The sequence below is a fragment of the Struthio camelus genome, chromosome W (genome assembly GCF_040807025.1).
Source record: "Struthio camelus isolate bStrCam1 chromosome W, bStrCam1.hap1, whole genome shotgun sequence".
Lineage (NCBI taxonomy): Eukaryota > Metazoa > Chordata > Aves > Struthioniformes > Struthionidae > Struthio > Struthio camelus.
Window position 1 is genome coordinate 2,627,576 of NC_090981.1, and position 263,580 is coordinate 2,891,155.

The following is a 263,580-nucleotide window of genomic DNA, read 5'->3' on the forward strand; positions in this document are numbered from 1 at the left end:
CAGTGTCTTTTGAAACTAATAATTAAGACTGGTATGGCTTCTTAAAGCCTTGTATATGGCAGTAATTCCAAAATGTTGGGAAAGCATCTTCTTATGGAAACCCTATCTTTCTTCTTAATAATCACTGTATATTGGCCATTTGACACCTCACTTTTTAAGTGTCAGATCCATTTTCTGTTAAAAATGGTTACACAGTGATATCCCTCTGAGGAACAGCTTTTGACCACTCAATTCACTTTTATTTTAGAACTATGATGTTTACAAGACTGAGGTCCTAACACTTAAGATCATGCGTTTATTGTTAAACATGGAAGTTCTCTTCTAGACTGCATTGAGGTTTCCCACGTGATTACATTTTAAACATGACTTTGGTTTCAGGATTGGGGTCTTAGATGTTTTTTCACTGATGTTTGCATATGGCATTAAGAACTATTATTATATATTATATGTATTATTATATATAATATAGCTATTATATATATATGAAGTAATTACAAAGTAGTGCAGGGAGAAAAGCAAGCAATGAGAGATCATTCTTTGGGATTGGAGCATAGAGAAATAACTATCTAATTAGTCCTTTCCTATAATATATTTTTAACTGTGTTCATGTCTTGGAGAGTTACTTAGATAACTTATGGAAGTCTGTAGTATGGATGTTTACACCATTAGAAATCTTACTCCAAAATGAGATATATTTTATACACACAAATGGGTTCACTACTTTCTCTTGGAATTTGTGGTTGGGAATATTTTAAAGGAATACCATGTTAAAAATATAGACAGAATTTTAATTTTTACCTTTGAATTGTTTTATATATTGCAGAAATATCTCTGTGTGTGTGTGTATTGGAGACCACTTATTATAGATGTTTCTCCTCCCTAGTTATGTGGGCCTTTCACAAAAGATGATATTTAACAGGAAAAAAAAATCTTTTCCAGATGTAAGTGATCTCAGAAATGGAAGTTTTACTTGACAGAACTTTATTTCAATTCTGCTGTTTAGAGATTGGACATTCTTGATGTAGTAGCTGTAGAACAGCTCAGGTTGAAGTCTGATCCTAAATCCTCTCCTAGCTCTCCCACAGTTCTGATAATCTCATAATAAAATTGACTTAGTGTATTACTGTGAAAGAAAAGGTTTTACATTGCCTGTGACTTGGAAACTCTTCGGTACAGTAAAGAAATAGAACCTTTACCATTTTAAGAAATAGAACCTTTGCCATTTTTTCAATTCATCACAGTCCTGGTACCAAGATCTTGCCATTGGATTAAGGAGTGTTCACTTTCTTTCTTGCCTTTTGTCTGAAAAGGGAGGGAACTTTAGGGGGTGTGTCCAAAAGTTTTGGTCTTTATTAACACAGATCCTGTGCTAAACATTCAGCTTGAGCAATCTCTGTTAGAGATGATGTTGCAGTCAGAAAAGCTTGTTTGCCACTATGGTACTTGGAACGGTTAGGACCAGTTTGCTCTAAGAGTTTAGCTCCTGTGATACCAAAATTAAATGGTTAGGTTTTACAATGTGCTCAGGTCCTCATTCATTGTTAGTCATAATCTCAAACATATATAAAATGTATGTGTGTATTATGATCTGTGATTAATCTTATAGTGTTAAGAAAACGTATGATATATTACAGACCAAATCAGGTGGCGTGTAGATGGGGAGAAGAAATGATTCCTCCCCGAAGAGCAAAGGCTGTTTTGGATCTGTGAAAATCTACTTATTTCATTTAAATATTTGCTACCAGAGAATGAATTGTGTACCTATTTGTAGAATCAGGAAGTTTTCCATTTTGCCAAAAAAGTAAAATATCAAGAAGATCCAGACTGTATTATTAAACCGTCTTCAAATTTTGGGGGTAATTAAACTTACTGTAGTTTACAAGCAATGTCCACAGACACATGCGCGCTCATAGAATCATAGAATAATTTAGGTTGGAAGGGAGCTCCAGAGGTCATCTAGTCCAACCTCCTGCTCAGAGCAGGTCTAATTAGATCAGGTTGCTCAGGGCCTTGTCCAGTCAAGTCTTGAGCACCTCCAAGAATGGAGATCCTACCGCAACCTGTTCCAGTAATTGACCACCTTCATGGTAAAAATGTTTTTTTCCAAATTTTTTTCCTAATTGGAATTTCCCATGTTGCAACTTGTGTCCTTTGCCTCTCTTCCTATCACCTCTGAGAAGAGTCTGACTCCATCTTCTCTGTTTCCTCCAATCAGGTAGTTGTGGACACACACAGTCATGTACACAAATGCAGAGGAGGACACGTGTGCACACCAACACAGAGAGACGCGTAGACAGACAGACAGATGAAGATGTGCATACACAGAGGAGGACACTCACGCACATGTACGCACAGAGGGAGATGCTCACATGCTTACACAGGGAGACACTTGTGCACACAAACACAGGGAGGCATGCGTATGCACACGAGATGTGTGTGCACACAGAGAAACACATGCAAACACAATAACAACCTCAGACAACTCGAGCCTCAGGTTTGTAGGCCCTGGTTATTATGGGGGACTTCAACTACCCTCATATTTGCTGGGAAAGCAACACAGCAGTGAATAAGCAGTCTAGGAGTTTTCCTGAGTGTGTTGAGGACAACTTTCTAATGCAATTGCTGGATGTGCTGACTAGGAATGGTGCTCTTCTGCACCTACTGCTTACAAATAAGGAAGACTTGTTTGGAGATGTGACTGTCAATGGCAGCCTTGGCAGCAGTGACCAGTAAGATCAGCAGTAAGCATAAGATTACGGAGTTTGAGATCCTAAGGGGTGTGAGGAAGACAAAGTAACAGAATAAAGACCTTGGACTTCAGAAGAGCTGGTTTCAACTTGTTCAGGGAGGGATCTCATGGGAGTCTGATTTGGAGGGCAAAAGAGCTCAGGAGTCTGGGGAGATTTTCAGAGACAGCCTTCTTAAAGCACAGTCCATCCTCCTAAGCAGGAAAAGGAGCAGGCATAACAAGAAAGCAGCCTGCTTAAATAATGAGCCACTGGAAAAAAAGCAAATAAGAAGCATATGAGAGATGGAAAAGAGGGCAGCCTTCCAAAGAGGAATATAAAAACATTGCTCAGGCATGCAGAGATGCAGTTAGGAAGGCAAAAGCTCAGCTGGAGCTCAAACTGGAAAGAGATGGCAAGGATAACAAGAAAGGCTTCTATTATAGGTATGTTAGTAGCAAGCGGAAGTATAAGGAAGATGTAGACCCGTTGCTGAATGGGGCTGGCAAGTTAGTTACAAATGATAAAGAAAAGGCTGAGGTACTCGATGCTTTCTTTGCTTTGGACTTCATGGGTAAGGTCAGCCTTCAAGTCTCTATGCAAGAAGCAACAGCAAAGCAAATGGCAAACCACCAATATAGAGGAGGGTTGAGTCAGGGACCATCTGTACAATTTGGACATATACAAATCTATGAGACCTGATGGGATGCATCCGAGGGTGCTAAGAGAGTTGGCAGACATCATTGCAAAGCCACTCTCTATCATCTTTGAAAGCTCATGGAGGTCAGGGGAAGTCCCGGATGACTGGAAAAGGGCAAGTATTGTGCCTGTTTACTAAAAGAGGAAAAAGGAAACTCTGGGAAACTACAGACCAGTCAGCCTCACTTCAGTCCCTGGGGAAAGTTATGGAACAGGTCCTCCTGGAAGCTATTTCCAGGCACGTGAAGGAGAAGGAGGAAATTGAGAAAAGCCAACACAGATTTACCAACAGTAAAACATACTTGACCAACCTGATTGTCTTCTGTGATGCTCAGTGGATGAGGAGAGAGCAGTGGAAGTCATTTACCTTGATTTTTGCAAGGCATTTGACATGGTCTCCCATAACATTTCTGTTGACAAGCTGGTAAGATATGGACTGGACAGATGGGCCACAAGATGGGTGGAAAACTGGCTAAGCTGTGAAGTTAAAAGGGTGTTGGTTAATGGTTCAAAGTCAAACTGGCAGCCAGTCATGAGTGGAGTTCCTTAGGGGTTGACACTGGATCTGATACTATTTGGTATCTTTATAAATGATCTGGATGACAGGATTGAATGCACCCTTATCAAGTTCGCAGTTGGCACCAAACTGTGAGGAGAGGTAGATACATCAGAAGGAAGAGCCACCATACAGAGAGACCTCAATAGTCTGGAAGACTTGGCCAACAAGAATTGCATGAGGTTTAGCAAAGACGAATGTCAAGTCTTGCACCTGTGACAGAATAATCCCAAACAGCAGTACAGGCTGGGATGTAGCTCTGCTGAAAAGGACCCGGGGGTCCCAGTGGGCTGCAAGCTGAACATGAGTCAGCAGTGCGCCCTGGCAGCAGTGAAGGCAAACCGTGTCCTGGGCTGTGTCAGCAAGAGTATAGCCAGCAGCTCAAGGGATGTGACTCTTCTACTCTACTTGGTGCTTGTTAGGCCACACCTGGAATACTGTGTCCAGTTTTGTTCCCCCCAGTTCAATAGAGACATTGAAAAACTGGAGAGGGTTCAGTGGAGGGCCACTAAGATGATCAGAGGTTTGGAGACGTTGACATATGAAGAAAGGTTGAAGGAATTGGGTTTCTTTAGCCTACGGAAGAGAAGGTGGGGGGGGGGGGGGGAAGGAATCTAATCACAGTCTTCCGCTCCCTAAAGGTAGTTATAGAGAAGATGGAGGCACTCTCTTCACCAGGAAGCATGGTGACAGGACAAGAGGCAATGGGCACAAGCTGCTTCGGGGAAATTCTGTCTGGATATAAGAGGAAAGTTCTTCACCATGAGAACAATTAAACACTGCAATAGGCTGCCCAGAGAAGTGGTGGGATCTCCCTTGCTTGAAATAGTCAAGACTTGGCTTGACGGGGCCCTGGATAACCTAATCTAAGGCCCTGCTTTCAACAGAAGGTTGGACCAGATGATCTCCAGAGCTCCCTTCCAACCTAGACTTTTTTTTATGAGAGGGAGACACATATGGACACATGCATACACAGGGAAACGTTTGTGCATGCACGCTCACAAATAGTGCAAAGCACTTGTGCATGCACACAGAGGGAGACATGCATATGCACAGAGGAAGACACTTTGCATGCACACACACAAGATGTGCATGCACATGTGCACACAGAGGGAGATGCATGTATGCATGCACACACACACCAGGAGACATTCATATACACATGTATACTCATGCAAAGGGAGACATTTGTGCATGCATGCACATGCAGGGGATGACTCATGCTCACACAGAAATGTGCACGTACACTGACATACAGGGAGACACTTGTGCATGCACAGAGGGAGATGCTCATGTGTGCACACATAGAGGGAGATGCTTGTGTGCAAACACAGGCACACAGAGGGAGACATGCCCACATGCAGTGAAAAACGTGCACATGCACCCTGAGGAGGATACTCATGCACATACACAGGGAGAAACATGCATGCACACATGCAGAGGAAGGCACTTGTGCATGCACACACACACAGAGGGTAACACTCACAGAGGGAGACACTCATGCAGAGAGATTCGCACAAAGGGAGGCACGTGCACACAGAGGAAGACACGAACATGTACACAGAGAGGGAGAAACTTGTGTGCACACACACGTGGAGGGAGATGTGTGGACACATGCACAGACACAGAGGGAGGTGCTCACACACACTGAGAGGGACAGACATGCACACAGACAGAGATGCTTAGATTCATTACAGACATCGAGGGAGATGCACGCAAAGAAGGAGACACCCCCACACATGCACACACAGAGGACACGGATGTACATGCATGCAGAGGGAGATAGATGCATGTACATGCAGAAGGAAATGCACACAGACACAGGGAGACACGGAGGGAGATGAGTGCACAGAGGGAGACATAGACATACAGGGAGACACTCGTGCATGTATGCACACAGACACAGAGGGAGATGTTAACATGCATGCAAAGGGAGATACTCTTGCACATGTACACAGAGAGGGAGATACTTGTGCATGCACACACATGTACACTGGGAGATACTCGTGCACATTCACACACGGGAGACATGCAAACACACCTCCACAGAGGGAGACACTCACACGCACGTGCACATACACATACTGTCATCTCTTCACCCATCCTGATTTTTCTGTTGGTATCAGTGAACAAGCATTACTGAAGAGGCCCTGGATTTGCCTGTGTGCACTTGAAAGGCAATTCAGGCCTAACATTTTGTAGTTTTTATGGTGAGGATCTGTCTGTCTGGTTTTGAAACTGGTAATCCTGTCTCAGTTAAAATGACTGATAACAGGTATATGATAACTAGGTGTGCAGGACAACCTCAATTCAATGAAATGCAATGGCATGAAGCAAAATGTAGTTGTCCTGTGTCTAAAAGCAGCAATGCAAACATATTTAGCTAAGTGACTTGAATTCAATATTAAAAACTCTTCAGTTGTTCTTTGTAGCTGGATAGTTATATCTTTTCATGTCCTAACACTTCCCTTCTATGTCTGCATGATTTTTCTGTATTTGAAACAACGCTACAACACACATGTTTTCATGTCTATCTTAAAGTAGCACCTCAGGCACTCAAACGTGTTGTTTACGCTGTGAGCTATTTCATTCCGGGGTAAAATTACTTAAAACCTATTGCATGTTTCTTTTCTTGTACTCTTCCCACTTTACACAGGGGTTGTGCTTTGGGACAGCTGGGGAGACTGAAATTTTATGTCAGAAGTTTTATTTATATGGTGTTAAGAAGAATGATTGCTTTGTCACTGAAAGGATAAAGAAAAATGATTTATGAAGGGTATTAATAAGCATGACTGTGAACAACAAAACCTTGGAAAAGCTGTGCTAGATTTAAAAAAAAAAAAAAGATTTTGCTTGCCTTTTCATGCTGCTTATACCACCTTTTCTTCACCCTCAAGTTTATCTTGGCAAAATGAAACCTGCATGTGCATGGAATCTTTTTAACCTCTGTTTTTTGAGAAAAAGGTTTTAAATCTTTTTTTTCTTAAGATTCTTGCACTTAAGATCCATTTATGTGGTCGTCTTGTATGGTATCTGCTTCATATCAGAAGTTCAGATGGAAAGATGTCAACTAAACATAGAGTTGTAAACCTGAATGAGATGGAAGATGTGGGTAGGATAACAAACAAGAATACAAAATGTTGGGGAGTGTCTTAAAAAGTTTGTAGTGACTCTCCCTTCATGTGAACATGCTGATGTTGAGGTGCTGCTTTCCTCCTGCCTTTGTTTTTCTGTTGCTTTTTTCTTTAGATGCCTCTTGACTGAACTCTTACGTTTGTTCTAAAGTAGTATTGTGTGTGTGTGTGTGTGTGTGTGTGTGTGTGTAAAGTGCACTAAATATCTATTTCATTTTTAGAGCTCCCTGACTGCGGAAAACATTTTCTCACTGTCGAGGGCAAAATTATTGGCTGTTGTTCTTGTGCTCTGACAACCTAAGATACAGCTTTCTTTTAGAAGTTACTTGACGTGTAATGTAGAAAGAAGAATGAGTACTTTGTTCTATTCAGGGAAAGTGGGAAGTGGTTTTGAAATTTGATATTTTAAGAAGTGTTTTGAGTATGTAAAGTGTTCTTGTTTTCTCAACTTCTCAAATGCACACACATGCTCCAAATGTTCATTCTTAAAACACTGTCTTCCCCAGACCTTTCTCAGTTGAAGGGATTGATATCACACCTGCTATTACCTAGGCTGCTGTTCCCAGAATCACTGCCATCTTATTTAGGTTGAGTCTCTGCCTCTCAGCTCTCATTCTAGCCCTTGATAATCATGGTTTGTGTGAAAAGGGAACATTTGTCATCAGGTGGTAAAGCATTTCAAGATGTTTCACTAATTTCTCTTGTAATGGTTAATCTTCTGCATCCACATAGATAACTCGTGTTCATTGCAGCATTTCCAGCATCTGGCATGGTTTTGTTGGGAATCTTTCCTGGGTACATAGTGAGATGATATGAATGGGCTTTCATGCTTGTGAGATTTTTCTTAATAATCAGCCTTTAGTAAAGCACTGCAATATTTCAGACCTCAAAAATGAAACAGTTGGGCTTGATCACTAGTTGCATGGAGAATCCCAAAGGGGAAACAATAAACTAAAAGATTTAATGTCACTTAAATTGCATAAAAGACAGGTGTGCACATTGAAGTTTTTCATCAAATTTCTAATTTCTGTTCTTCTTCTGTATAATGCACATAACTACTACAAGGGTATGAACCTAGTACCAAACAAAACAATGTTACTCCTGTTGTTATAGGGTATTATTTGTGAATATGTAAGGGGACTACTCTTTTTTTCTATAATCTTACCTATGTGTGCTAGTGTGCTGTGGTGCGTTGATTTTTCTGGGTGGGAGAGAAGTTGTTAAATATGTCATATAAGATCATTCTCTGCCAATACATATGTAGAAGAACAGAGTTTAAATCTGAATTCTGTAAGTTTTATTAAAATATAACTTCATAATCTGCATACTTTCAAAGTTTCCTCTTAAAGGGGTACCCTAAAATATTCTAAAAATTGGTAAATGCCATAGAGAGTATCTGTTTGTGTGTTATGCATCTGTATGAGAGGCTGGGGAATGATAATGTAACCATTAAGTATGGCTAGTAATATTCACTGAAAAGATGAAACTGTTGAGTCTCTGTTGCAGAAAACAAAGAACACCACATGGATATTGTATGACGTACCTGCATCTTGGGACGAGGGGTGAGGTTGGATGGCACCTACCTCCATGGGCTCATCCTCAGGGAGCAGGGTGTGTGTGTGTCATGGGTGAAATAGAATAAAGAGCAACCTGTAGGGGATCTGGATACTGGGGTTTATTCAAGAATCAATGAGATTAGAGTTTTTATCCTACTTTTATTATCTCACATGCTCACCCATTGAAAGGTTCAGGGAGCTAGGGAGCAGAGGTTGCTCTGGGTACAGAGCATACTAAAGCAGTCTGCAAGGGTCATGATCTCTCTCTGCATACCAACTGCAGTCTTCTGCAGGGTTTGGAGGTCAAATGGGGACTGCAAAAGGGCTGTGGGGGGCAAGCCCCAGCACAGCCTGAGAGCCAGGCTCCACAGTGCTTAGTTCAGAACTTGAGATGGCCTGAGCTAACTGTCAGGGAGCAGCAAAAGGGAAGGCTGGGCTTAGGGCTGTTCCCTGAGCTGGAAGAAGGGTAGCCACAACACCAGCTAGGTAATGACCTCACCAACAGGGTGCAGTCCCATAGCACCAGAGGCAGGTGAGCAGAGCAAGGTGGTGATGCTATCAGATAAAGGGAACAAGCTAAGTCCAAAATCAATCCAGGCAACTCAAGAATAGTACTGAGGCTGACCAACTACAACACAGCTCAAACAAGAACTGAATGCCTAGGCCTAAGCTTAAATGGAGCTCCTAGGCCCGTGGGCAGAGAGTGTGGGGTGGAGGCTTCAGGTGAGGCTGGTCAGGGTAATTAAGGCCTATTAGTGCAGTCAGGGTCCTGACACAGACTGATGAAGAAAAGCACTGTGTAGAGCATGTTGCCAAACATAAAGTTACCCTGAGCAAGTCCTAAGGTGAGGAGGAAGAAATGGTTGATATTATACTTTTCCTAGTGAGGGGTTTGGGGTGCTGATGACTTAGTGTATACTGTTCCCCTAGACTGAAGCTATTGACCTTAGGACCTAGAAGGACAGTGGAAAGGTGAGTGTAATGCCAGAGAAGGGGGTAGATGTTAGAAAGCTTGTGCATATGTTGCTTGTAGTTCAAATTATATATGGTTAAAATGTTAATGTTGTTGTAGTGAGGCTAATAATAATTCTTTGATTAGCCTGTTAAGGCTTTAATGAGACTAACAAATTCTTGGCTTTGCATATAAGGTATGTTCTTCTTGCCCATAACAAGATTTTAAATGTGGGTATGAAAAGTTGGTAACAGAGGTGAATTGTTCCTAGCATGAGAACTATAGAGAAGCTTAATGTACTGATGCTTCTGTTAAGCTTCTTTAATCTTGTCTGGTTAAAGTAATGCAAAAATCAGTGTGGATGTTTGCAATTCATTTTACATTGGGTTTTGCATCAGCTATAAAGGTGTTTTATACAGCTATAAATGTAGTATAGATATAGCATAGACACTTACATATGTAAACTAAATCACTATAACCTATCTTTAGGAGTCCTGAAATGGTCAGACTGTCTCTGACATGTGGTCCACCTACCCCAGGATCCCTTCTCTGAAGGTAACCAACACCAGATGCTTCAGGAGAAGGTGCAAGAGAGTCCCCCATTGGCAGCTGAAGGCTAATCTGTTCCCCGAACAGGATTTTTTCTTTCTTCTTTGAAGACTGGTTTAGAGCTGAAACGTGAGGTTTCCTGTTTCCTCTAAAGCGTGCTTATTTTTTCTAGGCTTTCTAGCTGCCAGCCATCCATGCATAGACTTATGCCTATTTGACTAAGCTGGTTTTCACCTAACTAGTATAATTTTCTTGTGTAGGTGTGTGGAGGCTCTTCTGTCATTGTGTCAGGCTGCAGAAAGGCTCCAGATGGTTTCTCTTAAGGCCCAACCAGAAACATGGCTTTCTTACCAGCATTAATATGCAGGGTTAGAGCTGTGCTCTTCCACTGATAGCTGGTACCACCCTCAGCATGACACGGTTATTGGTAGAACGGTGTCTTTCCTTGGTATAGCTTTAGTACATGACACTTGCAGGAATAAGCTATAGTGGGCTAAGAGTTGAGTATGAAGGCTCTGCATTTCCATTAACAAGAGGGCATAGCTCTAGCTGTACAGATGCAGTGAAAAAGGTACAAAACCTGCATGGAGACAGGCCCTTTCATAGCTTTCCCTTCAAAGTATTCTGTGAAACTAAGGCTGGACTTGCTCCAGTATGTCAATGCCTTTCTTGTACTGGAGAGCCCAAAAGTGGACACAGTACTCCAGACATAGTCTCACAAGTGTCAAATACAGGGGAGTAGTTGTTTCCCTCCACCTGCTGGCTATACTCTTGCTTATACAGCCCAGTATGTGGTTGGCCTTCTTTGCTGCAAGGGCACGCTAATGACTCATGTTCTGTGGTCCAAGTCTCTATTAAAGACCTTAAACAGTGTTTGTTAAGATTGCCTGGCCTCCAGGGCTCCTGAGGCCCTTCCCTACCATCCTCCTTGCTACCCTTGGCTGCCTGCCCAGTCTCCAGGGCTCCCAAGGGGCATCTTCTATGCCATGTCCTTTTCTGGTTCCTTAACAGCAATTAGGTCATTCTAAAGCAAGTCCTTTCTGAACCCAGATCTCTGTAAGGTGGGAGGACGCATCTTGTTGGGAGGGGAAGCAGCTGTCAGGGTTCTGAGTGCACTAATAGGCCTTAATGGCCCTGACCAGCCTCACCTGGAGCCTCCACCCACCACCTCTGCCCATGGGCCCAGGAGCCCCATTTAAGCTCAGGCCTGGGCTTTTGGTCCCTGTCTGAACTATGGTGTACCTGTTTCCAGTTCTGTCACAGCCATACTTGTGTCTGGCTATGGACCCTGTTGATCTGGACTCTCACCTGCAGACTGCCTTCCTAGCTTGGCCTTGGACCTGTCTTGTCACTATGGACCTGCTCAGTGATCACTGGACTATGTCTGATCCTAGTTACTGTCACTGAGTCTGATCCTGACCTGTGGATTGACTTCCTGGCTTGACCTCAGACATACCTCATCACTATGAACTTGCCTGCTGATCTGGGCTCCTGGCTTAACCGGGCTACCATTCCCTGGCTTGCCCTGCTCACCTTGCTTGGGTACTGTGGGACCGGGCCCTGGCTGGTGAGGCCCTTGCCCTGCTAGCTGTGTTAGCATGTTTGCCTTCTGGCTCCCTGTCCCTTAGGGAGCAGCAGGAATTGGTTTCCTGGTTTAACCTTGGACTTGTCACCACAAACTTGCCTGATGATTGGGACTCTTGGTTGTATCTGACTATCGTACCCAGACCGTACGTATCCCCAGAGTGCAGCCAACAGAGGCAGTGAACAGACGCAGCAGTTTGCGCAGAAGGGCGCCAGAAGGCAAAGAAGGCACTTCTCCATTTTGCACATTTTGCACAGTGGTGTGTCCTTCCCCGGGGCATGGTCATGACACGCCGCAGAGCACGTTCCCCAGTGGCTGCGGGAGGTGCTGCATCGGCTGTGTCTGAGGCCTCAACCCAGACAGACCCTCAGACAGCAGATGCAGCCCTGCAGGTGTCAGGCTGCAGGGAGTGCCTGGGGCCTCTCCGTGAGGCCTGGGCTGACAGTCAGCTCTCCTGTGTGAGGTGTGCTGTGGTTGACCAGTTGCGTCACCAGGTAAAGGAGTTACGGGAGGAGGTTAGTAGGCTGCGTAGCATCCGAGAGGATGAGCGGGAGATTGACAGGGCGTTCTCGGAGACTGTTCAGCTCCGGGAGTCCCCTGCCCCCACTGCAGCGGAGTTGTCAGAGGGCTCAGCACCGTGTGTAAAGGTGCATCATAACGCTGTTGAAGAGGGCTGGAAGCTGGTGACCTCTCGTAGAAGGAGAAAGGCTCTTGCTCCTCCTCAAGACTTACCCTTGAAGAACAAGTTTAGCGCCCTCCAAGCCGAGGAGGGGCTGGGCACGGCTCCAAGGGAGGCAACTGGCCTGGCAGACCCTGTGCCGTGCAGGAACCCCCGGAAGAAGCGGCGAGTGATTGTTGTGGGTGACTCCCTGCTGCAGGGGACAGAGGCACCTCTCTGCCGACCTGACCTCTTGTCCAGAGAGGTTTGCTGCCTGCCGGGGGCTCGAATAAGAGATGTCGTGGAAAGACTGCCAAGGCTTGTCCACGCGTCGGACTACTACCCTCTGCTGATCTTCCATGTGGGTGCTAATGACACGAAAGGCAAACTGGAAACCATCAAACAGGACTTCAGAGCTCTGGGGATGGTGGTCAAGGGTCTGGGAGCCCAGGTCGTTTTCTCCTCAATCTTGCCTGTGAGGGGAAAGGACAGGAGGAGGAGTAGACGAGTTTTCCAAGTTAACAGCTGGCTGCGCCGCTGGTGTTGGCAACAGGGCTTTGGTTTCTATGACCATGGGACCCTGTTTGAAGATCAACAGCTGATGGGGAGCGATGGGATCCACCTTACCAAGCAGGGCACGCGTGTCTTTGCCAACAGATTGGCCAGCCTGGTAAGGAGGGCTTTAAACTAGGCAAGATGGGGGAAGGGGAGTGGTATAGTGGCAGGGGAGTCAGTAAAACACCGCTCAAGTCAGGATGCCTCCAGCGGGTGCATACAACCAGGGGAGACAGCATGCAACATGGCTATGGCGGATCCTCTTGCACCTCTCCTGGGAAGCCTGCGTGCTTGACTGGCTCTCTGAAATGCCTGTGCACCAACGCACGCAGCATGGGGAATAAGCAGGAAGAGTTAGAGATCTGTGTGCGGTCGCAGGGCCATGATCTCATTGCAGTCACAGAGACATGGTGGGATAGTTCACATGACTGGGATGCTGTCATGGATGGCTATGTGCCTTTTAGGAAAGACAGGTCAGGAAGGGGAGGTGGTGGAGTTGCTCTTTATGTGAGGGAGCAGCTAGAATGTATGGAGCTCTGCCTCGGGGTGGATGAAGAGCAAGTTGAGAGCCTATGGGTAAGGATTAAAGGGCAGGGTAACATGGGTGACACTGTTGTGGGGGTCTACTACAGGCCACCTGACCAGGAGGAAGTCATCGATGAGGCCTTCTACAGACAGCTGGAAGTAGCCTCACGATCACAGGCCCTGGTTCTCATGGGAGACTTGAACCACCCTGACATCTGCTGGGAAGACAGCACAGCTAGGCACAAACAGTCAAAGAGGTTCCTGCAAAGCATTGATGATAATTTCTTGACTCAGGTGGTGGAGACGCCAACGAGGAGAGGTGCAATGCTAGACCTTGTACTAACGAACAAAGAAGGTCTAGTTGGAGAGGTGAAGGTTGGGGGCAGCCTTGGCTGCAGTGACCATGAGATGGTGGAGTTCAGGATCCTGGGAGGAGGGAGCAGGGCAATGAGTAGGATTGCAACGCTGGACTTCAGGAGAGCTGACTTTGGCCTCTTCAGGGACCTACTTAGGGGAATCTCCTGGGGTAGGGCCCTAGAAGGAAGAGGGGTCCAAGAAAGCTGGTTAATATTCAAGCGTCACTTCTTCCAGGCTCAGGATCAGTGCATCCCTCTGAGGAAGAAGTCCAGCAAAGCGGGCAGGAGACCTGCATGGATGAGCAAGGAGCTCCTGGCAAAACTCCAGCAGAAGAAGGAAGTGTACAGAATGTGGAAAAGGGGACAGGCCCCTTGGGAGGAATACAGGGACGTTGTCAGAGCGTGCAGGGATGCGACAAGGAAGGCTAAGGCCCAGTTGGAATTCAATCTGGCAAGGGATGTCAAGGACAGCAAGAAGGCCTTCTTCAAATACATCAGTAGCAAAAGGAAGACTAGGGAAAACGTGGGCCCGCTGCTGAATGGGGCGGGTGCCCTGGTGACAAAGGATACAGAGAAGGCAGAGTTATTGAATGCCTTCTTTGCATCAGTCTTCACTGCTAAGGCCAGTCCTCAGGAATTCCAGACCTTGGAGACAAGAGAGGAAGGCTGGAGAAAGGAAGACTCTCCCTTGGTTGAGGAGGATCAGGTTAGAGATCTTTGGTCCAAACTTGACATCCATAAATCCATGGGCCCCGATGGGATGCACCCACGAGTGCTGAGGGAGCTGGCGGATGTTATTGCTAGGCCACTCTCCATCATCTTGGAAAGGTCCTGGAGATCAGGAGAGGTGCCTGAGGACTGGAAGAAAGCCAATGTCACGCCAGTCTTCAAAAAGGGCGAGAAGGAGGAGCCAGGAAACTACAGGCCTGTCAGCCTCCCCTCCATCCCTGGAAAGGTGATGGAACAGCTCCTCCTGGAGGTCATCGCTAAGCATGTGGAGGACAAGAAGGTGATCAGGAGTAGTCAGCATGGATTCACCAAAGGGAAATCATGCTTGACCAATCTGATAGCCTTCTATGACGGAATGACTGGCTGGGTAGGTGAGGGGAGAGCAGTGGATGTTGTCTCCCTGGACTTCAGCAAGGCTTTTGACACTGTCTCCCATCACATCCTCCTAGGTAAGCTCAGGAAGTGTGGGCTAGATGAGTGGACGGTGAGGTGGATTGAGAACTGGCTGGATGGCCGAGCTCAGAGGGTTGTGGTGAATGGCGCAGAGTCAAGTTGGAGGCCTGTGGCTAGTGGTGTCCCCCAGGGGTCAGTGCTGGGTCCAGTCTTGTTCAATATATTCATCAATGACCTGGAGGAAGGGACAGAGTGCACCCTCAGCAAGTTTGCTGATGATACTAAACTGGGGGGAGTGGCTGACACACCAGAAGACTGTGCTGCCATTCAGAGGGACCTGGACAGGCTGGAGAGGTGGGCGGAGAGGAACCTCATGAAGTTCAACAAAGGCAAGTGCAGGGTCCTGCACCTAGGCAGGAATAATCCCATGCACCAGTACAGGCTGGGGGTTGACCTGCTGGAAAGTAGCTCTGCAGAGAAGGACCTGGGAGTGCTGGTGGACAACAAGTTAAGCATGAGCCAGCAGTGTGCCCTTGGGGCCAAGAAGGCCAATGGTATCCTGGGCTGCATTAGGCAGAGTGTTGCCAGCAGGTGGAGGGAGGTGATCCTGCCCCTCTACTCAGCCCTGGTGAGGCCTCACCTGGAGTCCTGTGTCCAGTTCTGGGCTCCCCAGTACAAGAGAGACACGGCACTCCTGGAGAGAGTCCAGCGGAGGGCTACCAAGATGATTAGAGGGCTGGAGCACCTCTCCTATGAAGAAAGACTGTGAGAGCTGGGCCTGTTCAGCCTGGAGAAGAGAAGATTGAGAGGGGATCTCATCAACATGTACAAGTATCTGAAGGGGGAGTGTCAAGAGGATGAGGCCAGTCTCTTCTCCATGGTGCCCAAGGACAGGACAAGAGGCAACGGGCAGAAACTGAACCACAGGAAGTTCCATCTGAACCTGAGAAAAAACTTCTTCACTGTGAGGGTGACAGAGCATTGGAACAGGTTGCCCAGAGAGGTAGTGGAGTCTCCTTCGCTGGAGATATTCAAAACCCGTCTGGATGTGATCCTGGGCAATATGCTCTAGAGGTCCCTGCTTGAGCAGGGAGGTTGGACTAGATGATCTCCAGAGGTCCCATCCAACCTAAACGATTCTGTGACCTGCCCTGCTTGCCTTGCTCCAATACTGTCGGGCTGGGCAGTGGCTGGTGAGGCCCCTGCCCTGCCAGCTGTGTTATTGTGCTTGGCTCCTGATTCCCCATCCCTTAGGGAGCAGCTGGCATTTGCTGCTCCCTGACATCATTGACCCCAAGGAATGCCAGTAGTAACCAGGTGACAGTTGAACTTTGTATTGCATATTACAACCCTTTGAGCCTAGTGGTGCAGCCAATTTTCTATCCGTCTCGTAGTCCACTTCGCCAAATAGGTGAGATGTGAACTATAAGGATTCTATGGGAGACCGTGTCAAAGGCCTTGCTAAAGTCAAGGTAAACAGCATCTACTGCTTTCCCCTCATCCACAGAGCTAGTCTCTTCACTGTAGAAGGCAATCGGGTTGGTCAGGCATGATGTGCCCTTGGTAAATCCATGCTGGCTGTTCCCAGTCACCTTTTTGTTGTTTGTGTCTGAACATGGCTTCCAAGTTCTCCAGTCCTGCAGGATATTGAGGCTGTAACAGGTGGGGAGAAGGAGAGAATGTGTCAAATGTATAATAACTGTATCCCACTGTGCTTGACCCTTTGAGGGGAGGCAGGTCCAGCCTCCATGTCCAAGGCAACGCTTGTCAAGTGATTAGAAAAGCCAGAGCATGGTCTATGGGTCCATGGCTGGCTCTGAGATAGAGGGGAGAACAGGAAGAGGGAAATGCCTCAGTGATGGCATGTGGGATTTAGCAGTGCATGTTATTTTCAGGGTTTTATTTGAAGGGTAAGCCATGTCTTGGGAAGGGTTATCAACAGAGCATGGAGGGCTCTAGCTAAATGGTTCTCTTGGCATCTCTGCTATCTGGGCCCTGTCCCCAAATCCTATGCTCCCCTTGTATCTGTGCATGAAGCTATTGGTCGAGGCTGCTTGTGTGTAAGAGAGGCTCTTCCCTTGGCTGTGTCTAGTGTGTAGAGATGGGAACCATTCTTCTTCTACTGTATGGGCTCTGATCCAAAGCCCTTTGAATCCTCCCTCCGGCAGAGTCTTTCCATTGGTTTAAGTAGTGTCTGGGTCACTACAGAGTGGTGCAATAGTTCTCTCTGCTATACTCTGGGTAAGAATCTTATCCCAGGGCAGTGATCCCATAGTCTTAGACCCATTCTAGTTTTTAACCCAGGTCACACTGATCCCTACATTTCCTATTCTTATTGGTAGTCTCTCTCTCGATGATTATAGTTTCTTCAGGAATGCAAGTGCCTTTACAGGGCTAACAGAGAGACACCTATGTTTCTTGCTCCTGTTTGTTTACAAATAAGCAAGTAGTTATACATGCTCTTCAGCTGTGATGTATACTTGGCTTCTTTTTCTTTCTCTCCCCCCTCCCCCCCATCTCCTGGCTGAGCTTTGTTTAGGGTGAGATGTTTGCAACTCGGTGAAATCTACTGCAGAGCTTAGAAATGATTTTTGTTAGTGCTGAGTACAGCTACATCATAGCTTCCAAGTAACTAAACTCAGGGACAGAGTGTGCATCTGTGGAAGGAAATGGGAGGGCCCATCTGAAAGTTCAAAGACTTGTGCTAAGCCATATTAGGGAAACATCATCTTACTGGAGGAATCAAAGACCTATGTTTCCATGTGTTACAAATATTGATATTTCTTTCCTGGGAGAGGTCTCATTTTCTGCCTCTTGCATTTCTCATTTTGCAATGGGGCTAGCAATGCTCCAATGGAGGCCTAGACGACAGATCCACACGACCCCCTGTAGGTCTAATACAGCTGCTTGTTTAGTGTCTTCATTTCTCTTTGACTTGGAGTTGAATTTGATTCTCGGACACAGCACCTGGTGAGACTGGAGTCTAACTGATCAATGACAGCTCAGGTTGCCCCTGCAGAAAGCAAGAGATGTCTGCAGGAACGGAACATGGGGTTAGTTCTACTGTAAATATCTTGTAGGGGAGGTGACAGCTGTATGCCTTGTATTTAACAATATAAATCAGAGCTGTTGTTTTAACTCTTCCTGATTTCACATGTCTTAACTATTTAAATGTGAAATTGATGGTGGCAGGAAGCTGGATGTGCGTAAGGTTCCTTACGTCTCCTCCTCCAGGTTCTTGATAAAGATAAGATATGAAGCAGGAGCAGTTCCAGGATAGACCCCTGAGGAACTCCACTTGTAACCGACCTCCAGGTAGAGCATGAGCCATTAACCACTCTCTTTTGAGCCTGATGATCCAGTTGCTTTCTCACCCATCTAGTAGTCCACTCATATAGACCACAACATCTCAACTTGGATACAAGAATGCTGTGGGAGACTGTGTCAAAAGCCTTCCTAAATCAAGGTAGGTAACATCCACTGCTCTCCCCTTGTCCCCAGAGCCAGTCATCTCTTCATAGAAGGCAATCAGGTTGTTCAAGCATAATTTACTCTTGGTAAATGTGTGCTGGCTCTTCCCAGTCACCTTCTCCCTCGTGTGCCCAAAAATGTGTTCCAAGAAGATTTTTTTCAGGGATCGAAGTGAGGCTGACCAGCCCGTAGTTCTCCAGATCATCCTTCTTGCCTTTTCTGAAGACAGGTGCCACATTTACCTTTCTCCAGTCATTGGGGATCTTCCATGATCTCCATGCCCTTTCAAAGATGATTGAGAGCAGCCTCATAATGACATCAGCCAGCTCTCTCGGTGCCCTTGGATGCATCACATCTGGTCCTATGGACTTGTATGGGTTGGTTGAGATTTCTCAAGAGATCCCTGACTCGATCTTTCTCCACTACTGGCAGTTCCTCTCTTCCTTGAACCCTGTCTCTAGGCACAAAGGCCTGGGAGACCTTGTCTTAGTGGTTATTCTTACTTAAAGCAGTGAGCTTTGAACTCACCTGAAGTGAAAGGAAATCTGCAATACTGAATGCAGCAGTTTTCTGATCACTGTAATGTTTTGAGTTTGTAAACTCTAAAACAAAACAAAGCCTATAACATTGGAAAGATCCTCACTGGATGTAACTTTTTCCTTAGGTCTGTCTGAAGTAAGCTATCGGTGAGTTTAACACTGGACATCAGTCAGCACCATCCTGTTTAGGAGAATGAGGTAGGGTACTAGTTATGTCTGTCAGGGCCTTGAGAGCATCCCCCCTCCTGAAGGTTTGGCTGCTGGGGTTCAGGGCCAACTTATAGGTAGTGCAGCAGAGGGCAGCCTCCCTTTCCTTCTGGTGACCTTGGAGAGAGAGAGCTCCCAGACAGTGCTGCTGGAAGACCTCAGCGAAGGCTGACCCCCCCCCCCCCTTCCCCTGGGAGCTGCTTTTAAACTGAGCCTCTACTGTTTGGCCCCTGCCTGAGCTACAGCTCCCGCTGTGTCGCAGCTATGCCTGTGCCTGGCCACGGGCCTTGTTGATCAGGACCCAGGCCCTGACCCGCGAACTGGCTTCCTGCCCTGACCTTGGGTCTGCCTTGTCACTACGGACTTGTCTGGCAATCACTGGACTGTGTCTCACCCTTGTTACCGTCACTGGACCTGCCCTGCTTGCCTTGCCTGGGGGGACTGTGGGACTGGACCCTTCCTGGTGAGACCACTGCCTCTGCTGGCTTTGTTATCACACTCAGTGCCTGGCTCACCTTCCCTTGCAGAGCAGCCAGCCCTTGCTGCTCCCTGACAGTTTTTATCTTTGAAGAAGGAAAACTATGTCTTTAAATACTCTGTAGACCTCAGCCTCTCCTCATAGGGCATGTCCTCCAGCCTTCTAACCATCTTAGTGGCCTCTGCTGGACTTGCTCAAGTTCATCAACATCTTTCTTGTGCTATGGGGTGTGTGTGTATGTGTGTAAACTGTGGTCTAATGAATGCTGAGTAAAGGGGGATAATTGTTTTCCCCAATCTGCTGGTTACACTCCTGTTAATATAGCCCAGGATGCTGTTGGCCTTCCTTGCTGTCAGAGAACACTGCTGGTTTGTGTTTAGCCTTTTGTCCCCCAGGACCCCCAGGTCCTTTTCAGCAGAGCTGTTCCCCAGCTAGTCAGTTCCCAGCCTGTACCATTGCAAGGGGTTAGTCCATCCCAGGTGCAAGATTTGGCATTTGTTCTTGTTGAATTTCATACGGTTCCTGCCAGCCCATTCCTCCAGCCTGTCTAGGTCCCTCTGAATGGCAGCCCCATTCTCGAGCGTATCAACTACACTCCCCCAGTTTGGTGTTGTCCACAAACTTGATGAGATGGATTCTATCTCCTCCTCTAGGTCATTGGTAAAGATATTAAACAGGGTAGGCCCCAGGATAGACCCCTGAGGAACTCCACTTCTTACTGGCCTTCTAGGCATGTTTGTAATCCTGCTTTCATAAAGAATATGTTTAAGTATTTGCAGGATCAGAATGGTGCCCCCCCCCCCCCCCCGTTTTCATTTTTAGTGGTTTTTAGCTTCCCTTTCACTTCTTCCCCATGTAATCAGATCTTCTGCCCGTTTTTGCTGTTTGCAGGTTTTCCTGTAAATCTGCATGGCATCACTTTTTTTTCTCCTTGATTTTTTTTTTTTTTTTTTTTTAAAGTTAATATGGCAGCAAACAAAGAGGGAGGAAAGCTTTAGCTTATGGATAAATTTTTGGTGAAGGTTTTGTAATTTTTTTATGCCTTTTGGCTTACAAGCCATAGGAGTCTATGGTCTTTGTGGTTTGTATGTTTTTTAGCATGATTAACAAAATATTTACAATATGATCAGAAAACTGGTATTGCAAATGATTTTAGATTGAGTACAGGTTGGGCACTGAGCTGTTTTTAAAAAGTCTGAATGATTTTTTTGAGGCATGGGGGAAGAGGCTCTTGACCACTGGTATGTGAAATGTGTCGAGACTAAGAAAACTGACTGCTTATGAAGAAGTAATGTTGCATGGCATAATATCTTCTAAAGTGACAAACTACAAGTAAATAGGGACAGCAATATATTGGATGTAGCTCTTCAATGTGCCTGTTAGAGTTGGATTGAAAGAGGGGGGCAAGGACCCCTAGAAAAATACTTTCCTCTTCATTGAAATTTATTTTTGAAATGTTGCCCTGGTCTCTTGGGCCCATGTGTCCTTCACTTGCTGACTATGAAATATTTTAAATTGTATTCAGGAGAGCGTCCCTTTTTTGTGTGGCCCTTCACGTTAAGGTGTATCTATACATATTTAAATCCTTATTTGAAAAGCACAGACAGTCCCCAACAGTTCTAGATTTTTTCCATGTATAAATCCTGTAGGCTTAAATACAAAATATTGTAAGCATGCTGGAGTTCTATTGGTATGTGAGATTAGAGCTTTTACCTTACCTGATCTTTTCACACGCTCACTTGCTCACCCTCGCCCCCAAAGTCGCATTCACTTGGTCTTGACTTTCCTTTCCATCAGGGAGATCGCTGCTGCTCCAGGCAGGTCAGGCAGAAAGTCACATCAGTTCCATGCTGTGCAGTTGCTCACAGTTACCAGTTTCGGGTGTTACCAGCCGAGGTCCCTGGGCATCCCCTGGCATTTGTCTCTGTGCATCTCCCCCATCTCCAGGATCTTCCCCCGCTTCCAGTATGTTTCCTCCACCCAGGACATTCACCACCTTCTTTCTGAGTTCCAAGCCCCTGGTTTTCCCATTCTAAACAGCCTATGTGTAGAAGCACAACACCTGATCAGCCTCCTAATAAGGAGACATGAGACAGAACCACCAATTGATTGAAGGATTCGGGACATGTCACTTTTGTGACTAAATTTAAAGGAAAATGGAGCACATGAACTCCAGAAGTAAATAATTCATAATGTACCAGAACCTTCAAGGTATGTATCTCTAAAATGTCACACCCACTTTTTACAGAGTTCCTTGAACTCCCAAATGACCTGCAGTCTGGAGTGCACATTAGATCAATGGCCAAAGTAGCTTCATAATTCAGAACTATCCTCTCTTTGGGGAAGAAAAGATCTTTGCAGCAAAGTTAGAAATCTTATTTTAGTTGAAGGTCTGAAAGCAAGATCATTCCTTGTCCTGCAGAACAGAAATCCCCTAAAATTCAACTGTACAGAGTTGTGGAGGACTTAGGAAAAGATGAGTGTGCCATAACTCAATGTTAATGCAATATTGTCAGTACAGGAAGAGTTTTAAAGAAACTTCCCCACTGAATGAAGAATGAATCACCATAAAGCAATGGTGGTTTTCTATATCCTCCTGTTTCTGTCATTTCTCTATCTCCAAGAGCTTCATGCAGGCTGTGTGGTTACCATATAGTAGTGATATGAACTGGGAAGAATTGTGAGTACCTCACAAATGCAAAACATAGGATGGGAAGGGAAAGTGCTTTTGACCCTTATATTCTACAAAGTGGATAGCTAGAAGTTGTTGTCTGTAGGGTGTTTAGGTTTGTGGAGTTTAGCAAACTAATCTAGAAAAGCCTTGAATAGCCATAGATAATTGCTGGAAGACATGCAATGATTTCCAGCACAAGGCTGGAAGTCCCAGTGGTACCACCTCTCTGGAGGTGGCATGGTGACCTCTTCTCACATTAGGTGAAAACTTAAACCAAACCACATGTAGAGTGAGGGAAAGGAGTGACACGAAGAGGTGATGTTGAAAATTCTATGAAATCTGGAAAGCTTGCTGTAGTGAAGGATTGTCTCTGGGGATGGACATTAACTATTACAGTTGTGAAAGAATAAATAGAAGAAACTTTTTTCCATCAATGAAATTGTATTGGGGATTGTGTGGAGAAAATGGCACTGCTGTGATATTTAGAAGTAAATGAATTTTCCATCTATGCATTTAAGCTCACGTAATTCTCCTTCTTCAACAAGTAATACCATGTATCTCCTAGGTAGTAAATTTCACCGAGTAAAGACTTTTTCTTTGTTTATGTACATGTCAATTTTCACATTATCTACTCTTCCTGAAAACTAAAAAACAGTTTATTTTGACAAATGTAGACATTTATTTCAACACACACATTTTTAATTCCTGTGAGAAAATATCCTAGCTGCATTCTTAGTATCTTTTAATGTAAAAGAATTGAGATGAAAAATGCTCATCTGATATGTTACCAGAGTAATATGCTGTAGTCATTGTGTCCAATTTAAGTTTACTGATGTATCAAACTATATAAAATGCTAAGGTCAGTTTAATTGCTTGCACCAAGAAACAGCAAACCAGAAGTCTAGAAAACTTTACTCCTTCAAATAGTAACAAAAGTATTTTTGGAGCAAATCAAAATAAGTGAGAAGTCTGTCACCCCTGCCACACGTGTCCACTTCTTGTTCTTAACTAAAATTAACTGTTTATCTTTCCAGACACCTCTTCTGATTGATCCTGACAGTAGGGCTAGGCATCCCTACACTAATTAAATAGCTGAGATTATTAAATGATAATTAATCTTCATGCAAGGGGCCAGCATTGGTTGCATGTAACCCTGGGAGACCGTGAAGGTTCCAGTGGACTCCCAAGGATTAGAGCTTTCCCCTTTCTCTGAGGGGAAGTAATTTGTCTGTCAGGCAAGATGGGCATGAACTACTAACTGATTATGTCAATAGCATCTCCACTTCACAGTTGCGGGAGGGGAAATACAGCCCAGGGTAAAGTTTCCAAAGATGCTGGACCAGGGAATTCATGCATGCACCTTGCAGCACAGCCACTGTAGCACCCATTTCCTGTTTCCATGCCATCAATATGACAGTGACTTTTCTGCACGCACCATGGGGGATTTATCACTGAGGAGCGCAGCCCTGTGTGCGCATGAGACATACGAGAATGAGGCTGGCGGAGCTGTGGGAGGGGGGAAAAGCATATGCCTGACAAAAGGCAAGCTCCAGCCTCTCTGTTCCTGCAAGCTGCAGGTGCTTGTGTGTTTGTAAATGATTGATTTTTCCCTTCTTGCCACTGTGCCCTACTCTCTCCAACTGCTCAACTCTTCCCCCCACCCATCAAGCGCTTGTGAGTGATGGATGAAGAGCCAGCCCTGTAACCAAGCACACAGCCCTGTGCAATCGCTTGGCCACCTAATCGATTGCAGCAGTTCCCTCTTCCCTCTTCTCTTCCTCTCCACCCCCCCCCCCCCCAACAAAGCACTGCCCTGAAAGGGAGAGAAATGCATCGCTGCAAAGGCAGCCCCATTACTGGAGAGGCCTTTGCAACTACAGATGTTCCCTGCAGCTCTGCCTTGAAAGCTCCCTGCTAGTTCACTGCACGTGGAGGAAGTGTGGGGAGACCCTTGTAGGTGTTTCTCAATTGGAAAGATGGGAGAAGCTAGGGGTAGCTAAAACACAAGGAGATGCTTGAGTCCTAATCAAGGAAGGAGTGCAAAGGGGACAAGGATGATTGTGAGTTCAGTGCATCTGCTCTGCTCAGGGCTTTCTAATATGATTGATTGCTGCACATTTCTTGCAGGCAGAAGCTCCCTGGCTTTGTGCAGCTCTCCCAGGAACCAGGGTGGCCGGGCCACCCTGGCAAAGCAAAGGCTCACTTAATCGAAAGTGCATGGATGGCAAGGAGCTGAGGCTAGAAAAATCTACCAAACCCTTTCAAGCCTTCCCTGTTGAGTTTATAGCCTTGTGCGCACACACATAGACATATGTGCCAAGCAGTACTGCTAGCCAGTGGCTTTCTGTTCTCTATGTGTACATGCGATGATCCATGTGGGGCTATCCTCCCTCCCTTGCTTGTATGCTTTTTAAAGGAGAGGAGAAAAAAAGTATATACAAATATATGTCACTGCTGCTGCCAGGGAGGGAGCCTGGGGAAAGAAAGAAGGGAGCAAGGTCTGAGAGGGAGCTGTGCCAAGGGTCCTAGCATTATAAGTGGCACGCAACGCGGGGAGAGCTTTCCCCTTCCAGCATTGCCAGGGTGGTTGGGCTGAGACCTCCTGGTGCAGCTGAGCACAAGCAAGGGGGGGGGGGGTGGAAAGAAGAAAAGAAGCAGAGAAAGGAAGGGGAGAGTGAAACAAAGGGAGAAGAGTTTGTGTCCAGTAGGGATGGGGCCCTCCCTGGATCACTGTGTTCCCTCATGTGTGGGAGCCAGCGTTCCGAGAAGGCTCTGCTCTATGCTGCCTTGGGATCTAGGTGGATGGAGTTGGTATGGAAGTGGAAAAATACAGGGCTGGCTGTGAGCTGAGCACTCTTCTTTCTCTCCGTGTATAATTTATATTGAGCTGGTGAGGCCGATGGCAGAGGAGGAAGGAAGCAACTTCTTCCCTGAGAGCAGCCAACCCAATGCGGTGGGATAGAGGACTTGCCCCTGCCCTACAAAGGGAGAGGAAAAGGCATACAAACACGAAGGCGGATCAAATACATGGACAGGCACCCGCGGGGCGTCTCCCTACTTCTGGTCAGGGCCCGGAGAAGTGGACCACCAAGGTCCACTTCTTGTACGAGGAGGGCTGAGCCGGGAGAGGAAGCGCCCGAGAGGGAAGGGGAGGGGCGGCACTTTGCTGCTTCAAATACGCTTTGCTTTCGCTTCCCCGACGTTGTGCTGTTATTGTTTCCAGGGCGGAGGCGGGGGAAAGAGGCATTGTATCCTCCTATGCTGCCTTTGTTTTCTCCCTTGCATTGGGCCCTCGCCCCTTGAGCCGGGAGGCGCAGCTAACCCCCTCCTCTGCCGGGCTAGCAGGCTCAGCCCCCGTCCAGTACCCCTGAGCCCGGACCGGGGGGCAACGAGCGGTGGCAGCCCCCTTGCCCCACTGCTGCTACCTCGCAGGGGAGGGGAGACCGAAAGGAAGTTTGTTGCCGTGCCCACCACCCCTTGTGCGCTGCCCGGACAGCGGGGATCCCGGCCGCCGCCAGCTGCTTGGGGGCGGGCGGGGGGAAGTGATGCCGATCACCGCCAATTCGCAACCCTACGCGGTGCAGCCCGACTCCCGCCTCTTTCCCTCCGCCCGTCTGCGGAACCGCAACCGGGAATCCGCTAAGCCCGGGGAGGACGGCGTTGAAGATCGATCGGATCCCCTTCGCCAGGCCGGAGAAGCGGGTAGGGGAGTTGGGCCGACCAGCAGATTGGCGGCTCCTTCCGCCGTCTCCCCCTCACCCACCTCTGCGCTGCCGCCTCCCGCCTTCTTCTCCCCCTCCTCTTTCGCTGCCGGAGCCGCAGCCGTCACCCCCCCCCTCAGCTCCCTTCCTCCTCTTGGAGTCCCCCCGGATCTACTCCAGCTTCCTTAGCTTCGCCATGAACGGGGGCGCTGCTCATTTCCAGCCGCCGCCTCCCCCCACCCTCTGCCAGCAGCCGCCACCACCCCTACACAGGCCGAGCCTCCCGGAGCAGGACGCTCAGAGCCAGGGCAGAGGCAGCCACAGCGCTGCCCCGGGCACCAGAGCCCCTGTGTCAGGTAAGCAGTGTGTGTGGAGCGGGGGCGGGGGTGCTACTTTCTTCCCACCTCCCCCAGACTACCCCCTTGTTCATCTTCTCCCCCAAAGGTCCCAGAAGTTGACACCCTCCGCAACACTTCAGTGGAGTTATGCCTGCCCCGCCAGGTGTGTGTCCCCACGGGAGACACTACGGGTGTCTGGACGCCAGGCGGTAAAACACACGGGGGGGAGGGAGAGACCAGAGTCATGGTATCACCCTCCATCTCCTTTGGGGTGTCTCTGCCCTCAGAGCTTGTGACCTTCTTGAGTGCTCGCCCCGCTGCCCGGAGGGTGCTGATTCCCTGGGGGTGACATGGGAGCAGCAGCGCATACGGGGGAGACGTCGGGGCTCCAGGACAAGGGACTGAGCAAAAAACTCTGCAAGGGTCATACCAAAACAAATAAACTTATTGGGGCTCTTGTTCAAGTTTTATATCTCCTGACGAGCGGCTGAAACTTTGGAGTGTGTCGGGGAGAGAGAGAGAGAGAGAGAGAGAGAGAGAGAGAGACTGACCAAGACCGGGGGTCTGTGGAGTCTCCAAGGACTGTGTTGAGGAGCCACTTCCTTCTCTGCATATTTTCTCCTTGTATTTCTGGTGTTGGACTGGACAGCTGGAGAAAGTTTCTGAACTCTCTTACTCTGTGTGGCTCAATGGGGTGTAGGGGTCCTGCCACAGAGCCTGAGTTGAGTGTTAGGATGGAAGCATTTAAAATTATTCCATCCTTTGAGAACTTTCAGATATAATTTTTTTTTCTTAGTGTCAGAGGCAGCGTTATAAATTATGCTGTTGGAGAAGAGACACTGTAGTTATATTTGAGATGGCACATCTATCCTTAGTATAATCATTGCTAATATAGTATCTGTGCTGTCTTCATATTTCCTAGCCTGTTGGTATAATATTTTTTATTAATTTGATATTACTATTTTTTTCTTACTGTGACTTTAAATATGTCTGTACTATCATATAAGCTTTTGTTGTATTCTGAATAATTCCAGGGCTGTGTAACTTTGATTGTAGTTACTCTGTTTAGTTGATCCTTCAGAATATTAAGTGAGATTCAGTGATTGTCTATGGTTAGCTCTGATCTCTTTGGTAAAGAAACAGCCCCCTAATACATATAATCTGTTGTTAAATGTAATATATAGCATAAATGTGTGATGTACTCTTACTTAATTTCCTTAATGAGTAACTGTGCTTGCATTCTTACTGTCCTTCGTTTTTATTGGTAGTGGAAAGTGAACCGACTCAGTTTGGAAGCATCAGTGTTTGATTTTTAGAATATTTATTTTGTGAGGGAATTTGTAGTCCTTTAGGAGTGGCGTTCATTTCTAAAATTACATGTGTATGTAAATCCAAAGCAGCTCCTAGCTGGTAGACTATTTTTTTCCTATACTGTCAGTGTCTTTTGAAACTAATAATTAAGACTGGTATGGCTTCTTAAAGCCTTGTATATGGCAGTAATTCCAAAATGTTGGGAAAGCATCTTCTTATGGAAACCCTATCTTTCTTCTTAATAATCACTGTATATTGGCCATTTGACACCTCACTTTTTAAGTGTCAGATCCATTTTCTGTTAAAAATGGTTACACAGTGATATCCCTCTGAGGAACAGCTTTTGACCACTCAATTCACTTTTATTTTAGAACTATGATGTTTACAAGACTGAGGTCCTAACACTTAAGATCATGCGTTTATTGTTAAACATGGAAGTTCTCTTCTAGACTGCATTGAGGTTTCCCACGTGATTACATTTTAAACATGACTTTGGTTTCAGGATTGGGGTCTTAGATGTTTTTTCACTGATGTTTGCATATGGCATTAAGAACTATTATTATATATTATATGTATTATTATATATAATATAGCTATTATATATATATGAAGTAATTACAAAGTAGTGCAGGGAGAAAAGCAAGCAATGAGAGATCATTCTTTGGGATTGGAGCATAGAGAAATAACTATCTAATTAGTCCTTTCCTATAATATATTTTTAACTGTGTTCATGTCTTGGAGAGTTACTTAGATAACTTATGGAAGTCTGTAGTATGGATGTTTACACCATTAGAAATCTTACTCCAAAATGAGATATATTTTATACACACAAATGGGTTCACTACTTTCTCTTGGAATTTGTGGTTGGGAATATTTTAAAGGAATACCATGTTAAAAATATAGACAGAATTTTAATTTTTACCTTTGAATTGTTTTATATATTGCAGAAATATCTCTGTGTGTGTGTGTATTGGAGACCACTTATTATAGATGTTTCTCCTCCCTAGTTATGTGGGCCTTTCACAAAAGATGATATTTAACAGGAAAAAAAAATCTTTTCCAGATGTAAGTGATCTCAGAAATGGAAGTTTTACTTGACAGAACTTTATTTCAATTCTGCTGTTTAGAGATTGGACATTCTTGATGTAGTAGCTGTAGAACAGCTCAGGTTGAAGTCTGATCCTAAATCCTCTCCTAGCTCTCCCACAGTTCTGATAATCTCATAATAAAATTGACTTAGTGTATTACTGTGAAAGAAAAGGTTTTACATTGCCTGTGACTTGGAAACTCTTCGGTACAGTAAAGAAATAGAACCTTTACCATTTTAAGAAATAGAACCTTTGCCATTTTTTCAATTCATCACAGTCCTGGTACCAAGATCTTGCCATTGGATTAAGGAGTGTTCACTTTCTTTCTTGCCTTTTGTCTGAAAAGGGAGGGAACTTTAGGGGGTGTGTCCAAAAGTTTTGGTCTTTATTAACACAGATCCTGTGCTAAACATTCAGCTTGAGCAATCTCTGTTAGAGATGATGTTGCAGTCAGAAAAGCTTGTTTGCCACTATGGTACTTGGAACGGTTAGGACCAGTTTGCTCTAAGAGTTTAGCTCCTGTGATACCAAAATTAAATGGTTAGGTTTTACAATGTGCTCAGGTCCTCATTCATTGTTAGTCATAATCTCAAACATATATAAAATGTATGTGTGTATTATGATCTGTGATTAATCTTATAGTGTTAAGAAAACGTATGATATATTACAGACCAAATCAGGTGGCGTGTAGATGGGGAGAAGAAATGATTCCTCCCCGAAGAGCAAAGGCTGTTTTGGATCTGTGAAAATCTACTTATTTCATTTAAATATTTGCTACCAGAGAATGAATTGTGTACCTATTTGTAGAATCAGGAAGTTTTCCATTTTGCCAAAAAAGTAAAATATCAAGAAGATCCAGACTGTATTATTAAACCGTCTTCAAATTTTGGGGGTAATTAAACTTACTGTAGTTTACAAGCAATGTCCACAGACACATGCGCGCTCATAGAATCATAGAATAATTTAGGTTGGAAGGGAGCTCCAGAGGTCATCTAGTCCAACCTCCTGCTCAGAGCAGGTCTAATTAGATCAGGTTGCTCAGGGCCTTGTCCAGTCAAGTCTTGAGCACCTCCAAGAATGGAGATCCTACCGCAACCTGTTCCAGTAATTGACCACCTTCATGGTAAAAATGTTTTTTTCCAAATTTTTTTCCTAATTGGAATTTCCCATGTTGCAACTTGTGTCCTTTGCCTCTCTTCCTATCACCTCTGAGAAGAGTCTGACTCCATCTTCTCTGTTTCCTCCAATCAGGTAGTTGTGGACACACACAGTCATGTACACAAATGCAGAGGAGGACACGTGTGCACACCAACACAGAGAGACGCGTAGACAGACAGACAGATGAAGATGTGCATACACAGAGGAGGACACTCACGCACATGTACGCACAGAGGGAGATGCTCACATGCTTACACAGGGAGACACTTGTGCACACAAACACAGGGAGGCATGCGTATGCACACGAGATGTGTGTGCACACAGAGAAACACATGCAAACACAATAACAACCTCAGACAACTCGAGCCTCAGGTTTGTAGGCCCTGGTTATTATGGGGGACTTCAACTACCCTCATATTTGCTGGGAAAGCAACACAGCAGTGAATAAGCAGTCTAGGAGTTTTCCTGAGTGTGTTGAGGACAACTTTCTAATGCAATTGCTGGATGTGCTGACTAGGAATGGTGCTCTTCTGCACCTACTGCTTACAAATAAGGAAGACTTGTTTGGAGATGTGACTGTCAATGGCAGCCTTGGCAGCAGTGACCAGTAAGATCAGCAGTAAGCATAAGATTACGGAGTTTGAGATCCTAAGGGGTGTGAGGAAGACAAAGTAACAGAATAAAGACCTTGGACTTCAGAAGAGCTGGTTTCAACTTGTTCAGGGAGGGATCTCATGGGAGTCTGATTTGGAGGGCAAAAGAGCTCAGGAGTCTGGGGAGATTTTCAGAGACAGCCTTCTTAAAGCACAGTCCATCCTCCTAAGCAGGAAAAGGAGCAGGCATAACAAGAAAGCAGCCTGCTTAAATAATGAGCCACTGGAAAAAAAGCAAATAAGAAGCATATGAGAGATGGAAAAGAGGGCAGCCTTCCAAAGAGGAATATAAAAACATTGCTCAGGCATGCAGAGATGCAGTTAGGAAGGCAAAAGCTCAGCTGGAGCTCAAACTGGAAAGAGATGGCAAGGATAACAAGAAAGGCTTCTATTATAGGTATGTTAGTAGCAAGCGGAAGTATAAGGAAGATGTAGACCCGTTGCTGAATGGGGCTGGCAAGTTAGTTACAAATGATAAAGAAAAGGCTGAGGTACTCGATGCTTTCTTTGCTTTGGACTTCATGGGTAAGGTCAGCCTTCAAGTCTCTATGCAAGAAGCAACAGCAAAGCAAATGGCAAACCACCAATATAGAGGAGGGTTGAGTCAGGGACCATCTGTACAATTTGGACATATACAAATCTATGAGACCTGATGGGATGCATCCGAGGGTGCTAAGAGAGTTGGCAGACATCATTGCAAAGCCACTCTCTATCATCTTTGAAAGCTCATGGAGGTCAGGGGAAGTCCCGGATGACTGGAAAAGGGCAAGTATTGTGCCTGTTTACTAAAAGAGGAAAAAGGAAACTCTGGGAAACTACAGACCAGTCAGCCTCACTTCAGTCCCTGGGGAAAGTTATGGAACAGGTCCTCCTGGAAGCTATTTCCAGGCACGTGAAGGAGAAGGAGGAAATTGAGAAAAGCCAACACAGATTTACCAACAGTAAAACATACTTGACCAACCTGATTGTCTTCTGTGATGCTCAGTGGATGAGGAGAGAGCAGTGGAAGTCATTTACCTTGATTTTTGCAAGGCATTTGACATGGTCTCCCATAACATTTCTGTTGACAAGCTGGTAAGATATGGACTGGACAGATGGGCCACAAGATGGGTGGAAAACTGGCTAAGCTGTGAAGTTAAAAGGGTGTTGGTTAATGGTTCAAAGTCAAACTGGCAGCCAGTCATGAGTGGAGTTCCTTAGGGGTTGACACTGGATCTGATACTATTTGGTATCTTTATAAATGATCTGGATGACAGGATTGAATGCACCCTTATCAAGTTCGCAGTTGGCACCAAACTGTGAGGAGAGGTAGATACATCAGAAGGAAGAGCCACCATACAGAGAGACCTCAATAGTCTGGAAGACTTGGCCAACAAGAATTGCATGAGGTTTAGCAAAGACGAATGTCAAGTCTTGCACCTGTGACAGAATAATCCCAAACAGCAGTACAGGCTGGGATGTAGCTCTGCTGAAAAGGACCCGGGGGTCCCAGTGGGCTGCAAGCTGAACATGAGTCAGCAGTGCGCCCTGGCAGCAGTGAAGGCAAACCGTGTCCTGGGCTGTGTCAGCAAGAGTATAGCCAGCAGCTCAAGGGATGTGACTCTTCTACTCTACTTGGTGCTTGTTAGGCCACACCTGGAATACTGTGTCCAGTTTTGTTCCCCCCAGTTCAATAGAGACATTGAAAAACTGGAGAGGGTTCAGTGGAGGGCCACTAAGATGATCAGAGGTTTGGAGACGTTGACATATGAAGAAAGGTTGAAGGAATTGGGTTTCTTTAGCCTACGGAAGAGAAGGTGGGGGGGGGGGGGGGAAGGAATCTAATCACAGTCTTCCGCTCCCTAAAGGTAGTTATAGAGAAGATGGAGGCACTCTCTTCACCAGGAAGCATGGTGACAGGACAAGAGGCAATGGGCACAAGCTGCTTCGGGGAAATTCTGTCTGGATATAAGAGGAAAGTTCTTCACCATGAGAACAATTAAACACTGCAATAGGCTGCCCAGAGAAGTGGTGGGATCTCCCTTGCTTGAAATAGTCAAGACTTGGCTTGACGGGGCCCTGGATAACCTAATCTAAGGCCCTGCTTTCAACAGAAGGTTGGACCAGATGATCTCCAGAGCTCCCTTCCAACCTAGACTTTTTTTTATGAGAGGGAGACACATATGGACACATGCATACACAGGGAAACGTTTGTGCATGCACGCTCACAAATAGTGCAAAGCACTTGTGCATGCACACAGAGGGAGACATGCATATGCACAGAGGAAGACACTTTGCATGCACACACACAAGATGTGCATGCACATGTGCACACAGAGGGAGATGCATGTATGCATGCACACACACACCAGGAGACATTCATATACACATGTATACTCATGCAAAGGGAGACATTTGTGCATGCATGCACATGCAGGGGATGACTCATGCTCACACAGAAATGTGCACGTACACTGACATACAGGGAGACACTTGTGCATGCACAGAGGGAGATGCTCATGTGTGCACACATAGAGGGAGATGCTTGTGTGCAAACACAGGCACACAGAGGGAGACATGCCCACATGCAGTGAAAAACGTGCACATGCACCCTGAGGAGGATACTCATGCACATACACAGGGAGAAACATGCATGCACACATGCAGAGGAAGGCACTTGTGCATGCACACACACACAGAGGGTAACACTCACAGAGGGAGACACTCATGCAGAGAGATTCGCACAAAGGGAGGCACGTGCACACAGAGGAAGACACGAACATGTACACAGAGAGGGAGAAACTTGTGTGCACACACACGTGGAGGGAGATGTGTGGACACATGCACAGACACAGAGGGAGGTGCTCACACACACTGAGAGGGACAGACATGCACACAGACAGAGATGCTTAGATTCATTACAGACATCGAGGGAGATGCACGCAAAGAAGGAGACACCCCCACACATGCACACACAGAGGACACGGATGTACATGCATGCAGAGGGAGATAGATGCATGTACATGCAGAAGGAAATGCACACAGACACAGGGAGACACGGAGGGAGATGAGTGCACAGAGGGAGACATAGACATACAGGGAGACACTCGTGCATGTATGCACACAGACACAGAGGGAGATGTTAACATGCATGCAAAGGGAGATACTCTTGCACATGTACACAGAGAGGGAGATACTTGTGCATGCACACACATGTACACTGGGAGATACTCGTGCACATTCACACACGGGAGACATGCAAACACACCTCCACAGAGGGAGACACTCACACGCACGTGCACATACACATACTGTCATCTCTTCACCCATCCTGATTTTTCTGTTGGTATCAGTGAACAAGCATTACTGAAGAGGCCCTGGATTTGCCTGTGTGCACTTGAAAGGCAATTCAGGCCTAACATTTTGTAGTTTTTATGGTGAGGATCTGTCTGTCTGGTTTTGAAACTGGTAATCCTGTCTCAGTTAAAATGACTGATAACAGGTATATGATAACTAGGTGTGCAGGACAACCTCAATTCAATGAAATGCAATGGCATGAAGCAAAATGTAGTTGTCCTGTGTCTAAAAGCAGCAATGCAAACATATTTAGCTAAGTGACTTGAATTCAATATTAAAAACTCTTCAGTTGTTCTTTGTAGCTGGATAGTTATATCTTTTCATGTCCTAACACTTCCCTTCTATGTCTGCATGATTTTTCTGTATTTGAAACAACGCTACAACACACATGTTTTCATGTCTATCTTAAAGTAGCACCTCAGGCACTCAAACGTGTTGTTTACGCTGTGAGCTATTTCATTCCGGGGTAAAATTACTTAAAACCTATTGCATGTTTCTTTTCTTGTACTCTTCCCACTTTACACAGGGGTTGTGCTTTGGGACAGCTGGGGAGACTGAAATTTTATGTCAGAAGTTTTATTTATATGGTGTTAAGAAGAATGATTGCTTTGTCACTGAAAGGATAAAGAAAAATGATTTATGAAGGGTATTAATAAGCATGACTGTGAACAACAAAACCTTGGAAAAGCTGTGCTAGATTTAAAAAAAAAAAAAAGATTTTGCTTGCCTTTTCATGCTGCTTATACCACCTTTTCTTCACCCTCAAGTTTATCTTGGCAAAATGAAACCTGCATGTGCATGGAATCTTTTTAACCTCTGTTTTTTGAGAAAAAGGTTTTAAATCTTTTTTTTCTTAAGATTCTTGCACTTAAGATCCATTTATGTGGTCGTCTTGTATGGTATCTGCTTCATATCAGAAGTTCAGATGGAAAGATGTCAACTAAACATAGAGTTGTAAACCTGAATGAGATGGAAGATGTGGGTAGGATAACAAACAAGAATACAAAATGTTGGGGAGTGTCTTAAAAAGTTTGTAGTGACTCTCCCTTCATGTGAACATGCTGATGTTGAGGTGCTGCTTTCCTCCTGCCTTTGTTTTTCTGTTGCTTTTTTCTTTAGATGCCTCTTGACTGAACTCTTACGTTTGTTCTAAAGTAGTATTTGTGTGTGTGTGTGTGTGTGTGTGTGTGTGTGTAAAGTGCACTAAATATCTATTTCATTTTTAGAGCTCCCTGACTGCGGAAAACATTTTCTCACTGTCGAGGGCAAAATTATTGGCTGTTGTTCTTGTGCTCTGACAACCTAAGATACAGCTTTCTTTTAGAAGTTACTTGACGTGTAATGTAGAAAGAAGAATGAGTACTTTGTTCTATTCAGGGAAAGTGGGAAGTGGTTTTGAAATTTGATATTTTAAGAAGTGTTTTGAGTATGTAAAGTGTTCTTGTTTTCTCAACTTCTCAAATGCACACACATGCTCCAAATGTTCATTCTTAAAACACTGTCTTCCCCAGACCTTTCTCAGTTGAAGGGATTGATATCACACCTGCTATTACCTAGGCTGCTGTTCCCAGAATCACTGCCATCTTATTTAGGTTGAGTCTCTGCCTCTCAGCTCTCATTCTAGCCCTTGATAATCATGGTTTGTGTGAAAAGGGAACATTTGTCATCAGGTGGTAAAGCATTTCAAGATGTTTCACTAATTTCTCTTGTAATGGTTAATCTTCTGCATCCACATAGATAACTCGTGTTCATTGCAGCATTTCCAGCATCTGGCATGGTTTTGTTGGGAATCTTTCCTGGGTACATAGTGAGATGATATGAATGGGCTTTCATGCTTGTGAGATTTTTCTTAATAATCAGCCTTTAGTAAAGCACTGCAATATTTCAGACCTCAAAAATGAAACAGTTGGGCTTGATCACTAGTTGCATGGAGAATCCCAAAGGGGAAACAATAAACTAAAAGATTTAATGTCACTTAAATTGCATAAAAGACAGGTGTGCACATTGAAGTTTTTCATCAAATTTCTAATTTCTGTTCTTCTTCTGTATAATGCACATAACTACTACAAGGGTATGAACCTAGTACCAAACAAAACAATGTTACTCCTGTTGTTATAGGGTATTATTTGTGAATATGTAAGGGGACTACTCTTTTTTTCTATAATCTTACCTATGTGTGCTAGTGTGCTGTGGTGCGTTGATTTTTCTGGGTGGGAGAGAAGTTGTTAAATATGTCATATAAGATCATTCTCTGCCAATACATATGTAGAAGAACAGAGTTTAAATCTGAATTCTGTAAGTTTTATTAAAATATAACTTCATAATCTGCATACTTTCAAAGTTTCCTCTTAAAGGGGTACCCTAAAATATTCTAAAAATTGGTAAATGCCATAGAGAGTATCTGTTTGTGTGTTATGCATCTGTATGAGAGGCTGGGGAATGATAATGTAACCATTAAGTATGGCTAGTAATATTCACTGAAAAGATGAAACTGTTGAGTCTCTGTTGCAGAAAACAAAGAACACCACATGGATATTGTATGACGTACCTGCATCTTGGGACGAGGGGTGAGGTTGGATGGCACCTACCTCCATGGGCTCATCCTCAGGGAGCAGGGTGTGTGTGTGTCATGGGTGAAATAGAATAAAGAGCAACCTGTAGGGGATCTGGATACTGGGGTTTATTCAAGAATCAATGAGATTAGAGTTTTTATCCTACTTTTATTATCTCACATGCTCACCCATTGAAAGGTTCAGGGAGCTAGGGAGCAGAGGTTGCTCTGGGTACAGAGCATACTAAAGCAGTCTGCAAGGGTCATGATCTCTCTCTGCATACCAACTGCAGTCTTCTGCAGGGTTTGGAGGTCAAATGGGGACTGCAAAAGGGCTGTGGGGGGCAAGCCCCAGCACAGCCTGAGAGCCAGGCTCCACAGTGCTTAGTTCAGAACTTGAGATGGCCTGAGCTAACTGTCAGGGAGCAGCAAAAGGGAAGGCTGGGCTTAGGGCTGTTCCCTGAGCTGGAAGAAGGGTAGCCACAACACCAGCTAGGTAATGACCTCACCAACAGGGTGCAGTCCCATAGCACCAGAGGCAGGTGAGCAGAGCAAGGTGGTGATGCTATCAGATAAAGGGAACAAGCTAAGTCCAAAATCAATCCAGGCAACTCAAGAATAGTACTGAGGCTGACCAACTACAACACAGCTCAAACAAGAACTGAATGCCTAGGCCTAAGCTTAAATGGAGCTCCTAGGCCCGTGGGCAGAGAGTGTGGGGTGGAGGCTTCAGGTGAGGCTGGTCAGGGTAATTAAGGCCTATTAGTGCAGTCAGGGTCCTGACACAGACTGATGAAGAAAAGCACTGTGTAGAGCATGTTGCCAAACATAAAGTTACCCTGAGCAAGTCCTAAGGTGAGGAGGAAGAAATGGTTGATATTATACTTTTCCTAGTGAGGGGTTTGGGGTGCTGATGACTTAGTGTATACTGTTCCCCTAGACTGAAGCTATTGACCTTAGGACCTAGAAGGACAGTGGAAAGGTGAGTGTAATGCCAGAGAAGGGGGTAGATGTTAGAAAGCTTGTGCATATGTTGCTTGTAGTTCAAATTATATATGGTTAAAATGTTAATGTTGTTGTAGTGAGGCTAATAATAATTCTTTGATTAGCCTGTTAAGGCTTTAATGAGACTAACAAATTCTTGGCTTTGCATATAAGGTATGTTCTTCTTGCCCATAACAAGATTTTAAATGTGGGTATGAAAAGTTGGTAACAGAGGTGAATTGTTCCTAGCATGAGAACTATAGAGAAGCTTAATGTACTGATGCTTCTGTTAAGCTTCTTTAATCTTGTCTGGTTAAAGTAATGCAAAAATCAGTGTGGATGTTTGCAATTCATTTTACATTGGGTTTTGCATCAGCTATAAAGGTGTTTTATACAGCTATAAATGTAGTATAGATATAGCATAGACACTTACATATGTAAACTAAATCACTATAACCTATCTTTAGGAGTCCTGAAATGGTCAGACTGTCTCTGACATGTGGTCCACCTACCCCAGGATCCCTTCTCTGAAGGTAACCAACACCAGATGCTTCAGGAGAAGGTGCAAGAGAGTCCCCCATTGGCAGCTGAAGGCTAATCTGTTCCCCGAACAGGATTTTTTCTTTCTTCTTTGAAGACTGGTTTAGAGCTGAAACGTGAGGTTTCCTGTTTCCTCTAAAGCGTGCTTATTTTTTCTAGGCTTTCTAGCTGCCAGCCATCCATGCATAGACTTATGCCTATTTGACTAAGCTGGTTTTCACCTAACTAGTATAATTTTCTTGTGTAGGTGTGTGGAGGCTCTTCTGTCATTGTGTCAGGCTGCAGAAAGGCTCCAGATGGTTTCTCTTAAGGCCCAACCAGAAACATGGCTTTCTTACCAGCATTAATATGCAGGGTTAGAGCTGTGCTCTTCCACTGATAGCTGGTACCACCCTCAGCATGACACGGTTATTGGTAGAACGGTGTCTTTCCTTGGTATAGCTTTAGTACATGACACTTGCAGGAATAAGCTATAGTGGGCTAAGAGTTGAGTATGAAGGCTCTGCATTTCCATTAACAAGAGGGCATAGCTCTAGCTGTACAGATGCAGTGAAAAAGGTACAAAACCTGCATGGAGACAGGCCCTTTCATAGCTTTCCCTTCAAAGTATTCTGTGAAACTAAGGCTGGACTTGCTCCAGTATGTCAATGCCTTTCTTGTACTGGAGAGCCCAAAAGTGGACACAGTACTCCAGACATAGTCTCACAAGTGTCAAATACAGGGGAGTAGTTGTTTCCCTCCACCTGCTGGCTATACTCTTGCTTATACAGCCCAGTATGTGGTTGGCCTTCTTTGCTGCAAGGGCACGCTAATGACTCATGTTCTGTGGTCCAAGTCTCTATTAAAGACCTTAAACAGTGTTTGTTAAGATTGCCTGGCCTCCAGGGCTCCTGAGGCCCTTCCCTACCATCCTCCTTGCTACCCTTGGCTGCCTGCCCAGTCTCCAGGGCTCCCAAGGGGCATCTTCTATGCCATGTCCTTTTCTGGTTCCTTAACAGCAATTAGGTCATTCTAAAGCAAGTCCTTTCTGAACCCAGATCTCTGTAAGGTGGGAGGACGCATCTTGTTGGGAGGGGAAGCAGCTGTCAGGGTTCTGAGTGCACTAATAGGCCTTAATGGCCCTGACCAGCCTCACCTGGAGCCTCCACCCACCACCTCTGCCCATGGGCCCAGGAGCCCCATTTAAGCTCAGGCCTGGGCTTTTGGTCCCTGTCTGAACTATGGTGTACCTGTTTCCAGTTCTGTCACAGCCATACTTGTGTCTGGCTATGGACCCTGTTGATCTGGACTCTCACCTGCAGACTGCCTTCCTAGCTTGGCCTTGGACCTGTCTTGTCACTATGGACCTGCTCAGTGATCACTGGACTATGTCTGATCCTAGTTACTGTCACTGAGTCTGATCCTGACCTGTGGATTGACTTCCTGGCTTGACCTCAGACATACCTCATCACTATGAACTTGCCTGCTGATCTGGGCTCCTGGCTTAACCGGGCTACCATTCCCTGGCTTGCCCTGCTCACCTTGCTTGGGTACTGTGGGACCGGGCCCTGGCTGGTGAGGCCCTTGCCCTGCTAGCTGTGTTAGCATGTTTGCCTTCTGGCTCCCTGTCCCTTAGGGAGCAGCAGGAATTGGTTTCCTGGTTTAACCTTGGACTTGTCACCACAAACTTGCCTGATGATTGGGACTCTTGGTTGTATCTGACTATCGTACCCAGACCGTACGTATCCCCAGAGTGCAGCCAACAGAGGCAGTGAACAGACGCAGCAGTTTGCGCAGAAGGGCGCCAGAAGGCAAAGAAGGCACTTCTCCATTTTGCACATTTTGCACAGTGGTGTGTCCTTCCCCGGGGCATGGTCATGACACGCCGCAGAGCACGTTCCCCAGTGGCTGCGGGAGGTGCTGCATCGGCTGTGTCTGAGGCCTCAACCCAGACAGACCCTCAGACAGCAGATGCAGCCCTGCAGGTGTCAGGCTGCAGGGAGTGCCTGGGGCCTCTCCGTGAGGCCTGGGCTGACAGTCAGCTCTCCTGTGTGAGGTGTGCTGTGGTTGACCAGTTGCGTCACCAGGTAAAGGAGTTACGGGAGGAGGTTAGTAGGCTGCGTAGCATCCGAGAGGATGAGCGGGAGATTGACAGGGCGTTCTCGGAGACTGTTCAGCTCCGGGAGTCCCCTGCCCCCACTGCAGCGGAGTTGTCAGAGGGCTCAGCACCGTGTGTAAAGGTGCATCATAACGCTGTTGAAGAGGGCTGGAAGCTGGTGACCTCTCGTAGAAGGAGAAAGGCTCTTGCTCCTCCTCAAGACTTACCCTTGAAGAACAAGTTTAGCGCCCTCCAAGCCGAGGAGGGGCTGGGCACGGCTCCAAGGGAGGCAACTGGCCTGGCAGACCCTGTGCCGTGCAGGAACCCCCGGAAGAAGCGGCGAGTGATTGTTGTGGGTGACTCCCTGCTGCAGGGGACAGAGGCACCTCTCTGCCGACCTGACCTCTTGTCCAGAGAGGTTTGCTGCCTGCCGGGGGCTCGAATAAGAGATGTCGTGGAAAGACTGCCAAGGCTTGTCCACGCGTCGGACTACTACCCTCTGCTGATCTTCCATGTGGGTGCTAATGACACGAAAGGCAAACTGGAAACCATCAAACAGGACTTCAGAGCTCTGGGGATGGTGGTCAAGGGTCTGGGAGCCCAGGTCGTTTTCTCCTCAATCTTGCCTGTGAGGGGAAAGGACAGGAGGAGGAGTAGACGAGTTTTCCAAGTTAACAGCTGGCTGCGCCGCTGGTGTTGGCAACAGGGCTTTGGTTTCTATGACCATGGGACCCTGTTTGAAGATCAACAGCTGATGGGGAGCGATGGGATCCACCTTACCAAGCAGGGCACGCGTGTCTTTGCCAACAGATTGGCCAGCCTGGTAAGGAGGGCTTTAAACTAGGCAAGATGGGGGAAGGGGAGTGGTATAGTGGCAGGGGAGTCAGTAAAACACCGCTCAAGTCAGGATGCCTCCAGCGGGTGCATACAACCAGGGGAGACAGCATGCAACATGGCTATGGCGGATCCTCTTGCACCTCTCCTGGGAAGCCTGCGTGCTTGACTGGCTCTCTGAAATGCCTGTGCACCAACGCACGCAGCATGGGGAATAAGCAGGAAGAGTTAGAGATCTGTGTGCGGTCGCAGGGCCATGATCTCATTGCAGTCACAGAGACATGGTGGGATAGTTCACATGACTGGGATGCTGTCATGGATGGCTATGTGCCTTTTAGGAAAGACAGGTCAGGAAGGGGAGGTGGTGGAGTTGCTCTTTATGTGAGGGAGCAGCTAGAATGTATGGAGCTCTGCCTCGGGGTGGATGAAGAGCAAGTTGAGAGCCTATGGGTAAGGATTAAAGGGCAGGGTAACATGGGTGACACTGTTGTGGGGGTCTACTACAGGCCACCTGACCAGGAGGAAGTCATCGATGAGGCCTTCTACAGACAGCTGGAAGTAGCCTCACGATCACAGGCCCTGGTTCTCATGGGAGACTTGAACCACCCTGACATCTGCTGGGAAGACAGCACAGCTAGGCACAAACAGTCAAAGAGGTTCCTGCAAAGCATTGATGATAATTTCTTGACTCAGGTGGTGGAGACGCCGACGAGGAGAGGTGCAATGCTAGACCTTGTACTAACGAACAAAGAAGGTCTAGTTGGAGAGGTGAAGGTTGGGGGCAGCCTTGGCTGCAGTGACCATGAGATGGTGGAGTTCAGGATCCTCCGAGGAGGGAGCAGGGCAATGAGTAGGATTGCAACGCTGGACTTCAGGAGAGCTGACTTTGGCCTCTTCAGGGACCTACTTAGGGGAATCTCCTGGGGTAGGGCCCTAGAAGGAAGAGGGGTCCAAGAAAGCTGGTTAATATTCAAGCGTCACTTCCTCCAGGCTCAGGATCAGTGCATCCCTCTGAGGAAGAAGTCCAGCAAAGCGGGCAGGAGACCTGCATGGATGAGCAAGGAACTCCTGGCCAAACTCCAGCAGAAGAAGGAAGTGTACAGAATGTGGAAAAGGGGACAGGCCCCTTGGGAGGAATACAGGGACGTTGTCAGAGCGTGCAGGGATGCGACAAGGAAGGCTAAGGCCCAGTTGGAATTCAATCTGGCAAGGGATGTCAAGGACAGCAAGAAGGCCTTCTTCAAATACATCAGTAGCAAAAGGAAGACTAGGGAAAACGTGGGCCCGCTGCTGAATGGGGCGGGTGCCCTGGTGACAAAGGATACAGAGAAGGCAGAGTTATTGAATGCCTTCTTTGCATCAGTCTTCACTGCTAAGGCCAGTCCTCAGGAATTCCAGACCTTGGAGACAAGAGAGGAAGGCTGGAGAAAGGAAGACTCTCCCTTGGTTGAGGAGGATCAGGTTAGAGATCTTTGGTCCAAACTTGACATCCATAAATCCATGGGCCCCGATGGGATGCACCCACGAGTGCTGAGGGAGCTGGCGGATGTTATTGCTAGGCCACTCTCCATCCTCTTTGAAAGGTCCTGGAGATCAGGAGAGGTGCCTGAGGACTGGAAGAAAGCCAATGTCACGCCAGTCTTCAAAAAGGGCGAGAAGGAGGAGCCAGGAAACTACAGGCCTGTCAGCCTCCCCTCCATCCCTGGAAAGGTGATGGAACAGCTCCTCCTGGAGGTCATCGCTAAGCATGTGGAGGACAAGAAGGTGATCAGGAGTAGTCAGCATGGATTCACCAAAGGGAAATCATGCTTGACCAATCTGATAGCCTTCTATGACGGAATGACTGGCTGGGTAGGTGAGGGGAGAGCAGTGGATGTTGTCTCCCTGGACTTCAGCAAGGCTTTTGACACTGTCTCCCATCACATCCTCCTAGGTAAGCTCAGGAAGTGTGGGCTAGATGAGTGGACGGTGAGGTGGATTGAGAACTGGCTGGATGGCCGAGCTCAGAGGGTTGTGGTGAATGGCGCAGAGTCAAGTTGGAGGCCTGTGGCTAGTGGTGTCCCCCAGGGGTCAGTGCTGGGTCCAGTCTTGTTCAATATATTCATCAATGACCTGGAGGAAGGGACAGAGTGCACCCTCAGCAAGTTTGCTGATGATACTAAACTGGGGGGAGTGGCTGACACACCAGAAGACTGTGCTGCCATTCAGAGGGACCTGGACAGGCTGGAGAGGTGGGCGGAGAGGAACCTCCTGAAGTTCAACAAAGGCAAGTGCAGGGTCCTGCACCTAGGCAGGAATAATCCCATGCACCAGTACAGGCTGGGGGTTGACCTGTTGGAAAGTAGCTCTGCAGAGAAGGACCTGGGAGTGCTGGTGGACAACAAGTTAAGCATGAGCCAGCAGTGTGCCCTTGGGGCCAAGAAGGCCAATGGTATCCTGGGCTGCATTAGGCAGAGTGTTGCCAGCAGGTGGAGGGAGGTGATCCTGCCCCTCTACTCAGCCCTGGTGAGGCCTCACCTGGAGTCCTGTGTCCAGTTCTGGGCTCCCCAGTACAAGAGAGACACGGCACTCCTGGAGAGAGTCCAGCGGAGGGCTACCAAGATGATTAGAGGGCTGGAGCACCTCTCCTATGAAGAAAGACTGTGAGAGCTGGGCCTGTTCAGCCTGGAGAAGAGAAGATTGAGAGGGGATCTCATCAACATGTACAAGTATCTGAAGGGGGAGTGTCAAGAGGATGAGGCCAGTCTCTTCTCCATGGTGCCCAAGGACAGGACAAGAGGCAACGGGCAGAAACTGAACCACAGGAAGTTCCATCTGAACCTGAGAAAAAACTTCTTCACTGTGAGGGTGACAGAGCACTGGAACAGGTTGCCCAGAGAGGTAGTGGAGTCTCCTTCGCTGGAGATATTCAAAACCCGTCTGGATGTGATCCTGGGCAATATGCTCTAGAGGTCCCTGCTTGAGCAGGGAGGTTGGACTAGATGATCTCCAGAGGTCCCATCCAACCTAAACGATTCTGTGACCTGCCCTGCTTGCCTTGCTCCAATACTGTCGGGCTGGGCAGTGGCTGGTGAGGCCCCTGCCCTGCCAGCTGTGTTATTGTGCTTGGCTCCTGATTCCCCATCCCTTAGGGAGCAGCTGGCATTTGCTGCTCCCTGACATCATTGACCCCAAGGAATGCCAGTAGTAACCAGGTGACAGTTGAACTTTGTATTGCATATTACAACCCTTTGAGCCTAGTGGTGCAGCCAATTTTCTATCCGTCTCGTAGTCCACTTCGCCAAATAGGTGAGATGTGAACTATAAGGATTCTATGGGAGACCGTGTCAAAGGCCTTGCTAAAGTCAAGGTAAACAGCATCTACTGCTTTCCCCTCATCCACAGAGCTAGTCTCTTCACTGTAGAAGGCAATCGGGTTGGTCAGGCATGATGTGCCCTTGGTAAATCCATGCTGGCTGTTCCCAGTCACCTTTTTGTTGTTTGTGTCTGAACATGGCTTCCAAGTTCTCCAGTCCTGCAGGATATTGAGGCTGTAACAGGTGGGGAGAAGGAGAGAATGTGTCAAATGTATAATAACTGTATCCCACTGTGCTTGACCCTTTGAGGGGAGGCAGGTCCAGCCTCCATGTCCAAGGCAACGCTTGTCAAGTGATTAGAAAAGCCAGAGCATGGTCTATGGGTCCATGGCTGGCTCTGAGATAGAGGGGAGAACAGGAAGAGGGAAATGCCTCAGTGATGGCATGTGGGATTTAGCAGTGCATGTTATTTTCAGGGTTTTATTTGAAGGGTAAGCCATGTCTTGGGAAGGGTTATCAACAGAGCATGGAGGGCTCTAGCTAAATGGTTCTCTTGGCATCTCTGCTATCTGGGCCCTGTCCCCAAATCCTATGCTCCCCTTGTATCTGTGCATGAAGCTATTGGTCGAGGCTGCTTGTGTGTAAGAGAGGCTCTTCCCTTGGCTGTGTCTAGTGTGTAGAGATGGGAACCATTCTTCTTCTACTGTATGGGCTCTGATCCAAAGCCCTTTGAATCCTCCCTCCGGCAGAGTCTTTCCATTGGTTTAAGTAGTGTCTGGGTCACTACAGAGTGGTGCAATAGTTCTCTCTGCTATACTCTGGGTAAGAATCTTATCCCAGGGCAGTGATCCCATAGTCTTAGACCCATTCTAGTTTTTAACCCAGGTCACACTGATCCCTACATTTCCTATTCTTATTGGTAGTCTCTCTCTCGATGATTATAGTTTCTTCAGGAATGCAAGTGCCTTTACAGGGCTAACAGAGAGACACCTATGTTTCTTGCTCCTGTTTGTTTACAAATAAGCAAGTAGTTATACATGCTCTTCAGCTGTGATGTATACTTGGCTTCTTTTTCTTTCTCTCCCCCCTCCCCCCCATCTCCTGGCTGAGCTTTGTTTAGGGTGAGATGTTTGCAACTCGGTGAAATCTACTGCAGAGCTTAGAAATGATTTTTGTTAGTGCTGAGTACAGCTACATCATAGCTTCCAAGTAACTAAACTCAGGGACAGAGTGTGCATCTGTGGAAGGAAATGGGAGGGCCCATCTGAAAGTTCAAAGACTTGTGCTAAGCCATATTAGGGAAACATCATCTTACTGGAGGAATCAAAGACCTATGTTTCCATGTGTTACAAATATTGATATTTCTTTCCTGGGAGAGGTCTCATTTTCTGCCTCTTGCATTTCTCATTTTGCAATGGGGCTAGCAATGCTCCAATGGAGGCCTAGACGACAGATCCACACGACCCCCTGTAGGTCTAATACAGCTGCTTGTTTAGTGTCTTCATTTCTCTTTGACTTGGAGTTGAATTTGATTCTCGGACCCAGCACCTGGTGAGACTGGAGTCTAACTGATCAATGACAGCTCAGGTTGCCCCTGCAGAAAGCAAGAGATGTCTGCAGGAACGGAACATGGGGTTAGTTCTACTGTAAATATCTTGTAGGGGAGGTGACAGCTGTATGCCTTGTATTTAACAATATAAATCAGAGCTGTTGTTTTAACTCTTCCTGATTTCACATGTCTTAACTATTTAAATGTGAAATTGATGGTGGCAGGAAGCTGGATGTGCGTAAGGTTCCTTACGTCTCCTCCTCCAGGTTCTTGATAAAGATAAGATATGAAGCAGGAGCAGTTCCAGGATAGACCCCTGAGGAACTCCACTTGTAACCGACCTCCAGGTAGAGCATGAGCCATTAACCACTCTCTTTTGAGCCTGATGATCCAGTTGCTTTCTCACCCATCTAGTAGTCCACTCATATAGACCACAACATCTCAACTTGGATACAAGAATGCTGTGGGAGACTGTGTCAAAAGCCTTCCTAAATCAAGGTAGGTAACATCCACTGCTCTCCCCTTGTCCCCAGAGCCAGTCATCTCTTCATAGAAGGCAATCAGGTTGTTCAAGCATAATTTACTCTTGGTAAATGTGTGCTGGCTCTTCCCAGTCACCTTCTCCCTCGTGTGCCCAAAAATGTGTTCCAAGAAGATTTTTTTCAGGGATCGAAGTGAGGCTGACCAGCCCGTAGTTCTCCAGATCATCCTTCTTGCCTTTTCTGAAGACAGGTGCCACATTTACCTTTCTCCAGTCATTGGGGATCTTCCATGATCTCCATGCCCTTTCAAAGATGATTGAGAGCAGCCTCATAATGACATCAGCCAGCTCTCTCGGTGCCCTTGGATGCATCACATCTGGTCCTATGGACTTGTATGGGTTGGTTGAGATTTCTCAAGAGATCCCTGACTCGATCTTTCTCCACTACTGGCAGTTCCTCTCTTCCTTGAACCCTGTCTCTAGGCACAAAGGCCTGGGAGACCTTGTCTTAGTGGTTATTCTTACTTAAAGCAGTGAGCTTTGAACTCACCTGAAGTGAAAGGAAATCTGCAATACTGAATGCAGCAGTTTTCTGATCACTGTAATGTTTTGAGTTTGTAAACTCTAAAACAAAACAAAGCCTATAACATTGGAAAGATCCTCACTGGATGTAACTTTTTCCTTAGGTCTGTCTGAAGTAAGCTATCGGTGAGTTTAACACTGGACATCAGTCAGCACCATCCTGTTTAGGAGAATGAGGTAGGGTACTAGTTATGTCTGTCAGGGCCTTGAGAGCATCCCCCCTCCTGAAGGTTTGGCTGCTGGGGTTCAGGGCCAACTTATAGGTAGTGCAGCAGAGGGCAGCCTCCCTTTCCTTCTGGTGACCTTGGAGAGAGAGAGCTCCCAGACAGTGCTGCTGGAAGACCTCAGCGAAGGCTGACCCCCCCCCCCCTTCCCCTGGGAGCTGCTTTTAAACTGAGCCTCTACTGTTTGGCCCCTGCCTGAGCTACAGCTCCCGCTGTGTCGCAGCTATGCCTGTGCCTGGCCACGGGCCTTGTTGATCAGGACCCAGGCCCTGACCCGCGAACTGGCTTCCTGCCCTGACCTTGGGTCTGCCTTGTCACTACGGACTTGTCTGGCAATCACTGGACTGTGTCTCACCCTTGTTACCGTCACTGGACCTGCCCTGCTTGCCTTGCCTGGGGGGACTGTGGGACTGGACCCTTCCTGGTGAGACCACTGCCTCTGCTGGCTTTGTTATCACACTCAGTGCCTGGCTCACCTTCCCTTGCAGAGCAGCCAGCCCTTGCTGCTCCCTGACAGTTTTTATCTTTGAAGAAGGAAAACTATGTCTTTAAATACTCTGTAGACCTCAGCCTCTCCTCATAGGGCATGTCCTCCAGCCTTCTAACCATCTTAGTGGCCTCTGCTGGACTTGCTCAAGTTCATCAACATCTTTCTTGTGCTATGGGGTGTGTGTGTATGTGTGTAAACTGTGGTCTAATGAATGCTGAGTAAAGGGGGATAATTGTTTTCCCCAATCTGCTGGTTACACTCCTGTTAATATAGCCCAGGATGCTGTTGGCCTTCCTTGCTGTCAGAGAACACTGCTGGTTTGTGTTTAGCCTTTTGTCCCCCAGGACCCCCAGGTCCTTTTCAGCAGAGCTGTTCCCCAGCTAGTCAGTTCCCAGCCTGTACCATTGCAAGGGGTTAGTCCATCCCAGGTGCAAGATTTGGCATTTGTTCTTGTTGAATTTCATACGGTTCCTGCCAGCCCATTCCTCCAGCCTGTCTAGGTCCCTCTGAATGGCAGCCCCATTCTCGAGCGTATCAACTACACTCCCCCAGTTTGGTGTTGTCCACAAACTTGATGAGATGGATTCTATCTCCTCCTCTAGGTCATTGGTAAAGATATTAAACAGGGTAGGCCCCAGGATAGACCCCTGAGGAACTCCACTTCTTACTGGCCTTCTAGGCATGTTTGTAATCCTGCTTTCATAAAGAATATGTTTAAGTATTTGCAGGATCAGAATGGTGCCCCCCCCCCCCCCCCCCGTTTTCATTTTTAGTGGTTTTTAGCTTCCCTTTCACTTCTTCCCCATGTAATCAGATCTTCTGCCCGTTTTTGCTGTTTGCAGGTTTTCCTGTAAATCTGCATGGCATCACTTTTTTTTCTCCTTGATTTTTTTTTTTTTTTTTTTTAAAGTTAATATGGCAGCAAACAAAGAGGGAGGAAAGCTTTAGCTTATGGATAAATTTTTGGTGAAGGTTTTGTAATTTTTTTATGCCTTTTGGCTTACAAGCCATAGGAGTCTATGGTCTTTGTGGTTTGTATGTTTTTTAGCATGATTAACAAAATATTTACAATATGATCAGAAAACTGGTATTGCAAATGATTTTAGATTGAGTACAGGTTGGGCACTGAGCTGTTTTTAAAAAGTCTGAATGATTTTTTTGAGGCATGGGGGAAGAGGCTCTTGACCACTGGTATGTGAAATGTGTCGAGACTAAGAAAACTGACTGCTTATGAAGAAGTAATGTTGCATGGCATAATATCTTCTAAAGTGACAAACTACAAGTAAATAGGGACAGCAATATATTGGATGTAGCTCTTCAATGTGCCTGTTAGAGTTGGATTGAAAGAGGGGGGCAAGGACCCCTAGAAAAATACTTTCCTCTTCATTGAAATTTATTTTTGAAATGTTGCCCTGGTCTCTTGGGCCCATGTGTCCTTCACTTGCTGACTATGAAATATTTTAAATTGTATTCAGGAGAGCGTCCCTTTTTTGTGTGGCCCTTCACGTTAAGGTGTATTTATACATATTTAAATCCTTATTTGAAAAGCACAGACAGTCCCCAACAGTTCTAGATTTTTTCCATGTATAAATCCTGTAGGCTTAAATACAAAATATTGTAAGCATGCTGGAGTTCTATTGGTATGTGAGATTAGAGCTTTTACCTTACCTGATCTTTTCACACGCTCACTTGCTCACCCTCGCCCCCAAAGTCGCATTCACTTGGTCTTGACTTTCCTTTCCATCAGGGAGATCGCTGCTGCTCCAGGCAGGTCAGGCAGAAAGTCACATCAGTTCCATGCTGTGCAGTTGCTCACAGTTACCAGTTTCGGGTGTTACCAGCCGAGGTCCCTGGGCATCCCCTGGCATTTGTCTCTGTGCATCTCCCCCATCTCCAGGATCTTCCCCCGCTTCCAGTATGTTTCCTCCACCCAGGACATTCACCACCTTCTTTCTGAGTTCCAAGCCCCTGGTTTTCCCATTCTAAACAGCCTATGTGTAGAAGCACAACACCTGATCAGCCTCCTAATAAGGAGACATGAGACAGAACCACCAATTGATTGAAGGATTCGGGACATGTCACTTTTGTGACTAAATTTAAAGGAAAATGGAGCACATGAACTCCAGAAGTAAATAATTCATAATGTACCAGAACCTTCAAGGTATGTATCTCTAAAATGTCACACCCACTTTTTACAGAGTTCCTTGAACTCCCAAATGACCTGCAGTCTGGAGTGCACATTAGATCAATGGCCAAAGTAGCTTCATAATTCAGAACTATCCTCTCTTTGGGGAAGAAAAGATCTTTGCAGCAAAGTTAGAAATCTTATTTTAGTTGAAGGTCTGAAAGCAAGATCATTCCTTGTCCTGCAGAACAGAAATCCCCTAAAATTCAACTGTACAGAGTTGTGGAGGACTTAGGAAAAGATGAGTGTGCCATAACTCAATGTTAATGCAATATTGTCAGTACAGGAAGAGTTTTAAAGAAACTTCCCCACTGAATGAAGAATGAATCACCATAAAGCAATGGTGGTTTTCTATATCCTCCTGTTTCTGTCATTTCTCTATCTCCAAGAGCTTCATGCAGGCTGTGTGGTTACCATATAGTAGTGATATGAACTGGGAAGAATTGTGAGTACCTCACAAATGCAAAACATAGGATGGGAAGGGAAAGTGCTTTTGACCCTTATATTCTACAAAGTGGATAGCTAGAAGTTGTTGTCTGTAGGGTGTTTAGGTTTGTGGAGTTTAGCAAACTAATCTAGAAAAGCCTTGAATAGCCATAGATAATTGCTGGAAGACATGCAATGATTTCCAGCACAAGGCTGGAAGTCCCAGTGGTACCACCTCTCTGGAGGTGGCATGGTGACCTCTTCTCACATTAGGTGAAAACTTAAACCAAACCACATGTAGAGTGAGGGAAAGGAGTGACACGAAGAGGTGATGTTGAAAATTCTATGAAATCTGGAAAGCTTGCTGTAGTGAAGGATTGTCTCTGGGGATGGACATTAACTATTACAGTTGTGAAAGAATAAATAGAAGAAACTTTTTTCCATCAATGAAATTGTATTGGGGATTGTGTGGAGAAAATGGCACTGCTGTGATATTTAGAAGTAAATGAATTTTCCATCTATGCATTTAAGCTCACGTAATTCTCCTTCTTCAACAAGTAATACCATGTATCTCCTAGGTAGTAAATTTCACCGAGTAAAGACTTTTTCTTTGTTTATGTACATGTCAATTTTCACATTATCTACTCTTCCTGAAAACTAAAAAACAGTTTATTTTGACAAATGTAGACATTTATTTCAACACACACATTTTTAATTCCTGTGAGAAAATATCCTAGCTGCATTCTTAGTATCTTTTAATGTAAAAGAATTGAGATGAAAAATGCTCATCTGATATGTTACCAGAGTAATATGCTGTAGTCATTGTGTCCAATTTAAGTTTACTGATGTATCAAACTATATAAAATGCTAAGGTCAGTTTAATTGCTTGCACCAAGAAACAGCAAACCAGAAGTCTAGAAAACTTTACTCCTTCAAATAGTAACAAAAGTATTTTTGGAGCAAATCAAAATAAGTGAGAAGTCTGTCACCCCTGCCACACGTGTCCACTTCTTGTTCTTAACTAAAATTAACTGTTTATCTTTCCAGACACCTCTTCTGATTGATCCTGACAGTAGGGCTAGGCATCCCTACACTAATTAAATAGCTGAGATTATTAAATGATAATTAATCTTCATGCAAGGGGCCAGCATTGGTTGCATGTAACCCTGGGAGACCGTGAAGGTTCCAGTGGACTCCCAAGGATTAGAGCTTTCCCCTTTCTCTGAGGGGAAGTAATTTGTCTGTCAGGCAAGATGGGCATGAACTACTAACTGATTATGTCAATAGCATCTCCACTTCACAGTTGCGGGAGGGGAAATACAGCCCAGGGTAAAGTTTCCAAAGATGCTGGACCAGGGAATTCATGCATGCACCTTGCAGCACAGCCACTGTAGCACCCATTTCCTGTTTCCATGCCATCAATATGACAGTGACTTTTCTGCACGCACCATGGGGGATTTATCACTGAGGAGCGCAGCCCTGTGTGCGCATGAGACATACGAGAATGAGGCTGGCGGAGCTGTGGGAGGGGGGAAAAGCATATGCCTGACAAAAGGCAAGCTCCAGCCTCTCTGTTCCTGCAAGCTGCAGGTGCTTGTGTGTTTGTAAATGATTGATTTTTCCCTTCTTGCCACTGTGCCCTACTCTCTCCAACTGCTCAACTCTTCCCCCCACCCATCAAGCGCTTGTGAGTGATGGATGAAGAGCCAGCCCTGTAACCAAGCACACAGCCCTGTGCAATCGCTTGGCCACCTAATCGATTGCAGCAGTTCCCTCTTCCCTCTTCTCTTCCTCTCCACCCCCCCCCCCCCCAACAAAGCACTGCCCTGAAAGGGAGAGAAATGCATCGCTGCAAAGGCAGCCCCATTACTGGAGAGGCCTTTGCAACTACAGATGTTCCCTGCAGCTCTGCCTTGAAAGCTCCCTGCTAGTTCACTGCACGTGGAGGAAGTGTGGGGAGACCCTTGTAGGTGTTTCTCAATTGGAAAGATGGGAGAAGCTAGGGGTAGCTAAAACACAAGGAGATGCTTGAGTCCTAATCAAGGAAGGAGTGCAAAGGGGACAAGGATGATTGTGAGTTCAGTGCATCTGCTCTGCTCAGGGCTTTCTAATATGATTGATTGCTGCACATTTCTTGCAGGCAGAAGCTCCCTGGCTTTGTGCAGCTCTCCCAGGAACCAGGGTGGCCGGGCCACCCTGGCAAAGCAAAGGCTCACTTAATCGAAAGTGCATGGATGGCAAGGAGCTGAGGCTAGAAAAATCTACCAAACCCTTTCAAGCCTTCCCTGTTGAGTTTATAGCCTTGTGCGCACACACATAGACATATGTGCCAAGCAGTACTGCTAGCCAGTGGCTTTCTGTTCTCTATGTGTACATGCGATGATCCATGTGGGGCTATCCTCCCTCCCTTGCTTGTATGCTTTTTAAAGGAGAGGAGAAAAAAAGTATATACAAATATATGTCACTGCTGCTGCCAGGGAGGGAGCCTGGGGAAAGAAAGAAGGGAGCAAGGTCTGAGAGGGAGCTGTGCCAAGGGTCCTAGCATTATAAGTGGCACGCAACGCGGGGAGAGCTTTCCCCTTCCAGCATTGCCAGGGTGGTTGGGCTGAGACCTCCTGGTGCAGCTGAGCACAAGCAAGGGGGGGGGGGGGTGGAAAGAAGAAAAGAAGCAGAGAAAGGAAGGGGAGAGTGAAACAAAGGGAGAAGAGTTTGTGTCCAGTAGGGATGGGGCCCTCCCTGGATCACTGTGTTCCCTCATGTGTGGGAGCCAGCGTTCCGAGAAGGCTCTGCTCTATGCTGCCTTGGGATCTAGGTGGATGGAGTTGGTATGGAAGTGGAAAAATACAGGGCTGGCTGTGAGCTGAGCACTCTTCTTTCTCTCCGTGTATAATTTATATTGAGCTGGTGAGGCCGATGGCAGAGGAGGAAGGAAGCAACTTCTTCCCTGAGAGCAGCCAACCCAATGCGGTGGGATAGAGGACTTGCCCCTGCCCTACAAAGGGAGAGGAAAAGGCATACAAACACGAAGGCGGATCAAATACATGGACAGGCACCCGCGGGGCGTCTCCCTACTTCTGGTCAGGGCCCGGAGAAGTGGACCACCAAGGTCCACTTCTTGTACGAGGAGGGCTGAGCCGGGAGAGGAAGCGCCCGAGAGGGAAGGGGAGGGGCGGCACTTTGCTGCTTCAAATACGCTTTGCTTTCGCTTCCCCGACGTTGTGCTGTTATTGTTTCCAGGGCGGAGGCGGGGGAAAGAGGCATTGTATCCTCCTATGCTGCCTTTGTTTTCTCCCTTGCATTGGGCCCTCGCCCCTTGAGCCGGGAGGCGCAGCTAACCCCCTCCTCTGCCGGGCTAGCAGGCTCAGCCCCCGTCCAGTACCCCTGAGCCCGGACCGGGGGGCAACGAGCGGTGGCAGCCCCCTTGCCCCACTGCTGCTACCTCGCAGGGGAGGGGAGACCGAAAGGAAGTTTGTTGCCGTGCCCACCACCCCTTGTGCGCTGCCCGGACAGCGGGGATCCCGGCCGCCGCCAGCTGCTTGGGGGCGGGCGGGGGGAAGTGATGCCGATCACCGCCAATTCGCAACCCTACGCGGTGCAGCCCGACTCCCGCCTCTTTCCCTCCGCCCGTCTGCGGAACCGCAACCGGGAATCCGCTAAGCCCGGGGAGGACGGCGTTGAAGATCGATCGGATCCCCTTCGCCAGGCCGGAGAAGCGGGTAGGGGAGTTGGGCCGACCAGCAGATCTTGTGTCTGCTGTTTGTAGAGCTAAAAAGAACACTGAATATGTTATCTGAAGATAAAGCTAGAACACACAGCAGAGTGAAAACCTTTATTGGCATGAATGATAAAATGGTTGTTCTTAATTCCTTTGAGTTCCTGTTCCTTAAATAACCTATTTATCCCAAAGTCTTGGATTGATCTATCCCCAGTACTGGGGAAACTGCCTGGTGATTCTGCCTCTCAACGCTTCAAAATATTATGGTTGTTTTGTAACAGTAATTGGAATAGGATCGAGTTTGATAGTAATGAAGAGCTGTTATTTAGTGTGAGACAACAGATTGCAGTCCACTAACCTAGATTTTATATATATATATATATTATATATGTTCTATTTTGGTTAAACATAGATTTTGCTATGGAAGGAGGGAAGATCAAGTAGATAGTTTCCCTAGTTTGTTGCAACATCAGTTTCAAGTCTCATGTCCCACTATGGATGTGTGTGTGTGTGTCTGTTGGCCAGTCAGCGCACACCCTACTTGGAAATAGCTGCAGTGTATGCTCCCTCTTGCCAGGCATGGGAAGGAGTGGAGGATATCAAGGGGTAGGGAAAACAAAGAAATTGCAGAGAATGGGGATCATAGGGATGTTGGGGAGGTACTAGGTTATTGCAGGGAGGGAACATAAATCCATGGAAACCAGCATGCATTAATTCTGCTGCTCATGTAACTATTTGTTTTTCTTGAGGATCACTCGGAGTGGTAAAATTTCTATATTATAAAAGAGAATATTCCAAAAAAAAAGTTGCACATATTTATATGCATGTTTAATGTGAATTAACTGCAATATGGCATATATATATCTTGTTAACCAGTTGCGTGGAGGCTGTGTGGAAAGGGGTGAGAAGGCCAGAAATGAAGCCAAAGGAGGAACAGCAGAATTTTCTGGACTACTTGAATATCCTTGAATTAGATTGTGGCAAAAGTAACCTTAAAGCACTTCAAAGCAAAGACTCGTGCCATCTGTCCTATTTCTTTTTAGGTTATGTTTTTGTGCATAAAACCTGCTGGAGTCTGCGCAACAATGGTGGTGATGTGCCACATGGCATGTTCCCCAGTACTAGCTAGAGCAACTGCCCCTGATATTTAGGAGGCCTCGATCCAGATCGAGCTCCAGAGGTAGGATGCAGCTGTCCAGGTCTCAGGCAGCAAAGAGTGCCTGGTGCCTCTCCCTGAGGCTGGGGGCAACGGTGGCTTCACCTGTGGGAGGTGTGCTCTGGTCAAGGTACTCAGTTGCCAGATGAAGGAACTACAGGATGAACTGAGCAGACTGCATAGCATCACAGTTAGACAAACAGGAGACTGACAAGGTTTTCACAGAGACCATGCAGAGGCAAGAGCCTGAGCTCCATGATGCAAGGAAGGTGGGACAGATAGAGGCTGCACTTAAATGAGTGGTGGATGAAGAATCACAAGATGGGGAAGGCTGAAATCTTGTGACTTCACCTGCGGATAAGCATTTACAGAATAGGTACAGTGCCCTGGTAGCCAATGAGGGGAAACCAGCTCCCTTGAGAGAGGCTTCAGAGCCAGCTGAGCCTGAACCAAGTGTCTACACCAAGAGGAAGTAGCAGGTGATGCTGGTTGGAGACTCCCTCCTGCAGGGGATGGAGGTACCCATCTGCTAACTAGATTTGCTGTCTCAGGGGGATTATTGCTTGTTGCAGGCTCAAATCTGGGATGTTGCAGAAAAAACTGCCAAGGCTCATCCAGCCCTTGGACTAGTACACCTTGCTGCTCATCCAGGTGGGCACCAATGATACTGCTGGGGTGACCTTGAGCATATCAAGAGTGACTATAGGGCTCTGAGGATCAAGGTGAAGGGCATGGGAGCTCAGGTGGTATTCTCCTCAGTATTACAGCTGAAGGGGAAAGGCTAATGTATGAATGAACACATTCAGCAGGTCAACACCTGGCTGTGTGGCTGGAGTCACAGGCAAGGCTTTGGCTTTTATGACTACAGAACCCTCTTTGAGGAATGAGGACTGCTGGGGAGAGACGGGATCTATCTGACAAAGTGGGGCAAGGACATTTTTGCCAACAGGCTTCCTAACCTAGTGAGAAGGGCTTTAAAATAGCTTTGTTTGGGGAAGGTGACTAAAGCCTGAAGAGAGGTGGAGGCATGGAGGGCAATAAGGAAGTGCCCAGGGGACAGCATGACAGGGGAGGCTCTTGTACTTCCCCTGTGAAAGCAGCACTACTGGGGGTCTGTTCTAAGTGCCTGTACACAAACACATGCAGTATGGGAAACAAACAGGAGGAATCACAAGTCTGAACACAGTTGCAGAGCTATGATCTTGTTGGAATAACAAAGATGTGGTGGGATAGCTCACATGACTAGAGTGCTGCAATGGATGGATACAGCCTCTTTAGAAATGACAGGCTGGGAAGGCAAGGAGGAGGGGTTGTGCTTTATGCAAAGTAGTAGTTCGAATACACAGAGCTTTGCCTTGGAACAAGTAACAAGCCCAGTTGAGAGCTTATGGGTAAGGGTCAAAGGACAGACGACATGAGTGATGTTGTGGTGGGCATCTACTGCAGAATGCCTGATCAAGAAAAGGAAGTAGATGAATCCTTTAGACAACTGGAGGAAGCCTCACGATTGCAGACCCTGATTACTTATGGGGGACACCTGATATATGCTGGGAGGGCAATATGGCTGGGTGCAAGCAATTTAGGAGATTGCTGGAGTGTGTTCATGACAATTTCTTGACATGGGTGATTAATGAGCCTACTAGGGAAAATGCTGAACTAGACCTGTTACCTGTAAACAAAGAATTGGTTGAGGATATAAAGGTCAAAAGTCTTGGTTGCAGTGACCATGAGATGGTAGAGTTCAAGATCCTGAGAAAAGTGAGCAAAATGAATAGTAGGATTAAAACCTTGGACTCTGGGCAAGCAGACTTAGGCTTTTTCAGGGATCTGCATGGCAGGATTCCATGGGAGACTGTCCTGAAGGGCAAAGGGGCCCAGGACAACTGGGTAATCTTCAAGGACTACCTCCTCAAAGCACAAGAACAGTCCATTCTGATGTGCAGAAAATTGAGCAACCATGGAAGACGACCAGCATGGATGATCAGGGAACTCCTGACCAAGGTCAAGCATAAAAAAGGAAGTACGCAGAAGGTGGAAGCAGGGATGGACTACCTAGAAGGAATATGGAGAAGGAAGGAATATGCCCTAGCATGCAGGGATGGAGTTAGGAAAGCCAAAGCTCAGCTGGAATTGGAACTAGGTGAGGAATGTGAAGGACAAGGGCTTCTCTGAGTATGTGGGCAGCAAAAGGGAAGATAAGGAAAATGTGGGCCCACAGCTCAATGGGTCAGGGGACCTAGTGACCAAGGACATGGAAAAGGTTGAGGTACTCAATGCTTTTTTTGTCTCTGTTTTCACTGGTAAGGTCTGTCCTCAGGCCTCTCAGATCCCTGAGCCTAGTGGCAGAGTCTGCGGGAGTGAAGCATTACCTACAGCAGAGGAATATTAAGTTACAGAGCATTTAACCCACTTAGACATACACAAGTCCATGGGACCAGATGGGATGTATCCAAGGATGCTGAAGGAGCTGGCTGATGTCATCGTGAGGCTGCTCTTTATCATCTAAGGTCATGGCAATCAGAGGAGGTTCCAGATGACTGGAAAAAGGCAAACATCACACCCTTCTTCAAGGAGAATCTGGGGAACTGCAGGCCAGTCAGCCTTACCTCATTCCCCAGGAAGGTTATGGAGCAAATCCTCCTCAAAGCTGTGTCCAGGCACATAAACAACAAGAAAGTGATTGGGAACAGCTGTCATGGCTTTAACAAGGGCAAATGGTGCCTGACCAACCTGATAGCTTTCTATGATTAGATGACTGGCTCTGTAGACAAGGGTAGAAGAGTAGATGTAGTTTACTTTGACTTAAGGAAAGCCTTTGACACTGTCTCCTGTAGTATCCATATAGCCAAGCTGGAGAGAGATGGTTTGGATAGGTGGGCTATAAGGTGGATGGAAAATTGCCTGAACTGTTGGGCTCAAAGGTTTGTGACTGAGGGTACAAAGTCTTACTGGTAGCCAGTTACTAGTGTTCCTCAGGTGTCAATACTGGGGCTGATACTATTTAATATCTTTATTAATGACCTAGATGATGGGATAGAATGTACCCTTGGCAAGTTTGCGGATGACAGCAAATTGACGGGAGTGGTTGATATGCTGGAGTACATGGCTACTATTCACAGGATCTCGATAGGCTGAATACATGGGATGACAGGAACCTCATGAAGGTTAATTAAAGCAAATGCAAAGTCCTGCTTTTGGGATGGAATAATCCCATGCAACAGGACAGGCTGGGTGCTGACTGGCTAGAAAGCAGTTCTGCAGAAAAGGATCTGGGGGTCCAGGTGGAAAACAAGTTGACCATGAGTCAGCAGTGTGCCCTTACACCCAAGAAGTCCAACCTCATATTGGGATAAGTGTAGCCAGCAGGTTGAGGGCGGTGATCCCCTCTACTCAGCACTGCTTTCACTGCTGAGAACAGTCCTGGGAGTGGTGGTGTTTATTATCCATACAGGTCATTCTTTTAACCCTTGTTCTGCTGCTTCTTCTGATGCTTTCTCACACACACGTTTGCATTCATATTTCATTCATATCAATCGTCACATTTTTGTTACAAATCACTACAGTCCCCCTCTTGGTTCAGAGAATCTCCACATTGGAATGAATGATATTAGTATACAGATTCATTGTGATTCATCCCAGTATATTGGTCGTCTGGATGTCCCAATGCTTTTTTTTAATCAATCTACAATCATATTATTATTAATCATAGCACAAAAGCATACAAAGCAGTGTGTCACCCTCACAGGAAAGAAGTTTTTCCTCATATTCAGATGGAACTTGCTGTGTTTCAGTTTGTGCCCGTTGCCTCTCGTCCTATTGTTGGACACCACGGAGAAGAGTCTGGCCCCATCCTCTTGACACCTTCCCTTCAGATACTTATACATATTGATAAGATTCCCCCCTGAACCTTCTCTTCTCCAGGCTGAACAGGCCCAGCTCCCTCAGCCTTTCCTCATAGGAGAGATGTTCCAGTCCCTTAATCATCTTAGTAGCCCTTCGGTGGACTTGCTCCAGGAGCTCCATGTCTCTCTTGTACTGGGGAGCCCAGCACTGGATACAGGACTCCAGGTGAGGCCTCCCCAGGGCTGAGTAGAGGGGCAGGATCACCTCCCTCCACCTGCTGGCAACACTCTGCCTAATGCAGCCCAGGATACCATTGGCCTTCTTGGCCACAAGGGCACACTGCTGGCTCATGCTTAACTTGTTGTCCACCAGGACTCCCAGGTCCTTCTCTGCAGAGCTACTTTCCAGCAGGTCAACCCCCAGCCTGTACTGCTGCATGGGGTTATTCCTTCCCAGGTGCAGGACCCTGCACTTGCCTTTGTGGAACTTCAGGAGGTTCCTCTCCACCCAACTCTCCAGCCTGTCGAGGTCCCTCTGAATGGCAGCACAGCCCTCTGGTGTCTCAGCCCCTCCCCCCAGTTTAGTATCATCAGCAAACTTGCTGAGGGTGCACTCTGTCCCTTCCTCCAGGTCATTGATGAATACATTGAACAAGACTGGACCCAGGACTGACCCCTGGGGGACACCACTAGCTACACGCCTCCAACTAGACTCTGCGCCATTCACCACAACCCTCTGAGCTCGGCCATCCAGCCAGTTCTCAATCCACCTCACTGTCCACTCCTCCAACCCACACTTCCTGAGCTTACCTAGGAGGATGTGATGGGAGACAGTGTCAAAAGCCTTACTAAAAGTCCAGGGAGACAACATCCACTGCTCTGCCCTCATCTCCCCAGCCAGTCATTCCATCATAGAAGGCTATCAGAGTGGTCAAGCATGATTTCCCTTTGGTGAATCCATGCTGACTACTCCTGATCACCTTCTTGTCCTCCACATGCTTAGAGATGACCTCCAGGATGAGCTGCTCCATCACCTTCCCAGGGATGGAGGTGAGGCTGACAGGCCTGTAGTTTCCTGGCTCCTCCTTCTCACCCTTTTTGAAGACTGGAGTGACACTGGCTTTCTTCCAGTCCTCAGGCACCTCTCCTGTTCTCCAGGACCTTTCAAAGATGATGGAGAGTGGCCTAGCGATAACTTCCAATGCTGAACAAAGAAATGGTTCTATAGTGAAGTTATACTGCAAATGAGAAGTGGACTTTGAGTCAGGTGGTGGTTGAATGAAGATGGCTTCATTAACATTATTTTCAGCCTCCTTCTGTGTATTATGACAGTCCAATAACAATCACATTTTCCACAGGACTGCTACCTCATTCAATGCACAGGACATACAGCACTCAGGGAATGAATAGTTACTTATTCATTACTTCTTCTTTTGTCTCGTCATTCAAAGTTCAGCCCCACACACCACTCTGGCCCCCATCCAAAGTCTGCACTTACTACAATAGGGATACTGCCCTAAGTCAATAAGCATGTTAATTATCTGTATCTCACTGAAGACTTCTCTTTATAAAGAAGCATTTGCATTCACCAGAGTGAACACTGGCTTCTCTATTTTTACAAGTAGCTTAGGGAATGCTTTATTTACAGATGAGTGAACGTTTGGACTAATTATCCTAAGTCTGACAGCAAACAACATGCCATGTGCCAGAAAGCTCAGAACTCCAGAAAATGCTTCTTTGGTAAACATGAAATGTTTATGGGGACAGGGTTGTGACATTTATGAAGTCCAGCAACTTCCTGGAGGTAAGTCTCTTTGCCTTCTCTCTTCCTACCTCCACAACTGCAGAAGCAAGATACCAATGCTGCCTTCAACTCTTCGCAACGGTAGAGATGCTACAAGAGCTCAGACCACCCTCCCACTGTGATGTTACCTCAGTAAGAAGTCAATACACTCACAAGCACATTGTAAGAACAAAGGTTACTCTGCCTCTGAAAACACAGCCTTCAGAGCAAGGAAGATTGGCTACAACGTGCTACTGCCAGATCCTACATGTTCAGGAGATACATTTCCACAATGGTGTGCTATAAACCTTATTTAAGAAACCTAAACAGCTCTCATGATAATTACAGCATGAAAAGGATATTTTTTTTTCTCCATTTAAAAGGCAAACATAATATACTTGAGACATACTTTTTGGGCCTGCTTATTTCAAGGAAGTAGCAAGTAACTTTGGCTGGGGAAAGGGAAGGGAACACAAAATTCTTGAGCAAGGCACAAAAATAAAAGCTAAAATGGGAATATAGCAATTAACTAGAAGTATTTCTCTGCCAGGGAGCAGCAAGAGCAGGCTATTCTGCAAGGGCAGGTGAGCTGGAAGCTGAGAGGCGATCTCATCAATGTCTACAAGTATCTGAAGGGGGGATGTCGAGAGGATGAGGCCAGTATCTTCTCCGTGGTGCCAAGTGACAGGACAAGAGGCAACGGGCATAAACTGCAACACAGGCAGTTCCATCTGAATATGAGGAAAAACTTCTTTCCCGTGAGGGTGACTGAGCACTGGCACAGGTTGCCCAGGGACGTTGTGGAGTCTCCTTCGCTGGAGATATTCAAAACCCGCCTGGACGCGATCCTGGGCAACGTGCTCTAGAGGACCCTGCTTGAGCAGGGGGGTTGGACTAGATGATCTCCAGAGGTCCCTTCCAACCTCAACCATTCTGTGATTCTGTGAACTGCTTTAAAGACTATAGCAAATCATCCCTCATGCACTGTAGTAGTATAGGACACTTTCTACACTGACAAAAAATAGTTTTCCTGTAAGTGTCTCCACAGAGAGATTGCTGCTTATAGAATAGTGTTCAAAGGAGGATTTCAGAAGCTGTTGCCTTCCTTTGGGCATACATTGGTTGTGGTTGTAAAAGAACGAGATTATATCATCTGGCATCTATATTTGCATGAGAACAAAAGATCCTGTGTCTCAGGTCAGACTATAGGTCCCTCTAGAATAATATCTCAATTCAGACAATGGCTACTAGTGAATGGTTTGAGAGAGTAGAGCAGCAGAAACAGCATTGAAGAATCCTTTCTTGGTCTAGCCGCCTAGCTTTTTGGCAACTAGTAACAGCTGGTGATGGACCTATTTGTCATGCATTGGTCTAATCCCTTTTGACCTATTGGTCTCCATGGCATCCTGTGGTAGAATTCCACAGCTGAGACAGGGATTGCATGGAAAAAGTACTACTTGCTGTATGACTTCAAGAGGTTAAAGGGTGCCCAGTGAGAATTAGTGAATAATTGTTCCCTATTCATCTTCCTTCTTCTATGAAGCATTCATAGTCTGTTTCTGGAGTGGCAAATAGATGAAGTGGGCTACCCAAGACAGATGTTCAGGGGTGTCAGCAGTGTAAATTGCTGGTAATTTAGGAAAAAAAAATGTTTATTTGCTCCTTAATTCAGTACTGAGGTAGTAATTTATTTTGCAAGAGTTTTCTTCCTTCAGTATGAAAGAACAACTGCTAGAAAAGGAAACTCATGTCATTACAGAGAAATGTACAAGACAAAGGTCTGTTGGGCAGCTTTTAATGACAATTGCTACTTGGAACAACTTTTGTGAAAGGCCAAGCATGAGCTTTTTAGGTGTTTTAGTAACAAGAGTGTTTGAAAAAGGAATGGGACTTTGCTGTCTGCAGCTGACATGGGCAGCCTGTTCATCAGAAATGTCTTTCCTGCTTCTAGTGAACTCTGAACTCTGGAGGTTTTTGTGTCTCAGTGCTCTCCTGCCTGTGTCCTGGGCTAGCTCTGCAAAGAGCAAAGTTCTTCAGCAAAATCAACCATGGCAGACATTGTGACAGCTTACAAGTTCTGCAGCATCAGCAACGCCTTGACCAAGTCACCTGGAATAGAATTATAAAGTCAATGCCTTTTCATGCCCTGGAAGCCCACCAGGCCACTTAAACCTTGGCTGTTTCATGCCTTGTTGCTAGCAAGAATATTTGCCAGAGGTTCTCTGTTTAGATGATTGGCCATTGCAGTCCTCCTGACTCTGGAAACTGTTCAGAAGGCATAAGGGAAGACGCTGATTTTTTTTGTTGTTGTTGTTGCTTCAGATTTTCTGCTGCTGCATGATATTGATGTCTTTTAATCTAAGTAATCAGGCCTTAGGAAAGGGGAGGGGAACTCAAATTTGTTTTGGAAGTTATTAAAAGTATTTTCTTTGATTAGAAACAAAACATCCACACTTTTGCAACAGCTTTGAGGACTTGTATCAAGGTGCCAGCGTCATGGAGCAGGCTCTGTGCTGTGATTTTGAAATGAAGTGAAACGTATCGTAATTCTGTCACACTAGCATGTTCTTTGAGGTGTCACTTCAACTTGTTATAGTAACTTTTCCCAAATCTTCCTCATTGCCTGTTGGCCAGAGTAGAGCTTGAACTGACCAGGCCAGGGTAGAGCTCCAGTATGGGATGCTCCACTAAGCCCTCAAGGCTTCAGTAATTGCTGCTTGTTCCCTCCATCATTTCTACTCACCGACACATTTGTTGTGTGTGGATGGCGTTTCATTTGTATGTAACAGTAACATAATTCAATGGTTGATGCATCATTTTGTATGGTAAATCCAGGAACAGGTTTATCAAGCCAGAAGGGCTCCAGCAGCCAGCCTACTGCAGACACGGTCACTGTATAGTATCTGTGGTGTATATCTGGCTAATGCTGTAGTACAGTGGCATTAAAAGGACACAGTGCTACAGAGTTAGTGTATTCTGTTACATTTAACAGGATATAACGTCAGAATGATTTTTATACAGTGGTGGTGGTCCTTCCCAGTACAGCTGCTGCCTCCTCCAGTGGCAGAGGTTATTTCATGTTGCTCTGATTTCCAAAACACTCAAGGTTTTTATGAATGGGGGAAACACCAGTCTGGTCCACGTGACTTAAGAGGTCTTTCTGATTCCTGTGTCTGATGAGGGTCTTTTTCTACTGCACTGAACCTTCTCTGGAGTGGGAGCAACTCTCTCCAAGTAACCTAGGACACAGCTGATGCAGCAACTCCAACAGCCACTGGGGAATGTGCTCTGCAGCATGTCATGACCATACCCGAGGAAGCGTACACTACTATGAGAAATGAAGGTGCCTTCTGGCACCCTTCTGCGCGAACTGCTGTGCAAACTGCTGCGTCTGTTCGACGCAGAATTACTACTTTCAAACCTATTTAACTTTTAGACATCTTTGAAAACAAAAATTTTTGACATGGCCCAAACTATTCAAGTCTCTATGGAAAAATTCTTCTTTTAAAAACGTTTTTCTCTGTAGAATAATCTCTGTTAATAAGAAAGCAAGACTTCTTCTAATTAATGAGAACATATAAAGCTGTACCACCTCAACACTCAAAACACTTATGGGATAGTTACCAGCCTCAGGAGAGAGCACAAGATCACTCCCATAAGGTTTTAGCTGCAACTAAAAATATCTGCTTATTTTTCCTGTTTTCTGCTAGACAGAACTTACTAAGTTAAAAAAAATATATATGAAAAAAAGTAAAGGCCGTTTAAGTTGTAAAACATTATCTGACTACAGGGAACTGTTGGAAGTCATAGTTATTTTATTATACCAACTCAGACAAGTAGAAGGAGTGCTAGAAGTGGGGAAACACTCAGAAAACCTGATTTGGTGGTCAGAAATAGAGCAGATTAGAAAAATACCCATAGCCCACTTGACCCAGAAGTCCCTCCCCTCTTCCAGTTGCATGGTCTGTGTACTTCACCTCTTTTTGCCCCCTGGGGGTCACCACTTTGTAAAACATCATACCCCCAAGTGTTTACAGACTACCCTGGGATTGGCTGGCAGGACCAACCACCCCTTCCAGTTTATTCAGAAGTATGTAGGAACAGGAAGTCCCCTCCCATTACATACACAGGGGCTGCCATTTTGTTTCAGCAGACATATTATTGCAGAGAGTCACCATTTTGTAAAACATCATACCCCATGTGTTTTCATACTGCTCTGCAATTGGTTGGTTGCCATTTTTTGACACTGTCATACCCATGTAATTTCAGAACACCCTCTGACTGGCTGCCTGTTTCCTTTGGATCAGGAAGTGCTCATATATAAAAATATATACATTTATAGATATATTTCTAAAAATATAGGAGTGTACAAATATGTATGCATGTTTTATTTATACATATATACTTTCTATATACATAAATATATACCGACAATATATGTACACACATATATAAAGATTACTAAACATTATTTAATTGGAGATAATTAAATCAATACTTTTAAGTTTAAATGTAAATAGAAAGAAAAATAAAGTAAAAAACAGCTTCAGGGCCCCAAACCACCAGGATGCCCATGCAGTGTTACTGGGCAACCTTTGGGTTTTGCATGGTGCTGCAAGACACAGGCAGCGCTGTCTGCAAAAATGGAAAACCAGAACGAAATGCCAGCTTCAGAAGAACATGTGCGTGGGGACAGTAAGGAAAAGCCCCAAAGGGATTTCTGAAAAAGACCACATGAACCAGAAGAACCGGCCAATGGGTTTGTGAATCGGAAACTGTGTTTCGAGGTAAGCGTCACACAGAGGGTGGGTGGTGAGGGGAGCTCCCTTTGCCCACGGCTGTGGGGGAGCTTACAGCTACTTGTAAGACCATTACGGGGTGCAGGCTTGTGCTCTATATGTTTCCTTATCCTTAGGTTGATGATGACCTTACAGGATGTTTCAAAAAGCTCCAGCTGACTGACTGAGGAGGGAGAAGACAGAAGTGTGCCATGAACTGTTTGCATTCCTGTCCTGGCCTTCAGCAGTCAAAGAAAGGAGAAGGGACAGCGGCGTTCAAGGAAAAAAGGAAAAAGGCTGGAGAAGCCTGACCGGAGACCAACTCCCCTCATACTCTGTTAATAAAATTTCTCTGTGCCTGAGTTAAATTGATTGTCCGGTGTTTCATTTCTTACATGTGTGTAGTAGCGGCATGTCAGTAGACATGTCTTTGTGGTGGACATCATCGGAGGGTTTAAGATATTTATTATGCTCCTGGGGAGGTGGGAAGCTTTGGGGGGTATAAATCCCCTTTTTGAAGGGGCTAAAAGGCAAACTGCCGATCTGAACAGAAGCCAAGTGGCAGCCTGGCTTGCAAACCAGGATGATCACAGCTTACACAAGGCGGCAAGAAAGCGCTTTAAAAGAAACAAGGTGATTGTGGCAGAGGTGGATGCTCAATGGCAGGCAGACTTGGTGGATATGCAACAGTTTTCCAAACACAATGATGGTGTTAAGTACATCTTAACAGTGCTAGACATGTTATCCAAGCATGCCTGGGCCATTGGTCTAAAAGGCCAAATGGGTTCTGAAATAGCCGGAGCTTTAAAACTGTTTTTACCAAGGGGCACACCCCTCAGAAATTACAGACTGACCAGGCAAAAGAATTTATAAATCACCCTTTAAACAAGCTGTTAAAGCAATATAACATTCACCATTTTGTTGCTAATAATGAAGTGAAAGCCTCCATTGTAGAGCATTTTAACAGGACGCTCAAAACCAAGATGTCCCCTCAAAAAGGGAGACCATGTCAGGGTGTCTAGAACAAAAGAGAGATTTGAGAACGGTTATGAGCAGACATTTCATAGTAGCTGAAATTGTGAGAAGGGGACAGATACCCATTTACTGCTTAATAGACTACCGTCATGAAACCATCAAGGGGACGTTTTACCCTGAAGAACTTCAAAAAGTGAACCCTGACGAGGACAGAATCTACAAAATTGAGATCATCACTGTAAAAGAGAAGGGAAGAAAGAAACAGCTGCTGGTAAAGTGCTTTCCGAAAAGACCATGCAAACCAGAAGAACTAGCCGATGGGTCCGTGATTCGGAAACTACGTTTCAAGGTAAGTTTCACACAGAGAGCGTGGGTGGTGGAGGGAGCTCCCTTTGCCCATGGCTGTGGGACAGCTTACAGCTACTTGTAAGACCATTACGGGGTACAGCCTTGTGCTGTATGTATTTCCTTAGGTGGATGCTGCAAATAAGAGGCAGAAGACTGAGCATGCAATCAAAACTGTCCTGTTAGACCATGTTTACTGTGAAAGCAGCAAGATCCAGGCTTTGGGACGCAGCCAGGAGACCCATGCTCTTAGAGACCACAGCTACTGCAGAAAGAGCAAGGGGAGCAGTAAGAGCAGTGGGGGTGTTGCAGAGCTGAAAGACCATGATTATTATCGGGTACAGAGAAGCGGCAGGCAAGAAGGAGGACGTACAAGGGCTGGTGGTGCTGATAATTCTGGGGCCTTGGCTCACAGGCTAGCGAAACAGAAAAAAAACTGTTGCAATGAGGAAATAGGGAAATAAGGCTAATAAGGAAAGCTAAACCAATTTTGCCTCACTACAAGCGTCTTGTTGGCAAGGGGCTACGGGGACCACAAGGTCCTTAAATGCAAACTGCTTTTCTGAACCTGATGGGCCAGTGAAGATGTCTCCTACTAGGGCAGAAGATGAGGCCCTAAAAAGGACTTCCCAGTCAGGAAGGTGTGATGTCAGGTGCTAAGAAATTTCCCTTTGTTGCAGACATCAACATCAGCTTGTCGGGAACTTTTTGGTTCTGTTATTGTGCTGTGTTCCGACAGGCGGTAATAACAACAAGGTCATTATGATGACATATGATAAGCTGCATTACATGCCAGTAAACTGCCAGCACATCACGCCAGCACGATCAGCATTGAAATAAAGAGTGCCCAGAACAAGCACATCTCATTTTGCTTTGGGAAGTTGTTTGCAAAGCTGCACTTTTGACCCTGGAAGGCTCTGATATTTTAAGAAACCATCACAAAGTGGTAATGGTAAAGAATTATGGGGACCCATCCTTGTACATGAATTATTAGAGAGCCCAGAGTGGCAATGGTTTCCCTGGTTTTCAAGGCGTTCCTGTGATATATGGGGCAGGCGTTGGAGGTATATTCCATAGCCTGTTTAGAAAGGCCGTCCCACTTTTGAAAAGGGAGTTGGAAATTGTTAAGCCACACGTTAAAAGCACCACTCAAAACATTGCAAAAAACATATTTGGACACATTTCCAAGGTCATCCTGGACAAGCTGGAAACACTGGCAAATCAGGAGAGCTTGGGGCTTGTTTCTATTCAAAGAAAGAGCTATAAAAGAAAGAAACAACACACTCCCAGAGGGAAGGCCCACCCCAGTCCCTTAAAAGAAAAAGGACGAGAGGTGCCACGCAGCAATCTGGCCAGGACAAGAAGAAGAAGAACAACAAGCCAGGCCGAACAGCGCAAAAGAAAGGGAAAAGCCAGAGAAAGAGGGCCCGTTCTACTGCTAGAAAAGGAGCTATATTTTAACAGGGATAGCTTTTATTCATGGCTGCTCTGAAGAATGTGCCAAATCTGAGCTGCATTTGTTTGAAGTGGCCCCGACGCAGACCAGCATCTCTTTATTGAGGTGCCTCCACTTTCAGCTATTGCGGAGTCTGCACCTCTGGACTTTCTCATAGCTGGGAATGGGGAAGATGCCATAGATCTGAACAACACTCTGCTGTACCTCTGCTGCAAGACTGTAAAAGCTATCAGGTCCAACCTTTGTGCCAGTGAGGCCATGGGCTTGGTGAATTACCTGCTGGCCTCTATTTTCAGCCAGCAGGGCATGATGCTGGGGGACTGACTGATAAGCCAGAGAAACAACTGCTACCCTTACCACGCCTTCATTGAGTTGATTCTCAATTACAGCTGTGGCACACTGTCCATGCACTTCTCCACGGGGCTGCCCTACAAAGACACAGCCAGGCAGCAGGAAGCGGTCACGCTGGATGGCGTTGGTAATCGGGGGTTTCAGCAACATTCGGCTCTAATGGCCCAGAGTAGGAGGATCGAACTGTTGGGACACTTCCACAGCAATTTGTCCTTTCAAGACAAGCTTTTGTTGAACAGCGTGGATGTAAAAATTAAGCTGATGCACAGCAAAGACGGGTTTTGTTTGACGAGCTCCTCAGCAGCAGGGGCCTGCAAACTGGTTATTACCTATGGCTCTCTGTTTGTGAATAAAGTGAGGGTGGCACCCAGGGTGCATTTGGGACTTTACTTATGGCCAGCGCTAAATATCCAGTGGACCAGGTGGATATGAAAGTGTTCACCATACCATCCGGTAGCCACGTCAGCAGCCAGTAAAATTAGTTTCTGGGACAACTGCCCAAACTCATTTTTATTGGGTTTGTAGATAATGATGCTTTTAGCAGCAGCTATGCTAAGAACTCTTTCAATTTTAAACATTATGATATAAACTTCGTGGCCCTGTACACGGATGGTGAACAAACTGCGGCAAAATTGCTACAGCCTGGTTTTGAGAACAGCTGCTGTGTGAGAGAATGCATGCAGCTTGTTCAGAAGATCGGCAGCCATATGAAAGATCATTCCCTGCTTGCTGACAGGGAAGAGTTCACCTGTGGCTATACCCTGCTCACCTTCGACCTGTCTCTAGACCAAGAATGTGCGGATCACTATTCCCTGATGAAAACAGGAAACCTGAGAGCAGAAGTACGCTTTGCAGGGGCCTTGACCACCATTAATATGAACATATATGGCATAATTGACAACATGATAGAAATAAACTGGAGGAGATGCCTACCTTTTAACTACATGTGAAGAAGGACACCGAGCAGCTCTCCTGTTTTTTTTTCTGGTGGACCCCTACACCAAAGAAACATTTCTAGGCGTGTACCCAAGTGACTGGCTCTCTAGGGCTCATGTTTCTCCAAGACCAGTGAGCATGGTTATGAATAGACATCCACATAACCAGCCTGGAGAGCACTGGCTAGCAATTTTCCTGGCAGATCAGAACTGTGCAGAGGTTTTTGACTCGTACGGCTACCCCCCAAACAGTGCTCTCTTTCCTGAAAGCATCACGTCCTTTTTAAAATGGAACGCTATAGACATCACTTTCGAGAAGAAGCAACTGCAGCATCCCCTCTCTATTGCCTGTGGATACCACTGTGTCTTTTTCCTACATCACTGTAACAAGGGACTACCTTTTGAACAGCTTTTAAAACGGTATTCTAATGGTTTAGTACAAAATGCCCAGATGGTGATGTGGTTGGAAGAAATGAATATAGAGCTTTCCCCATGATCGGGGCTACTAAGAATATGTGTCAAAACATATCTCAGAATATACAGAACATATCTGTATCTCTTGTAATGATTTTCATAAATGTATTATGTAAATGAAACTTACAACCCAACTGAAGGGCTTTAAAAGTGTGGGGGGGGTGGGTGGGTGGGTGTTCTTGACTATCACCCCACCCCCTTGTTTATTTTCCAAAAATAGACACTATAGACAACAAAGTTGTAGGGTTTTATGACTATTTCCTCGTAGCGGTAAACTTTACAGGGTGATACACTGGGCTTTAGGTATCTTCTTCTTTTCAGGTGGTGTGTGTGGTGCTTCTCGGTCCTCCTCAGTCACCGTTAGCTGCTCCAAGAGATCCCAGTTCACTGTATTACCCATGGCAGAAGACAGGACATTCACTGCAGCCATGGCTTTCCTAAAAACATTCCAGCCTTTAGGTGTTCTCAGGCTAGAAGGGGCATGAGTCTGAAGGACTCCTTGGACTCAATTGAGCAGGCTGGACCCCTTGATTACAGCTCCTTTGTATACAAAATTCCCTGGTTGTCCCAAGAAGAAATATGTTTGTGCTGCCCCAGTTCACCTAGGAGCATTTGCGCATTCTTCCTATACTGGGGATGCACATTATCCAAAACTTCCTGAACAACAGGGTCAGGGTCCTCAGGGGGTCTCGAGGGGCTTTACCACTTCTGTCTCGTTTCGTTCTGAAGAAATGAGAGTTCATTTCCCCATTTCCTGATCATTTTGCTTGACTTGTGCCAAGAACTTTTGAAAAGCAGGGGTATACACCTTAGCTTTTTTCATATGCCGTTAGGCCTGGGTTTTAGAGACTGTCCCTCATTTCAGCATCCAAACAGTGGGCTGCATCAGCCCTAATATCTTCCACAATAGTGGTGGCACCCTTAGCTGCTCCAGCTGGTTTGCAGGTACCAGATACATTTTATCTTAACCAGAAGCCCTGTGTGATAAAGGGAAGAACAAAATTTAGAAAAGGCCCAATAAAATATGCCCACTTGCTTCACCAGCAGCTTCCTTCTTATGAAGGACAGGTTACTCTTCAGACAGCAGGACATCATGCTCCTGAGCCTGCCCTGATAGCAACAAAGGGACATCGCACTACCTCATCTCAACTTATTGCTGAGCACCGTTCTTTTTTTTTTAAAAATGTAAATGTCTGGCTACTCCGGCAAGAAAAGTCTGGTTCTTACCCTAAAAGCTTCTCCTGTAGAAGCATTTAAATCAACAACCAGGTACCCATATGCTGCCTTAGTAGCATCTTCAAACACTTCTAAAAAGAACCGGGCCTTGCCAGGATATATCTGCCTGGCTAGGGACGCAACATGGAGCTTATTTTGGGGGTTCTTAAATAACAACATGTATTTTGTGTTCAGGGCAAAGGTGCGGCTCTTTTTACCCTGGCAAAAAACATTCTGGACAATGTACGGGATGCTAAGATTCCTGTGATGCACAGACTTAGTAAAAGCTTTCTCAATTCCGTCACTCTCACAAGCAGAGTTCATCAAATCATCGATCACAACCATATTTACTTTATTGGGGGAAATAAGCAGTCATCGTTAAGACTTTCAGGCAAGTCCTCCACAAAGTTGATAAAAGGCTATTTACAGAGCAATTCCTGATAGAACGGTTGCCAACAACTGTAACACCACGCAACATTCTCAGGCATAGCAGAAAGCAAGCGGTCGGCATTCTCTTTTATAAATAGACTTTTGCAAAATAACTTTTCCTGCAGTTGCTAGTCCCTGCCAGAATAGCAGAAAAGGGGTGCTTCCAGCACATGCCTATGACCAAAAGCCATAGGGGATGCTGTTACAATTTTTAGTCAGTACCATTTGGTCATAGACCACCTTCTGCATCTCCTGGAGGGGCAGCTCCTGGTGGTGAGAGGGTGAGAGGCAGGTTTGTATGTGGGAGAGCCCCACAACCTCCTTCCAAAATCTGGCAGTGAACTGGGCCCCCGGTCAGTAATGATGCTGTCTGGAAGGCCACGGCATCAGAAAACGTGCTGTAGGAAGAGTCAGGCGGTTTGTGGGCAATTTCCTGAGGGGGACAAAGTGAGCTATCTTAGTGAACAGGTCCACAATCACCAGGATGACTGTGTTGCTCTGTGAGGGGGACAGGTCTGCTATGAAATCCATGGGCACAAACTGCCACAGCTGGTCAGGAGTGGGGAGGGGCTGCAAGAGACCCTGTGGTCTTTGCAGAGGCCTTTTGGTATGAGCACAGGCGTCACAGGCCTGAAGATGGCCACATCTGATCATACCATGGGCCACCAATAGGTCCAGGTAATCAGGTGCTGTGTCTTCCAGCAGCCCCCATGTCTGGCTGCAGGTGCATGGTGGCATTGGTGGAGGACATGCGCTCGCAGTGGTCCCTGCGGGATATATAACTGCCTGCCCCAGTAAAGGCAGCTGTCCTGTTCTTGCATGCTAGGGGAAGCTGTGCTGGCACGACGCTGTGCCGAGAGTGGGTCATTTGCGGTGGCCTGACAAACTTATGCAATAAGTTCATCCTCTGCTGTGGCTGCAATAAAGTGTCTCAAAGAAAAGAGCAGGGAGTGCATATACAAGGTGTGCATCCAAATTTGGATCCTTCTTCTGTGATAGGGCGTCTGCCTTGCCATTCTGCTTCCCCAGAGAGTATGTGAGAGTGAAAGGGAAGTGTGAAAAGAAGAAAGCCCAGCGGGTAAGGTGGGGAGAGAGGCACTTCATCCCTTGATAGTATTCTAAGTTGCGGTAGTTGGTCAGCACCACTGTTGGTTCCTCTGCTCCCTCGAGGAGGTGCCACCACTCCTCAAAGGCAGCTCTGATTGCTAGGAGCTCCTTGTCCCAGATGTCATAATTCCTCTCAGTGGAAGTGAGCTGCTGAGAGAAAAGGGCACAGGGGTGAAGCTCCTGTTTAGGGGCAACTTTCTGGGAGAGGATGGCCCCTATGGCTCGGTCGGAGGCATCTGCTTCCATAATGAAAAGCCAGCAGGGATCTGGGTGGTCTAGGATGGGGGCTGTGGTGAATGCCCATTTCAGTTCCTCAAAAGCTGCTTGTGCCCTGCTCACAGGGAAAGCTCCATATTCATTTTTTTTCAAAATGCATCACCATCTGATCATTTTGTACTAAATCATTAGAATACAGTTTTAAAAGCTGTTCAAAAGCTAGTCCCTTGTTATGGTGATGCAGGAAAAAGATGCGGTGGTTTAAGGCCTATTAGTGCATTCAGGGCCCTGACAGGAGGAGATACGTGCTTTTCGACTACATGTGAAGATGGACATTAAACAACGTTCCTGTTTTTTTTTTCCAGCAGATCGCTACTCCAGAGAAACATTTCTAGGCGTGTACCCAAGTGACTGGCTCCCTAGAGCCCATGTTTCTCCAAGACCAGTGAGTGTGGTTGCGATTAGGCATCCACATAACCAGCTTGGAGAGCACTGGCTAGCAATTTTCCTGGCAGATCAGGACCGCGCAGAGATTTTTGACTTGTATGGCTATTCCTCAAACAGTGTGCTCTTTCCTGAAAGCATCATGTCCTTTTTAAAACAGAACACTGTAGACATCGCTTTTCGAAGGAAGCAACTGCAACATCCCCTTTCTAAGGCCTGCAGATACCACCACATCTTTTTCCTACATCACTGTAACAAGGGACTAGCTTTTGAACAGCTTTTAAAACTGTATTCTAATGATTTAGTACAAAATGATCAGACGCTGATGCATTTTGTAAAAATGCTCCATCACAATCTTTTTACAGAATCACAGAATCACAGAATCGTTTAGGTTGGATGGGACCGCTGGAGATCATCTCGTCCAACCTCCCTGTTCAAGCAGGGTCACCTAGAGCATATTGCCCAGGATCACATCCAGACGGCTTTTGAATATCTCCAGGGAAGGAGACTCCACCACCTCTCTGGGCAACCTGTTCCAATGCTCTGTCACCCTCACAGTGAAGAAGTTTTTCCTCAGGTTCAGATGGAACTTCCTGTGGTTCAGTTTCTGCCCATTGCCTCTTGTCCTGTTGCTGGGCACCACGGAGAAGAGGCTGGCCTCATCCTCTTGACACTCCCCCTTCAGATACTTGTACACGTTGATGAGATCCCCTCTCAATCTTCTCTTCCCCAGGCTGAACAGGCCCAGCTCTTGCAGTCTTTCTTCATAGGAGAGATGCTCCAGCCCTCTAATCATCTTGGTAGCCCTCCGCTGGACTCTCTCCAGGATAGTCACTGTCTGCATTTATGGTGTAATCAAACACGAGATCCCTCAATGCCTCAAAATTGATCTTTTCTCTGATGGTTGCATTTAGAGTAATGCCTCCTTTAACTTTTAAACAACCCTTTCCTCCAAACTGCAAGTAGCCATAGGATTTAGGGTCTGATAACACAAACTCAGGCATGTGGTCATCTGGCATAATTTGCTCATCAGCTCATCTAAATAGTCACCAAGTTGGGGGTTCAAATCCCCCAGACGATTCATGAACATCACAGAGTCTGTGTCATGATATAGGCAATGGTCTTGCAGGGCATCTAAGAGATCGTAAAGCTCTAGGCACACATATGCTGTGGTGAAGCAAGCTATAAAAATGTTAGTGTTGTGTTCCAGGGTCACGTGTCCTTTGGTGTGCTTCCATGAGACAGTGGCTGTATCCTCATTGATAAAAATCACAGGAGGACACGTCATAAGCTGGAGAAAAAAGGTAACCGTACAACTCATCTGGTTCTCTTACAATGGTGGTGTTGGGTAGGTTGGATCTCTGTCCAGATTTACCCCACAGAGAATTTAGAAACAGTTTGGCAACTTGGAATTTGCAGGGTTTTTTCTTAATATGTTCAGGCTGCAAAACAACCTCTCCTTTCTGCCTGTAATCTTCAATATATTTAGCTTTTTTGTCAGCATATGTGCACCAGGCTGGGTAGCCTGAAGCTTCCTGCTTCAGATGGAGATGAAGTTTTATATAATCTGAGAAAGGGCTGTTACCCCTCTCTTCAAAATGCCAAACCTCAGCGATTTCACAGACCCTGTAGCCCTTCTCCAGAGCCTTGTTCAGTTCCAGGGAACACCAGGTGCCCACAAGGGCTCTTCCTTCATCCCTGCGGGTGCAGAGGGCCTGGCAGGTTTCAGCACAAGTGCAGCACAAGGGAAACAAGAGCTTGCTTGTTGTGTAATACAAATATTCAAAGGTGGCCCCCCACCAGAGGGTTCCAGTCATTTTCACGGTAGCATTCGACACAGCCATGGAAAAAGCACCTATTAAACTCAGAAGCTGTCAACACCCCATCAATGACCGCATAGCCATGAAAGACGTAGGGTACTACTTGATATTCACCACCTTGTAACGCCTGACAGAGCTGAATATTTTCCTTTTTGGCCGCCTACATAAGCCATGAAATAGAGGGGGTTGAATATCTCTTTTTCCTCTGATGATAGCCATCTGGAGGGAAGAGTGCTACCGTGTTAGGTTTAAGGAACATAAATCGGTACGTGGGCATGCAAGCAGAGGCCAGCATAGTATACTGAAAGGAGTGTATACAGTGATAAGCCTTCACCTGTTCATCACCCTCTTGCTCGTAGAATGTGTGACAGGTCATCACCATAATCTCATTCCTGTATGATCTGCAGGCCTTCCTCAAAAATTTTTACATCTTGCTGGCAATAGTAACTCAGTTCTTTTTGCAAGTCAAAAACCTCCTGATTAGCTGTGTGCCATGCCAAGAATTGCTTTTTCTCCTCAAGAATCTTGCTGTCCACCCCATAATATTCCGGTGGTGGAAGAGGGCCTACATAACTTTGGTTTTCAGCAGTGTTGGAAAAATGGGAAAAATAACCTTTGCAGCCCTTGATACCCAAAGTTTGGGGAAGGCTGCTTAGTTTCATGGGTAAAAAATTTGAAGTCTGTCAGGAGCCTGAGTGCACTAATAGGCATTAATGGCCCTGACCAGCTTCACCTGGGGGTCTCCACCCATTTAAGCTTAGGCATGGGCCTTCGGTCTATATCAGAGCTATGTTGTCAAGTGTTAGCTTTCAGTTCAGATGTAGTCATACCTGGCTTTGGACCCTATTAATCTGGACCTTGACTCATAGATTGACTTTCCTGCTTGACCTCAGACCTTTCTCATCACTATAGAGCAGCCTGGCGATCACTGGACTATGCCTGACCCTGGTTACCCTCACCAGACCTCATCTTGACCCTGACTTGTGGATTGATGTCTTGGCTTGACGTTGGACATGCCTCATTACTACAAACTTGTTTGATGATCAGGACTCTTGGTAGAACCTGGCTACCATCTCTGGGTTTGTCCTGCTTGCCTTGCTTGGGTACTGTGGGGTTGGGCCGTGGCTGGTGAGGCCCCTGCCCTGCTAGCCACATTATTGTGCTCGCCTCCCTGTTCCCTATGGAGTAGCTGGCCCTCACTGAGCCTTAACAGAGTATGAAACAAACTCAGGGCTGGGGACTTCTATGCACATGAGTTTATCACCTTGGGTGATTAATTGCATGTCCATTTTTTTCCTTCAGGAGCTGGCTAACAATGAAGTAGCCATCATAGCCTTTGCCATTTTGCACTGGAAAAGTGTAGCACTGAAACTGTGTCCATAAACAACCGAATAAAGTCCAAGAAGCATGAATCCCCTTTAAACTCCCCTTCTTCAGTTTTCCTTCCTGCCCCTTCTTCTTCATCCCAAGGGGCATCCAGTGATGACTCCATGGCAAAAATGTAGTTCAGGACATGTGTCCCAGTTTCCTGCATACATTCCATGTCATAGATAATGTAGCCCTGCCCTGCTTCTCGATTTTTGATCACGAGCATGAAGCACTGGTGCTGGTTTATGTTACAGATCTGTCCATAGCACATTCCACGCTTCCAGCCTCTACATTTGTGATGCTTTTCACACAGGCTTTTCACAGAAAATCATAGCCAAGCAATCAATTTATTTTTTTAATAGCCAGAGCCTTGTGCCTCTGGAAACATTCCCCAGACCTGCACAGCAGTCTGCAGCTAGGGCACCTTATCCTTGTCCCCAAGTTAACTGCACAGCCTCGAGACAAGCAGAGCCGGCAATAATATTTACAGCTATGCCCATGATTATACAATGTCTGACAAAGCGTACAAAAGTTTCTCACCCCAAACACCTTCCTGACATCCTTAACACCATAATAATGTTCATGTGAAAGGAGGAGGCAGGTCTTGGGATATCTAAGACTGTTGTTTGGCTTAAAAATCCCCCGATCCTTTTTCCCCTCAGATCGGAGGATGACGCGTATATTAACATGTAGCAGATCCTCAAACAAGGGGATGTCACGCAGCGTGACCTTCCTGTGCACAGACCACCTCAGTTTGTCATGTAGCTCTTTTGCTCTGCTTAACAGTTCTGCATGTCAGATCCCTCACTGCTGTAAGCGCTGAGAGACTCCCAGCAAAACAGAGAGTACTGTCGCTGTTATTTAGATCAGTTAAATAGCGTCACTTTTTGTCTGTAAGTTTAGAACGGGGGATAGACTGTAGGGTTCTGTGTCGTTTGCCCCCAACGGCTTTTACAATAATGATAGCCAGGTGGAAAGTCTGATCAAAACACAGCTCTCTTTTACTTTGCAGGAAAGTACTGACCCAGTCTACAAATTTCTCTGTGTTCATATTGCTTAAATTAATAGTGGGAGAGTATGGATTGCCGTGCATGCTGACAGCTTCAAGATGGAGCTGAGCATAATCACCAGGTTCAAACAGCTGGCATAAATTGTCAAAAATTTGCTCTACAACCTGAACAAATGCTTCATAAGCTTCATGTAGTGATAGTTGGAATAAATTAAGAAAGCTATCTTCTTCCATATATCACCTAGCCCTGAACCTCTGGATCAGCCATTCCCACTGCCGCACATGCTCCGTGGAAGCCACGGGTTGGGCTGCCACCCCTCCCCTGCTACATTTGAGAGTGGGGGTAAAGCTGGGCTTTCAAATGCCCCCCAGGGGCTTGAGAGTGCAGCCGGTGGCCCCTCCTGGGAGACATCCTCATTGTGAACTTGTGGGGGCACAACCCATTGCTCTGCAGGGGGCTGCAGTAACTGGGTGTTATGCACCGGGAAGGTGCTGGTTCTTTCCGGATCTCAGTAAGAAAGAATGCTCACGCGAATCTTTAAGTATCATGCGATGTTTAATCAGAATATTCAAAGATAGGAGTGGAATAAAAAAATTAGCAATTAAATCTTACGTCCCTTCTGATGCTGGGAACCCCGAGATGATACAGCATTGGACGGACCTCTCAATCAGGACATGGCACCCTGCACAGATCATGCCTGTGGTGAGGTTCACCAGCATTTTGGTCTTTAGGGCTCTTATAGAATTTTCTTAGAAGAAAACAATTCTATTCATCATTCCTACTGTCAAGCAAAAGGATGTTCACATGAGACCATGCGGCTTCACTTTTAGATAAAGTTGAGGACACACAGGTGGCATAATTGCCAGCACCAAGTGGGGTGCCAGCACCGCCTCCTTCATTATGATTAGCCAGCTAAGTTTATCCAGTGGCAAAGCGGTATGTGCAGCACAGCACATGCCTGTGCCCATTCAGGTCAACTGTTATGTGGATCACTAACTCCTTGATGTACAATACTCTTCTGGTCAGGATCATTACACTGGGAAGTCCTTTTCAGGGCCTCATCTTCTGCCCTAGTAGGAGACATCTTCACTGGCCCATCAGGTTCAGAAAAGCAGTTTGCATTTAAGGACCTTGTGGTCCCCGTAGCCCCTTGCCAACAAGACGCTTGTAGTGAGGCAAAATTGGTTTAGCTTTCCTTATTAGCCTTATTTCCCTATTTCCTCATTGCAACAGTTTTTTTTCTGTTTCGCTAGCCTGTGAGCCAAGGCCCCAGAATTATCAGCACCACCAGCCCTTGTACGTCCTCCTTCTTGCCTGCCGCTTCTCTGTACCCGATAATAATCATGGTCTTTCAGCTCTGCAACACCCCCACTGCTCTTACTGCTCCCCTTGCTCTTTCTGCAGTAGCTGTGGTCTCTAAGAGCATGGGTCTCCTGGCTGCGTCCCAAAGCCTGGATCTTGCTGCTTTCACAGTAAACATGGTCTAACAGGACAGTTTTGATTGCATGCTCAGTCTTCTGCCTCTTATTTGCAGCATCCACCTAAGGAAATACATACAGCACAAGGCTGTACCCCGTAATGGTCTTACAAGTAGCTGTAAGCTGTCCCACAGCCATGGGCAAAGGGAGCTCCCTCCACCACCCACGCTCTCTGTGTGAAACTTACCTTGAAACGTAGTTTCCGAATCACGGACCCATCGGCTAGTTCTTCTGGTTTGCATGGTCTTTTCGGAAAGCACTTTACCAGCAGCTGTTTCTTTCTTCCCTTCTCTTTTACAGTGATGATCTCAATTTTGTAGATTCTGTCCTCGTCAGGGTTCACTTTTTGAAGTTCTTCAGGGTAAAACGTCCCCTTGATGGTTTCATGACGGTAGTCTATTAAGCAGTAAATGGGTATCTGTCCCCTTCTCACAATTTCAGCTACTATGAAATGTCTGCTCATAACCGTTCTCAAATCTCTCTTTTGTTCTAGACACCCTGACATGGTCTCCCTTTTTGAGGGGACATCTTGGTTTTGAGCGTCCTGTTAAAATGCTCTACAATGGAGGCTTTCACTTCATTATTAGCAACAAAATGGTGAATGTTATATTGCTTTAACAGCTTGTTTAAAGGGTGATTTATAAATTCTTTTGCCTGGTCAGTCTGTAATTTCTGAGGGGTGTGCCCCTTGGTAAAAACAGTTTTAAAGCTCCGGCTATTTCAGAACCCATTTGGCCTTTTAGACCAATGGCCCAGGCATGCTTGGATAACATGTCTAGCACTGTTAAGATGTACTTAACACCATCATTGTGTTTGGAAAACTGTTGCATATCCACCAAGTCTGCCTGCCATTGAGCATCCACCTCTGCCACAATCACCTTGTTTCTTTTAAAGCGCTTTCTTGCCGCCTTGTGTAAGCTGTGATCATCCTGGTTTGCAAGCCAGGCTGCCACTTGGCTTCTGTTCAGATCGGCAGTTTGCCTTTTAGCCCCTTCAAAAAGGGGATTTATACCCCCCAAAGCTTCCCACCTCCCCAGGAGCATAATAAATATCTTAAACCCTCCGATGATGTCCACCACAAAGACATGTCTACTGACATGCCGCTACTACACACATGTAAGAAATGAAACACCGGACAATCAATTTAACTCAGGCACAGAGAAATTTTATTAACAGAGTATGAGGGGAGTTGGTCTCCAGTCAGGCTTCTCCAGCCTTTTTCCTTTTTTCCTTGAACGCCGCTGTCCCTTCTCCTTTCTTTGACTGCTGAAGGCCAGGACAGGAATGCAAACAGTTCATGGCACACTTCTGTCTTCTCCCTCCTCAGTCAGTCAGCTGGAGCTTTTTGAAACATCCTGTAAGGTCATCATCAACCTAAGGATAAGGAAACATATAGAGCACAAGCCTGCACCCCGTAATGGTCTTACAAGTAGCTGTAAGCTCCCCCACAGCCGTGGGCAAAGGGAGCTCCCCTCACCACCCACCCTCTGTGTGACGCTTACCTCGAAACACAGTTTCCGATTCACAAACCCATTGGCCGGTTCTTCTGGTTCATGTGGTCTTTTTCAGAAATCCCTTTGGGGCTTTTCCTTACTGTCCCCACGCACATGTTCTTCTGAAGCTGGCATTTCGTTCTGGTTTTCCATTTTTGCAGACAGCGCTGCCTGTGTCTTGCAGCACCATGCAAAACCCAAAGGTTGCCCAGTAACACTGCATGGGCATCCTGGTGGTTTGGGGCCCTGAAGCTGTTTTTTACTTTATTTTTCTTTCTATTTACATTTAAACTTAAAAGTATTGATTTAATTATCTCCAATTAAATAATGTTTAGTAATCTTTATATATGTGTGTACATATATTGTCGGTATATATTTATGTATATAGAAAGTATATATGTATAAATAAAACATGCATACATATTTGTACACTCCTATATTTTTAGAAATATATCTATAAATGTATATATTTTTATATATGAGCACTTCCTGATCCAAAGGAAACAGGCAGCCAGTCAGAGGGTGTTCTGAAATTACATGGGTATGACAGTGTCAAAAAATGGCAACCAACCAATTGCAGAGCAGTATGAAAACACATGGGGTATGATGTTTTACAAAATGGTGACTCTCTGCAATAATATGTCTGCTGAAACAAAATGGCAGCCCCTGTGTATGTAATGGGAGGGGACTTCCTGTTCCTACATACTTCTGAATAAACTGGAAGGGGTGGTTGGTCCTGCCAGCCAATCCCAGGGTAGTCTGTAAACACTTGGGGGTATGATGTTTTACAAAGTGGTGACCCCCAGGGGGCAAAAAGAGGTGAAGTACACAGACCATGCAACTGGAAGAGGGGAGGGACTTCTGGGTCAAGTGGGCTATGGGTATTTTTCTAATCTGCTCTATTTCTGACCACCAAATCAGGTTTTCTGAGTGTTTCCCCACTTCTAGCACTCCTTCTACTTGTCTGAGTTGGTATAATAAAATAACTATGACTTCCAACAGTTCCCTGTAGTCAGATAATGTTTTACAACTTAAACGGCCTTTACTTTTTTTCATATATATTTTTTTTAACTTAGTAAGTTCTGTCTAGCAGAAAACAGGAAAAATAAGCAGATATTTTTAGTTGCAGCTAAAACCTTATGGGAGTGATCTTGTGCTCTCTCCTGAGGCTGGTAACTATCCCATAAGTGTTTTGAGTGTTGAGGTGGTACAGCTTTATATGTTCTCATTAATTAGAAGAAGTCTTGCTTTCTTATTAACAGAGATTATTCTACAGAGAAAAACGTTTTTAAAAGAAGAATTTTTCCATAGAGACTTGAATAGTTTGGGCCATGTCAAAAATTTTTGTTTTCAAAGATGTCTAAAAGTTAAATAGGTTTGAAAGTAGTAATTCTGCGTCGAACAGACGCAGCAGTTTGCACAGCAGTTCGCGCAGAAGGGTGCCAGAAGGCACCTTCATTTCTCATAGTAGTGTACGCTTCCTCGGGTATGGTCATGACATGCTGCAGAGCACATTCCCCAGTGGCTGTTGGAGTTGCTGCATCAGCTGTGTCCTAGGTTACTTGGAGAGAGTTGCTCCCACTCCAGAGAAGGTTCAGTGCAGTAGAAAAAGACCCTCATCAGACACAGGAATCAGAAAGACCTCTTAAGTCACGTGGACCAGACTGGTGTTTCCCCCATTCATAAAAACCTTGAGTGTTTTGGAAATCAGAGCAACATGAAATAACCTCTGCCACTGGAGGAGGCAGCAGCTGTACTGGGAAGGACCACCACCACTGTATAAAAATCATTCTGACGTTATATCCTGTTAAATGTAACAGAATACACTAACTCTGTAGCACTGTGTCCTTTTAATGCCACTGTACTACAGCATTAGCCAGATATACACCACAGATACTATACAGTGACCGTGTCTGCAGTAGGCTGGCTGCTGGAGCCCTTCTGGCTTGATAAACCTGTTCCTGGATTTACCATACAAAATGATGCATCAACCATTGAATTATGTTACTGTTACATACAAATGAAACGCCATCCACACACAACAAATGTGTCGGTGAGTAGAAATGATGGAGGGAACAAGCAGCAATTACTGAAGCCTTGAGGGCTTAGTGGAGCATCCCATACTGGAGCTCTACCCTGGCCTGGTCAGTTCAAGCTCTACTCTGGCCAACAGGCAATGAGGAAGATTTGGGAAAAGTTACTATAACAAGTTGAAGTGACACCTCAAAGAACATGCTAGTGTGACAGAATTACGATACGTTTCACTTCATTTCAAAATCACAGCACAGAGCCTGCTCCATGACGCTGGCACCTTGATACAAGTCCTCAAAGCTGTTGCAAAAGTGTGGATGTTTTGTTTCTAATCAAAGAAAATACTTTTAATAACTTCCAAAACAAATTTGAGTTCCCCTCCCCTTTCCTAAGGCCTGATTACTTAGATTAAAAGACATCAATATCATGCAGCAGCAGAAAATCTGAAGCAACAACAACAACAAAAAAAATCAGCGTCTTCCCTTATGCCTTCTGAACAGTTTCCAGAGTCAGGAGGACTGCAATGGCCAATCATCTAAACAGAGAACCTCTGGCAAATATTCTTGCTAGCAACAAGGCATGAAACAGCCAAGGTTTAAGTGGCCTGGTGGGCTTCCAGGGCATGAAAAGGCATTGACTTTATAATTCTATTCCAGGTGACTTGGTCAAGGCGTTGCTGATGCTGCAGAACTTGTAAGCTGTCACAATGTCTGCCATGGTTGATTTTGCTGAAGAACTTTGCTCTTTGCAGAGCTAGCCCAGGACACAGGCAGGAGAGCACTGAGACACAAAAACCTCCAGAGTTCAGAGTTCACTAGAAGCAGGAAAGACATTTCTGATGAACAGGCTGCCCATGTCAGCTGCAGACAGCAAAGTCCCATTCCTTTTTCAAACACTCTTGTTACTAAAACACCTAAAAAGCTCATGCTTGGCCTTTCACAAAAGTTGTTCCAAGTAGCAATTGTCATTAAAAGCTGCCCAACAGACCTTTGTCTTGTACATTTCTCTGTAATGACATGAGTTTCCTTTTCTAGCAGTTGTTCTTTCATACTGAAGGAAGAAAACTCTTGCAAAATAAATTACTACCTCAGTACTGAATTAAGGAGCAAATAAACATTTTTTTTTCCTAAATTACCAGCAATTTACACTGCTGACACCCCTGAACATCTGTCTTGGGTAGCCCACTTCATCTATTTGCCACTCCAGAAACAGACTATGAATGCTTCATAGAAGAAGGAAGATGAATAGGGAACAATTATTCACTAATTCTCACTGGGCACCCTTTAACCTCTTGAAGTCATACAGCAAGTAGTACTTTTTCCATGCAATCCCTGTCTCAGCTGTGGAATTCTACCACAGGATGCCATGGAGACCAATAGGTCAAAAGGGATTAGACCAATGCATGACAAATAGGTCCATCACCAGCTGTTACTAGTTGCCAAAAAGCTAGGCGGCTAGACCAAGAAAGGATTCTTCAATGCTGTTTCTGCTGCTCTACTCTCTCAAACCATTCACTAGTAGCCATTGTCTGAATTGAGATATTATTCTAGAGGGACCTATAGTCTGACCTGAGACACAGGATCTTTTGTTCTCATGCAAATATAGATGCCAGATGATATAATCTCGTTCTTTTACAACCACAACCAATGTATGCCCAAAGGAAGGCAACAGCTTCTGAAATCCTCCTTTGAACACTATTCTATAAGCAGCAATCTCTCTGTGGAGACACTTACAGGAAAACTATTTTTTGTCAGTGTAGAAAGTGTCCTATACTACTACAGTGCATGAGGGATGATTTGCTATAGTCTTTAAAGCAGTTCACAGAATCACAGAATGGTTGAGGTTGGAAGGGACCTCTGGAGATCATCTAGTCCAACCCCCCTGCTCAAGCAGGGTCCTCTAGAGCACGTTGCCCAGGATCGCGTCCAGGCGGGTTTTGAATATCTCCAGCGAAGGAGACTCCACAACGTCCCTGGGCAACCTGTGCCAGTGCTCAGTCACCCTCACGGGAAAGAAGTTTTTCCTCATATTCAGATGGAACTGCCTGTGTTGCAGTTTATGCCCGTTGCCTCTTGTCCTGTCACTTGGCACCACGGAGAAGATACTGGCCTCATCCTCTCGACATCCCCCCTTCAGATACTTGTAGACATTGATGAGATCGCCTCTCAGCTTCCAGCTCACCTGCCCTTGCAGAATAGCCTGCTCTTGCTGCTCCCTGGCAGAGAAATACTTCTAGTTAATTGCTATATTCCCATTTTAGCTTTTATTTTTGTGCCTTGCTCAAGAATTTTGTGTTCCCTTCCCTTTCCCCAGCCAAAGTTACTTGCTACTTCCTTGAAATAAGCAGGCCCAAAAAGTATGTCTCAAGTATATTATGTTTGCCTTTTAAATGGAGAAAAAAAAATATCCTTTTCATGCTGTAATTATCATGAGAGCTGTTTAGGTTTCTTAAATAAGGTTTATAGCACACCATTGTGGAAATGTATCTCCTGAACATGTAGGATCTGGCAGTAGCACGTTGTAGCCAATCTTCCTTGCTCTGAAGGCTGTGTTTTCAGAGGCAGAGTAACCTTTGTTCTTACAATGTGCTTGTGAGTGTATTGACTTCTTACTGAGGTAACATCACAGTGGGAGGGTGGTCTGAGCTCTTGTAGCATCTCTACCGTTGCGAAGAGTTGAAGGCAGCATTGGTATCTTGCTTCTGCAGTTGTGGAGGTAGGAAGAGAGAAGGCAAAGAGACTTACCTCCAGGAAGTTGCTGGACTTCATAAATGTCACAACCCTGTCCCCATAAACATTTCATGTTTACCAAAGAAGCATTTTCTGGAGTTCTGAGCTTTCTGGCACATGGCATGTTGTTTGCTGTCAGACTTAGGATAATTAGTCCAAACGTTCACTCATCTGTAAATAAAGCATTCCCTAAGCTACTTGTAAAAATAGAGAAGCCAGTGTTCACTCTGGTGAATGCAAATGCTTCTTTATAAAGAGAAGTCTTCAGTGAGATACAGATAATTAACATGCTTATTGACTTAGGGCAGTATCCCTATTGTAGTAAGTGCAGACTTTGGATGGGGGCCAGAGTGGTGTGTGGGGCTGAACTTTGAATGACGAGACAAAAGAAGAAGTAATGAATAAGTAACTATTCATTCCCTGAGTGCTGTATGTCCTGTGCATTGAATGAGGTAGCAGTCCTGTGGAAAATGTGATTGTTATTGGACTGTCATAATACACAGAAGGAGGCTGAAAATAATGTTAATGAAGCCATCTTCATTCAACCACCACCTGACTCAAAGTCCACTTCTCATTTGCAGTATAACTTCACTATAGAACCATTTCTTTGTTCAGCATTGGAAGTTATCGCTAGGCCACTCTCCATCATCTTTGAAAGGTCCTGGAGAACAGGAGAGGTGCCTGAGGACTGGAAGAAAGCCAGTGTCACTCCAGTCTTCAAAAAGGGTGAGAAGGAGGAGCCAGGAAACTACAGGCCTGTCAGCCTCACCTCCATCCCTGGGAAGGTGATGGAGCAGCTCATCCTGGAGGTCATCTCTAAGCATGTGGAGGACAAGAAGGTGATCAGGAGTAGTCAGCATGGATTCACCAAAGGGAAATCATGCTTGACCACTCTGATAGCCTTCTATGATGGAATGACTGGCTGGGGAGATGAGGGCAGAGCAGTGGATGTTGTCTCCCTGGACTTTTAGTAAGGCTTTTGACACTGTCTCCCATCACATCCTCCTAGGTAAGCTCAGGAAGTGTGGGTTGGAGGAGTGGACAGTGAGGTGGATTGAGAACTGGCTGGATGGCAGAGCTCAGAGGGTTGTGGTGAATGGCGCAGAGTCTAGTTGGAGGCCTGTAGCTAGTGGTGTCCCCCAGGGGTCAGTCCTGGGTCCAGTCTTGTTCAATGTATTCATCAATGACCTGGAGGAAGGGACAGAGTGCACCCTCAGCAAGTTTGCTGATGATACAAAACTGGGGGGAGGGGCTGAGACACCAGAGGGCTGTGCTGCCATTCAGAGGGACCTCGACAGGCTGGAGAGTTGGGTGGAGAGGAACCTCCTGAAGTTCCACAAAGGCAAGTGCAGGGTCCTGCACCTGGGAAGGAATAACCCCATGCAGCAGTACAGGCTGGGGGTTGACCTGCTGGAAAGTAGCTCTGCAGAGAAGGACCTGGGAGTCCTGGTGGACAACAAGTTAAGCATGAGGCAGCAGTGTGCCCTTGTGGCCAAGAAGGCCAATGGTATCCTGGGCTGCATTAGGCAGAGTGTTGCCAGCAGGTGGAGGGAGGTGATCCTGCCCCTCTACTCAGCCCTGGGGAGGCCTCACCTGGAGTCCTGTGTCCAGTGCTGGGCTCCCCAGTACAAGAGAGACATGGAGCTCCTGGAGCAAGTCCACCGAAGGGCTACTAAGATGATTAAGGGACTGGAACATCTCTCCTATGAGGAAAGGCTGAGGGAGCTGGGCCTGTTCAGCCTGGAGAAGAGAAGGTTCAGGGGGGAATCTTATCAATATGTATAAGTATCTGAAGGGAAGGTGTCAAGAGGATGGGGCCAGACTCTTCTCCATGGTGTCCAACAATAGGACGAGAGGCAACGGGCACAAACTGAAACACAGCAAGTTCCATCTGAATATGAGGAAAAACTTCTTTCCTGTGAGGGTGACACACTGCTTTGTATGCTTTTGTGCTATGATTAATAATAATATGATTGTAGATTGATTAAAAAAAAGCATTGGGACATCCAGACGACCAATATACTGGGATGAATCACAATGAATCTGTATACTAATATCATTCATTCCAATGTGGAGATTCTCTGAACCAAGAGGGGGACTGTAGTGATTTGTAACAAAAATGTGACGATTGATATGAATGAAATATGAATGCAAACGTGTGTGTGAGAAAGCATCAGAAGAAGCAGCAGAACAAGGGTTAAAAGAATGACCTGTATGGATAATAAACACCACCACTCCCAGGACTGTTCTCAGCAGTGAAAGCAGTGCTGAGTAGAGGGGATCACCGCCCTCAACCTGCTGGCTACACTTATCCCAATATGAGGTTGGACTTCTTGGGTGTAAGGGCACACTGCTGACTCATGGTCAACTTGTTTTCCACCTGGACCCCCAGATCCTTTTCTGCAGAACTGCTTTCTAGCCAGTCAGCACCCAGCCTGTCCTGTTGCATGGGATTATTCCATCCCAAAAGCAGGACTTTGCATTTGCTTTAATTAACCTTCATGAGGTTCCTGTCATCCCATGTATTCAGCCTATCGAGATCCTGTGAATAGTAGCCATGTACTCCAGCATATCAACCACTCCCGTCAATTTGCTGTCATCCGCAAACTTGCCAAGGGTACATTCTATCCCATCATCTAGGTCATTAATAAAGATATTAAATAGTATCAGCCCCAGTATTGACACCTGAGGAACACTAGTAACTGGCTACCAGTAAGACTTTGTACCCTCAGTCACAAACCTTTGAGCCCAACAGTTCAGGCAATTTTCCATCCACCTTATAGCCCACCTATCCAAACCATCTCTCTCCAGCTTGGCTATATGGATACTACAGGAGACAGTGTCAAAGGCTTTCCTTAAGTCAAAGTAAACTACATCTACTCTTCTACCCTTGTCTACAGAGCCAGTCATCTAATCATAGAAAGCTATCAGGTTGGTCAGGCACCATTTGCCCTTGTTAAAGCCATGACAGCTGTTCCCAATCACTTTCTTGTTGTTTATGTGCCTGGACACAGCTTTGAGGAGGATTTGCTCCATAACCTTCCTGGGGAATGAGGTAAGGCTGACTGGCCTGCAGTTCCCCAGATTCTCCTTGAAGAAGGGTGTGATGTTTGCCTTTTTCCAGTCATCTGGAACCTCCTCTGATTGCCATGACCTTAGATGATAAAGAGCAGCCTCACGATGACATCAGCCAGCTCCTTCAGCATCCTTGGATACATCCCATCTGGTCCCATGGACTTGTGTATGTCTAAGTGGGTTAAATGCTCTGTAACTTAATATTCCTCTGCTGTAGGTAATGCTTCACTCCCGCAGACTCTGCCACTAGGCTCAGGGATCTGAGAGGCCTGAGGACAGACCTTACCAGTGAAAACAGAGACAAAAAAAGCATTGAGTACCTCAACCTTTTCCATGTCCTTGGTCACTAGGTCCCCTGACCCATTGAGCTGTGGGCCCACATTTTCCTTATCTTCCCTTTTGCTGCCCACATACTCAGAGAAGCCCTTGTCCTTCACATTCCTCACCTAGTTCCAATTCCAGCTGAGCTTTGGCTTTCCTAACTCCATCCCTGCATGCTAGGGCATATTCCTTCCTTCTCCATATTCCTTCTAGGTAGTCCATCCCTGCTTCCACCTTCTGCGTACTTCCTTTTTTATGCTTGACCTTGGTCAGGAGTTCCCTGATCATCCATGCTGGTCGTCTTCCATGGTTGCTCAATTTTCTGCACATCAGAATGGACTGTTCTTGTGCTTTGAGGAGGTAGTCCTTGAAGATTACCCAGTTGTCCTGGGCCCCTTTGCCCTTCAGGACAGTCTCCCATGGAATCCTGCCATGCAGATCCCTGAAAAAGCCTAAGTCTGCTTGCCCAGAGTCCAAGGTTTTAATCCTACTATTCATTTTGCTCACTTTTCTCAGGATCTTGAACTCTACCATCTCATGGTCACTGCAACCAAGACTTTTGACCTTTATATCCTCAACCAATTCTTTGTTTACAGGTAACAGGTCTAGTTCAGCATTTTCCCTAGTAGGCTCATTAATCACCCATGTCAAGAAATTGTCATGAACACACTCCAGCAATCTCCTAAATTGCTTGCACCCAGCCATATTGCCCTCCCAGCATATATCAGGTGTCCCCCATAAGTAATCAGGGTCTGCAATCGTGAGGCTTCCTCCAGTTGTCTAAAGGATTCATCTACTTCCTTTTCTTGATCAGGCATTCTGCAGTAGATGCCCACCACAACATCACTCATGTCGTCTGTCCTTTGACCCTTACCCATAAGCTCTCAACTGGGCTTGTTACTTGTTCCAAGGCAAAGCTCTGTGTATTCGAACTACTACTTTGCATAAAGCACAACCCCTCCTCCTTGCCTTCCCAGCCTGTCATTTCTAAAGAGGCTGTATCCATCCATTGCAGCACTCTAGTCATGTGAGCTATCCCACCACATCTTTGTTATTCCAACAAGATCATAGCTCTGCAACTGTGTTCAGACTTGTGATTCCTCCTGTTTGTTTCCCATACTGCATGTGTTTGTGTACAGGCACTTAGAACAGACCCCCAGTAGTGCTGCTTTCACAGGGGAAGTACAAGAGCCTCCCCTGTCATGCTGTCCCCTGGGCACTTCCTTATTGCCCTCCATGCCTCCACCTCTCTTCAGGCTTTAGTCACCTTCCCCAAACAAAGCTATTTTAAAGCCCTTCTCACTAGGTTAGGAAGCCTGTTGGCAAAAATGTCCTTGCCCCACTTTGTCAGATAGATCCCGTCTCTCCCCAGCAGTCCTCATTCCTCAAAGAGGGTTCTGTAGTCATAAAAGCCAAAGCCTTGCCTGTGACTCCAGCCACACAGCCAGGTGTTGACCTGCTGAATGTGTTCATTCATACATTAGCCTTTCCCCTTCAGCTGTAATACTGAGGAGAATACCACCTGAGCTCCCATGCCCTTCACCTTGATCCTCAGAGCCCTATAGTCACTCTTGATATGCTCAAGGTCACCCCAGCAGTATCATTGGTGCCCACCTGGATGAGCAGCAAGGTGTACTAGTCCAAGGGCTGGATGAGCCTTGGCAGTTTTTTCTGCAACATCCCAGATTTGAGCCTGCAACAAGCAATAATCCCCCTGAGACAGCAAATCTAGTTAGCAGATGGGTACCTCCATCCCCTGCAGGAGGGAGTCTCCAACCAGCATCACCTGCTACTTCCTCTTGGTGTAGACACTTGGTTCAGGCTCAGCTGGCTCTGAAGCCTCTCTCAAGGGAGCTGGTTTCCCCTCATTGGCTACCAGGGCACTGTACCTATTCTGTAAATGCTTATCCGCAGGTGAAGTCACAAGATTTCAGCCTTCCCCATCTTGTGATTCTTCATCCACCACTCATTTAAGTGCAGCCTCTATCTGTCCCACCTTCCTTGCATCATGGAGCTCAGGCTCTTGCCTCTGCATGGTCTCTGTGAAAACCTTGTCAGTCTCCTGTTTGTCTAACTGTGATGCTATGCAGTCTGCTCAGTTCATCCTGTAGTTCCTTCATCTGGCAACTGAGTACCTTGACCAGAGCACACCTCCCACAGGTGAAGCCACCGTTGCCCCCAGCCTCAGGGAGAGGCACCAGGCACTCTTTGCTGCCTGAGACCTGGACAGCTGCATCCTACCTCTGGAGCTCGATCTGGATCGAGGCCTCCTAAATATCAGGGGCAGTTGCTCTAGCTAGTACTGGGGAACATGCCATGTGGCACATCACCACCATTGTTGCGCAGACTCCAGCAGGTTTTATGCACAAAAACATAACCTAAAAAGAAATAGGACAGATGGCACGAGTCTTTGCTTTGAAGTGCTTTAAGGTTACTTTTGCCACAATCTAATTCAAGGATATTCAAGTAGTCCAGAAAATTCTGCTGTTCCTCCTTTGGCTTCATTTCTGGCCTTCTCACCCCTTTCCACACAGCCTCCACGCAACTGGTTAACAAGATATATATATGCCATATTGCAGTTAATTCACATTAAACATGCATATAAATATGTGCAACTTTTTTTTTGGAATATTCTCTTTTATAATATAGAAATTTTACCACTCCGAGTGATCCTCAAGAAAAACAAATAGTTACATGAGCAGCAGAATTAATGCATGCTGGTTTCCATGGATTTATGTTCCCTCCCTGCAATAACCTAGTACCTCCCCAACATCCCTATGATCCCCATTCTCTGCAATTTCTTTGTTTTCCCTACCCCTTGATATCCTCCACTCCTTCCCATGCCTGGCAAGAGGGAGCATACACTGCAGCTATTTCCAAGTAGGGTGTGCGCTGACTGGCCAGCAGACACACACACACACATCCATAGTGGGACATGAGACTTGAAACTGATGTTGCAACAAACTAGGGAAACTATCTACTTGATCTTCCCTCCTTCCATAGCAAAATCTATGTTTAACCAAAATAGAACATATATAATATATATATATATAAAAAATCTAGGTTAGTGGACTGCAATCTGTTGTCTCACACTAAATAACAGCTCATCCTGGAGGTCATCTCTAAGCATGTGGAGGACAAGAAGGTGATCAGGAGTAGTCAGCATGCATTCACCAAAGGGAAATCATGCTTGACCACTCTGATAGCCTTCTATGATGGAATGACTGGCTGGGTAGATGAGGGCAGAGCAGTGGATGTTGTCTCCCTGGACTTTTAGTAAGGCTTTTGACACTGTCTCCCATCACATCCTCCTAGGTAAGCTCAGGAAGTGTGGGTTGGAGGAGTGGACAGTGAGGTGGATTGAGAACTGGCTGGATGGCAGAGCTCAGAGGGTTGTGGTGAATGGCGCAGAGTCTAGTTGGAAGCCTGTAGCTAGTGGTGTCCCCCAGGGGTCAGTCATGGGTCCAGTCTTGTTCAATGTATTCATCAATGACCTGGATGAAGGGACAGAGTGCACCCTCAGCAAGTTTGCTGATGATACTAAACTGGGGGGAGGGGCTGAGATTTCCCTTCTCCTTCAGAGAGGTCATCATGGAAAAATTCCTCCCCCCCCATTACAATCCGGTCACATAGTCAGAGGAAGCAATTATTCCTGTTCTGGAAGACTGTTTCTAACTCCAGAGCAGAAGTCCAGATTCAATACCTAAACTCATCTCCATTTACAGCCTTCAACTGAGACTGGGCAATACCAGATTCTCCTCTCCTGAACTTAGTTTAAATCAGTTTGTGGTCAGTTTGGGGTTTTTCCTCCTTCATAATACCTTAAAGATCACCTCCAAGTATGAGGAGAGAACATAAAGCATTTTTGGAGGTAATGACTTCACACTTCCATGATTAAGAGCAAAATGATGACAGTCCTTTTAATACTGGAAACAAATCAGTTACTCTATAATTTTTATTGAGAAAAGTGGTTCTCCTCCAAAAAGTTAATAAATATATTGGCACAGTCTTGAGCTAAGGATTCTGTTTCTCATGAGTTTACAAGTCCTATTAATTTCAGCAACAAAAAACAAGATGAGAGATTCTAAGAGGAGTAAAAAGACAAAGTGTCAACACAGCTTGGAGAGGGGAGCCAAGTGGTATTCCTTGAATGCTCTGCTTGCAGATTCTTTTCACGAGATTACACGAGTGACAGAGGATGTAATTTGGCCTTCGTTATTTGTTATTAGACCAAAGGTGGGAAGAACTCAGCATAGATTTCTGAGTCTAGGGTGAATTTTGCTGGCAGTCAGGAAAGTCTTTTACCCTTCAAATGATTATATTTGATATGGAAATGAAGAGACACACAAACATAGAACCCCATTGTGCCAATTTCCAGTCAGTAGAGTGGCTGTTCTGCAAGGGAAATCGAGGCCAGAGCCAAGGGTGACAGCAAGGCAGACAGGGGCCTCACCAACAAGGGGCACAGTCCCACAGCACCCAAACAAGGAGAACAGAGCGGGTCTGGTGACAACAGGTTCAGCCACAGTTCAACAATCATCAGACAAGGTGCAAAGTGACAAGTCAGATCCAAGGTCAATACAGGAAGTCCAGCCACCAAGTCAGAATCAGCAAGGAACAGGCATACATGCAACAAAGCTCAGGACAGGACTGGAAGCTCAGGCCTGAGCTTAAATGCAGCTTCCAGGCTACAGGCAGAGAGTGAGTTGGTAGAGGCCTCAAATCAGGCTGGTCAATTAAGGCCTATTGGTGCACTCAGGGCCCTGACAACAGGCTTTCTGAATTGCCCCCACATCAAAAAAAGCATGCAATTAACGAGGAAAATTATCAAGGCATAGGGATATACATTTTTGTACACAAGAGACTATTCATCCAGTTTTCAGTGTGTGTTTCCCATAATAGCACACCAAACTACACAGGCTCAAAGTCTGCTAGCGATAGCCTAGCCAGCGGTTATATACTTCACTACATTCACTAGGAGGCATTAAGACTGCATCTATAAATAGGAACCCTGAGCAGAACTCCAAAGACAAGCAGAGGGGAGGGTGTTAGTTGGTAGCAGCAACATGTTCAAGAAACAATCCAGTTACACATGGTTATACTTGCGTTCCTCAGCCTTCAGGGAATGAGGCATGAAGATTAAGAGAGAGCTGAATTTGTCAAGAAGGGAGCTGTAGTGTAGCAAGAGTCAAAGCCATCAACCAGGTTAAGCCTCTGACCATGAGAGAGAGACAGAGTGCACACAGAACTAGAAAAGATACAGAGAAAGGCAACAAGAGCAATCAGAGGCATGGAAAGGGGAGAGGCTAAAAAGACCAGGGCTTTTCAACTTATAGAAGAAATGACTGAGGGAGAATATAATGAAGGAAGATGAATAGGGAAAATAAAACCATTAGGAAATCATAGTGCTGTCTGCCCATTTGGAAAACATGAAAAAAAAAATCAGCAGTTATTTCTCTCCTTGTTTAGTTGGAGCATTCACTGTATGCAGTCACACCAAAAACAAAGAAAGAGTTTACATCATCAGTATGCAACTAAAGAGCGTATACAAGAAGGACAGAGATCTAACAGAGGACAAGAAAAGCACAACCAAAACCCAAAGATTGCCCAGTAACACTGCTTCCTGTTGGGCTGGGACTGGATACTGGGCCTCTGTCCAGCTCACAGGATTGGTCTCTTCTTTGCACAGGGTGGGGGTTGTGCAGGGGTCCCCTTGGTGGGCCTCCTAGGAGGGATCCATAGCACTCGGGCATGTGCCAACTTGTTTGTGCCTTCCCCACCCTTTTGGTGCCCCCCTACACTCTTGAACTTCCTCCCCACCCCAAACATAATAGTATTTGGGATAGATGAATTCTTTAATCTAGAAAAATCTTTCTGAATTTATACAAATTCTGAAATTAATTTTAGCTATTCCAGTGAATTTCCTTATGTAGACAAGGCCTTTCTGCAATAATGTAACAGTTCTGTAAAATGTTGAATTCTGTGATAGAGAACCAAATGGAAAATCTTTTTCGGAAAGTAGATGGGACTAATCTTGTCTCTTCATTTGCCTTGGTCTCTAGGTACTTATCACCACTTTTTCCCTGACTTGCAGTTAATATGTATTGTGTGCATTTGACTACTCTGTCATTTCTGTAAAGGCAGAGAGGAGAAATTACTATGCTCTTTCTTCCCTCCTATATAAACAAGGTACATTTTCTGCAAAATTACTTCTTGGTGGAGTGATATGGATGGAGGAATTTGCAGGATCAGGCAATCTTACTTGTTACTGAAATATTCAATGTTGATCAGGGAAACTTTTTTGGCTCTTTTTTTCTTCCCATTGGGAGAAGCACGATTGTCAACAATTGCATACTATCAGTTTTACATAGAAGAAACTTAAAGTGCACTGTGCATTCCAAATTCACATTATGTATAAGGTTCTACTTTTCTTAGTCCTAAACTATAGATAGTAATTTTAAGGTGATTGGAAGACATAATGAGAGATGCCATTTTTTGTTTGCAGTGTTAGAATTCTTTAGGCATCTGCATTACCGTTAAGAAAAAAAAAAAAGTAGCTCCTGTGATTTCTGTATGAAAAGAGCCTGAGAAGGGTTATTTTTTTCACCCAAATCTTTATGCATTGCAATAATGTTAAGTCAGCTTTTGACTGTCTTTCCTATGTAGTTTGGAGCATGTGTATTCTTTGCTGTTGTATGAAGTGAAAATAGAGATACATTACCTCTGAAGGTGTGTTTTTCACATTCTACATTTCTTTTAACATAAATAAAAATTAAAGCATTTAAAAATAACCTATTCAAACATCTTTCAAGTGCTCAATTTCTCTCATGATTTTTTTTTGTCTCCAGTCCCGCAAATGAAATACCCCCGTGGAGGGACTGGGAAGAATGGGGTAATTGACTGCAGTTGCTTGGGCTGTTGGAACATGCTTACAGGTGAGGGGGGAGGGACCCCAAAAAAAGGTGGTGATCACCGATGCCATGGCCTGAAAGCTCTGATGGTTGGGCACAGTTACTAATGCCATTCTGGTATCACCTGATAACCTGGTGGGACATCCTGTTGATCAAGGACCCATACCTATATGTATCAGACTGGGGGCAACATGCCAGAAGACAGGTGTGATATTAGCAGCATGGCCAAGGATAATGCTGAGGGTCCAGTAGCTTGGTTGACCCTGAGAAAAAAACGTCAGGCAGGAATGAAAATTTTCCATGCCTCCCCGCCTACACGCTGGGACTTGAAAGAAAAGAGGGAGGATATGACAGAGTGGGACGGAAAGCCCTTCAGAGATCCAGCACTGCGAGTTAATGAGTTGTGAGTGCAGGGGAAAGGGTCAGAGCTTAGTTAATATTGTTATAGGATGTTGGGCAAGTTCAAGGGAAACTAAGCTGTTTGGTGCATCATTTTACTCCTCAAATGGGGAAGTGCCCACTCTATATCAAATGAATGTTGTTCACACCTGTTTTGGTTCTGGATGAAGCCCTACAGCTATTGGACTCATGAACCTATTGGTACATCCAAAAGTGGTATTGCTCTTTGCTTGTACTATGATAATCATTTGCTTGTATGCTAAGGTATGGTGAATAACTCAAACTGTTATGCTCTTGGTTATGTGTTTTGCTGGGACAAGGTGTAAAGTTTGTAATAAGTATTCAGTTTGTTATGATGTTAACCCCTATAATCCAGTTCACAGGGGAGAGGGGTGGAATTTGTATTTATATATTCAGATTGTTATGATGTTGACCCCAATAATCTAGTCTGCAGGGGCAAGGGGTGGAGTTTGTAATGGGCATAAGTTACAAGGTTTAAGTAGCAGTGGGCTGCAGTGGTGACCTGTGTGGGAGGAGGTTGTGAACTGCTGTGTGCCTGTCAAAACTGGTTCCAGCCAGTTCTGAAAGTGATGGAAACAACAGTGGAAAAAAAATGCGCCAAAACTTCAGCCAATCTGAGGAGTACATGGCACCCCTGCTCAAACACATTTAAGAAAGAAACCAGCAGCTGCTAGGGGCTGTAGAAACACTCGGGGGGGGGGGGGCACTCCATGCCAAAAGGTGGGATGTACAGCCCTGAAGTGACTGCAGCCTGTGGGTGACTCATGATGGAGCAAGTACACTAAAGAACAGAGCAGGAGGAAAACAAGTAAACAGCAGAGTAGCAGGAAACTGTCACTCACACCACCTCAACCTACACCATCCATCACCTTGCCGGAAGAATTTTGACAGACTGACTGTAACCCACAGAGAAAATACGGTAAGTTGAGACTGGGGGGGGGGGGGGGGGAATAGGTGTTTATGTAAGTGTTTGCTTACTTGTTTGTGTCCTTCCTTTTCTCAGTATCCGAATCAGTGATCAGAAGTTTGTCTTGATCAATTAAGTAAAAAACCCTGACTCAAGACTGTTTTTCCTGCAACAGACTGGAGGGTAGTTTTACAGAACTTTTCTGTGAAATAGTTTCAGGTGCCTGCCACCACAAAGAGGCTGCTGTCTATATGCACAACTTATAGCGTTATGAGGTTGCTGGGTTTTTAGCCTCTTCTGGTTATAACTGTGAAAGGATTTTTTTCTCAGCAAGATACAATAATGATATAGTATAAATGGAGTACTTAGAACCACTAGGATATTTATGTCGCAGGGAAAAACTGCTCAACTCATGGTTTAAATCAAATAAGGATCGAAGTGGTTTATTGATTTATGAACAACATGTAATTAACCAGCAATCAGTGAATTATACATTCAAGATCTATATCAGCAATACAACAGATAAATCACAATGCTAGACAATTACATTAATAAGTACCTATATGTTAATGGCACTAACTGACACTTGGAATACGCAGGGGTAGAAGACCCTCCTGGAGCAAGGTTATTGGATGTTTATTACCTTGAAATCCCTGAACCGCAAGGGGAACCCCGGGAACCTTGTGGGGAAGTGACCGGGCTGTCCCAGGCACCGCAGAGCATCGACCCGTGGCGAGGTTCGGGGGGTCTGGGTTTAAGGTGAATTAATAGGCTACAGTATGGGGTACTGCACATGCGCTATGGATAACAAGGGGAGCAATAAGTCTTTAGGTGTACACAAGTCCAGACTGGTGCCTATGTGGCGCAAGTCTAAGGGTCGCGACCCGCTGCTCCTCATGGGTTCTGCACACCAAGTGTTTTGGCAGCTGGACTGATTGATCGGTCAGCGTGCTCGCCAGTCTTCTGCTGTTCACCCACTACACTTTAGAAGGGTGTTTAGAAATGTATAAGTAATCCCAAGAAGTTGGAATCCCCCCCCCCCGAGTTATATGCACACACCCTCTCTCACTAAAAGTGTGGTATAAGAACATCCCCCTTTTCCTGGGAGTGCGGGTTCCCCTACTTGCACACACCTCCTGAGGGAGATGTGGGTGCTTCAGCTTTATGTGAAGCTGTGCTGCTCCCTACAATCTGATAATGCACACACTAGTGAGAAAGCCCCCCACAAGGTCACATACACACACCCAAGTTAACACTTGCTGTGCCCTGCTGTCAGTGCATTAGCTAGAGTGCAGGCTACTCATGGCATCCAATGGGGCGGCTGTTCTGTCAGGCCTAGACAGAGGTTGTGATGTCTGCAGGGTGACTTTTGGCAATGTCAAATCAGGTTTTGATTCCTGCTCTGTTCCCACTTCTTTCTCCCCACTGCTACAAGTTTTCATGTTTCTTTTATAATTCTTTTCAATCTGATGCCTTTTTTCAAAAGTCTCTTGATAATTGGCTGATTACTGCTTAATTTGGCTCATGGTCATCTGAAGCAAACTTTGTTATTGTTAATTTCCTCTTCAGCCTTACCAGCTTTTGGGCAAACACCCTCATAAACAGTTTTGGGTATTACATTCATGCACACTGTTTACACTCACATTCCTATCTTATCAGATGTTGGTATCCAGGCCATTTTGCCAAGAAGAGGGAGGTCATGCAGATTCCCCCACGATCTAAAATTGAATGATCAAGAACAACCTTAAGTATTGTTCCTTAGTCTTGAAGATACTGGTCTCAGTAGTAGTCACCATATTAACTTGCTCTGTAGGAGACTTCCTTCCCTCCCAAATACTTAAATTGTTTTGGAAACACAATTAGATTTCCTTTTCAGTATATGACTGGCTTTTCATATAAGCCAAAATTGGGGTGAAATTTTAGTCCTCCTTTCCTTGAGAAATGCAGGATCTTTTGCTAGGTTTCAGTCAGCGAACTTGTGGTTGTGTAGGGAGGATTTGAGATTCTGGTACGCGCAGGACATTCTTTTCCTCAAGCAACAAATGAATGCAGTCAGCATTTTACTTTTATTAGGGACTTACTCAACTTACAACATAGCATAGGAATCCAGATTATTTCTTCAGTAACTTTTAATTATGTGGTTTAGAGAAAGAGCATTTCTGGGGAAAACCTTGCTGTTGTTACCAATACAATAATTGCTTTGCTCTTTCCTCTGGTTTAGCATTTGCATGTTTGAGACTACTCATACTTTAAGATTTGAATACTAGTTGGTTTTCCTTCAAGTTTTCTGAGTGAGCCAGGAAGGTAAGAATAGTTCAGTCTAGTCTACTGCAGCTGGAGTACCCAGAGGTTTAATTTCCTGCCTTAGTATCTAATTTCTTTTGCATTTATTAATCTATGCCTGAATCTATTAAGCTTCTAGTTTTTTTTCCCTTTGGTTCTATATATGATAATGTGAGAGAAAACTCTCTCCTCTGGGACCTCCCTTTCTTCCCTTTACGATGGTAAGACTTGTGCAAAGTCAGGAAAAGCAAACAGTCAAAGAGGATGTGGTACAAAAACTAACTAAACTAATCAGCCCAATTAAAACACCAACTTTATATCATTTTGTTTGTAGCAGAATGACAGGATTCTCTTGCTAGAACTCTGAATACAGTAGGAAATCTGTTTAGAGGTCACAGTTATTAGAAAAGCATCTCTGTGTGCCTCATGGTCCCAAATGTACTGTGTGAGAGACAGTGCCAAATTTTATTTTTAATATGTGTTCTCCTCAATTTTTTTTCCTGATCATTTCTTCATGTTTCTATGTTGCGCTTTGAAACAGGCCCAAGCAAAAAAAAAAACCAAACAAACAAAAAAACCACACACAAAGAGATGGGTATGCACATGCAGTTTTTGAGAATAAATGGCTATTGTCCTTTCTGTTCTCTATCCCTCCCCCTTCTCAAAGTCCAGTGTTAGTAGGAGGCAGGTTGAATCATTCTGGTTTGTGTTTGTATGTAGAGGGATCTCAAACATTTTTGTGGTTGTAGTATTTGACTGCCTTTTTTTTAGTGAATCGATGATGGTGTGAAACTTATCTTTCCTCCTGCAGTCTCCCACTCGACCAGCCTATGTGCTGACTTTTCTTGAATTAGCTCTCCTGCTGCCCTTGCCTAAGGCATCCTCTCCCCCCCCCCAGGGAAGGGGGCAGGGCAAAAGGATGGTACAGTAAATGCTGGTGTTCATGCTGTCAGTTTGTTCAGACCCACCAGTGTTGTTTTGTAGTGACACTGTCCTGCAGAACCAGTATTTATTTTTGTAACTTGAAACATCTAACCTGAAGGTCTGATTGCAGAACAACCCCAATGAGATCCTGAGGCTGTTGCATCCTCTTCCTAGACTTTGGCAGGGCATACATAATGCACTGAACCTTCTCGCACTCTGTCATGCGCTATTCCACTTCAGTCATTTTCAGATCTGTTTCTTTCCAGGAAAGGGGTAGTCTTGGTCTCCCAGTACCCTATTTGTCTCAGCTTATGATCATTTTTGTGTATTAACAAGGTAGTTGCTTTGGAGTCCTCTGTACAATTTCCATGCTCGTTGGCTGTACTGTAACATGGATGTTCTCTTGTGCTTACTCCTTTGGGTGGCAGATTGCAGAATTCAGTCTCAAGCAACTAGCCACTCTGATGTCCTGCACTCTGCATAGCTTCTGCTAGACCTCTGCTTTATGCTATTCTTCGTCCAGTTGGTTTGTGCATCCCCTGCATTGTCTGATGTGAGGTCTGACTCCCTTGGAGTGCTTGGCAGGTGTAATTGTTCTGGTAAGCTGAGCAGGCAAAGTGCTTTTGGGTCTGGGATGACTGTTGCAGTACTGACAAAACTTGTCCAGGCAAAACAAACTATATACTGATAAAACAGTTTTGCCAGTATAGTTATATCTTTTCTAGGTATTGTTTTTGGCACAGTTGCCTCAGTTAAGGATCATACTTTTCCTTCACCTTGACCTCACAACTCTCAGCTCTCACCTTGAGGCTTGGAAAAACGTTTCCCAACAGGTATGTTGGCTGTAGCATCAGCTTTTTGGCCCTTTCAAACATTCCTATGTGACTAGAAACACATGCAGTGTGTGACATCTTGTTCTCCTTAGAGACTAACCTATGATGGATCTAAAGCTGTCCTGTGTTTTGTGGCTGCTAAGTTGGCTCCTGTGGATGTCTGTTGTGAGGAATCTTCCTATTTGTTTCTTGTTCTGGCATGGTTTGTAGCCCCTTCTGTGGCCAACACACAGAGAATGTAAGCCTGTCAAAGCCTGACTGAGACCACTGAGTCATGCACTCAGCTCTGACAGCTCTGTAATTCAGTCTCTAGTGTATGCCAAGATGGCAGCCATCACTGGATGCAGCTGTAGACTCTTGTAGAGCTTTGAATACAGTTGCATACAGACACTGAGGTGAGATTTCATAAGTTCACAATTCAACCAGATGTATGCACCTTTCCTGGAATCATTTTTTTGAAATGGCAGTAAAAGAATGCTTCATAGTTCATGTTTCTAGCAAATTTGGCTTTGCTTCTGGGGAGATGCCTGGATGTAAAAGACCTAATAGAAAGTGTGTGTATTGGGGGGAGGAGGGAGCGGACATACTGGTATCTTTGGAAGAGATGCTGCACCATAAACTCAGTGATCTAAGCGTGGATCTTCAGTGAGTGATCTTAATCCAGCATGACACACAGAGCAAGGCAGTGTAGAGATAGAATGAGAGTGCCTTTATGAAATTCTTTCTTTTCTGAATTAGAGACTCTTGGTTTTGATTTTGTTTAAACATAGCTATGGCACAATTGGAAGAAAATATTTTGAGTCAACATGTTGCATCTCCCTGGATTGTGCTGGAATTATTTGACCACTTACAAATTTTAGATGACTTGACTGATGAGACCTCAGTGGGATTTTTTGTGTGTGTGTGCGTGTTGTGGTTGTAGACAAGGGACCCTAATGTGCTTCATGTCCTGCAAATGCAAAACAAACATGTTTACAGAGAAGCTGGGTTGTTTTCTTTTATAACTTGCATGTTAGATTTTCCTGTCTGTATTGCAGTGGCAATTGAACCATGTTAATTTAATTGCAGTATAGTACAATGATGGACATTATTCAGAGTATCCACAATTGTACAACTGAAAGCAGTAGTTAAATTTATTTTTGTCAATCAGGATAACTAGCAAATAAAAATCAAATGAATCAGTTTGCCTGCAAAACAGCATTTAAAAGTAAGAAGAGACTATTTAGAAAAGAACAGAATCTGAAACCAAAAAAAATAGACGTAACACTGGACTGGTGCTGTCAAAGGGGGTATGTTCTAAGTTTAAGACCTCTTGGAACACGGTATTCCCTTTAAAAACAAAAATAAGATAAACAAAGGTTCCATTTCAGGTTCCTGGTGTGAGTGTTGCAGTGGTTTGAATAAAAAATGTATATTTGTATATTTTTATTCTTTAAAAGGAAATTTTGGTCACTTCTGCCTCTCAATATTTGTACAGCATTTCATTGTAGTGGAAATGTACCATACATTGCAATTTTATGTGCATGCCTTGTTGCTAGTAGTTCTGTTTCTTCTGCACATATCAAAGCATAGCTTAACTGCGCTGACTAGCAAAGCACTCAGAAGCTTTCAGTGAATGTTTCTGGACAGTGATACTCTGAGATGAGAAGCTGATTAGTGGATTGTAGTCCAAAAGACTGCAAACCTCTTCTCTCTGAGAATTAGTTTGGACCAGTGCCCAAGGAGTATTGTTAGGTAATACTTTGTGAGGCTTGGGAGAATGCTGGGGCTGGAAGGTCAGTTGAAATCCAGCAGGGAGTTCCATGGAGCATGCCTACAGTAACCACAGAGTGCCATGGTAGTAATTTTCAGGACCATCTAGAAAATACTCCACAATATTTGCAGAGAGACTTCTGTCCTTTTTTGTTTAGAAGATGCATTGTTTGTTTGGTGTTTGTGACTGGTGGACTTGAGTGGCAATTGGATGAAGACAAAGTCAAGCCTGCACTTATGGGGAGGGGACAGCTAGAGCCCACACAGAAAAATTTTGTAGATTGAACTTGGCCCTCAGGCTGTGTGTTATCGTTTCTGGATTTAGCTTTGAAAGTCTGTGAGGCTGCATTTTATCAGACATTTTCAAACAAGCAGAATACAAAAAGATGGAGTACTGTACTTCCTTTCTGTTTGGCTTTAATGACTGAAAGAGTTCTAGAGGAGAGAAGACTGGGAATCTAAACTGTATTTTGAAGGTAAAACAAATATATTTAAGATGTTAAATAAACCTACTGATCCAGTTGAAACATGTACAAGAGGCACACCTGCAAAGTTCTGGAGGAAAACTATGCAGTGATGAAACTGGAAGGTACCAGGAGTGTGTATGCAATGAAAGATTAAATTCATACATAGTATTGGAAAAGTAGTAAGCAGATGTTTTCATTACTTCTGATGCTTGCAAAATAAATGTAAATTGACAGTGTTCATTGGACATGTACCTGTCTTGTTCCTCTTGCGCCATTTTTTTGGTTTGGAGTTTGGGAAACAATTCAAGCCAGAATTCCAGATGAACTGCTGCTTTTTAGAGCTATTTCCTGAAAGGAGAGCTCCCTAGGTTTGAGGATTCTCCACACATTTAATTGGATGCTCAATCCCATGTTAACATTTTTCCAAAATGGGACTAGCTAGTTTCCCTTGAAGGAGACTGGCAGCTAAGGCCTGAATTTTATGCAGCTGTTGGTTCAAGGAACAAGTGACTAATTCTTAATTTTTAATGCAGAAGAAACTATGGAATTTGAGTCTTCGAGTATGCAATAAAGTGTCTATAGTTTCCTGAATCTCCTTTTCCCCACCAGGAATCCTATATTGCTTCACTTGTACAACACTGGGGGGAACCGGTAAATCCACTGGGTCCCATTTTGGATACCATCCAGTCCATCTCCATCTGCTAACCCAATAGCTACCCCTAGCTGCTGCAACAGGTTGATCCCTTCCTCAAAAGTACACCACGCTCCCACTGTAGCGGCTAATTCACCTGTGGACGGGTAAGCACCCACCACAGCGGCGCATAGCTACTGATATAATGTTGGAGCTTCAATAACATTTCCTGCTCCATCCCGTGCAGAAGTTAATTGGGTAAGATAATACTGTACTTGAGCATCGGTTGATAAGGGGCTCATTAAATTCAGCTCCTCTCTTAAGAGAGTAAGCGATCTAGCACCTGCATCCCATGCCCTCACTAACCAGGCTCACAAAGACTCCCTGGGCTGCTGCTGGAAAGTAGTTAAAAACTCATGCAATTCCTTGGGGGTCTACGTCCAAGACTGCTCCACTGTATTCCCATCTACTTGCCTCTCCCCCCTTCAATTGCACAAGAGGTCGGACCTGGGGAGTAGCCAGTTCTCCTTCTAATCCAAAGTCAATCTCCGAGTCAGATGAAGTGCTCCAAATATTGCTATCCCACTCCTTGGGGTCCCAGGAGGGTCTAGTTATTATTGCTCTCACCTGGACAACTGTAGCTGGGGCTTTACCATAGCGCGCACAGCATTTGTTAGCCACTCGTCAAGCCAATCGCTCTCCCCTATGGGTTAATTCCTGAGTCTTTTCAGTTTGGGTCGTGATCAACTCCTGTGCTACCGCCTTCGCATCACGCAAATCCCCATTCTCCTTCTCCAGATCTTTTACTCATTGCTGCCAAGATGATACCTCATTATCTAAGGCTCGAATGCCCGTCAGCAGTGCCCACCCTAATCATCCTGCTAGCTTCTGAGCCGCTTCCGAAGCGACGTGGAAGGGCATAGCCTGTAAAGCAGATTCAACTGCCTTCAGGGTAACATTTTCCCCCTGTGCCAACTCCAGCCAGTCCTCGGGGACTGCCAGAGTGGCAAGCAATACAGCTGCTGGCTCCCACCGTTCAGTCTGGGGCCATCCTGGCAGCCGCAGGCGAGCAGCCCCTCCTTGGCTCTCGCCCTCCCCCTTGGCTCTCCTCGGCCATGGCGTTGTCGTTTGTGTCTCCTGCCGACTGCACCAACTGCAAGGGTAAGGCGGGGGCACCGCCTGGACTCCCGGCAGGGACAGATACACAAACACAAGGCACACCAGGGTCAATACTGAGCATTTATTACCTCTGCATCTGAGCAGGGATTCCCCAGTGAATTCCTGATCGAGGCACTAATGGAGCGGGAGAGTCCCTGGCACCACTGAGCGTCGGTCCAGGGCGAGGAACGCCGAGGAAGCACTATATGAGGTTTTTATGGACTATACACATGCGCAGTAAGCATATTGAGCTCATCGCTAATCTCGATTCAAAAGCCCAGGTGCAGTGCCACACTGGCACAGGCTCAGCTGCCTGACTATGGGTCAGCATGCCCTGTAGATGCTCCTTTTCCCACGGAATGGTCTGGCTAGCTTCCATCGCCTAGCTCCTCCAAATTCTTCCACATTTTCCCATACACTTCTCATCCTATCACTGAGCACCACTGAAAAGAGTCTGGCCCCATCCTCTTGACACCCTCCCTTCAGATATTTATATGCATTGATAAGATTCCCCCCTGAGTCTTCTCTTCTCCAGGCTGAACAGTCTCAGCTCTCTCAGCCTTTCCTCATAGGAGAGATGCTGCAGTCCCTTAATCATCTTTGTAGCCCTTTTCCGGACTAACTTCAGTAGCTCTACATCTCTCTCATACTGGGGAGCCCAGAACTGGACACAACACTCCAGGTGAGGCCTCACTGGGATTGAGTAGAGGGAAGGATCACCTCCCTCAACCTGCTGGCAACACTCTGCCTAATGCAGCCAAGGATACCACTGGTCTTTGCTACAAGGGCACATTACTAGCTCACGGCCAACTCGTCCACCAGGACCCCCCATGTCCTCTGCAGAGCTGCTTTCCAGCCTTGTACTGGTGCATGGGGTTATTCCTCCCTAAGTGCAGGACTTGGCATTTCCTGTTATTGAACTTCATGTGCTTCCTCTCTGCCCATCTCTCCAGCCTGTCCAGGTCCCTCTGAATGGCAGCACAGCCTTCTGGTGTCTCAGCCACTCCTCCCAGTTTTGTATCGTCTGCAAACTTGCTGAGAGTGCACTCTGTCCCTTCATCCACATCGTTAATGAAGAAGTTGAACAGGATTGGACCCAGTACTGACCCCTGGGGGACACTGCTAGCTACAGGCCTCCAACTAGACTCTGCGCCACTGACCACAACCCTCTGAGCTCTGCCATCCAGCCAGGTCTCAATCCACCTCACTGTCCACTCATATAACCCACACTTCCTGAGCTTGCCTATGAGGATGTGATGGGAGACAGGTTCAAAAGCCTTGCTGAAGTCCAGGGAGACAACATCCACTGCTCTCCTCTCATCTACCCAGCTAGTCATTCTATCATAGAAGGCTATCAGGTTGGTTAAGCATGATTCCCCCTTTGTGAATCCATGCTGACTACTCCCAATCACCTTCTTGTCCTTCATGTGCCTGGAAATGGTATCCAGGATTAGCTGCTACATAACCTTCCCAGGAGTCAGTATACAGGTACAAACTGGGCCATTTCCTTTACAAAGCTACATCGATAGCCAATCTTATGGCTTGCACTTCTGCAAACTGACTTGATTGTCTTTCACCTTCCTCTGTCTTTATCACCTTTTGGACGGGATTCCAAGTGGCAGCTTTCCATCTCCTCCAATTGCCAATAATTCTACAAGTACTGTCAGTGAACAGGGCATATTGTTGCTCTTCTTCAGATAGTTTGTCATATTTCAGGGCTTCTTGAGTGCATGGTAATATCTCGGGTGATGCCCCAAAAATCACAATCTTTGGGCAATTCCATCAGCTCTTCTACCAGGCCTGGACATCCCTGTTTCCACATCTGAGACTGTTGGGTAGTCAGGGCTGTCCATTTACTCCGGGTAGCACTTGTCATGTGATGAGGTGTGGACATTTCTCCTTTCAGCATCCAGTGAAGTACCAGCAGCCAAGGGGCCAGCAGCAGTTGTGATTCTGTCCCCATCGCTTCAGATGCTGCCTGGCTTCCCTCATAGGCAGCTAATATTTCTTTTTCTGTTGGGATATAGTTTTCCTTGGATCCTCGATAGCCTCAGCTCCAGAATCCAAGGGGGTCTTCCTCTGGTCTCTCTGGGTATTTTCTGCCATAAACTCCATCGGATTGACTGGTCCCCTGCTGATGTGTATAACATGTTTCAGACATTTGGACCAGTTCTGACAGGCCCAGTGCAACCACATGTGCTACTTCTTCTTTTACCTGATCAAAGTCTTGCTGTTGCTCAGGTCCTCACTCAAATGAGATCTTTTTCCTGGTGAATTGGTACAGTGACTTCACGAGCTGACTGTATCCGGGGATGTGCATTTGCCAAAATCCCACCATTTCAAGAAAAAAACTATATTTCCTTTTTACTGGTTGGTGGCACCATTGCCATGATCTTGTTAGTCACATCAGTAGGAATGTGATGGTGCCTATCTTGCCATTTGACACAGCTAACAGGCAGCGAACAGATGCAACAGTTCGTGCAGAAGGGCGCCAGAAGGCAAGAAGGTACCTTCATTTCTTGTAGTGGTGTACGCTTCCTCAGGTATGGTCATGACATGCTGCAGAGTACATTCCCCAGTGGCTTTTGGAGTTGCTGCATCAGCTGTGTCTGAAGCTTGGCCCCAGACAGACCTTCTGGCAGTGGATGCAGCCCTGCAGGTGTCAGGCTGCAGGGAGTGCCTGGGGCCTCTCTGGGAGGCCTGGGCTGACAGTCAGCTCCCCTGCAGAAGGTGTGCTGTGGTTGATGAGTTGTATTGTCAGATAAAGGAGTTACAGGAGGAAGTCAGTAGGCTGCGTAGCATCCGAGAAGCCGAGCAAGAGATAGACAGGGTATTCTTGGAGACCGTGCAGCTCCAGGAGTCCCAAACCCCCACAGCAGTGGAGTTGCTGGAGGGCTCTGTGCTGTGTGAAACGGTACCTCATAACACTGTTGAAGAAGGCTGGAAACTGGTCACCTCTCATAGAAGGAGAAGGGCTCTTGCTCTTCCTCAAGATTTGCCTTTGAGGAACAGGTTCAGTGCCCTCCAGGCTGAGGAGGAGCTGGGCATGGCTTCAAGGGAAGCAACTGGCCTGGCAGACCTTGTGCCATGCAGGAACACTCAGAAGAAGCGGCGAGTGATTGTTGTGGGTGACTCCCTGCTGCAGGGGACAGAGGCACCTCTCTGCTGACCTGACCTCTTGTCCAGAGAGGTTTGCTGCCTGCCAGGGGCTCGAATAAGAGATGTCATGGGAAGACTGCCAAGGCTTGTCCGTGCATTGGACTATTACCCTCTGCTGCTCTTCCATGTGGGCACTAATGACACCAAGGGCAAATTGGGTACCCTCAAAAAGGATTTCAGAGCTCTGGGGATGATGGTCAAGGGTCTGGGCGCCCAGGTCACTTTCTCCTCCATCCTACCTGTGAGGGGGAAGGATGGGAGGAGGAGTAGACGGATTTTCCAAGTTAACAACTGGCTTCGCCACTGGTGTTGACAGCAGGGTTTTGGTTTCTATGACCATGGGACCCTGTTTGAAGATCAACAGCTGATGGGGAGAAATGGGATCCACCTCACTAAGTGGGGCATACATGTCCTTGCCAAAAGGCTGCCCAGCCTGGTAAGGAGGGCTTTAAACTAGGAAAGAAGGGGGAAGGGGAGAGTTATAGAGACAGGGTAGTCAGCAAAATGCCATTCACTCAGGATGCCTCCAGCTGGTGCATGCAGCCAGGGAAGTGCACATGGGACATGACTATGGAGGATGATGAGTGGGTCAAGAACTTATGGGTAAGGATTAAAGGGCAGGCTAACATGGGTGACACTGTTGTGGGTGTTTGCTACAGGCCACCTGATCAGGAAGAGGAAGTAGAGGGGGCCTTCTACAGACAGCTGGAAGTAGCCTCATGATCACAGGCCCTGGTTCTCATGGGGGACTTGAACCACCCTGACATCTGCTGGGAAGAGAGCACAGCTAGGCACAAACAGTCCAGGAGGTTCCTGGAGAACATTGATGATAACTCTGACACAGGTGATGGAGGAGCCAACAAGGAGAGGTGTGCTGCTGGACCTTGCACTAACAAACAAAGGAAGGTCTGGTTGGAGATGTGCAGGTTGGGGGCAGCCTTGGCTGCAGTTACCATGAGATGGTGGAGTTCAGGATCCTGGGAGGAGGGAGCAGGGCAATAAGTAAGATCGCAACCCTGGACTTCAGGAGAGCAGACTTGGGCCTCTTCAGGGACCTACTTGGAGGAATCTCATGGGGTAGGACCCTAGAAGGAAGAGGGGTCCAGGAGAGCTGGTTAATATTCAAGCATCACTTCCCCCAGGCTCAAGAGCACTGCATCCCTCTGAGTAAGAAGTCCAGCAAAGTGGGCAGGAGGCCTGCATGGATGAGCAAGGAACTCCTGGTAAAACTCAAAGAGAAGCAGGAAGTGTACAGGAGGTGGAAGCAGGGACAGGCCACTTGGGAGGAATATAGGGACATTGTCAGAGCGTGCAGGGATGCGACAAGGAAGGCTAAGGCCCATTTGGAATTAAATCTGGCAAGGGATGTCAAGGACAGCAAGAAGGGCTTCTTCAAATACATCAGTAACAAAAGGAAGACTAGGGAAAATGTGGGCCCACTGCTGAATGGGGCGGGTGCCCTGGTAATGAAGGATACAGAGAAGGCAGAGTTGCTGAATGCCTTCTTTGCATCAGTCTTTACTGCTAAGGTCAGCCCTCGGGAATTCCAGACCCTGGGGACAAGAGAGGAAGTCTGGAGAAAGGAAGACTCTCCCTTGGTCTAGGAGGATTGGGTGAGAGATCATTTGTGCAAATTGACACCCACAAATCCATGGGCCCTGACGGGATGCACCCACGAGTGCTGAGGGAGCTGGCGGATGTTATCGCTAGGCCACTCTCCATCATCTTTGAAAGGTCCTGGAGATCAGGAGAGGTGCCTGAGGACTGGAAGAAAGCCAATGTCACGCCAGTCTTCAGAAAGGGTGAGAAGGAGGACGCAGGGAATTACAGGCCTGTCAGCCTCTCCTCCATCCCTGTCAAGGTGATGGAGCAGCTCATCCTGGAGGTACTCACTAAGCATCTGGAGGACAAGAAGGTGATCAGGAGTAGTCAGCATGCATTCACCAAAGGGAAATCATGCTTAACCAGCCTGATAGCCTTCTATGATGGAATGACTGGCTGGGTAGATGAGGGCAGAGCAGTGGATGTTGTCTCCCTGGACTTCAGCAAGGCTTTTGACCCTGTCTCCCATCACATCCCCATAGGCAAGCTGAGGAAGTGTGGGTTGGATGAGTGGACAGTGAGGTGGATTGAGAACTGGCTGGATGGCAGAGCTCAGAGGGTTGTGGTCAGTGGTGCAGAGTCTAGTTGGAGGCCTGTAGCTAGTGGTGTCCCCCAGGGGTCAATCCTGGGGCCAGTATTGTTTACCTTCTGCATCAATGACCTGGAGGAAGGGACAGAGTGCACCCTCAGCAAGTTTGCTGATCATACAAAACTAGGAGGAGTGGCTGAGACACCAGAGGGCTGTGCTGCCATTCAGAGGGACCTCAACAGGCTGGAGAGATGGGTGGAGAGGAACCTCCTGAAGTTCAACAAAGGCAAGTGCAAGGTCCTGCACCTAGGCAGGAATAACCCCATGCACCAGTACAGGCTGGGGGTTGACCTGCTGGAAAGCAGCTCTGCAGAGAAGGACCTGGGAGTCCTGGTGGACCACAAGTTGACCATGAGCCAGAAATAAGCCCTTGTGGCCAAGAAGGCCAAGGGTATCCTGGGCTGCATTAGGCAGAGTGTTGCCAGCAGGTCGAGGGAGGTGATCCTGCCCCTCTACTCAGCCCTGGGGAGGCCTCACCTGGAGTCCTGTGTCCAGTGCTGGGCTCCCCAGTACAAGAGAGACATGGAGCTCCTGAAGCGAGTCCAGCAGAGGGCTACAAAGATGATTAAGGGACTGGAGCATCTCTCCTATGAGGAAAGGCTGAGGGAGCTCGGCCTCTTCAGCCTGGAGAAGAGAAGACTGAGAGGCGATCTCATCAATGTGTACAAGTATCTGAAGGGAGGGTGTCAAGAGGATGGGGCCAGACTCTTCTCCGTGGTGCCCAGGGACAGGACAAGAGGCAACGGGCACAAACTGAAACGCAGGAAGGTCCATCTGAACCTGAGGAAAAACTTCTTTCCTGTGAGGGTGACAGAGCACTGGCACAGGTTGCCCAGAGAGGTTGTGGAGTCTCCTTCCCTGGAGATATTCAAAACCCGCCTGGATGTAATTCTGTGCAACGTGCTCTAGGTGACCCTGCTTGAGCAGGGGGGTTGGACTAGATGATCTCCAGAGGTCCCTTCCAACCTTGGCCATTCTGTCTTAAATCAGTCTTTAGGTCCCTATTTATGGGTCATGTGGTTTCAGTTTCTTACATCACTAGCGTTTTGTGTGACTATTCTCAGCCCCTCTCCCAGCCTGGCAGAAACTGCTGCAAGAAACAACCTCTTCTTATGGATGCCAGGAGAGGAAGAGGTTAAAATACACTGCTCAAAGCACAGCCACACAACCTTGACTCTTATTTCCTCCCACTGCTCCTTAAGGAGCACACAGTGTCTCAGATCCCCCCCAAGAAGCACAGTCTTATACCAAGGATGTCCCAGAGAGCATAGGGAGGATTCACTGGACTATATACTGGGAGTTGCTGGGTGATTACAGCAAACATACCAGGGAGGAGAAAAAAGTTACATTCTGTTTGTTACTGTTTTACACTTGAACATGTTTCAAAATGTTAGTGTTATCCTATATGCACTATTAACACACTACCTCGAGTAGGAGTACTAAGTGCGCTTATCACCAGATCCCTACCTCTGAGCACCCACCGTCAGGTCCCACAAGATTACACCTAGGCAAACTAACTCAGCAGCTGTAGGCAGTCTCAGCCTTGCGGACATTCATTGGATGGCACTACAGCTGTACAATCCTCTTTTCACGGTCCAAAACCTTCTTCAGATCCCATTTCTGACACAATTTCTACTAATATTGTGGTTTAGGTCAGGACAGACTAAACACGCGCATTAATTATTATGCAATAATTGGATCCATGTAAAGCAGTTTGAGATATTTATTGCCTCTGTGAAAGAGTGATTAATAATGCAAATAACACTACAAAGTTACAGAAAACAGGTTATCTCTATTTCCCCTTTCCTTGCTGACAGGAACAGGGGTTGTCAATAGTTGGGAGGAGTAGGGTGGTAAGCTCATCTGTGCAAGCTTGGTCCCAGGTGTCCCCAAAGGTAGAGTCTCTCCCATTTGGGCTGAGGTGGATGAGTTTTATGAGGTGGAGAGCATCTTCCAGATTGCTTGATCTTTACTGGTTGGTGGACTGCTCGAGCTGTTGCTTGTTGATTGGTGTAGCAAGTTGCCAGGCAAATATTCTTGTATAAGTTTAGTTCTGCTATTTCTACCAATTATGGAGTTTTTTCATAACACCTGCCTAATTGTGCTTTATCTAACAAATGTTATATCCCTAACAACTACATAGCAACATACCAACAGTCAAACTGTGGGCCTCTGACATCAGCCTAATTACTTGAGTGACACCAGCTCAGTAGGGCAAGACAGACATACACGAGTCCATGGGACTAGATGGGATACATCTGAAGGTACTGAGGGAAGTGGCTGATGTCATTGCAAGGCTGTTCTCTATTATCTTTGAAAGGTCATGGCAGTCAGGGGAGGTTCCTGATGACTGGAAAAAGGCTAATATCATGCAAATCTTCAAGAAGGACAAGGAGGAGGATCTGTGGCGCTACAGGCTGGTCAGGGTAACCTCATTCCCCAGGAAGGTTATGGAGCAAATCCCCCTGGAAGACGTTTTCAAACATGTGACAGACAAGGAGGTGATTGGGAACAGCCTGCATAGCTTTACCAAGGGCAAATCATGCTTGATCAACCTGATTGATTGCCTTCTACAATTAGATGACTGGCTGTGTGGATGAGGGAATAGCAGTGGGTATAGTTTACCTTGACTTCTATAGCAAGGCCTTTGACACAGCGTCCCATAGTACCCTTATACCCAAATCGGTGAGATATGGACTGGACAAGTGGATTATAAGGTGGATGGAAAACTGGCTGGACTGTCAAGCTCAGAGGGTTGTGACCAGTGGTACAAAGTCCAACTGGCAGCCGGTTACTAGTGGTGTTCCTCAGGAGTCAATATCAGGGGCAATCTGTTTAATGTCTTTATTAACAACACGGACGATGGGACAGAACGCGCTCTCAGCAAGCTCATGGTTGATAAGCTAGAGGGTAAGGCTGCTATTCAGAGGGACCTCTACAGATTGAAGTGGGCTGAGAGGAACTTCATGAAGTTCAGCAAAGGAAAATTCAAAGTCCTGACCCTGGGCTGGAATAACCCCACGCAACAGGACAGGCTAGGGGCTGACTAGCTAGAAAGCAGCTCTTTGCAGAACTAGTAGACAAGTTTACCACGAGGCAGCAGTGTGTCCTTGCAGCAAAGAAGGCCAACTACATACTGGGCTGTATCAGCAAGAACGTATCCAGTAGAGTGAGGGAGGTGACTACTCCCCTGTATTTGACAGTTGAGAAACCACGGCTAGAGTAGTGTCCAGTTTTGGGCTCCCCAGTACAAGAAAGATATTGACATACTGGAGTGAGACCTGCCAAGGCCACCAAGATGATTAGGGGGCTGAGAGAACTGGGCTTGTCCAGGCATAAGGAGAAGGCTAAGGGGAGGCCTTTTTGCTTTCTACAACTACCTGATCGGAGGGTACAGAGAAGATCAAGCCAGACTCTTCTTGGAGGTGTAGTCTTTGGATGAGTGGCAACCAACACAAGTTGCAACAAGGGAAATTCCTATTAGATTTTAGGAAAAAAATTACCATGAGGATGGTCAAACAGTGGAACAGGGGCCCAGAGAGGCTGTTTGATCTCCATCCTTGGAGATATTCAAAACTTGACTGGACAAGGCCCTGAGCAACCTGCTTTAAGTTGGCCCTGGTTTGATTGAGGAGTTGGACCAGAGACCTCCAGAGGTCTCTCCCAATCTCATTAGTCTGTGATTCCGTTTATATGATCATGGATACAAGCGTAACCAGCAGACCTTAAAGGCACTGGTTGTGTAACATGAAGACAGAACTCTTTTTGGTTGCATTTTGGACTGCATGCTGATGAACAAATTTGAAAAACGTGACCGGTGTTATAACAAAAACTTTTGGTGTCAGGATCAATTTTTTTTTTCTTCCATTGAAGAGAACTAAGAGACTTGTCATGTTTGACTTAATTAAGAATTTCTTGCATCTAGTGGGTTGTATTACAATCATAGGAATTTCTCAGGCTATGTTGTTGATTTTTCTTCTCCAGAGGCAGTCCATGGTCTCTTTCTCTCAGCCATGCATTAGTCCTTAAACTTTCTTTGCACCTGTGCCTTCTCAAAATGTATTCTTGTTTTTGCTGCTTTGTGAACTACAGATAAGTTTTAAACAAACAAAAGGCTCAATAGGTGGTAGAGTATTTTTAATGACTGTGTAGATGTCAGCTGTTATTTTGGATTTTACTGGGACTTGCTAGAGGAGTGAGGTAGGGATGTGTGCACACACACAGAGGATGGGGCCAGACTCTTCTCAGTGGTGCCCAGCGACAGGACGAGAGGCAACAGGCACAAACTGAAACACAGGAAGGTCCATCTGAACATGAGAAAAAACTTCTTTACTGTGAGGGTGACTGAGCACTGGAACAGGTTGCCCAGAGAAGTTGTGGAGCCTCCATCCTTGGAGATATTCAAAAGCAGTCTGGACAGGGTCCTGGGCAACCTGCTCTAGGGGACCCTTCTTGAGCAGGGGGGGTTGGACTGGAAGGGCCCTTTGGAGATTATCTGACCTCAAACGTTCTGTGATTCTGCATGTGTGTACCTACAGTAAAGTAGTGTTTTGAGGAGGTTTGACTCTTATGCACTCCTTTACAATAATGATAAACATGAATATATTTTTTTAAACACAACAACTCTGGATTAAAAAAAAAATCTCAATTCTCATCTCAGTCATATTTCCCTTGCAGAACCTCTGTCATCCTGAAAGTTCTTCAGCAGTTTGTAGAGATAGGGAAACAAAGCAATCAAATCTTACATTTTAAGTATAAAAAAAACCCCTGAGAGTATGAGTTTGGGATGTTTAAAATTTTAACTGCAAGCCTGTCCCTTCGAGTGTTGCTGAGCCGCATTTTACAAAACTTGCTTGTTCACGTTGTTTTTGAACAGCAGTTTCATATACACATAGCATGAGACTGAACTTATGTATCTAGCTAACTACAGTATTGTTGTCCTTGTGCTATTCTCTTCATCTAAGGTTTTTTACAAGTCTCATGTTTTAACACAGACTATAAACTATTTTAAGTGGAGACACTTCTGTCAAAGAGCTTTGTGTTGACTATACAGCCAACTCAAAGTTCTGTGAAATCATGGGTTGGACACTAAAAATCCAGGAGTTGGCTTAAAAAATTATTAAAAATATATATATATATGGCTCTTTTTTCCTTTTTTCTCTAAGGAAACCTTGCACTGTCAATGATTTCTGCCTGTGGCTGGTCTGTGTTTTGTCAAGCATTCTTACAAGATCTTTGGTTTGTCCTCTTATGGTCCAAAAGAGGAATGTGGACCGCAAAGATGTATAAAAATGGTGTATGTCAAATTCCTTGTAAATCTTACAAAAAACTTTCCCCTAACAGTTTCTCACTATTTTTTCTGTTAAAGTTTTGAAAAGTGGATATTTTTAGGTAGCCCTTCTGCAAGGAAACCATGAGACAATGCAGCTTTACAAATGAGACTTTTTCTACTTTTTTCCTTTTTTTTTTTCCAAAAAAAAAACGTGTCTGCGCAGTGGGAAATTGGAGACTATTTTTTTTTCCCCACAACATACAGGCTCTGTACATGTATTCATTTGCATGTTAGCCAAAAACTGTTCCCAGCTTCTAATTATTTTGTTTGCCATATTGGGGGAGGGGCTTTCAGTACAGCTTAGCAATTCTCCAGATGGCAGTTGATGATTAAAAAAAGTCATTTGTATCATATGAAAGCAGCCAGGAGTCCCAGTTTTCCAGTGGTATAAAACATGCAACTCTTATCTCCAGCAATCTTTGAGAATTGTTGCTAAAGTCATGATGGAACTGAACATGGCAGAGGAGGAAAAGCTAAGACAGTAATGTGATTATGAAGTCTGATATGTCATGGACCAATACAAATTACTAGACCAATTATCAAGAGTTTTGACATGGTAATAAGGCATATATTATTTACAAAGTGGCTTTATTCCATCAAAATAGACTTACAACTGCCCTGGAGATGATAAAGCAAGGAACAGAAGAGAAAAGGATCTACCTGGGTTTGCTAAGAAAGGAGGACTGCCAACCTTTCATCCTGTTAACAAAACATATGGGCAGCATAAATACATGTTACAGAAGTTTGTAAAATAAAACAGGGTATCTATGTTGTCAGTTGTTCTCTTTAAATTGTGTAGATTTTAATTTTGGTTTAAAGACACTCCAAGAAGCATAAAAACAACATCAGCATCACCCTCCCCCCCATATTTTCTGAGCAAGAACACTTTCATTGGCAATGTTAAGTGTGTTTCTGGAGGAAGACAAAACACACGAAACAAAACTTTACAGTGTGAGTAAGTTTTGTTAATGTATTTAAGAATACATTTGCATGAATACAATCAAACATTAGTTTTTCATTCTCCTTGGACAGAAGTCTCAGGGCTGGTAAGCCTTTGCAGAAGTATGCTCTGCCACATGACAGAATGTGGCATGAAGAAACCTGTGAAAAAAACTGAAGTTGGCAGAAATTCCAGTATAAGCAAAAGTAATATCAATAAAACAATGTTTTGCCTTCTTCACCTTGGATTTTTCCACTCACTGTTGTTATAAACTTATCAATGAAAGGGAATTATTGTTTGCTAGCTACACAAGGTGCTGAAAATTATTTCATAGTAGAGGGCACATGACAAGACTATCTTAACATGAAATGTGTAGCTTTTCCTTACTTAAGTTTGTGCATATGTATTTTACTGCATATGCTTATTTTGGATTGATGAACCAGTGCTAATTTTGGTCTCTAAGTGTTTAAAAAAAAATCCAGGTGAAGTTATTGCTGGCACATTGAAAAATGTCTCTCTGCTGCTTATTGTCAGAATTAAATACAAGAGCTGTCTGACACAGATGTTTAGCAAGTAAATCTCACTGCCATGTAGAAGTAACTTCTGGCTGCTACATTTGTCTATATTTTTAGTGTTCATAAGAATTGTGTTTTCATTTTAATGACTTTTTTTTCTTCTTTCACCTCCTTTCTCTTGTAGGTAGCATTGGCACTTCCTCTCAATGCCAGTCAATCCATCAAGATCACATTTGCAGTAATGAAAGTGACAAGGTGAGGTTTGCATAAGTGTTCCATTTACAAAAATGCATTTTTGTTTTAATGAAACATATTGCTTTTATTGTACTAATAGTTTTTTTTTTTCCTCCAGGCCCGGTAGCTAAGTGTCAGAGTCCAGTACTCTGACCAGGCTCTTTTAGATATTCCACACATAGAGCATGTAATGTTTAATATAAAAGTTTACTTTGAAGGTATTTGATGTTACATGGGATTTTTGATTTAGCAGAGTGATATAGCAATATATGGAAATCACAATACAAGTGTAAGTTACACTTAGCAAAATCTAACAATTGCAATATACAGTCCAATCACAATACCAATGGGATCCCCATGACCAGCCTCTACAATACGCTCACCATCACGACACTGGATGTCACCAGGAAGGACCACCTGGGCTGAAGCCAGTTCAAGCCCATTGCTCTCCTCAAAATTATTTTGTTAGTTGTTCAGGTTTTATACTCTATGCTGAGCTGCTGAGCCACATATACACCTTCCCCCTTCCCCCCCCCCCCCCTGCTGGATGCTGGTCTGGCTAATTCAGGGAGAAACATTAACACCAGTTGATTCACTCAACAGATACAGCTGCTTATCTAAAACAAAGGCCACCCTCTGGTCCCCTTTGGGTTGAGATAAAGTCAGCTTTCTGTGCCACAGCTGTGGTTAATGAGTCACACCCTATATTATTCCTGAGCTTCATGGGCACTTGCCCTTGTCCATTTCTTCTGGGCCTTCTCCCATTGTAAGGGTTTATTGGTTGGTTATACTAACTTTCAGTGTTACACTTTGAAATCTCTTTGACCTTTTAAGAAGTATATGTATTTCATGCAAGGCAATCTTTTAGTTGATTAAAGGAATGTTTGTCTTGTATATTTTTCTTCTTGCTTGTATTTCCTTGCTATTCTAAATATTGGTTGTTTGCCATACTGACACTCACAAGTAATAAAGAGCAGAAATATCATCATTGTTAATACTTTTAGGCGCAGTAACATGTCTTACTACTATTACTTGCGACTGCTGAGGTTTGAGCTAGTTAACAATGCTGAGAAGTTTTTGCAATGGCTTTAGTTTCCTATATTTGGAGACAGGAACTCCAGGTTTTACAGACAGGAACCTACTGTTCATTACTGTACCTTTAAAATATCAACCTATCTAGCACCATGCAAGTTTTTTCCTAATCTTTTGGCAAGGGATCATGCTCACGCACAGGTTTGCTTTCAGTCTGTAGAGATATGCATTGGAATTGTTAAGTGTTCAGTGAGGCTTGGATCAGTAATATATGTGTGGAATACAGAGGGGAAAAGTTTTCAGGTTGAATTACTGTCAAGACTTGCTTTTATGTTTCTGCTCTTGTTTTCTTTCTTAAAATTTCTTCTCCTTAATAATGCAAATTGATTAACATTAGTCCAACATGTATTACATTATTTGCAAGTATTACAAGGTATAATAAGCTTTCTTGCTGCCTTGGCAAGCCTGGGAAAGGGCACGCATTAGTCAAACTTAATTAATCTTTCTTAGGAGTTGGAATGCTAGCTGCCCGTCAGTGTCCTGATAACCACACAAATCCTTGTGTTTTGAATTGGTGGAGTAACTTAAGAATTATGTTGTTTATAGCATTTTCAGCTCATCCCAAAGCCAAGTTTCTTTTCAGAGTGACTTTGACTACCTTTTTTCAGAATTTGGAAGTATGTCCCAGGTTTGGGGTCTAGTTATCTTACAAATATTGAACAAATATGCTAGTTACAACTTGGTTATATATATATTTATATTTATATATTTAAAGCTTCCAGTTGATTTGGTGATCATTGCCAGGGAGCAGAAAGAATGGCTGCTGCACAAGAGCAGGCAAGCTGGGAGCTGAGGATGACAGCAAGGCAGATAGGGACAGTGGCCTCACCAACAAGGGGCACAGTCTTGTAGCACCTGAACAAGGAGAGCAGAGCAGGTCTGGTGACAGTAACCAAGGTCAGCCACAGTCCAGTGATAGCCAGGCAAGGCCATAGTGATGAGGCAGGTCCGAGGTCAAGCCAGGAAGTCAAGTCAGCAAGGCAAGGACAGGATCAGCAAAGTATATAACCAGGCACAGATGTACATAGTATACCTATGATGTAGCTCAGGCAAGGACTAAGGGCCTGAGCTTAATGCAGCTTCTGATCAAAGGGGGTGAGGTCCCCACTGAGGCTTCTCCCAGCTCTTTCTCACACAGCTCTTTTCCAGCAATCTGATCCCAGGTTACATGGCTGTGCCATATCAGAGCTGGCCTTGAGCATAGGCAGCCAAACCCTTGGTGAGGGGAAGAGGTTGCAGAGTCTTTTGGCATACTCTGGGTTCTGGTAGTCATACATTGTGGTAGAGACAGTTACTTTCCCTTATGGTGTTTCCAAAGTCTGAAAAACTTTCTAACTAAAAGAGGAGGAAAAAAAATAGTCCAATTACTTTAAATTATTTTCTTTTCCTGTGGTGTTGGATCTAGTTTCAAAGAAACTTAGAGACGATGTTGTAGCTTTGCCTTCTGTAATGGGTTTCTTCAATAGGAAGCCTTTGCTGTACTCCTTGGAGACTTGATAGGGTTGAAGGTCACTTCTAGGTGATACATTAGAAGTATGGAACAGATAGAGGAAATGTGGAAGAGAGAAAAGAGGTATTAGAATTGAAGATTCTGTGGTCAGGGTTCAGTTGTGCAGTTACTGTGTGCTATTGCATACTCACCCACAGAGTATTAAAGAAACTGATTTATTGGGATCTTCTTCATAGGGTAATGCTCATGTGGGGAATCTCTCAAACAGGATGGCCAGTTGCTGTCTGGATGATGACAGGAATCTCCATTACAAGGGTCCTTATAACGGTGTCTTCAGCTAGATCGGATGAGACTCCCCAAACTGTTGTCCTGTAAATTCTCATAAACCAGCTGGGTCCTGATCCTACAAGACCACTCTTAGCACATGCATGATCAGTTTCTATTGAGTAGTTAAACTATCTTAACTATGTAATCTTATCCTATCCAATAGTAAATATATCTAAACATACAAATAGCATCTATCAATTGGTCATTAAATTTAGCTGTACAAAGGAGAAACTGCCTCTGGCATTCCTGTCAATCAGTTGATTATCTTATTAACATGAAGCCAAGACTGCCTGGGAGGGGGGGTGTTCCTTTATCAATTGGTCAATTATCTCATCTAGGCAAAAAATGGCTGGGGGGGGGGGGGGGAAGGTTCTTGGGAGTGCCGTATTGATGATTGATGGATTGAGTATGTGCATAGGCCTTATACACTACAGTTATAATTATGCAGCTGGGTAAGTTTAAATTCCCCAGGTTTTGCCAAACTGCCAATACATCTGTTAGTGGTGATGTTTGTAGAAAACAGCATAATGAAGTTTCTTTAGTTCCTTTTACATGTTGTATATTCATAATTTTCTTTTGTTCCTAGTGAACTGTATTCCAAGAGGATTCTTGGGGGAGGAGGGGGGAGCAGGCAGTGGTAATTTCCTTTCAGAACTATGCTAATGTACTAACCTCCAAATTGGAACTTCCTTCCTTTTTAACACTCTTCACTTTCTGTCATTATGTTGAAGATCAGCTCTTTGTTAGAGGTTGAGTTAAGAGAAAATTCAGGGAAGATAATTATGTAAGGGTAATTAAAACTGTTTTAATTCCAGTTGGGAATTCCATTTTGTTTGTATATCACAGAATTTTGGGAGGGGGGAAGGAAGCATAGCTGGTTTAAATTCCAGAAGAGTATGTAGCTTTTCTGAGTTATATGGCATATGATCTGCCTCTATATTGATAAAAGAAAGGGACTAGAACTGTTTTTTGTTTTCCATGTTTATTAGAAGGCAGAGGGAAGAATCCATCTTTCTTATTGGTATTGATTATTGTACTGAATTAGAACACCAAGTTGTAAAAGTTAATTAAAGTAGAACTAATCTAAACTTCAGGAAGAATACTTTTTAGAAGCATTGCAGAGATGTATGTTTTTTTCCCTCCAAATGTCAATTTTATGTGGTAGTATCTTTGATTTTTCCACAATAACATGTGGAACTGCCTTGCATTTTATAGGAGAATCTGATGATCCCCCAGTAAAATGATTGCTTCTTCTCAAGAGTGTTCAGAATTCTACTGAACTCAAGCGATAATATTGCTGTCTGAAAGCAGTTGGTTACAATACTAGGATATAATAGCAATCTCTTACTCCTCTCTCCTGATGTTCCATGTGAACAAGGATTTCCACACCAATTACTTCATTTTGTTGTCTTGGCACGCAAGAATCTTGAATTCATGTTCAGTGAGATCAGCAGGAAACCAAAGACTGGGATTTTTTCATGTGTGGCCTCATGACATTAAAAAAAGAAATCATTGTCCGGTAATACAAAGAACCTGTTTAACTTCACAGCATCAAAAATCAACACTTTGCAACTTATCCCTTATAAAGATGTAGCATATCATAGATATACAGTAGTTTACCATTGTACATGGTGTTATAAAGTAATTATAATAAAATAAGTCTTAAATTGCTGTTTTGGAGGTGGGAGCTTTGACTTATCAATGCATAAATTGGACAGACCCTTTTTACGCTTATAATTTCTTTGATTTTTTTTTCTTTGAAGTGTAACATGCCATTTAATACCAATGACTTTTAAAGGAATAGAATAATAATTTAAAGTGAGGCTGGAACTGTTATTCTTAAAGAAATGACAAAACTAGAGAAATTTCTTCTTGAAGCAGTGCATTTAGGGAAAAGTATTTTATAAAAAGAAAATGCTATTGCTTAAAATATTAGTTTGATTTAAAGCCCAAACAATTGCTTCCCATTAAAGGTAAATAGAGAGATATAAGTATATTATCTTTCATTGCCTTTCAACCATATTCAATTTATTTTGCTTTAAACATTTTTTCTCCCATTGCTCTTTATTTCAACACTGGTATATTTCCACCAAAATATGCTTCCCCTAGTTGAAAAGAAACATGTAGTCTGCAATATTTCTTTGCTTGCCAGTTGTCTTTAATTAGTGCAAGAACAAAAGCAATCTGATTTGAGGTTACTTTTATTTTTTCTAAGACTTTGTGTTTCACAGTGAAAAGTACTGCATAATGCAGCTTGTCATACTATGTTTACTTACAGAAAAATCAAATTTGAAACTTCTGAAATCATTGGGTCTTGATGGTCTAAGTATTTCTACAACATATGTGGTTAGACCTTCTCCCAGTCTTGGGCAAGACTGGCCAACCAGTTAACTGATTGTGTGTGCATTTAATTTCTCAATATTCTATTTTGTACACAAATCTCCAAAGATGCAACTTGTAGCCACTTTTGGAATGTCTCTTTCTCAGAGACCTCATCCAGCTATCTATTTCCTTAGTTCCTATGCAAATAAAAACAAACTGACCACCCAATAGTAATGTAAAAAATAAAGCACCATGGGAGCAAAACAGTGGAAATTTTTGTCAGCACTAAATGCTGCCAGATGAGACACTAAATAAGGGACAAATTCTTCCCTTAAGTTAAATGTTTATATCACAGAGTCACAGAATGGTTGAGATTGGAAGGGACCTCTGGAGATCATCTAGTCCAACCCCCCTGCTCAAGCATGGTCATCTAGAGCACATTGCCCAGGATTGTGCCGAGATGGCTTTTGAATATCTCCGAGGATGGAGACTCCAAAAACGTCTCTGGGCAACCTGTGCCAGTGCTCTGTCACCCTCACAGGAAAGAAGTTTTTCCTCATGTTCAGATGGATCTTCCTGCGTTTCAGTTTGTGCCCGTTGCCTCTTGTCCTGTCCCTGGGCACCACGGAGAAGAGTCTGGCCCCATCCTCTTGACACCCTCCCTTCAGATACTTGTACACATTGATGAGATCGCCTCTCAGTCTTCTCTTCTCCAGGCTGAAGAGGCCGAGCTCCCTCAGCCTTTCCTCATAGGAGAGATGCTCCAGTCCCTTAATCATCTTTGTAGCCCTCTGCTGGACTCGCTTCAGGAGCTCCATGTCTCTCTTGTACTGGGGAGCCCAGCACTGGACACAGGACTCCAGGTGAGGCCTCCCCAGGGCTGAGTAGAGGGGCAGGATCACCTCCCTCGACCTGCTGGCAACACTCTGCCTCATGCAGCCCAGGATACCATTGGCCTTCTTGGCCACAAGGGCTTATTTCTGGCTCATGCTTAACTTGTTGTCCACCAGGACTCCCAGGTCCTTCTCTGCAGAGCTGCTCTCCAGCAGGTCAGCCCCCAGCCTGTACTGCTGCATGGGGTTATTCTTCCCCAGGTGCAGGACCTTGCACTTGCCTTTGATGAACTTCAGGAGGTTCCTCTCCACCCATCTCTCCAGCCTGTCCAGGTCCCTCTGAATGGCAGCACAGCCCTCTGGTGTCTCAGCCACTCCTCCTAGTTTTGTATGATCAGCAAACTTGCTGAGGGTGCACTCTGTCCCTTCCTCCAGGTCATTGATGCAGAAGGTAAACAATACTGGCCCCAGGATTGACCCCTGGGGGACACCACTAGCTACAGGCCTCCAACTAGACTCTGCACCACTGACCACAACCCTCTGAGCTCTGCCATCCAGCCAGTTCTCAATCCACCTCACTGTCCACTCATCCAACCCACAATTCCTCAGCTTGCCTATGGGGATGTTATGGGAGACAGGGTCAAAAGCCTTGCTGAAGTCAAGTCAATTTCCCTTTGGTGAATCCATGCTGACTACTCCTGATCACCTTCTTGTCCTCCACATGCTTAGTGATGACCTCCAGGATGAGCTGCTCCATCACGTTCCCAGGGATGGAGGGGAGGCTGACAGGCCTGTAGTTCCTCGCTCCTCCTTCTCACCCTTTCTGAAGACTGGAGTGACCTTGGCTTTCTTCCAGTCCTCAGGCACCTCTCCTGTTCTCCAGGACCTTTCAAAGATGATGGAGAGTGGCCTAGCAATAACATCCACCAGCTCCCTCAGCACTCATGGGTGCATCCCGTCAGGGCCCTTGGATTTGTGGGTGTCAAGTTTGCCTAAACGATCTCTCACCCAATCCTCCTAGACCGAGGGAGAGTCTTCCTTTCTCCAGACTTTCTCTCTTGTCCCCAGGGTCTGGAATTCCCGAGGGCTGGCCTTAGCAGTAAAGACTGAAGCAAAGGCAGCATTCAATAACTCTGCCTTCTCTGTATCCCTCATCACCAGGGCCCCTGTCCCATTCAGCAGTGGGCCCACATTTTCCCTAGACTTCTTTTTGTTGCCGATATATTTAAAGAAGCCCTTCTTGCTGTCCTTGACATCCCTTGCCAGATTTAACTCCAAATGGGCCTTGGTCTTCCTAGTCACACCTCTGCATACTCGGATGATGTCCCTATATTCCTCCCAAGTGGCCTGTCCCTGCTTCCACCTCCTGTACACTTCCTGCTTCTCTTTGAGTTTTGCCAGGAGTTCCTTGCTCATCCATGCAGGCCTCCTGCTGCCCTTTTTGCTCGACTCCTTGCTCATTGGGATGCACTCATCTTGAGCCTGGAGGAAGTGATGCTTGAACATTAACCAGCTCTCCTGGACCCCTCTTCCTTCTAGGGCCTGATCCCATGGGATTCTTCCAAGAAGGTCCCTGAAGAGGCCAAAGTTTGCTCTCCTGAAGTCCAGGGTCGCGATCCTACTTATTGCCCTGCTTCCTCCTTGCAGGACCCTGAACTCCACAATCTCATGGTCACTGCAGCCAAGGTTGCCCCCAACCTGCACATCTCCAACCAGACCTTCCTTTGTTTGTTAGTGCAAGGTCCAGCAGCACACCTCTCCTCGTTGGTTCCTCCATCACCTCTGTCAGAAAGTTATCATCACTGTTATCCAGAGACCTCCTGGATTGTTTGTGCCTTGCTGTGTTGTTCCTCCAGCAGATGTCAGGGTGGTTCAAGTCCCCCATGAGAACCAGGGCCTGTGATCGTGTGGCGGTAGGCTGCTCCCACTTGGTGCTGGCAATTATGCCACCTGTGTGTCCTCAACTTTATCTAAAAGTGAAGCCGCATGGTCTCATGTGAACATCCTTTTGCTTGACAGTAGGAATGATGAATAGAATTGTTTTCTTCTAAGAAAATTCTATAAGAGCCCTAAAGACCAAAATGCTGGTGAACCTCACCACAGGCATGATCTGTGCAGGGTGCCATGTCCTGATTGAGAGGTCCGTCCAATGCTGTATCATCTCGGGGTTCCCAGCATCAGAAGGGACGTAAGATTTAATTGCTAATTTTTTTATTCCACTCCTATCTTTGAATATTCTGATTAAACATCGCATGATACTTAAAGATTCGCGTGAGCATTCTTTCTTACTGAGATCCGGAAAGAACCAGCACCTTCCCGGTGCATAACACCCAGTTACTGCAGCCCCCTGCAGAGCAATGGGTTGTGCCCCCACAAGTTCACAATGAGGATGTCTCCCAGGAGGGGCCACCGGCTGCACTCTCAAGCCCCTGGGGGGCATTTGAAAGCCCAGCTTTACCCCCCACTCTCAAATGTAGCAGGGGAGGGGTGGCAGCCCAACCCGTGGCTTCCACGGAGCATGTGCGGCAGTGGGAATGGCTGATCCAGAGGTTCAGGGCTAGGTGATATATGGAAGAAGATAGCTTTCTTAATTTATTCCAACTATCACTACATGAAGCTTATGAAGCATTTGTTCAGGTTGTAGAGCAAATTTTTGACAATTTATGCCAGCTGTTTGAACCTGGTGATTATGCTCAGCTCCATCTTGAAGCTGTCAGCATGCACGGCAATCCATACTCTCCCACTATTAATTTAAGCAATATGAACACAGAGAAATTTGTAGACTGGGTCAGTACTTTCCTGCAAAGTAAAAGAGAGCTGTGTTTTGATCAGACTTTCCACCTGGCTATCATTATTGTAAAAGCCGTTGGGGGCAAACGACACAGAACCCTACAGTCTATCCCCCGTTCTAAACTTACAGACAAAAAGTGACGCTATTTAACTGATCTAAATAACAGCGACAGTACTCTCTGTTTTGCTGGGAGTCTCTCAGCGCTTACAGCAGTGAGGGATCTGACATGCAGAACTGTTAAGCAGAGCAAAAGAGCTACATGACAAACTGAGGTGGTCTGTGCACAGGAAGGTCACGCTGCGTGACATCCCCTTGTTTGAGGATCTGCTACATGTTAATATACGCGTCATCCTCCGATCTGAGGGGAAAAAGGATCGGGGGATTTTTAAGCCAAACAACAGTCTTAGATATCCCAAGACCTGCCTCCTCCTTTCACATGAACATTATTATGGTGTTAAGGATGTCAGGAAGGTGTTTGGGGTGAGAAACTTTTGTACGCTTTGTCAGACATTGTATAATCATGGGCATAGCTGTAAATATTATTGCCGGCTCTGCTTGTCTCGAGGCTGTGCAGTTAACTTGGGGACAAGGATAAGGTGCCCTAGCTGCAGACTGCTGTGCAGGTCTGGGGAATGTTTCCAGAGGCACAAGGCTCTGGCTATTAAAAAAATAAATTGATTGCTTGGCTATGATTTTCTGTGAAAAGCCTGTGTGAAAAGCATCACAAATGTAGAGGCTGGAAGCGTGGAATGTGCTATGGACAGATCTGTAACATAAACCAGCACCAGTGCTTCATGCTCGTGATCAAAAATCGAGAAGCAGGGCAGGGCTACATTATCTATGACATGGAATGTATGCAGGAAACTGGGACACATGTCCTGAACTACATTTTTGCCATGGAGTCATCACTGGATGCCCCTTGGGATGAAGAAGAAGGGGCAGGAAGGAAAACTGAAGAAGGGGAGTTTAAAGGGGATTCATGCTTCTTGGACTTTATTCGGTTGTTTATGGACACAGTTTCAGTGCTACACTTTTCCAGTGCAAAATGGCAAAGGCTATGATGGCTACTTCATTGTTAGCCAGCTCCTGAAGGAAAAAAATGGACATGCAATTAATCACCCAAGGTGATAAACTCATGTGCATAGAAGTCCCCAGCCCTGAGTTTGTTTCATACTCTGTTAAGGCTCAGTGAGGGCCAGCTACTCCATAGGGAACAGGGAGGCGAGCACAATAATGTGGCTAGCAGGGCAGGGGCCTCACCAGCCACGGCCCAACCCCACAGTACCCAAGCAAGGCAAGCAGGACAAACCCAGAGATGGTAGCCAGGTTCTACCAAGAGTCCTGATCATCAAACAAGTTTGTAGTAATGAGGCATGTCCAACGTCAAGCCAAGACATCAATCCACAAGTCAGGGTCAAGATGAGGTCTGGTGAGGGTAACCAGGGTCAGGCATAGTCCAGTGATCGCCAGGCTGCTCTATAGTGATGAGAAAGGTCTGAGGTCAAGCAGGAAAGTCAATCTATGAGTCAAGGTCCAGATTAATAGGGTCCAAAGCCAGGTATGACTACATCTGAACTGAAAGCTAACACTTGACAACATAGCTCTGATATAGACCGAAGGCCCATGCCTAAGCTTAAATGGGTGGAGACCCCCAGGTGAAGCTGGTCAGGGCCATTAATGCCTATTAGTGCACTCAGGCTCCTGACAGACTTCAAATTTTTTACCCATGAAACTAAGCAGCCTTCCCCAAACTTTGGGTATCAAGGGCTGCAAAGGTTATTTTTCCCATTTTTCCAACACTGCTGAAAACCAAAGTTATGTAGGCCCTCTTCCACCACCGGAATATTATGGGGTGGACAGCAAGATTCTTGAGGAGAAAAAGCAATTCTTGGCATGGCACACAGCTAATCAGGAGGTTTTTGACTTGCAAAAAGAACTGAGTTACTATTGCCAGCAAGATGTAAAAATTTTTGAGGAAGGCCTGCAGATCATACAGGAATGAGATTATGGTGATGACCTGTCACACATTCTACGAGCAAGAGGGTGATGAACAGGTGAAGGCTTATCACTGTATACACTCCTTTCAGTATACTATGCTGGCCTCTGCTTGCATGCCCACGTACCGATTTATGTTCCTTAAACCTAACACGGTAGCACTCTTCCCTCCAGATGGCTATCATCAGAGGAAAAAGAGATATTCAACCCCCTCTATTTCATGGCTTATGTAGGCGGCCAAAAAGGAAAATATTCAGCTCTGTCAGGCGTTACAAGGTGGTGAATATCAAGTAGTACCCTACGTCTTTCATGGCTATGCGGTCATTGATGGGGTGTTGACAGCTTCTGAGTTTAATAGGTGCTTTTTCCATGGCTGTGTCGAATGCTACCGTGAAAATGACTGGAACCCTCTGGTGGGGGGCCACCTTTGAATATTTGTATTACACAACAAGCAAGCTCTTGTTTCCCTTGTGCTGCACTTGTGCTGAAACCTGCCAGGCCCTCTGCACCCGCAGGGATGAAGGAAGAGCCCTTGTGGGCACCTGGTGTTCCCTGGAACTGAACAAGGCTCTGGAGAAGGGCTACAGGGTCTGTGAAATCGCTGAGGTTTGGCATTTTGAAGAGAGGGGTAACAGCCCTTTCTCAGATTATATAAAACTTCATCTCCATCTGAAGCAGGAAGCTTCAGGCTACCCAGCCTGGTGCACATATGCTGACAAAAAAGCTAAATATATTGAAGATTACAGGCAGAAAGGAGAGGTTGTTTTGCAGCCTGAACATATTAAGAAAAAACCCTGCAAATTCCAAGTTGCCAAACTGTTTCTAAATTCTCTGTGGGGTAAATCTGGACAGAGATCCAACCTACCCAACACCACCATTGTAAGAGAACCAGATGAGTTGTACGGTTACCTTTTTTCTCCAGCTTATGACGTGTCCTCCTGTGATTTTTATCAATGAGGATACAGCCACTGTCTCATGGAAGCACACCAAAGGACACGTGACCCTGGAACACAACACTAACATTTTTATAGCTTGCTTCACCACAGCATATGTGTGCCTAGAGCTTTACGATCTCTTAGATGCCCTGCAAGACCATTGCCTATATCATGACACAGACTCTGTGATGTTCATGAATCGTCTGGGGGATTTGAACCCCCAACTTGGTGACTATTTAGATGAGCTGATGAGCAAATTATGCCAGATGACCACATGCCTGAGTTTGTGTTATCAGACCCTAAATCCTATGGCTACTTGCAGTTTGGAGGAAAGGGTTGTTTAAAAGTTAAAGGAGGCATTACTCTAAATGCAACCATCAGAGAAAAGATCAATTTTGAGGCATTGAGGGATCTCGTGTTTGATTACACCATAAATGCAGACAGTGACTATCCTGGAGAGAGTCCAGCGGAGGGCTACCAAGATGATTAGAGGGCTGGAGCATCTCTCCTATGAAGAAAGACTGCAAGAGCTGGGCCTGTTCAGCCTGGGGAAGAGAAGATTGAGAGGGGATCTCATCAACGTGTACAAGTATCTGAAGGGGGAGTGTCAAGAGGATGAGGCCAGCCTCTTCTCCGTGGTGCCCAGCAACAGGACAAGAGGCAATGGGCAGAAACTGAACCACAGGAAGTTCCATCTGAACCTGAGGAAAAACTTCTTCACTGTGAGGGTGACAGAGCATTGGAACAGGTTGCCCAGAGAGGTGGTGGAGTCTCCTTCCCTGGAGATATTCAAAAGCCGTCTGGATGTGATCCTGGGCAATATGCTCTAGGTGACCCTGCTTGAACAGGGAGGTTGGACGAGATGATCTCCAGCGGTCCCTTCCAACCTAAACGATTCTGTGATTCTGTGATTCTGTAAAAAGATTGTGATGGAGCATTTTTACAAAATGCATCAGCGTCTGATCATTTTGTACTAAATCATTAGAATACAGTTTTAAAAGCTGTTCAAAAGCTAGTCCCTTGTTACAGTGATGTAGGAAAAAGATGTGGTGGTATCTGCAGGCCTTAGAAAGGGGATGTTGCAGTTGCTTCCTTCGAAAAGCGATGTCTACAGTGTTCTGTTTTAAAAAGGACATGATGCTTTCAGGAAAGAGCACACTGTTTGAGGAATAGCCATACAAGTCAAAAATCTCTGCGCGGTCCTGATCTGCCAGGAAAATTGCTAGCCAGTGCTCTCCAAGCTGGTTATGTGGATGCCTAATCGCAACCACACTCACTGGTCTTGGCGAAACATGGGCTCTAGGGAGCCAGTCACTTGGGTACACGCCTAGAAATGTTTCTCTGGAGTAGCGATCTGCTGGAAAAAAAAAACAGGAACGTTGTTTAATGTCCATCTTCACATGTAGTCGAAAAGCACGTATCTCCTCCTGTCAGGGCCCTGAATGCACTAATAGGCCTTAAACCACCGCATCTTTTTCCTGCATCACCATAACAAGGGACTAGCTTTTGAACAGCTTTTAAAACTGTATTCTAATGATTTAGTACAAAATGATCAGATGGTGATGCATTTTGAAAAAAAATGAATATGGAGCTTTCCCTGTGAGCAGGGCACAAGCAGCTTTTGAGGAACTGAAATGGGCATTCACCACAGCCCCCATCCTAGACCACCCAGATCCCTGCTGGCTTTTCATTATGGAAGCAGATGCCTCCGACCGAGCCATAGGGGCCATCCTCTCCCAGAAAGTTGCCCCTAAACAGGAGCTTCACCCCTGTGCCCTTTTCTCTCAGCAGCTCACTTCCACTGAGAGGAATTATGACATCTGGGACAAGGAGCTCCTAGCAATCAGAGCTGCCTTTGAGGAGTGGTGGCACCTCCTCGAGGGAGCAGAGGAACCAACAGTGGTGCTGACCAACTACCGCAACTTAGAATACTATCAAGGGATGAAGTGCCTCTCTCCCCACCTTACCCGCTGGGCTTTCTTCTTTTCACACTTCCCTTTCACTCTCACATACTCTCTGGGGAAGCAGAATGGCAAGGCAGACGCCCTATCACAGAAGAAGGATCCAAATTTGGATGCACACCTTGTATATGCACTCCCTGCTCTTTTCTTTGAGACACTTTATTGCAGCCACAGCAGAGGATGAACTTATTGCATAAGTTTGTCAGGCCACCGCAAATGACCCACTCTCGGCACAGCGTCGTGCCAGCACAGCTTCCCCTAGCATGCAAGAACAGGACAGCTGCCTTTACTGGGGCAGGCAGTTATATATCCCGCAGGGACCACTGCGAGCGCATGTCCTCCACCAATGCCACCATGCACCTGCAGCCAGACATGGGGGCTGCTGGAAGACACAGCACCTGATTACCTGGACCTATTGGTGGCCCATGGTATGATCAGATGTGGCCATCTTCAGGCCTGTGACGCCTGTGCTCATACCAAAAGGCCTCTGCAAAGACCACAGGGTCTCTTGCAGCCCCTCCCCACTCCTGACCAGCTGTGGCAGTTTGTGCCCATGGATTTCATAGCAGACCTGTCCCCCTCACAGAGCAACACAGTCATCCTGGTGATTGTGGACCTGTTCACTAAGATAGCTCACTTTGTCCCCCTCAGGAAATTGCCCACAAACCGCCTGACTCTTCCTACAGCACGTTTTCTGATGCCGTGGCCTTCCAGACAGCATCATTACTGACCGGGGGCCCAGTTCACTGCCAGATTTTGGAAGGAGGTTGTGGGGCTCTCCCACATACAAACCTGCCTCTCACCCTCTCACCACCAGGAGCTGCCCCTCCAGGAGATGCAGAAGGTGGTCTATGACCAAATGGTACTGACTAAAAATTGTAACAGCATCCCCTATGGCTTTTGGTCATAGGCATGTGCTGGAAGCACCCCTTTTCTGCTATTCTGGCAGGGACTAGCAACTGCAGGAAAAGTTATTTTGCAAAAGTCTATTTATAAAAGAGAATGCCGACCGCTTGCTTTCTGCTATGCCTGAGAATGTTGCGTGGTGTTACAGTTGTTGGCAACCGTTCTATCAGGAATTGCTCTGTAAATAGCCTTTTATCAACTTTGTGGAGGACTTGCCTGAAAGTCTTAACGATGACTGCTTATTTCCCCCAATAAAGTAAATATGGTTGTGATCGATGATTTGATGAACTCTGCTTGTGAGAGTGACGGAATTGAGAAAGCTTTTACTAAGTCTGTGCATCACAGGAATCTTAGCATCCCGTACATTGTCCAGAATGTTTTTTGCCAGGGTAAAAAGAGCCGCACCTTTGCCCTGAACACAAAATACATGTTGTTATTTAAGAACCCCCAAAATAAGCTCCATGTTGCGTCCCTAGCCAGGCAGATATATCCTGGCAAGGCCCGGTTCTTTTTAGAAGTGTTTGAAGATGCTACTAAGGCAGCATATGGGTACCTGGTTGTTGATTTAAATGCTTCTACAGGAGAAGCTTTTAGGGTAAGAACCAGACTTTTCTTGCCGGAGTAGCCAGACATTTACATTTTTAAAAAAAAAAGAACGGTGCTCAGCAATAAGTTGAGATGAGGTAGTGCGATGTCCCTTTGTTGCTATCAGGGCAGGCTCAGGAGCATGATGTCCTGCTGTCTGAAGAGTAACCTGTCCTTCATAAGAAGGAAGCTGCTGGTGAAGCAAGTGGGCATATTTTATTGGGCCTTTTCTAAATTTTGTTCTTCCCTTTATCACACAGGGCTTCTGGTTAAGATAAAATGTATCTGGTACCTGCAAACCAGCTGGAGCAGCTAAGGGTGCCACCACTATTGTGGAAGATATTAGGGCTGATGCAGCCCACTGTTTGGATGCTGAAATGAGGGACAGTCTCTAAAACCCAGGCCTAACGGCATATGAAAAAAGCTAAGGTGTATACCCCTGCTTTTCAAAAGTTCTTGGCACAAGTCAAGCAAAATGATCAGGAAATGGGGAAATGAACTCTCATTTCTTCAGAACGAAACGAGACAGAAGTGGTAAAGCCCCTCGAGACCCCCTGAGGACCCTGACCCTGTTGTTCAGGAAGTTTTGGATAATGTGCATCCCCAGTATAGGAAGAATGCGCAAATGCTCCTAGGTGAACTGGGGCAGCACAAACATATTTCTTCTTGGGACAACCAGGGAATTTTGTATACAAAGGAGCTGTAATCAAGGGGTCCAGCCTGCTCAATTGAGTCCAAGGAGTCCTTCAGACTCATGCCCCTTCTAGCCTGAGAACACCTAAAGGCTGGAATGTTTTTAGGAAAGCCATGGCTGCAGTGAATGTCCTGTCTTCTGCCATGGGTAATACAGTGAACTGGGATCTCTTGGAGCAGCTAACGGTGACTGAGGAGGACCGAGAAGCACCACACACACCACCTGAAAAGAAGAAGATACCTAAAGCCCAGTGTATCACCCTGTAAAGTTTACCGCTACGAGGAAATAGTCATAAAACCCTACAACTTTGTTGTCTATAGTGTCTATTTTTGGAAAATAAACAAGGGGGTGGGGTGATAGTCAAGAACACCCACCCACCCACCCCCCCCACACTTTTAAAGCCCTTCAGTTGGGTTGTAAGTTTCATTTACATAATACATTTATGAAAATCATTACAAGAGATACAGATATGTTCTGTATATTCTGAGATATGTTTTGACACATATTCTTAGTAGCCCCGATCATGGGGAAAGCTCTATATTCATTTCTTCCAACCACATCACCATCTGGGCATTTTGTACTAAACCATTAGAATACCGTTTTAAAAGCTGTTCAAAAGGTAGTCCCTTGTTACAGTGATGTAGGAAAAAGACACAGTGGTATCCACAGGCAATAGAGAGGGGATGCTGCAGTTGCTTCTTCTCGAAAGTGATGTCTATAGCGTTCCATTTTAAAAAGGACGTGATGCTTTCAGGAAAGAGAGCACTGTTTGGGGGGTAGCCGTACGAGTCAAAAACCTCTGCACAGTTCTGATCTGCCAGGAAAATTGCTAGCCAGTGCTCTCCAGGCTGGTTATGTGGATGTCTATTCATAACCATGCTCACTGGTCTTGGAGAAACATGAGCCCTAGAGAGCCAGTCACTTGGGTACACGCCTAGAAATGTTTCTTTGGTGTAGGGGTCCACCAGAAAAAAAAACAGGAGAGCTGCTCGGTGTCCTTCTTCACATGTAGTTAAAAGGTAGGCATCTCCTCCAGTTTATTTCTATCATGTTGTCAATTATGCCATATATGTTCATATTAATGGTGGTCAAGGCCCCTGCAAAGCGTACTTCTGCTCTCAGGTTTCCTGTTTTCATCAGGGAATAGTGATCCGCACATTCTTGGTCTAGAGACAGGTCGAAGGTGAGCAGGGTATAGCCACAGGTGAACTCTTCCCTGTCAGCAAGCAGGGAATGATCTTTCATATGGCTGCCGATCTTCTGAACAAGCTGCATGCATTCTCTCACACAGCAGCTGTTCTCAAAACCAGGCTGTAGCAATTTTGCCGCAGTTTGTTCACCATCCGTGTACAGGGCCACGAAGTTTATATCATAATGTTTAAAATTGAAAGAGTTCTTAGCATAGCTGCTGCTAAAAGCATCATTATCTACAAACCCAATAAAAATGAGTTTGGGCAGTTGTCCCAGAAACTAATTTTACTGGCTGCTGACGTGGCTACCGGATGGTATGGTGAACACTTTCATATCCACCTGGTCCACTGGATATTTAGCGCTGGCCATAAGTAAAGTCCCAAATGCACCCTGGGTGCCACCCTCACTTTATTCACAAACAGAGAGCCATAGGTAATAACCAGTTTGCAGGCCCCTGCTGCTGAGGAGCTCGTCAAACAAAACCCGTCTTTGCTGTGCATCAGCTTAATTTTTACATCCACGCTGTTCAACAAAAGCTTGTCTTGAAAGGACAAATTGCTGTGGAAGTGTCCCAACAGTTCGATCCTCCTACTCTGGGCCATTAGAGCCGAATGTTGCTGAAACCCCCGATTACCAACGCCATCCAGCGTGACCGCTTCCTGCTGCCTGGCTGTGTCTTTGTAGGGCAGCCCCGTGGAGAAGTGCATGGACAGTGTGCCACAGCTGTAATTGAGAATCAACTCAATGAAGGCGTGGTAAGGGTAGCAGTTGTTTCTCTGGCTTATCAGTCAGTCCCCCAGCATCATGCCCTGCTGGCTGAAAATAGAGGCCAGCAGGTAATTCACCAAGCCCATGGCCTCACTGGCACAAAGGTTGGACCTGATAGCTTTTACAGTCTTGCAGCAGAGGTACAGCAGAGTGTTGTTCAGATCTATGGCATCTTCCCCATTCCCAGCTATGAGAAAGTCCAGAGGTGCAGACTCCGCAATAGCTGAAAGTGGAGGCACCTCAATAAAGAGATGCTGGTCTGCGTCGGGGCCACTTCAAACAAATGCAGCTCAGATTTGGCACATTCTTCAGAGCAGCCATGAATAAAAGCTATCCCTGTTAAAATATAGCTCCTTTTCTAGCAGTAGAACGGGCCCTCTTTCTCTGGCTTTTCCCTTTCTTTTGCGCTGTTCGGCCTGGCTTGTTGTTCTTCTTCTTCTTGTCCTGGCCAGATTGCTGCGTGGCACCTCTCGTCCTTTTTCTTTTAAGGGACTGGGGTGGGCCTTCCCTCTGGGAGTGTGTTGTTTCTTTCTTTTATAGCTCTTTCTTTGAATAGAAACAAGCCCCAAGCTCTCCTGATTTGCCAGTGTTTCCAGCTTGTCCAGGATGACCTTGGAAATGTGTCCAAATATGTTTTTTGCAATGTTTTGAGTGGTGCTTTTAACGTGTGGCTTAACAATTTCCAACTCCCTTTTCAAAAGTGGGACGGCCTTTCTAAACAGGCTATGGAATATACCTCCAACGCCTGCCCCATATATCACAGGAACGCCTTGAAAACCAGGGAAACCATTGCCACTCTGGGCTCTCTAATAATTCATGTACAAGGATGGGTCCCCATAATTCTTTACCATTACCACTTTGTGATGGTTTCTTAAAATATCAGAGCCTTCCAGGGTCAAAAGTGCAGCTTTGCAAACAACTTCCCAAAGCAAAATGAGATGTGCTTGTTCTGGGCACTCTTTATTTCAATGCTGATCGTGCTGGCGTGATGTGCTGGCAGTTTACTGGCATGTAATGCAGCTTATCATATGTCATCATAATGACCTTGTTGTTATTACCGCCTGTCGGAACACAGCACAATAACAGAACCAAAAAGTTCCCGACAAGCTGATGTTGATGTCTGCAACAAAGGGAAATTTCTTAGCACCTGACATCACACCTTCCTGACTGGGAAGTCCTTTTTAGGGCCTCATCTTCTGCCCTAGTAGGAGACATCTTCACTGGCCCATCAGGTTCAGAAAAGCAGTTTGCATTTAAGGACCTTGTGGTCCCCGTAGCCCCTTGCCAACAAGACGCTTGTAGTGAGGCAAAATTGGTTTAGCTTTCCTTATTAGCCTTATTTCCCTATTTCCTCATTGCAACAGTTTTTTTTCTGTTTCGCTAGCCTGTGAGCCAAGGCCCCAGAATTATCAGCACCACCAGCCCTTGTACGTCCTCCTTCTTGCCTGCCGCTTCTCTGTACCCGATAATAATCATGGTCTTTCAGCTCTGCAACACCCCCACTGCTCTTACTGCTCCCCTTGCTCTTTCTGCAGTAGCTGTGGTCTCTAAGAGCATGGGTCTCCTGGCTGCGTCCCAAAGCCTGGATCTTGCTGCTTTCACAGTAAACATGGTCTAACAGGACAGTTTTGATTGCATGCTCAGTCTTCTGCCTCTTATTTGCAGCATCCACCTAAGGAAATACATACAGCACAAGGCTGTACCCCGTAATGGTCTTACAAGTAGCTGTAAGCTGTCCCACAGCCATGGGCAAAGGGAGCTCCCTCCACCACCCACGCTCTCTGTGTGAAACTTACCTTGAAACGTAGTTTCCGAATCACGGACCCATCGGCTAGTTCTTCTGGTTTGCATGGTCTTTTCGGAAAGCACTTTACCAGCAGCTGTTTCTTTCTTCCCTTCTCTTTTACAGTGATGATCTCAATTTTGTAGATTCTGTCCTCGTCAGGGTTCACTTTTTGAAGTTCTTCAGGGTAAAACGTCCCCTTGATGGTTTCATGACGGTAGTCTATTAAGCAGTAAATGGGTATCTGTCCCCTTCTCACAATTTCAGCTACTATGAAATGTCTGCTCATAACCGTTCTCAAATCTCTCTTTTGTTCTAGACACCCTGACATGGTCTCCCTTTTTGAGGGGACATCTTGGTTTTGAGCGTCCTGTTAAAATGCTCTACAATGGAGGCTTTCACTTCATTATTAGCAACAAAATGGTGAATGTTATATTGCTTTAACAGCTTGTTTAAAGGGTGATTTATAAATTCTTTTGCCTGGTCAGTCTGTAATTTCTGAGGGGTGTGCCCCTTGGTAAAAACAGTTTTAAAGCTCCGGCTATTTCAGAACCCATTTGGCCTTTTAGACCAATGGCCCAGGCATGCTTGGATAACATGTCTAGCACTGTTAAGATGTACTTAACACCATCATTGTGTTTGGAAAACTGTTGCATATCCACCAAGTCTGCCTGCCATTGAGCATCCACCTCTGCCACAATCACCTTGTTTCTTTTAAAGCGCTTTCTTGCCGCCTTGTGTAAGCTGTGATCATCCTGGTTTGCAAGCCAGGCTGCCACTTGGCTTCTGTTCAGATCGGCAGTTTGCCTTTTAGCCCCTTCAAAAAGGGGATTTATACCCCCCAAAGCTTCCCACCTCCCCAGGAGCATAATAAATATCTTAAACCCTCCGATGATGTCCACCACAAAGACATGTCTACTGACATGCCGCTACTACACACATGTAAGAAATGAAACACCGGACAATCAATTTAACTCAGGCACAGAGAAATTTTATTAACAGAGTATGAGGGGAGTTGGTCTCCGGTCAGGCTTCTCCAGCCTTTTTCCTTTTTTCCTTGAACGCCGCTGTCCCTTCTCCTTTCTTTGACTGCTGAAGGCCAGGACAGGAATGCAAACAGTTCATGGCACACTTCTGTCTTCTCCCTCCTCAGTCAGTCAGCTGGAGCTTTTTGAAACATCCTGTAAGGTCATCATCAACCTAAGGATAAGGAAACATATAGAGCACAAGCCTGCACCCCGTAATGGTCTTACAAGTAGCTGTAAGCTCCCCCACAGCCGTGGGCAAAGGGAGCTCCCCTCACCACCCACCCTCTGTGTGACGCTTACCTCGAAACACAGTTTCCGATTCACAAACCCATTGGCCGGTTCTTCTGGTTCATGTGGTCTTTTTCAGAAATCCCTTTGGGGCTTTTCCTTACTGTCCCCACGCACATGTTCTTCTGAAGCTGGCATTTCGTTCTGGTTTTCCATTTTTGCAGACAGCGCTGCCTGTGTCTTGCAGCACCATGCAAAACCCAAAGGTTGCCCAGTAACACTGCATGGGCATCCTGGTGGTTTGGGGCCCTGAAGCTGTTTTTTACTTTATTTTTCTTTCTATTTACATTTAAACTTAAAAGTATTGATTTAATTATCTCCAATTAAATAATGTTTAGTAATCTTTATATATGTGTGTACATATATTGTTGGTATATATTTATGTATATAGAAAGTATATATGTATAAATAAAACATGCATACATATTTGTACACTCCTATATTTTTAGAAATATATCTATAAATGTATATATTTTTATATATGAGCACTTCCTGATCCAAAGGAAACAGGCAGCCAGTCAGAGGGTGTTCTGAAATTACATGGGTATGACAGTGTCAAAAAATGGCAACCAACCAATTGCAGAGCAGTATGAAAACACATGGGGTATGATGTTTTACAAAATGGTGACTCTCTGCAATAATATGTCTGCTGAAACAAAATGGCAGCCCCTGTGTATGTAATGGGAGGGGACTTCCTGTTCCTACATACTTCTGAATAAACTGGAAGGGGTGGTTGGTCCTGCCAGCCAATCCCAGGGTAGTCTGTAAACACTTGGGGGTATGATGTTTTACAAAGTGGTGACCCCCAGGGGGCAAAAAGAGGTGAAGTACACAGACCATGCAACTGGAAGAGGGGAGGGACTTCTGGGTCAAGTGGGCTATGGGTATTTTTCTAATCTGCTCTATTTCTGACCACCAAATCAGGTTTTCTGAGTGTTTCCCCACTTCTAGCACTCCTTCTACTTGTCTGAGTTGGTATAATAAAATAACTATGACTTCCAACAGTTCCCTGTAGTCAGATAATGTTTTACAACTTAAACGGCCTTTACTTTTTTTCATATATATTTTTTTTAACTTAGTAAGTTCTGTCTAGCAGAAAACAGGAAAAATAAGCAGATATTTTTAGTTGCAGCTAAAACCTTATGGGAGTGATCTTGTGCTCTCTCCTGAGGCTGGTAACTATCCCATAAGTGTTTTGAGTGTTGAGGTGGTACAGCTTTATATGTTCTCATTAATTAGAAGAAGTCTTGCTTTCTTATTAACAGAGATTATTCTACAGAGAAAAACGTTTTTAAAAGAAGAATTTTTCCATAGAGACTTGAATAGTTTGGGCCATGTCAAAAATTTTTGTTTTCAAAGATGTCTAAAAGTTAAATAGGTTTGAAAGTAGTAATTCTGCGTCGAACAGACGCAGCAGTTTGCACAGCAGTTCGCGCAGAAGGGTGCCAGAAGGCACCTTCATTTCTCATAGTAGTGTACGCTTCCTCGGGTATGGTCATGACATGCTGCAGAGCACATTCCCCAGTGGCTGTTGGAGTTGCTGCATCAGCTGTGTCCTAGGTTACTTGGAGAGAGTTGCTCCCACTCCAGAGAAGGTTCAGTGCAGTAGAAAAAGACCCTCATCAGACACAGGAATCAGAAAGACCTCTTAAGTCACGTGGACCAGACTGGTGTTTCCCCCATTCATAAAAACCTTGAGTGTTTTGGAAATCAGAGCAACATGAAATAACCTCTGCCACTGGAGGAGGCAGCAGCTGTACTGGGAAGGACCACCACCACTGTATAAAAATCATTCTGACGTTATATCCTGTTAAATGTAACAGAATACACTAACTCTGTAGCACTGTGTCCTTTTAATGCCACTGTACTACAGCATTAGCCAGATATACACCACAGATACTATACAGTGACCGTGTCTGCAGTAGGCTGGCTGCTGGAGCCCTTCTGGCTTGATAAACCTGTTCCTGGATTTACCATACAAAATGATGCATCAACCATTGAATTATGTTACTGTTACATACAAATGAAACGCCATCCACACACAACAAATGTGTCGGTGAGTAGAAATGATGGAGGGAACAAGCAGCAATTACTGAAGCCTTGAGGGCTTAGTGGAGCATCCCATACTGGAGCTCTACCCTGGCCTGGTCAGTTCAAGCTCTACTCTGGCCAACAGGCAATGAGGAAGATTTGGGAAAAGTTACTATAACAAGTTGAAGTGACACCTCAAAGAACATGCTAGTGTGACAGAATTACGATACGTTTCACTTCATTTCAAAATCACAGCACAGAGCCTGCTCCATGACGCTGGCACCTTGATACAAGTCCTCAAAGCTGTTGCAAAAGTGTGGATGTTTTGTTTCTAATCAAAGAAAATACTTTTAATAACTTCCAAAACAAATTTGAGTTCCCCTCCCCTTTCCTAAGGCCTGATTACTTAGATTAAAAGACATCAATATCATGCAGCAGCAGAAAATCTGAAGCAACAACAACAACAAAAAAAATCAGCGTCTTCCCTTATGCCTTCTGAACAGTTTCCAGAGTCAGGAGGACTGCAATGGCCAATCATCTAAACAGAGAACCTCTGGCAAATATTCTTGCTAGCAACAAGGCATGAAACAGCCAAGGTTTAAGTGGCCTGGTGGGCTTCCAGGGCATGAAAAGGCATTGACTTTATAATTCTATTCCAGGTGACTTGGTCAAGGCGTTGCTGATGCTGCAGAACTTGTAAGCTGTCACAATGTCTGCCATGGTTGATTTTGCTGAAGAACTTTGCTCTTTGCAGAGCTAGCCCAGGACACAGGCAGGAGAGCACTGAGACACAAAAACCTCCAGAGTTCAGAGTTCACTAGAAGCAGGAAAGACATTTCTGATGAACAGGCTGCCCATGTCAGCTGCAGACAGCAAAGTCCCATTCCTTTTTCAAACACTCTTGTTACTAAAACACCTAAAAAGCTCATGCTTGGCCTTTCACAAAAGTTGTTCCAAGTAGCAATTGTCATTAAAAGCTGCCCAACAGACCTTTGTCTTGTACATTTCTCTGTAATGACATGAGTTTCCTTTTCTAGCAGTTGTTCTTTCATACTGAAGGAAGAAAACTCTTGCAAAATAAATTACTACCTCAGTACTGAATTAAGGAGCAAATAAACATTTTTTTTTCCTAAATTACCAGCAATTTACACTGCTGACACCCCTGAACATCTGTCTTGGGTAGCCCACTTCATCTATTTGCCACTCCAGAAACAGACTATGAATGCTTCATAGAAGAAGGAAGATGAATAGGGAACAATTATTCACTAATTCTCACTGGGCACCCTTTAACCTCTTGAAGTCATACAGCAAGTAGTACTTTTTCCATGCAATCCCTGTCTCAGCTGTGGAATTCTACCACAGGATGCCATGGAGACCAATAGGTCAAAAGGGATTAGACCAATGCATGACAAATAGGTCCATCACCAGCTGTTACTAGTTGCCAAAAAGCTAGGCGGCTAGACCAAGAAAGGATTCTTCAATGCTGTTTCTGCTGCTCTACTCTCTCAAACCATTCACTAGTAGCCATTGTCTGAATTGAGATATTATTCTAGAGGGACCTATAGTCTGACCTGAGACACAGGATCTTTTGTTCTCATGCAAATATAGATGCCAGATGATATAATCTCGTTCTTTTACAACCACAACCAATGTATGCCCAAAGGAAGGCAACAGCTTCTGAAATCCTCCTTTGAACACTATTCTATAAGCAGCAATCTCTCTGTGGAGACACTTACAGGAAAACTATTTTTTGTCAGTGTAGAAAGTGTCCTATACTACTACAGTGCATGAGGGATGATTTGCTATAGTCTTTAAAGCAGTTCACAGAATCACAGAATGGTTGAGGTTGGAAGGGACCTCTGGAGATCATCTAGTCCAACCCCCCTGCTCAAGCAGGGTCCTCTAGAGCACGTTGCCCAGGATCGCGTCCAGGCGGGTTTTGAATATCTCCAGCGAAGGAGACTCCACAACGTCCCTGGGCAACCTGTGCCAGTGCTCAGTCACCCTCACGGGAAAGAAGTTTTTCCTCATATTCAGATGGAACTGCCTGTGTTGCAGTTTATGCCCGTTGCCTCTTGTCCTGTCACTTGGCACCACGGAGAAGATACTGGCCTCATCCTCTCGACATCCCCCCTTCAGATACTTGTAGACATTGATGAGATCGCCTCTCAGCTTCCAGCTCACCTGCCCTTGCAGAATAGCCTGCTCTTGCTGCTCCCTGGCAGAGAAATACTTCTAGTTAATTGCTATATTCCCATTTTAGCTTTTATTTTTGTGCCTTGCTCAAGAATTTTGTGTTCCCTTCCCTTTCCCCAGCCAAAGTTACTTGCTACTTCCTTGAAATAAGCAGGCCCAAAAAGTATGTCTCAAGTATATTATGTTTGCCTTTTAAATGGAGAAAAAAGGTGTGGTCTGGTCCACATGACTTAAGAGGTCTTTCTGATTCCTGTGTCTGATGAGGGGCTTTTCTTATTGTTCTCTCACACATGTTCTTTTAAATTTTGGTTTTTTTCTGGTTTTCCGTTTCAGCAGACAGTGTGGCCTGTATCTTGCAGCATTGTGCAAAGCCCAAAGGCTGCCCCAGGAATACTGCATGGGCATCCTGGTGGTTTGGGGCTGGGTGAGGGGCCTCTTGGTAAAACCCTGGTCTCTTCTTTGCATGGGGTGGGGGTTGTGGGGGGCCACTTGGTTAGTCTCCCAGAATTGGTCCCTAGTCCCACAGAAATGTTCAAATTTATTAATGTCCCCCCACCCTTTGGGGAACACTCCACCTGCTTAAACTCCCCCCCACCCCAAACATGTTAGGGCTTGTTCAGCAGACTTGTAAAGCAGGGAGTCCTGGTCCTGTATTTTCTTTTTGTTTAATTTTCTTTATATTCACATTAAAAATTAAATTATTAATTTCATTATCTCTTATTAAACAATGTTTATACATTTTATATATACATATTTGTGGATATATATATTTATTTATATATCTATATGTGTTTGTATGTGCAAATAAATATATATTTATATACCCTTGTCTATATATAATTTCCCACTCTCTTTATATATATATATATATATATATATATAAATAAATGTATAGATATTTATATATGAGGACTTCCTGGTCCAGAGGAAATGGGTAACCAATCGGGGGGGCATTCTGAGAACAAAATTGCAACTTCAACAAAATGGCAGCCCTCCCTATGGGAGTAGTGGGAGGAGGGTGCCTGGCCTTGATATCCTTCCAGGGTAAACAGGAAGGGGTGGCTTGATCTGTCAGCCAATCACAGGGCAATCTGAGAACACATGGGATACGATGGTGTCAAAAATGGCAGCATATAAACATGTGGGGGGTATGACATTGTCAAAACTGGCAGCTCACAGCCATAAAATGTTGACTGGAAAAAAATAATAGTCTCCCTGTATGCGGTGGGAGGGGTTGCTGGTTCTGACTTACTTCTGGGCAAAGAGGAAGGTGTAGCTTGCCCTGCTGCCCAATCACAGGACAGTCTGAGAATATGTGGGGGTATGATTTTTTAAAACATGGCAGCCCTCAGGGGTAAAAGGAGCTGGGGTAAACTGACCATGTGCCAGGAAAAGGGGTGGGACTTCTGGGGCAAGTGGGTCTTGTGGCTGTATGTAGGGGCAGGGCTTCCAAGGAAGTGGGGTGTGCAGCTTCTGCCACTTCTTATCTTGGATAAAGTTTGTACTTATACTACCAACAGTCTCCTATGGTGCTGATAGCAAAAGGCTAGCAATGTTTCTCTGATAGCTGCTCATCAGCAGGTGACTGTATTTATGGAAAACATAGTTTTGGGTTTTGTTGACTCACTTTTTTATTTGCTCTTTTCACTACCTCTTACATATTAGGGGAGTGAATGTGATTCTAGAGAGAGTAGAGATATGAGCTGAACAAATATCAAAGAGGAGGCAACCATGGGGAGGAAGGAGTTTGGCTTTTGTGGTGTTTCATTTTTGAGCTTTTACTTAGTGAAAACTAATCCCAAAGATCTTGTAGTGCCATGGTGGGCAGAGGGATAATGCTGTATGAATCTTCCTAATTTGTGCAAAAGTATTCATTAATGTTATGAAATTTGTTTCAGCATGTGTATTTCACATATATTACAAAATCCTGTAGGAGCGCAAATAAGTTGCTGTTGGATCTTCTTGGAGATGGAGGTTCCCAATTCTTATAGATTTAGTTGTCTAGGGGTTTAGTTTTTTTTTTTTTTAGATTGACTGGGGGCTTGCCAGTGAGTCTTTGAAGGTTTACCTCAGTTCACCTAAAGTTTTTTATCTTTTGTTTAAAGAAAATAGAGCAATAGAGAAAATGTATTTTTAAGCTCAAATTCTGTGGCTCAGTTCTCCAAATCTTAATACCATATACTGATTAGGTGGGTATATAGAATGCAGGTTCAATCCTTAGCTAGAACATCTAGTTAGAGTATCTTATAGTTGTGTAAAAAAAATTGAACAACTCTGGAATGATTTAGAGAAAACCCTGCAAAATGCCTTAGCTCCTACTAACAATGTAGGTTATTTATTTTCCTCTCTACCATATCTAAACTAATTTTTCTTGGAACTGCATGGATAAGAATGTGGTGATTGAGGAGTAACATTTACCAATGTTTAAATAACCTTTAGGGAAGAAAACATTTGAGTGCCTTGAAAGAAATGATGAAAGACTGTTATGGACTGTAACAGTTGCTTCTGGCACCTTGCCTTCATTGTCTTATTGAGTGTTCTGACACTTCAGTACAGTGTAGAGCTGAACTACTTCTGTACTATATATAAAAAAAACCTTAGGTCTGTAAATGAGAAGGTTGTTTTATGCATCTTTGTAAGTTAAATAATTTACCTATGTCAAAGAGCCAGATTTCATTGCCTTGTGCTTTGAAAGTTGATGAAATTGCAAAAGTATTTTTAGTAATGTTCCCCTAAAGTGGGAGGCATAGGAAATCATTTTATAGAGCTAGTGAAAGTTGCAAGCATTTACATTAGACTAAAATGGACTCAATATATGTTTGTTATTGGTAGGTGTCCTGGGCATCTCCAGCAGCTCCTACTGAGAATCCTACAGTTTCAAATTGGTTCCCAATGAAGCTCCAGTGTGTAATGACTAACACTGTTGGGCTAAGAAAGAAGTGCTTACATTACAGATGTCCTAGTCCCACCTGGAGTAGAACTTTTGTAATTGATGTTATACCAGTTCCTATTGCAATACTTAGATAGCAGGCAACGGACACAATATTCCCTAGGATGTAGAGGCAAATCTAGAAGGGAATTGTGACTCTTTCCTACGCTCAAGCATCAGATCAACCTGGTTCATCACCTGAGATTGACTATTGCAGAAGCCTGAATCCTGATTTTTGTCTACTTTAACTTCATTGTTGGCATTAGGACCTGTAGCATCTTAGGTACTAATTCTTCCCAAGGTCATTGTGCTGCAACTGCATATTTCATATTCACCTATGTCACCTTTCTCCTTGAAATTCAGATATTGCATAGGCATCCCCTAGATGTATCCTCTTATTGGCTTCAGTTTCTCAGAGCATCTCAAATACACATAGAGATAAGGCATCTCTCCCACAGAGGGTGAGTGCCTGAGGTGTAGTGTGGCTTTGCAATCAGCCCTTCTTGTTTAAGGTCCGTTGCTGGGCAGTTGCTGACACTGACTCAAAAATAAACAGAAAAACCTCACTAAAGTAGCAAGGTAGGACACCTTTCCCAAGAGCATAACCACCTTTGAAGAAGGATGATGCCATGTTGCCCCTGTGCTTTTTCCCGCTGGAGACGGTCCCTGTGGGGCCAGCCCCCACGATTCTGCAACAATTACACTGCTCCCGGGGCAAAGGAGGCTGGGGGTTCCCCCCTCCCAGCTGCCCTTGCTGGGCAGAGTAAACTCTCGTTGTCTGTAAAATCTGAGATGCATAAATATCCCCGTGCCACGAGGGCAAAGTTGGTCCTAATCACATCCTCTGTCGCGGGGAAGGTGGGGGACGCAGACCCTATCATGGAGATGTTGAGAAGCAGCGGGAATGGAAGGGAGAAAACGAAACTAAACGAGGGTGAATCCATCCCATTGCTCTTAAAAGTGTGTGCGTGTGGGGGGGTGGGGTGTTGGAGGAGGGTTTTGCCTCCGTCCAAGTGAGCATGCGCGTGGGGTTTCTCTCTCGGTTGGCTTTGCAGTGAGCGTGTGTATTTCCCCACCGCATAACTGGACAGAATGTGATGACGTAACTGAGTTCTGTCAGTCGTGGCGCGGCGTCCTGTCCCTCCATCGTACGCACCACGTCCTGTGCGAGGGAAATGGGGTGGGTTTTGGTGTCCTCTCACCCTTCTTTGATTTGGGGCTGGGCTAGTTTGTGCGGTGACGGTGACGTCACTGCTCCCTTGCTGATGGAATGAGGCGTCTGGAGTCGCCGTAGAATATGGAGAGAGGTGGAAGGAGCAGGCGGGGCGGGCACGTTGTGCGTGCGGGGTTCGCTCTGTGATGGGTGGAGGGAACCGGACTGATACTCCCGGAAGCGATCGTGTGCGGGTAGGTGGTGGTGGGGAGCCTTGGCAGACGCGACAGGAGGCGGCGTGGGCACCTTGGCGGTGACCGGGGGGCGCGCGATTGGGGGGGGGGGGGGGCACAGCGTCATGTGGCCATAGGTACCGCGATTGGGACAGCAGATGCGAGTGAGCCCTGTTCTCGGCCTCCTGAGTGCGCCTCCCTTGTGGGACAGTGCGGCGGCGGGCGGGGCTTCACCGTGGCTGCTTCGGTCCTTGCGCCGATTCGTTGGGTATAAATCTGCTGAGTGCGGCCTTGTTTCGAGTGTGGCTTTGCTAGCTGTTTGTGTTGCTCTTGCTTCGGCTTGGGTATTGTTGGAGTCTCGCTGAGTCTAACAGCTAGATCCTTCTCCGTCGGGATTCTCGTCCGTGGTGTAGCAAGACCTGTGATGCTGGTTTTGTTAGGTGGCTTTTGTTGCTTGTGGTGCTTTTACTGCAGAAAAGTTTATTTCCTGGGGAGTGTGGCTTTTAGTCAGTGGTACTGCTTAGTAGGTGTATTTTTCAATATAATATTCCCTTTTCATTAAGAGAAGGGAAAAGAAACTGTGGAGAGTTTTCAAAAAAAAGTCATTGAGACCTGAATATAAGATCTTAAGTTGTTTTCTGTGTAGCATCTGGAAAGCTTAAGCAACTCTTAATAGTTACAAACTTGCCTGTGTTCCTGAAGCTGCTCTATGTTGTACCCACATAGAAGTTGCACCTCTAAGTTGAAGTCCTGGATCCATGTCCTGTTATTTGATGCTAGTGTCACATTCTGCAAAAGGTTAATTTGATAGCTAAAAGTATCTGATTGGCCTTTTCTTTAATTATGTCTTGTTTTATAGTATCTGCTTTAGCAGGAGGTAAGAACTCAAAGTATTTTAGGCATTCCTCTTCCACACATAAAACCAACTGAATTTCCATAAATTATTTGTAAAATGATATCTATGAGAAGACAGTAGTGTTGTATCCATTGATACAAGGCACTAATATCTATTTTTAAAGCACTGTTTAATTGCTCACTTTCCTTTTTTTAATAGAAGTAAAAGAAAGCTTCTAGATATATCTAATATCTTTGATCTTTTCAAACTATGTATGTATTGGGAAAGAAGGAGCATTCAAGGAAACATTTATGTTAGTAAGGGTAAGTTTATGGACTTCTGTTAATGTTTATCAGTGTATTACATTATATTAGAACTTGCAATCAAATGAAAAGAGAATTTTTAGATAAATTAAATATAGTTGCATCTTAAAACTGATTTTGTGTTGGGATGCTTCCAGGAAACACTCATTTTTAACTTGTTATCCCTTATAGTAATTAACTTAACTTGGCTAGTAGTTAATTTGGTTGGAAATCATGAGAGGGTTCCTGAAAGTTTAGCTTTTGAGCTCTGCAACAAGCTTTCAGTGGTGGTATTTGGAGCAAACACTGGTTTGAGCCCTGAGCTGTGAGCTGTAGGACAGTATCTGGGTAGGACAAGAATTGGGTGCTAACATGTGAAAAGAGAGAGGAAGTAGGGGAAGGTCATTAGAGAAGTGTAGTAGCAAGGGGGAGAATAATTAAAGTGGGAAATGAGGTGACTAGGGAAAGTTAATGTTGCTAATCTCTGATTGCAAAACACTTATTTACTTTGATTAAGAAAAATTAAAAATGTGTATGTGGAACAATAGCATTGGGTTTGGTTTTTTTGGTGGTGTGGGGTTTTTTGTTTGTTTAATGAAAATATAAATACTGAATTTAAATTGCAAGCTTAATGGTCCTTGTTCTTTGCCTGTGATAAGGTAGGAACTGATGTGTTTGTAGTTCTCTTCTTTCTATGGAAGATATGGACCTGAGTGGGATAACTGGCATCAGTGCCAATGCCTTTATGATTTATAAGTTTTTTGTGGATGAACACTAAATACTTTTTTAATTTTTTTATAGTATGTCAGGAGATAACTTATAAGATTTAAAGTGGTATTTTTGATTTACAGCAGAGGAAAAAAAGTAGCTTGATTTTTAGAAAGGCCTTTAAGAATTAAATGTATTCTACATGAAATATTATTACAATAATGTGAAAGCTGTACCGTTAGGAAGACAAGTGCTTTTCACTTATATCCTTAAAAAAACAACTGAAGCTTAACATGAAATAGTCTGTTATGCTTCAAAACTGTTCTACATGTCTGCCCACAGGAAATGGAGACTGCAGGGGCTAAATTGATAGTGAACCTAGGGAGAATTTGCATGAAGTATAAGGTACTAAGGTACTAATGTATTACTGTAGGATTTGTCACTTAATCTTACTCTGCAAGGATTTTTTTTCTTCTTTCCAGATGCAGGGAGTTGAAAAGTGGGAGTAAGAGTAAAAATAGAATTTGAAATTTGTTATTTTTTGGTTTTAGGGGTTTTTCTTCTCTCCTTACTTGTGATAGTAGAGGAATGGGCCTTGAAACCAAGGGAAGGATGTAAGCTTGACAAAGTATGTGCTGAAGTACTTGTGCTCTCCTAGTCTGTGTAAGGTGTTAGATCAAATTAACTAGTCTAAGAGGGAGTATTTAAATTCTACTCAGCTAAGGGCTGAGCTTGGTCTGTAAGTTACCACGACAGCCTGCCCAGCTCTCTCTGCTCAGCAGGATGAGTTTTCTACTTTCTGTGTTTCACTCCACTTTGAAGTGGGTAGGTTCCTCCTTTCTGAAGTTTTTGAAAGATAAAAGTAAAGGAAGGTAACTTTATTTGGTGTTCTCTGCTGATTTCTGCTCTCCAGATCATCTAAAACTAGAATTCTTTTTCTTACAGCAGTGAAATGCTAACAGCAGCATGTTTTTAAAAACATTCATCAGTGACTGAAAACAATGGATGGGAAAGGGGGAGGGGGATGACATGTTTATCTCAAGCTTGATATCAGTTACTGCAGGATCAGTGTGTCTGGATTGCAGTGGAACTGCCTCTCACTTGGCAGCAACCTACAGCTGCCTCACCTGGTCTCTCACATAGACTTTAGAGTTTCTTGCTGCAGAAAGACTGCCTTGGCCATGTCTTTAATCTTGTTTCCCTTGAAGCTTTTCTTGAAGTTTTCTTTTGTTGCTTCTATTCCTCCCTACCATCTCAGATATAGTCAAAAGTGCTGTGCTTTTTTTGTCTGAGAACCACTACACATGCAACCATTTGTTTTGTTCCTTAGGGAGTCCTCTCATCTTTATAGTTGTAACTAAATCACTTCCTGTCAATCTTGCAATTCTGTCTCCATTCCTGAAATCACTGGATTCTGCTTTGTTCTAGGCAAACTTAACAATTATATGATTTCAGCCCCATCCTCTCTCCAGAGCCTTTCATCTTAACCCTATGTCTGGCTTTGCCAGCTCATTTAGTTTGATAAAACCCTTTCCATGTTCTTTCCTGTTGCAGTAAGAATAACTACTGTACAAGAGGGAATGAAAGCACAAATAACACAAATTGTAGTACTCTTGAAAAGATAAGAGCCTTCAGTAAAGTTTTATGATGGTCTTCTCTCTAGGCAAATAAAGAAAAATAACCATGGTGAGGGGGGAGAATGTTATTTCTTCAGAGGCTGTAACTGTTTGGATTGTTCTGAATGAAAGCTGTTATGTGCTGAATGTTTTTGAGGAGCTGGTTCCATTTAAATGCTTGTTACTCCTTTGGAATCTGGTCAGTCTGTTGCAAGGACAGATTGAAAGCTATTTGGGTGTTAGGTACTTAGGAGTTGTGTGTGTGGTAGGGGGGGTTTGGGTTTGGTTTGTGTGTAGTGTTTGGGGTGGTGTTTTTTGTTTCAGAACACTGTGCTGCATGTGTGAGAACTTGTTGGTTAAAAAAAAAAAATTGATATGAAGTTTTAGCATATGATTATCTTAAAGTGCCTAGTATAATGTTTTGCACTCTGAAATTAATGTTCAGTTATTACTAAAGGGTATACATTTTTATTTTTTCCCAAATATCAAGTAAAAATCTGACTGACATAAAATATGCTTGATGGATAGCCTTTGTGTAAAATAAGGGTATGTCTTGCAGTTTGAGATGTCTTTCTGTGGGATGTTCCATATATCTAGGAAAGTAGAGAGGTTGGAGTGGTAAAAGAGCAGAAGCAGCTATTTGATTTAAATGGTACTGTGGAAAGAACTTGTCAAGACGAGTGGCAAAGTTTCAACTGGTTGAGCATGTGGATATGAGAGAAACGTGTAGATGTGGACATAGAGAACCTGGTAAGACTGCTATGCGTTTGTGTTCTGTGGAGTGTGATTTGTGGGTTTTCTCAACTGTCTACTGTGCAGAGGCTGGAGCTTAGTTGGGAAGGTTCTTTGTCCTCTGCATCCTTATTGGATCTAAGAATTTTCAAAAGTACTATTCCTCAGCTCCAAACACGAAACTCAGGTACAGAGGTTATTATTTCTTTGTTGTCAACGCATGAATTGCAACTACTGATTCTGTATGCGTAAACCAGGAAAAAAAAACAAGTTCTTTACATTAATTACAGCTCAACTGAGATATTCAGGGGAGGGTTATTCTAACCAGGATAGAACAGTCTTGGGTCCTATACAAAGCATGAATTTGAGTATCTTGTGCACTCTAAATTGTTATGGGGGGGGATGTGGGTGTTTTTTTTCTGGGGGGAGGGGGTAGGTGGTGCCATTCCAGTGAAAGTGGGGGATTAGGGTCTGAGAGAGGATTTGGAGAGTTATGCCAATCTGAGGGAGGCTATGGTTAGCCTTTCTACATTAGAACACATATTTCACTAGTGCTACAGGAAGCAGGGCTTTTTCTTCACACATTGCTTGATAGAGCCATTATTTCTATTATAAAACTTAGCATGATGTTGAGTCTGAGAATGACTCCTATTTTCTGAAGTTAGAAAGTGTAGTTGTACAGGTATTTTTTTAAAGTATAAGCTGTTTCTTGAAGCTGAGGACCTGCAATGCTTTCTCATGTTTCTTTTACAGGTTAACTGTGATTTATCACTTTTTTTAAACTTAAAGAAGCTCTCTTTTACTCATTGCATCCTTGCTTAAGGATTGCTGAAGCATCTTGGATGTGGTTTACAAATTTGATCTCCCACCTCTTATTTTGTAGGGGTGGCAGAACCAACTTCTGTTGCAGTAGTTAACATATCCACAGGGCTTGTGATAAGTGTGCACAAAAATGAAGTTGCATAAGCTGCTGAGGGCAAACAGTGTGTTCAAAAAAACCAACTTAAAGCAAAGCATTTTTTTAGTTACTTAAAACAATAATGTATGTTGGCTATTAGTAAAAATGAGGGGGGGGGAAAAACTTATGCAGGCTTTAAGAGTGAAAGGTCTCTAACATTTAGGCTGTTACCTATAGCTGATGAGCTTCAAAATGAATGAAACCACTTAAAATAGGTCCTGTAGAACTATCCTTAGGGCCAGTACTACATAGTGTTTAAATGCAGTGACCTAGTTTTAACAATGAGTTAGCTAACATGATGACAAACAAATACTGCATTCACTGTGAACAAGAACAGGTCTTGTGTAGCATAGTGTTCTCTTCCACCATTTCTAGGTGGTATATTTATTCTAGAAGGTTTATTTGTCCTCACTAATGTGGACTGCACAGTATGACATTTTTAGTTAAATCAGTTACCAAAATTTCATTTCATATGAGGAATGACCTGGGAAAGAGAGAACAGAAGATGAGTCAAAACTTAGGAAAAGCAGAGGACTGAACTATATGGTGGGAGAAGCCTAGCTCTTTGAGGTTGTTGTGGCTGCCATGCAATTTGGCTTCCTATTGCATCATGTTGTGATTATGTGTCTCAGATGGCACAGATCATATTCTCCCTCAGTTTGCAGGAGCATCTCGGGGAAGGAAAGTGTGGTGGTGGCGGGGAGTAAAACTTGAAGAGTGCCTTTTTCTTAGAAATAGATATCTTGATCATCTTCAAACTTTAGAAGTGTTACACTTAAACAAAAGTCTAAAAGTTTTATGACAACCACTCTTTGCGTGGTTTATCTTAGTATCAGTGTGCTAATCCTGCAGTATATTGAAGAACACTGTACATCTGTATAGTAGTCCAGTCCCACTACTTATCACTTGTTTCATGAGCTATTTGCCTGGTTTCTAAAACACTGAGATCCTCATATTTGTTGAGCCTTTCCATTTCTATTAGGATGGAGAAATTGAAAGTGTGTAAGAAGTAGAATGTAGGATATTATTGAAGAAATGTGACCCCAGATGCCCTTAGTTCTTGAAGGGTTGTATCATGCAATACAATGACATTTTTCATGCACTAGCATGCTGGGTGGCAGTGGCATGTATCTTGCCAACACAGCTCAATGCTGTGATGACACATGAGAATTGCAGAACGGTTGAGGTTGGAAGGGCCCTCTGGAGATCATCTAGTCCACACCCCCCCCCCCCGCCCTGCTCAAGAAGGGTCCCCTAGAGCAGGTTGCCCAGGACCCTGTCCAGACTGCTTTTGAATATCTCCAAGGATGGAGGCTCCACAACTTCTCTGGGCAACCTGTGCCAGTGCTCAGTCACCCTCACAGTAAAGAAGTTTTTTCTCATGTTCAGATGGACCTTCCTGTGTTTCAGTTTGTGCCTGTTGCCTCTCGTCCTGTCGCTGGGCACCACTGAGAAGAGTCTGGCCCCATCCTCTGTGTGTGTGCACACATCCCTACCTCACTCCTCTAGCAAGTCCCAGTAAAATCCAAAATAACAGCTGACATCTACACAGTCATTAAAAATACTCTACCACCTATTGAGCCTTTTGTTTGTTTAAAACTTATCTGTAGTTCACAAAGCAGCAAAAACAAGAATACATTTTGAGAAGGCACAGGTGCAAAGAAAGTTTAAGGACTAATGCATGGCTGAGAGAAAGAGACCATGGACTGCCTCTGGAGAAGAAAAATCAACAACATAGCCTGAGAAATTCCTATGATTGTAATACAACCCACTAGATGCAAGAAATTCTTAATTAAGTCAAACATGACAAGTCTCTTAGTTCTCTTCAATGGAAGAAAAAAAAAATTGATCCTGACACCAAAAGTTTTTGTTATAACACCGGTCACGTTTTTCAAATTTGTTCATCAGCATGCAGTCCAAAATGCAACCAAAAAGAGTTCTGTCTTCATGTTACACAACCAGTGCCTTTAAGGTCTGCTGGTTACGCTTGTATCCATGATCATATAAACGGAATCACAGACTAATGAGATTGGGAGAGACCTCTGGAGGTCTCTGGTCCAACTCCTCAATCAAACCAGGGCCAACTTAAAGCAGGTTGCTCAGGGCCTTGTCCAGTCAAGTTTTGAATATCTCCAAGGATGGAGATCAAACAGCCTCTCTGGGCCCCTGTTCCACTGTTTGACCATCCTCATGGTAATTTTTTTCCTAAAATCTAATAGGAATTTCCCTTGTTGCAACTTGTGTTGGTTGCCACTCATCCAAAGACTACACCTCCAAGAAGAGTCTGGCTTGATCTTCTCTGTACCCTCCGATCAGGTAGTTGTAGAAAGCAAAAAGGCCTCCCCTTAGCCTTCTCCTTATGCCTGGACAAGCCCAGTTCTCTCAGCCCCCTAATCATCTTGGTGGCCTTGGCAGGTCTCACTCCAGTATGTCAATATCTTTCTTGTACTGGGGAGCCCAAAACTGGACACTACTCTAGCCGTGGTTTCTCAACTGTCAAATACAGGGGAGTAGTCACCTCCCTCACTCTACTGGATACGTTCTTGCTGATACAGCCCAGTATGTAGTTGGCCTTCTTTGCTGCAAGGACACACTGCTGCCTCGTGGTAAACTTGTCTACTAGTTCTGCAAAGAGCTGCTTTCTAGCTAGTCAGCCCCTAGCCTGTCCTGTTGCGTGGGGTTATTCCAGCCCAGGGTCAGGACTTTGAATTTTCCTTTGCTGAACTTCATGAAGTTCCTCTCAGCCCACTTCAATCTGTAGAGGTCCCTCTGAATAGCAGCCTTACCCTCTAGCTTATCAACCATGAGCTTGCTGAGAGCGCGTTCTGTCCCATCGTCCGTGTTGTTAATAAAGACATTAAACAGATTGCCCCTGATATTGACTCCTGAGGAACACCACTAGTAACCGGCTGCCAGTTGGACTTTGTACCACTGGTCACAACCCTCTGAGCTTGACAGTCCAGCCAGTTTTCCATCCACCTTATAATCCACTTGTCCAGTCCATATCTCACCGATTTGGGTATAAGGGTACTATGGGACGCTGTGTCAAAGGCCTTGCTATAGAAGTCAAGGTAAACTATACCCACTGCTATTCCCTCATCCACACAGCCAGTCATCTAATTGTAGAAGGCAATCAATCAGGTTGATCAAGCATGATTTGCCCTTGGTAAAGCTATGCAGGCTGTTCCCAATCACCTCCTTGTCTGTCACATGTTTGAAAACGTCTTCCAGGGGGATTTGCTCCATAACCTTCCTGGGGAATGAGGTTACCCTGACCAGCCTGTAGCGCCACAGATCCTCCTCCTTGTCCTTCTTGAAGATTTGCATGATATTAGCCTTTTTCCAGTCATCAGGAACCTCCCCTGACTGCCATGACCTTTCAAAGATAATAGAGAACAGCCTTGCAATGACATCAGCCACTTCCCTCAGTACCTTCAGATGTATCCCATCTAGTCCCATGGACTCGTGTATGTCTGTCTTGCCCTACTGAGCTGGTGTCACTCAAGTAATTAGGCTGATGTCAGAGGCCCACAGTTTGACTGTTGGTATGTTGCTATGTAGTTGTTAGGGATATAACATTTGTTAGATAAAGCACAATTAGGCAGGTGTTATGAAAAAACTCCATAATTGGTAGAAATAGCAGAACTAAACTTATACAAGAATATTTGCCTGGCAACTTGCTACACCAATCAACAAGCAACAGCTCGAGCAGTCCACCAACCAGTAAAGATCAAGCAATCTGGAAGATGCTCTCCACCTCATAAAACTCATCCACCTCAGCCCAAATGGGAGAGACTCTACCTTTGGGGACACCTGGGACCAAGCTTGCACAGATGAGCTTACCACCCTACTCCTCCCAACTATTGACAACCCCTGTTCCTGTCAGCAAGGAAAGGGGAAATAGAGATAACCTGTTTTCTGTAACTTTGTAGTGTTATTTGCATTATTAATCACTCTTTCACAGAGGCAATAAATATCTCAAACTGCTTTACATGGATCCAATTATTGCATAATAATTAATGCGCGTGTTTAGTCTGTCCTGACCTAAACCACAATATTAGTAGAAATTGTGTCAGAAATGGGATCTGAAGAAGGTTTTGGACCGTGAAAAGAGGATTGTACAGCTGTAGTGCCATCCAATGAATGTCCGCAAGGCTGAGACTGCCTACAGCTGCTGAGTTAGTTTGCCTAGGTGTAATCTTGTGGGACCTGACGGTGGGTGCTCAGAGGTAGGGATCTGGTGATAAGCGCACTTAGTACTCCTACTCGAGGTAGTGTGTTAATAGTGCATATAGGATAACACTAACATTTTGAAACATGTTCAAGTGTAAAACAGTAACAAACAGAATGTAACTTTTTTCTCCTCCCTGGTATGTTTGCTGTAATCACCCAGCAACTCCCAGTATATAGTCCAGTGAATCCTCCCTATGCTCTCTGGGACATCCTTGGTATAAGACTGTGCTTCTTGGGGGGGATCTGAGACACTGTGTGCTCCTTAAGGAGCAGTGGGAGGAAATAAGAGTCAAGGTTGTGTGGCTGTGCTTTGAGCAGTGTATTTTAACCTCTTCCTCTCCTGGCATCCATAAGAAGAGGTTGTTTCTTGCAGCAGTTTCTGCCAGGCTGGGAGAGGGGCTGAGAATAGTCACACAAAACGCTAGTGATGTAAGAAACTGAAACCACATGACCCATAAATAGGGACCTAAAGACTGATTTAAGACAGAATGGCCAAGGTTGGAAGGGACCTCTGGAGATCATCTAGTCCAACCCCCCTGCTCAAGCAGGGTCACCTAGAGCACGTTGCACAGAATTACATCCAGGCGGGTTTTGAATATCTCCAGGGAAGGAGACTCCACAACCTCTCTGGGCAACCTGTGCCAGTGCTCTGTCACCCTCACAGGAAAGAAGTTTTTCCTCAGGTTCAGATGGACCTTCCTGCGTTTCAGTTTGTGCCCGTTGCCTCTTGTCCTGTCCCTGGGCACCACGGAGAAGAGTCTGGCCCCATCCTCTTGACACCCTCCCTTCAGATACTTGTACACATTGATGAGATCGCCTCTCAGTCTTCTCTTCTCCAGGCTGAAGAGGCCGAGCTCCCTCAGCCTTTCCTCATAGGAGAGATGCTCCAGTCCCTTAATCATCTTTGTAGCCCTCTGCTGGACTCGCTTCAGGAGCTCCATGTCTCTCTTGTACTGGGGAGCCCAGCACTGGACACAGGACTCCAGGTGAGGCCTCCCCAGGGCTGAGTAGAGGGGCAGGATCACCTCCCTCGACCTGCTGGCAACACTCTGCCTAATGCAGCCCAGGATACCCTTGGCCTTCTTGGCCACAAGGGCTTATTTCTGGCTCATGGTCAACTTGTGGTCCACCAGGACTCCCAGGTCCTTCTCTGCAGAGCTGCTTTCCAGCAGGTCAACCTCCAGCCTGTACTGGTGCATGGGGTTATTCCTGCCTAGGTGCAGGACCTTGCACTTGCCTTTGTTGAACTTCAGGAGGTTCCTCTCCGCCCAGCTCTCCAGCCTGTCGAGGTCCCTCTGAATGGCAGCACAGCCCTCTGGTGTGTCAGCCCCTCCCCCCAGTTTTGTATCATCAGCAAACTTGCTGAGGGTGCACTCTGTCCCTTCATCCAGGTCATTGATGAAGAAGGTAAACAATACTGGCACCAGGATTGACCCCTGGGGGACACCACTAGCTACAGGCCTCCAACTAGACTCTGCACCACTGACCACAACCCTCTGAGCTCTGTCATCCAGCCAGTTCTCAATCCACCTCACTGTCCACTCATCCAACCCACAGTTCCTCAGCTTGCCTATGGGGATGTGATGGGAGACAGGGTCAAAAGCCTTGCTGAAGTCCAGGGAGACAACATCCACTGCTCTGCCCTCATCTACCCAGCCAGTCATTCCATCATAGAAGGCTATCAGGCTGGTTAAGCATGATTTCCCTTTGGTGAATGCATGCTGACTACTCCTGATCACCTTCTTGTCCTCCAGATGCTTAGTGAGTACCTCCAGGATGAGCTGCTCCATCACCTTGACAGGGATGGAGGTGAGGCTGACAGGCCTGTAATTCCCTGCGTCCTCCTTCTCACCCTTTCTGAAGACTGGCGTGACATTGGCTTTCTTCCAGTCCTCAGGCACCTCTCCTGTTCTCCAGGACCTTTCAAAGATGATGGAGAGTGGCCTAGCAATAACATCCGCCAGCTCCCTCAGCACTCGTGGGTGCATCCCGTCAGGGCCCATGGATTTGTGGGTGTCAATTTGCACAAATGATCTCTCACCCAATCCTCCTAGACCAAGGGAGAGTCTTCCTTTCTCCAGCCTTCCTCTCTTGTCCCCAGGGTCTGGAATTCCCGAGGGCTGACCTTAGCAGTAAAGACTGATGCAAAGAAGGCATTCAATAACTCTGCCTTCTCTGTATCCTTCATTACCAGGGCACCCGCCCCATTCAGCAGTGGGCCCACATTTTCCCTAGTCTTCCTTTTGTTACTGATGTATTTGAAGAAGCCCTTCTTGCTGTCCTTGACATCCCTTGCCAGATTTAATTCCAAATGGGCCTTAGCCTTCCTTGTCGCATCCCTGCATACTCTGACAATGTCCCTATATTCCTCCCAAGTGGCCTGTCCCTGCTTCCACCTCCTGTACACTTCCTGCTTCTCTTTGAGTTTTGCCAGGAGTTCCTTGCTCATCCATGCAGGCCTCCTGCCCACTTTGCTGGACTTCTTACTCAGAGGGATGCAGTGCTCTTGAGCCTGGGGGAAGTGATGCTTGAATATTAACCAGCTCTCCTGGACCCCTCTTCCTTCTAGGGTCCTACCCCATGAGATTCCTCCAAGTAGGTCCCCAAAGAGGCCCAAGTCTGTTCTCCTGAAGTCCAGGGTTGCGATCTTACTTATTGCCCTGCTCCCTCCTCCCAGGATCCTGAACTCCACCATCTCATGGTAACTGCAGCCAAGGCTGCCCCCAACCTGCACATCTCCAACCAGACCTTCCTTTGTTTGTTAGTGCAAGGTCCAGCAGCACACCTCTCCTTGTTGGCTCCTCCATCACCTGTGTCAGAGTTATCATCAATGTTCTCCAGGAACCTCCTGGACTGTTTGTGCCTAGCTGTGCTCTCTTCCCAGCAGATGTCAGGGTGGTTCAAGTCCCCCATGAGAACCAGGGCCTGTGATCATGAGGCTACTTCCAGCTGTCTGTAGAAGGCCCCCTCTCCTTCCTCTTCCTCTACAACACTGGTCACGTTTTTCAAATTTTTTCATCAGTAACTCTCCTGTACTGCGGAGCCCATAACGTTAAAATTATCTCTTCTCTTTTGTTGGTTCATGAGCACTGGTAATGAGCAGCAGGAGTCAGATTTCTTAGTTGCTAAGTTTTATTGCTAGCAATAAGGTGTCTCTTGGCTGAGAGCACAAGAAGGGACCCTGAGCAGCTTTCTGTTACAGTTTTTAAGCCAAGGTAAGTTGTTACATATTCAATACTTTAGTTTACATAGCCAATCAGATCTATCCACAATTCTTAGTTTTACCAATCCCCTTGCCGCGTTACAGTACAAAGTAGTTCCGTTCCAGCCTTAAATGGTCCATCTTATGATTATTCATTAGCTGATTTGCACCTCTTCTGGCATTACCTTTGAACAACTTTTGCACTGCTGGCTGGATTAAACTGGTTTCTTTGCAGTTCTTCAACTATGTACAAGAAACAGGAGCTGAGGCAAGGTCAGATTAGATGTTCTGCTTGCAGGGCATGTGACCTTGCATGGTTTGCCTGCAGAAAACTAGAGTACAGTGGAAATTTTCTTAACACTGGACACAGTACTCCAGGTGAGGCCTCACCAGGGCTGAGCAGAGGGGAGGGATTGCCTCCCTTGACCTGCTGGCAACACTATGCCTAATGCAGCCCAGGATACCATTGGCCTTCTTGGCCACAAGGGCACACTGCTGGCTCACCGTCAACTTGTCCACCAGCATTCCCAGGTCCTTCTCTGCAGAGCTGCTTTCCAGCAGGTCAGCCCCCAGCCTGTACTGGTGCATGGGGTTATTCCTTCCCAGGTGCAGGACCCTGTACTTGCCTTTGTCGAACTTCAGGAGGTTCCCCTCTGCCCATCTTTCCAGCCTGTTGAGGTATCGACCCCTGGGAGACACTGCTAGTTACTTGCCTCCAACTAGACTTTGCGCCACTGATCACAACCCTCTGAGCTCTGCCATTCAGCCAGTTCTCAGTCCACCTCACAGTCCACTCAGCCCGTGCTTCCTGAGCTTGCCTATGAGGATGCTACGGGAGACAGTGTCAAAAGCCTTACTGAAGTCCAGGTAGACAACATCCACTGCTCTCCTCATGTACCCAGCCAGTCATTCCATCATATAAGGCTATATCACGTTGGTTAAACATGATGATTTCCCCTTGGTGAATCCATGCTGACTACTCCTGATCACCTTCTTGTCCTTCATGTGTTTGGAAATGGTTTCCAGGATTAGTTGGTCCATCATCTTCCCAGGGATCGAGGTGAGGCTGACTGGCCTGTAGTTCCCTGGGTCTTCCTTCTCACCCTTTTTGAAGACTGGGGTGACGTTTGTTTTCTTCCATTCCTCAGGCACCTCTCCTGATTGCCATGACCTTTCAAAGATAATCAAGCGTGGCCTCGCAATGGCATTGGACAGTTCCTTGGACATCAGACAAACTGACGAAGTATGGGCTAGATAAGTGGGCTGCACTGACAGGTTCCAAGGGTTGTAGTGAGCAACGTGAAGTGCAGCTGGAGGCCAGTCACTAATGGTGTCCCCCAGGGGTTGATGCTGGGTCTAATACTGTTTAACATCTTCATTAACGACCTGATTGATGGGGCAGAGCGCACCCTCAGCAAGTTTGCAGATTATGCAAAATTGGGAGGAGTGGTTGATACACCAGATGGGTGTGTGTCCATTCAGAGGGTCCTTGACAGGCTGCAGAAAGACAGGGATCTCATGAAGTTCAACAAAGGGAAATGCCAAGTCCTGCACCTGGGGATGAATACTCCCATGCACCAGACTGGCTGGAAAGCAGCTTTGCAGAAAAGGACCTGGGGGTCCTAGTGACAAAAGTTTACCGTGAGCCAGCAATGTGCCCTTGTGGCAAAGAAGGCCAACAGCGTTGTCAGCTGCATTAGGAAGAGCGTCACCAGCAGGTTGAAGGAGGTGTTTTTTCCCTTTTACTCAGCCCTGGTGAGACCGCAGCTGGAGTGCTGGGTCCAGTTCTGGGCTCCCCAATACAAGAGAGATATGGACATACCGGAGCGAGTCCAGCCAAGGGCCCCTAAGATGAACAAATTGGAGCATCTGGCATACAAGGAGAAGCTGAGAGAGCTGTGTCTGTTCAGTCTGGAGAAGAGAAGGCTCAGGGGTGACCCCATTAGTGTTTATAAATACCTAATGGGATGGTGTAAAAAAGATGGAGCCAGACTCTTCTCAGTGTCACCGAGTGACAGGTCAAGAGGCAATGGGCACAAATATATACCATACTTGATAGAGTTCATCTTATTTTACAATGCAGGTTGTTTCTTTTAATAAATATTCAATATTTTAGTTTTTACTGTTTGAATATTTTGTTCCTAGAAGTGAATAATTAACCTAACACATGTGAAGCAAAATGATTCATGTTAAATGTTAACCTTTCGTAGTATGTTTAATATTGGCAATGTAAAGTTGTTGTAGATTGACTTCCTTTTTTAAGTTTTTTTTTCCCCTCTTAACCCTGTTGTTGAAGTATTGGAAGTATTCTAACAGACTTGGCTGTTCTGCCTTTTATAGGATTGAAATGCAGGGTGTTCACACTGTGGGATTTTTGTTGTTGTTGTTTACTTTATACACAAAGAAAGGAGGCCAAGAGTGCAGGTTTTCCTCTGAAATAGTTTTTTCTGACCATTCTTAAGTAGTAGAAAGGGACAGTGCCCTTTTAAGATTTGTCTTTCTTCCAGAAATATATATCTTAGGTACTAGTTATATGTTGCTTTCTGTAATTCTTGGCTGTTTCAGCAGTGGTATTTGTTCTTTTGTTCTGTGTCTTCTGAGGCATACCTCGCGTTCAGCAGGGAGAAACATTTGTTCAGAGAGGTACTTACCATCTCAAGACTAACTCCTAGAGTTCTACCCAAAAATACTCTGAGTCACTCTCTGCTCCAAATTTTTAAGTTGTTTTACAGGTAAATGCTCCTAAAAAAATTATTGTTTAGTATGCAGAGAAGACTTGTTTATGAGCTTCCTTTGTGCTATTTCATAATTCTTCTGGACCTAACCTAATGATTGGCTTATTTTGGCCTTCCTTATGGGTAATCATGAGTTGTTTAAGCCAGCTCTCAGAGTTGGCTTTCTATGTCAAATTTTCACTATATCAAATTCAAATTGTCTTCATGTTTCTTCATCAGGAAATCCTGTCTTTATGCCCAGCCAGCCAGATTTCTAGGACTTACCTGTCAAATCTGAAATCAAGGCCTGACAAGAATAGTGGTGGTGTTAACAACCTGCCAGCTCTCTAGAGCTTCTTTGCCCTTCAGAGTTGCCTCCCATTCAATCCCACCTATCAGTTTCCTGAACAAGCAACAGTCTGCTCTACTGAAACCCAGGGTCTGTACTCTGTGACTTGCTTTCCTCACTCCCCTCAGGATCTTGAGTTCTGCTATTTCATGGTCACTACAGCCAAGGCTACCATTGATTATCAAGTTTTTCCTTTTTAGTGCATAGCAGATCCAGCTGTGCATCACCCCTGGTTGGTCCATCTGGTACCTGTATCAAGAAGTTATCCCTGACTCCTTCCAGAAATCTTCTTGACTGCTGTGTCCCACTATGTTGCCCTTCTAGCAGATGTTGGGGAGTTTAAAGTCCTCCCATAAGAACTAGGGTCTGTGATCCAGAGACTCCCATGAGTTGCTTAACAAAGGCTTCAGCCACTTCCTCACCCTCATCTGATGGTCTGTGGCAAACTCCTACTACAATGTTACCCTTACTGACCTCTCCTTTGATCCTGACCCACAATCTCTCACTGGGACTGTCATCCATTCTATAGAAGAGCTCTGTGTGTCCAAGCTGCTCCTTCAGATAGAGGGCACCCCCTCCCCAACACATGCACATGCACACGCACTTGTCTGCCATGCCTGTGTTTCCTGAAGAGCTTGTATCCACCATTGCAGCACTCCAGTTGTGCAAGCTGTCCCACCATGTCTTAATTATTGCAATGATGTCATAGTTTTGTCTCTACACATAGAGCTCTCATTCCTCCTGTTTCCCAGGCTGTGTGCATTTGTGTACATACACTTGAGGTAGGTGTACCTTCACCCTATTTTATCATTCCTGAGATCTCTCTTGTTCCTGTCAACCTGTACCCTTTGCTTTTGACCCTCTCCACCACTACCTCACTTAACCTTGGTTTATAATCTTCCTCCCTAGTCGTTCCTGGTTTAAAGCTCTCCTCACCAGTTTGGCTAGCCTGTTGGCAAAGATATTCTTGCCTGATTTTGTCAGGTGGATCCCATCTCTCCCTAGCAGTCCTTGATCCTCAAAAAGGGTCCTATGGTGGTAAAAGCCAAATTCCTGTCAACAACACCAACCGTGCAACCAGGTGTTGACCTGCAGGATTTGTCTACTCTGCCCCAAGCCTGTCCTTTTCACTGGCAGAATCAAGGAGAACACCATCTGGACCCCTATGCTCTTGAGTCTTGACGCCAGAGCCATGTAATCATTCTTGATACACTCAAGGTCTCCCCTGGCAGTAACATTGGTGCCCATGGGGATAAGCAGCAGGGGGAGAATAGCCCAAGGGCTGGACAAGCCTTGGCAGTGTCTCCGTAACATCCCATATCTGAGCCCCTGGCAAGCAATAAGCCTCCCTAAACAGCAAGTCAGGTTGGCAGATGGGGGCCTCCATTCCCTGCAGGAGGGACTCTCCCACCACTTTCTCCTGTTGCTTCCTCTTGGTGCTGATTTGTGGTTCAGGCTTGGCTGGATCTGATGCCTACACAGACGTGGCTTTCTTTCCCTTGTCTTCTACCAGGGCACTGAACCTATTCCACAGTTGCAGATCTGTGGGTGGAGAAGGAGCTGTCCTCCTGTTACCAGAAGTCACAAGCTTCCATCCTTCCCCATCATGGGTTTCTTCATTTGCCCCACAACCTCCTTCTGTGCAGCTGAGGATTCAGGCTCTTGCCTCTGCAGGGTCTCTGTGAAGATCCTGTCACTCTTTTTTCATCTTTCCTGATGCTGCAAAGTCTGCTTATAATAATGCTTAATGGTTAAATTTTTGTAATAAATGTTCTCCCTTTGATCTTGATATCATGGTATGTGGATTTTTGTTTTGTTGTGGGCTCCAATTCTGAAAGTGAGAAAACTTTGATTTCTAATGAGAAGTTTTACTTTTTGAAAAATTATATGTTTAACATTGCTAATGCTTAGTATTAGTGTGTTAGCATTGCTCTTTCTCAGATTTCTTCTCAGCATGATGTGCCTCTCTTTCAGGTTATTTTCACAATCCTTTGTTACTTTGCCTCTTCCAAATGGAGTTTTATTTTTGAAGCTTGTTTCCCTGTTTTTCCACTTTGTATTATTCACAGCTCTTTGTAAAATAAAAACATTTGTGGGCATCATTATATGCTTACTCTTTTTCAGTTATGTATGGAATATGTGGAGGAACAGAGTGGAGATTGATTTTTAGATATTAGTCTTAATTGTTTCTGGTAATAACTTCATTCTATGTTTGCTATTTTTTTTTATCTGATTAGCTTGTGTGTGTAATCTTTATAATTAAACTGGAAAACAGGAATACCTCAAGGTGCATTGACTTGGTGAAAATGTAAGAGGTCTAAATTATCATGCTGTTATAAATTCCACTTTCTCCATATAAAGCAGAACAGCATTTAGAATAACCATGTAAAAGTGACTGTTGAAGCATGTTCAGAAGTGTAATAAACCATCATTTTGGTAGTAAATTCAAATTTGTAATCCATATGAAATATACAGGAAATAAGGTGTGCTATTTTAAAATTGGGCATACTCTTCCCTCCCCTTCGACATCCTCATGTATTGAAATTTCATAGGACATGACATGAAGATGAGAATGGAGTAGAAATGTTTTGGTAACATGTAACTGAATTTCCTGACTTTTGTGGATGAGGTTGCAATTCCTTTTTGTCTTGTCATAAGTTTCATCTCCTACTAATAATAATTGTATGCCTTTATCCTAAACCTGTTGCCTTTAAACATGAAGTATTTTATGTTTGTGTATATTCTTTTATTTTTCTTGAATTAGTAATTCAACTGGAAGGTGGGGTTTTTTTTTGTTTAAACTCTAAATGTTTGGTAGCTGCAGAGAACGCTTTTTGTTCTTGTTGCTTGTTGGGCAGGATAAAAGAACACCACAGAACGGTTGTCAGGAGTAGCACTAGTCCCCGAGAATTTGCTGAATATTAGTATGCTGTGGTTTAGTTATTCTTTATATTTTGGGAGCCACCACTGTTGTAACAAGTATCATATTCTCATATTCTATTATACTTGTTACCTAATAATAGTGTAGGTCACAAAACTGTACAAGTTGTAACTAGTTCTTCCACAGGTTAGTTGAATCTGACATGTAAACAAATCTTAAACTACATAAAATATATATTTTTGTCACTAATACCCTGTTAGTTTTCCAGCATGCTCTTATAGCCTTGCTACAACCATCAGGAGAACTGTTTTCTTAGTTAAAACCAAAGAAAGTCACCAGATTTTGGGGTTTTTTGACAACAGCTTATAAAGAAGTTGAGACTTATCTTTGGGATATTTTTTCAGTGCAAAAAACCATATAATTATGTTTTAAAACTGCTTTTATATGTAGTTCAGAAAATTATTTTATCTTTATTTTCTTTCTAATGGCAAACGAGTTGGAATGGCGATACTATTGCTTAACATAGAAGGTAATTAGCTATTCCAAACTCCATAAGAAGTAGCAATTTGGAATGGTGATGAAGGCTAACCACTTAGCAATTTGCATATCTGCTGTCTTTGAAGTGGTGTACTCCAAATACAAAAGATAAAATAGCCATTTTTCCAAGATTAACACCTGATGCCCTGTAGAAAGCATGTTCATTTTAACTCTGGCACCTTTCTTGAGTACTAAATTATGATAGTGGCAATAACAGATCTCTAGCCAAAGGCAGGTACAAGGTATAAGAAGAGTGGTGAGTATTTTATTACTTTGCTGTATTTTGCTGATCTGCCAACTTCACTGAACCCTTTGTCTCCTTCCTACATTCATTTCTTCCTTTTTGCATTCCAGAGCTCCCAGCATGCCATGTTTTCTTGCCTTATCTATCTGCCTTTTTCTTGTGTATGTTTTTGTGTTGACTCCAGTTATCTTGATGTAAAAAGTCATTTCTCCCTAGTGCTCTGAGGTGGGCCACAAATCATTCTTGTCCTAGATTCATTCTGTTGCAATAATAAGATACATTTAAATAAACAACTCTATAAGTGCCAAAAGTAATGAAGTCTAGTTTCTTATTGGTTTGTCCTTTGGCGAGATTCTCTACCATCTAACAAGATGCATATTCTGATTTAAGCTTTTTCTTGTGGCTGGGGCACTTCTAATGTCTTCCCCAAATAGGGTGGGTTTTCTGCTGTTTAAGGAGGCTGATCTCATGGAAGTGGGAGCCCTTCTTGAAGAATTGCCCTTTACCTGGGCATGTGGTTTCATGAAACTTTAAGAATATACCTGTCTTTGACTTCTGTTTCATTCTTTCAAGTTGCAATTTGTGAAGGAATTCAAAAGTGATTGGAGGATGAGCAGATACATGCATCATAGGATCATAGGATAATTCAGGTTTGAAGGGACCTCAGGTGGTCTCTAGTTCAACCTCTTGCTCAAAGCAGGGTTAGCTATGTGATCAGACCAGGTTACTCAGGACTTTATCCAGTCTGGTCAATCATGTTCACACCAGCTTTATTTCTTAAGGAAACCATGCTAAAAACAAACAAGATATTAAAATTTAACATCCCCCAGGTATTACATGGTTCTTTCCTTTTGGTATTTCACCTCTTTCTCCTGCCTGATCATTACTTGGGTTAGTAATTGTGATGGCTTGAGTTAAGGTATAGTAGGAGGAAGAACTCCAGCTTGTGGCATGCAACTTTAAAATATGGGGCTGAAAAAAAGTGAAATGTAGTCAGAAAGGCTGTAAAGTCAAGAGGGGGAAATACCTTTTTCATCTCATATCTAGATGCAGCTTAAGGGTTACAAAAAGAGCATGCTTATACCTGTGAGCTGAAAAGACAGCATGAAGACAATTTTTAATAGTTACTTATCAAGAAGCAAGAGTCAACTGAGAGTGTTCAAAAAGTGGAAATGAAACACCTGTAAAGCTAAAAACCATAAGAGAGCAAATAAAATATGAAGGAAAAAAATATTTGGTAGACTGAGGAAAATTGTGAGGAATTAATAGGCATAGGAAGACTTAACATGATAGTCTTTAAATGTGTGTGAAGCAAAAGGCTTCTAACAGTCTGTTGATTATCGGGATATGAGGGGGGAACAGTTCAGGAAGGCAGTTATTGTAGAGAAGCTCAGTTTTCTCTGCTTTGGTTATCTGCAAATAACTGCAAATATTGGGTCTCTTCAGCTCATCACAACATCATATCTATTAACTAAAGTGGTGATGGTGAAAGGAATAAATAAGCTGGAGAGCAGCAGAACACTTAAGATTGGATTTGCACTGTATATGGGGCTAGATGGACTGCAGGATGGATCCAGCATGGCAGTTCATGTGTTCCTTTTAGGTTTTTCTCTTCAGACAGTGAGCTCTAGAGCAGAGTCTGTATCATCCTATGATTTCAGTTACTATGCTTGTTAATAGCACAGCTGGCTATAATATCAACAGAATAGCATGGAGGAGGGGAGTGACACTTGCTGCCTTTCCTGCTGAGTCCTGAGACTTTTGTGGAAGTTTCAACAAGAATGGCAGCTCTAATGATCTGTTTAGTGAATCAGGAATGTGTATCCACAGAGGAGAGAGGTCTAGCTAACCATTTTAAGCAGGGACAAGCACTGAAAAGGAGAGGTAATTATTTTTGTTCAGGACCAAATGTGAACTTGGAGGTGAACGGCTTTCACATCACTAACACTGACAACTCTAAGAGCTACCTAGTCCCAGTAGAACTTCAGTAAAATACACAAACCAAGTTTTTTGTGGTGGTTGTTTTTGATCAGATTGTCTTTACCTGTTAATTGCTATTACTGCACTAACAAATTAAAAGATGAGGCACCCCTGTGCTGGGCTAGCAGAGTTGATTTGTACTACAGCTGATTTTAAATGTCTACTCAGCTGTGTAAACATGCATCTGGCAGGAATGGAGTGCATATCCTGAACTAGAGCTTTGTATGGGATCTACTTACTGGCAAATACAGATCCCATTGATGTGAAGTCTGTGCTTATCTTTTCCAAAAAGGTCTTTGGATCACTTATTTATTTGTGTGTGTACATTCTATATCTATATGGCAGGAGTGCCTGTGTTGGGTATTATAACAAAATAGGACCTGCCTCTTGAAGTAAATGATTACTCCTTTTTCTGATGTAACTTTGGTTGCCTTACTATTTAAAAATATCTTGATGTTGCTAAAATGTGCTTTAGTAAAAAATAGTGGGGGGCAATTAAGAGTTTGCATTATGAAGACAGTAGGTCCTATGACTAATTATAGGTTTTTAACTTTATGGTATTTTGATCTAGTCTATTAAGTCTCACTTTCTAATGCTAGCTGCAGTAAATAATATTGAAGTTTCAGCATGGGAAACAAATCACTCAGCTGAGGTTCTTTGTTTGCATTGGCACAGAGTGAAGACAGTTCAAGTCCCAAGAGACAACGCCTTTCTCATTCAGCCTTTGACTATACAACAGCATCACCAACTGCATCACCACCAATGCGACCATGGGAGATGACATCAAATAGACAGCCTCCTTCAGCTCGGCCCAGCCAGCATCACTTCTTAGGGGAACGCTGCAGCATGCCCGCGCGAAGTAGGAGGAGGTAACCAAGCTATTTAGATTGGGGACCAATTTTTTATTCTCTCTGTTGTCAGCTCAGGGGAGGCCTGTTTCAGGTAGTACTGAATAGTATTTATCATATAATAAATACTCTGATGCTTCTTTTGACTTGTAAATTATAAGTGCAACTGAAAACTCTGTACTGAAAGTAATTTGAGTTGTTGTAGCTTCCAATAATTTGTAAGAGTAGAGATGAATTGGGGAGGAGAATGCTTATTAACAGTTTCAGTTATGAGCCAGCTTCTCTCTCTCCCATTCTATGCTGGAGCAGTAAGCATTTAGAAAAATGTGGGGGGGAATAAAGCTCTATTTATTGTCAGGGTACTATTAAATACAATAACATAAATAAAAAATATAAAGTTTTGTATACAGTGTCATAAATGTTCACTGCACTCACAGTTCAGTCCTTGTCTTGCAAACAGTTTAAGTAAAGGTGAGGAAGACCTGTTTGGAGGATACCATAATATCACATGGTTGCTGAGATGGTTGATTTGCATATTGTAAAGATTATGTTTTTGTTCTTTTTTTTAGCTTGTGGCTCATAAGCCTCTCTGAGGCAGAGCTTTTGGAATAAGTTAAATTGGCCATCCAAAGCTCTACTATTCTATGACTATGTTGAACTGATGTCTGGATGAGAGTGTATAGGAAAGCATGAAAATAAAGATATCTTTACTCTTCTATTTAGTCATCCAAAACAAAAGTTTTCACCCCTTCCCCTGCAATGTCTCAGAAATGTGTCCGAGTCATCTAACAAAAGCTTAAAGCTCACTGCCCTCTGTGTCACAGAAATACTATAGCTTGATTTCTACTAAAATTGAAATATTTGTGCTTTTTCATGACTATAAAATGTTAGATGAGGTTGAAAAATGCGTAATTGCTTTTCTTCTGACTCCATAGATGAAGTTTGTCAACCATGATAATGTAGTGTTAGTTTGAGGCAATAGACTTTAAAGTGTGCTGTTTTTTTGTCTATGCTTCAAGTCTACAAATCTGGAAGCTTTCAGTCCACAGCATGAAAATGGTATGGGTGTTTATACAGGTGTCAGACCTAAGAAAGAAATGGGTTTGTTGACTTCTTTCTTCAGAATAACTGCTGTATGTCCTTTATATGGTTCTGTGCAGTGATAACCCATTGATGAATCTGGCCCACAAGGTGTTTTTATTTAGAAATGCTTTGAACTGGGCTGCCCAGAATATGCTGCATTTTACATCTTTGTTTGGCATCTGGCCAGTCTGCACACATTTCCTTGCAACCTTCCATTGCCATCTCTTGCAGAGTAAACAAAGTGTTTCATTAAGCTATGTACAGTATATCCACATGTAGACATTTTGGCAGTATTGTGGGAGGAAGAGGATGGGATACAAGCTGAGTATCCTGGCATTCAAATGCAGTCAACTCTTATCCGGATAAATGGCCAATGGCTTATAGATTAGCCATGTTGCAAGTGCAAAAACGCAAGTATCATCTCAGCGCAGAGCCAGCTCCAGTCTGATGGGGGTTGTTAGCTTGGTCACAGCATTGTGCAGCCACAATGTTGCTGCTTCCAGGGCCAGCTCGGGTACTTTTAGGAGGCACCTGGTTTTGCCATTCCAGGCATTTGAATGTCTCTGGACTGAGTTCCCTTGCACTTGAGACTCAAAGGGTTATTTTAGCTTGGATGCAGTCCTGAACTTGAGCTGGTGCTGGGTGTTCTACTTTTGTGTGCCTGAGCTAACCTACCTTCCGAGAATAGGATCGTTGGGGGAGCACAGTGTATACACGTGTGTGTGTGTGTTCTGCAGGAGTCTACTCAAGTCTTATAGCACTGGTGCTAAGTCAAAGCTAATAGATCAGAGCTTGATTCCTTATTAGGGCTTAAGGTCATTGTGAGTGCATCTATATTAATGTTTTAGTTGAGATCTTTTGAAGTAATTATCCTCATTGTCCCTGCTTATTGTGCCTTGGTTTCTACTGTGGATTGGTCTTGGACCTCATGAACTGGATTTTTTTCAGATAAAGCTAAACTGGAAGATGTACTCCAGCTGCAAATGGACATTCAGTTTGTGGGCTAGTTCTAGTTGGGTTTCAAAGTAAAAGTCCTGAAAATAGGACTATAGGGTGGATATCAGGTCCTCAGTACCAACTTTTTTGCTCTACAGATTCACTACTATTGGTCCACAGTACTTGCTAATGTAGACATAGCCTGCATCTTTGCCATGTTTTGCAGTAGATTTCTGTAGGGTCTTTATTATCTAGATTTTTTTCCATTATGTGGGTTACTGTTTACACTATAACCTCTTTAGATCAGGGATTTTTTGTACTATGCCAAGTAAAATGGGGCCCTAATTTCAGTTGGGATTTTTGGATTCATGATAAGCAAATATTTCATTAAGAACATAGCCTCAATAGACTTTTACATAATACTGCTTATAAGTGAAGTTAATTCTCTTTTCTTCTTGAGAATGTACATATATAACGTACATATAAAGTTGGATCTCCATCACTGCATCCATTCATTGCCATAGGACAAGGTCTTTGCTCTGACTGGAGAGTGTTCTGAAACTGTTTTGCGTTGGACAGCTAGCAAGCAAGTCTTATACTGCAACACCAAACACTAAAAAACAAGGTTCAAAAACATTCTCTCTTGTTCTGCTTTCTGATTTGAATCTGTAGAAGATGCTGTCCCAATGTGATTGTCCTTTGATTCCGAACTTATTTGTATTGTAAGCACAACAGGTATGTATGTGGAATCAAAAAGGACCACTCTGTTCATTCTCTACCAGTCACTGGAAAGTGGGGGCTTCTGTCCTTTTGCTACGCTATGCTGCATTTTCCATCTGTCCTTCCTTTCTTCTTTGCCATAATAGTAATTCTGAATTGAGTAAGAGCATTCAAAAAGCTGCTGCTTCAAAGGATTTGCCTTAGAAAACACTGAGTTCGAGGCTCTTCAGTTATGGATAGCTTGTGATGGCTGTTCCTGCCTAAAGATCATATTCACTATGTGTTCTTCTGTCTGCTTCCATCTGATGCACTTTAACTCAACTAGGCACACCACCTTTTATAGCTTAAATAATTCTGGGTGCCAGGGACTGTTGCTTACTGATTTTATACAACATTAGCACAGTGTTTGGAAGAAAAAACTGAAGTGCAACTTCAACATAGATATTTAATAATTTAGATACAGGTCTGAGTACTCTTCCTGAGTCATTCCTAATAATTTAGACATTTAGAAAGCTTTTAGAGCTGTGTATCTGGATGCTCTGAGTTTTGCTAAATGAAAAGGCTTTTTTTTTTTAATAGCTCTACATAGTAAAAGACTCTTTTGCTTCCAATTTTGCTGCTTTCAGAGAATTTTGTTCTACCCAATCGAGAGGGAAAACATCCCACAAGCAATGTCAAAAATACAACACTACATCCCTCTACTTCTGGAAAGAGAGAGGTCAAAGTAGTTTTGAAAGAAGCTACTCTGTCTAAAGATCAGTGCTGATGGTAATTAGGGAATTTGCTTAATTGTTCTCCCAAAGAAATAGGGTTGTTATTGGTAACCCTCCTCCACTCCTGCAATTCTTCTAAACATTAGTCCTTGCATATATGTCTTATATTGAAAGCATTTGGAGCATATATATGCATCAGATTTCTTTTTTGTAGTAGGAAATAGCAACTTGAAAGCTATAATTGGAATATTCAAAAAAAAACACCAAAAAACAACCAAACAAAATCCCTCATCTACTGCCATAAGTATCATCTGCTCTAAGTTTAGTATCACATAGAGGAAAGAAAATTGACTTAATGCAGAACACTGAACAGGTGGATCATACTAATAATACAGAGAGGGATAGTGGGACAAGAACTCTAGGGAAAGGAAACTGGGAGTAAACCAAATGTATTTTGAAAACACTTAAGATTCTTAAGTCAGGCACTCAGTGCTTAGGCTATTGCTTGTGTATGTATTCTGACATGATAATCTGTAAAGAGAAAGGAGGCTGGGATTTTTTTTTCTGTGTTTTTGTTGGTTTTTTTTCTTTTGTGCTATGCTAAGGTCTGGCCCCAGGCTATCTGTCTGACCTTGGACAAATTACTTAGCCTTTCTGTTTCAGTTTCATGAAAGGCAATAATAGCATAATGTTTCTGTGAACTAGGACAGGAAAATATTAGTTTGAGACACTTCTACGATACCGTGGCAATAGCATATGAACAACTGTAGCAGTATCCATTTTTCCCCCCACCAAAGGAAAAAAAAACCCTATCTTCCTCAATAGAGAAGCTGGATGCAACTTGAGAAATGTCAGGGTTATGTAGTGATTTGCCAACAGGTTTCAGAGTTATTTGATGATAGCAGAGGGAACGATGGAAGTTGAGAATCTTGAGCTGTGCTCCAGGCCGTGTTGGAAAAATGTGCTCTAGTGGTCACAGAACCTTTCTGTTTCTTCCCTGCAGTTTGGCTCATTCAGCCTGCTCTTTACCCAGAACAGCACTTGATCCAGTGTAACTTAAATTATCCATTGTCTGTGGAATCTTTCATTTATTTGTTGTGCCTATATAAAGACAGGCCCAGAGTACAGCTCCCAGAGCACAGCTCCCAGGCACAGCAGTTTGCGCAAAGAAGGGCCTGGCAGCACTGTTCAGACCTCAGCTAGGGTGGTGATGTGCCACAGAGTACAGTCCCTGACAGACATTGGAGCAACTGTCCCTGCAACATCAGAGGCTTCCACCCAGATGGAGCTTCAGAAGGAGGACACAGCTCTGCAAGTCTCAGGCTGCAGGGAGTGCCTGGGGCCTCTCACTGAGATTGGGGCAGATGATCTTTTTGCTCGCAGGAGGTGTGCAGTTGTGGAGGAGCTGTGCTGCCATGTCAAGGATCTGTGGGAGGAGGTCAGCAGATTGCACAGCATCAGAGAGGATGAGAAAGATATCAACTGGGTCTTCTCTGAGACTCTGCAGCTTTAGGAGCTTGAACCTCCAACTGTAGCAGATAGGCACTGACTTTGCCTGCCCATCAGGTCAGAAAGTGGAAACTCCCATGATGGCAAAGGCTGGAAGGTGGTGACTTCTGGCACCAGGAGGAAGGCTCCTGTTCCACCTGAAGACTTGCAACTTCAGAATAGGTTGACTGCCCTCATAGCTGAAGAGGAGCTGGGTGCACTCACAAATGGAACATCTGTGCCCAGCTGACCCTCAGCCACACAGGAGTGCCAGGAAGAAGCAGTGAGTGTTCATAGTGGGAGACTTCCTGCTGCGGGGGACGGAGGCTCCTATCTGCTGCATTCGGGATGTTGTGGAGAGGCTGCTGAGGCTTATCCGGCCCTTGGACTATTACCTCCTGCTGCTCTTCCATGTGAGCACTAACAATACTGCCAGAGAAGACCTGGAAAGTATCAAGTGTGACTACGTGGCTCTGGGGGCGATGGTCAAGGGCATAGGGACCAGGTGGTGTTCTCCTCGATCCTGCTGGTGAGGGGGAAGGGCCTTAAGAGGACTGGACCAATCCTGTGGGTCAACAATTGGTTGTGCAGCTGGTGTCGACAACAGGATTTTGGTTTCTGCGACCACAGGACCCTCTTCAAGGACTGACAAATGCTTGGAAGAGATGAGATCACACAATTACAGGATCACAGAATGGTTGAGATTGGAAGGGACCTCTGGAGATCATCTGGTCCAACCTCCCTGCTCAAGAAGGGTCACCTAGAGCACGTTGCCCAGGACCATATCCAGTCAGGGTTTGAATGTCTCCAAGGATGGAGACTCCACAACCTCTCTGGGCAACCTGTGCCAGTGCTCTGTCACCCTCACAGGAAAGAAGTTTTTCCTCATGTTCAGATGGACCTTCCTGCATTTCAGTTTGTGCCCGTTGCCTCTTGTCCTGTCCCTGGGCACCACTGAGAAGAGTCTGGCCCAGCCTCTTGACACCCTCCCTTCAGATACTTGTACATATTGATAAGATCACCTCTCAGTCTTCTCTTCTACACCCTTTCCTCATAGGAGACATGTTCCAGTCCCCTAATCATCTTAGTAGCCCTCCACTGGACTCGCTTCAGGACCTCCATGTCTCTCTTGTACTGGGGAGCCCAGCACTGGACACAGGACTCCAGGTGAGGCCTCCCCAGGGCTGAGTAGAGGGGCAGGATCACCTCCCTCCACCTGCTGGCAACACTCTGCCTAATGCACCCCAGGATACCATTGGCCTTCTTGGCCACAAGGGCACACTGCTGGCTCATGTTTAACTTGTTGTCCACCAGGACTCCCAGGTCCTTCTCTGCAGAGCTGCTTTCCAGCAGGTCAGCCCCCAGCCTGTACTGGTGCATGGAGTTATTCTTCCCCAGGTGCAGGACCCTGCACTTGCCTTTGTTGAACTTCAGGAGGTTCTTCTCCACCCATCTCTCCAGCCTGTCGAGGTCCCTCTGAATGGCAGCACAGCCCTCTGGTGTCTCAGCCACTCCTCCTAGTTTAGTATCATCAGCAAACTCACTGAGTAGACGCTCTGTCCCTTCCTCCAGGTCATTGATGCAGAAGGTAAACAATACTGGCCCCAGGACTGACCCCTGGGGGACACCGCTAGCTACAGGCCTCCAACTAGACTTTGCACCACTGATCACAACTCTGAGCTCTGTCATCCAGCCAGTTCTCAATCCACCTCACTGTCCACTCATCTAGCCCACACTTCCTGAGCTTACCTATGAGGATGTGATGGGAGACAGTGTCAAAAGCCTTGCTGAAGTCCAGGGAGACAACATCCACTGCTCTGCCCTCATCTCCCCAGCCAGTCATTCCATCATAGAAGGCTATCAGATTGGTCAAGTATGATTTCCCTTTGGTGAATCCATGCTGACTACTCCTGATCACCTTCTTGTCCTTCATGTGTTTGGAAATGGCTTCCAGGTCTAATTGCTCCATCACCTTTCCAGGGATGGAGGTGAGGCTGACAGGCCTGTAGTTCCCTGGGTCTTCCTTCTCACCCTTTTTGAAGGCTAGAGTGACATTGGCTTTCTTCCAGTCCTCAGGCACCTCTCCTGTTCTCCAGGACCTTTCAAAGATGATGGAGAGTGGCCTAGCGATAACATCCACCAGCTCCCTCAGCACTCCTGGGTGTATCTCGTCAGGGCCCGTGGACTTGTGTATGTCCAGTTTGTTTAAGTGTTCCCTAACCTGATCCTCCTCCACCAAGGGTACGTCTTCAGTGCTCCAGACTTCCCCTTTGGTCTCAGACACTTAGGTATCCTGAAGGCTGGTCTTACCAGTAAAGACTGAGGCAAAGAAGGCATTCAGTACCTCAACCTTTTCCGTGTCCTTTGTCACCAAGGCCACTTCTCTATTTAGCAGCAGACCCACATTTTCCTTAGCCTTCCTTTTCCTGCGTCTGTACTTGCAGAGGCCTTTCTTGTTGCCCTTCGTGTCCCTTTCCAGTTTCAACTGCAGGTGGGTTTTAGCTTTCCTAACCCTATCCCTGCATTCTTGAACAATGTCTCTTTAATCCTCCTGGGCTGCCTGTCCCTGCTTCCACCTCTTGGGACACTTTCTTTTTATGTTTGAGTTTAGTCAGCAGCTCCTTGTTCGTCCATGTAAGCCTCCTGCTGCCTTTCCTTGACTTTTCGTGACTGCACATGGGGATGGGCCATTCTTGAGCTTGGAGGAGGTGATCCTTGATCCAGCTCTCCTGGACCCCTCTTCCTTCTAGGGCCCTATTCCATGGGATTCTTCCAAGCAGGTCCCCGAACAGGCCAAAGTCCTCTCTCCTGAAGTTCAGGGTTTTGACCCTACTATTTGCCTTGCTCCTTTCTCTCTGGATCCTGAACTCCACCATCTTGTGGTTGTTGCAGCCAAGGCTGCCCCCAACTTTCACAACCCTGACCAGTTTTTTCTTTTCCGTAAGTATGAGGTCCAGCAGAGTGCCTCTCTTCGTTGGCTCCTCAATCTCCTGAGTTAGGAAGTTGTTATCAATGACCCATAAGCTCTCAGCTGGCCCCTCACTCATCCCCAGGCAGAGCTCCATGCATTCCAGTTGCTCTCTCACATAAAGGGCAACTTCCCCTCCTCGCCTTCCTGGCCTGTCTTTCCTAAAGAGCCTGTATCCATCCATCGCAGCGTTCCAGTCATGTAAGCTATCCCACTGTGTCTCTGTGATCCCAACGAGATTGTAGCCCTATAACTGCACACAGATTTCTAATTCCTCCTGTTTGTTCCCCATGCTGCATGCATTAGTGTACAGGCACTTCAGAGAGGCACCCCGGCGTGCTGACTTCCTAGAAAGGGCATGAGAGCTTTCCCCATAATGTGGTCCCATAGGCACTGCCTTACTTACATGCATATGCTTGGGGTGGTTCCACTTCAGCCTCGTTTTGTTGATTGAGAGGTCCCTTCTATTTACATCACCCCAGATCCTTTGCTTGCCAGCCCTGTCCACCGCTTCCTTATTTGATCATTGGTCTCTCTCCACCTCCCCCTGTCATTCCTAGTTTAATGCCCTCCTTACCAGGTTGGCCAGTCTCTAAGGCAAAAGTATCTTTGCCAACAGGCAAAGGTGCAGAAGGTGTGCTGTTGTTGATGAATTGTGCTTATCAGGTAAAGGAGTTATGGGAGGAAGTCAGGAGGCTGCGTAGCATCCAAGAAGATGAGTGTGAGATAGATAGGATATTCTCAGAGATCCTACAGCTTCAAGAGTCTCACTCCCCAACAGCAGTGCAGATGCAGGTGGGCTCTGTGCCATGTGAAACAGTAAGTCATAATTCTGTAAAGATGAAGGCTGGAAACTGGTCACTTCTTGTATGAGGAGAAAGGCTCTTGCTCCTCCTGAAGACTTGCAGCTGATGAACAGGTTTAGTGCCCTCCAAGCTGAGGAGGAGCTGGGCATGGCTTCAAGTGAAGCAACTGGGCTGACGGAACCTGTGCCACACAGGAACACCCAGAAGAAGCAGAGAGTGATTGTATTGGGTGACTCCCTGCTGCAGGGGACAGAGGCACCTCTCTGCTGGCCTGACCTTTTGTCTAGAGAGGCTTGTTGCCTGCTGGGGGCTCGGATCTAAGATGTCGTGGGAAGACTGCTGAGGCTTGTCCACCCATCTGACTATTACCCCCTGCTGCTCTTCCACACGGGCGTCAACAATACTGCCAAGGGCAAATTGGATACCCTCAAACGGGATTTCAGAGCTCTGGAGATGGTGGTCAAGGGTCTGGGGGCCCAGGTCATTTTCTCCTGGACCCTGCCAGTGAGGGGGGAGGATGGGAGGAGGAGTAGACAGATACTGCAAGTAAACAACTGGCTGCACTGCTGGTGTTGGCAACAGGGTTTTGCTTTCTGACTGTGGGACCCTGTTTGAAGATTGACAACTGACTGGGAGAGATGGGATCCACCTCGCTAAGCGGGGCACACGCATCTCTGCCAACGGGCTGGCCAGCCTGGTAAGGAGGGCTTTAAACTAGGAAAGATGGGGGAAGGGGAGTGTTATAGAGACCATGCAGTCAGCAAAACAGGGCTCGAATGGGGATACCTCCAGCAAGTGCATGCAGCTAAGAGAGTACCTACAAGACATGACTATGGGGAATCCTCCTGCATCCCTCCTGGGAATCAGCATGCTCGGATGCCTCTCTGAAGTGCCTGTACACCAATGCACGCAGCATGGGGAATAAAGGGGAGGAATTGGAGATCTGTGTGCAGTTGCAGGGCTATGATCTCGTTGCAGTTACAGAGACATGATGGGATAGCTCACATGACTGGAATGCTGCCATAGATGGCTACAGGCTCTTAGGAAAGACGGGCCAGGAAGGGGAGGTGGTGGAGTTGCCCTTTATGTGAGAGAGAACTGGAATGTATGAAGCTCTGCCTAGGGGTGGATGATGAGCAGGTCGAGAGCTTATGGGTAAGGATTAAAGGGCAGGCTAACATGGGTGACACTGTTGTGGGTGTTGGCTACAGGCCCCCTGATCAGGAAGAGGAAGTAGATGAGGCCTTCTACAGACAGCTGGAAGTAGCCTCATGATCACAGGCCCTGGTTCTCATGGGGGACTTGAACCACCCTGACATCTGCTGGAGGAACAACACAGCAAGGCACAAACGATCCAGGAGGTCTCTGGATAACAGTGATGATAACTTTCTGACAGAGGTGATGGAGGAACCAACGAGGAGAGGTGTGCTGCTGGACCTTGTACTAACAAACAAGGAAGGTCTGGTTGGAGATGTGCAGGTTGGGGGCAACCTTGGCTGCAGTGACCATGAGATTGTGGAGTTCAGGGTCCTGCAAGGAGGAAGCAGGGCAATAAGTAGGATCGCGACCCTGGACTTCAGGAGAGCAAACTTTGGCCTCTTCAGGGACCTTCTTGGAAGAATCCCATGGGATCAGGCCCTAGAAGGAAGAGGGGTCCAGGAGATCTGGTTAATGTTCAAGCATCACTTCCTCCAGGCTCAAGATGAGTGCATCCCAATGAGCAAGGAGTCGAGCAAAGAGGGCAGCAGGAGGCCTGCATGGATGAGCAAGGAACTCCTGGCAAAACTCAAAGAGAAGCAGGAAGTGTACAGGAGGTGGAAGCAGGGACAGGCCACTTGGGAGGAATATAGGGACATCATCCGAGTATGCAGAGGTGTGACTAGGAAGACCAAGGCCCATTTGGAGTTAAATCTGGCAAGGGATGTCAAGGACAGCAAGAAGGGCTTCTTTAAATATATCGGCAACAAAAAGAAGTCTAGGGAAAATGTGGGCCCACTGCTGAATGGGACAGGGGCCCTGGTGATGAGGGATATAGAGAAGGCAGAGTTGCTGAATGCCTTCTTTGCATCAGTCTTTACTGCTAAGGCCAGCCCTCGGGAATTCCAGACCCTGGGGACAAGAGAGAAAGTCTGGAGAAAGGAAGACTCTCCCTCGGTCTAGGAGGATTGGGTGAGAGATCATTTGTGCAAATTGACACCCACAAATCCATGGGCCCCGATGGAATGCACCCACGAGTGCTGAGGGAGCTGGTGGATGTTATTGCTAGGCCACTCTCCATCATCTTTGAAAGGTCCTGGAGAACAGGAGAGGTGCCTGAGGACTGGAAGAAAGCCAAGGTCACGCCAGTCTTCAGAAAGGGTGAGAAGGAGTACGCAGGGAATTACAGGCCTGTCAGCCTCACCTCCATCCCTGTCAAGGTGATGGAGCAGCTCATCCTGGAGGTACTCACTAAGCATGTGGAGGACAAGAAGGTGATCAGGAGTAGTCAGCATGGATTCACCAAAGGGAAATCACCTTAACCAGCCTGATAGCCTTCTATGATGGAATGACTGGCTGGGTAGATGAGGGCAGAGCAGTGGATGATGTCTCCCTGGACTTCAGCAAGGCTTTTGACACTGTCTCCCATCACATCCTCCTAGGTAAACTCAGGAAGTGTGGGTTGGATGAGTGGACAGTGAGGTGGATTGAGAACTGGCTGGATGACAGAGCTCAGAGAGTTGTGATCAGTGGTGCAGAGTCTAGTTGGAGGCCTGTAGCTAAGCGGTGTCCCCCAGGGGTCAATCCTGGTGCCAGTATTGTTTACCTTCTTCATCAATGACCTGGATGAAGGGACAGAGTGCACCCTCAGCAAGTTTGCTGATGATACTAAACTGGGGGGAGAGGCTGAGACACCAGAGGGCTGTGCTGCCATTCAGAGGGACCTGGACAGGCTGGAGAGCTGGGCGGAGAGGAACCTCCTGAAGTTCATCAAAGTCAAGTGCAGGGTCCTGCACCTGGGGAAGAATAACCCCATGCACCAGTACAGGCTGGGGGCTGACCTGCTGGAGAGCAGCTCTGCAGAGAAGGACCTGGGAGTCCTGGTGGACCACAAGTTGACCATGAGCCAGCAACGTGTCCTTGTGGCCAAGAAGGCCAATGGCATCCTGAGCTGCATTAGGCAGAGTGTTGCCAGCAGGTCAAGGGAGGTGATCCTGCCCCTCTACTCAGCCCTGGGGAGGCCTCACCTGGAGTCCTGTGTCCAGTGCTGGGCTCCCCAGTACAAGAGGGACATGGAGCTCCTGGAGAGAGTCCAGCAAAGGGCCATGAAAATGATGAAGGGACTGGAGCATCTCTCATATGAGGAGAGACTGAGAGAGCTTGGCCTGTTCAGCCTGGAGAAGAGAAGACAGGTGGGATCTTATCAATGTGTATGCGTATCGGAAGGGAGGATGTAAAGCAGATGGGGCCAGACTCTTCTCAGTGGTGCCCAGTGATAGGACAAGAGGCAACGGGCACAAACTGAAACGCAGGAAGGTCCATCTGAACATGAGGAAAACCTTCTTTCCTGTGAGGGTGACTGAGCACTGGCACAGGTTGCCCAGAGAGGTTTTGGAGTCTCCATCCTTGGAGACATTCAAACCCTGACTGGACATGGTCCTGTGCAATGTGCTCTAGGTGACCCTGCTTGAGCAGGGAGGTTGGACTAGATGATCTCCAGAGGTCCCTTCCAACCACAACTCTTCTGTGATTCTGAGTTTGGAAGGCATGTAGTGAATCTGGTGGAGGACTGTGGGATGGTCTCCTACTTAAAGCTTGTTCTCCTTCCAAATTTATGAGATGCCATGTAAGTCACTTTATCACAACTTTTTTTTTGTGGAGAAGTTATTACTTGTGTCTCTCATGAGTACATCATCAAATCCCAAGTCTCTAGATTGCTTGCTTGAAGTAAGCGGGTTTTCTGGCTTTAGTTGATCAGAGCGCAGCCAACAGAGGCAGTGAACAGACGCAGCAGTTAGCGCAGCAGTTCGCGCAGAAGGGCGCCAGAAGGCAAAGAAGGCACCTCTCCATTTTGCACAGTGGTGTGTCCTTCCCCGGGGCATGGTCATGACACCCCGCAGAGCACGTTCCCCAGTGGCTGCTGGAGGTGCTGCATCGGCTGTGTCTGAGGCTTCAACCCAGACAGACCCTCAGACAGCAGATGCAGCTCTGCAGGTGTCAGGCTGCAGGGAGTGCCTGGGGCCTCTCCGTGAGGCCTGGGCTGACAGTCAGCTCTCCTGTGTGAGGTGTGCTGTGGTTGACCAGTTGCGTCACCAGGTAAAGGAGTTACGGGAGGAGGTTAGTAGGCTGCGTAGCATCCGAGAGGATGAGCGGGAGATTGACAGGGCGTTCTCGGAGACTGTTCAGCTCCAGGAGTCCCCACCCTCCACTGCAGTGGAGTTGTCAGAGGGCTCAGCACCGTGTGTAAAGGTGCATCATAACGCTGTTGAAGAGGGCTGGAAGCTGGTGACCTCTCGTAGAAGGAGAAAGGCTCTTGCTCCTCCTCAAGACTTACCCTTGAAGAACAAGTTTAGTGCCCTCCAAGCCGAGGAGGAGCTGGGCATGGCTGCAAGGGAGGCAACTGGCCTGGCAGACCCTGTGCCGTGCAGGAACCCCCGGAAGAAGCGGCGAGTGATTGTTGTGGGTGACTCCCTGCTGCAGGGGACAGAGGCACCTCTCTGCCGACCTGACCTCTTGTCCAGAGAGGTTTGCTGCCTGCCGGGGGCTTGAATAAGAGATGTCGTGGAAAGACTGCCAAGGCTTGTCCACGCGTCGGACTACTACCCTCTGCTGATCTTCCATGTGGGTGCTAACAACACGAAAGGCAAACTGGAAACCATCAAACAGGACTTCAGAGCTCTGGGGATGGTGGTCAAGGGTCTGGGAGCCCAGGTCGTTTTCTCCTCAATCTTGCCTGTGAGGGGAAAGGACAGGAGGAGGAGTAGACGAGTTTTCCAAGTTAACAGCTGGCTGCGCCGCTGGTGTTGGCAACAGGGCTTTGGTTTCTATGACCATGGGACCCTGTTTGAAGATCAACAGCTGATGGGGAGCGATGGGATCCACCTTACCAAGCAGGGCACGCGTGTCTTTGCCAACAGATTGGCCAGCCTGGTAAGGAGGGCTTTAAACTAGGCAAGATGGGGGAAGGGGAGTGGTATAGTGGCAGGGGAGTCAGTAAAACACCGCTCAAGTCAGGATGCCTCCAGCGGGTGCATACAACCAGGGGAGACAGCATGCAACATGGCTATGGAGGATCCTCTTGCACCTCTTCTGGGAAGCTTGCATGCTTGACTGGCTCTCTGAGATGCCTGTACGCCAATGCACGCAGCATGGGGAATAAGCAGGAAGAGTTAGAGATCTGTGTGCGGTCGCAGGGCCATGATCTCATTGCAGTGACAGAGACATGGTGGGATAGTTCACATGACTGGGATGCTGTCATGGATGGCTATGTGCCTTTTAGGAAAGACAGGCCAGGAAGGCGAGGTGGTGGAGTTGCCCTTTATGTGAGGGAGCAACTAGAATGTGTGGAGCTCTGCCTCAGGGTGGATGAAGAGCAAGTTGAGAGCCTATGGGTAAGGATTAAAGGGCAGGGTAACATGGGTGACACTGTTGTGGGGGTTTACTACAGGCCACCTGACCAGGAGGAAGTCATCGATGAGTCCTTCTACAGACAGCTGGAAGTAGCTTCACGTTCACAGGCCCTGGTTCTCATGGGAGACTTGAACCACCCTGACATCTGTTGGGAAGACAGCACAGCTAGGCACAAACAGTCAAAGAGGTTCCTGCAAAGCATTGATGATAATTTCTTGACTCAGGTGGTGGAGACGCCAACGAGGAGAGGTGCAATGCTAGACCTTGTACTAACGAACAAAGAAGGTCTAGTTGGAGAGGTGAAGGTTGGGGGCAGCCTTGGCTGCAGTGACCATGAGATGGTGGAGTTCAGGATCCTCCGAGGAGGGAGCAGGGCAATGAGTAGGATTGCAACGCTGGACTTCAGGAGAGCTGACTTGGGCCTCTTGAGGGACCTACTTAGGGGAATCTCCTGGGGTAGGGCCCTAGAAGGAAGAGGGGTCCAAGAAAGCTGGTTAATATTCAAGCATCACCTCCTCCAGGCTCAAGATGGGTGCATCCCTCTGAGGAAGAAGTCCAGCAAAGCGGGCAGGAGACCTGCATGGATGAGCAAGGAACTCCTGGCCAAACTCCAGCAGAAGAAGGAAGTGTACAGAATGTGGAAAAGGGGACAGGCCACTTGGGAGGAATACAGGGACGTTGTCAGAGCGTGCAGGGATGCGACAAGGAAGGCTAAGGCCCATTTGGAATTAAATCTGGCAAGGGATGTCAAGGACAACAAGAAGGGGTTTTTCAAATACATCAATAGCACAAGGAAGACTAGGGAAAACGTGGGCCCACTGCTGAATGGGGCGGGTGCCCTGGAGACGAAGGATATAGAGAAGGCAGAGTTGCTGAATGCCTTCTTTGATTCAGTCTTCACTGCTAAGGCCAGTCCTGAGGAATTCCAGACCTTGGAGACAAGAGAGGAAGGCTGGAGAAAGGAAGACTCTCCCTTCGTTGAGGAGGATCGGGTTAGAGATCTTTTGTCCAAACTTGACATCCATAAATCCGTGGGCCCCGATGGGATGCACCCACGAGTGCTGAGGGAGCTGGTGGATGTTAGCGCTAGGCCACTCTCCATCATCTTTGAAAGGTCCTGGAGATCAGGAGAGGTGCCTGAGGACTGGAAGAAAGCCAATGTCACGCCAGTCTTCAAAAAGGGCAAGAAGGAGGAGCCAGGAAACTACAGGCCTGTCAGCCTCCCCTCCATCCCTGGAAAGGTGATGGAACAGCTCCTCCTGGAGGTCATCACTAAGCATCTGGAGGACAAGAAGGTGATCAGGAGTAGTCAGCATGGATTCACCAAAGGGAAATCATGCTTGACCACTCTGATAGCCTTCTATGATGGGAGTGACTGGCTGGGTAGGTGAGGGCAGAGCAGTGGATGATGTCTCCCTGGACTTCAGCAAGGCTTTTGACACTGTCGCCCATCACATCCTCCTAGGCAAGCTGAGGAATTGTGGGTTGTATGAGTGGACAGTGAGGTGGATTGAGAACTGGCTGGATGGCCGAGCTCAGAGGGTTGTGGTGAATGGCGCAGAGTCAAGTTGGAGGCCTGTGGCTACTGGTGTCCCCCAGGGGTCAGTGCTGGGTCCAGTCTTGTTCATTGTATTCATCAATGACCTGGATGAAGGGACAGAGTGCACCCTCAGCAAGTTTGCTGATGATACAAAACTGGGGGGAGGGGCTGAGACACCAGAGGGCTGTGCTGCCATTCAGAGGGACCTGGACAGGCTGGAGAGGTGGGCGGAGAGGAACCTCATGAAGTTCATCAAAGGCAAGTGCAGGGTCCTGCACCTGGGGAAGAATAATCCCATGCAGCAGTACAGGCTGGGGGCTGACCTGCTGGAAAGCAGCTCTGCAGAGAAGGACCTGGGAGTGCTGGTGGACAACAAGTTAAGCATGGGCCAGCAATATGCCCTTGTGGCCAAGAAGGCCAATGGTATCCTGGGCTGCATGAGGCAGAGTGTTGCCAGCAGGTCGAGGGAGGTGATCCTGCCCCTCTACTCAGCCCTGGTGAGGCCTCACCTGGAGTCCTGTGTCCAGTTCTGGGCTCCCCAGTACAAGAGGGACATGGAGCTCCTGGAGCGAGTCCACCGAAGGGCTACCAAGATGATGAAGGGACTGGAACATCTCTCCTATGAGGAAAGGCTGAGGGAGCTGGGCCTGTTCAGCCTGGAGAAGAGAAGATTGAGAGGGGATCTCATAAATGTGTACAAGTATCTGAAGGGAGGGTGTCAAGAGGATGAGGCCAGCCTCTTCTCCGTGGTGCCCAGCAACAGGACAAGAGGCAACGGGCAGAAACTGAACCACAGGAAGTTCCATCTGAACCTGAGAAAAAACTTCTTCACTGTGAGGGTGACAGAGCATTGGAACAGGTTGCCCAGAGAGGTGGTGGAGTCTCCTTCGCTGGAGATATTCAAAACCTGTCTGGATGTGATCCTGGGCAATATGCTCTAGGTGACCCTGCTTGAGCAGGGAGGTTGGACTAGATGATCTCCAGAGGTCCTTTCCAACCTAAACGATTCTGTGATTCTGTGATTCTGTGAAATGTCAGGTACCCATTATAAAATAGAAATGCTACCACTGTTACTTCTTGCTAGGATTCTCTGAAGATAATTTTTGTGAATCACTTGGGAATTTTAGTAATGGTCACATGTAAGAGTTAAGGAAATCATTTGTCTACATGTCTGTGATCATGTACTTAAAGTTTCTCCTGTAGTGCGAATATATGGGAGTCTCTTGAAGTTTTCATTCTTGTTTTCAGAGCTTCTGAGTCAAGTGCTCAAATGTCTTTTTATCAGGCTTTGTGAAGGTAATATGTCTATAAAAATACATGGAATATGTGTATAATATTTGTATAAAATATTTTTTTTCTGGTTTCTGCTGTTGCATTAAGCTATACTCAAGAAGTCTTATGCTGAAATAAGTGTTAATGTTAGGGCTTTTAGCAGTTTTATCAATGAAAGGTTATACTCCAAGCTAACATACCTGTTCTGGTAAAACTTTCTAGTGTAAAATTGTCCTTATTATTGAGTTCTTTGTGCTTCTTATATATAAATGCCACAAACCTTTCTTAATGTTATTTTTAATTTTTTTTTTAAAATGTGTTTTCAGTCCTCCTGTTCGCCGTCAGAGAGCAAGAAGGGATCGTCTGTCTCGACATAATTCCATTAGCCAAGATGAAAACTATCACCATCTCTCCTATGGACAGCAGCAAGCAATAGAAGAGCCCCAAGGCTTTCATCCTCCTAATGTATCTCCTCGTATGTTGCACCCTGCTGCTCACCCACCACAGCAGGATGCAGTAATGGTCGACATTCATGATCAGGTAAGAGTGTGTTGAGAACATGGATGCAAATGTCTTGAGGACTCTGTGTTCTCCTCTCCTAAGAGAGCAATGAGCAAGCTCTCCTTGCCAAATTAGTTGGCAGTGAAGATCACATAACACTAACTCCTATCAGTCTTCTTGTAGAGCAAGTTTTTTTTCTTCTGAGTAATATCAGTGTATAGAAAGCTGCAGTATTCAGTGAAAACATTACGATACATTTTGTTATTTTAAAAAAAATCCAGATTGATACAAAAGAGTGAAAGTCAACAATTTGTCAGTATGTTGGCACAGTTTTGAAGGTCTCTGGATCCCACATTTGAAATGTGACTCTCCTGCTTCTGATGTTAATTTAGTTTAAAATATGATATGGTAATAATGTATTTTATTTCATTGCATATGAGGTATCTCTCCTTAGCTTAAAGTGCTTTACATAGTTAAAATACATTATTTAAAAATAGAATTCACAATGCATATAATTGACTGTCTACATAACAGCAAAACTCATGATAATATTGTCTCATCGCTAAATTATTCATTCTAGCCTCAACCAGCTCCTTAAATGGCATGAGAAGACGAGATTTGCAGTTGGTCCAGAAAAATAATTTAGGTCTTCTCTGAGACAGGAAGTAGAGCAAGATCCCATAATTGAGGCTCTTTAAAGGAAATTGTCCTCTTGCTATAGCTTTTTCTTGTTCAAATCAGTGGGCTGCAGCCCAAGTGTGTTTGTTGCTATGCAGTTACATTCATGAACTGGGGACAGAGTTGGTCATTCAGATATCCAGGTCCCAAACTGCCCAGGCATAAAATACAACTGTTGTAGCACAACTTATAAACTGATTTGCATTCAGTACAGCAGCAGATCACTGATGTTGTATTTTCTGTGCAGAGCACTGCTCAGTAAGGAAATATCTGCATCTGGAGCAGAGTGCATGGGTTAAAGTTATAGCCTTTCTGACCATCTCATAGCCTTTGCTTGTATCTGATGAACAGCTGAGTTACTGCAGTATCTCAAAATAAAAATGCAATTAGTGTTTGTTCTGGGTGATCAGAGTTATGATGTTATCTTGAGAAAATAATTGTTCTGTGACGCTGCCACTACCTTCCAAGCACCATCCACAACCAGATGGTTTTCAAAGTTACTGTGGGTCTTCCCTGATGGTGCTTTGCACAGACTGCTCTAGAGGGAACCCTTTCTCTTAGAAAACATTTTTTGTTTGTTTTCCTTTCTGCACTATGAGAGCAGTGGTAACCTCTCCTGAATCACATCTGGCACTGCCCTCAAACGCCCAACAGTTATGGCATTAAAACATTAAAACCTCTCTGATAGACCTTGTGCAAAATATTTGCATTGATACCTGGGCCAGAACTAAGTCAAATTCGCTGTTTCTGCTGAGTGTTTTTTGTCCCAAATACGTGCAAGTTTGAGATTTGAAGTTTTATTTAGTCATCTGTGTGGTGTTCCTGTTTTGGCCTCTGTATCTGATAGCCAGTTCAGTAGGTTAGTCCTCTTCAATTTACTTATTCTCATCTTCGTAATGAGCTGTTCTTGCTTGTTAATTTCCCAAGGAGGAATTCCATTTTAGTAGATTGTGAAGGAAGATTCTTCAAAATAATTGCTTTCTATGGATCCATCTTCTCTGCCTATGATTCTTTGCAGTTTTTGCTAGAGATCCCTGATATATTGCAGGGAATTGAGCAGTGTCTGGGTCCAGAGTATCTTCTACCCTTGGTTTGATGACTGAGTTCTAAGTGAATATTGTTAATTAAAAACATCTGTAAGCCAGGATTTTTCCTACTGTTTGTAGATATTTAGGGGATGCTATCTCAGAGGCATGTTTACAAATATGTAACCTTGTCCTTTTCAGCTTTTAAGTTAGTCTTTGGTTTCATCTACTGTTGTTAGTCATGTTAAGACACAGTGTTGGCCTGAGTAGGAATGCAGAGATTGGCCTCTTTGCAGGAAAGAAAATCTATTTGAAGTTCTTGTTCTTTGAGGATATGTCTCTGTAGATTACCATTTAATCACTCTGTAAGTAAGAGCTGAGTAAGAGTTGAGGAGATTTTTTAGCTAATTGTGAAGGGGGGGGGTCTTTTTTTTTTTGATTGGCTTTTACGTGGGAGTTGCTGCTGCCTATTTTCTTTAAGAACTAACCTTAGTTGGGGGGGGCGCTGCTGAATTTGAGATGCTTTTGAGTGCTTCTAATGGTGTCCTGGAGGATTTAACATCTTAAGTTGAGAGCTCCCTCCTGGCCTTGCCCCAAAAACACTGATTGAAGAGTAGTACTCCAATGAAATGAATATTTTTAAAGAACAGGGGTTACAGGTATTTGCCTTCTTTTACACCTTCAGTGTAAAAATACTTTTCTGTTATGTTAGGTGAAAGCTTATTGTTTTCTATGCCATGCCATGACTGTCCAAAGCCCTTGTAATAACTTACTTCATACACTTGTTTCCTTTTACTGCAGATCCATCAGGGTGCAGTCCCTGTCTCATACACAGTGACAACGGTGGCACCGCATGGAATTCCACTCTGTACAAGCCAGCACATACCAGCCTGCAGCACACAGCAGGTCCCAGGGTGTTCTGTGGTATTCAGTGGACAGCACCTTCCTATCTGTAGTGTGCCTCCTCCAGTAAGTATGATTCTCTAGTTATATTGACTTGGACTTAGGAGGTGGGAAGCCTGGAGTTTCACTGCCCATATAGTTTTTATTTTACATCTAAGAAAGATGTTCTTCCCTGGGGTAAATTGCAATGGTATAATAGTGTAAGTTTTAGAGCTGGTAAATGTATTGTGCTTCTCTGCTCCCTTCATAGAGTTGTATCTTATTCTGATGTATTTTTGACTCAAAATGGATGCCAGTTTATGATATGGTCTCTCACCCTATCCATGCATGCATTCAGATGTTTAGAGGAAAAAACTTTCAAAGTTCATCAAGTATTATTAGGAAGTTCACCTAGAATAACTGATAACTTGAAGAGATCTTGTTCAAGGATTGGTTGTACATTGGAAAGATCAGCCCTTCCAACTAGGAAAAAATAATTTTTAGAGATGTAAGACCCCAAAAAATTAATAAAAGCCATAACATTCTATCTTTTAATTGGAAATGGTCTTATAAAATAGTAGCTTTTAAGGGCTTCTACAACTTACAGATCTTTATGAAAGAAAGGCAAGGAAGGAGGGGGGTGGTTGCTCTTTATGTGAAGGAGTAGCTTGAACATATGGTGCTCTTCTATGGAATGGGTGACAGGCTGTTTGATAGGTTGTGGGTCAGGAACAGAGGAGAGACCAGTAAGGGGTGATATCATGGTGGGAGCTTGTTTCAGACCACCTGATCAGCATGAGGTAGTAGACAAAACCTTCTTTAAGCAACTTGAGGAAGTCTCCAGATTGCACACCCTGGTTCTTCTGGGGGACTTTAACCGCCCTAACATCTGCTGGAAGGACAACACAGCAGGATATAAGCAATCCAGAAGGTTTCTGTAGGGTGTTGGGGGGACAACTTCTTAACACAAGTGCTGGATGGGCCAACCGGGGTGATGCACAGCTGGATCTGTTACTCACAAACAAGGAAGAACTGGTTGAGGATATGTGCCAATCAATGACAGCCTTGGCTCTAGCAACCATGAAATAGTGGAGCTTAAGATCCTGAGGGGAATGAGGAAGGGAAGTAACAGAGTACAGATCTTGCATTTCAGGAGAGCAGACTTTGACTTATTCAGGGGAATGGTGAGTAGGATCCTGTGGGAGGCAGCTCTGAAGGGCAAAGGAGCTCCAAAGAGCTGGCAGGTCTTCAAGGACAACCTCCTCCAAGCACAAGAACAGTCCATCCAGATACTCATGAAAATGAGTAGCTCTATCAGGAGTCTGTCTTGGCTAAGCAGGGAACTTGTGACTGAGCTCCAATGCAAAAAGGATATATACAGGAGGTGGAAGCAAGGACAGGCTACAAAGGCAGAACATAGAAGGATTGCCTGGCCATGTGGGGATGGTGTTAGGGAAGCCAAAGCTCAGCTAGAATTGATGCTTGTGGTGGACATCAAGGGTAACAAGAAGAGCTTGTACTGCTATGTTAATGGTAAAAGGGTGAACAAGGAAAACGTGGGCCCATTGCTGAATGGGATGGGTGATTTAGTGACAACGAATGTGGAAGAGGCTGAGATACTCAATGCTTTTTCTACCTTGGTCTTCACCAACAAGGTCTCCCAGGCCTTTGTGCCTGGGGACTTGGTTCAAGGAGGAGAACAACTACCAGTAATGGAAGAGTATCGAGTTAGAGATCTCTGGAGAAATCTTGATCCATACAGGTCCATGAGATGCATCTGTTGTGGTTTAAGACCAAATGACAGTGTGGAGGCTAAATGGATTTGGATATCAAAGCACTTGAATCACCAATATATGCAATTTTATGAATTACACTATTTCCCTGTGCTGTGGGGGAGATGGTTCAGTGAAGAAGAGAAGTCAGGCGGGTCAGCATAGCAGTTTCTTATACAACCACCTTGTTCCATGGGAGAGATGGTGTGGTCCTGGAGAGAGGTTGGGTGGGTCAGCATGGTGGTTCCTGCCATGCTGTGTGTAGTCCTCGCACAGGGTCATGAGATTTCCCTGGGCTCTTTTCCACTCCCTGGGTTCCCTGGAGGTTGGGAAGATGGTTCCAGATCCTGGTGAAGGGTTGTGGGGCTTCCCTCCCCAGAGTCTCTTCAGAAACTCAGTCACCTCAGTTTCTTATGTGTCCTTAGTTGTAGGATTGGGTAGAGAATACCTTGTTGATGATTAGTCTGTTCAGATTGTGTTATCATTTTCTAATTTGTTGGCACTGTTGTTGGCTCTCACAATCTGCTCATTCTTCTGGACACTTTTGCACTTCTTGATGATCAACAGGTTGTTTGCATAGTTTGGCTATCCATTTCCTTGAGCACACCAAAACTATTCTGCTGTTCGGGACAGGTGGTTGATCATATTTCGTCTATTTCTACTACAGCAAAAAGTTGGTTAAAGTTCATGGCCTAACTCATGCTAACTGCTACAGCATCCAAGAATGCTGAGAGAGTTGGCCAATGTCACTGTGAGGCTGCTCTCTGTCATCTTTGAAAGGTTGTGGAAATTGGGGGAAGGTCCCTGACAACTGGAGAAAGGCAGTTGTTGCACCCATCTCCAAAAAGGGCAAGAAGGAGAATCTAGGGAACTACAGGCCAGTCAGCTTCACTTCAGTCCCTGGGAAAATCATTTGTTCTCTTGGAACACATTTCTGGGCACATGAAGGAGGAGGTGACTGGGAATAACCAGCATGGATTTACCAAGGGTAAAATCATGCTTGACCAACCTGATTGCTCTTCCCTTGTCTACAGCGCCAGTTATTTCATCATAGAAGGCAATGGATGACATTTACCTTGACTTCAGCAAGGCTGGGGAGTGACTGGCTGGGGAGCAGCTCCGCTGAAAAGGTCCTGGGGGTCCTGGTGAACAGTAGGCTAAATATGAGCCAGCAGTGTGCCCTGGCATCAAGAAAGGCTAACAGCATCCTGGACTGTATCAATAGGAGTGTAGCCAGTAGGCTGAGGGAAGTGATATTATTCCACTTTACTTGGTACTCCTTACACAGCACCTGGAATACTGTGTCCAGTTTTGGGCCTCTCAGTAAAAAACATTGACGAATTGCAACAAGTCCAGCAGAGGGACACCAAGTCTGTGGATTGGAGCACGTGCACTATGAGGAGAAGCTGAGGGAACTGGGCTTGTTCAGTCTGGAAAAGAGAAGGGAGGAGGGGGATGTAATAGCAGCTTTTCAATAGTAAAGCAGAGGTTACTGAGAAGATGGAGCCAGGCTTTTTACTGAGGTACATGGTGGAAGAACAAGAAAAAGTTGTCAGAAATCAAAACGTAGAAGGTTCTGAATGGATATAAAGAAAAAAAGTGTTTAGTATGAGGATAGCTAAGTATTGGAACAGAGGCTCAGAGAGGTGATAGCACCTCCATCCTTGGAGATTTTCAAGCTCCAACTGGAGAAAGCCCTGAGCAACCTGGTCTGACCTCATTAACTGACTCTGCTTTGAGCAGGACATTGGAGTAGAGACCTCTTGAGGCTCCTACCAACCTGAATGGTTCTATGAACATTTTCTTGTTTAATAATGGTGACTCTCCCCATTCTGCTGGGAGTTGGAATAAGCTACCTTGACTAGGTAATTCTTATCAGTCTAGAACTTGAAAGAATGTAAATGTTTTTCCTAGGAATTTTCATATATCAGCTGGTAGAGGATACTTTTCAGTCACCTTCTTACCATGCATCTTCTTGTGAAGGTATTATTGAGTGCTAACAGAGCACCAGGCCTGTAAGAGTGAAGCGGGAACCCTCTGCTTCAAGAAGTTTAATTGATACAAATGGAAATTCCAAAACACCCTGGAAGAATCACAGCTACTTTTTTCTTTTCTAATGTAAATCAGGAGATAATTGAATATGGTGCTTACAAGCTCAGTAGCCATTTCCATTTGCATTACCAGTTTTTATTTCCATTGTACAGGAATGTTTTTGTTATGAATGTAGTCTTGGATTGTCCGAGTGTTGTTGCACTTGATATTTTTGGGTCTATGCAGGCTGGGCTCTCATCAGTAGTGTGTAACATAGCGTTTCCCATGCTGCTGCTATGTTTACGTTCTCTGGCCTAGGGATGTGAAGAAAAAGCTTGGGGCAGTGAAACAGAACCTTTGATGCGGTCACCTATTTGTGTATACTGCTAGTATTGGTTTTTTTCTAACTCTGAAGCAGCTAAATTGAAGGGTGAGGGACATTAATCTGTGTTCATGTTTTCTAGTATGTTCCCCATCAGAGATGACAGCTTCTCTCTGGCATACTGCTAGCCAGTCTGTCTGCTGATAGCATTTCGTCTTAGTTCCTTGGTTAGCAAACTTGAGTCCTGTGTAAGGAGCAGTATCTTTCAAAATGACTGATATAACAGATTTACATTAATGTGTGTCCCTGAGATAGTTTCTCCCTCTCCCTTACCTTTTGTATTTGGTGTTTCAATTTAGAGACCTGAGTCTTGTATATTTCTATACTCAAAGTAGTCACAAAAGGGAGTGCCTGCAGAGATGAAGTGATATTTGCATAGTAAATTCAGCAAGGCAGAAATCTAACAGGTCCCAAGAAGTGCTAAGGAGCAGCAGAGAAAAATCTAAAAAAGTATCTTGGGGTCTGAGACAACCCAAACGACTGGTTGGATTCTGATCCCTTCCTCTCCTGCTGTAAACTAGTTTCCTTATCAGTGCCATTTGTAAAGTATTGTGTAAGTTAGCAATATAAATATGCTTTGAACATATACATGAATAAAACTTCAGTTCAAATACAGATTAGTCTGGTTATTTCCAGTTGTTATACACCTGTTAATCAGATTTGTTAAGAGAATGCACACACTGCAATAGAATACAAAGAATCATCGAAATTAAGATTATGTAATGTCTGCCCCCAATGTTGCTCTTTCTTCTGTTATGTCATAGATTAATGTAGGTTAGAAGGGGCCTCTGGAAGTCATCTGGTTCAACCCCCTGTTCAAAGCAGGACCCACTCCAAAATTGCATTAGGTTGCTTAGGGCCTTGTACAATTCAGTTCTGAAACTCTCCAAGGATGGAGATTCTACAACCTCTTTGCCCCCCCCCCGTTCCAGTGTTTGATCATCCTTGTGGTGAAAAATTTCTCCCTTGTATGTAATCAGACTTTCCTTTGTTGCAACTTCTGTGCTTCACCTCTTATCCTATCACTGTGTATCTCCAAGAAGAGTCTGGCTCCATCTTCTCTATACCTTCCTGATAGGTAGTTAAAGACAGCAATAAGATTCCCCTACATGTGCCACTATCACCTTCTCTTCTTAAGGCTGGAAAAAAAAGAAAAAGTTCTATCAGTCTTTCCTTATACATCTCCAGCCCCCAATGATCTCAGTGATCGCTTCTGCTGGACTCACTCCAGTATGTCAATGTATGTCTTGTACAGGGGAGCCCAGAAGTGGACACAATGTTCCAGATGTGGTCTCACAAGTGCCAAATAGAGGGGAAGAATCACTTCCCAGAACCTACTGACTACACTCTGCTAATACAGCCCAGGATGCAGTTTTCCTTGGCTGCAAGGGCACACTGCTGACTCATGGTCAACTTCTTGTTCACCAGGACCTCCAGGTCCTTTTCTGCAAAGCTGCTTTCTAGCCAGTTGGCCCCAGCTTGTCCTGTTGCATGGAGTTATTCCTCCCCAATTGCAGGACTTGGCATTTGTCTTAGCTGACCTTCATGAGGTTTCTGTCAGCCCATTTCTCCAGTTGTCCAGTGTATAAACTGCTTCTCTCAACTTGTCATCTGTGAACTTTCTGATATTTTTATTACTTTCATAAGATCTCATTCATTGTGTGTATATAGAACTATACAATTAAAGCCAACTCTCACTTATCAAATTTCTGCCTCAGATTTAAAACTTCTGGAGTCATCTGTTCAGATGGCAGGAATTTTCCAAAAATGCTTGAATGAGATTAAAATTATCCTAATTTTTTTTTTAATTCTCTTTCTCTCTCAAAAAAAAAAACTAACTTAATTTGCATCAACTTCAGTTGCTGTGAGGTGGAGACATGGTCTGGAAAAGTCAGCCTGTAAAATGAAAACTTGCCAATAAACAGCTGAAAAGGCTCACTACAATGGAAATTGGTCACATATTTTTAGCACCAGAGATCACTGCACGTTCTAGCTATAATTAAAAATAATGAAGTGGAAAATTATTCCTGAGTATAACAACATAAAGTGGAGTCTGGATTGACATGTTCTCTTATAGTAATGTTGGGTGAGGAATAGATTCTGCTTCTTCAGTATTGAATAACTGTGAATAAAGGCAATAGATTTGAAGGCCTGAATGACCATTAAAATATACCCTAACCTCCTGCATAACACACATTGTAGAATGTTGCTCGATAATCGTTATGCAATACCCTTTACATATGTTGAAGCTATAGTAATCTTTATCTAGTCTTGACTATTGTATAAACTGCTGAACTGTATTTTAATGTTTCCAAAAGTACCTCCAAACTGTGTTATAGAATACTATATTATGATGTACCTGCACATTTATTGTTATTTATTTCAAAGGATTATTTGAGGTGAATCAGCATTCAAATCATACTAATCTTGTACTGTATCAGCTTGGTTTAAAGATCAATTTGGGGACATGACCACAGTAAAGGAGGCTGTGATTGCACTTTTGCTATTGCAATCTGATCTTAAACTGTATCTCCTTACCATCTGTGCAGTCATTATAGTCAATATGCATAATGTGTTGTGTGTCACAACTAATAAGAACAATATGCTTTTGGTAAGCGAGAGTACATCTGGCTCCTCTACTCTTCATTTCTTAATAAAGCTTGATCCACTTTGGAAGTGGGGCAGTGAAGTTTAATGTTTGAAGATTGTCTTAATAAACACCCTTGTTTACATAAGAGAGCTGTTGCTTATTTTTAAAAAGCTCATTTTGAGTTGTACTTTTAATGGTCAAAAATGTAAAAGGAATGCCTGATGTTCTGGTGACTGACTAAAGAATAGTTGAAAGAATGTAAATTTGGGGTCTTGTTCCTGCATGTGCAGAGCTGGAAGTGAATCTGAGTACTTCCATGAAGTGAGTTCCTGTTCTCCCTACGACTGCCTTGATTCCTGAGAGAGTTCAAACTGTAGTGTCCCACAGTATGTTTTGGACAAGCAGCTTCACAGAGGAGAGAAGGTGGTCTACACTCTATGGAAACTCAGGGTCATAGGAACAGTTTTCATGCCTTCAGAGCATAAGACTCTCCTCAAAACCATGGAAGTGAGCAGAGCTTGCAAGGCTAGTTATTACTTCAGGCAACAGAGTAGTTTAGGGTACAATCTGACATCTAGGAGTCCTTCAATTCCAAAATAGTTCCATGGTCATTACTTTGGTATGTGTCTGTGAAGGTAATATATCGGAAGAATAGAAGCTACTATGGTAAGTAAACATGCTTCCCCCTCAGGAGTCTGTGCCTGATAATGTGGAGTGTTGAACACCCCCAACTCCTATTGACTTCATTTGAAGTACAAGGCCCTTTGCACCTAGCAGGTGTAGCATCACGCTTCTAGACCCTGTTCTATGAGGCCTTTTGTTCAAAGAGGCCTTCTACAGACAGCTGGAAATAGCCTCATGATCATAGGCCCTAGTTCTCGTGGGAGACTTCAACCACCCTGATATCCGCTGGGAAGAGAGCACAGCTAGGCACAAACAGTCAAGGAGGTTCCTGGAGAACATTTATGATAACTTCTTGACACAGGTGATGGAGACGCCAACAAGGAGAGATGTGCTGCTAAACCTTGTACTAACAAACAAGGAAGGGCTGGTTGGAGATGCGCAGGTTGGGGGCAGCCTTGGCTGCAGTGACCATGAGATGGTGGAGTTCAGGGTCCTGGGAGGAGGGAGCAGGGCGATAAGTAAGATCGCAACCCTGGACTTCAGGAGAGCAGACTTGGGCCTCTTCAGGGACCTACTTGGAGGAATCTCATGGGGTAGGACCCTAGAAGGAAGAGGGGTCCAGGAGAGCTGGTTAATATTCAAGCATCACTTCCCCCAGGCTCAAGAGCACTGCATCCCTCTGAGTAAGAAGTCCAGCAAAGTGGGCAGGAGGCCTGCATGGATGAGCAAGGAACTCCTGGCAAAACTCAAAGAGAAGCAGGAAGTGTACAGGAGGTGGAAGCAGGGACAGGCCACTTGGGAGGAATATAGGGACATTGTCAGAGTATGCAGGGATGCGACAAGGAAGGCTAAGGCCCATTTGGAATTAAATCTGGCAAGGGATGTCAAGGACAGCAAGAAGGGCTTCTTCAAATACATCAGTAACAAAAGGAAGACTAGGGAAAATGTGGGCCCACTGCTGAATGGGGCGGGTGCCCTGGTAATGAAGGATACAGAGAAGGCAGAGTTGCTGAATGCCTTCTTTGCATCAGTCTTTACTGCTAAGGCCAGCCCTCGGGAATTCCAGACCCTGGGGACAAGAGAGGAAGTCTGGAGAAAGGAAGACTCTCCCTCGGTCTAGGAGGATTGGGTGAGAGATCATTTGTGCAAATTGACACCCACAAATCCATGAGCCCTGACGGGATGCACCCACGAGTGCTGAGGGAGCTGGTGGATGTTATTGCTAGGCCACTCTCCATCATCTTTGAAAGGTCCTGGAGAACAGGAGAGGTGCCTGAGGACTGGAAGAAAGCCAAGGTCACGCCAGTCTTCAGAAAGGGTGAGAAGGAGGACGCAGGGAATTACAGGCCTGTCAGCCTCACCTCCATCCCTGTCAAGGTGATGGAGCAGCTCATCCTGGAGGTACTCACTAAGCCTCTGGAGGACAAGAAGGTGATCAGGAGTAGTCAGCATGCATTCACCAAAGGGAAATCATGCTTGACCACTCTGATAGCCTTCTATGATGGAATGACTGGCTGGGTAGATGAGGGCAGAGCAGTGGATGTTGTCTCCCTGGACTTCAGCAAGGCTTTTGACACTGTCTCCCATCACATCCTCCTAGGTAAACTCAGGAAGTGTGGGTTGGATGAGTGGACAGTGAGGTGGATTGAGAACTGGCTGGATGACAGAGCTCAGAGGGTTGTGGTCAGTGGTGCAGAGTCTAGTTGGAGGCCTGTAGCTAGTGGTGTCCCCCAGGGGTCAGTCCTGGGTCCAGTCTTGTTCAATATATTCATCATGCCAGTATTGTTTACCTTCTTCATCAATGACCTGGAGGAAGGGACAGAGTGCACCCTCAGCAAGTTTGCTGATGATACTAAACTGGGGGGAGAGGCTGAGACACCAGAAGACTGTGCTGCCATTCAGAGGGACCTGGACAGGCTGGAGAGGTGGGCGGAGAGGAACCTCATGAAGTTCAACAAAGGCAAGTGCAGGGTCCTGCACCTGGGAAGGAATAACCCCATGCACCAGTACAGGCTGGGGGCTGACCTGCTGGAAAGTAGCTCTGCAGAGAAGGACCTGGGAGTCCTGGTGGACCACAAGTTGACCATGAGCCAGAAATAAGCCCTTGTGGCCAAGAAGGCCAAGGGTATCCTGGGCTGCATTAGGCAGAGTGTTGTCAGCAGGTCGAGGGAGGTGATCCTGCCCCTCTACTCAGCCCTGGGGAGGCCTCACCTGGAGTCCTGTGTCCAGTGCTGGGCTCCCCAGTACAAGAGAGACATGGAGCTCCTGAAGCGAGTCCAGCAGAGGGCTACAAAGATGATTAAGGGACTGGAGCATCTCTCCTATGAGGAAAGGCTGAGGGAGCTCGGCCTCTTCAGCCTGGAGAAGAGAAGACTGAGAGGCGATCTCATCAATGTGTACAAGTATCTGAAGGGAGGGTGTCAAGAGGATGGGGCCAGACTCTTCTCCGTGGTGCCCAGGGACAGGACAAGAGGCAACGGGCACAAACTGAACCGCAGGAAGGTCCATCTGAACATGAGGAAAACCTTCTTTCCTGTGAGGGTGACTGAGCACTGGCACAGGTTGCCCAGAGAGGTTGTGGAGTCTCCTTCCCTGGAGATAGATATTCAAAACCTGCCTGGACGCGATCCTGGGCAACATGCTCTAGGTGACCCTGCTTGAGCAGGGGGGTTGGACTAGATGATCTCCAGAGGTCCCTTCCAACCTCAAGCATTCTGTGATTCTGTACTAGAGTCACTATTCATTGAGTTTGTGAATGAATCATTGTTTGGATTGTGTTTGAAAGCCAAGGGCGAGTGGTCTGCTTTCTTTTAATATTTCCTTAATAAACAAACAATGTTCTATAAGAATCTTCACACTAGATGTAAAAACATTCATTTTCTTTCAGATGCTTCAGACGTGCTCAGTCCAACATCTACCAGTACCATACGCAGCATTCCCACCTCTGATTTCTAATGACCCATTCCTTTTGCATCCTCCTCACCTCTCTCCGCATCACCCTCCTCACCTGCCACCTCCAGGGCAATTTGTTCCCTTCCAAGCACAGCAGTCACGGTCGGTAAGTAATGTTTCTTATTCTCTCTCCTAGAGTAGTGTGAGCTTGATCAGCAAATGATGCTCTTGAATCTCATTCTGGTTGAGAAAACAAATGGATCTGGTTTAGAGTAAGTAATAGGATTTTGTGGTAGTGCTACCTGAGCAAGACTAGACCCTTAGTCTGAAGGAAAAAAAATTGATGGTTTTGAAATTCATTTTGATTCTCTTAAGATTTCCTCTGCTGTTGTCTGCTCTGTTTCTCTGTAGGTCTGTACTCCTGTCAGTCTGACAGCTGATGTTTGTTTCATGTACTGCTCCTGCAGGCGGTGCTCTTCCAGGAAGTAGAAGAGAATATAGAGAAGACCAAGTATAGTGCAGCAGTGGTTTCAGAGAAAAAACTTTGTAGAGAGACCAGAAAGCACAGAGCATTATTCCTATTGCATGCTCCTCCCATGTTACTTCACAGTTGTTTTAAAGTGACCACTGTCTCCCCCAGAACACTACAGAGAAAAGTATTACTTAAACCTTCTAGAGTGTATCTGGAACCTCTTTCCTCCCCTACTTATGGAAGTTATTGACTCTTTTCACTTAAGCAAACTTGGCTGAAAAGCTAATAGCTTCATAATAAGGCTTATGCAAACATGGGAGAAGATCTTATTTTGGACATGAGGGAAGAAATTACATTTTGTAATTTCTGCTTACTAATTTTCTGTCAGAGGTTATCTACACCCTTGTGCCTGTTTCTTTGGAGGTCTGCTAATATTTCATTAGTGCAGAAATACAAAATTACTTCAGTATTACTGACAAATACTGCTCAGACCTATCTGTGTCAAATCTCAGGTGCTGGTACTATTGTAATAATTTCATTATAGTCATGGGGAAACAGTTCTGCATAGTTTTATCTGGTAATCAGGATAAGTCTTTCCCTCAGAAAATGGCTGGACTTCTTTCTTAGCTTGGATTGCTAATTTAGGTTCAGGAATAGGCTCCTCTGTTAACTTTTAGCTCCATCAGATAACTTGATTTTATTGTGAAGTCTTACTTGGAGAATTATTGCCTTAAAAATGCTGACTGTTTAAAGTTTGTTCAGCAGAATGGGGAAACAATTCTGCTTTTCCTTTGCTTCCAAAGATGACTTTCTTATCTAACTGTTTTGAAGCATGTGGAATTAAGTAGCAGGAAAGGGGTGAATTAGAGAAATAGTAGAGTTAAGGTTTTTCTGAAAAATGAAACCAAAATGAGTTGAGATTTGAGCTGGTCTTTCCTAATAGCAAAAAGTATAGCTTCAAGATAACGCATCTAGCCTAAACATGGCAATAGGTTATTTATAAGTAAAAAAGATGGTGCTCATAATGAAGATTTTTGCTTCACAGGGAAACACTGAGTTGTTTTTTGTAAGAAACTTCTTAATTTTTCATATATCTCTGTGCCTTCAATCCTCCTCATAATAATGAAATAGAACTATTTTCTTCTATTTGAGAACATCTCTCCATTAAGGAAGTCAGTAGTTACTGCCTTAAAAAAGCAGTCTGGTGAATTGGATCATAGGGTCACAGGATCATAGAATAATTCATGTTGGAAGGGACCTCAGGAGGTTGCTAGTCTAGCCCCCTGCTCAAAGCAGGGTCAGCTATGAGATCAGACCAGGTTGCTCAGGTCTTTGTCCAGTCTGATCTTAAAAACTTCCAAGGAAGGAGACTGCACAGCCTCTCTGGGCCCCTGTTCCACGGTTTGACTGTCCTCATGGTGAAAAAGTTTCTCCTTATAGCCAGTCTGAACCTCTCTTGTTTTGACTTCTGCCCATTGTCTCTCATCCTCCTGCTATGCACCATTATAAAGTGCCTGGCTCCATCTTGATGACCTCTCTGCAGGTACTGGAAGGCTGCTATTAGGTTCCCCCAAAGCCTACTCTTCTCCAGGCTGAACAAGCCCAACTCCCTCAGGCTGTCCTCGCAGGGCAAGTGCTTCAGTTCCCTGACCATCTTGATAGTCCTCCTTTGAACTCGCTCCAATTTAACAATGTCTTTTTTTTGTATTTGGGTGCCCAAAACTGGATGTGGTATTCTAGATGAGATCTAACAAGTGCTGATTAGAAAGGAATAATCACTTCCCTCGATCTACTAGCTATGCTCCTGTTAATACAGCCCAAGATACTGCTGGCCTTCTTTGCTGCTGGGGCACACTGATGACTCACGTTCAACTTGCTTTCTACCAAGACTCCCAGGTCCTTTTCAGCAGAGCTGCTCCTCAGCGAGTCTGTCCCCAGTCTGTATTGTTGCCAGGGGTTCTTCCTTCCCAGGTGCAAGATTTGGCATTTGTCCTTGTTGAATATCATAAGGTTCCTTTTGGCCCATTTCTCTAGCCTGTCCAGGTCCCTCTGTATGGCAACCCTGCCCTCCAGTGTATGGACTTGTTCCCCTCAATTTGGTGTCATTTGCAGAGTTCATGAGCAAGTACTCTGCCTCTTCCAGGACACTGATGTAGTTGTTAAACAGGATAGGTCCCTGTGGTATGCTACTTGTTACCAACATCTGGGTAGAGTATGACCCATTAACTACTACTCTCTGAGCCTGATCATCCAACCAGTTTTTTATCCATTTGGTTGTGCACCTATCCAGACTGTAATATCCTAACTTAGATACAAGAATATTGTGGGAAATAGTGTCAGTTTTGCTAAAGTTCAAGTAAATGACATTCACTGCTCTCCCCTCATTCACAAATCCAGTCACTTTATCATAGAAGGCAATTGGGTTGATCAGGCATGATGTCCCTTTGGTAAAGCCATGCTGACTTTTCCCAAAAGGATCTCTCCAAAAGGAAGACCTTGTCACTGAAGAGTGAGGCAAAGAAAACATTGCGTACCTCAGCCTTATCTGTGTCTGCTGTCACTAGATCACCCATCCTGTTCAGCAGCGGGTCCAAATTTTCCTTGTTCAGCTGTTTATTACTAATGTAGTGGTAGAAGCTCTTCTTTTTGCCCTTGATGTCCTTTGCAAGACTCAGTTCCAGTTGAGCTTTCATGTTCCTGACACCATCACTACATGCCTGGACAGTGTTTCTAGAGTCCTCCTGTGTAGTCTGTCCCTGCTTCCATCTCCTGTATGCTGCCCTTTTGCATTGGAGCTCAGTCATGAGTTCCCTGCTTAGCTAAGCCAGTCTCCTGATATGTCTGCTTGTCTTCCTGAATATTGGGATGGACTGTTTGTGTGCTTGGAGGAAGCTGTCCTTGAAGATCTGCCAGTTCTCTGGAGCTCCTTTGCCCTTCAGAGCTGCCTCCCACAGGATCCCACCTACTAGTTTCCTGAATAAGGTAAAGTCTGCTCTCCTGAAGGCCAGGATCTGTACTGTGAGACTTGCATTCCTCACTCCCCTCAGAAACTTGAGCTCTGCTATTTCATGGTCACTGCAGTCAAGGCTGCCCTTGATTATCATGTCTCCAACCAGTTCTTCATTGTTAGTGCATAGCAGATCCATCTGTGCATCAGCCCTGGTTGGCCCATCTAGTACCTGTATCAAGAAGTTATCCCTCACGCCCTCCAGAAATCTTCTTGACTTCTTGTGTTTCACTGTGTTGCCCTTCCAGCAGATGTCAGGGAGGTCGAAGTCGCCTGTAAGAACCAGGGTTTGTGATCCAGAGACTTCCTCAAGTTCTTTAAAGATGTTAAAGTTCCGATGGTAGTTTCACATAAGAGTTACCTTATCTAGCCTATACGCGGTAACAGAATGCCTGGCCATTTTTGGTGTGTTAATCTTGTAACATCCCTGAAAAACATAAGTTCTTCAATCCACTTTCTCTTTGAGGGGGGTAAAATGGGGCAAAGGTGGGGCTCACAAAGTATTTGGTATTTCTTGAGGACCTTTGGGCCTGACTGTCTTAGAGTGACTAGAGTATGGAACTGAACTTGAGTCTCACACTTCTGAAACCACTGGATTGCCTGTTCTTGGTAGAACTGTCCATTGTACTAGTCTTCTAATAAAGCACCTGCAAATACTGAGATTAGCCATGTCTGCTGTTCACCTTCACTTTTCAAACTGTCAGAGACAATTTGGGTTCTCATCTTTGGCCCTTGCAGTGAACAACATGATAAAAAGGAGTATTTTCCAAGAAGGTCTTGTTTCTCTCACATAATTTCAGTGAGAGCACCCTGGCATGAAAGAGAGCAAGTAGTTGTCCTTAACAATATGAAAAGCAGGGAATTATGGCTACTCCCATATTTATCAGGCTGCATAAATTTCCTAATCTGTAAGCATGACTAGCTGGAAAAGGTCAACTTATGCTGAGTTCTTAGTGCCTTTTTTGCTTTTTGGTAGTATTGACAATAGAGTCACTGTTTGCTATTACTTTGAAATTGAGTATGATTGCACTGTACTCTATAAAATTTCCACAGCTCCTCAGAACATACAATTGGAGTTGTGGTTCTTTGGTATTTAAATATGAATAAATAAATAAATAAAATTGGATTTCTATTAATACAACAAACCCTATGTCTCTTTTAGCCACTTCAAAGGATAGAGAATGAAGTAGAACTGCTTGGAGAACATCTTCCTGTAGGAGGCTTTACCTACCCTCCATCAGCTCATCCACCAACATTGCCTCCCTCAGCTCCTCTCCAGTTCTTAACCCATGATCCTTTGCACCAGGAGGTGTCATTTGGAGTAGTAAGTATTGCTTCTGTACTACATCCTCTGCATGCTGAGTTAAAGTTCTTTATTCTACGTGATAGCCATTTTATTGAAAAATGGTATTTCTTGCAATTGAATTTCGTTAGTGGCTGCAGCTGTGGGAAGTCAGGGTGGTTGGTTTTTAGGTTAAACTTATTTCATGTATACTGAAGGTTCAAACTTGGAAGAATGAAAACATGCTACCAAAATCTTTGAGTGATCTTTTTTCATAAAATAAATGTCTCAAGGCCTCTGAATATCAATTCAGTAGTGGTGCATGAGTTTTGATTCTAAAAATCTGCTAACATGTTTTCACTATTGAATATTTCTAGAAAAATACAATATATATCTAAGTGGCAATTCTTTACTGTTTCTGCCCCCATTTAATAGACAGTGCAAGATATTTTAAACAGTGATATTGAGGATGTATGTATGTAAGTAAACTAAAGAGCTTGGCATGCAAATCAAAAAGTAGGATAATAGTGTATTTTTCTCCTATGGAAAGAACATGTTGAAGCTGTAAACTTGAATGTCTCTTTAGGCACTATTTAGATACACAGCTCGTATTCTTTAAATGATCCTTACAGTTAAGGCTACAACCCCTCCCTAAAGTGAATGTAATTGAGCACCACTCTGAAGGCAATTTCTATTTATTTATTTATTTTAAACCTTATTCTTTATTTAATGTGAAAGATTTACTGTGGTGCAACCTGTCAGTGCCCCCTAATGGATATTTGGCTTATACCAGCAAAAGAACTCCTGTATAGATGTTGTTTAAAAAACCTCTCATTCTTACCCAACCAGTTGCACACAAGCCTGCACATAGCTCCAGGTCCAAAGCCCTGGGCTCTTGGTTTGCAACAAGGTCACCAATTCAAGTCCTGCCTGTCCAAATCAGCCCACATGTAGGCTAAGCCTTACAAAATGCTTATAAGCTAACTTGCAAGGGTTTCTGGTGAGCATTGTTACTTTTTTCCTATAGGATTGTATAATTGTATATTACTGATGAGATTTGTTGGTCAAAACAAAATTGTTTGAAGAGACTGGGGTTTTTTTGGATAATGCCTTATTTAAAATGTATTTCAACATTCACTTTTCATTTAATTTCATTATTAAATAGGAAAAGAAAATGTTGACATTTTTCTTCCTTTTTACAGCCTTACCCATCTTTTATGTCTCAAAGACTCACAGGGCGTAGTAGATACCGATCACAGCAACCAATACCACCACACCCTTACCATCCCAGCCTATTACCATATGTGCTGTAAGTCCAAAGTACATCTTACTTGTAGACTATTAAATAATTCTGTAAGCTAACCAATCCCCTCAATGTTTTTTATGTTTGGGCTCTACCACGGAGTAAAGACAGTTCAGCTGTTCCCAAGGAGGAATAAAACTTGCAGTTATATTTAAAGTTTCCAGTCCACTTGAACAGCATGTTTTTCCCTTTCTCAGGTATATAAGTGAACAATTTTGTGATAAAATAGTTTGGGGATCTGCTATGCCTCTTGTTTCTGTTGAAATCTCCTTGTTCAATGTAGAACAGTTAAACTTAGTTCTTGGATAATCTTATAGTTATGAGTTATACTCATGGTTGCATTATAAAGTGTTCTTATGTAGGATAAAGATCTAACAGTCCTTACAAAAAAAAAAAAAGCAAATCAATTTACTCCTAAGTAATTATTGAAATGTAATGAGGGGAGCCTTCTGGGTGTGTTTGCGTGTGGGTAATCTGTTACAGCTTTTGAACTTCTGCACCTGATTAACCATTTCTGGAAGAGAAGGGATGGGAGAAGTAACATTAAGGGATTATCAGTAGCCTGTTAAAGTAGATCCCATCTGCTGTAGTTTGGATGTATGACATGGGATTTATTGTTCTTTGTATGTTCTGTTTTTGAAATGAATACAAAATGCTTGGAAAATGAGGATTTATTTCAGCAGTGGCATTGACAGGGAGATAATCCAACTTTGTCACTTGTTGTTTTGCCACAACATCTATAGTTTCTGACTCCGCAGTTTGACTTGCATCAAAATAGCACCAGGAAATATGATCCAGTGAAGTTACTGAACTTTGAATCATGCATTCTGACAAAGCCTGCTCTGATGTCATAGCCTCTTGTCTGTCTATTCAGGGACAGCGTGGCACAATCATTCCTGATTAATTCAGGAATTCATAATAATGCTGAGTCTTACTGGAAATATCAGTTGACATAGCAATATACATGCAATTTAAAAATGCAACACAGTGAGTATCAAAAAGTGGCACAATTAGCTTTCCTTTGACTCCTTTACTTTGAATTTTAATTCTTAATTTCAAATTTAACATTTTTACTGATTCTTATAATTTGTTGATTTAAGAAGGATCAATAACATAACTATACCTCTGCCATATGTGTGCATGCTTTCCTTCAGCAAGATGTTGAGTCTTACTGTTGTTTGTTCTTCTGGCAGATCAATGCTTCCAGTGCCACCTGCGGTTGGACCAGCTTTCAGTTTTGAGTTGGACGTGGAAGATGGAGAAGTAGAAAACTACGAGGTTGGTGTATGAAGTACAAATTTATGAGGAGCAGATGTTAACTTGATACATAAAATTAAATGGTCTTTTGCTTTTAATCCTGTTTTTGTCTTTGAAATAAATGTAATGTTTGTGAAGACAGAATCTAGAAATGTCCTTTTCATACTAGTTTCTAACACTAGATGTTAGAAACACTCTTATTTTGTGTCTGTTGCCTTTCCTCAGAATCTACCCTTCCAGATTAGCTGTGGTTAAATTGCTCAGCTTTCCATTCTAGATGCCACTCTTATTTTTGCATTTTACTTGATTTTTAAATATCAAACAGGAATATAGCATATTCAAAAGAATAGAGTAACTTAGTATATTTTATGTGCCTTGCTAACTTTACAGAATAATGTTAGCATGATAGGAGGAATTCAGCTAAATGTGATGTTAACAACAATCTCTTAATATATTTTTCTCTTGACAATATGGGGAGTACAGAAAGTCACATATTTTGAAATAAAATGTCACTGGTGTCTTAGATAATTGAGGACTGATCCCAACTCTTGTCCTTGCTGCTTCTCAGGCTGTCGAATTTCCATTGAATTCTGTTCAGAAAGCCTCAGCCACCACCTACCCCTCCTCATGCATCTGTCGCATGCGCGCTGTCGCATTTGTGTGTGCGTCTCTCTCGCGCTCTGTCTCTCGTGTTCTGTTGCGTCTGCATGTGCATGTGTCTGCATGCATTCCCATCTGCGTGTGTGTCTGTCACGGTGTGTCTCGCGTTCTTCGTCTCTCTTGTGCTTTGTTACATCTGTGTGTCTGTCACGCTCTGTCATGTCTGTGTGTCTTGTGCTGTCTCTTGTGCTCTGTCACATCTGTGTGTATGCATCTGCATGCGTGCGCATCTGTGTGTGTCTGTTGCGCTCTGTTGTGGTCTCATGCTCTCTCTTGTGCTGTCACGTCTGTCTGTCGCGCTCTATTGCGCTGTTGTGTCTGTCTCGCACTGTCGCATTTGTGTGTCTCGGACTCTCTCAAGCTCTGTTGCATCTGTGTGTGTGCATCTGCATGCACATCTCCATGCATGCACGTCTGTGTGTCTGTCACACTGTGACAGTCTCTTGCGCTCTCTCTCATGCTGTCGCGTCTCTCACTCCCTCTCTCTAGCCCTCTCTTGTCTGTGTCTGTGCCTCTTGTGCTGTCGCACCTGTCTCTCTCACACTCACCCTCTCATGTCTCTGTCGTGTCTGTCTCTCTCTTGCGCTGTTGTATCCGTGTTTCTGTCTTGCTTGCGCTCTGTCGCATCTGTGTGCATGCGTGTCTGTGTGTGTCTCTGTTGCGCCCTGTCACGGTGTGTCTCTCTCACGCTCTCTCGCGCTCTGTTGTGTCTGTGTGTCTGTCTCATGCTCTGTCACGTCTGAGTGTGTGTGTGTGTGTGTCTGTCTGTCTGTATCGCACTGTCATGTCTGTGTGTGTGTGTTTGTGTCTGGGTGTCTCTCATACTCTGTTGTGTCTGTGTCTCTCTGTTGCGTCTGTGTGTCTGTGTCGGTCTCTCTTGCACTGTTGCATCCGTGTGTGTATGTGTATCGCACTCTGTCCCGTCTGTGTGTGTGTCTCTCTCATGCTCTGTCACATCTGGATGTCTGTCTGTGTCTGGGTGTCTGTCTCTCTCAAGTTGTGTTGTGCCTGGGTCTGGGTGTCTATCTGTGTCTGGATGTCTGTCTCGTGCTGTCGTGTCTCTCTTTCGCACACATGTGTGTGCGTCTGTGTCTGTCTCTCTCATGCTCTGTCACATCTGTGTGTGTGTACATCCGTGTCTTGCACTCTGTGTCTGGGTGTCTGTCTCTTGCGATCTGTCGCATGTGTGTCCTGGCGTGTTTGTGTGTGTCTGCATGTGAGTGTGTGGGTGTCTGTCTCGCTCTGTTGTGTCTGGGTGTCTGTGTCTGGGTGTCTGTCTCATGCTCTGTCACGTATGTGTGTGGCTGTGTCTGGGTGCCTGTCTCTCATAATCTGTTGTGTCTGTGGGCATCTGTCTCTTGTGCTCTTTCATGCCTGGGTGTGTGTGTGTGTGTGTGCATCTTGCGCTCTGTCACATCTGGGTGCCTGGGTGTCTGTTTGTGTCTGGGTCTCTTGTGCTCTGTCGCGTCTGTGCCTGGATGTCTGTCTATGTCTGAATGTCTGTGTCAGGGTGTCTTTCTTGCGATTTGTCGCATCTGGGGTTCTGTCTGTGTGTCTGTCTTGTGGTCCATCGCACCTGTCTGTCTCTGTCAGTCTCTTGCGCTGTGGCGTCTGTGTGTGTGTCTCACTTGCGCTCTGTTGTGTCTGCATGTGTCTCTTGCACGCTCTGTCACTTCTGGGTGTCAGGGTGACTGTCTTGCGCTCTGTTGCGTCTGTGTGTGTGTGTGTCTGTTGCATCTGTGTCTGGGTGTCTGTGGGTGTGTCTCACTGTTGCGTCTGTGTGCATCTCGCACTGTCTCACGCTCTGTTGTGTCTGGGTGTGTGTCTGCATGTGTCTGGGTGTCTGTCTCATGATCTGTCATGTCTGGGTGTTGGGGTGTCTGTCACATCTGTGTCTGGGTGTCTGTTGCGTCTGGGTGTCTGGTCTTGTGCTGTCGCATCTCTGTGTATGTGCGCATCTGCGTGCGTGCACATCTGTGTGCATGTCTGTCACACTGTTGTGGTGTCTCTTGCAATGTCTCTCACGCTGTTGCGTGTGTCTTGCATGCTGTCTTATCTCTTCCTCTTGCATCTGTGTGTGTTTATTTTGCTGTTTCTCGCACTTGCGTCTGTGTGCGTCTGTTGCATCTGTGTGTCTGTCTCGCGCTCTGTTGCGTCTGCAGGTGTCTGGGTGTCTGTCTGGGTGTGTCACTGTCGTGTCTGGGTGTGTGGGGGGGTATCTGTCATGTCTGACTGTCTGTCTCTCTCACACTGTCACGCCTGTATCTGGGTGTCTGTCTCATGATCTGTTGCGTCTGGGTGTCTGTCTGGGTGTCAGGGTGTCTGTCGCATCTGTGTTTGGGTGTCTGCGTGTCTGTCTCCCTCTGTCGCATCTGTATGTATGTGTCTGAGTCTGTGTCTGGGTGTCTGACTCTTGCACTCTGTTACATCTGTGAGTGCCTGGATGTCTGTCTCCCTTATGCTCTGTCACGTCTGGGTATCTGGGTGTCTGTGTCTGGATGACTGTGTATGTCAGAATCTGGGTGTCTGTCTCATGCTGTGTTGCGTCTGGGTGTGTGGGTGACTGTCTTGGTCTCTGTCACATCTGGATGTCTGTGTCTGGGTGACTATGTCAGAATCTGGATGTCTATCTCACACTCTGTCACATTTGTGTGTCTGTATCTCTCGCTGTTTCGTCTGTGTGTGTGTCTCAGTCTGTCACATCTGGGTGCCTGGGTGTCTTTCTGTGTCTGGGTGTCTCGCACGCTCTGTTGCGTCTAGGTGTCTGTCGCATCTGTGTCTCAGTGTCTGGGTGTCTATCTGGGTATCTTTGTCTGGGTGTCTATCTTGTACTCTGTTCCATCTGTCTGGATGTGGGTGTTGGTATCTGTTTCTCTCACGCTCTGTTGCGTGGGGGGGGGGGTCTGGGAGTGTCTCTCACACTTGTATCTGTGTGTGTGTGTCTCTGTGTCTGGGTGTGTGTGTTAGGGTCTGGGTATGTCTTTCAGGCTCTGTCGCATCTGTGTGTCTCATGCTCTCTCACGTTCTGTCATGTCTGTGTATGCGTCTCGTCTCGCACTCTGTTTCTCTATTGCATTTGTCTGGGTGCATATGTGTGCATCTGTGTGTCTGGGTGTGTGCGTGTGTCTTAGTTTCTGTCTCTCGCTCTGCTGCATCTGTGTCTGGGTGTCTGTGTGTCTGGGTGTCTCATGCTGTTGCGTCTGTGTGTGTCGGAGTTTATCGCGTTGATGTCTGGGTGTCTGTCTCACACTATGTTAAGTCAGTGTCTGGGTGACTATCTCAAGCTCTGTCACGTCTATGTGGGTGTGGGTCTGGGTGCCTGTCTCTCTCATGCTCTGTCACATCTGTGTATCTGTGTCTGGATGTATCTCTGTCTTGGTGTCTGTGTCTGGGTATCTCTCTGGTGCTCTGTCTCATCTGTGTGTATCTGTCTCACAGTCTCTCCGTCTTGTGCTCTGTCCTGTCTGTGTGTGTCACACTGTCTGTCGCGTCTGTGTATCTGTGTGCATGTGTGTGTGTCTGGGTGTGTGTCTCTGAAACTGGGGGGTCTGTCTCATGCTCTGTTGCATCTGTGTCTTGGTGTCTGTCTGCGTGTCTGTCTGACGATCTTTCATATCTGGATATCTGTCTGGGTGTTGGGGGGTCTTCCCCCTGCCACCTCCTCTCTTCCCCACCTCTCTGCCTGCCTCTCTTCCTGCCTCTCTCCCCCTCCCCCCTCCCCCACCTCTCTCCCCCCTTTCTTCCTCTTCCCCTCCCTCCTCTCCCCATTTTCCCCCCTCCCTCTAGTTCCTCTCTCCTGCCACCTATCCTCGCCACCTCTACCGACTCCTTTTCCCCCTCCTCTCCCCCCCTCTCTCCTCCCCTCCCCCCTCTCTCCCCCCTCTCTGATGAAAGACATCTTTCCATAAGGCTTGCAGTTGTAGAGAGAAAAGTAAGACTAAACATTTCTTGATATAGAGGTGGTGCTACTTGGTCTGATAGTGACATTGCAGAAGAAATAATTTCATTTCTGGTGGAGCTGGAGCTTGTTTGAGCAATGAATTTTAAAATGTCTAAATGCCTTGTTTTGTAGGCACTGCTGAATTTGGCAGAACGTCTAGGAGAAGCCAAACCTCGAGGACTGACAAAAGCAGATATAGAACAGCTTCCATCTTACAGGTTCAATCCAAACAACCACCAATCAGAACAGACATTGTAAGTACATCTCTCTTTCTCAAACTGGCATACTTTACTGTGCATACTTGCACAGTATTTGCATGCTACTGTGTTTTCATTCCTTTAGGCTGCAGCCTCAACTAGGCAAATACTGTAACACAAGTGCTCTAAAAGCACTCCAATCAAAAATGATAAATTTTTAAACCAATTTTTGAATCGATTATCATTTATCTTGGTTTTAAAATGCTGTATAGTCTCACTTCAGTTAGATGTTCAAATTTAGTTCATCAGTATTAAAAAAAAAAGTTTTCCCAATTTTTTTCAGCATATTAGATATTAAATGGGCAGCATCAATTTGGAATTTAGCCTGTATTGAAATATTTTCCAAGTACTAAAATTTTAAGTGCTCCTAGAAGAGCTTTTGACAGTTTTTGCAATTTACAGTTATATTTTCTTATTTTTAAGATGCATTAATTCTGTTTGAAAGATCTACACAACAGAGAGAGAATTGAGCTATAGGTGGAAGGCAATGAAAGTAATGTACAGAGTGCTGTGAAATGTTTAAATTTGAACAGAAGAGTTTTTTTCCTCTGAACTTCCACTTACAGCAACCTTCAATGTTATTTTTAATGTAGTAGGGAATAAATTTTATGGTGGAAATGTAACTTCTATTTTTTTTTAAGTTGATGATGTCCCTGGGGAAGAAATGTGTTAATAAAACATGAACAACTGAATATAGATGTAACTTAAAGGGGAAATTTTTCATACTAAAAATGTATGTGTGATCTTCAATCAGTTATGGCTTTGAGAAATACTTAAAACTAGTTTTATTGATTGGGCCAATGACCTCCTGTGGATAGGAATTTGAGCCCTTGCCTACTTTGGGATTTGAAACCATGATGAACAAAACAATAGCAATTCTCATTTTACACTGGTGCATTAGAAATCTACACCCATAAAGTTTGATCCCTGTAGCTACTCCAGTAGTGTAAAAAAAAAAAAACTTTTGCAGACACACCTTTTAAGTTGCCTATAGAATACAAATTTTTTGTTCTTAAATGGCAAAGTTTAAAGATATTTGCTATTTTTTTTCTTTTTTAGGTGTGTAGTTTGTATGTGTGACTTTGAGTCAAGGCAGCTACTTAGAGTCTTACCCTGTAACCACGAGTTTCATGCCAAGTGTGTTGATAAATGGCTTAAGGTAAATAAAATAAAAGTCTGTATTAGAGGCAATTTATAATGCCCTAGTTTGTAGTGTTTCATTTTTCTTTATTTTTGTCTTGCATTTCATCTCTTGTTTCTCATTGTTAATATTTAGGTTAGAAAAGCCAACAAACCAAAAATATTGCTTCCTTACACTATAGAAATATTTTTAGCGATTACAGAAAGATGTTTCTTCATAATATTTGTTGGAATGGGATCATTTTAAAAGGAATATGAAGAGAATGATCTTCACTGGCAGAAAGCTTGCCTATCAGAATCCCTTCCATTGCTATGAATTTGAACTCTTGGGACAAATCAAAAAAGTATCTAATTTTATAAGTATAATGCATGTTTGAGATATATATTTTAAAAAGACTCCTTTTAAGATATAATTTTTAAAAAGATGTCTTATGTTCTCATGCTGCTTTGATGATAAATGTATGCCATATAAATATAAATACCCATATAAATGTATACATTTTAACTTAGATAAAGCCCTATAATTGCTAGGCTTTATAAAGACAAGAAAATGACTGCCTTATGCATATGAAAGGCTCTTTTATATTGAATTATGTGACCATATTAGACTACAGTGAGAAAAACATTCCATGTTAAATAAGGCTGAAGACTCATGAAAGAGAAGTTAAACAGTGAATGGGACAAGATTAACAAGGGAGAGATTATCATTTTTGCTTTTTAGTCTTGTCAACTCTCAATTTTATCATGTTTCACAATATCCGAGTGACTCAAGGAGTTAAAATATTAATAAACAAAGCAGTACATGAGAAATCTGGGTTTTGGGGGGGGGGGTTAAGCAAAATTTAGTCATGGTTCCAAAGAAAAACTTGAAAGCATTACCTGTCTTCACCCTGAGCTCTCAGAAATCAGGTGGCAAAGGAAAATAATTTGTATTTATTGCTTTTAAATTTCAAGTGTAGTAGACTTTGTTTAATATTTGGGGTAGGAAATACTATACATATATTTCAGAAAAAGCAAATCCTAACTATAATTTAGGGCACATGTTAGCTTTGATGGCTTTATAGCAAAGCAGCCTAATAGTTTTGATAGGATTTTAGTAACACTTTAAATCCTTTTCTTCTAAATGTGATTCACTTCAGCTAGAAAATTTCTATGTAATATTTCTTATGATAATTTCAGTTCATTGTGCAGTTCTATGTCCTCATGTTACAGAAAGTTAGCTCGCCTGAAGGAACAGCAAGTTAAGAGAGGATACGCATTGCAGCCTATGCTGCGTTATGTGCACCTAATTCATCTTTGCACCAGAGTTCTGTTAAAATGTGAAGGGGAATGAATTTCATGAAATGCACAAGAACACAAATCTGAAACAGATAGAGTGCTAATAAAAATCTTTAAAGTTACTTTAAAAAGCAATACAGCACGATGAATAATTTGATTTGCCTAGCTATTCAGATATTACTTGGGATTTGTTTATCCTTGTGTGGTGGGTATGTGGGTTTTTTTTTTTAAGTGAAAGTTACAAACTCATAAAGTTTGCAGATGACACCAAAACGAGGAGACCAGTCCATATGCTTGACAGCAGGGCTGCCATCTAGAGGGACCCAGACAGGCTGGAGAAACAGGCCAACAGGAACCCAATGAAATTCAACAAGGACAAATGCCAAGTCCTGCACCTGGGAAGGAAGAACCCCTGGCAACAATACAGGCTGGGGACAGACTGGCTGGGGAGCAGCTCTGCTGAGAAGGGCCTGGGGGGTCTTGGTAGACAGCAAGCTGAACAGGAGCCAGCAATGTGCCCTGACAGCAAAGAAGGCCAACAGCATCCTGGGCTGCAATCAACAGGAGCATAGCTAGTAGATTGAGGAAAGTGAATGTCCTTGTTTAGTTGATGCTCTTTAGCCTTCATCTAGAATACTGTGGCCAGTGTTGGGCCCAGACAAGACAGACATTGATAAACCGGAGTAAGTTCAGCGGAGGGCCACCAAGATGCTCAAGGGATTGGAGCACACACCCTATGAGGTGAGGCCGAGTAAACTGGGCTTGTTTAGCCTGGAGAAGAGAAGGCTTCAAGAGGCCTATTAGCAGCCTTCTAATGCCTACTGGGAGATCATCAAGAAGACAGAGCAAGGCTCGTCACAGTGTTGCATGTTGGGAGGACGAGAGACAACAGGCAGAAGTCAAAACGAGACAGGTTCCAATTAGATAGAAGGAGAAACTTTTTCACCATAAGGACAGCCAAGCAGTTGAACAGGGGTCCAGAGAGGTTGTGCAGTCTCTGTCCTGGAGGTTTTCAGGACCTGACTGGAGAAAGCTCTGAGCAACCTGGTCTGACCTTATAGCTGACCCTGCTCTGAGCAGGAGATTGAACTAGAGACCCATCTGAGGTCCCTTCCAACCTGAATCATTTCATGAATCTGTGTATTCTCAGCAAGTGTTTCACTGAAGGGCTAAACTTAAGCCTTTCATGAATGTTAGTTCAGCTTTGGAGCTGAATACCTGTTTAGTCAGACTGTGGTGTGTGTGTGTGTGTTACTATACACTTTGCCTTTTTCCTCCTGCTAAGCTTTCAAGCTTTGGCCAAGCCTACACAGTAGACTTCTGCTGGGATAACTGGGTAGTGAGAGCCTAAAGAGCTGTGATTCATGGGTAAATAGAGCTAGTAAGAATAGGATGCCCTAATATAGGGCAACTTTTTTCCACTTGTCTTGTTTCTCTGGTGGTGGTGGATTTCTCTGCCAAAACACAGCACAGCTTTTGACTTAGCTGCATTCATCTGAGTTACAAGTCACAGTATAATGTAACTGTGTGTCTGCATTAATAAACCCCTTATCATGTAGTTATGTCCAAATATGCTAGTTCCCTTAATCTTTTATGACAGAAAAAAACCTCACATTTCTCATGTATTTTTGTTTTAATAACATAACTTTGGGTTTACAAACCTTTCAGGTCATCTTCACGTGCTCTCACATAGTAAAAAAGGGAGACAATCTGAATTGATCATCTTTTCACTGTCTCCTTTGGGTACTCTTGAGCACTGAGAGTAGCAATTTCATTTTGTTTCAGTGTTGCAGATACTGTTACCTTAAGAAGTGTATTTGTCAATGCATTAAACCTTCTTTTATTTCTGGTTTTACAGGCAAATCGTACCTGCCCAATTTGCAGAGCTGATGCTTCAGAAGTGCATCGTGATTCAGAATGACTAATCTAAGAGCACAAATCTAGTTTGGGTGTTCCTGGTCATGTGTATATATGAACTATCCATTGAACTTACCTATGTGGCTTCCAGCATTCCCTTTACACAAAAGGGTCAATGGACCTTTCTTTGCACTGTGTGACTTAATCAAGTATAAAGCTTATAATTAGTCTTCACAATTGTGAGATTGCTATACTAACCGTGTGATTGGAACTCCAAAGAATTTTTTTAGCTTAATTTTGTGTGCACTAAAATTCCTGGGTTTTGTGTGATCATTCTGAGTGTTGCTGCAAGATTACAGTGGATGTGATCTTTTAGCATGTGCTTTTATAAAAAGTGGTAGCTCCAAACAATATAAGTCTACCTTCTATAGAGCCTTCAGATACTGTGAGTGGGCGTGAATGGTGCGAGTGTGTGCGTGTTTGTGAGAGGATGTGTGAAGTGTGCTTGTGACTGGGTGTGCATGTGTTTGAGAACCTGTATACCAGCATGTACTGAGAACGTGTGTGTGAGTAGCATTAATTATGCTGCAATGTATAACCTTGTGTTATTTAAACAGTACTAGTACTGTACACTGGTTTCTTTCCTTGTGTTTGCAGTCGCACACTGAATGTGAAGGGTGCTGCAATTAATTATAGACATTTAGTATTTCCTCCCCAATGTACTTAATGGTGTAAAAAAACCTTTTTACTTGTTATTCATACAGATGTTATGCTTCCTCTTTATTGGAGGCTTTTAAGTGTACCTCTAAAGAGTATGTTGATTACTCAGTATGTGACTATCCTTGTTTTTATAAACACATGATAGGAAATCTAAATTTCAGTATGACAGGTTTACTACTTATTTTATCAATATAAAGTTGCAACATTGCACAAATCAATTAACAATATTAACACTTCCAATTGGTGACTTTAATGTTGATGCTTTTCTGTTCTCCTTCTCAATTCTTCCAGCTGGGTTTTATTTACATTCAGTTGATTTCTGATTAGAATTGAGTTTTGAAGATGCTGCAGTCATGTGCTCCTCCCCCAAAAGGAACCTGAAAAGGCACTGAGGGTCTTGTGCAAAGGTTTTTCACTTGGGCCATTATATTTGCTAAGTATATACTCCTTTAGTATGTAAACATTGACTTTAATCACTTATGTTCTTTGTTTACAAGAGAATTTGTATACAGTTAACTTGTAAGAGGTTATGATTTTATTCTTGCAACTTCATGAACAAAATAGAATTTCTAACATTTTCTCACAGAAGTAGAACTTCTGATTTTTGTGATGCAAAAAGGGTTGTTCTTGGTCATTCACTGCTAGAATACAGTTGTCCTAGGGTATTGCTTCCTACCCTTCTGTGTTTTCTGATAGGCCTGTCATGAAAAAATTTCCCTTGTTTCTTTTTCTGTCAAGTCTCCAGAGTGTTCTACTGTAGGAGAAGAGTAAATTGGTACACCATCCAGAATAAATAATTCTGTGAAATGGGAGGTAACCTTCATTTGACTGCCTTTCAAATAATATTTTTAGTTGTGTAGTTCAAAATATGAGCTTCTTTAACACATCAGACTGTTAACAATTTTAAGATATTTCAGTGAAATATTTAGGTCTAAACATACCATAGTTAATCAAGGGATACAATTTTTGGAATCAAAATGTTTTCTCCTAAATTTAGTGTCATTACCCTGGTTACAATAGCACAAGTGGCACAACTACCAATATTGCTGTAACTTGCTGCCAGTTTGAGCTTTAAGTTTGTTCTTTGTCATTTCTGATGCTTTTGTATGCTGCTATGCTTGAGTATCAGTTTTATTTTCAGACTGTGTTATGTTTTCTATGCTGCTTGCCCTTCTTTGAAGGTTCTACAGACCAATTACAACTTGTGGTTTTGCCTGTTTCAGATGCTCTTGTTTTTTAGTTACGCAAATAGTACTCAAAACTTTAGTCTATCCATACCTGTCAATAATTATAAACACTAAGTAAAAATATACCATTATATCAACTTCAAATGATTATAATTTCCCCTTTCCCTAAGGAGCTAAAGAATGGACTCCTCACAATAACATCAAAAAAGTTAAATCACAGAATCACAGAATCACAGAATCGTTTAGGTTGGAAGGGACCTCTGGAGATCATCTAGTCCAACCGCCCTGCTCAAGCAGGGTCACCTAGAGCATATTGCCCAGGATCACATCCAGACGGGTTTTGAATATCTCCAGCGAAGGAGACTCCACCACCTCTCTGGGCAACCTGTTCCAATGCTCTGTCACCCTCACAGTGAAGAAGTTTTTTCTCAGGTTCAGATGGAACTTCCTGTGGTTCAGTTTCTGCCCGTTGCCTCTTGTCCTGTCCCTGGGCACCATGGAGAAGAGGCTGGCCTCATCCTCTTGACACTCCCCCTTCAGATACTTGTACACATTTATGAGATCCCCTCTCAATCTTCTCTTCTCCAGGCTGAACAGGCCCAGCTCTTGCAGTCTTTCTTCATAGGAGAGGTGCTCCAGCCCTCTAATCATCTTGGTAGCCCTCCGCTGGACTCTCTCCAGGAGTGCCGTGTCTCTCTTGTACTGGGGAGCCCAGAATTGGACACAGGACTCCAGGGGAGGCCTCCCCAGGGCTGAGTAGAGGGGCAGGATCACCTCCCTCCACCTGCTGGCAACACTCTGCCTAATGCACCCCAGGAGACCATTGGCCTTCTTGGCCCCAAGGGCACACTGCTGGCTCATGTTTAACTTGTTGTCCACCAGCACTCCCAGGTCCTTCTCTGCAGAGCTACTTTCCAGCAGGTTAACCCCCAGTCTGTACTGGTGCATGGGGTTATTCCTCCCCAGGTGCAGGACCCTGCACTTGCCTTTGTGGAACTTCATGAGGTTCCTCTCTGCCCAGCTCTCCAGCCTGTCCAGGTCCCTCTGAATGGCAGAGGGATCACATACAGTAAACTATTTTTTTAACAAATGAAATAATGTGGTTATTTTAAAAAGTGTATGCTGCGTATGTCTTAATACTTAGGGTCTTTAATATATCTGGGAAAAAAAAAGACTAACTACCTGTACAGATTTAACCCTAACAAACACTGCTACACTCAATATTCACTTTGTTTGAAGCATGAAAAGAAGGCACTTGTTCTAAGCTAGATATAAATGCATAATGAACAAGGCACATTTTACGAATACCAAGGGGAAAGTAGTCTTCTTTCTGGATTTGGAGAAATATTAATGTGTACTGTCCCTTTTTTCCCAGTAAAACTCTGAGGCAGCGGGAAATTTAGGAGATGGAGGATCTAATTTGGTAAAATACTGAATTTAATTGTTGCAATCCTGTGGCTGATCTCTTCTGGAATGTTTCTTCTGTTTGTATGGGACTCTTGCAGATGTGTGCAGACTTGCTTCCTGTGGTTAATGTGTATAAACAGCACATATGCATGTGTTCTGAATCAGATCAGACCAGCTACAACCAAGTCTTTCCTGTTGCGGCTGTCAAAAGAGAAGGGGAAGAGAATTCATGTTCAGCTATTATCTGCCATGTGTTATGCACATTTGTATCTAATGCCACAGCCTGCTGTGGTGCCTGGCAGCATCGGAATCCAGAAAGACACATGTTCATTGCCTTCCTGACATACTCACGCAACACATGGGGAAAAAAAAAAGATGTTATTGATTTAACATATTGGCACTCCTGTGGTTTTTTTTAGCATCAAGGCCTACAGATATCCCCAAGGTCTCATTTTATGGTTTTCTTTATAGAAATCTTATTGTGCAAAGTAAATCTTTTTGTTGTGTGTGACTTCTGTACAGGTTCTTGAATGTGATTACAAGATGAGTTAACAGCTGAGAAATATTTGGAATGGGATTTACCAACCTCTTTATTTTGCTTTTGGAAAACACATTTTTGACTGAGTTATCTTTAGACTTTTATAAATGAGCTATGTGGGTTTTGGGATTTTTTTCCTTCCCTTTGGTACATTGTTACCTCATCTTGCTATTTGTTTGGTTTGTTAATTATTATCAAAGCTTATGGGTTTTGTCAAACATTTTCTTAAAAATCATACTCTATTGTGTCATTTAACATGTTTTAAATGTATTATAAATATCTGTAAATCATTTGCAAGCTTGATAATTTTTTAACAAAACTTGTACTTTTTTATGAGTTACTACTAATGCTTTACTAAGTAGTGCAATGAATTTTTATTTTTAATCTCTGTGCCCAATTTTGGAGAGTTGTTCAATAATAAATGTATGATGTATACTTGCACATTTTTGACTTGTTTCTTATTCCTAGAAAGGGATGCAGTTCTTGCCTTGATTACTTTCCATATTTCTGTGCTTTTTCATGCAACTTCAAATGGAAGGGCAATAAGGTTGGGCACAAGCAATCAAAGAGATTTCTGGAGTGTTTTCACAACAATTTCTTGATGCAGGTGACTAATGAGCTGACCAGAGAAAATGTTTTGCTGGATTCATTACTCACAAGCCAGACCTGGTTGAGGATGTAAAAGTTGAGGCAGCTCTGACTGCGGCAACCATGAGATTGTGGAGTTTAAGATCCTGAGAGAAGTGAGCAAGACAAATATTAGAATCACAACGCTGGACTTCAAGACAGCAGATTTCAGCTTATTCAGGGATCTGTTTGGCAAGATTCCATGGACACTGCCTTGGAGGGCAAAGGGACCTAGGAGAGCTGGTTGTGCTTTTGAGGAGGCTGTCCTTGAAGATCAAGAATGGTCCACTCTGATGTGTAGGAAGCTGAGCAAGCATGGCAGAAAGCCAGCATGGATGAGCAGGGGACACATGACAAGCTCAAATACAAAAAGGAAGTACACAGAAGATGGAAACAGGAATGGGCTACTCTAGGAAGAATATAAACGCATTGCCTAAGCGTGCTGGGATACAGTTAGGAAAGCCAAATCTCAGCTGGAGTTGATGCTAGTGAGAAATGTGAAAGGCAACATGAAAGGTTTCTATAAGTACATGAGCAGCAAAAGGAAGGCTGAGGAAAATGTGGGCCCACAGCTAAATGGGGTGGAGACCTAGTGACAAAGGGCATAGAAAAGGTTGAGGTACCTGAGGGGTTTTTTTCCTCCTCCTCTTCTGCTTTTACTGGTAAGGTTTGTCCTCAGGCCTCCTGGGTCTCTGAGCCTAGTGGCAGTCTATCGGGGTGGTGTTATCCATGGTAGAGGAAGATTAAGTTAGAGAGCACTTAAAGCCAAATGCATGTATACAAGTCCATAGGACCAGATGGGATGCATCTGAGGGTGCTAAGGGAGCCGACCGATATCATTGCAAGGTTGTATCATCTTTGAAAGGTCATGGCAATCAGGGGAGATTCCTGATGACTGGAAAAAGGCTAATGTCATGTCCATCTTCAAGAAGGGCAAGGAGGAGGATCTGTGGAGCTACAGGCTGACCAGGGTAACCTCAGTCTCCTGGAAACCTTGTCCAGGTGCATGAAGGACAAAAAGGTGATTGGGAACAACCAGCATAGTTTTAGTAAGGACAAATCATGCCCGACTAACCTCATAGACTTTTTTGACAAGATGATCGGCTCTGTGAACAAGCTGAGAACAGTGAATGTCATTTACCTTGACTTTACCAAAGCCTTTGACAATCTTCTGTAGTATCCTTATAACCAAACTGGTGAGATAGGGCCTGTATAGGTGCACTATAAGGTGGTTGGAAAATTGGTTTGATGATTGGGTTCAAAGGGTTGTGATTAGTGGTACAAATTCCAACTGGCAGTTGGTTACTAGTGGCATTCCACAGTGATCAGGACTGGGGCCAATACTGTTTAATGTCTTTATTAATATCCATGTATGATGGAATGGAGTGCACTCTCAGCAAGTTTGTGGTCAATATGTTGGAGGGCAGGGGCTGCTATTCAGAGGGACTTGGACAGGTTGGAGAAATGGGCTGATGGGAATCTCATGAAAGTCAACAAAGGCAAATGCAAAGGCCTGTACCTGGCATGGAATAACTGCATGCAACAGGGTAAACTGGAGGCCAACTGGCTAGAAAGCAGCTTTGCAGAAAAGGACTTGGAGGTCCAGGTGGACAAGTCAAACCTGAGTTGGCAGTGTGCCCTTGCAGCAAAGAAGGCCACCCCCATACTGGGCTATATTAGCCAAAGTGTAGCTTGCAGGGTGAGGGAAACGATTCTTGCTCTCTATTTGGCACTTGTGAGACCACATCTGGAGTATTGTGTCTAGTTTTGGGCTCCCCAGTGCAAGAAAGATATTGGCATACTGGAGAGAGTCCAGCAGAGGGCCACCAAGATGGTTAGGGGTCTGGAGCACTTGATCCATGAGGAGAGGCTGAGAGACCTGAGCTTGTTCAGTCTTGAGAAGAGAAGGCTAAGGGGGAGATCTTGTTGCTGTGTTCAACTACCTAATGAGGAGGATATAGAGAACATGGAGTCAGACTGTTCTTGAAGGTGCACAGCGAAAGGACAAGAGGCAACGAGCCCAAGTTGCAACACAGGAAATTCCAAGGAAACAATTTTTTCTCCATGACTGTGGTCAAATATTGAAACATGGGCCCAAAGTGTTTTTTTTAATATCTGTAAGGATGGAGATTCCACAGTTAACAAGGCCCTAAGCAGCCTCGTTTAGTTGATCTGCTTTGAACAGGGGGGCAGGAGGTTGGACTAGGTGATCTCCAGATTTTCCTTCCAATCAAATTTTTTCCTATAGTTCCATCCCTGGAACATAGAGTTGAGGGCGGGCGGAGGGGATTGCCTTGCTAACTGTCAAGTAGATTTGTTTTAATCAGCAAATTTATTTCTAGCAATCCTAGGAAGATGAGATTTTAAAAAAACCTGCAGTGTGGTGTCTTTAATAGTTATTTTGTAGTTTAAGCTCTTGAACTATAACATATATTTGTAAATGCCTTGCTGGAGAGTTCAGCTTTCTATAAATGTTACTTAACCTTCAATGAATGATAAGGAAAGTGCCAGGAGGCAGGTGGGTTGTTTTGGAAATAAAACGTGCATTGTATGTTAGGTGAGGATGTATTATGCCTTGCAGTGCCCTTGAGAGAGAAGTAAAAATATATCCCTGAATTAGGAGGTAAAACTGAAGTATAGAGTTTGGTTAGCTCAGGGTCACAGAAAGAAACTAGTGGTAAAATAAAAAGAATAGAGTCCATTCTGTGGATGGGTTTTTGTGTGTGTGGTTTTTTTTAAGTGGGATGATGTAAATCGAGTCTTCAGATGTAATCTATTTAAAGGGTTTTTATCCACAGAGTGCAGTTAATAGTTTCAGCAACGGCAAATGGTCTTTATGCTCAAAGTACATCATATTTGAAGATCTAGTGGAGTTTTCCTAAAGGTAATCTGTGGGAGGATCTATTTAAATATCTTTTGGTTTTATAATCCTGGCTAACTAGTTTACCCTTCTTCACACAATAGGAATTAGCTGTTAACTACACTGTTGAAAGTGGACAGTACTGCTGCTATACTTGTATTTGTACAAGCTAAGGTGCTAGGCTGCCCAGTTTCGGTAATTACGGCCTCATGAGCGCTCAAAGCTGGTTTGACCAGACCCTGTGCCAGTACATCTCAGAGCAGGATCTCCTGGTGGAGATAAACTAAATGCTAGCAGGTATCTCCTGAACCTAAACTAAACTGACAAAAACCCCTCAACTGATTTAGATGCTGCCTCTGCATCAGGATTTTGCCCCCACCCCACAATTCCTTTCCTGCAGAAATACACCAGGAAGTTCCTGTAATGCAAACACTGCCTCAATGCATAGTGACCTACATGACTTGTGAGGTATACTGTGTTAAGTTTAGACCACTGGCAAATCCACAGTTTGTTTAACAGGGCTGCACCAAATTAGGCAGTACTCCTAACAGCAGAAAAACCTTTTGTGGTTGCAACACAGTTCTTGTAAACTCACCCCCCCGGGGTGAATTATGAATCTGTACAGTTTGTACTATAGAAGGGAAATGTTTTGCGTTGTCTTCTGATACTTCTGTAACAGGAAGCTCTTTGACAAAAATAGAAAACCAATCCCTAGGCAGCTTCACTCTGCACCTTTCAGTGCAAAGCAAATTGGATAGTCAACTTGAAGCCCCTGAGAAAGGAGAGTAAGGCTTAGAAAAATGCATCTGCTAGCTAATAGGCCAAGGGTCAAGCCTGTTTACTTTGTCAGGCAATGTTCTCAGCGTCAAGTCTGTAGACTCTTCTTTGTTACCTCTTAATTGGGTATTCTGCACTCCTGCTGGCTGAATTCTACCTCAAACACAACCATTTTTTAAAGTCTAATCCCCTTAATTTTGAAATAAATAAATGCTAAGCTCTTCTATAAATCCACAAATGTATGTATGTCGTATGTTACCCAGAAATTGTCCATAATGCCAGCAGCAAGGTTTTCCCTCTTTCTTCTCCTCCTCCTCCTCTACACCCCTTTTCTTGCTTCCCTGGAATGTCATATGATCATAGCATAATTCATATTGGAAGAGACTTTATTCTCATTCAGCAGAGGATGAGCTCACTGCAGAAGTTTGCCAGGCTACTGCAAATGACCCACTGCTAGCATAGCATCACACTGGCACAGCTTCCCCCAGCCTGCAAGAACAGGATGGCTGCCTGTACTACAGCAGGCAGCTGTAGGAGCATAGGATAATTCAAAGGAAGTGCTTATCCCCCTCTACTCAGCACTTGTTAGACCTCATCTAGAATACTGCATCCAGTTTTGGCCCCCCCCCCCCCCCAGTACAAGAAGGATGTTGATAAACTGGAGAAGTTCAGTGGAGAGCTACCAAGATGGTCAAGGGGCTGGAGCAAATGCCCTATGAGGAGAGGCTGAGGGAATTGGAAGGTTCTGACTGGCTATAAGGAAAAAAATTCACTATGAGGATGTGGACTTTCCATCTTTGAAGATTTTCAAGACCTGACTGAACAAAGCCCTGAGCAGCTGGTCTGAATTCAACGTGGTCCCTACTTTGAGCAGGAGGTTGGACTAGATGGTCTCCTGAGGTCCCTTCCAAACTCAGTGAATGATTCTATGAATATCACTGTTTTGCTACCCTTCTGCTTCATAGGAAAGGTGATTTGCTAGCAGTATATGACTAAATTTTTTTTGGAAAAGAGTGCGTTTTCCAGTTTGCTTTTCTCTAGAAAATGTCTGGAGCTGAGATGACATTATCCAAGGAAAGGAAAGCAAGCTTTGTTCATAGTGTGAAGGTTTTAGACTGGAAACATCAGATGATGCTTCTTACTGCAGTAATTCTATAGAAGGTTGGAAAGCCATTTCATTAGGGCCTGATTCTTTGATGCCCTGTCTCTTGTGCAAATCTCTACAGCAGCTGAAAGTGACAGTGGAATGCAGCCTTTACTAGTATAAATGCCCATCTAAAGGGCAGGGCAGTGGGGAATCAGATCTTCTAGGTAGCTCCAGGGCAGTGCTTCTAGTGTGGAGATGAAATCGGACGCTAGTGTGAAATCTGCTGGATACATAGAGATGTCGCTTTTGGCCTTACCTGGCAGTTTTTTAGGGAGGAACAAAAGTGCACTGCTTTGCAAAAGAAGGAGAGTGGGGAGCCAAGGGTGACAGCAAGGCAGGCAGGGACAATGACCTCACAGACAATGGGCGCAGTCCCACAATAACCAAACAAGAAGAGAAGAGCAGGTCTAGTTATGGTAACCATGGTCAGCCAGTCCAGTGACTGCCAGACAAGTCTTTAGTGATGAGGCAGGGCCAAAGTCAAGACAGGAAGTCAAGTCAGCAAGGCAAGGGCAGGATTGGCAAGTTGCAAGGCCAGACACAGCATACCTACAACAGCTCAGGCAAGGACCAAAGCCAAGGGCCTGAGCTTAAATGCAGCTCCCAAGCCAAGGGGCAGAAAAGGTGCATGGGTGGAGGACCCAAATGAGGCTTCTCACAACTTAGTTGTTTTCACAGCAGTCTAATCCCAGGTTACATGGCTGCATATCAGAGCAGACCTTGAACATGGGCAGCTAAACCCCTAGGGGGAGGGGTGGAAAAGAGGTTGCAGAGGAGGATTACACAGAAATATGGCTACAACTTGTTGTTGCACTCAGGGCCCTGACACAGTTCTGTTCACTTTTCATGAGACAATATTAGCAACAGTGCCTACAAGCATTGTCATGAATTGGAGCTATTTGAGACCTGCATATGTTGAATGTGAGCCGTAGAAAATAGTAGGAGCGTTATTTGCACATATATTCATGTTTGCTTCAGTAAGACATGACTGCACCAGTCCAGTTTGGAAAACATGACAGTATGGGGCAGAAAGAGGTAGAAGGATAAAGCATAGTCATTCATGGGAAAGGGGAATCTGGGAGCAGGAATGCAAGGCACCATGCTCCCAAATCAAATGGGATTGCAAGGCAGCCTACTGTAAACATAACTAAGTCATAGCTGGTATGGACCAGAGCTGCATCACCCTGAGTTAGACTGGATGACTGAGCAGAACTATCATCATTAGCATTATTCAGAACTCTTCCCATTTTCTATTAGACCGCCAAGATATGACCTGCGCTCCCAATATGCTTGTACAGAGAAAGATCTATACTACTTCTTCTCACAAGCATGAATAACAGATAGTCTTTAACTGATAGCAACATGTCTTTGGCAACCTCTCTTGAGTTTCATCATGCTCATAGCTGTGCTGCTGCCAGGACTATTGCTGATTAATTATGAAAAGAGTGCTTTTTTCCCACCAACCTGGACTAATCGGTTATTAACTTATTTCATGAAACACTAAATGTTGGTTTTTAATGAGGAAACGCCAGATTTTATGTAGGATTTCATACCCTTTCCTGTCCTGACTCAGAATGGATGACAAAAAGACAGTTTCCTTGACTTTAGGAGGACTAAGGCCTTTGGTTCTAGGCCTCATGTTCCTAGTATGCTGTTAGCTCTCAATAGCTCAGCTGTAAACTTTTCATGCCCTGTGTTTGCTGGTGTTATGGTCATCTCTTTCTCCCCCTCAGATTTTGCCCTTAGAAGTTACAGCATCAATATTATGCATGTCTATTCTAATGGTACCTGTTGCATGTCACTAGATTCAGCCATTATGAAAGCAAATAGAGCATAATCTCACTCCCTCATTTTCCCTTGCCCAAATAGTGGCTTAGCTGATCTTGGGGATAGTATAAGAGCGGCCTGTTTTGACATAAGAAGGAATTGACACCAAACTATGTTGAAGTCATTTGTGATGTTGGTTTCAGTGAGAGTAAGGGCAGAAGATATGATCAATCCATGAAAATTGATGAAGGTTTTCCTTTGAGATTTCAGTACATCAGGACTTCATACCAGCAATAAAGATGCTCTAGAAAAATGCTCCACAGAATGATGTTTGACTGAAGGGCTCTTCCTAGTTTGGCCTTTGCTCATTTCAATGTAATTTCATGCACCATCTTCCTGAGACCAATTCTCATAGTGAGCACTTCCAGAGCTGCGAATCCATGGGAAAAGGCTCAACTTGTTTTTAAAATGATGTCTAGTCTGAATTAAGTTTGTTGTTCTATAGATGTTTTTGAAGATATTGTCAACCTAGCTTGGCAGTGGGCAATATGGAATGCCTGCATAGTACTGTTCTGGAAAAAAAAAAAAGAGAGTCTAGCCACACTGATATTCCATCCTGCCTCCTGCTGGCAAAAAATGCTGGATTACATTTTTTGAAGACCTGGTTTCCTGGCTCATCTCAATCTCTATGATAATGGACCAGATTTCAGCTGAGATAGCTTTGATGTCAACAGGTGACACCACTCTATCCCAGATTGCTTCCACTGAAGATATACTTCAAGCCTTCAATCTTATTTAGAAATAAAATTGTCTCAGTGACCAAAACCACTAAATGCTTGATTTCCTAGGGAGTGGAAAAAAAATAAATCACAGACTCATAGAATAATTTAGGTTGAAAGGGACCTCTTGAGGTCTTCTAGTCCAATCTCCGGCTTAAAACAGGGCCAAGTTAGAACGGGTTGCTCAGGGCCTTGACCAGTAGAGTTTTGAACACCTCCAAGAATGGAGATTCCACAGCCTTTCTGGGCAATCTGTTCTAATATTTGACCACAATCATGATGAAAAAGGTTTCCTTATGTCTAATAAGAACTTCCCATGTTGAAGCTTGTGTTTGTTGCCTCTCATCTTATCACTGTGCACCTCCAAGAAGAGTCTGACTTTATCTTCTCTATATGCTCCCATTAGGTAGTTGAAGACAGCAATAAGAACTCCCATTAGCCTTCTCTTCTCAAGGCTGAACAAACCTAGCTCTCTCAGCATCTCCTTGTACATCATGTGCTCCAGCCCCCTGACTATCTTGGTAGCCCTCTGCTGGACTTTCCCCACTATGCCAATGTCCTTCTTGTATTGAAGAGCCCAAAACTGGACACAGTACTCCAGAGACAGTCTCAAAGTACCAAATAAAGGCAAATAATCACTTTCTTCAACCTGATGGCTGCATTCTTGCTAATACAGCCCAGTATGTGGTTCACTTTCTTTGCCACAAGAGCACACTGCTGACTCATGGTCAACTTTTTCTCCACCAGGATCCCCAGGTCCTTTTCTGCAAACATACGTTCTATCCAGTGGAAACCCAGCCTGTATTGTTGCACAGGGTTATTCCCTCCTTGATGCAGGATTTGAAACGTGCCTTTGTTGAGCTTCATGAGGTTCCTGTCAACCAATTTCTCCAGTATGTCGAGGTCCCTCTGATTAACAGCCCTGCCCTCCAGCATATCAACTGCTTGCCCCAATTTGGTATCATCCACAAATTTGCTGGGACTGCACTCTGTTCCATTGTCCAGGTTTTTAATAAACACATTAAACAGTATTGGCCCCAGTATCAATCCCTGAGGGATGTCACTAGTAACTATCCACTGATTGGACTTTCTACCACACAGCCCTCTGAGCCTAGCAGTCCAGTCAACTTTTTCACCCACCTTTTCATCTACTTATCAAGTCCATATCTCACTGATTTGGCTATAAGGATACTATGGGAGACCATGTCAAAAACTTTGCTAAAGGTGAGGTAAACATCATCCACTGAGGCAGTCATGTCATCATAAAAAGCTATCAGATTGGTTAGGCATGATTTGTCCCTGGTAAATCCATGCTGGCTGTTCCCAAACACTTTCTTATCCTATATGTGCCTGGACAGGGCTTCCAGGAGTTGTTCCTCAAAGAGGTCATGGAAGCCAAAGCCCTGCCTGTGGCACTAGCCACACAGCAAGGTGTTAACTCACTGGATGCATCTGCTCCTACTTGAGCCTTCCTCCCTCTCTGCAAGTACTGAGGAGAACACTACCTGGGGCCCCCATATCCTTCACCTTCACCCCCAGAGCTCTGTAGTCACTCTTGATATGTCCAAGGTCAGCCTTGGCAGTGTTATTTTTGCCCACATGGATGAACAGCAAGGGGTAATAATCTGAGGGCTGGATGAGCCTTGGCAATCTCTCCACAACATCGCAGATCCAAGCCCCAAGCAAGCAGCAAACCTCTGAAGACATCAAGACAGGTCAGCAGATGGGTGCCTCCATCTCCTGCAGGAGGGATTCTCCAATAACTATCGCCCATCCTTTCCTCTTCATGCAGACACCTGGTTCAGGCTCAGCTGACTCTGATGCTTCCCTTATCAGAGCTCGTTCCTCCCAACCCAGGGCACTATATCTGTTCTGAAGTTACAGATCTGCAGGCAGAGAAGGAGATTTCCTTCTGTTGCCAGAAGTCACAAGCTTCTAGTCTTCCTTGTCATCAGAGTCTCCACCTATTGCTCCTTGGAACATGGTCTCTAGCTGTCCCTCCTTTGCATTGTGGAGCTCAGGCTCTTGTCTCTGCAAGGTCTTTGCAAGGACTGTCAATTTCCTGTTCATCCTCCCTGATGCTACTTGGTCTGCTCACCTCTTCCCACATGGTGACTTAGCACCTCCACCAGAGCACACCTCTCATAGGTGAGGCTATTGTCACCCCCCGCCCCCAGCCCCAGGGAGAGGCACCAGGCACTTCCTGCAGCCTGAGATCTTGAGGGCAGCATCCTCCCTCTGGAGTTTTGAGACTGTGCCTTGTGGCACATCAACACCATTGTTGTGCAGTTCCATGCAGACTAGTGCTGAGTTTCTGTGCCCCTGCATTGTTAAATGTTGTGATAACTGCTATGTCTCTTTTAGTTGTGTTAGCAGTAGCTTCTGTGGGCTTCGGGATCCAGAGGAGTTCTTTTGTTCCTCTCCTCCAGCTTGTTCCAACTCAATAAATGTGAGGCTGCTGTGGTTCTCTGACCTGCTGCCATTCTCTGGTCCTAGGTCCACCCAGTAGTATTCTCAGTAGATACACACACACACAAAATACAAATGCAGCTGGCCACACAGTTCAATACAGAGAGAGAACAGTGCTTTTACTGGCACCCATATAAACACAAACAGCACTCACAAACATGAACAACACAGACAGCTTGATCCTGTTCCTCCCCTCAGAAGGAGCAGGACTAAAGTCCACTAGTGGAATATATACATATATATGTGTACACACAGAATATGGATCCCTTTAGTAGCTGGCCTTAGACACTCAGTCTATCCAGTAGCTGGCCCCTGGATCCCAGTCTCCTCCAGTTGCTGGCACCTGGACCCTCAAGCCCATGAGATTCATAGTCATACTCCAGTGGCTAGCACTAAAACCTCTTATCCTACTTTTTGGCTAGTCTGTCTTGAAGTTTCCTAGCATTCACACACAGAACAGTTAGAAATAGGATTTTAATAAGACAATAAGATAGACTGCAGTGATCAAGTGCAGAGCTCAGTCAGACGAGCATAGAGACCAGCCACCTGTTTACACATGATCAGCCCCTTTTATCCCCTTCTCCCTTGCTTGTTCCTCCCCAATGCACCTTGAGCTCTCCCTTTTCCCACCTTTGGTTCTTCCCCTAAACATCCAACAATAAATTTCACAACTCCCCCACAATCACATTAAAACATCCCATGATAAGTTTTACACAATTCCAAAATTCTCTTCCACCTGCATCCCATAATAAGTTCTATACCCATTTAGGCAATACTGCCTTCCCCCACCTTGAGTTTTGTAGTGAGCACACCTGCGGAAGATCTGGTGAGGAGTCAGTGACTGGCAGAGTACATGATAGCAGCCCCAGAATGTGCGCTCTACGCACTGACTGAATTCCCATTAAGGCCAGACATGCATAGTCCATTTTGTCAACAATGTTGTTAAGAAAATTTCCACTGTACTCTAGTTTTCTGCAGGCAAACCATGCAAGGTCACATGCCCTGCAAGCAGAACATCTAATCTGACCTTGCCTCAGCTCCTGTTTCTTGTACATAGTTGAAGAACTGCAAAGAAACCAGTTTAATCCAGCCAGCAGTGCAAAAGTTGTTCAAAGGTAATGCCAGAAGAGGTGCAAATCAGCTAATGAATAATCATAAGATGGACCATTTAAGGCTGGAACGGAACTACTTTGTACTGTAACGCGGCAAGGGGATTGGTAAAACTAAGAATTGTGGATAGATCTGATTGGCTATGTAAACTAAAGTATTGAATATGTAACAACTTACCTTGGCTTAAAAACTGTAACAGAAAGCTGCTCAGGGTCCCTTCTTGTGCTCTCAGCCAAGAGACACCTTATTGCTAGCAATAAAACTTAGCAACTAAGAAATCTGACTCCTGCTGCTCATTACCAGTGCTCACAAACCAACAAAAGAGAAAAGATAATTTTAACAATGTCTAGCTGCTTCCCGGCCGGTAGCTACCCAAGGTTAGCACAGCTGAGATAAGGAGAGAGTTCGAGTAGATGTAAGGGGCCCTTAGGCTACAGCGAGGTGAGTCCCGCCTGGGCGTCCGACCCGGGTGTCCAGCAGCCTCCCATCAGCGACCCCTCCGCGCGGTTCCCGGGGCTCCCCGCGCAGCTTGGCGCGTAAGTCCTCTATTGAATCTACCCGGTTTAACCCCTCCGGAACCTTGAGCGTCTCTCTACGCCGGCACCCGACCCTCTCTTGCCCGCCTTGCGGTCACGTTTGGCGCGGTCGGCAGGGTCCCGGTGTGGAGATGCCTCTTTGGGGGCGAGAGGACCGGGGGGAGGCGGGGAGCCGCGTTCCCGGGTGGCCCGCTACGGGTCGATGGGCACCCATGGCTCGCGAGCTGGCGAGGCGCCCCCGCAGCGTGGCCAGAGCTAGAGGGTGAGCCGGGGGCATCCCCAGAGCGGCTCGTGGGGCTGGTCTCCGAGCTCCGAGCTCCGGCTGGCAGAAGCAGGGCTGGCAGCGGGGGATCTGGGGTGGGTCTCGCTGACTGCGCTCCGCACCCCGGACGAGGCGTTGCTGACGCAGCGCCAGCGAAACGGGCAGGTGGAAAGGGGTCTCGAAGCCGCTAAGGAGGCTCGACAAACGACCCAGGAGGCCGCAACTGCAACCGCGGGTCGAGCCGAGAAGCTGCAGCACCGGTGCGCCGCTGCGGCCGCCCGCATCGCAAATCGCCGGCGGCGACAGGGGGGCGGCGAGATGTCCGTCCCCGGCGGTGCGGGCACTGGTGCGAAAAGCCGATGGGGATCCGGAAACTTGGGACGGCAATATCTGGGACCCCGACGAGCCCCCCAGCTCGGAGTCGGACCCCGAGCGTGAGGGGGAGGCAGCTGCCCGGCCGGTGGCAGCGCAGCCGCCTACCGGACCGAGCGCGGCCAGCCTGCAAGGGACCGCAACTGCTCGCGATTTTAAAGCGTCGGAGCTGCAGGATGTGCAGGGGCGCTACCGGCAGCAGCCCCGTGAAGGGTTGTTAGAGCGGCTGTTGAGGCTGTGCGACGATGGGCCAGAGGCGGTTCATTGTACTAGAGGGGAGCTCGATGCGACGGGGGCCCTGCCCCAGGATCCCAGGCTGCGCGGCACCCTCCGTCCCCCGCAGCAGCAAAGCCGAAGCGTTTCCCCCTCCCTAGTGGAGCGGGTGCTGGGCGCGGCGCGGTTAACCTGGCCGGCTGCCGCGGACATCGATGACGGGCTCACCGGGTGGACTGCTATCGCGGCAGGAATGAACCGGCTGCGGCAATCAGGAATGCTGTCCGGAACGTATTCCCCCGCGTTTACCGGATCCGATCCCCGTGAGCAAAACCATCCGGACTAAGATGCTGCGAACCGGCCCGCCCATCTTAAAGCGATGGTGCTGCCTGTGGGTGGTGGGGGAAGTCGCAGCGCTGCCATCTCAGTTGGCAGAGGCGTCCTCTGTTAGCAGCAGGATGGACAGGGGTGGACAGGGAATGACGTTCAAAGTTGGGCTGGAGAGTGAGGAATAGCAGGAGGGCTGGAGCGAGCAAAGGGCGGGATTGATAGAGCGAAAAAGTAAAGTGTGGGACAAACCCCTGGCAGTGACTGTCATCATGGCTGTTGAATTTAGGACTATGGGGAAAACATATTATGCTCCTGATCTTCTGGGCTGATTAGTTTTGTGTACATGAATGTTATAATTTACTATATATATATATATATTCATTATGATTTAGTTGCTTGTACACCTTAGCTGTTAGTTAAACCAATGCCTGAAAGGCATGTCTGAACCTTGTCTACACGCTGGTGGCACCGACACCACATCTCTGTCAGTCAGGGGGTGGAGTGTAGTGAGCACACTGTCGGAAGCTCTGGCGAGGAGCCAGGTGGCTGGCAGAGTACGTGGTAGCAGCCCCGGAGTGTGCTCTCTACGCGCTGACCGACTTCCCGTCAGGGCCAGGCACGCATATTCCCTTTGGTCAGCAACGTCTGGCTGCTTCCCGGCCGGTAGCTACCCAAGGTTAGCACAGCTGAGATAAGGAGAGAGTTCGAGTAGATGTAAGGGGCCTGTATGTTGTAGAAATAGTTCAACCCTAGGTTTCCGAGGAACAGAGTCTCACACACGCATAGCAGCAAAATTAATTATTTAATTAAATGACGGTATGACAGAGTAACAGCTCGAGCTGGGTGCCTCTGGGGAGGGACCCAGAACAAAAGAAATCTTAAGTAATTATACTCTTTACAGTCTTATTTCCCCGCCTGCCAGTGGAAGTCTCTCCCAATCTTCTTTACGGAGTCGGTGGTCTCTTTCCCTCTGATTGGTTCACATCTACATCCCAGGACGGTTGCTAGTGGTTGCTATGTTCCTGCTCCACAGTACGTTATCTTATCTGAAGGTCAGCCGTTACCTCTGTTAATTTTGGTCACTCTGTTCTGTATCCTTGAGGGCTGGTTCTAGCTGATTTTGCAGTCGCGTCGTCAGCAATGTTCTTCGGGTTACAGTTCAGTCCCGTGGCCTGCAGGCTTCACCTACTTTAGGCACTTGTGCTAAGCAAGAGTCAGACTTATGCTAAGCTGAAGCTAAGTCGGCTACAGTTCCTTTCTCTAACACTTAGGATACAGCGAGTCGAGTCCTGCCTGGGCGTCCGACCCGTGTATCCAGCAGCCTCCCATCGGTGACCCCTCCACGCGGTTCCTGGGGCTCCCCATGCAGCTTGGAGTGTAAAAGTCTTTTATTAAATCTATCCTATTTAACCCCTCATGAACCTTGAGTGTCTCTCTACACCGGTATCTGACCGTCTCTTGCCCACCTTGCGGTCACAAGTTTGCGTGGCTTTCTGGGAAAAGAGCTTCTTTCCTTGACTGATCTAGGTGGGTTTCACATCAGGGACAATGGTCTAATCTTTCTCCTTTGATCATTTTAAGAGTAGCCAATTCAGAGTGCTCCATTTACACTAAGTTATTAGAGTTCCTCTGCCTGTCATTGTTCCTCTGATTCTTACTGGGTCTTTGTGTTCACTGTGATTAGTCTTTAATCACATAACCTAACAAGCTGCCTGTTTGCTGTGTTCTATTATAAAACAGTGACTAATTATGCTGCAACCTGCTTTTTGATAGCCACAGTTACTACTGGTTTGACACAACTGGGATATTAATCACATTTCAGAGAACTATTTCTGTGCCAATACAATGTGGTTAATGGAGCTGAATCCTAAAAGAATAAACTAAGATTTGCATATGATCTTAACTTTTAAGCTGCAGTAAAAATCCCAGGCACATATATTGACTACAAAAGCAAAGGGGTATTAGTCTTGCAGTGTAATTAATCTTCTGATTTGGATTAATTTGTTTTGCATTATCAAAAGAGAATATTTACTGGAATAGCACTGTAATTTGAGTTTAACTCCTGTGTAATTATCATCTGTTTGTCTGATGCACAATATTGATTGGTCTTCAAAGCCCTTAGTGTGATTCTCCTGCTTTTCAATAGGTCAGGTGGTGCTGGGGATCCTGCGAAGAACCCTTTAACCTCTCTAAAAAAGCCTCTCTACATTTTCTCTACTTTGGAAACCTTCAAGGCATAAAGTGGAGGCTTGCATTGCCATTGTGATTTTTGGGGGCCTTAGTCTGAATGAAAATCATATCTTCAGTGTTGTAGTCTGCTGACATAGGAGCCTTGATGTTGAGTGAAGGGAAAGAGGAAACCTTGCATGTGCAGGATGGTTGCACCCTGCTCCATGTACGATTTTTGCATAAATGTTAATAAAGCATGGGGGCAGGAGAAGCATGATAGGCTGAGTCCCTTCTTAAACTAGTTGTGGGGAAAAGGAGTTGGCAGAGCTCCTCAAAACTGGTGACCCAGATATGAAACCCATCCCATGCAGAATAAAATGAGATCTCACTGCTGCCAGCTAGCTCCATCAGTTGTCAAGACATTTCTCCCAAGTGGCACTGAAGCACACAGTCCAGATTGGATTGAGACTATCTTCAAACAAGCTACTGGACTGTCCATATAGATACATTTGCCTTTCAGTGTGACCTGTGGTAGTGCTAAGGAAACAAGGAGTGGTATCAGTGGAAGAGAAGGTGACTGACTGCTGCAGCCCCAGTTGCTCCTGCCAAAATTTGTTTAGTATAGAGTGCTCACAGGGCTGATGACGAGGCCTGAATTCAGTTTTTGGCTTGGCTGCTGGTTGACCTGGGGCAGCTGTAGCTCCCCTCTCCTCAGTTCCCCTCCTCCCCACCCTATAAAATAATAATAATGATAATGACCATCCTTGGTGTCTATTTTTCATGTTTGATATCTTGACCTATTGGGTTTTTTAAGCCACTCTCCATCCTGGAGCATGACCTGAGGTGTGGGACTTCTCTGCTTACAGCCCATGTCCCGCACAAGGAGAGTATCTTGTGGATTTAATCTGCTCTGGAGAGCCAGTGATTAGGTCTGACCTGAAGGACAGAACTTGATCATCAGCTGGGGAAACAATGAAGCTCCACCCACTGACTATCCAGTCACTCTGTCAGAGAGACTGCCTCACAGCCTTCATGTTACACGTACCTTTCCCTTTTTCTAGAAGAGATCCTGATGTCCTAGGCTAAGCCTTGCTTCAGTTATCACTATTGTGTCCTTGGAAAAGATTTGGTGGCATTGACTACCTGTGTCAATACTTGCACTATCTGGCCAAAGCCTTGTGCCTTGTTTAGACCTGGAACATTCTGGCCACAGCAACCTCTTGTCCTGCCAGTCCATTCAATATGTTGTTGCTGAGACCAGTTCCTAGCTCACTGTGCTGCTTTCCTGTACCAAACCAGTCTCCTCATTCTGCTCTCTCTTCTGTGAATAATATCAGCCCTGGTTACTGCACAGTTTTGTCCTCTCATTTCCTACCACCACCTTTCTTTTTCCGAACTGTGAGGGGGAGGTGGCTAAGACCTCCCAGTCAAAATCCACAAAGCTTCCACCTTCTTTTCAGTGTTAACCTCCATTCCATGAGAAAAATGCTTTTTAAAAATAGCTTTACAAGTGGTGGGTTGTGATAAATGATGCCTATTAGCTGAAAATGAGCTTGACAGCCAACATATGCTAAAACATCTAAGTGTTGTCTCATCCCCTCTTTGCATGTCCAGATCATCTCTCTGGGCAAAGACTGCCATTTATTGTAGTCCACACAGCATTTTTCCATGCTTGTGATAGACTGAACTCTATGGCCTCCAGCTCTCTGGGAAATACAAATGTAACCCTTCTTTTTTAGGGGAGGGCAAGGGGCAGGAGGATATCTTTCTTAGGCCTCAGCCATCAAGCTTTTTGGGAGCTGTCCAACATAACCATCTTCAATTAAAAATGCTGACTGGTCAAACCTGAAACTCTTTCTACAGAAGTGTCCCAGTTCCAGCGAAATTTCCCAGGTCCTCAGCTCTAAGAGGAATCCATTGCCAGAACCAGGATTGTAAACACACTCACCCCAAAATGACCAATGGCTCAGTAGCCAGGTGCTGAGTGGTGATTGCTCATGACAGGTCTAGATCTTGATTTGGTTCACTGAGGCCAGGAATTGAACCTCAGCTTTCCCATAGCCTAGGTAAGTATCCTTGTCAACAGCATATATAGTCCATAGGGTGGATCTTGCTTTTTTGCTGTAGTTATTCCATCTGGTATTACTAGACTGACACAAAGACACCAACACGAACAATCATGCTGAAACCCCTGGCGCTTGCTGAGGATGGTGCAAACTGCAGGTTCAAGTCCTGCTTGGAAAGTGTTCTGTCATCGATTCTGTCCTCTTGCCCTAAGAGACAGAATTCTGAATACTGGTTTTGTCCTGGTGTGATAGGACAAAGACTGGTTACAAACATTTCTGTGTCTAACCCCATCTAGCCAGTAACATGAGAGAGATTTGTACACAGGAGAACTTGTCAGTGACAAATCATGGTTTATAAGAGTGCAGGATTTCTTCACAGCATTGCCAACAGAGTGGTAGTCTGTGGCAGGGAAGATTCCTTCTGATCGCAGTGATGTTTACACCACCATAAATTAGTCTGCTGTGATTAACAGTGTTTCACACCAGGTGTTAAACTTGAAACTGCAGTTAAACATGATTAGAACCTTCCACAATGTTCAGTGAGGGAGAGAGAGCAGGGAAATGGAGAGATTTGTCACCACAGGGAGGAGCTGCTGCAGGTTCTCTCCTTGCAGCTAGCTGTGCAATACAAGGGTTTGGATGGGGTCAGAAAGGGAGGTTATGGAGCATGGAAGGCTCAGTCAGGATACTGGGGAGGAAGGTGGGTGGGATTTAGGGAGGTGTGACCAACCAATAACCCCTACACCCGGAGAAAGTTCAGAGGGCCAGGTGCCCCATGAAGCCCAGGAACAGTGTAGGATGCAGCTCGTTAATCCTTGCTTTTGCACAGAGAACTGACTTTATCTCAACACAAAGGGGGCTGGAGGGTGGTGTTTGTTTCAGATAAGCAGCCATATCTGTTACTTGGACCTGGTGCAAATGTTTCTTCCTGAGTTGATCAAAAGAATGTGAAGGTCTCCCTGAGATAGCCAGACCAGCATGGGGGAAGCGTATACATGGCTCAGCCCAACAGAAAGTATAAAACCTCAACAACTAACAAAGGAATTTCGAAGAGAGCAACAGGTTTGAGCTGGCTTCAACCCATGTATTCCTTCCCAGTGATTGGGGACGCCCAGCGTCGTGACGGTGAGCATATTATAGAGGCCAGTCATGGGGATCCCATTGGTATTGTGATTGGACTGTATGTTGCAATTGCTAGATTTTGTTAAGTGTATACACTTGTATTGTGATTTCAGTATATTGCTGTATCACTCTGCTAAATCAAAACTCCCGTGCAACTTCAAATTCCCCCTCAAATAAACTTTTATATGAAACACTGCACTCTCCATTTGCATGGAATATCTAAAAGAACCTGGTCAGAGATTACTGGACTCTGACAGGGGGCTGAGTAGGGATATTTCTCTTGAATTCCTCTCCCACCACTTTGGAAGCACAGACTGCCTTCTGCTTTCCAGCAGGAAGCTTCCTTCCTGGGATGCTGGGAAAGGTATAGAGATGGCATTACAGCTCAAGAGAGCTGTTGTCAGCAGAGGTGATGGTGTCTGTGGCTATCCCAGTGCAGCTCAACACTCTTCCTCAGTGGGCATTCATAGCACTTGCATCCTTTACTCTAGAGAGTCAGGTGAGACACAGAACATCTCTTTTCCCTAATGTGTAATGCCTCCTGCTGACCCTCTGTCGCAGATGAGTGATGCACTTCACTTGTACGAGAGAAGCAGCGATATGTTTTATTGAGATAAGATAGTGATTTAACAAAGTTCAATTGTAAATAAGACAGTGATTTAACAAGGGTCGATGGCAAAGTTCACTCAGTTATTTACTGCGTGGAGGACGGGGTCAGACAAAAGTGCCAAGGAGACCCTCCCGTTGAGTCACAAGGTTCAGAATGGACCCCCTTGCTTTCTAAACTCCTTCTCAGAGGAGTCTAGGTACGGCTGGATCCAATCTTAGTCCCAGATTTGGTCAATGGTTTATGTCTAAGGATTATGTTCACAATCAATCAAAGAGGTAACTTAACAAAGTTACAAAGTTTCAGCATGCTATTAGTCACTTACCAAGGATCTGTCATGGGTAAGGAATCTCTTGACCTCGAGGAGTAACCTTGAGAGGCGTCCCTATTCAAGGGGAGATTCACTGCTGTGCAGCCCATTGCCATGCAGGAGAGCTCAATGGGCTCTGGGCTGCTCCCTATTTATGGGGTAAGATGATTGACTCATAGTCATATTTGCATACCAGCCGTATTTAGGTTGGTGCATGCTCAGTTAGCCCTTGGCCATTGTGCTGTTATCTGTCTCTCCAGATTCTACTCCGAGTTGGATGCAGCCATCACAACCGCTACTGATGGTTTATTGCCCGAGCAGGGTTACGGGTGAAAGGTCAGGTTTGGGGGGGGGGAGCACACCATCACACTCCACCCTGTGACTATAGTCAATTCATCTTATCCTTCACAGAGTGGTGGTATGGTCACCTCTTGCCTCTGTGTCATAAATAGTATATTGATAATTTATGCGCTTACAGGTCCACAGCAAGCAAACAATTTTTAGCGTACTAATTTATATGTCTTGGGTGGTTGGACTCAGGTTATTTGCTTTATCATGTACCAAACCCTTATATATAATATGATTATAAGTAATAGACATAATAATGTTAGGGTGTCATCCACAACTGGATGAAGCATGAGATTAAAAATTCCCATTGCTGTCGGTGACCATCCAAGAAGAGTTTCCCACCAATTATGTTCTCCATCTTTTTTCACTCTTTCCAGAACATGGTGTATTCTGTATCATGATGAATGGTGATTAGGGTTCTTTGTCCATTCTCTGTGGCAGCCTGAACTCTTCCTCCTATTCATGCCTGGTCTCTGTTGCAGCCTGAATCCTTCCCCCTCAACCCTGCCTAGCCTCCAGGGCATCTCTGGGGCATCTTGAACCTTTCTGCCCAGCCCTGACTGCCCTCCTGGGCAGCCTGAACCCTTCCCCTCAGTCCTGCCTGACCTCCAGGATGGCATGAACCCTTCCCCCTCAGTCATGCCCGACCTGTGGGACTCCTCAGGGGCAGCCTGAACCTGTCGTCTCATGCTGCCATCTCTTCCTGGCCTCCTCAGGAGTGGCTTGAACCCTACACTCCATGCCACCATCCCTGCAGGCTTCTGAGGCTTCTTCAGGGGCAGCCTGATCCCTTGCACCCTTGTCCATACTCAGGACCTGATAGGCACCACACAGGCAAGCGTGGGACTCAGGATGGTGCAGCCCATAGAAGAGGAGCTTGCTCTGGGGCACTCCCCAAGAGTTTAGGAACCCCGGGTGTACCACAGCCAGAGTCACCACACTGTGGGGTTGCCGTAGCCTTCCAGTGACCCCATGAGTGCTGAGCAAAGCTAGTCAGCAAAGGAGAAGTGACACCACACACTCACACCATAAGCATCTAGGTACTGTGAAATTTCACACTGGGTTATCTGTTGACCATCCATACTGATATCCGTTGATGTGTGTACTGTTATCTGTTGACCATACTGCTGACCATCCTGTTGGCATCCATACTGTTATCGACTGAGGCCATCTGTTCCATTGTCCAACTGTGGTCTGGCATTGATCGACTGGATAATGAACTAAGCCCGGGAAGGATAAAAGAAAGTAAGCCACATACCTCTGGTGTGGACTCGGACTCACCGTCAGCTGGCCTGCGGACCCGACAACCCACCCATCAGCGGGGACGCCCCTGATGCCAACTGCCAGGGAGAACCTGAATCATCTTGGCGCAGCTCGAGCGTGGTGAGAACAATCCGGGGAAAACTATACCGGAGGGGTGGCCCATAAGGACAAGGAAAGGGTGAGAACGGTCATTATACCATGCATCCAAGAACAGTCATTGTACCGTGCATCCGTGGTTTAATCATAGAGCTCTGGTATGCGTATTCTATTTTTAGTTCTTTACTATACTTCTTAGCTTTGTTATACTTGTAGATTGTCTGGTGTTAATTGTTTAGTGTTGTCCAGTGTCCGTCGTATGTGTAGAACTGTTTAGCGCTAATAAATTCTTATATCTGACAAAAGATGATCTCTCGAGTTCAGTGCAACTAACCCCGGAATCCAAAAGAATCCTGGACACCCCTCTAGTGGCACGTCACAGGGCCTCCTCAGAGGAGTCCTGAACACTTCTCCCTTACTTCTGTCTCAGCCCAGCCCCAGAGGCCTCCTCAGTGGTGGCCTGAAACCCTGCCCCTTGCACCCATCTTTGCCAGGCCTGGGGGCTTCTCAGGAGTGGTCTGAACCATTCCTGCCCTGTCCCTGCCTGGCCTTCGGTATTCCTCTGGGGCTGCCTGAACCCTTCTTCACTGTTACACATGACCTCCGAGGCCCCTCCAGGGCATCCTGAACCCTTTCCACCCCCACTCCTGTCCAGCCTCTGGGGCTCCTTGGGGGTGGCCTGAACCCACCCCCTGAGTTGTGCCCAGTCTCTGGGGCTCTTCAGGTGTGGTCTGTACCCTTCCACTCATTTCCTCCAGGCTCCTTGGCACCTCAGGGGCAGCCTGAACCCTTTCTCCAAGTCCTGCCCAACCTCTGGGGCACCTCCAGCACAGCCTGAACCATTCCCATCAGTCCCAGATAAACCCCGATGCTCCTCCAGGATGTCCCGAACCCTTCCCCCCAGTCCTACTTGGCCTCCAGGGCAGCATGAACCCTTTCTCACAGTCCTGTCCAGCCTCTGGGGCTCCTTAGGGGCAGCCTGAACCCTTTACCTCACACGGCCATCCCCACCCAGGCTCCAGGGCCTCCCCAGGGGTGGCCTGAACCTTCCGCCCCCTGCCTGGCCTCCAGGGCTTCCTCAGGGATGGTCCAAACTCTTCGCTCCCCACACAGCCTCTGGAGTCAGCTCAGGGGCAGCCTGAACCCTTCACCTCCCCCCATCCCCTCCCAGCCTCTGGGGCCTCCTCAGGGGCAGCCTATACCCTTCACCCCCTCACTGCCATCCCCACCTGGACTCTGGGGCCTCATCAGCAGTGCAACCCTTTACCCCCTGCCACATTCTCTGTCTGGCCTCTGGAGGCTCCCCAGGGGTCACTTGGACCCTTCCCCGCCAGATCCTCCCAGCCTCTGTGGCCTCCTCAAGGGTAGCCTGAATCCTTCATCCTCTGCCACCGTCCTTGCCCAGCATTCGGGAGCTCCCCAAGGACTGCTTGGTTCCTTCCCCCTGGTCTAGCCTTAGGGATGGCTTGAACATTCCCCCCCCCACCCCACCACTTTCCCCGATCCCACCCAGCTGCTGGGGCTCCTCAGTAGCATCCTGAACCCTCCCACTGCTTGCCCAGCTCCAAGTCCTCTGTGCCACAGTCCTACCCTAAGATCATGTCCCTGCCCTGGATCCGCCTCCCCTGAAATAGCCTCATGACAACCTATGGCAACTAGATCACTTCCCAATAAGTCCCCTCTGAACTCAGATCTTCATAAGGTGTAAGGACACACCTTGATGGGCAGGGAGGCTACTGAAAGGGCCCTGAATGCTCTGATAGGCTTTAATGGCCCTGACCAGCCTGAACCACCCATGAACCCTCTGCCCATGGGCCCAGGAGCTCCATTTAAGCTCAGGTGTGGGTGCCCAGTCCTTGCCTGGGCTATGTTGTATATGTACCAGCAGTATAAGGACAACTTTTGTCCAAGATAAGAAGTGACAGGTGACCTGCCCCCAATGTCCATCAGAAGCCCTGCCCCTACTGGCAGTCACATGTCCCACTTGCCCCAGAAGTCCCTCTCCTCTTCCAGTCACAGAGTCTGTTCACAGACTGCCCTGTGATTGGTTGGCAGGACCAGTCGCCCCTTCTAGCTTACCAGGAAGTCAGTCAGAAGAGGAAGTCCTTTGCCCCTACATACACAGGGGCCATCACTTTATTTCAGCTGCCATTTTAGGGCAGGGAGCCACCATTTTTGACAACATCATGTCCCACATGTTTTCCTACTGCCCTGTGATTGACTGACAAGACCAGCCACCCCTTCCAGTTAACCTGGAAGTATGTCGCATGAAGATGAAGCTACGAAGAGCTACAAAGATGATTAGGGGACTGGAGCATCTCTCCTATGAAGAAAGGCTGAGGGAGCTGGGCCTGTTCAGCCTGGAGAAGAGAAGACTGAGGGGGGATCTCATCAATGTGTACAAGTATCTGAAGGGAGGGTGTCAAGAGGACGGGCCAGACTCTTCTCCGTGGTGCCCAGGGACAGGACAAGAGGCAACGGGCACAAACTGAAACACAGGAAAGTCCATCTGAACATGAGGAAAAACTTCTTTCCTGTGAGGGTGACTGAGCACTGGCACAGGTTGCCCAGAGAGGTCGTGGAGTCTCCTTCGCTGGAGATATTCAAAACCCGCCTGGATGCGATCCTGGGCAATATGTTCTAGAGGACCCTGCTTGAGCAGGGGGGTTGGACTAGATGATCTCCAGAGGTCCCATCCAACCTTGACCATTCTGTGATTCTGTGTGATTCTGTGACTTCCCAGCTTGACCTTGGACCTGCCTTGTCTCCATGGACCTGTCTGGCAATCACTGGGCCTGATCCTGACCTGTGGATCGATTTCCTGGCTTGACCTCTGACCTGTCTTGTCACCATAAACTTGCCTGATGATCAGGCCTTTTAGTTGAACCTGGCTTTTATCTCTGGGCCTGCCCTGCTTGCCTTGCTTAGATACTGTGGGGCTGGGCTCTGGCTAGTGAGGACCCTGCCCTGCTGGCCATGTTATTATGCTCAGCTTCCTGTCCCTTAGGGAACAGCTGGCCCTTGCTGCTCCCTGACAGGGACTTTCTGTCTGCTCTGTCCTGCTGCATCTTCTCATCTTGACATCCACAAATCCATGGGCCCCGATGGGATGCACCCACGAGTGCTGAGGGAGCTGGTGGATGTTATCGCTAGGCCACTCTCCATCATCTTTGAAAGGTCCTGGAGATCAGGAGAGGTGCCTGAGGACTGGAAGAAAGCCAATGTCACGCCAGTCTTCCAAAAGGGCAAGAAGGAGGAGCCAGGAAACTACAGGCCTGTCAGCCTCACCTCCATCCCTGGAAAGGTGATGGAACAGCTCCTCCTGGAGGTCATCACTAAGCATCTGGAGGACAAGAAGGTGATCAGGAGTAGTCAGCATGGAGTCACCAAAGGGAAATCATGCTTGACCAATCTGATAGCCTTCTATGACGGAATGACTGGCTGGGTAGATGAGGGCAGAGCAGTGGATGATGTCTCCCTGGACTTCAGCAAGGCTTTTGACACTGTCTCCCATCACATCCTCCTAGGTAAGCTCAGGAAGTGTGGGCTAGATGAGTGGACGGTGAGGTGGATTGAGAACTGGCTGGATGGCCGAGCTCAGAGGGTTGTGGTGAATGGCGCAGAGTCAAGTTGGAGGCCTGTGGCTAGTGGTGTCCCCCAGGGGTCAGTCCTGGGTCCAGTCTTGTTCAATATATTCATCAATGACCTGGAGGAAGGGACAGAGTGCACCCTCAGCAAGTTTGCTGATGATACTAAACTGGGGGGAGAGGCTAACACACCAGAAGACTGTGCTGCCATTCAGAGGGACCTGGACAGGCTGGAGAGGTGGGCGGAGAGGAACCTCATGAAGTTCAACAAAGGCAAGTGCAGGGTCCTGCACCTAGGCAGGAATAATCCCATGCACCAGTACAGGCTGGGGGTTGACCTGCTGGAAAGTAGCTCTGCAGAGAAGGACCTGGGAGTGCTGGTGGACAACAAGTTAAACATGAGCCAGCAGTGTGCCCTTGGGGCCAAGAAGGCCAATGGTCTCCTGGGGTGCATTAGGCAGAGTGTTGCCAGCAGGTGGAGGGAAGTGATCCTGCCCCTCTACTCAGCCCTGGTGAGGCCTCACCTGGAGTCCTGTGTCCAGTTCTGGGCTCCCCAGTACAAGAGAGACATGGCACTCCTGGAGAGAGTCCAGCGGAGGGCTACCAAGATGATTAGAGGGCTGGAGCACCTCTCCTATGAAGAAAGACTGCAAGAGCTGGGCCTGTTCAGCCTGGGGAAGAGAAGATTGAGAGGGGATCTCATCAACGTGTACAAGTATCTGAAGGGGGAGTGTCAAGAGGATGAGGCCAGCCTCTTCTCCGTGGTGCCCAGCAACAGGACAAGAGGCAATGGGCAGAAACTGAACCACAGGAAGTTCCATCTGAACCTGAGAAAAAACTTCTTCACTGTGAGGGTGACAGAGCATTGGAACAGGTTGCCCAGAGAGGTAGTGGAGTCTCCTTCGCTGGAGATATTCAAAACCCGTCTGGATGTGATCCTGGGCAATATGCTCTAGGTGACCCTGCTTGAACAGGGAGGTTGGACTAGATGATCTCCAGAGGTCCCATCCAACCTAAACGATTCTGTGATTCTGTGATCTTAGATTGTTTATCTCCCTCTCCCCCCTGCCAAATCCTTAGGGCTGGCTTCAGTCCTAGTGCCCTCTTTGGCCTTGAGACAAAGGTCACTGCATAGACCTGCAATAGCTCATTCCCAGAGATTATTCACTGCTTGTGCCAGACCTTGGGGGAGAGGGGAATGGCTGTTGTCTTACCAGCACTCTTGATGATGAGTGTGCCCCCCCCCAGAGCGGGGGAAGAGGGGGTATTGCTGTGCCTTGCCAGAAACATCTGCTTTTGGACTACAGATGCTTCTGTCTCATCTTCAGATGATGCTCTGGAGCCTGGGCTGGGCAAGGGATCATTGTTACCCATACATTTCACTAGGTCAAGGATGGAGGGGGGGGGTATTTCACCTTCTTCCCCCAGCCACCTCCTGGGCTATGAATACTGCTGTTGCTGAGGGGCTGGAGTGTGAAAGGATCCTGGCAAGCAGGCTGGAGAACCCCCTTCTTGCACAGCAGTATCTGAGGTGGAGGAAGAGGGAGGGGAATGCTCTTGCTTTTTTCTCCTCCTCCTCCTCCTCCTCCTCCTCCTCCTCCTCCATCTCCTCACTGACTTGCCTCCCAGCACCTAGGGTATGAGAGGGAACTCTCCGAGAAGGGCTCTGAGAAGGGGGACGAAGGCCCTCCCTCTTTGCAAGAAAACCCATTTGTAGCGATTCCACCCCCACTCTCTAGAGAGGGGAAATGTGAGGAAGCAATTGCAAAATGCAACAGCCGGCTGACTTCCCCGGACAAAGCACTATATCTCCCTCCTGCAAACAGCCGGGGAAGGGAGGTATGAATGCAAATACGTACACTCCCTCGGGGAGAGCAGCGTGGAGAGCGCCCTGAGGGCCCGTGCCCGCGCTGGGCATTGGGCACAGGGAAGGGGCGGGGGAGCTGAAGGCATGGGGAGGGCGAGAGCTCGACTCCAGCAGTAGAGGGAGGAGGAAGGAGGGATCGTGTCAATAGGATGGTCCGGAAAACCCGTGATAAAGAGGGGCGCGGAGGAAAGTAGGGAGAAGCTCTAAGACTTGTTCTCTTTTCCCTGTCCTGAGGTTGCAACTCCTCCGCCCCTTTCAGACCCCCGCCTTGCAGGCGCCGACACCCACATGGACCTGGGCAGCGGAAGGAGCAGACTGAGCTGCTAGGAGAGGAGCAGCAAGATCCACCTCCTTCCACTCCGACCACATTGGGCCGGTTCCCCTGCCCTCGCTTTCTCCAGATACCCGTCGCTCGCTCCGGAAACAGCTCGCTGCAGCCGGATAAGGTATTGGTTCCGCGGCGGGATCGGCTGCGGGGAGCTGTTCACCCTCAGCTTGGTGATGAACGGAGAGGGCTGCTGGTTGCAGAGGGGCTGGAGGGAAGGGAATCAGGGCGTGGGGGGCTGTACAGGTACATGTAGAATGCCAGGGTGTGTAGAAGGGATTTGGGGTGGGAGATTCAGGGCATCAGAGCAAGCTGGAGAGGATGAGAATCAGACAAGTCCTCTTCTCCTGTATGCAGAGGAGCCCCTCACAACTTGGCTCTGACCCAGCGAGCCCGGCTGTTTCTGGGGAGAGCGCGGGGCGAATTTGGAGAGCTGAAAGTTCGCTCTGGAATCCGCCAAACTCGGGGTGCAACTGGCAGCATGTCTCCTTTCTCCTTTAGTTTTAAGGCCAGCCCCGTCCCTCTATTGCACTGGGGAGCATGTGCCGTGCCTGCTTCTCCCCTCGTGGTGTGCGGCCAGCAGAGGGAAGCAGTATAATGCAAAGAGGGGCTACAAATCCCCTCCCCCCGTCCAGTTGGTGGGCATCTCTCAATCTCTGGGAGTTCAGTTCCTTCCTTAAAAGGAAGTTGTGTGTGTGGTTGCGCTGCATTAGAAGTTTTCTATTTGTTGGGGGTTATTTGGGCGGGAGAGGGGAGTACCGCGATTCCAGTCGCCCCCTGCCCCGAATCCATGCACCTCTCTCCTCTCCCCGCCCCCCCCCCCCCGCGGGAGCTGAGCTGGTTCCAGTTTGAGTTGCATCCAGAGCTGCTAGTAAAACCAATTTACTTTGCTTCCCTCTGGCTCTTCGTGTCACTTGCCAGGCTGCGAAGCCTGATTCCCGCCCCCCGCCCACGCGCGCACTCTCTCCCTCCTCTTCCCTCTCCCTGGGCACAGGAGCCGCTTGCCTGGCGGCTCGCACGCATTTTGCAGAGTGCTTCACCTTCAAACGTCCTTCCTGCTCTTCACGGCTCAAGCTGGCACACTAGGAGCACAAACTCCGGAAATCGAGGGTGTGTGTGTGTGTGTGTGTGGTGTGTGTGGTGTGTGTGCGCACAAAGCTTTAACTCCCTTCCTGCTCAGCTGCAGGAATCTCAGTCCTGGAGTTAGCAACTGGAGATCCTCACGGTCCTATTCACAGCTAGTTCCTGGGGACCTGCCTCCCTGCCAGCAGAGACAGGTGTCATTATCAGAGTACCGTCAAGCCTAGCTGCTGCCATTTAGGGGAGCACAGTATCCCTTAACCCACCTTCCTGGTCCCTGGGATGTTGCTGTACCCACTCTGTGCTAGGTGCTGCCTTGTTCTGCAAAGCCAAATTTCAAGGGGAAAACATTTTTGCTGCACTCAGACAAGGAGGAGGAAAGTGGGAGAAGAAAGGAACATAAATCTCAGCTGGACAGGGCAAGGCATAAGCCATCTCTCTTCCTAGAGACCTCACTCATCTCTTGGTCATTTTGTGTTCCTTGCAGGCTGCCCTCCAAGGACTTGGTTTCTGGTCAACTTGTGTGTGAGGTGTGAGCGAGTGGGCAGCACCCCTAAGCCATCACCATGGATTTTGTTATGAAACAAGCTTTAGGAGGTAAGTATGGCTGGTGCAGGAGGGGCTTTGCATCTTCCACTCCTGTCAGCTGACCCTCCCCCCCCAACACTGTCTAGTAGAGCCTGTCGCTAGGAGAACTCATTGGGGACCCTAAACCTGTTAGCTTTGTTTGGTTCCCCCCCCCCAGCCTGCAGGAGATGCATGCCTTATGTATGGCTTCAAAGTCAAGTGTTCGGGGAATCTGAGCAGGAGGGGGCAGCAACGATCAGAGAGTAAAGTCCCTGGCTTCCAATTCAGAAGGCGAGACTTTCCATCCATGGACTCAAGGCTTTGCTTTGTGCCCTGCCACTGGGGCAAGTATTACAAGGCTTGCCAGTAGCAGGCAGGTCTAGTCAGAGCAAGCCAAAGAAAGGGTAGCAACTGCTATGTGTGGAGCCTCTCTTCTATTCCCCTCTAAACTTTGGCCAGAGCCTGACCTAAACTCAGGCAGTGCAGATATTCTTATGCCCAGCATTAGAACAGTTATTTTTAATAAAATTGCTGCAATAAACAGGTAGACAATGATCACATATCCCCACCTCACACACGCACACACCACGTATGGATTTGAGGCTGACCTTTAATGTGGTTTCAATATATTTCCTGATACATGTGATGAATTGTTTTAACTGAACAGTGCAAAAAAAACCCACCATGGAAGTATATGGGATTCCCTTAGTCTGCTACAATTATGCTACCTTTCTGGGCTTGATGAGACTATCACTGAAATGATGCTGAATGCTGCTTCCTACTGGGAGTTGGAATGGTTGTCCCTCAAGAGGAAGTCAGTGGGGAGATTCTGAAGAAGCCTTTTTTCTTTGGTTTACAGTGTATCAGATCTGTTTACTTGTCTGTTTATTTGTTTTTTTTTCCCTTGGCAAAATTGTAGGGTCATGAGGCTTGCAGTGCTTTTCTTGCATGGTGTTATTAATGTCATTTTCAGTTTCAATACATGATAGAGACATTTATTGCAGGAGTCTCTTTCATGGCAAGAAAACATAGTTTTTCATCTTGGAAAGGAACTGTTTTCCATCAGGGGAGCAAAATCTCACAATTTAGAGCAAAGCATTCCAAGCATTGGTTGGGGTATTTTGCATGGGAAGGTAAAACCAGAGGAGAGAAAAGCATCTTATATGATTGCACAAAAAAGCAAGGTTGAAGCTATGTGAGCACATAGGGGTGCTTATGGAGGTTGGGCTTCATTTAATTTATCCTCAGTGCCTGCTTTGGAAGGGAAACAATTTTGTCAAGGGCAGATTTTTGCACCTCTGGCTAGAGTATGAATGAGGTTACTTACCTTGACATGAATAAGGCTACCTACAGAGCAGAGGTCTAGCCAGTGCAGCTGCTGATGAGAGAATCCACTGAAGGGAAGTTACTGCTTGGGGACTGTGATACAAGGTTGGGGGGGGGGATTTTGAAGCAAAGTAATAACAATTGAGGTGCATGCCTTTTCTTGCAGGTTAGTGGCTGACAGGAGTTGTTGGTGATGTGTACCTTTGCTAAAGAACTTTTACTCTGGGCAGACATCCATTCTAACTACACATGGCATGCCAGGGTCAGGATGTGCATTATAACAGGAGCCACTGAGAAAGCAGGTTTGGAAAGCATCTGCTTATCTGTGGATTTTGCATTTCTGACATCTCAAGCAACACACTGCCCTGGGCACCAGCTCTTCTGCCAGATAACTTAATAGATTAGCAAAGCATGTATCTGGATCTTGCCTGCTTACCTGATACAGAAGCCTCTGCAGCACTGATGAAACCCAGAAAGTGTTAATTAGTTAAGCAGAAGCACATTTTTAAACTGCTGAAGGTTTGAAAGGGAAAACACAGGATTTCTTAAGGCTGATGTATTCTGGAAAGTTGAGGTGCTCTTGGGTGTCAGTTTCCCACCTGGTGCTAAAGCTCAAACTGATGTGAACGTTTGTTCCTGTGACCCAACTGTCTTATGCACAGTGGGCTGTGAGCTAAAGGTTACAGTTTATTTCCTTAATTATGGGACCAGTTCCTCCTTTTCATATGCAATCTGACAGTTCTGACATTTCAAGCCAGAGGGGAGACACTCGGACTGAATGATGCACACAGTCTCTGGTGCATGACAAACTTGCTTTGGTTAGGATACCTTGTACAATCTGCTAACAAGTTCTTTCATTAGCTCAGCCTTGGGGAGTTCTTCCTGTGTGTTTTTTGTGGTCCCTTGATTTTGACTTAATTGGGCTTTCACTGTAACCCCTCTGAGCTGTTTTTGTTGTTTTTCAGGGTTTTTTTTTCTGTAGTGCTAAAGTGCTTACCTCAAAATCTTTTTCCATTCATGGAAAAGAAAAATGTTGCTACTGTCATCACTGGAGTCCCCTCCAGTTAGCAGAGAATCAGGCCTGTTATGCATTGCCTGCAGATAACCTACAGCAGTGACAGCTTAACCCTTTCACTACCTCAAATCCACTCTTTGATCCCTCCTTGGGACATCTCAGGGAGGAGGGAGGCCACTTGGATTTTCCTGAGTGCTGTGTGCATGGTATTTCCTATCTGCATCCAGCACCAAAGTGGTCAGCTGAGGCTGGAGCTTGGGGTAGCTGAGAGTTCAGTTCTGAGCTCTATTTGCAGAGGGGGTGTTTGTGCCAGGAGAGCCTTTTGTCAATGGATGAGGCTGTTGGGGCTAGTCTCTACAGAGCTCTGAGGTACCTGAGGCCTTTAGGACCAAGCCACTTCCTGACAGAATGTTCAAAGGAGACATTGGAAGGAAAATATTGCTGCTTTCTCGCTCCCCTTCCAAAGCAAAAGGATGCCTTGAATCTTGCTTAATTAATAATAAATTGGAGCCTTAGCAGAAAAGTCACTGTGGGAGTTAGGCCCTTGCCTTTGAAGTGATCCCTGGAGATGCTTCCTCTGGCTCTAGTGGCATTCAAGGTTTGCTTTGCCTCAGAGTATTTCCAGTCTTTGAGGGAAGTTCCACATAGCTTTTGCTTTTGTGGTAAGAGCTGTTGTACACCTGAATCTTTATGCCCTTTCCTTTTTTTCCTCTTTGACAATGAAAGTTGACCCTGGTGGGGGCCAAAGTGTTGTGTTTTTTGTTGTGTTTTTTTGCTTTCTGTTTTGTTTTGTTTTGCCAGCTGCATGGTACTGGTGCTAATTGAGGATGTTAATGTTGTTTTTTGGCCTCTCTTTCACAGAGGATGTTATTTGCAGTAGCAAATACAGACCTAGGTATTAGGGCATTACATGATGTATCATGGTTCCTTAGATCTTCCTGGGGTCAATGGGACTCTGCAAACATGATCCACTGTGGAATGTAAGCTACTGGTTTCCTTTGCCTCAATTCATTGAGGGTAGTAGAAGCTCAGGTTGTAATAGCTCCTGCTGTTAGCTGTGTAGGTTTCCTATTCATTTCATAATATGCTGGATGTGAGGACAGCCACCAGAGAAGGCTAGTGTATATGAATGTTGTAGATCAGAGGGTTATATCCTTCAATTAGGAGGGAAGGTAAATCCATGAAATCAACAGGGTTGGTTACTCATGAGTTTAAAGATCTTCCTGAGTTAGGATGAGAACACATGTCCTGTTGCTGTGGATCCTTAGCGATGCATTAGCTCTGGGCTAATGTACAGGGCTCCAAACAAGTACAGCAATCTCTGCAAAAGGCTCTCCATTCTTGAGAGAAGATAGGCATCCTGCCCATTTGGAGGACAGGAATCTCCCCTCTACTGGAGCACAAGGTTCCAATCCCACAAAGCCAATAGCATGAAGGACCATTTTAACAATGAGACCTTTATACAAGAAATTGCTTTGGTGAATTTGGGGCAGCCTCAGAGGGCTGAGTAGGGTACACAAATGTACACATTTGGTGGGAAGACAAAATATTTCCAAGGTTGGAGGGCTTAACTCCAGTGGCTTTTGAAGGCTAATAAAGGGTTTCAAAGGCCTGAAATAGAGGATAGGATGGAGGGAAGGCAGGCAGCTAGGAGTGGATGAATTCCAGCTGCTATGGCTTATCTAATGTCAGGAGGGTGTATACACATGTGCATGCTCTTATGTTTGAACATTGCACTCCCCCTTTGAATGTCATATGATAGTGTTCAGAGGGAGAATGAATGGAAACAATGGCTGGTGCTAAACTCACAGACAGATTCGGGTTCTAAAATCCTCTGGGGTGGGGCTCCTCAGTGCTTCAGATTTATCTCTGCCCTTAAAGAGAAGGCAAGGTTTGTGAAGTGGTGGCTACCACTTGGAGGAAAACGCTCCCTAGAAGCAACTGAAATTTTTACTCCTACCATTCCACCTCTAGCAACTGCAGGAACACCAAGGTGAGGCTCTTCCCTTTTCACAGCAGGGTGAGGAGTGATCTGCCCTAGCCCTGACCCCCTTCCTCCTCTTTGGAAGCAACAAAATGTAGTTGCAGCTATGTGTTAGCTCATTGACTGCTGAGATTGAGTACTTACTCAGAGTTAGGTAGAACCTTAAATATTCCTCTGAATCACGGCTTTTAGTAATACATTAGCTGCAATCTTATTCTCTCACCTGCAGATGGGTTGCAAAAGCTTATTTATAGCTGGTTTTATTTCACATACGTTGGCTGTAGTGGAAGCCAAACGTGCCTTGGAAGATGCTAAGCTGTGCCTGTAAGTATCAGGGCCCAGAGTGCACCACTAGGCCTTCATTGCCCTGACCAGCCTCACCTGGGGCCTCCACCCACACCTTCTGCCCATGAGCCTAGGAGCCTTATATAAGCTCAGGGCTTTATTCTTTACCTGAGCTAGGTTGTAGGTGTTTCTGTTCCTAGTTTTGTTCTTGAGTTGATATCTGGATTTTCTGGCTTGACCTCAGGCCTGACTTATTTCCTTTCTTTTTGCCTGGTGATTGCTGGACTGTTGATAGGACCTGTTGTCACTGCCTTGATTTGTTCACCTGGCTTGGGTGCTGTGGGGTTGTGTCTTGTTGGTGAGGTCATTGCCCAGGTTACCTTAAGGCCACCCTTGCCTTTTGGCTTGCCTTCTCTTAGCTGGCCCTTGCTGCTCCCTGACAAAATATTCAACTGTAGGCATAACTGATGTCAATGACAAAGATAGTTTCTATATAAACTTACCTATATAACTATAGCTATAGTTATTCTCTGTTTTATTTCTATAAAATAGAATAATCTGGGGCATATTTGGAAAGATGAACTTGCTGAAGTTCTTTGGTTCTGATTATATTTACTCTAGAATGCTTTAAGTACCAACTAAAGTAATATCAGAATTGTTGATCATTATCTTCAAGGGTCCATGAAAGATGGATGAGGTGTTAGAAGCCTGGAAAATAAAAAATAGTCTTGTTTTAAAGATGGATGGGAAGAAGAACTGAGTAATTATTGGTAATCTAGTCCAGTTTTTCACTCTGTTCTATCCTCTTTCCCTCCTCTGACTGCTGTCATAAATAATCAAATGATTTGTAAGACTATGGCTGTTACTTTTCTATTATCTCCTAATGTGAATTTAAGAATCTATTTCCCTTTGATATCAAGTAACCAGTTCTATGTATATAAAGGATCAAAAGATACCATCTATTGTGACTTCAGTAAGACTTTTGACAAAATTGCACATTTCCATAATTACACTTAATAGATATGGTATAGATGAGACTGTCATAGAGACATAGCAAAACTGATTACAAGATGGTGTTGAGAGGGCAATTGTCAAAGGAATGATGCTTTGAGTAAAGCTTTTGAGGGAGTCCTAGCTTGTGTTCTAGTTGATATTGTCATTAATGACTTTGAATAGAAAGCATGCTTACTAAACTTGTGATGATGGCCCCCTAGTATAAACTGCAAGTGTATTGGAAGATAGGATTCAACTTCAAAGTGACTTTGACACCTTGGGAAAAAATAATTTTAAAAAATGTGATTCAATTAAACAAGGACATGTAGAGAGTTCTACTTCTTGGTAGTAATATCAGCTGCATGATTACAAGATAACAATTCTATATCAAAGGATCTGAGGACTAGGATGCTAAGTGGATTTGTTCATTATATTTTATGAAAGTGCATGTTTAATCAAAGCTTTAATTCACAAAGAGGATTTTTAAAGTTTTTTTTTAATGGAGGGAATAGTATAAACAGTTCATCTTTCCTTTGCACATAAACCTTCACCTTTGAGAATTATGTTTTAGTCTCACACAAAGAAAAACAATTCTCACTGCAAACAATTGTGTTTTAGTGTGCTAAATACTTATTTTATGTTGAAATTAAATGTGTATGTGCCACTCTTTTCCCCACGTTAGTCTCCAAGAAAAATATGGCATGCGGTATTTATAGCATTATCAATTTTTAGGGTTTAGTCTCCTTGTTCTCTTTGGTAATAGAAAAAGACCAGATGTAATCCGTCTCTTAAAATCAGAATTCTCCAATCAGCTGCATCTCTAGCAACCTCTTTGCCCTCCTTATCAATCATATACTAGTTCCTGAAAATATGTTCCAATATCCCCTTCAGATTCTGGTAAGGCTGCCCTTCCTGCTTTCCAGGACTCTGCAGTTCCTAATGCTGCTCAGAGGTGGGGTGGCAAGTCACTTCTGCAATGCAAGCAGTGAAACTGAGAGATGCTTCAGCCTGAAAGTGTTGTGGTTTTTTGGGTTTTTTGTTTGTTCTGGTTTTTTTGGAAGGCAGGTCAAAAGAATGATACAGACACAGTTCTGAGGAACTGTATTTTCAAAGAAAAATCAGCTTCTCCAATGATAACTTTCAGAGCAGAGTGCTGTTTCTTGTGGGCAAACCAACTTTTCTATTTTCAATGTCCTTCAGATTTGTTTCTGACTATTGCTTCTTTGAAAAAAAAAATTAAATCTTAAAAAAAAAAAGCCCAAACTTTTGGAATTCCTGATAATTGTAGGTGAATCAAAACAGCCTTTACTGTGAACAGTTCTGTCTGGGAGTGGAAAAAAAAAATAAAATCTTTATTTGAAAGCCCCTCTATAAAAGACTGAATCTATTCTCAGGATTTGTTTATATATATTTATATAAAAATATAAAAACTCCTTTTTTGATAACTATACCTTTTTTCCTCTGTATGTTCCCCTTCCTTCCCCTCCCCCTTCTCACCCCACAGCTCAAAGATTTATAATTTGAGATGCATTAAAACTGCTGAGGGAAGAAGGTTGAGGGGATATATTGCTCTCTCTAAATGCACACAAAAAGTAAATACAGCGAAGAGATGAGCTAATCTAGCTTAAGTACAATATTGGTAAAAGAAATGTATTCATAGCCAGTTCATCTCCATTATTAAGTCAGGAGTTAGTGTTTCTAATGTTTGGAAAAGTGAGACTTTGGAAGAGCCTAGTATTGGGAAGAGTGGAGCTAAAGCAGAAATTAGTTGTCAGATAGCTTCTTTTTTTAACTTATTAATTTATTTGCTTAATTTTACTAAATAAATGTAGTTGCAGGTGGCAGAGGGATGGGGCCAGTGGCATAGGAAATCTTTTCCAGTCCTGGATTCATTACAGAAAATAGACAATCCCTTTGATTGTTTGCAAGAAGCTTCATAACAAGTTTCTTTCTAAAAGAGATATGGATTTTACTTTGAGCCATTAGATTGCTCAAAACACATCTGTTGAGAGAATAGTTTGAGTCTAGACTGAAACCAGCAGTGTGCACAATTGGAAGAGATTAATGCAGAGCTGTGATAAATTCTCCTTTTCTTGATATCTTTATGGCTTTCCATCTGTGGCAGGGGAGAAGAGAGGGTAGTTCTGCTACCTCTGTCATATCACTGTTGCAGGATGTTCTGGTATCAGCTCTTGGATCCAGCTTAAGTGATTTTTTATTTCAGAGGCTTTAGTAGATGTGCAAAGCCATTTCTGGAATAGCTGGATTGATTGAGTATGATAATTAGATGTGTTGCACATTAGTTGTTAAGCTTCTGTGCACATGTATTACTGTATATTTATTGAGTATTTAAATGACTACTTCATGCACTACGCTTGGTTTTCTCTACTATAAAATAAAATATTTAAAACAAGGTAAAGAAAAGGTGGGGGAGGTGGTGATTCCACCAGGATCTGGGTGGAACAGCACATTCCACACTGAAGCCTGTGCTGCTGTGGCTTCACTGCTACTTGGGGGCTGAATCAGGCGGATGAAAGGAAGCACAGATGTGTGACTGTATACCACAAACCAGCCACTGACTGAGGTGTTGCTGGATGCAGAGATAGGTTTTAGATGAATAATAAATTCATAATGAGAAGCTGCTTGTTGATATCTAAACTTCAGCTTAATTAATTTGTGATAGACTCATCTGCTTAATTTTCCAGCTGAAGCATTGAAGTTCCCAAGTAAGCCCATTAAGCATTCCAACTGATAGACAAGCTTGACAATGGAAAGTAACACATCATTTTAAATGAAAAACTGTTTCATCATGTAACACTTTAAAAACACGTTTTCCTCAAGTAGCTCTCAGTAGGTCTGGGGAACAGATAGTGAGGAATGCTCTCCTCAGTGGCACTCAGCAATCTATGCTCTTCTGTGCATCTAGCTTGAACATGTTCAAAGCTTGTTATCATGCCTCTACTCAGTCTTTTCTAGCTTAAATAGCCCACCTTTTTCAGGTTTTCCCTCTAAGGGCTGTGTTTCTTAGTCTGTTTTTCTCTTAGTTCTTGTTTTTTCCCTTCAGGACTCTCCACATTGCTCTTGTGGCCCCAAAGAAGGATGCAGGACCTAAGATCTTAGTCAAGGTTTTATAGCCATGAACAGAGCACAAGGGTAACTTCCTGTGCCTTAGATCTGACACCAGTTTAGATCTATCATCTTCCCCTTTTCAGCAGAACGGCTAATGATTCCCCCGCTCCCTGACTTATATTTGTACGCTTGGTTATTCCTGTCTTGGTAGAGTGCTTTGCTTTTGTACCCAATCTATCTTGGGCCATTTCCTGGCTTGTCAGAAGCATTTCAAATTTTAATCCTGTCTTCTAGGCAGCCTCTCTTAGCTTGCTGTTATCCAGATATGAATCTGTAGACAGCCTAGTTTGCCTGAAAGCTGCTTTGTTTTTTCTCCCCTGGTAATAAAAGCTATTCTACCTTCTAACAAGTCTTGACTCTCTTACATTGTTAGATTATCCTGGTTATACTAACACTACTACAACAATGGGATAAATGTTTGTGCTGTCATCCAAGTGATTAATTAAAATAAAGGCTAGACCCTGCAGAACACCCTCCCCCTCCAGAACATCTTTCCAACCTGACAACAAATCAATTGTGCGTCAGCTTCCAGACTTTACAAAGCAAACTGAGCAGTTGTCCCCTGGAGCCTTGTTGTTGTTTCTGTAGATGCCTGATAGATAGCACAGGCTTGCTTCTCCATTGCCTTATCTCTTGTGCTGGCAAGTTGCATATGTTCCAAGCTGTGAACACACTGTTGCCACCAGCATGGAGAGTAGCAGATTCTGAGGTCCCTTCCACAAGGCAACTTGTATCAGCTATCTTAGATGCCTCCCAGAGGCTAAGGAGACTCACCTTGGAGATGCTGGTCTCCCATCACTGGTATAGAAAATGTCCAGTAGCCATGCCATCTAGATGGCCAAGTTAGCTGAAATAGATCTCATCAGAGGTGTCTCTCCAACAAAAAATGAGGCTCTGCAAAGCCACGATTGCAGATTTGATTCAAAGCTGACTGGAAACATTTGCAAAAAAAGAAAACATTCTGTTGTCACTTTGATGTACACTAACCAGCAGTGAGCTTGATACCCTCATTGTGTCAGTTAACACACTTTTATTCCTTCACTTGCCCCTGTTAGAGCTTGGCAAATGCTTAGAATTAGGGCTGCCATGAAATTAAAGACAATTTTGGGGCGGAATGAGGAGGAATACTGTCAGCAGAGCCTGAACTTTGATTAATCTTATTTTATCAGCTGTCACACACTTGCAGATTTCCCAGAACAGAAGCATGTCTTGTACTTTCTAGAATTTAGATAATAATGGTGGCAAAGTGTCAATTAAATGCATGATCTGTGTTGTGTTCAACTGCATTAAATCAAGTTGTTCTCTTTGTTCTATTATGTCTTCTCCCATATTGCCTCTTTCAGGTACAGGAAGATTTGCCTGTTGAAATATAGCCTATTGTATGTTGGCACTGTCCCTGTTATCTCTTCCTGTGTGCTCTTCAGATAGGTTTGATGGACTCCGGCCCTCTCTTCTTGAGCAAATCAAAGCCTCATAGCAAGAAAAAAGCCCTCTTAAAGTTGTAGTGTATGCAGAAAGTGTGGCATTTATTGGGGGGAGGGGGGGATTTATGCCTCAGTTTGATGTGGGAGAAGACAGCATGGCTATAGGGGTGCTCTCACACCTCTCAGGGGCACCACTCGGTGGTGGTAGGGAAGACCTCAGCAGCACAAGCCATTTCCATGTATTCTGACATCATTTAACTTCAGTGCTGTAAACATGTACTGTGCTACTGAAGGAATTATAGAAACAGGAAGGAAAGTGGCATTTCTGAAATACTATGGGGAATATTCCCACATTGAAGGCATCTGAAGGATTAGCTGGAGTAGGTGAAATGGGAGGAAAAGACCTCTCCAATGGTCTTCACTTCCAAAACTGGAAGTAACCCTTCAAAATATGTTAGTGTGTTAGAAAAGGGAGCTAATTTAGCTCTCGCCCAGCTTAGCACTAGCGCCTAAAGTAGATGAAGCCTGCAGGCCGCAGGAGTGAGTTGTAAATGAGCTCGAGGGACATCGCTGAGGATGTGACTGCAAACCCAGCTCGAACCAGCCCTCAAGGATACAGCACACAACGGCCAGAGGTAACCGTCAACCTTGGGATAAGAGAAGGCACCGTGAAGCAGGAACACAGCAACCGTCCCGGGATGTAGACGTGAACCAATCCAGAGGAAAGAGACCACCGACTCAGGAAAGAAGATTGGGAGAGACTGTCACGGGCAGGCGGGGAAATTTGACTGTAAGGAGTATAATTACCCCAAAATTTCTTTGTTTGGGGTCCCTCCCTGGAGGCACCCAGCTCGAGGCGTTACTTTTGCTGTACCGTCATTTAAATAAATAATTAATTTTCCTGCTAGACGTACGTGAGACTCTGCTCCTAGGAAACCTAGAGTCGAACTGTTTCCATAACAAGTGCATCAATGCTTGCTTGAGTTTGTTGAGAGCCTGAAACAGTAGCTCTGCACGGTGGATGATAGTTTATTTCCACAGGTTTAACTTGATGATATAGCTTTTTGATACTTCACATAATAGAACCATAGAAAAAAATTAGGTCAGAAGGGAGCTTGGGAGGTGTCTGGTCCAACCCCCTGCTCAAAGCAGGCCTATTATGCAACTGTTAAGAGCATAAAAACAGACAAGTTATATCGCACAGAAATCAGTGGAGGAGCCACATTAGAGGAAGATGATAGGAAGGTCATCTGAGTCTGACCACATACCTTCTCCCCTCCTTTGTGGGCACTGTTCCAACTAGACCCTTTTGGGCTTTGGAGAAACTCTGACTATTATAACCTTTAGGAAACCTTGGTTCTTGTAGCTGCATTCAAATAGAGCTAACTGGCACAAACCTACAGGTGAGATGTTCATTTTAAATATGCCTACCATTCTAAAAGCAGGTTAGAGTTTTCAGCCTGGAAGGGGGCAGATAGCTCTTCTTAATTCTGATCTCCATTCAGCAAAAAAATATAAACCCTTGTTTGATTTTAGGTGTGTGCTGAAATCCTAGTAGAATCACTGTTCTGTTGCTTTGGGACCAGTTTGAGCTCCTTGAAGTAACATTGTTGGCTTTTGTTCTCCTTGTTTTTGTGCCAGCTTACAGGAGGGGTGTGATTTCCCAGCAGTAATGACCAATGCAGCATTCCCTTACATATAGCGTTGCCTTACACATTAACATGAGAGGCAAAGGAAAATGTTGCTCCCTTTCATTCTGCACTGGAGATCAGCATGCCAAGCTCGTGCAGTAGGGGAACTTGCATGTTTTTTTTTTTTTGGGGGGGGGGGGGCATTTGCTTTTGGTATTTGCAAAAGCAAAAAATAAGTTCAATTGACTCAGCATTTAACATTGTCCTACTCATAGTGGTAACGATAGCTGTGGTGTGGTGTGGCAGCAAGAGTTTACCTCAAGAACATCGTCAGAGAGCAGCAAGAGCAGGGCTGCTCCAGGAGGGAGGAACAAGTCAGGCGCCAAGGGTGACCACAACACAGGCAGTACCCCCACTAACCAGGGTGCTGGCCCACAGTATCTGAACATGGCAGTCAGAGCAGGGTGCTGGTAACAGGGTCTATTGAAAATCTCAGGCAAGGCAAAAAATCAATCAGGTCCAGGGTCCATTGGGGGGTGGTCCAGTCAGGAGCAGCAGGAGATGGGGCCAGGCACAGGATTGGAAACACGGCTACAACATAGGGCTGAGGAGGGTTATCCAGGAGATAGGACTGGCTTCCTTTGTTTGGGTTGCATCAATCCTTTCCCTTCAGTATTGCTTGAAATATGGCCCTGCCTTTGGGCTCCTTTCTCACAGCAGTTTTAAAATTCTGCTAAGCACCAACCAGTTGTAATTGAGATTGAGGGAGTGATCAACTTACAGAGACATTCTCATCATTGTGTGCATTTTAGGGGAACTTATGGTAGGAACCTTGTAATTACACTGTTCAGAGCCTGTTTCTACTGGGACTGAGTAGCCATTGGTTTCCCAATGCTTTGATAAGTAGCAGCCAGACAGGCCATTCATTTAGAAAGCATCTGGATAGATATAACATTCACAGCCATAGAGATGGGACCCTTCCTGTCACTTCTGCATGCACTGAAATCCTCCCCCAACCCCAATTATAGTAATTAATCCCTAGTTCTTATTTAGAGCTCACTAGACTGCAAAACACTTTACAAAGGGTGGGAAGATTTTTATTGCAATTTCACAGAGAGGGAAACTGAGACATAGAAGTGAAGCCCATCCATTGGGACAGGAATAGGGTGACCCTGATTCCCTGACTAAGGAAACGCAGGACAAGCTGCATCAAAGGCTCATCATTCCTGTTGCATGCTTGGGAGTCATGAAGAGCTGATACATGCTTGGGAGATGGCTTGTGTGCACTCTGATCTTCAGTCCCAAAGATTAGCCTTGCAAACAGTGGTTAGTAACCAAGCCAGCTTTGAAGTGAATGCAGCTACCAAAGCATCTGCGATATTGCCCTGATGGTAGGAGAGGACAAGTCAGCAATGGGAAAGCAAATGGGGAAACGTGTGTGATAGGGAGATGGGATTGTGGACATTTTGAAGTAATTTCTCTTGCTAGAAGTGAGTTAGCAAATGAGCTTTAGAAAGATACAACATGATGTTTTAAGTCTGTTCTGGGAATAGCCCATGCAGGCCCTCCTGCAGAGAACAAGCAATGTGAAGATAGATTGCAGGGGAGAACTTGTCCCTTGTTTGACATGTGCTGCTTCTCTGCCTCAGTGGAGATCTAGCGTGCCCTTCTGAAGCAACTCCAAACTGCCTCAGTGAGCCACAAATGTTTTACTGGGGGAGGACTGAGAGGCATAGTGTCCAGCTGATGTAGTTTCTTCCCTGACCCTCTCCCCCTCCGCCTAGAGGATTTAGGTGCATTCCTTTCATGAGGAAGAGGCATACCTCCAATCCATGTTGTCAAATTTCTTGGCCTCCTGTACCCAAGGGCTGTTAGAGCTCTTGTACCATCTATTTGTCACATCAAGTGTGCACTGCTGTCTGTGACCTGCCTGATAGAGGCACTGTGTTGGAGGAGAAAGCAGCAGAGGGCTTGCATAGGGAAACAGATAGAGATAAAGATATGGTGGGTTGTATCAAACTTCCTATGGTACCTTAAAAATGGTGAAATTAGCTACAGAAGGAGAATAGGTCTTGGTTTTCACCTGTAGCCTGTAGAGCTCTGGAGCCCTTTGGATAAGTTCTGAGGTTGATGAATGGTAGCTAAGAAACCAGTCTTGTCAAGAGGTTCTAACTTGCTTTTTAAGAGTCTGCAGGAAGTGTCAGTGGGAAAATGTTGTGAGTCTCCAAATAGAAGAGGTCTGAAAACTATAAGGGGAGGAAAAGCTGAGGGAGGGGAAACAAAGAGCTGCTCCAAGATCCTTTCTGCCTTCCTCTTGTTAGTGACCTTAGGGTTCCTGCATCTGCCATAGAGGATAGATATCAGAATGGGGGTCTGCAAACTCTGTCAATGGGAGGAGCATGACCCAGTCATATTGGAGAAAGTTACTGTAACACCAGATATATTGTTCCAGGATCTGATTCACTCTCTGTCTGCCCGTTGGTCTGGGGGTGGTGTGAGTAAGAGAGGTGGGTTTGTACCTGGAAGAGGTTCATGAGCGCCTTCAAATCTGGCTGTAAACTAGGCCCCGGTCAGTAATGATGCTATCTGAAAGGCTATGGCATCGGGAAACACGCTGTGGAAGTCAAGCAGTCTGTGGGGATGTGGGCAATTTCCTGATAGGGACAAAGTGAGCCATCTTAGTGAACAGATCCACAATCACCAGGATGACTGTGTTGTCTTGTGAGGGGGGCAGGTTTACTATGAAATCCATGGGCACAAACTGCCACGGCTGGTCAGAAGTAAGGAGGGGCTGCAAGAGACCCTGTGGTCTTTGCAGAGGCCTTTTGGTATGAGCACAGGTGTCACAGGCCTGAAGATGGCCACATCTGCTTGTACTGTGGGCCACCAGTAGGGCTAGGTAATCAGGTGCTGTGTCTTTCAGCAGCCCCCATGTCCAGGTGCATGGTGACATTGGTAGAGGACCTGGGCTTGCAGTGATCCCTGCAGGATGCCCTAGTACAGGCAGACATTATGTTCTAACAAGCTAGGGGAGGCTGTGCCAGCAGCATGACATTTGCGGTGGCCTGGCAAACTTATGCAATAAGCTCATCCTCTGCTGTGGCTGCGATGAAGTATCTCAAAGAAAAAAGGCAGGGTGTGTACACACAAGGTGTGCACCCAAATCTGGGTCCTCCTTCTGTGACAAGGCATTTGCCTTGCCATTCTGTTTCTCTGGACAGTATGTGAAAGTGAAGGAGAAGCATGAAAAGAAGGAGGTCCAGCAGGTAAGGTGGGGAGAGAGGCACTTCATCCCTCAATGGTATTCCAGGTTGCAGTGGTCAGTCAGCACCACTGTTGGTTC

At 45.2% G+C, this 263,580-nt stretch overlaps 1 protein-coding gene and 1 long non-coding RNA gene across 3 annotated transcripts; both read left to right on the forward strand.

Moving 5' to 3' along the window:
• Positions 1-21,251: 21,251 nt before the first annotated feature.
• LOC104144433 (E3 ubiquitin-protein ligase RNF38) lies at positions 21,252-220,234 on the forward strand. Its single transcript, XM_068924678.1, is given in 13 exon segments — positions 21,252-26,166; positions 26,168-26,399; positions 117,300-117,370; positions 168,807-169,000; positions 186,439-186,652; positions 189,118-189,285; positions 199,485-199,655; positions 204,131-204,292; positions 205,453-205,559; positions 206,747-206,831; positions 211,543-211,664; positions 212,727-212,826; positions 215,944-220,234. Coding segments are annotated over 13 exon segments (1,968 nt in total). The 5' UTR covers positions 21,252-25,887; the 3' UTR covers positions 216,007-220,234.
• A 25,984-nt stretch (positions 220,235-246,218) lies between these two features.
• LOC138064040 (uncharacterized) lies at positions 246,219-260,387 on the forward strand. Of its 2 annotated transcripts, XR_011137250.1 has the most exons (4): positions 246,219-246,450; positions 246,713-246,924; positions 248,371-248,480; positions 258,526-259,798. It is a non-coding gene; the product is annotated as an uncharacterized lncRNA (long non-coding RNA). The 2 variants fall into 2 exon arrangements; XR_011137249.1 differs by lacking the exon at positions 246,219-246,450 and having other exon boundaries at positions 246,469-246,924; positions 258,526-260,387.
• The last annotated feature ends 3,193 nt before the right edge of the window (positions 260,388-263,580 follow it).